General features: G+C 32.2%; 7 protein-coding genes and 1 pseudogene across 7 annotated transcripts; 5 read left to right on the forward strand and 3 right to left on the reverse strand.

The window, feature by feature from the left end:
- Window positions 1-21,037: 21,037 nt before the first annotated feature.
- On the forward strand, window positions 21,038-60,622 carry LOC132752703 (uncharacterized). The gene is made up of 11 exons (XM_060743067.1): window positions 21,038-21,176; window positions 41,588-41,648; window positions 41,986-42,067; window positions 43,322-43,407; window positions 43,963-44,160; window positions 47,257-47,349; window positions 50,011-50,138; window positions 53,369-53,579; window positions 57,468-57,622; window positions 57,932-58,109; window positions 60,426-60,622. The coding sequence occupies exons 1-11, from the start codon at window positions 21,123-21,125 to the stop codon at window positions 60,620-60,622; spliced, it is 1,443 nt and encodes a 480-aa protein (XP_060599050.1). The 5' UTR covers window positions 21,038-21,122.
- Window positions 60,547-196,717, forward strand: LOC132752704 (uncharacterized). The gene is made up of 55 exons (XM_060743068.1): window positions 60,547-60,629; window positions 63,186-63,342; window positions 67,450-67,680; window positions 67,894-68,073; window positions 69,287-69,490; window positions 69,968-70,159; window positions 71,314-71,442; window positions 72,546-72,737; window positions 73,675-73,866; window positions 75,978-76,175; window positions 77,372-77,593; window positions 78,032-78,226; window positions 78,760-78,993; window positions 79,577-79,819; window positions 80,849-81,064; window positions 84,794-84,993; window positions 85,326-85,548; window positions 87,008-87,157; window positions 90,017-90,169; window positions 90,709-90,888; window positions 91,121-91,192; window positions 96,112-96,243; window positions 97,453-97,707; window positions 102,061-102,199; window positions 107,256-107,386; window positions 109,422-109,886; window positions 111,727-111,963; window positions 113,326-113,453; window positions 115,430-115,626; window positions 119,681-119,745; window positions 124,579-124,695; window positions 125,338-125,484; window positions 126,723-126,894; window positions 129,559-129,825; window positions 138,922-139,118; window positions 141,613-141,786; window positions 142,811-142,903; window positions 144,105-144,317; window positions 148,033-148,285; window positions 149,604-149,694; window positions 152,479-152,584; window positions 153,131-153,286; window positions 153,771-153,932; window positions 156,405-156,584; window positions 160,704-160,880; window positions 164,626-164,793; window positions 165,356-165,532; window positions 165,819-165,995; window positions 168,074-168,229; window positions 170,374-170,520; window positions 179,658-179,822; window positions 181,430-181,591; window positions 186,115-186,279; window positions 187,956-188,123; window positions 196,668-196,717. The coding sequence occupies exons 1-55, from the start codon at window positions 60,627-60,629 to the stop codon at window positions 196,715-196,717; spliced, it is 9,555 nt and encodes a 3,184-aa protein (XP_060599051.1). The 5' UTR covers window positions 60,547-60,626.
- Window positions 196,718-196,809: 92 nt separating this feature from the next.
- LOC132752705 (uncharacterized) lies at window positions 196,810-198,570 on the forward strand. The gene is made up of 3 exons (XM_060743069.1): window positions 196,810-196,844; window positions 197,654-197,818; window positions 198,224-198,570. The coding sequence occupies exons 1-3, from the start codon at window positions 196,835-196,837 to the stop codon at window positions 198,568-198,570; spliced, it is 522 nt and encodes a 173-aa protein (XP_060599052.1). The 5' UTR covers window positions 196,810-196,834.
- A 2,117-nt stretch (window positions 198,571-200,687) lies between these two features.
- On the forward strand, window positions 200,688-215,176 carry LOC132752706 (uncharacterized). Its single transcript, XM_060743070.1, has 9 exons — window positions 200,688-200,836; window positions 202,951-203,042; window positions 206,047-206,374; window positions 208,890-208,986; window positions 209,337-209,424; window positions 209,973-210,131; window positions 212,679-212,801; window positions 213,382-213,487; window positions 213,743-215,176. Exons 1-9 carry the CDS (start codon window positions 200,688-200,690, stop codon window positions 214,020-214,022), a joined length of 1,422 nt encoding a protein of 473 aa, XP_060599053.1. The 3' UTR covers window positions 214,023-215,176.
- An 18,602-nt stretch (window positions 215,177-233,778) lies between these two features.
- LOC132752707 (RYamide receptor-like) lies at window positions 233,779-237,273 on the reverse strand (annotated as a pseudogene).
- Window positions 237,274-246,032: 8,759 nt separating this feature from the next.
- LOC132752710 (substance-K receptor-like) lies at window positions 246,033-248,099 on the reverse strand. The gene is made up of 2 exons (XM_060743074.1): window positions 247,960-248,099; window positions 246,033-246,517 (listed from the first exon to the last, which is right to left on the reverse strand). The coding sequence occupies exons 1-2, from the start codon at window positions 248,095-248,097 to the stop codon at window positions 246,089-246,091; spliced, it is 567 nt and encodes a 188-aa protein (XP_060599057.1). The 5' UTR covers window positions 248,098-248,099; the 3' UTR covers window positions 246,033-246,088.
- A 3,496-nt stretch (window positions 248,100-251,595) lies between these two features.
- On the forward strand, window positions 251,596-254,678 carry LOC132752712 (CDGSH iron-sulfur domain-containing protein 2 homolog B-like). The gene is made up of 3 exons (XM_060743075.1): window positions 251,596-251,736; window positions 253,307-253,512; window positions 254,198-254,678. Exons 1-3 carry the CDS (start codon window positions 251,724-251,726, stop codon window positions 254,282-254,284), a joined length of 306 nt encoding a protein of 101 aa, XP_060599058.1. The 5' UTR covers window positions 251,596-251,723; the 3' UTR covers window positions 254,285-254,678.
- Window positions 254,679-255,770: 1,092 nt separating this feature from the next.
- LOC132752713 (uncharacterized) lies at window positions 255,771-258,471 on the reverse strand. Its single transcript, XM_060743076.1, has 4 exons — window positions 258,261-258,471; window positions 257,034-257,254; window positions 256,572-256,601; window positions 255,771-256,270 (listed from the first exon to the last, which is right to left on the reverse strand). The coding sequence occupies exons 1-4, from the start codon at window positions 258,402-258,404 to the stop codon at window positions 256,210-256,212; spliced, it is 456 nt and encodes a 151-aa protein (XP_060599059.1). The 5' UTR covers window positions 258,405-258,471; the 3' UTR covers window positions 255,771-256,209.
- Window positions 258,472-259,206: the final 735 nt, after the last annotated feature.

A 259,206-nucleotide genomic window follows, 5' to 3' on the forward strand; every position in this document is an offset into this window, starting at 1 on the left:
ACATTCGAAGTCAGAGATCGGCTAATAAATAAATTCTTTAGTGAAGATTGGGCTGGTTAGCATATTGAAATCTTGGAAACATCATCTACTTAAATCAGCAATCAATTAGTGAACACATTGATGCATGTTTCAAACCATACTCTACTTATATTAAGTGTGGTGTCTGTTGCTGGGGTGGAAGCACTTAAAACTTAGCTTAAATAAAGCTGTAACAGACATATCAGAGGATTTTTTTAGGCAAATGAAAAAAAAATCGAAATTGATATTACCGGTATCAATAAAAGCTGGTAAAAACCTCACTGCAAGTATTTATCACATAAAACAAGGCATAGAAGTGTAATAAATAGGGGATATTGAATGAGTGTTGGTTCAATACTGATTTTATGGAACGAGTTGAATAAAACTTTGGTATGCAAGACTCTGGCGAGCAAAATATTATTTTATTAAACGAGTTTAATATATTCAGTAATGAACCTACTCGTATATAATATTCTATTTATCACATATCCGAAAATAAAAATTGTTTAAAATGCAAAACATCACTTTTCGTTGACGCGCCTATAATGTAACTCTAATACATATATAGTTTTATATACTCAACCAAAAAAGAAACCTGACAATATGTTATTTATAAAATATTTAAACATATGATCGGGATAGAGTCAAACCAAAGATGGGACATTATACTGCAATGTCTTACTGAAGAATTTATGCAATGTGATTTTTCTAGGGCATGCGTCAGAATGTTGAATGACGTCGAATGTAATGTAGGGGTCAAAATTGAATTCGGCATATTAAAGCTGTCGCCATTAGGTGGCTTTTCAGTGGTTATAACTTGAAATTCCTTGCGAGTTTATTTGATAATCGAAGTTCTAATACAACCTAGTACCTGTTAATAGACCTTTCTATCTTAAACGGATTTCGTAAACGGACTTCGTAATACGGAATAAATTTGGGGATTTTTTCAAAACATAAATAATAAAAATATCAATATGCTAAAACTGTAATACAGCGGGTTTTCTTACATACATATGCTAGTTATAGTATTTCTATAAACCATCAACACATTAAAGATGGAGACAATACATCTATAAACATAATTTATATAAAGACCAAATAAAAACAAACAAACAACAAACAAACAAAAAACACAATAATACAAGTTATTCCATTCATATTCTCTATTGTAGTGTTAATTTTTAACCAATGACAAAGAAGCTATTTTATCAAGATATACTAGTACGTGTTGGTACATGGTCTGAAAGCAGGACATCACTACTGTCACTGTTGACGCCAAGTTCATTTGTATAATATGTAGTAACGTTTCAGTGGGAATAGCATGATATCTCGAGCGTTCAAATACTACAAACGTCATCATCTGATGTGTTGATAGCGTGGAAAGGACAGTAAATTATCCAGAATAGAATTGTTATTGTGGCTTATCTATTGGCCGCACTAATTTGTGTGATGTTCCATCTTTTGCACCAACTGCAGGATACAGTTTTTCCCAGCTGTCATGTTTACTAAGCCATTGATCTATGGTTGGTCAAGTGATGTAATTCGCAAATGTTGTGTCAAATGTAGTATAAATGTGCGAATTTCAATATAGTTGAAAGTGTTACAATTCAGGAATGGGTAACATCGTATCCATATCACAAACAACAAAATTATATTTAATGACCACTGTAATTCTATGTTTATGTAATGCTGATATTAATGTTTCAGATGTTTTACCAGTTATTTTATAGAAATTGTACACATTTTCTGAGAAAATTTGGGGAAAAGATTCTTTCGGAATATATTATCGAATCATTTGAAAATAAAAAGTTGTAAATATCTAGTACAGAGTCTAGAGGTGGCATCATTACGGCAACTCAACATAACCATGAACAGTTAATATATTCTGAAGCAGCTGGCTGGGATTGAACTAAACCAGGAAGTGATGCTAAAAGAAGCCTTCGCGTAGAAACGTTCTTTCTAAAAAAATCTAAATACAATGCTAACAGTATAGTGTTGCAGCGAAAAGTAACACAGTTGTTGTTAGATTTAACAAAAAAAATGACGACGCACGTATAATACAAATAGACAAGTTTTCCCACTCAAGGGTACAAGTTTGCTTCTTTCAAAAGAAGCATACGAGAGATCTTTTGTAGCTGTGGAAAATTTGTTTAATTCGAAAATAGTTGGGGATATTTTTGCATAAAAGGGGCAATGAATGGTTATAAATTACAATTACTTAACAAAATATAATGTATCATATAATATTGGATATAATATCATAATGAAAGTTTATTTTACACTTCACTTTTTTAATGTTTTAAAAGATAATATGCAAGAGAAATTTACTTTTTTCTTGGCGCATTAGAGATACCTTTTCTACAAAGGGAACAATAGATGTTATGTCATCAAACTAAATTTAAAATAAATGCTATGTATAAAAGAAGTAGTATCAAAATAAAAGTTTCTTGAAAAAATCAATAAGCAAGTTTTCGTTTGATGTTTTGTTAAGTTTATGGAAACAAAACGGGCAAAAAGTATGTTACTCAAACAATTTTTAAGTGTATAAAGCTATATATATCTGACGTAACGTAAAAGATATTTTCCGATTTTACTATGTACCGATTTGTTCACTTCGATGTTAATTTTTCGTTTAAGTTAAGTCGTATTTTGAAGCGGAGCATGCGCATAACAATTTTTGTAGACTGCTCCTAATGATTTTACGCTTTAAATGAGATTCATTCACTACAATCAGATACGCAAAAATGGATGCCGCCAGCAATCAGTCTGAACACAGTGGAGAGGTCTGGTGACCTCTCAAATAACTGTAAGAAAATCGGCAACTTTTGAGGACCAGTCGGTATAACATATGTACTATTATTGTATAATTTTAACGATCAATAATTTCGTGCAATTTCACAATGAAGCGTTACTACATTTAATAAATACTTTAGTCATAGTGATATTCATACAAATATACATACGACGAGTGCCGGGTGTTTCAAATATTGCAGCAGGTCAACGTAATCGATGAGCAGGAGGAATAAGCACTCCCTAAAATAAGAGAAAATCAGGCTTTCTACAGGAGATCCCCCCCCCACCCCCCCAAAAAAAAAAAATTAAAAATCCAAAACTACTCTGTGAACTTGGTGTCAGCAGGGACAACAGTTGTGACATTCTTGCTTTCACAACACTCAAAACGTTATGGCATGTTTGTCATTGGTTGAAAAAATAGCACTACAACAAAGAATACATGAATTAGGAAACTTGTATTTTTTTTATCTTTATATCAATTATGATTAAATTCTCTTCTTTTTTAATATGTTGATAGAAATATTATAAAAAGCATATACATGTACAATAACCGCTGTAATAAAGTTTTAGGGTACTGATTATTTTATTTTCCTAGCATTTATGTTTTGAAAAAATCCCCAAATTATTCCGTATTACGAAGTCCAATTACGAAGTCCGTTTCGGATAGAAAGGTCAAATACTACCTCTGGCTCATCGAGTTTATGTATTGTTGTACCAGATGATTAGGGAGGTTGTTCCACTCCCCCAAAAGGGCATTTGCTAGCTCGTTTACAATTCGAGGTGCATGACGACGACGGTCTCCCCAGTTTACGTTAGCCGCTGCAAGGCGAGCTTGCATGATCCTTGCAACATGCGGGCGTGAATTGTCTTGGTGAAACACAACTGGAGCATTCATTTGCATGAAAGGAATGGCCTTTGCATTCAAAACTTAATTTATATACCTTTTGGCATTAACGTTGCCTCGAATGACTATGAGTCTAGTCCTTTGTCCCTCCATAATACCACCCCAAACCATAACCCCCCCCCCTGCCCCCAATACGATCATGTTCTCTTGACACAAACAAGAGTAAATCTTTCATCCGGTCTATGGTAGACACGTTGACGCGTTACTCCAGTTGAATTTGGTTTCATCTGAAAACAAGACTCTGTTCCAGTCTCGTCTACTCCAACGACGACATAAACGCGCCCATCGTAAACGTGCCTGCCGATTACGTAATGTCAAAATACTGCCTGTGTATGGACGCCGCGCTCTTATCGGGCAGTTTTGTTCACGTAGCCGATTTTTAATTGTTTGTGAGCACACATTGTACGCTGGTGCCGTCAGCGTTGCAGGTTGGAATCTGTGACGTAAGTGCGTCAAAATGATGTTCTGATCGTCCCGCTGGCTAATTGCTCTTGGTCTACCTGACCAAGGACAATCATGCACATGACCTGTCAGCCTCAAGTGTCTGACAAGCTCATACACTGTGTTGCGACTGCAGTTAAATATCCTGCTAACGTCAACGGTTGATGCGCCAGCTTGAAGCATACCGATAGCCCGATTTCTTTGGGCCTCTGATAAACCTGGCATAGCGTAACCATTATACGACTTTATATATACGACTTTACCCCCAGCAGAGCTATTCAAAAAGTGTCTTCTTACGTCTGTAAGAAGACACTTTTAAATAACCGTTACTTATACAGTTTAAATATACGGTGTCCTGCTTAGGCCAGTTGAAAGTCTTCTATTGACATGCTATTTTTTTCTAAAGTCTTACCCCTCTTTTTGTATTTTCATTGAAAAAGTGGGAATATTTTACATTCTCGCAAGAAACTTTTCGCGCTATACAACGTTGAATTTGTCTCATGCTTATACTTTCTCATACTTAAATCCCGGTGCGAATCAAAATGTAAAAATCTTCGCGATGATTAAAGCAGCACGCCTCCAGATTCATGCTAATTTTCATGAAAATTTTGAAAATGTATTTGAATGTTTAATATAAAGGAATCAATTTACACATTATCAATGGCACTTATAGCCCACGTAAATTACCAAAAAGTGGTCAAAATATGCATAAATATGCCTTACTGCGTTAGTAACGCAATAAAACTATAGCTGTGAATACTGAAAATCAGTCCTTAAAAGGACATAACTTGTAAAACATGTATTACTTGAATCTTGCATCATTTTACTTTTCCTTAAATCATAGTGCACATTTCTGATGTTTGATTTTATTGAAATATGTTGACTTGAGGTAAGCAGCTTTAACCTTAATTTTCGCATGTTTCTTTCGAAAACTTTAACTTATTAGTCAATAGTGAAAAGTCTTCGAACGAGAATGTTAAGTCTCCCTAACTTATCTATTAACAAGAACCAGTGCGTTTAACTAGTAAAACAAGAGCCTGAATAATGAAGAATCTTTTATCTTCAAAACGTGCCGTAGAACTGTCAAAATTCACAATAACAATAGCTGTTCCTATTTTTTGAGTAGTCGAGCTAAAACAAAAGATTTAGTCAATTTTAAATCGTAACAGGCGATAGTTTAACTGCCTCAAACAGGACACCATAGAAATTGACGGAAAATTGTAGCGAACCAGATAGCGCAACTCATGGGTAAATTCAGTTCATCGAGAATTGAATCAAATAAATTGGATGGCCATTTCCAGGAACATTGTAACTATTGATTTTAGCATTGACGAAAACATTTAATGTCCCAGCCACTCACCCCCACCCCAACCCAACACACACAAATCATCGGCCATATACTGCCGATTATTGCTAAGCACATGAATAAGTACTTACCAAATTTGGGGTCCGAAACGTTATCCATATATCATTGACGCAAAACATGTTCAGAGACGGTTTCAATGTGGAATGACATAAAAGATCTCTCTGATAAAGGCAGCCATTTTAACAGTTTTTACTGTTTATCATTAATGAAAGTGAATTCTGTCCGATTGAAAAAGTGCACGAAAATTCCGTGCGAATACAATTTGCTTACAAAAGCTAAAAGGCCATGCAAATATTTTCTATAGTTTAATATTTTCAACGTAAACATACATTAAATTTCAATTAGATCTATTTATAATTAATATGTTTATTAATTTATCTGTTCTTTACACTTAAACGTCGTATAAAGTCGAATACAGTTAATCGTTTTTCTTCAAAAGTGTCTTCTTACAGACGTGAAGAAGACAGTTCGCTAGGACAAACAACAATTTAACCTCGGCTTCGCCTCGGACAATTTATTGTTTATCCTAGCAAACTGTCTTCTTACGTCTGTAAGAAGACACTTTTGAAAAAAGAAAACTCGTACTGTATCCATTACTTAAATGTCAATGGTGATTTATACAGTGTAATTACTTGGTTAATGTATAACACTTTTGTTCACGTTCTATTTCGTTCCATTCATTGAGCACGGGCGTCACGTGCGAAAGCGGCTATTTGAAGATTACCCAATTTCGGTAAGTATCAAGCTGGCTAGAGTTTACACACATATCGTGTATCGAATATCTATGGATATGAGATATATATTTTTTTATTAGATGACCATGTTAAAAAGATATTGTAACATTAAAAGTGTCAGGTTTCTTTTTTGGTTGAATATTTAATGCTTATTAATTACCTGTACTGTTGCCGGAGATATTGTCAGACTACAGATTTGATCATTTATTATCGTTATAACGTAGAAAGTAGAACGTGTATTTGTGCCAGTACGCAATGTTGATATGGATGATATTGATGATAATATGTTCGTAAGCACGTGGAAATATCATCTTGTATTTCATTGTTAAAACAATCGAATTATGAGTTTTTTAACGGAAGCTTTAAGTTCGCACCGTGATGTCAACATAATATGGTTATTTTCATGCTGTTGCATGTCAACTTGTCCTGGTACATGTATACCACGATAGTTCACGTGGACAAAATATGATCATCTCGACTTACATTAACACGTCACAATGTAAAATATTCGTATGCAGACATAGTTTATAGTAAGACAAAAAGACATTGTATCATAGTTTGGAGACCTTTCTGTTGAAAATGTGTCAGGGTTAAATCGTATATATATACATGCACAGTGCGTTAACTGGAGTGCGGGTATTAGTTACCCGCACTCCAGAGCATGCCCATTGATTGGCTCATTTTTGCTGGGGTTTACATATTGTGACGGCAGAGAAAGGGAAAGCGACAGAAATGTCATATTCAGATGTTCGTTCATTGGTTCATTTTTGCCGGGGTTTCATATTGTGACAACAGGGAACGTGCTTTTATGTTTGACTATGATACAAAAGAGAAAGAACACCAAAATACTCGGCAATCTGATTAATACTCGGGGGCTACGCCCCCTCGTACAAATCAGATAGTCTCGTGTTTCGGTGCTCTTTCTATTACATACTTACAATCGGCTCGTTCGCTCGTTTTACCGTACACCACAATTTTGAATTGGAACGACAGTTTGCCGGGCGTGTATATATATGAATATAATCATGCTTATACAACAATGTTCAAACATTGAAGAATATGTTAAATATGTACTGCAAATATTTTTACATATTATATGCAATCATTAAAATATATGCATTCATTTCTTATTGAAAAAATTTGACTGAGACTTTAAAGAAAATTAACTTTTATTACTTCCCTTTATTTACATGAAATGTAAAATTAGGTAATTTTTTTTTGTAAATACTCGTTATGCTTTTTGAAACTTACAAAATACAACTTACAAAATTGATAAATCTGAAAGATCCTGTAACACATTTTTTATGGTTTTATATCATAAATATGATGCTCAAATTAAGATTTATCAATTTTGAAAGTTCCGAAAAGTATTTTTTATAAAGATATTACCGAATTTAATGAATGAATGCATACATTTTAATGATTACATATTATATGTACACATATTTGCAGTACATATTTTACATATTCTTCAATGTTTGAAAATTATTTTATCAGCATTATTATATACATATATATAATTTCACTTAAATGTTTAAACATACAGGAGTATAAGTTAGATTTTATTGAGTGAACATTATAGCAAGGTCACTCCCTATGGTCACTTCGTTTTGGGTTCTTGATTGTTAAAATTTCACTCAATAAATACTAACATATGCAAAGGAGAAAAAATCATGAATAATAATGAATGACAAGACTATTATCCCCATAACCAGTTCATCACCCTGACGATTCCTGCATAAACTGTTTCTTCCCCTGACAGTTCTTCCCGTAATTTGAAATATAATCAGCTATCCCTCCAAAAGAGATATTTATCATTTATTTATTTTCATTTTTATAACGGTATTTTATTGTGTGTTTTTTTTTTTCAACATGAAAAGAAGTATTGGAAGTGAAGGCAACTTTTTTCGGAAGTTTTTCCCCATAAATTTACTACATTTTCAAGTTGTACATAGATGCATGAACCAAGAATCCTTTCAGAATTCATGTACAATCATGTAGAATCTAATTGAGACTGTTCAAAGTGCTAATCTTGCAGAATATATGACCAAAAATTAACACATTTAAGTTTTCATACATTTAACATAATTTATGAAAACTTATTCATACGAAAAACAATTGATAACCATGACACATGTTTTTCATATGGTCCTGTTTAACATATCTTAATCTTACATATGAAAACATATGTTCTTAAACACATGTTTTTCAAAACACATGAAACACATGTTTTACATATGGAAAACATATGGTGTACCAAACAAAAAAACAAACATGTGGTGCATTTTACCTGTGTATAATAATAAAACGTCATTAAAATAATATGTGTGACAGTTGTCCTTTCATTTATAGTAATGACGGATGGAAAAACTCCCAGGTAAACTTCAAATGCTCGTCTCAACTTTACTTTCACAGCATGAAGTAAATACATGTATATAACATAATGTTTTTTATCCAGAATTGTTGACGAAATGTTATGTTACCACCTAACAATGAATATTAATAATAATTCATACAATATAAAAAATATTATAAGCCGTATCCACAGCTGTGCTCCAATCTTACTTGTCTCACTTGTTATTTTATACATTATCCTGTTTGGTTCGTTTTATAACATTGCACCTTTATATTTAAACCTTTTGTAATGTAACTTAAAGAATGTGATACATAAGGACCAAGGCATAGATATTTTTCTTTCTTTATAAAAGATTATAATATCATGTCATAAAATCCAAATGCATGGTTTCAAAATACATGTACGTGTAATAATGTAATATTTGATAATTTACGCAGTAAATCACAACTTCCTGATCACAACTTCATGATTTATATCAAATTATAATGGATCTGTTGGGCGGTTTTCTCTCTTTGTATATGCCCGAAAGGGCGTATTATGTTATACCCCCTGGCGTCCGTTTGTCCGTCCGTTCGTCCGTCCGTTCGCAATTTGGTTTCCGGAGCATAACTTAAGTTCCATTTTGCCCACAATGTTCAAACTTCATAGGATGATTGTCCATATTGGGTAGAAGACCTCTATTGATTTTGGGGTCAAAAGGTCAAAAGTCAAGGTCACTATTACCTTAAAACTAAAAACAGTTTCCGGAGCATAACTTAAGTTCCATTTAACCCACAATGTTCAAACTTCATAGGATTATTGTCCCTATTGGGTAAAAGACCCCTATTGACTTTTGAATCACAAGTTCAAAGGTCAAGGTCACTATTACCTTGTTACTGAAAACAGTGTCCGGAGCATAACTTGAGTTCCATTTGGCCCACAATATTCAAACTTCATAGGATTATTGTCCATATTGGGTAGAAGACCCCTATTGATTTTGGGGTAAAAGGTCAAAGGTCACTATTACCTTAAAATTGAAAACAGTTTCCGGAGCATAACTTAAGTTCAATTTGACCCAAAATATTTAAAATTCAAAGGAAGATTGTCCATATTAGGTAGAAGATCACTATTAATTTTGGGGTCACAAAGTCAATGGTCAAGGTCACTATTACCTTAATACTGAAAACAGTTTCTAGAGCATAACTCAAATTCTATTTGGCCCACAATATTCAAACTTCATAGTATAATTGTGCATATTGGATAGAAGACGTCTTTTGATTTTTTGGTCACAAGGTCAAAGGTCAATGTCACTATTACCTTAAAATTGAAAACAGTTTCCGGAGCATAAATATGGTTCCATTTGGCCCACAATATTAAAACTTCTTAGGATGATTGTCCACATGAGGTGGTAGAAGTTCACTTTGATTTTGGGGTCACAAGGTCAAAAGTTAAGGTCATTATAAATAACTTAAGTATTAATCAACCTACAGCTGTAAAAAAGTATAGGATGAACAGCTAATTCCCATGTCTTACAAATGATTCATCCTTACTAAATAAAGAAAACACTTTCGGGTATATAATGCCCCGCCTAGCGGTGCTCTTGTTTTATTTTATTTTGCAATTGATGTTCATTCAGTTATGTTCATAAGAATAAAACAAATAGGTTTCATAAACAAGATGAATTAAATACAATACAAAACGCCAAATAAAAATGTCGATAAAAATAAAGCCCGAACATTTATTGTAGGCGTTACTCTTATTTTCTATAGTTTTCAAAAAAAATGATTAAAGGCGATTTATCTCAAAATCATAAGATGAAGACATGAAAAACAAGCATTGTATAAAACAGACATGACAGGAAAAAAACTAATGAAAGCGTGATATTTTATTTCGTGCAATTCTTTGTGACAAACCGTATTTCTAATATAACGCCTTTTATTACGTCTTAGATAAACACAATTTAACGTGTCTCACCGGTCGTGTAACCGGATACCTTTTATATGATTGGTGAAACTAGTCAATTGGCCTCTTTATTGTGGTGTAAACACATTTTCTCGTTATGCATTCTATCAAAAGTATCAGCGTGATTAAATAAAAGAGTGATATACTTTTCCCATTATACGACGAAATACAGATTATTCTAGCTATGAAAGATAGCTTAAGTTATCGGGGGGGGGGGTCGAACGTATAGAAATACGATACTTTTTTAAGCGAGTTGAAAAGGTACGATACGGAGTAATATGTAAACATGAGTCAGAGTGAGAATATTCTATAAAATTGTTTGAGTCATTCTATTTATGCGGGCCTCTCAGTTACACATGTTATCTAGAAATCATAGGCGTTTAGGTTCAATAGTGAAACACTTATTGAAGGTAAATTGGCAGTAATTGATTTTGTGTCGGTGAAGAAGTCATACGATCAAAGCCCAGATAGTGAATGTTAGTTGCTATTTCTATTTGCAATTTATGTAAATACTCAATATTGAGTTGCATGGCAAATATTTTTGTGCAAAGATATTTATTGACGTCTTGATGTCCAAATACTTATGTGACCGATTGGTTTTGGTACGATAAGATAACTGTACGCTACAAAAGGTTCGCTAATTTTCACGGTGAAAATAGCTACTTAAAAATATATACCATTAATGATTTCTATAAATGACTTAGGATCTTGCTGAAAGGTTGTCGGTTGTCTTTTGACTGACGTCATTTACCTTCCTTATACTTGTAAATACTCACATAATTGTGTCACCTTTATTTCAAGAATTACTAGTATCTTCTCTTTGAACTTAGAATTTCAAACAGTTTTTCTCTCCTCTCTAGTAAATTGCTTTTATGTACGTTATCAAAGTACAAAACATAAATTTCATTTCATTCCTATTAAAGTTTTAAATAAACATCTCAAACAATAGTAAACTTAATACAAGGCAGCTACAATACGTATATCAATTTGGATAGTTTGCAGTTCGAATGTACAGTTTCGCAATGCTTCAAATTCAGTTGTTTTTCGAATATATATTGTAATTTCCATACTTAATACCGGTATGTTAATCTCACTAAATATTTACAATTGTTGTATAGTAAAATAAATGTTAAGCCTCTTGTTGCTGTTTTTTTTTTTTTTTTTTTTTTTTTTTTTTTCGTATAAAATCATTATGAAATCTTCAATGGTTGGCTAACTGGTGGAATGTCCTCATAGTGAATATCCATATCGGTACCCTCTTTGTGAAATCTACTGTAAGGTACCCACTTTGCACATGCACAGGTCATTCTCTACCGATGGATAACAATCCAGTAAAATTTCATTGAAATAAGGAAAGGACGTATGACACTGGAAAAGATGTATACCAACAGTAAAATGTTTTATTTATGTGCTGATTTCTCATGTACTGCAACTTCACAATAAGCTACATAAAAGCGACACGTCGTGCCACGCCAATCACCACGACATATAGTTCGGGCTGAAATGAACCAGTGACTTGATTATATATGCATTATACATATTTTATATGTTCATTTATATATCATCTTCGGAAAAATGGCAGTATATTGTCAAAAATAAATGCAAAAATTCATAAAAACACCCTCTTTTCGGTTTTGCAGCGGCACGGGCTACTTCTTTGCGTTTGAATTTTTATATCACAGGTACCCTCTCATTTTTTAACACACGGGTAACCTCAAAACACGACTTACGCTTTTACTTGCGTGAATCGTTAAGTATGCAATATTTCTTATTTTTATGTACGTATATATACTTAAGCATAATGATACGGAGTTCTCTTGTTCACAAACGTGAATAATTAAAATATAGAACACAATTGTAACTTTATGATGCTTAATCTTAGAACTGGTCAGTGGCAGGAATCGCCTGTCTTAAATAAGAGCTGTCCATTCAAGCATTCATGGAATTATACTCCATGTAAAGGTCAAGATAAACGAATCAGATTAGTCTGATATATCATTTATTTACAGAGTATACGGCGGAGAACGCAAATTTTCGTACACTGTTTTATAACATTTAATTAACTGGTCAGTGTTCATGTTTAATGGCAAAAAATACAAAAGTTCATATATAGAGACAAGTCTTGCAGTTTTTGGATGAGTGGCAGAAGATCTAATATGCCCTTCTTTCAATACTTTAGGAAAATCAACAGACAATTGCCAGCTACACAGCAGTGTAGCTTACTAACATAAAATAATTCGATCCACTCAGGATTCAAACCAATATGAGCTTCTATCAATCAAAAAGCAGCAATATAAATTTATAGCACTATGAACGATGTTGCATGACAGGTATTGCTGTTATCGTATCACCGAATCGAACTCGTTGACAAATTATTCAAGCGTTTTTCCCGGTTATCGCATTATAATACTGTGTTGTTACCCAGAGAGCACAATACCACGATGAAGCATGAAGCACCGTAGTTATTGGAAATATTTTATACTTTCAAGATATACGTGAGTGTGTGATGTATATGTTACAGAACGGTGATTTTGGTTTACATGTTGTTTCAAAAAGGTTACTCATTGGCCTATTACCCAGTCAATATTGTGCTTTAGTCTGTTGCTTTTGTCAATCAGTACAGTTATAGTAATTTAGTATTTTGTATGTTAAAAACATTGAAATTAGTTGGATTGTTATCCATGGCTTGTTTGTTTTAGCAGTGCATATGCAAAGAGGGTACCGAACCGAGGGTAAAAACATTACAATGTTACATGTTACATGTTGCTCCTATTATGACAAATAACTTCACATTTAGCATAACTTTTCATCACCTCAGACATAAGAAAAAATTAAGATTAGTATTGTGCTGCTTTTAAAATTTCATCAGTTTATACTTCCGTTCATAATATATCTTACTTAATATATTTGCACTTGTTTATTTATTCAATGGTTTATTATTCATTCATTTGTTTATTTATTCATATATTTATCTTATTTATTCATTTATTCATTGGCGAATAAAGTCTGCGGTCGAATTTTGACTACCTGTATTATAAAGTCTTATTCCATCTTTCACGTTACGTACTGTGCTAGTACGGATACCCGTGTATCAAAAACATTGAATAAGAGGGATATAAAATATCAATAGCAAAGAGGTGGCCCGTTCTTATCAAAACCGAAAGTAGGGTGTTTTTATTTATTTTCCATTTACTTTTGACTAATAACTGCTATTTTCCCGAAGATTATGTATAAATGAACATATGTAATATGTATGACGCATATATAATCAAGCCACAGGTTCATTTCAGCACGAAAGAAATGTCGAGGTGATATAGAAAAAAAAAAGTAGCTTATTGTGGGGTTTCAATAATTCGAGAATGGACACACTAAAATAAACACTCGGAGATAAAACATTATAGTGTTCCGTGGTTTACTTATTTTCCACATGTCTTACCTCCTTTCGTCAGTTGAAATTAGTTGTATTGTTATCCATCGCTGGTTTGATTTTAGTAGTGCATATGCAAAGAGGGTACCGACTGAGTAAATTTCGCAAAGAGGGTACCGATATGGTCATCCTATGGATATGCATCGTGGTCCTGGTGAAAATGCCCATTGCTGCTACATATCATACAACATTTTTCATATAAAGAACAGAACATATACTTTATTTCTGACTTGGGCTCAATACCCATCATGATAACATACATATACATGTATAATTGTAACAATGCATGCATCAAGAAATCATGTCATAATAAAGCCAATCAGTTATATTCAAATATTTAAACATGACATAGTTAACCAAGTTGCTTGAGAATGTCAAAAAATAAATTACTACATTCATAATATCATATTGATATGCTAATCTACCAAATTATCTCGTCTTTCAAATGCTCAAATACAAAATATTGTTAATTTTCTAATAACCAATTTTCGAACTGCGCTTAACAATTGTATGAATTCGTAAACGGACATTCAGACGATACACTAAGCGAGGCACGATATTGTAACACGAGATCTCGCAATGTAGGAGTATCCCGTACCACGATATTTCACGGTAGAATATCGTGCCTCACTTCATTATTTTTTTTTTGCCGGAAATTTGCTTTTTGTGTCTCTCGGTCAAATATCGCGCATCGCTTCGTGTTTGTGCTTCTCAAAGGCCTGGTAATGGTTAAGGAACCAGCGCGGGGGCCATCTGGCCTTGGACAGGTTAATCAACACTAAATTTTAATAATAGACGTCTAAATTTCAGCTGTTGTCTGTTTAAATTTCATCATGGATGTTGGTAGAAAAAATGCGGGCAAAGGTTGTATTTGATAAAGTTTTAATTTAAGTATTGGTGGTCCTTCCACGTCACAGCAGTGTGAATTTTAAGTGATTTTACAGTAACAAATGTGACGCTTTTCTTAGAAAATATACTTTTCTCATTTCATATCAGTTTTATAATAACTTTTGTATAATGAGGATTCGTTCCCTAAAATGGTTCTAGCTATGTTTTGTAGCTCTTTGAAAACTGTCAGTTTTATATAAATTATAAAGGGAATACTATTTAGCGGTATATGGTCTCGAAGGATTTTCTTGTCTCGCGTCGCCGTGCAAGATGCGAAATGACACGCGAGATTCCGACGAGATGCGAAACGAGTCACGATATTGTATCGTTTAAATATCGACTGATTACGGTGTTCCGTTTTGACATAAGTAACATTTTATGTCTCACTGAACCGCTATGCACGATGGTACACTGATAAAAGAGCAATGGTTCGATGGAACAATGATGAAACAAAGATGGCACAATGGTGAAATCACTAACATTACGTTTTTATCACCGTGCCTTTGTTGTTTCGCCATCGTACCATCTTTGTTTCACCGTCGTACAATCGTTGTTGCGCGTTCGTACAATCGTGTTTTTATCATCGTACAATCGTGTTTTCATCATCGTACCATCGCGCTTTCACCGTTGTACCATCGTGAACAGGATTCCATATGTTTCAGTGTACGCATTTGAAGGTTCAGCCAATCAAATTTCTTGAATTAGAGATATAAAATTAATAGTTCCATTGTAGGTTTTAGGTTTAAGATATCATAACCCAATTGATTACACTTGTAATGAGGTAAAACGGCGAACCTCGATTCTAAAGAAAACATTCTGCTGTGGGGAAAAAATGTGACAAATAATTCATAGAAAATGACATGAGACAAATGTGCTTTTTGTCCCTTTAAACATATGAGACAAACGTGCTTTCTTGTCCCTTAAAAATCTTTATCGGAGCACATTTGTCACACAAATGAGTTTTTGGGTAGACATTTGAGGTCCCATTTGTCTCATGTGGGACAAATGCGACCGCATCGGTCTTACGTAAGACAAATGTGCCACGAGACAATTGTGCTCCTACACTGCTCGCTATTGGGTTACAAATATATCCCTGAGACGTGATCTGAATACTGGCATGTTCGTGCATTTGGTTTTGCTAAAATATGCTAAAATAATCAAAGTATAAAGTAAGAAATCAATTACTTTTTCCTTACTATGAAATAATTATATTCTTTTATTTTGACCATCATATACAAATACCATACGTGCAACGTATTGCGTCTATCCGGGTCCCCACTGGTAACCTGTCGAGACGCCATCGGTGAACGCTCGGAAACTGGAGGATTATTTAGTGCCAAGAATGTCAAAATTTTCACCTTATGCCGCAAGAAAATACTCTGCACGAAAAATCTTCGGCTACCTCACGGGCGTCTTGACAAAAGAGAGTCATCGGCCGGGGACCTATAGATACAAAATTGACAATTTCACCCCGTTTTCAGATACCGGTACCCCATTGTGAACGTTATCGGGCTGAAATGTGACGCAGGCTTATATATCGCTATACTGAAAAGATATTTCCTAATATTGCAAATTTCTACTTGTGGCAATTTTTTTTGAAATTGAAGAAGAAATCTGCTATTTAATGCAGGTTTACATGTCATCTGTTTAGAAATGTGTGTAGAAATCATCCTCCACAGCAACACATTTAATAACTGTGAAATGAAGTATAACGATGTTAATCATATGGAAATTCTCAATAAACCGTTTTTTTGTAATTCTAGCTTAAAGTTAAATCAAAAGTACATGTATAAGCATTTCCAAAAATGCCAGGAATCGCCGTTCAGTCAGGTGTTCAAAAATATTTTTATGAAAGAACAACAGAGCTTATATGTTTCTTCTTTTCCGAATATTCTTTACCGCACAGGAACCTACGCACTGGTTTCGAAGTTTTTACATGAATATAGTATTTAAATTCTATTATAAGTAACCCAATACAAACATGGTTTGACCCGTAGGCGCCCCTTTTTGTTACTTCGTTATCATGTGGCATTAATGAAGTGTTTTCATAATATCCTTGTTACTGGGTGGCATTAGCCTGAGGCCAAAGGTCGAATGCTAAGATGACAGTCTAAAGCTCAATAACAAGGCCATTATGGAAACACTTAATTATTGACAATTTTATTAATTAACTACACATAATCTAAAATAGTTATGTTAACAAGAAATAACTAATGTATAATATTGTTGAAGTGATGTATTGCTAATGAGATTATTGTTTTAAAAATGTCTCGGAAACCCACCATGCAGCAATTCAAATTGCGGCTTTTTTCAAAGAAAAAAAAGCAGATTTGTAATGGCCAAGCAGGAGAGCCAAACAAAATCATCCGATCACATTTCTCATAAAGGCCATACTTTTTGAATATAGCCTTTTTTATGTTCATAATGTCGTGGTGAACTTCATATTAGCTATGGTGGCTGATTTGTGTCATTCGTGTTTTCGCCCTGTGACCTCGCCAATCGAAAAGTTGAGAATTAACAAGTTAAAACGGCGGAGTCGGGGGACGAAAACACGCTAGCCTTACATTTAACGTGAAAACGTGCCTTATATTGAAATGTCTATTCTAATTGTCTTAGAGAAGGCGGTGTACGGGTAGAAATGGTCAAATCTTGTAAACGATGACAATAAACACTTGCCGAAACCCTTATTTAAAACCGCACATTTTCCCACCTCTTTAATATATTTTTCCAAAATAAAAACAATCTTACTTTACTCTGAGAATGAACATTTATTTTTCAGAAGCACTTTTTAATCTCCACTGGACCGGAGTATAGATATTACAATTTAATGGAAAATGATTTTGTATTTAAGAAGTATTCGTGAATACAGGTTTACCAGAATTTGTTCACCCCGATTTTAACGAACTAACAGCATTCACTTCCGCCATATTACAAAGCAATTCTTTCGAAGTATTTGCAAATGTTTTACATTGAAATTGCTTTTAACACCAACTGAATAATGTAATTTAAAATGTCTCAAGTTACTTGATAGCACAAACATTAGCAAATTTTGTTTTTCCTTATCGAACAAGGAAAATCCGTATACTACAAAACTGATTAATAATACCTTCTTTTTTTGTTGCAGTATGAAATTCAAAACGGCACTTAATATTATTATTTAGCGTATGTTCATTTATTTATTATTACTTTTGATTCAAAACATCTAGCTGCGATGCAATTCCTGTGAATGAAAACAAACAGGGCAAAATAGCGGACGTCTCGATTTGTTTGCTTATTTAAAATCATAATGACATTGCTAGAAAAGTACATGTTATGTAACCAAAATCTATATTGTTTAAACGTTGACAAATTGTTGACAAACCCATTGTAATTGTAACTTTTTTGTTCTTTTTCTGTTTTTCTTTAATGTTTGGTCTTATATGACAAACACAGTATAGGTCATATGGCGACTTTCCAGCTTTACTGCCGGAGGAAGACCTTAGGTACCCTTCCATGCACGAACGGACACCTGAGAATAACCGCCGACGTTCCGTAAGCTCGGGGTAGCTTCCTCACATGAAAGAATCTAAAGTCCCATGTAAAGTAAATGTAACGTTACGTAAATGACATCGCCAATATCGAGTGCGACGTCAAACAGCCATTACAGTTCACAAATACAGAATGGAACGTTGCCTCTTAAGATAGTTAACGAGAGAATGCTCCAGTGCATCAGCACTATGAAATCTTCAGGTTTCATAACAAAAAACAATATTTACTTTATAAACAGTCCTTTTGAAAGTTATATGAAAACAAGACGAGGTTTTACATAATATAACATGATATTTTCTGTCATATGAGAATATTAGCGCTTATGAAAGTATTAATCAAGTGACATTATGATAAAAAAAACTTCATTGTCGAGTTGAAATGAATTGGCTATCTATTTAAAATGATTGACTATTATAATGGTCAACAAACATATCACTTAATTTGTGAATACAACAAAATATTATTCCATTAATGTAAATACAACACACATATCATTTAATATGTGAAAACAACACACATATTCGTTTATATGTGAAAGCAACACACATATTAGTTTATATGAAAACATTTGTGTAGGTATTGAAATCTTATATAATTATTAGATGCAAGCAAGGTTTTGTATGAGAAAAGCTCAGCAGAAATATATGAATACAAATCTATATAAGAAGAGATTTTCATGTGTTATATAAGTTGGTACTTTTAACATTACATTATACGAAATGATTGAAAAACAATTGGCGAGGAAATTAACGTTTTTTCACGTATGTGCATGTTAAAACATAGAACACTCATGTCTACATGCATTTAGGTATAATAAAAGCTTAAGCAACTTTTTGAGGTTTCCGGTGTAACTTAATAAACTGACCCCCATAAAATATGACTCCCTGTCCATACTTTATATTAAACAAGGACCCCCGGTCTTTATATTACACCCTGGAAGTCATAATATTATGTCTCCCCTACACGTAGAAAAATGACCATCGCATAGAAGAGTGACCCCCTGTAGAATAATGACCCCAGCCCCAACCCAAACTATAAAGCCCTTACTGGATTTGTTTTAAAGAAATACTTTTAATATAATTATCTCAGATGAGAAATATGGTAATGTCATTTTAGTCCGTGCGTGTGTCCGTGCGACCGTGCAACGATTCGATCTACTATAGGACGAAATTGTTTCAAACTACTATAGCTACTATAATCGAAGCCCTGCCTCAGTCTGCATTTTCTACAAATGACAACGGCTAGGGATATGTTATTCGACTGCAGTCATTGTTTGTTCTTATTAGCTCGGCTATAGAAGTATACGCAAGAGCTGTCCTACCGCCTCGACGTCTGCGTCTGCGTCCAGATTTAAGATAAACGTTTTGGTGCAATGAAATATCTTTCACTATAACTTTTTCATTTCTTATGGTATCAACTTAAAACTTCAAATATATGTTTCTTTTCATCAACCACAAGGTTCACCAATCTAGTTCCAATATTTTCAGATTTATCTCTCTTAAACTTAGAATTTTCCTTAAAAATATTTTTTTAATTGTTACTTCTTTATTTATTCAGGAATAAACTTCATACTTCAAATATATGTTCCTTATCATCAACCACATCTTATGTAACAAGGTTTATAACTCCAGCACCAATATTTCAAGAATTATCTCACCATTAATTTATACTTTTTTACAAATGAATTTTTTTTAACTATAACTTCTTTAGCTTTAAAAGTATCTACTTCAAACTTCAAATATATATTTCTTATCATCAACCACATCTTATGTGACAAGGGTCATAACTCTTGAAGCAATAGTTTTAGATTGATCTCCCCTTACTTTTAAATTTTCTTTAAGAAATATTATATTATTTTTAAGGTATCCACTTCAAACTTCAAATATATATTTCTTATTATTACCCACATGTTCTTAACTCTAGCATGACTATTTCCTTAGTAATTCCTCCTTGAACTTGGAATTTATATTAACAAATGGTATCTTTTACTATAACTTCTTGTCATATGGATAAGAGTTACAAAACGCAAGCTCCTGTATTCCCAGAATTATCTCCATTTCGTTTCTGAACTTAGAATTTAATTGTAAATTGATTATTTAGTATTATCTTTGTTATTATAAATTGTATCTAATGTCATTAAACATAGTCCTTTTCCATGCCTCAATCGCCTTTTAATAATAAAAAATGAAATATTTTGCCGCCAGTTACAACTTTTTTTTAAATGAGACCGTGAGCCACTTTTTTTTATTTCAGACCAGATCACCGTCTCCAGTTTCAGAATGCTTACATTACACTGCACACATGGTATACATATAATGCTAATATGCCCTTTTAATGAGAAAGCAGGTATCCATAACAACATCAACCGAAGTCCGTTTAGCTCCATTTTTCAAAAATGCGTTATGCAAACGCAATTCAACGAAAAGTGTATTAAGGTATTTTGCCAGACCGACATTATAATGATCGAAAAATAAAAAAAATATATTGCACAGATAATAAGCATCCTTAAACAGGGACGTTAAATGGTTTTAAAAGTTCGCTATTCTTTTAAGGTTAGACGATTTTGCCGATTGAAAACTATAAACGATTTAAGCAGGTGATGTTTTTTGGTGAACAAAACGAGAACGTGGGTTTATATGGCGTTAACAGATACTGTTACACTATATAAACCACACCTGTACCAAGTTTCACAGATTTAAGTTGGGCTCTTCTTTGAACATGGAAATATGAAAGTTTCGAGAGTGATTCTGTCCGTCTGTCTGCTTCTACAAGCAGTGCAGGTAAGACTTAGGTTTCTATTAATAGAAATAAAATACCTATCTATTTTGCAAACGAAAAAGTTAAATGAGGAAAAATTAATATATAATGTTTCTTCAACTATGCTATGTAACATATTATTTCTAGTTATGTAAGGTGTTATTTAGATTAATTTAAAGAAATGTGCATCGAAATACCTTCTTCATAATCGAAAATTTGTTAAACATATTCAGGATGTTGTTTTTTTTTTCTCTTTTAAATTTTGAACTTGTGAACGGTTTTCAAATTTCAGTGAAATTTAATATCGTATTTAAGATAATAATAAGTTGTTTTAATTTTTGGTACGGCACAATTTTGAGAGAGAAAAAAATCAAAGTAACACAAATGGTAGTGCGGTGATTTTGTAATGTAATTTTGACTGTTCTAGTCAAGTTAATTGCTACTAGCAATCTCTGTTATACATGTAGGAATATATCCGCTAACATGCTAGTTTTGTCCTTTTTTAGGAATTTTCATTTGAATGTAAAAATAAGATAAATACCCTAGCTTGTATTTTGTATTGATTATTCTATGTATCTCATTATCATACATGCATTATTAGCAAAATCAATAAAAGCTTACAATGAACTCGTCGTCTAATACAAGTATTATGTTAACATCAATTGTACTTTTTTCATAATAGTAAAAAAACAGAGCATTTATTATACTGTTTTATATTTTTATAAAGAATGCAGGTAAAAACCATTGATTTTGACATTGCATACCCTTATACTGAGCCCATTGCTTTAACATAGATTCAGCTACAGGTAATCGGTGAAAATCAATCCCTCGCTTTATGATAAGAATGATGAACTGGCCGTTAAAGCAATCATAGAATTACTTGTTATTATCAATGACAATTTAAGCTTATTTTCTCAAAGCGAGTTCCAGTAATCGTCATTAATTTATTTCCGTAGAGGAGATTCTATTTTATACAAAAAAAGAGTTGTTGTCTGATACGTTTTTACAGTTGCAAACACAATTTAATGGAAACAAGCAATAACTTAAAGTGTGCTTTTAAAAGATATTCTATCCTTAAAAGAACTATTCAAGTTCGTAACGTAAAAAGACATCCAATGTGAAAGTACAGCAAAAAAAATGTTTGCAAAAAAAAAAAAAATGAAACGAATTTTTGTTATTTCACTCCAATCATTTTTTTATTATTTTATTTTACTATTGCTTAAATTCAATTTATTTTGTCTCCACTGTGACCATCATTGACATATCTTTATCATGTCACGTGATGTATTATGTCATGTGATTTTCCCTTTTAAATTGTCATGTAATATACCCTTTTAAAATGAGATTGGCCAGAAAATTAGCGAAAGGATCTTCGTGTGCCGGAAAAATAAGACAAATTTATGGCACTACCCCTAATAAAACAGCCACCGGAAAATCTTTGCACCACCGGAAAAGTGGCAAACTTCACTACCATTTATACTTGCCCTAAACACTTGAAAATCATTTCATCTGATAGATTTAAGGTTAGTTATAAATAATTGACTTCATTCAATGCTATTTTAAATTTCTTATCAAAAATTGTATTTTAATAAAATTGATCGGGCGAAATTTCATGTCTTCCGCCCGGAATTATGCTGTCCGGGCGGAATTACTTAAATTCCAATTGGATAATTTCCAACATTTTTATTTATTCCAACGGGAATTTCAATTATTCCAGCAACCCTTGAACTATAAAATTTACCATAAATACATCCTTTAATGAGTTTCTGAATAATTTTGAAGAACTTATCCGCTAAAATAAAAAATCCCATTTTGAAAGTTGGAATAAAAATCCGACTGGATTTTTACATAAAATTTTAATCAGTATATCAACGATTATAATTAAAGGCAAATGATAGTTTTAGATAAAAATTAACATAATTATACACGCTGAATTACCAATAAGGTAAATTGGATTTATTATCCATTATTCTTGTTGAAAAAAAATTCCAACTGGAAAAAATTATTGGAAAAATATCCAATTGGATTTTCCTCAATTGATTCATTTTCAAATGATTCGACATTTATCCATTTGATTTACTTTTGATAAGAAATTACGAATCATTTAAAACCATTATGATTAAATAATGATAATAATAATAAGGAAGAAGAAGAAAATTCCATGATGCGATTATAATCTGTAGAATCATTACTTTTATTCATTATTATTATTATCATAATTATTATTATCATTATTACTATTATTATTTGTTTTATTATTGATGATGATGATGGTGGTGTGGTGAAAATGATTATGATGATAATGATGATGATTATAATTCTTATAAATATTATTATTATTATTATTATTATTATTATTATTATTAATATTATTATTATTATTATTATTGTTATTCTATTTTATAAACATTTGTTTGCGAAGTTTCCTGTATAATTTTTATATACTACCAATATGTCATATGTTGCTGCAAAGGAACAGTGAATACCCATTTTGGGATGGTTATTCGTGGCTAAGCGGTTGAGGTCGTCCTTGACTTCAAATCATTTGTCCCTAACCGCCTAGGGTTTGAATCCCACCAGGGACTTCTTTGGATTCTTTAATGTAAGGAAGTCAACCAACTAGCTCACGGAACGTCGGTGGTTCTACAAAAATGTTCGTTCATGCTTAAAATAATGCACGAAACGGCAACTGAGATCTTCCTCCTCCAGTGAAGATGGAACGCCGACATATAAACTATACTGTGTCGGTGTGACGGAAAAGCAACTCGAAATTAAAAAGAAAACATACGCTAAATAAGACGAAAATACCTACCGAGTCACTATTCAGCAATTCTAATTACAATTTAAACCTCCTTCAAGAAGTGCATTAACGGGTGCTTAACCTCATATAGAGCTCAAAATTGAGCTTCGGCAAAAGAGCATGTGTGAAATTCCGTTGTTTAAGATGTGCACTCTAGCACTATATTTGGTAGAGATTATGTGAAAGAGATATAGGTCAATCACAGGATAGGTTTTCAACCTTTTAAACATTATTGAAGAAAATCGAAATATAATTCTACCCTCCTAACTTCTCTCAATTTACATATTTTGTATCTGATTTTTATGCAGTCTCTGTCGAGATATTATTTCCGTTGGGGTTATAATGCGTTCAAAACATGCAATACGAATAACGAAAACGTAATTGAACGCCGTATCAATACATCTGCGGATGTTTATTAATTCAAAATTTCATCATTTTATACTTAAATGTTGAATTCTGCTTAAGCCTGTACTGAATAGGGCGATAGTTCTGCAGTTGACAGTATGAAAAGGCTGAATCAAACTGAGCTTGCAACATTAAGTTGATTTTCAACTCTACGTCAGTATCAACATGGACTTTCTACCCTAGCTATAATAGATACTCTTCAGTAAGCTGAATTTATGTTATTTTTTTCTCTATGAGTGATGTTATTCTAGCTCGACCTGTTTATAAACTAATCTTTGTGATCTTTATGGGATTTTTCCTAATTATCTGACTTTTCTGAGATATATGTGCTTGTAACTATTATATAAGACCTACTGACAGATGTAACTACTTAAAATTCCTTTACTTTTCTTGGAAGAATAATTCATCCCTACAATAAAGTGAATATTCCCCAGAAATCGCTTCATAAACAAAGTCCAGCATAATAACAATCAATGTGCTGGAGGGACTGCAGTTGGGACGTACTAAAAGGATCAAAATTACCATTTTTACTTTTTCGTGGGCGGATAATTCAATGAGTGAATGGTGTTGCCGGTTGATAAATATAAAATGCACAATTCAGTAAATTCACAAAAGTTGATACAATTATTCTATGACATACATGTTCAAATATAAAATTTAGGTAACATGTACAGAGAGGTCCATCACAAACTGTTATTGGCCCTTTTGACAAGGGAAAAAAGTGAAATAAGAGCTGCCAAAGGAAACTGCTAGCTGGACTATTTTTAACACATGACACAATAAAGGGAGAAAAAAAAATATAAAAAAATAATCAATTATGATATAAATATATTTCTGTATCAGTATCAAGAAAACACTCAGATGGTCAATATTTTTGCATCACATTATATATAATTCTGTGGCCATGTCATTTAAACTGATGATGGCTTTTGTACACTGCACTTCTCATGCTAATATCTTTCACTGTGTGAAGTTTCAATCAAATTCCTTTAATATTTTAATCCTCTCTTTTTCTTTAATATTTTAATCCTCTCTCTCTCTCTCTGAACAAGTATCATGAAATTATATAAACGGAGATAATTCAAAAGCTAAGTAATGTAGACTTTTGGTTATTTTACACAGCACTTCTGCTCACTAATCTCTACAACTGTGTTGAGTTTGAGTGAGATATTTATTTATTTAAAATTTTGATGCATTATAAGAGATGATAATTGTAAAATTAAGCTAGGAAAAAATATGGTTCTTTAAAACTACACTTCCTTTCACTTGAATGGTTTCGCTGTGTAAAATGTTAATCAAATTCCATCAAATCTTTTCAAGTATTTCTCTGGACAAGCATTATTAAGTACATGTATTATAAAGGGAGATGATTTAAAAACTACGGAATGCAGTTATGTTTTTTTGACACTTTGACAAATTCGAGTATGTACAACTGTGTGTAGTTTCAGTGATAGTTTGGAAGTAGAACTCCAAATAAGCATTTTTAACTTAAAGGGGATAATTAAAGCATAAAGCAAGGTAGAGTTATGTTTCTTAAAAACATTTCACTTCCTCTTAAAAAACTCTATCATTTTGTGAAATTTACATAAAATCCCTTCAATACGTATCTAGTTATATTCATATTCCGGACAAGAGTGTGAAGGACGGACGTCTTCCTAAGTTCATAATGTGGATTTCTTTTTAATCATTTAAAATCTCAAAAACACCATAAGAAACATATTTCCTCCCATAAGCAACCTTTTTCCCCCACAAGTACAAGTCTGTACGGAATGAACACTGATATTTATCCATAATATTACTTGAGTCCATACAGACAAATGGTAAAGGCAGCAACTGTATTCTCTCCCTTTTTTGAGCATAAATTATAAGAAAATGCTAAATCTCCATATAGTTCTATTTCAGATACCAGTATGATGAACCTTGCTTTTTTACCTTTTGAGTAATATCAGAATTCAAATTGCATTGACATAGAGAAAGGGGTCAGCCTTAAGTCCCCTCCTGATGAAAACAGAAGGGGACTATTAACAACAATTTATTCTCGTAGTTTCAATTCTCAGGTTTATAACTTTTCATCAATCCAGGCAAGCTAAGATACATGTAATAACTCATGAAGTAGGCTAGTTCTGAATGCATGTCATTGCTAAATATTACACAATATTTTAATAAATTGGAATGTGCAGTCATATGTTACACAAGTCCCAGGAGCTTCAATTCATGGAAACAGTTTGGGAAATCAGTCAAAATATCACCTTTGATTTAATTTATCACTGCTGGGTAAGTGCGATGGTTTTGTTTGAAGCCAAAACAGCTATATTTAACATTTTCCTTCAAAACTGTGATAATGTTCTTGACTGGCGGCCCTATACTATTGACAGTGGATTCAACTGAAGTGCTTACTCAGAAAACCCCTTTAAAATAGTCCAACAAATCCCAAGTGTTCATGGTTGAACAGTTATTTAGCCTACACAGTTATGATCACACTGTACTGTACTACATCTGGAAACTGGAGATTCCCACATACTTTGATGCTAATCTCCATTGCTTGACAGTGACCATGACCACCTTAAACATGAAATGTGTCTCCACGCCACGGATGCCCCTGCATAAAGCCAAAATTTCAGATGTTATAATATTTAGTTCCAAATTTGTTTGCACAAATTACTTTTTCCATTTTAAGTTCAAAGCCCTTAAAACTATTCAATGTTAACGCAAACCATTTTTATACAAAGTTCAAGGCACTGAAACTATTCAGTGTTAACCTTTTGTAAATTGAATATTGCATATTTGTAGCCAAAATAGTGGCTACATACATTTCTACAAAAGTATGAGTGGAGAAACTGAAAATTCAAAATTTTTCCAACATTCAAGAAAGTTAACTTTGTCCAAATCATTGAACCACGACCAAATTCAAACTTAAACTGCTTATTCCTAAGATGTATCTATGTTATTTTCAAAGTGAAAGAGACATAACTCTGCCAAAAAATCATCGAACCATGACCAAATTCCAACTTGACCTGCCCATTCCTTTGACATATCCATATGTCAAATTTGAGTTGAATATGTAACACTGTTGGGTAGATAATGAACAGAAACTGTAAATTTCATATTATTTTCAAAGTGAAAGGGGCATTACTCTGCCAAAAATCATTGAACCATGACCAAATTCGAACTGGGCCTGGGCATTCCAAAAACGTATCCATATGTCAAATTTGAGTTGAATGTGTTGTACTGTTGGGGAGATAATAAACAGAAACTGAAAATTTCATATTATTTTCAAAGTAAAAGGAGCATAACTCTGCCAAAAATCATCGAACCATGACCAAATTCAAACTTGACCTGTATTTTCTCATGACATATCCATATGTCAAATTTGAGTTGAATGTGTTGTACCGTTGGGGAGATAATGAACGGAAACTGAAAATTTCATATTATTTTCAAAGTAAAAGGGGCATAACTCTGCCAAAAATCATTGAACTATGACCAAATTCGAACTTGACCTGTATTTTCTCATGACATATCCATATGTCAAATTTGAGTTGAATGTGTTGTACCATTGGGGAGATAGTGAACGGAAACTGAAAATTTCATATTATTTTCAAAGTAAAGGGGCATAACTGCCAAAAATCATCGAACCATGACCAAATTCGAACTTGACCTGTATTTTCTCATGACATATCCATTTGTCAAATTTGAGTTGAATATGTGCAACCGTTACTAAGATAATGAACGGAAACTGATGATGACGGAATGACAGAATGACGGAAGGACGGAAGGACGGAACAGGGTAAAACAATATGCCCCGGCCATTACATGGCGGGGGCATAAAAAAATTAAATACTGTTCATAAGATGACTTTTGATGGCAACCTTAAAACTTTGTAACCTGTTGATCTCCGTTAACTCTACAGGTAAACCATTCCATAATTTAATACTAAAGAAAGCAAAGGATTTAGAACCCTGACCTTTGACCTTAGGTAGACAATACCCACCCTTTTGACATAGTCTTGTACTATAATTATGTATGGAATCTTGCGAAATAAAGTGTTCAGACATGTTATCCGGAGACAGGCCATTTTTTATCTTAAAAACATGACACAACTTTATCTGTTCAACTCTTTTGTGGACCTGTAACCAGTTAAGGGACTTAAAGTGGGATGGGTCAATATGGGCTCTGGAGTCCAAGTCAAGTGCAAATCTCATTATTTTGTTTTGACAGGTTTGTAACTTATTTTTTAAAGACTGTGTCAAGCTATTATACCAAACAGAGCATGCGTAATCATAGTGACACTGAATAAGAGACATAACCAGAAGTTTCTTGGTATGCAGAGTAAGAAACTCTTTCTTGCGGTAAGGAAATTTTAACCGAGAGTTGGCCTTCTTAAGAACAGACTCGGCCATGGCGCAAAATGACAGATTTTGGTCTATATTAATCCCAAGATACTTGATAGATGAAGTTGATTCAATGGATGTACCAGAACATGTTATATGCAGGTTAGATTGTGACCTAAGCTTTTGCCTGGACCCAAATAAAATTGATTCAGTTTTACCCAAGTGCAATGACAACTTATTGTCCACTAACCATTGGCTGACCAATTCCATATCATCTGTCAATGCCTTTTCAACAACAGATAAACTTTTACCAGATACAAGGATACCAGAATCATCAGCATACAAAAGCAATTTATTTTTGACCACAGCTGACATATCATTTACATAAATTAAAAAGAGAAGGGGTCCAAGGATTGAGCCCTGAGGAACACCACATGTTATTTTGGAATTGGAATAATAAGTACCAGAGACATCTACAAGCTGCTGTCTATCTGATAAATATGATTTGAACCAATTTAGGACGTCAATACTAAGACCTGATGCTTTCAGTTTCATTAAAAGAATGGAATGGTCGATGGTGTCAAACGCTTTCTGCAAATCCAGCAGCACCATACCAACAACATTACCTTTATCATTTTCATACCTGATAAAGTCTGTAAGGTGAATCAAACAAGTATCAGTAGAGAAGCCACTCCTGAAACCTGATTGAAATTTATACAGCAGATCTTTATCCTTAAAATAAGCTTCAACCTGGTCATAAACCACCTTGTCAAGGATTTTAGATACAACATTTAAAATGGACACAGGCCGGTAATTACCAACAGACATTTTGTCGTTCTTTTTATAGAGGGGAACAACTCTTGCAGATTTAAGATCATCAGGAACTTGACCTTGGATAAGGGATAAGTTTATAATATGAGCTAATGGACTAGCAATAACTGGGGATCCATCTCTGATAAAACGTGAGGGTATACCATCTAAGCCAGTAGCTTTTTTGACACCTAATGAAGTTAAGTATTTAAGAACTTTACTTTCAGAAACAATGGAAAAAGAAAAACTGTTTGCAAAAACACCCTTGTTTGCATAAAAAGTATTAACAAAATTCGTACCAAATTTATGCATACTTTCTGGCAACTTTTCAACAAGTTTACATGCAACTGTTGTATAATATTTGTTAAATGATTCAACAATAAGTTTCTTTACCAAACACACATTATCATCGATATTTAAACAAATATTTGAACTGGTTGAAGATGAACCCTTCTTGGAAGGCAAACCAAGATTTTTAACAGTTTTCCATAAAGAGGTTGAGTCATTTTTGTTCTCCTCCAGTGTATTAGTAAAATTTTCCTTTTTTGCTTTGGCAACAAGATACTGAACTTTGTTCTTGAGAGTCTTAAATGAGTCATAATTATCACAGTTTCTATCACATTTATATTTATTAAAAGCTTTATCCCTTTCATTAATTACACTAAGAATGTCTGAGTCAATCCATGGTTCTGTTCTCTATTTAATTCTGGTCTGTTTCACAGGTGTTATATTGTCTATCACAGTAAAGTAACTGTTTAAATATATTCCAGGCATCATTTACATTATATTTACATTATCACTTAGCAAAACAGGAGACCAGTCAGTATCTAGAAGACTAGCTTGAGAGTCATCTTTGTTATAATGTTTCAAAGATCTTAAAGTGACATTGTTATGAAAACAAATAGGAATTTTACTGACTTTTCTTGTACAAAATATTAACTTAAGTTATGATCAATAAATGAAGTATGAATTACACCTGACTGAGTAATTTTATCATTATCAGACACAAATATCAAGTCAATAATAGTTGCACTTGTAATACTAACTCTAGTAGGTTCTAAGATCAATTGTTTGTAATGAAACATATTAATAAATGACTTAAAACATTGCAAAAGAGGATAAGACTTAACTTTAGACACATCTGTATTAAAATCTCCTAAAATTATAGATTCACATTGTAAAAAGTCACTACTTGACGAGCATAAAGAGTCTAAAATTGTATAAAAGTTTAGTTGCACAGTAGGTCTATAAATAACACCACATAAGATAGGTTTTGATTTTGGTAAAAGTATTATATCAATCCATGATATTTAACAAACTTCCGGTACCGATGAATAGAGGTTCGATTAAAATAGAATGAGGATTCAATGAAATTTGATGATGAAGATGTTTATTTTGGGGGTAATCCTTAATCGCACAATAAACATCTGATGATATAGTTCTAATATATTTATAAGTATAAAGGAAATACTATTCTTTCTTGACATACCATGGAAATAAAAACTTACAGTTATGGTATATATCATATTATTTTCATATCATTACGATGGTATTGTTTGTTAAAAAAGGAAATAAAAATTGCACAATAGAGTGTCTCCACTAATATTTTCACGCTAGATACCCTTTGATAATAACATTTAAAAATGTACAGTAAAACATAAATACATGAATAATATTATATACGAGGGGAAGTCAGAAAATATCCGGACTTTTGACTCGTTCTCGAAAACAATTCAACATTTAAAAAAAATCTTTCTACTCTTTTTCAAAACATTCTCCACCTACGTCTACGCACTTTTGCCATCTTCGTGGGAGCTTTTGTATATCCGCTGCCTTACCGATGCTAAACTTGTTGGCTACCTCCTCCAAAGTTACTCGACGATTTGCTTTGACAAAAGCTTTAACATTTGCTACCATTGTTGGGATCACCGCCTCAGCTGGCCGCCCAGTCCTATGCCTGTCACGAACACTTGTTCTGCCTTCACGAAACTGAGAAACCCAGTTGTAGAAGGTTGAACGTGATACACATTTATCAGAAAGTCTTTTTTAAGCCTCTGAAAGATGTAGCAGGGCTTTTCACCTTCTGCAACCAGAAACTTTATTACAGAGCGTTGCTCCTCTAACAAAGAGTCCATGATAGACGAAACACCTATCATATATCAGAGGGAAAATACTGTGTATACACAACTATCACTGAAAATAAACTGACCACGTTATTGGCGAATGAATGTAGTTTTCACCAATATATAATGTGTGTATATAGCTGCACGTGAAAATAGAGGAGCATGAACAGTCCGGACATTTGCTGACCGTCCCTCGTACAAAAGACAACACTCTTAATATGATCAGCAAGCTATAAAGAGTTTTTTTAATTATAAATAAAAAGAAAGTAAGTGTGTTTTTAAGTAAGAATTATTTCAGAGATAATTTAAATTCATACTGGTCAATATAACCTTTATCAAAGAGCATAAATTATACATCTTGCACAGGGGATATAAAGGGGATATATCGATTATGGTTTTCATTTTTTGTATTAATCTGGAGACAGTGTGCAAGTATGGGATTTTCTTGCTATCTTTATAAAAGAATGGATTCTCACCTATTTAGCTATTTATTTGCAAGTTATAGCACGCGCACAATATTTAAGTGTGCATTTTTCTCGCTGAACATCTTATTTCAGCGTATTCACTTCTATATGTAGTTGTTCAGTGTTTGCGGCCAGGTAAGCGCCCGTGATCGCTTTGAGAGTTTTTGGGTATTTTACATCCGTAATTAATTTTACAAAGTATAAGTGTTTCATCAATAATGTATAGGCATTTTTTGTCAGCCACCCGCCCCATTCTTTTTCTTTTATTGATCGCATTATATTATGATCTTTCTCACATCGCGTTATCAAATCATTGATATGATTTTTCCATGTCCAATTTTTATCAAATGTCATTCCTAGAAATTTTGCCGGATACTTGTAACAACAAGTTCAATGAAGGTTAAGATGTTACCGCTACGATTTCTTTGTTTATCAATAAATATAACTTGCTTTTTGATAGATTTTATGATGAAATCGTATGCTTTAGTCCAGTCATCTATTTAATTTAGTAGAGTTTTTATGATTTTTTTTTATCTATGAATTTACTTATTTTAGATGGTATTTTACTTAATATAACAATTATTTTAAAAATGTCAACGACACCAAGCATTTAATTACTATTTGTTTACATGTTGAGTTTCTTATCACAGGTTAAACCGAAACACCGTATCCGTTCTGTGTATTCTTACTATTCGTCGAGGGCCTTATTCAAAGACTGACGGATATAGCCGAAAAGTTGTGTAATGCAATACCGCAATTTTGGTCATTTGTATTTCAAGAGATAACTTTGAACTGTTGAATCTGATTCTTTATCTTGTAGACGCTTGTTCTGATCGAGGTAATGCGGTCAAAGCGCCTTATGACCCCGATCAGATTAAGACAGCATGTTCGGATGCCTGATATTTATGATTGTCAAGAGTAAGGTGAACGACCACGATCAGATAAAGACAGCGTCTACGAGTGTATGGCAGGTGTAGTTCAAATATGTTGTCAATAAAATACACATAAAGCGGCTGACCATTTACAAATAAGCAAGATTATCGGAAGCTGTTGTTCTTCCTTAAAGGGTTGCTGCGGTTTGTGTTCTGTCTTATAGGAGTTTAGTTGTCATTATCTCCCCATTTTTTTTTCATTATATCAATGTTTCCATACACTATAAATTGGACATGATAATTATTACAGATGAAAACTTTCAGTGCGACTTGTACATAGTGCAGCCTCATCATCATCGTCATCATCATCATTATTATTTTTATTATTATTTTCTTTTTTAATATTATTAATATTATTTTTTTATTATTATTATAACGTGTTTTCTATTGAATTCATTATTCCCCTACAACCTTCTATCATAATTATATCATTTATTGTATATCCTTAGTTAGCTGCGGTAAAATGCTGGATATTTTGATATAAAAGGAAATGGTTTTTTCTCGTATGAACAGTAATTACACCTCACCAGGAAGTTTAGTCATAACTCTGACCATTTAGACAAGTCTAAGGAAAATTTTGTATATATTTTGAAAGAAAATAAAGATTTTTTGTTATAACATAGTAACTTTATAAGGTTATATAGCAATACTTTATGAACTATTTTCTATAAAATATATCATTTTTTCTTGCTTACGCCATTCACTTTTAATGCATATTACTACCATATTTCTTTCAAATGAGGATATTGAAATTGTTCTCTTTTCAAATCCAAATAATAATAGGTAAAAAGGCCTTAGTACTGTTTAAATCGTACTAGAACTGCTAACTGTGGGGAAATGTAGTATATTAATAACACATGGCTTTGTGGGTAACAGCAAAAATATCATCCCGAGGAAAAAACTGTTACCCGAGGCGTAGCCGAGGGTAACAGTATTTTTACGAGGGATGATATTTTTACTGTTACTCACAAACCCATGTGTTATTCATTTTATTACCCCGAACAAACATACTGTGATGATCTGAAATTGTCAACTTAATCTAACTGTAACAAAAATAAACCAAGAGTAACAATAACTAAACTGTCCTTACCTTTTAAGTTTTATGTGTACTTTAGGCCTACTTGAGAAGTTTTCTTTTTCTTTTATTCTTTAAGCAAGTGATGATATCTACAAATCATAAACATACAATAAGCTAGGTTTTATTTAGAAAACAAAACACTAACCCATGTACACGGTTATGATCTGTGAAATCTGATCCTTCTGTTTCCAGAATATTCTTAGCATGGTTTTTGACAAAATAACGATGATATCCTATGTCTGTCCACCATATCTGTAACGTTTCACTGATTAAAATTGTAAAATAATCCTTTGTTGCATGCTTAAATCGTCTGCATGTTCCAGTTTGACAATGCAATTACTTCCGTTGAAAACGGATGTTCACTTTTTGACTATTCAACAAAAAGATATTTTATACGCGAAAAACACACCAGGTTGCAAACAACTAAATTTTATGAGTCCAGAGAAGAAATTGATGTCCTATCGGGGTTTAACGTTGAAAATAAAAATGAATCGAGAAAAAAATGGCGGCCATTTTATTTCATTTTATTTAGAAAATAGACCACGTGACCAGATTTTATACTGTTAAAAATACTGTTACCTATGTAACAGTACAAACTTCTTAGTCACGTGGTGCACTTGCATTAACAGTAAAAATAACTCCCAGAGGCCTATGGGAAATTAGCATTACGAAAAAAGTGAGGGGGTAATAATAGAAACTGTTCACCGTCAAGTACAACATAAACTAAATTTTAAGCAAAAGACAATACAAATAATACATGTTAAAGCAACATATTTATATTTTGAAATGACAATTGTACAAACATTCAATAATCCATAATTATAGTACAAATTTCAAGTTTCCATACAATAGAAACGAATCTAGAGGTGCGACGCTTTACAAAGGATACACATGTCATGGAATTAAAGCACTTAATTTCATCCGATAATCACGAACCGCTCAATTATGTTTACTGTACAAGTAGCAAGTAACGCAAAGAAACATGCATTATTGTGTAAATTTGTTTGTCAACACATACCTTAAGTTATGTGAATGATATTTATATTAATATTTATATATGTATTTGACATGATTTTTATTCAACGTAATGCATGTATAGATGATAAAGTATGTTTGAATATAATAAACGATATGTTATGTTCCGTTATGTTTAGAAAACAGTGTGCTGTCCAAAATGAATGTATTCTTATTTCTTGATGGATCACTGTTGCATCGTTCCTCGGATTATAACGGATTGTTATTATTAATATAGGGTGTATTTTGTTACAATATTTCAAATATCGTTATCCCCATACTTAATTTTATACTTAGTTTCTAGGTACATGTATTACATGAACTATTTTTCGCTTGATTGTCTATCCTATACTTGTAAAACATGTAACCTTGTTTTTTCTATTTGTCACCCACATATGTATTTATTTGCATTTTTATTGCAATGTCTGTTAGTAAAGAATTTAAACAATGTACTACAAGTAATAGTTATAGTATATGAAACGAGTTAGTTACGAGGGTATAACACTGGCTGGGGCGACATCAAGGGGTGTTTCTGCTAAAAAATGGCGAGGCCGTTAGGCCGAGACATTTTTTTGCAGAAACATCCCGAGATGTCGCCCCAGCCAGTGTTATACCCCCGTAACTAACGAGTTTCATATACTATAACTGTTTTATCGCAATGGCATAATGTTTTCTTTTTTGTATAGAAACAAATAAATAAATTAATCATTTGCTACATTACAGTTATTTATCATAAGGCAGTTTTTCAAGTTGTTTTCGTTGCCGCAAAAAAATGTACAAAATACATCCAATATAAGAGGCGGATTGTATACTGTTACCAAGATTGTTTTAAGATTTAAGGGCTTTTTTCATTTCATTAATTATCTTTGTTCATATTTTTCATGGTATTTATATATTTATTTTAATTTATTTCATTTTTTTTTATTATCTTATGGTGTTTTTTTTTTGCTACTGGGAATGGTCGTTACCACTGCCCCATTGGAGCCTCTATGAAAAAACTGTATTGATATATACAAGGTGCGAAAAAAACTCGACCGATATATAACAGTCGAGTTTTTTTCCTATATGAATCAATGAAAAAACTGTAGTTATATATCAATACAGTTTTGAAATGCTCATTTAAGTGTACTGAGTATAATGGGTTGGAAAGAACAAAGGAAAAGCTCACAGCCATGCGATAATACCTGATATGATGCCTTTTGCAGTTCATTCATTCATGTCATTAGATCGCAGCTTATTATGTAAATACCTATACATACACATTGGTTATGTCTGCGACACAATAACAGTTATATGCGGTCCCAGGTTATGTACGCGTAAAAAGGGACAGGTTTTGCTTGGTGTAAATACGGCATGAAAAAGTGGAATTATTCTTGTCGTGATAAATATCAACAGCAATTTTTTGCAGTCACATTTTACAAACGGGCGGATGGGTGGGTGTGTGTTTAGGTGTGTTGGTCTGGGTGAGTGAGTGATTAGGTGATTCTGAGTCTTTGGGTTGGTTGGTTGGATGGGTGAATACAATTTTCACTTTATTTATATATATATATCTGCATTTATTTTGACTTTATACACAATATATTAACTTTGCAGACTTCTTTCAGACAAAATGAATAACAATTTCACGGCAAAATATCATTTTTCTCTATATATCTAACTGGTCAGCATTTTCTCGCCTGCATGTAAAGAGCATTAAATTTGCCGACCATATATAATAAGAAATTTTATGGCCTTAGATAAATTTGAATTAAAATTTAGCTGATCCTATTCAGCAGTTTTTTTTACAAATTTAATGGTCGGCATGATTTTATACAATATATTTTCTGAATGTAAAGAGTGTTAAATGTGCTGACCATATTGAATAAGAAGAGTTTTGTGGCTTAAATCAATTTGAATAGATATCTAAAATAATTGGTCAGCAGGTTTTACTAAATTCAATTGTCAGCATGATTTATACAATGCATTAACTTTGCAGACATTAAAAGATGAATAACGATTTCATGCCAAAATATCATTGTTCTCTCTATATATAACTTGTCAGCATTTTCACTTAATTATTTAATAATATATTTTGGACTGATCTGTTTATTGTATTTTGTCGGTTGCTACATGAATCCATCTGCGTTCATAATAGACAAATTAAGAATGACACGTGTGAAAATTCCTTAAATTGTTATGACCTTGGGCCAAGTCGATCTCGATATTGTGTATTTTGTAGCTGCGAACTGACAGATAACTAGGAAGTTTTACGCGCAATTTTCATTTATTTTCAAGTCAGAGTTCCTTAAGGATAGTGAACACACACAAACAAAATAGTTTAAAAGAATTTGCAATTATTCCATTAAATAATTAATTTTCGGCTCATCACAATTGATGAAAAAGATAAAATCCTCTTATTGTTCATTCAATTGTTATAATATACATTACCATATATGTATACATTTTAACTATGATGCATATTATTATGTATATATTTGAAACAAATTATGATATTCTTTTTTATGTAAGTTCACCATATTATGACTACATTATCTAAATTTTAACCAATATATATCACATTGAAGACAATTCATTAACATACTGAAATAAAATATTTTATCAATAGAAATTGAGAAAAATATCAATTAAGATCTATAATATCAATATTTATTATTTGTAATATTGTCATCTTGAAAATACGTCTTATCAAGCATCTCTCGACCTCGCCTAGAATAGCACCAACGGCTATTTGACACGTATTTGACATCTTCAATATTTTCCTTCTTTATCTAACTGGTCAGCAGTTTTTGATTACCCTTCTTTATTAAAACTCGTTAGCAGATTCTTATATATTCTATATCATCAGCTAATTCGTCAGCAGTTTAGTATTACACCAAATCGGCCCATGTGCAAAAATCGGCCCTAACACGTTTCGTTATTAAGTTCGGAAAGTGCATAAAACTACCTTAAATATTTATATATATTAACTTCCAATTAGATTAATTTTCATTCCTTTTAAATTGGAATTAATTCCAATAGGAATATTTCCAATAAAAAATATTGGAAAAAAAACTCCAATTGGAATAATAACCAGTTTGGGTTTATTCCAATTTGAGTTTTTTCCAGTTAAATTTAATGGAAAAAATCCGATCGGATTTTCCGAAAAAATGCTTAAATTGACGCTATTTCAACAAGAAAATGCATACAAATACATATTAAGCATGTGCTTATGTATTTCGACAATTTCAAAAAAAATGAAATTCCGTTGGAATAAATAAAATTTTTAGAAAATTCAAATTGGAATTTAAATATTTCCGCCCGGACAGCATAATTCTGGGCGGAATACATGAAATTTTTTACCCGGCCAATTTTTTTGAAATGAATTTTGGATAAGATGAAAAAAATAAAATAGCATTAAATGCAGTCAATTATTTATAATTAACCTAATATCTATCAGATAAAATGATTTTCAAGTGTTTAGGACAAATATAAATGGTAGTGAAGTTTTCTGGTGGCTGTTATCAATAAATTGTATCTCACCTGTATATATAAGGGTAGGTGGCATGTAATAATATGACCTGTTAGCTCAGAACCTCTCGTCAGAACCGATAATGTCAAAATTATATAACAGTTCTATTCAATTATCTCCTCGTTCCCAGTGTAGGGAATTATTTTTGTGTTATGCATTTACATACGTTATATACGTTTGGAGACGGAGAATTACGATATACATGTAATTATGTAATATAAACTTTTAAAGTTTTTAACTCTTATTCTAAAATATTCTTAATGTCATATCATTTACTTTTATTCGAGAACTTGTTTCTACGCTTTAGATTTACTCTTTGGAAAGCTTTTATGGGTTTTTTTTATAAATGGTCGTGAGAGTGACAAGCATATATTCCACAATGATTCTAAACTTTTTAAGTTATACGAGCAAGCAATGTAATGTTGGAAATCACATCGTAACAACGGTGTACCGGGGTGTTCTTTCCGACAAGAATTAATATCATGTATTCCATCACCTTCATAACATATGATTTATGCCCTGCTACCAGTGGATGTCACGTTCAAACAGAAGAATACAGAGTATGTTAATGTTTGATTTCAAGTTTATTTTTACAGTACAGAAAAAACAACTTTTATTGTGTTGTTTTACTTCCTTGCCGCAGTTAATTAAATGTACGTGTGAACTATTGAAAACCTAATTAAATTAACTTGATTTCTTTTTTTTTAAATGTCGAAACATGATCAATAACCGATGACGAAATCGTGACTTCCTTGTTTCTTGTGGGATTGGTAAATATTTAACAAAGACAGCAGAACTGCAGTTTATACATGAAAGTTGTATAAACCCATGCTTAACTTATATATAAACAAGATATGTTTGTAAAACATGTATGCCCCCTATTGGCAGCCAATTAGTCATGTGATCAGGTTATTATGCATGACTTCTGACCCAGTGATCAAACAATTAATAAGGGTTATCTAGTATCTACTGGTCATGACTAGTCACAAGGTAATAATTATTGTGACCCCATAGGTTGTGTGCAGCAATTTAAGTTATTACAAATCTTACCAAATAATATATGCATAAATTTTATGAATCATGTAGGCCTCATTAATGACAGCCAAGTTGTTATATTACATAAGACCTTCAAATGTGTATACCAAAAGCATTTTTAGTTTAATATAAAAATATCAACCAAGGCAACTTGAGTTGTTGAGTTATTGGTCAGAAACCGTCATTAAGTACAAGGTCAATATGACATTGACCCCTTGACCCCAAAATCAATAGGGGTCATCTACTGGTCATGACCAATCATCATACAAAGTTTGAAGTTCCTAGGCCTAAGCGTTCTTTAGTTATTGATCAGAAACCGTTTTTACTTACAAGGTCAATGTGACCTTGACCTTTGACCCCTTGACCCCAAAATCAATAGGGGTCATCTGCTGGTCATGACCAATCACCATACCAAGTTTGAAGTTCCTAGGCCTAAGCGTTCTTTAGTTATTGATCAGAAACTGTTTTTACTTACAAGGTCAATGTGACCTTGACCTTTGACCCCTTGATCCAAAAATCAATAGGGGTCATCTGCTGGTCATGACCAATCACCATAGCAAGTTTGAAGTTCCTAGGCCTAAGGGTTCTTTAGTTATTGATCGGAAACCGTTTTTACCTAAAAGGTCAATATGACCTTGACCTTTGACCCCTTGACCAAAAAATCAATAGGGGTCATCTACTGGTCATGACCAATCACCATAACAAGTTTGAAGTTCCTAAGCCTAAGGGTTCTTTAGTTATCACTCAGAAACCATTTGGTCTACGGACCGACGGACCGACGGACGGGATAGACCGACAAGTGCAAAACAATATACCCCCTCTTCTTCGAAGTAGGGGCATAATTATATAAAAGATAATATTGATATTATTTTATAATGTACGCGGTGTAGAAACCGGGATTTATTTTTGCACAAGGTAGGAATGAAGGTCTTTCCACGCTTCGACACATAATATTCTTTATTGCATACTTTTCATTCTTGGCTTGTATAGCTTGGAATACAAGAACACCTGTCTGTCTGTCACGTGGTTCTTGCGTAAGTTTCAAAATAATTTTAAGGTTCAGTAAAATTGTATTTTCAATGATAATAATAAAGTTTATATATACAGTGTGTGACATCCTGCATGAGGTGACGATCTAGTCATTGTTTTCTTTGTGAGCAGTTAACTTCCTGTGTCAGTTCATCTATTACATATATCGTATGTGAAATATTAACTCACTTTCTTTTTTTTAGCAAAACAATCACAATTTAATTTTCCCTTTAAAGGTCCATTATGTCTCATAAATGCTTTTATCTTTATTCCTTAAAAGCCCTCTAATTTTTGTGATCCAAAAAGTGACTCATTTACCAATGGCCTGAAATATCATTTTCCTCTGTTTAATATGAGATAGTATTTAGTTTGGAAGTCAAAATGCTTCTTTTTTAAATTTCCTAATTAAATGACAAATTATTTCACACTTCGTCCTAATTTTTTCAAGTAACAACTATGTAACATTCTCTTAAACCATTATCTAAACATTATAATACTTATGTTTGCCCTTTCTAATTTATTTGTTTTTGAGGCAAAATGTGCCTTTGTATTTTGTTTGAATGTACATTGTTTTTTGTTGTTGTTGTTTTCATATATATATATTATGCATGTTGTGTTTTCATGTACAATGTATGTTATTTGAAAAATTCACTGTATAACCATGGTGTAAGTTATGTATATTTTATGTATATTTATGTTTTGAGGCCGGTAATCAAATGTGTTGCCTCAGTAAATAAAGACTTTACTTACTTACTTACCCGTGCCTCTACGGTGCTTCAAGCACTGCGTTGGTCTGCTGACTCAATATAGACATGTCAATTAGTTGATCATATATAACCCTGCGTGACTCTATAAAACCACCCTGCCAATTTCTATTATAATGACTTTGTTTTATTATATTTTTTCAGATTGTTAAGGGTGTTCATGATAAAGGAACACTGAACGGTATAACCTTCGAATGTTCAAAAGGTATTGAAATGTCTATGATACATAATTTATAAAAAAAAATATACGAAAGTCAGATACTCGCTTCACTCTGAAATATGTAAATCTTTAAGAAGTTGAGCTTATCATAAAGTTAGGTCTTATCATAACAGCAGGTAAACATTTTGAAGGAGGAAAAATTAAAGTCATGAAAATCAGAGATATTTAAAAAAAATTGTATATGATTTTAGATGAATTCAAGAAGAAACAGTTCCAAACTAAAGGCTTTTCTCGGCTATAGCAAGGCTGAAATAAATAAATGTAATGTTAATAAAAGATTATAAAAATGCAGATACATCTATATTGGTTTTGTTTTATCTAGGTTTCTCATTTTACGACGGCAACTGTTACAAGGCAATAGATGTCCCAGCTACAGTGGCCGACGCCAATGTCGTCTGTTCGGGGTAAGTATTTAAAAAAATAACTATCTAAAATATAAACTTTGTCCAGATGCTATAATCCATCATCTGACTTCCACCCTTTCCGGTTTGACAGTTACATGTTAGGGTTGTTACAATGACCATAGTTAGGGATCCAACCAAAGTGAGTTCTGATTTATCCTGGTTAAATGCTAACATAATTCTCCATATTTGAATGAAACGTGATTGACCATATCCAAAACAAATTGTTTACCAGCCACTCACATGCCCTGCTAAGCAGCTAGGAGACCAAACCTAAAATGGAATAAAAAAACCCTATATAAATAAAATCTATAAATAAAGGGGTCCAAATCTAAACCCTGGGGACTTCTTTGTTCCCCTCGGTACGTGTACGTCGTTGAGTAGACACAGGGCATCGGCAGAAGATTTGAAGACTTGGACGGCGGTAAAGATCGACACTTGTACTGCGGACCAGCTGCCGATGTCCTGACTAAAGCCGAGTGGAGTGTCCCTACAAAGTAGGCTTCGGGTGGATGAGGATGGTGTGTTAGGGTACGTGACCCCCTGGCACGATTAGACGGCTTGAACGGCAGGCCTTTTGCTGGCACCAACAGCCATTTTCAGGGCTACCCTTTCATATTGTCTCAGGTAACTGTACATTTAGGTTCTCATTGACCGCCGAACAGTGACCTACTTTTCGCTCAAAATTCATATCTTCGGCTTATTCTCCGTGGAAATTGCACGAAGGTGAATTATCACCACTTTGTGCTTCAAAATTAACTCTTTAACACTGGTGACATGTCTCCGGGGTCCGTACTCGACAGCGAAAGCTGAATTGTGTGCCCTTATGGGCGGATGGACTCTCATTGAGCATAGACTACAAACATACATAAAGTGAGAGGGTAATCAAGGGTACGCTAGTTCAATGCTCTAGGTTGGCATAATTTCTTTGAGAAATTTTATTTCAAGCATTCAGTGTAATGCTCTTACTGTAGCAACGCTGATCCAGAAATTGTGTGGGATGAGTTAATGGTAAGTGGTGGAGAAACTGGTTATTACTGGTAAGATATCATGGTAATGTGGCTCAACAGCTGAGATATGGAGATTTGATCATAAAGGTGTTTTAAAATTGAGCTAAAAAATCAGAAAAAATAATGAACAGATCCAGTTTCTTATGGTTTCCACATGCTTAAAAACTTTCAGTTTCATGAAAGTAATAGAATCATTGCTTTAATTTTATTGATAAGTCATTAAAAATACAATGTACTTTATTTTCAGACAAGGAAGTAAGCCATACTACCCTAGAGATGAAATTGAATATCATGATTATGTTGCAAAGCTGCTGCCTAAAAAGATTTGGTTTGGTAGGTAGCAACATATGTTAATCTTTTATCTTTTTTTGTATATAGCACATGTAAAAACTTAACAATATCTCTGTGCTGTATGTAGAACTAGCCACTTTTTAATGGTTTTATAGGGTTGAAATTAGGCCCAATCCCCCAACTGGAAAAGTATGCAACCAATCTCACCTAAAAGGTTTTTTAAAATTAAAAAAAAACATAGAATGTTTTTGGGTGATTATAAACTAAAGAAAGCATAAAATGGAAATGTGCTAGGCCATTGATGTTTAAATCATTGTGAAATTGAAAAGAATACATGAAGCAGCAATTGTTTCAACCCTCGTCTATACTTTCATCCCCCAAAGTAGCCTTTAAGGACACATTTTCCCCACCTAATGGGCTCTGCCTCCTTTCACCAAAATGTGGAAAAGTGACTGAAAGATTTAATATAAATGGTAGCTCCTACAAACAAATCCTGAATCACATTAGAGAGGCAATGAATACTGATTCCTATTAGACAGTATATTTTAATAACTTTGTTGTTTTTTCTTATGTGCATTGCAATTTTTATCTTGTTAGGGCTACTGAAAGAATCTGATGATGAATGGAAGATTTTGGGAGGGGATGTTCCATTAGAAATGATACCAAGATGGGGTAATAGACAACCTGACTTGATGGGTGGTAATGCCACTGCTGTTGATCCAAAAAATGAAGTAATGATGTATGATGCTAGTGGATTGTTGCCATTTGTATGCAAATATCCTGCATGCTTAGAAGGTACGTGTTGACTGAAATTATTGCATTGTGCCTTTTTAGCTCATCTGAGATAGCTCAAGGTGAGCTTTAAGATCGTTGAATGTCCGTCGTATGTCGTCCGTCCACCACATTTGTTCGTTAACACTCTAGCAATCACATTTTTGCCTCAATCGTCATCAAACTTGAGGTTGCTTGTCTTCGTAATTGCTCAGATGAGTTCGAACATGAAAAACTAGGTCAAAGGAGCTGAAATAGAAAAATCTTGTTAAGGACGTTTTCCGGAGTTTTCATATAGACATATAGGCAAAATTAAAACTGTTCATTAGAATTTCTTTAAACTTTGCATGTTATTATAATATGATAACAGAAACATTTTTAACGGAAACAAATTGGGGTCACCGTTCTCATTTTCGATTTATCTGCCCTCGAAATGGACTTTTTCGTTAAATTCAAGGGCAGATAATTTGCAATGAAGCTAAACAATACATTTTTTTCTTCTTATTTTCATGAAGCTTACGTTCGTCTTAGTCAATATGAAAAATTTTAAGAACAAATTTAGAGTGGATAGTTTTTTCTCACTTTTTCTCTTAACCTGTGCATTTTTTTTCTTAAAAAATTGGCCTATTTTTTAATAATTTAAAGTACCTTTATTAACATTGAAAAAAAATTAACAGAAACGATATAAGGAATTACATGTAATTATGTATTTAAGAATAAAAAGAAAAAACATTATCCAGAAGTAAAAACAAAAATGCATTATGTCTATATAGGTTATCTGCCCTTATAATGACCTAAAATAAGTAGAAATTCTGAATTAGGAGCAGATAACTAAAAAACGAGTACGGTGACCACATTTTTTTTTCGCTTACAATGTTTCTGTTATCATATTCTAACAACATGCCAAGTTTATAGAAATTCTATAAAACTGTTTTAATTTTGCCTAAATGTCTATATTGTAAACTCCCGAAAACGTCCTGAACACTTTAATGGCTACTGTTTTGATCCAAATATCCTGGAAATTGGTCTAAAAGTTTGTTTTGATGATTTCTATGTCAAGTTCGATTATGGGACACATGGGGTCAAAAAAATAGGTCACACTTCCCAAATATAAAAAACATTGTAAACACTCTAGTCGTCACATTTTTTACTCAATTGCCATCAAACTTGGTTAGGTTGCTTGTCTAGATAATTGCTCGGATGAGTTCGAACATGGGTCATCTCGGATGAAAAACCAGGTCAAAGGAGCTAAAATAGAAAAATCTTGTTAACACTCTAGTGGCTACTGTTTTGATCCAAATATCCTGGAAATTGGTCTAAAAGTTTGTTTCATGATTTCAAGGTCAAATTCGAATATGAGTTACCTGGGGTCAAAAACAAGGTCACATCGCCAAAATATGGAAAATCCTTGTTAACACTCTAGTGGTCACATTTTTTCATAACAACACATCTTTTCATAACATCACATCTTTCTCAACAACATATTTTTCATAACAACACATCTTTCTTGACAGCACATTTTTCCTAACAGCACTATGAAAGATATGTTGTTATGAAAAATGTTGAGAAAAAAGTGTTGTTAAGAAATGATATGGTTTATGAAAAGATGTTGTTAAAAAAAGATGTGTTGTTATGAAAAGATTTGTTTTTTAAAAAATGATGTGTGGTTTAGAAATATGTGTGGTTAAGAAAGTTGTTTTGTTAAGAAAGATTTACTGTTAAAAAAACCTGTGGTTAAGAAAGATGTGTGGTTAAGCAAAAATGTGTGGTTACGAAAGATGTGTGGTTAAAAGTTGTGTTGTTTAGAAAGTTGTGTTGTTAAGAAATATGTGTGATTAACAAAGTTTAGTTGTTAATATGATGTGCTGTTAAGAAAGATGGGTGGTTAAGAAAAGTGTGTTGTTGTGATAGATGTGCTGTTTGAAAGATGTGTTATTATGAAAGATATGTCTAATGAAAGATCATGCTGTTTAGAAAGTGTGTTTTAGAAAGATGTGCTGTTAAGAAAAGATGTGTTTTGCAAGAAGTTATGATGTTTTGTAAACACAGATGTGATATTGATAATACTAAATTTAACATGCCAGCAATGTTGTTTTATCTTCAAGTTAATTGAAATATCAGGGTTGAGTTTAATGAATTTTTTATGTTACCATGAAAGTTGCTGAAACATGAAATACCTGATACTGTCACGTCATAAACTTATCATCAATACATTGATAACATGTTCTATTTTAAAAATTAAGTTACATCAGATATTGTCAGTAAAATTAAATTTGTAAGTTTGTACAAAATTCCGTCATACTGTTGAAGAATAACACTTAACTTCTTTTTTTTTTGCTTTTTTATGTCTTGATATCAATATTAAATTTTCAGTACATATCATATTCAACAGCTAAAAAGTACATATCTGTTTTATTATATAATTTATAAATAGCTTTTATATGGCTTATCAAATCTGCCATTTTTCAGCTTGTCTACTTTTTCCATAATTTGGCCCTTTCTTTTTTAAATGAGTGCATTGGCACGCTCATTTGTATTGTTGGCGGTAACTAAAATAGACTAATTTGACTCTTATATACGAGTCACTAAACATTTATTCTGAATAATAACAACAAACTTGACATGACGTCACGTCATAGTCTCGCGTCTTTCGTGGGATTTCCAGAAAATCTATTTCTAGAAGAAAAAACGGTGAATATACTCTGAAAATCTATTTTAAGGGAAAAAAAACAGTGAATATACTCTGATATTGATTTGTTATTTTTTACAAAAAGTTGCTTGTTAGCCAATCAGGGAAAGGCATTTCAAAGCTATTTATAGATTATATAATAAAATTCAATATGTTCTTTTCAACAAGTCATGTAAATCTGTATATATATATAGCTGCTGTTGATTTATAAAGAATCATTTTTCTGTAAAATGGAATTTCCTGTACTATAAATTTGTTATAAAGAATCTTGACAGGTTAAATGGCCATAAATCAATGGTTGTTTGCAATACGATTTGTACGAAAACAACCATTAATATTGGGTTATATAACATGTCAAAAAATCATATAACTAGCAATATACCAATTGATGAAGAGGAATGCATTTTATGTTATATACCTCTGAATTTCAGGTTACATGCGTTGTGATGCAAAATGTATACCTTCACAACAGGTATGTAATGGTTTACCTGAATGTGTCGATGAAAGAGATGAAAACAATTGTAGTAAGTCAATCATACAAATATTATTTTAATCATTATCCAGATGCTGGCAGCTAATTCTATCCCTGCAACTAGTGCAGACCAATAATGTGCTAACTAATTCTACTCCTGCAACCAGTGCAGATCAATGATGTGCCCGCTAATTTTACCCCTGCAATAATGTGCCAGCTAATTCTATCCCTGCAACTAGTGCAGACCAATAATGTGCCCACTTATTCTACCCCTGCAATTATGAGCCAGCTAATTCTATCCCTGCAACTAGTGCAGACCAATAATGTGCCCACTTATTCTACCCCTGCAATTATGTGCCAGCTAATTCTATCCCTGCAACTAGTGCAGACCAATGATGTGCCCACTTATTCTACCCCTGCAATTATGTGCCAGTTAATTCTATCCCGTCAACTAGTGCAGACCAATAATGTACCCACTTATTCTACCCCTGCAATAATGTGCCAGCTAATTCTATCCCTGCAACTAGTGCAGACCAATAATGTGCCCACTTATTCTACCCCTGCAATAATGTGCCAGCTAATTCTATCCCTGCAACTAGTGCAGACCAATAATGTGCTAACTAATTCTACTCCTAGAACCAGTGCAGACCAATAATATGCCAGCTATTTCTACCCCTGCAACCAGTACACACCAAAAATGTGCCAGCTAATTCTATCCCTGCAACTAGTGCAAACCAATAATGTGCCCACTAATTCTACCCCTCTAATTATGTGGCAGCTAATTCTTCCCCTGCAACAAGTGCAGGCCAATAATGTGCCCACTTTTTCTACCCCTTCAATAATGTGCCAGCTAATTCGTCCCCTGCAACCTGTGCAGATCAATAATGTACCATGCAACCAGTGCACACCAATAATGTGCCAGCTAATTCTACCTCTGCAACTTGTGCACACCAAGAATGTGCCAGCTTATTCTACCCCTGTGACCAGTGCAGACCAATAATGTGCCAGCTAATTCTACCCCTGCAACCAGTGCACATCAAGGATGTCCTGCAGATCATGGTCTTCACTGTTTGCTTTATTCAGTCACTTAATGTTTTAAATTTTCCCAATAATGGTAAATGGTTTTGTCCAGATTGAAATATTTAAGGTTTTAGGATGGTAAGGATTAAACATGTCCATGTCATCAATATATCACCTGAATTCTTAAATACTTATGTTATTTAATCTATTAACCAAGCTGTATTTTATGTGGTTTATTTATTTATTTCATTTTTAGCTCCACTTTTCCAAGAAAAAAAGAAGCTTAGAGTTGTCATGACCCTCTCATTGCCATTGGCATTTATTAAATTTTTCATTTAGGTCCATTTTCTCAAAAACTATGAAAACTATTAACTTCAAACTTGGCATTACTGTTTTATCATGAGAGATGCCATTTCAAAAGGGCAGATAATCCAGAAATTATTCTGGGTAGATAATTTTAGAATTATGAAAAGTAACGCATCTTCCTTTTTTAAATTGATGTTTTTTACTAAGTTCAAGTTCTCAAAACTCAAGTAAACCACTTTAAACTTGTAATACTTGTTAAACTTCATTTATAACCTTGCTCAGTTATGCAGCCTTTTTAACTTTGAATGTCTTGGTTAATCTTTTACTTAAAGCTGCACCCCACCAGATGCGCAAAAATATTTCAAATAAATCAAACATGAGAAAAATGTACTAAGATTTTAGGAAAGGTATAAAGATTCAAAATTCTAGTAAAAATTAACATGCTATATATGATTATGACTGAATATTTCAGTATGTATTACTATATTTCTACTGCGTTACTAATGGAGTAAGGGCTATTTTTGCATATTTTGACCTCTTTATAGTAATTCACATAATTGTAAGTGCCATTGATAATGTGTTAATTACATTCTTTTGGTAACTTTACAATATTATACTGTTAAATACATTTTCAAATTTTCATGAAAATCAGCATGAATCTGGAGACGTGCTGCTTTAAACTACATTTCTAAAAAAAGTGTCAAAAATATTTACTTATTCTTTAAGCTTGGAGTAATATTGTTTTCTACCAAATTTGAAATACATTTCTAATGTCAGATAATCCTAAAATACTGTTTCCCTTTTTCATTTAGACTATTGCCCTTTTCTTAAAACCATCAAAGGTATTCAAATCAAACTTGAAATATTTGTTGATTGTCTAGGGCAGGTAAGTCTGCTCAGAACTTAAGCAGAATTATGACGCCCTTTCTATGATAATTTCATTTAACCATGACTTGGAGTGTACAGCCATGATTTAACTATCCAGCAGGTTAAATGTGGGGAACAGGACTGGTTTTGTTTATTTCAATTAAGTATCTCATGCACAGTTGCACCAATAAACAAATTACATATGTTGTATCTGAATATAAGGAATATATGGAATATTCTGTAAAAGATAAGGACTCTTTTTGGTTTTAAATACTTTCTTACATGACTCATAGGCTTATTCTGTATTTAGTAATGACATGGTTAGTTTTTAAGTAATAAACATCAACATTTGTAGTTGCTTTAAATGTACTTCAGAAGTAATTAATATGACCTGATAAAGGTCAAGTGATGAGAACAAATATTTTAAAATCTGTCCTGATGTTGACATGCATTTCTCTGATACTTCATTTGATACTGATAATCCATATATTATTATAAACACATATTGCTGTTATTTCAGCATCTCGTGGAACTTGGTATCTTACCTTATCTGAAACTACTGGAACAGTCCAGACTCAGCCTATGTCTGATTTTGACGAACAAACCTGGGTCTTAGAAGCCGGAGTAGGACAAAGAATCAGACTTTATGTAAGTGTTGCATCTGTTAAATAAAAATGGTGAATTTTGAAATAGTTTAAGATAGTAATTATGAAGCTTGATGAGTGAGTTTATGTCAAACTCTATGTATGTATCCATGTGTCAAGGTTACTTTTAAAGGTTCAATGTTAACAGTTTCTTTAAACAATTTATGGCATATGAATTATCTGATTAGGGATTTTGAAAAAACTTGGCACAAATATTGACAATATTAATATAACACATTGTATCATACAGCTGTGTGGATAGTTGTAATGTCAATGTTTCACCAAGAGGTTATGGGTCATTGGTTTAAAAAAAATGTTTCCCTGCACAATGGCCTATTAAAATTTGAAAGTGACTTTGCTTAATTGTTAATTTACATTTAGTATATTTGTATTCCTTTGTGTGTGACAAGTCAAGTATATAAAATTATAACATAAAATATTGTATCACAATATTACAAACATATTTTCTAGAAGTTCATCACAGTTGACATATTATACATTATTAAATAATCCATAAATAGCTTTGAAATGCCTTTCCCTGATTGGCTAACAAGCAGTTTAAGAACAATAGGGATTAGCATGCCAATGCGCTCATTTAAAAGAAAGGGTCAAATTATGGAAAAATAGACAAGCTGAAAAATAATGATTTACGTCGTATGCAATGGCAGATTTGAAAAGCCATATTTATATAAAAGCTATTTATAAATTATATAATATCACATCATATTCAACAGCTAAAAAGTCCATATTTGTATATTATTAAATAATCCATAAATAGCTTTGAAATGCCTTTCCCTGATTGGCTAACAAGCAGTTTCTTTTGTAAAAAAATAACAGGTCAGTATCAGAGTAAATTCACTGTTTTTTTCCTAAAAATAGATTTTCAGAGTATATTCACTGTTTTTTATTCTAAAAATAGATTTTCTGGAAATCCCCAAAAGACGCGAGACTATGATGTGACGTCACGCAAATTTTGTTTGAAGCAAACAACTTTGAGTGATGTGTCAATAAGAGTCAAAGAAGTCTATTTTAGTTATACCCTGTAAGGGGGTATACTAGAATCAGCTTGTCCATCCGGCCGTCCGTCCATCTCCCTGTCCGGCCTTCCGTCCGGCCGTCCGTCGGTTTTACATTGTCCGCCCAATAACTTGAGTTTCCTTTGGCCCACAGTCTTCATATTTGGCATGGAGGTTAGTCATGAATAGTAGATGACCCCTATTGATTTTGAGGTCACTGGGTTAAAGGTCAAGGTCACAGGGGCCTTGACTAAAAAAGCTTTTCCACCCAATAACTTGAGATTCCTTTGACCAACAGTCATCATATTTGTCATGGAGGTAAGTCAAGATCAGTAGATGACCCCTATTGATTTTGAGGTCACCAGGTCAAGGTCACAGGGCCTTGACAAAAAAAGTTTGTCTGCCCAATAACTTAAGATTCCTTTGACCCACAGTCTTCATATTTGTCATGGAGGTTAGTCATGATTAGTAGATGACACTTATTGAGTTTGAGGTCACTGGGTCAAAGGTCAAGGCCTTAACTTAAAACAGATTGTCCAGCCAATAACTTAAGGATTCCTTTGCTCCACAGTCTTCATATTTGGCATGGAGGTAAATCAAGATCAGTAGATGACCCCTATTTATTTTGAGGTCACTGGGTCAAAGGTCAAGGTCACAGGGGCCTTGACAAAAAAAGTTTGTCTGCCCAATAACTTGAGATTCCTTTGACCCACTGTCTTCATATTTGGCATGGAAGTTAGTCATGATAAGTAAAGGACCCTTTTTGATTTTGAGGTCAATGGGTCAAAGGTCAAGGTCACAGAGGGGTTGACTAAAAAAACTTGTCCGCCCAATAACTTGACATTCCTTTGACCCACAGTCTTCATATTTCGCGTGGAGGCTAGTCATGATTAGTAGATGACCGCTACTGATTTTGAGGTCACTGGCTCAAAGGTCAAGGTCACAGGGGCCTTGACTTAAACAAAGCTTGTCAGCCCAATAACTTGAGATTCATATGACCCACAGTCTTCATTTTTGGCATGGAGGTTAGTCATAATTAGAAAATGACCCCTATTGATTTGAGGTCACCTGGTCAAAGATCAAGGTCACAGGAGCCTTGACTAAAAAGCTTTTCCGCTCAATTGATTAAGAATGCTTTGATCAACAATCTTCATATTTGGTATTGATGTTGTTTATGACTAGTAGATGATCCCTGTGTCAAAGGTCAAGGTCACAAGGATATTTACTATAATAAGCTTGTCTGCTCAAATGCTTAAGAATACCTATCTGCAGTGTATTGATTTTGACATTTTTACATTTGAAGCATGGAGAATACATAACTTAGAAATGCACTGGCTTAGTAACCTCAGATTTGGCAGGGAGGTTATCCTTGAGCTCTAAATGGCCACTGTTGATTCTGACAAAGTGGTATGCGGGGGTATTCACGCCATGGCAATGGCAGTTCTAGTTATATTCTACACTGAACAAAAGTTCTAACCGATCACCCTGAGTTTTCGCTTATATATGAACAAGAATAATACAAATAGATCCGACTTATATTTTATTCGAAGAGAATGAACACATTGAGAATAATAAAATTATAACATATTTCTATTTAAATAATACTTTATCGATATCTTTAAAAAATATATTTTTATGAACAGCCACACACCTGTCTGATAGAGACTCCAGCATTCAACATTCCAACTGCATCGACATTCGTGCCATGTTTTATGTTTTTTTCACTTATAAAGTTAACAAGGATTTATGCAATGTAAAATTTAATACTCACCACGCTCTGCACGAAAATTTCGTGCCACTTCGTGTAAACCGCGCCTTGCCTCCCGTGTGATTGCATGGAACCGTATTAGATTATTTCTCTGTCCACAAATCGGTAGAAAACGACACAGAAATCACCTCTGCAAATTTTATAAGGATCTATTGACCCGTATTGAAATAATCAAAATTTAAAAAGTGATCGGTTAGAACTTTTGTTAAGTGTATTTTAGTCTTTACATTTTAAGAACAATAGGGATTAGCATGCCAATGCGCTCATTTAAAAGAAAGGGTCAAATTATGGAAAAATAGACAAGCTGAAAAATAATGATTTACGTCGTATGCAATGGCAGATTTGAAAAGCCATATTTATATAAAAGCTATTTATAAATTATATAATATCACATCATATTCAACAGCTAAAAAGTCCATATTTGTATATTATTTATTTTTCCTCAAACAGATACCACAGATGAATCTTGAAGAAAATGTCGTATTTTTAGAGGTTTGGACTGGTAGCTTCTTATTTCAATCTTCCGAGATGTTAGGACGTTTTACCGGCAGTGTCAGCAGCAAACATCTATACTCAACAAACCATTACCTTTCCATTAGATTTTATGCTGCTAGTGATTTAAGTAGAAATATTGGAACATACAGTTTCGAATGGGTAACAGGTATACATGAGTTTGTGTTGGATATACACATAAATGTCAGCATTAAATCATATTTCATTGTGAAATCAATAAATTGTATCAGTACCTGTTTCAAAATTTAACCTTTTAAATATATTTTTCAAATAGGTATGATAGTGTATAAATACTTGACTAATTTACTTTTACATGTTTTACATGTTTTTTTACACGCCCGGCAAACTGTCGTTCCACTTCAAAATTGTGGTGTACGGTATTTAAAACGAGCGAACGGCATTTCCGAGATAGACCAGAAGGTCGATTTAAACAGCTCATTGTAAGTATTGTTTTTGTTTTTGTCTTGTTATTCATTTAAGTTGTATTTTTTCGAAAAACGGAAAATGTAGTTCTGTGTAGGATTGATTTAGGCTTCCAATGATCTAAGATGTTAAAAATAGAAAATTATTTTAAGCCCGGGATAACTTTTCTCCCTGACGAAGCGAACAATGTTTGTAGAATATTGAACTTCCCAACCATTAAAATGCCATACCCTTCGGATTTCTTGAAAAAGTGTTAAAGAAAAATATCAACCCGTAATAAGAACTTGTCTTTCGTGCAACATTAATTACTCCTGAAGGATTTCTTAAATTTTTTCGAAAGTAGTTGAGCCAAAGGTAATAGATGGAGCGAAAGGTTCGATGTTGAGCGCAAGGCGATATTAATTTGACGTATTGGGAGGAGCGAAGTCTATGAACTTTTATGTATAAAAGCTATAGAAGTTAAAATAGACATGTTCAAGTGTTGAGACCGAGATATATATTGTTCTTGCCAAAATGTTATGTTTTTCGAAAAGTTAGATATTCAAGGTGCAGAACAGAGACAAAATTATGCAATGCACGGGGCAAATTAAATGGATCACTACTACCAAGTTCATTTTACTATGACTTTCTGTAATAAATAGCTCTAACGTACATGTTCAGATCAAACACAAATAAGCCACGTTTTTTATGAATTTGTAAGGTGGGGAATCTCTATGAAAATGGTTGACAAGGTGTCAGTCGTTTTGAGGATATAACACGTGTTAAAGTTATGTTTCAAGAAACTTCCTCCCTTTTTTAGCATTGTTGTTTAGTTTATTATTGTCCTCTCAAAGTATTAATAGAAATGTTTACTTTTATGATAAAACACTGAAGTAAAAATTCTTGGTTTAAGAAAACAAATAAGTTAAAAGCAATATCTGTAAAATGTTGTTTCTTTATACACAGGGAATCTAAGAACAAAACGAATGTAATAAAACAGGCAGTGCTCAGTTGGTGTACGGACTAAAATTATCAATAATTGATAGACCTAGTTATAGTAGAAATAAATTAATATTATTATCATATTTCTCCGGCTTCACATTTTAGCTTTTAAAGATTTTATTTATAGAAATTCGTAGACTACGCTCTTAACGCCAACTTAATATCGCCTTGACCCTACAACTGACCCGTTTAGCTCTTGTTTGGCTCCACTACTTTCGAAAAAATTCTATATAAAAATTTAAGAAATTTACTAAGAGCAGTTTATTTTTCACGAAGGACTTACTCTTGTTACGGGTTGATATTTTTCTAAAACACCTTTTAAAGAAATCCGAAGTGTAGAGCTTTTCTATGGTTGGAAGTTTGATATTTAACGAATTGTCGTTCACTTCGTCAGGGAGAAAAGTTCTCCAGGGCTTAATATTATTTTCTTTTTGTAACAGATTAGATCATTGGAAGCCTAAATCAATCCTACACGGAACTACATTTTCCGTTTTCTAAAAAATACAACTTAAATGAATTACAAGACAAAATCATAAACAAAACTTACAATTAGCTGTTTAAATCGGCCTTCCGCTCTATCTCGAAAATGCCATTCGCTCGTTTTACCGTACACCACAATTTGAAAGAAAAGCGACAGTTTGCTGGGCGTGTTTTAGAAAAAAAAAACCAAAAAAAAACCCCACAATTTTAAAGAAAAGCGACAAGCTTGCTGGGCGTGTTTTAGAAAATATATATATATATATATATATATATATAATTATCATAATTTTTCGTTCATTATCTTTAGAAACAGTTGCGACACATTCAACTAAAATTTGACATATGGATATATCATAAGAATATACTGGTCAAGTTCGAATTAGGTCATGGCTTGATGGTTGTTTACAGAGTTATGCCCCTTGATGAAATTTTCAGTTTCTATTAATTATCTCATTATCCATAATTTGACATATGGATTCATTATCCATAATTTGACATATGGATATGTCAATGGTATGCCCAGGTCATGTTTGAGTTATGCCCCTTAAACTTTGAAAATAATATGAAATTTTCAGTTTCTGTTCATTATCGCCCCAATAGTAAAATTACACATTCAACTCAAACTTGACATATAGATACATCTTAGAATTAAGCAGTTCAAGTTTGAATTTGGTCGTAGAACATTATGATTTTGGACAGTGTTATCTCTCTTGAATGTTGGAAAAATTTTGAATTTTCAACTTTTTGTTGAAATGGATGTAGTCATTATTTTGGCTTTAAATATGCAATTCACAAAAGGTTCCCAGCCAACATTCTATATCGGCCCGACATCAAACCGACATGGTTTTCTATGACGGCCCGATGTCGGCTTTAACCTCGGCTGCAAATAGGAATGATGTTGGCCCGACATCGGCAAAACAATATCGGGCCGACATCTTAACGATATAGGCCCGATATTTCTTGCCGACATCGGGCCTACATCAAAACAATGGCGGTGCGATGTCAGCCAACAGTAGAAAGATATCGGTCCTATATAGACCAGGTATCATCCTTATGCTAGCATGTTGATGACATCTAGCAGCAAGCATTTGGCACAACCTGCAAAAACACAAATTAAAAGATAATTATTCTACAAAATTAGACAATAAAGACACATATTTTAACTTAAATGTGCAAATGACAATCACTACCATGATAATGCATGCCGCGAAATTATGTGACAAATATTTTCAAACATAATTTTACATCTAAAAAAGAGACAAACAGATAAATTGTGTTTTTCCAATAGTTTTAAGTGTAAAATCAAATTATTAACAGCGTTTACAGATTTGTTGTATCATCATTACATTAATAAAAACATGCTTTTCATCACCTTCCTTTGTTAGCTTTTCTTTTTGGCGCTTAATCTGTTAATTGTAGGACTGCAGTGAATATTTTCAAGCTTTTCATTTAAGATATAATAAAAGAGTGATTTTATGTAGTCAAAACGTAAATATTGAATTTAATAACAAACCACATATCATTTCCAAACTCAACTATGATTATTTTAGAAATTCATATCAAAATTTACAATTATTTGCTGCATGATTTTCAATTCAACAGAAAACGCAATATCGTACCGATGTCAATCCGATATACAAAATACTTGCATTGATAGGTCATGTAGGCCCGACGCAGACCCGATGTATCTTTTTTGATCTTACACGAAATGTGGTTAATATTGTTCTAGTAATTGAAATCATACAAAGGACAATTTATTCACATTATTAAGTAAACAATGGCATTGCAATTAGAATTTTTCAAAATACTCAATATGTCGGCACTGCAGCGGCCCGACGTCGGCCAATAGTCGGCATATTTTGCCGACATGCCGACATTAATCCTATATCGGCCCGATATAGTGATGCTGGCTGGGTTAACACTGAATAGTTTCAGTGCCTTGAACTTTATAAAAAATGGTTTGTGTTAACATTGAATAGTTTTAAGGGCTTTGAACTTAAAATGAAAAAATAGATTGTGCAAACAAATTTTGAACTAAATATGATTACATCTGAATTTTTATTGCATGCCGGGGCATCCGTGACGTGACGACACATTTCTTATTTATTAAAACAAACAAAATTAGAAATACATGAATAACTGTTTTTTGTAGAAATACCATCAATACCAGCGGGAACAAAACAAGAAATGGCAATCAATGATTGGAAAAATATCAGTATGCCATTTACAAATGATGAGTATACACCAATAAATCTGAAGCTGAGTTGGCAAATTAATGCAAACGAGGGAAATGTGATAACCTATTATGTATGTTACACTTAATAGCTGTCTCTATATGTACATGTAACATGTATAGTGAAAACACACTAAAATATTTTTGCATATTTTGAACAGATCATAAAATAAGTGTACTTTATAAGTTAATGCATTGATAATTGTTTAAGACATTACTGTATTTAATCATAAAAGGAAAATCAGTAATGACCCATGTTTAAGGAAGTAATTTTGTTTCCATTAAAAAATTGGACATGAAGCTGTGAAACCTAATATAAATCTCAAGATAAAGTTTTCTTCTGAAAGGTTAAATTGTTGTTATCATATTATTTGTGTTTACAGGTGCAAGTTACCCCTAAATCAGGGTATTCGGTGGATGAAGTAAAGTATGAATTAAATGTTGAAGGAATGGAAGACTCTCTATCTGACCGCCATTATTATACATCAACAACTAATGAAGTAAAATTGATGTCTAACTACGTCCCTGTCAATGGTCATGTAACTTTGAAATACAAACTAGGTTAGTCCAAATCTTTTAATTATATTCAAAAAATGAAACATTTGCCAGTTATGTCTTGATTGCTAAAATTGAATATGTGATTGATAAGAGTGTTGTTCATAATCAGTTGGTAATGATGTTCAGACTGACCTGGATCTTTGCATAGCACTAATGTTCAGACTGTCCTACATCTATCATGACACTCCGATGTACACATTGGCCTAGATCTATCATGTCACTGATGTTCAGACCGGCCAAAATCTATCATGGCACTGATGTTCTGACTGGCCTAGAGGTATCATGTCACTGATGTTCTGACTGGCCTAGATCTATCATGGCACTGATGTACAGACCGGCCAAAATCTATCATGGCACTGATGTTCTGACTGGCCTAGATCTATCATGTCACTGATGTTCTGACTGGCCTAGATCTATCATGTCACTGATGTTCAGACTGGCCAAAATCTATCATGTCACTGATATTCAGACTGGCCTAGATCTATCATGGCACTGATGTTCAGACTGGCCTTGATCTATCATGGTATTGATATTCAGGCTGACCTAGATCTATCATTACACTGATGTTCAGACTGGCCTGGATCTATCATGTCACTGATGTTCAGAGTGGCCTGGATCTATCATGTCACTGATATTCAGACTGGCCTAGATCTATCATGGCACTGATGTTCAGACTGGCATAGATCTATCATGGTATTGATATTCAGGCTGACCTAGATCTATCATTACACTGATGTTCAGACTGGCCTGAATCTATCAGTCACTGATGTTCAGGCTGGCATAGATCTATCATGTCACTGATGTTCAGGCTGGCCTAAATCTATCATTACACTGATGTTCAGACTGGCCTAGATCTATCATGTCATTGATTTTCAGGCTGGCATAGATCTATCATGTCACTGATGTTCAGGCTGGCATAGATCTATCATGTCACTGATGTTCAGGCTGGCCTAAGCTCTATCATGGTACTGATGTTCAGGCTGACCTAGATCTATTATGGTACTGATGTTCAGGCTGGCCTAGATCTATCATGTCACTGATGTTCAGGCTGGCATAGATCTACCATGGAACTGATGTTCATACTGGCCTAGATCTATCATTACAACTGATTTCAGACTGGCCTGGATCTATCATAGAACTGATGTTCAGACTGGTCTAGATCTATCATAACACTGATGTTCGAACTGGCCTTGATCTATCATGGTACTGATGATTTGACTGGCCTAGATCTTTCATGACACTGATTTTCTGACTTGCCTAGATCTATCATGGCACTGATGTTCAGACTCTGGTCTTGATCTATCATGGCATGGATGTTTAGACTGGCCTAGATCTATCATGGCACTGATGTTTAGACTCTGGCCTTAATCTATCATTGCACTGATGTTCAGACTGTCCTAGATCTATCATGGCACTGATTTTCTGACTTGCCTAGATCTATTATGTCACTGATGTTCAGACTGTCCTAGATCTATCATGGCACTTATGTTCAGGCTCTTGCCTAGATGTATCATGGTACTGATGTTCAAACTGGCCAAGGTCTATCATGTCACTGATGTTCAGACTGGCCTTAATCTGTCATGGCACTGATGTTCAGACTGGCCTAGATCTATCATGTCACTGATGTTCAGACTGTCCTAGATCTATCATGCAACTGATGTTAAGACTGTCCTAGATCTATCATGGTACTGATGTTCAGACTGTCCTAGATCTATCATGTCACTGATGTTCTGACTGGCCTAGATCTATCATGGTACTGATGTTCAGACTGTCCTAGATCTATCATGTCACTGATGTTCAGATTGTCCTAGATCTATCATGGTACTGATGTTCAGGCTCTTGCCTAGATGTATCATGGTACTGATGTTCAGACTGGCCTTGATCTATCATGGCACTGATGTTCAGACTGGCCTTGATCTATCATGGCACTGATGTTCAGACTGGCCTTGATCTATCATGGCACTGATATTCAGGCTCTGGTCTAGATCTATCATGGTACTTATGTTCAGGCTCCGGCCTGGATCATTTCTGTACATTGAACAAATGATCAGGCAGCGTGTATTAAAATGATCTGAATACAACAGGTGATTATATGTTAGGTACATTTCAGTTAAAAAACTGGTTTCTTTCAAAACCATTTCTCTCATTATAATTGAGCTATTTTAAGTATTCATGTAATTGAAGGAATTTGTTAATATGCTAATTTTTGTGTTCAAAATAAAATTTATAATAATAAATAATTCTTTAATTCTTATTTCACTGTTATTCATTTTCATTTCTTTGATAATGATTTTTATAAATGTATTCTAATTTCTGAAGGGTGTGGAGTGGCAATAGATGACACATATGGTGTTATAGTTTCTCCTCATCCTGTACCCAATGACCTCATGTGTATATGGACACTTGATGCTGGGGAAAGTGCATCCCAGTGGGAAATGGTTTCTCAAATTTCTTACATACCTGAATCTGGCACAGGATTCTCTATGAACCAATCCAACTACTCGATCAGAAGATAAATTTATGGTAAAGGTCTTTTACTTCATGTTAAACAATAGAAAGTTATTTTAAATTTTTATTCTACTTTGTGCATGAAATATTGGTGCTAAAAAGTTTCGATGCTGTTACATCTAGTGTAAGTTTAAGAGCAGTTTTCCAGCCTTTTTGACTTTGTCCTATATGGAGACATCTTCAAGTACACAATCATCTATATGTAAACTACTAGGTATAGTTAAATGTATTTATTGGATTATAATGCCAACCTTAAAGACCTGGTCCTACAAGGTAAAGAAATTCTGGTAATATGATAACTTTAACTCATTGAAATCTTTTTAATTTGAACAATTTAATCAAGCACATAGATTTTTACTTAATTTTAGTTAATGTGTATGACAATTTAGATTTCCTTACAATGGTTTTTTTTTTGATTTGTGATAGGGGTCTTTAACCTCTTGATTTTTTCTTAAATTGCCAATTGAGAAAGTAATATTCATTTTTTTTGGGGGGGGGAACTGCATGATTTTAATGAAAAATTCCAATGTTTTAGACCTCTTTAATATAAAGTGTAAACACACTGCCTAAGTTATAATGCATGGTCAAGTTTGCATATTTACAACAGAGATTATCCCAGAAGATTGTTTGTCAATTTAATTGTAAATATAAGATAGTCTGGTATTCCAGAAGAAGTAAGAACATGCAAAGTGTGAAATCTACATAGAAGTCACACTTTAATGACTGTTCAAAATGTTTTCTATGTACCATAATCAGAATACACTGTTTGTACCATAATCAGAATACACTGTTTGTACCATAATCAGAATACACTGTTTGTACCATAATCAGAATACACTGTTTGTACCATAATCAGAATACACTGTTCGCAACCACAATCAGAATACACTGTTTGTACCACAATCAAGAATACACTGTTTGTACCATAATCAGAATACACTGTTTTGTACCATAATTCAGAAATACACTGTTCGCACCAATCAAGAATAACTGTTTGTACCATGATCCAGAATACAACTTTTTGTACCATAATCAGAATACACTGTTTGTACCACAAATCAGAATACACTGTTTGTACACTAATCAGAATAAACTGTTTGTACCACAATCAGAATGACACTGTTTGTACCATAATCAGAATACACTGTTTGTACCATAATCAGAATACACTGTTTGTACCATAATCAGAATAAACTGTTTGTACCACAATCAGAATACACTGTTTGTACCACAATCAGAATAAACTGTTTGTACCTCAATCAGAATAAACTGTTTGTACCACAATCAGAATACACTGTTTGTACCATAATCAGGATACACTGTTTTGTACCATAATCAGAATAAACTGTTTGTACCATAATCAGAATAAACTGTTTTGTACCATAATCAGAATAAACTGTTTGTACCATAATCAGAATACACTGTTTTGTACCATAAATCAGAATAAACTGTTTGTACATAATCAGAATAAAATGTTTGTACCATAATCAGAATACACTGTTTGTACCACAATCAGAATACACTGTTTGTACCATAATCAGGATACACTGTTTTGTACCATAATCAGAATAAAACTGTTTGTACCATAATCAGAATAAACTGTTTGTACCAAAATCAGGATACACTGTTTGTACATAATCAGAAATACACTGTTTGTACCATAATCAGAATAAACTGTTGATACCATAATCAGAATACACTGTTTGTACCATAATCAGAATACACTGTTTGTACCATAATCAGAATAAACTGTTTGTACCATAAATCAGAATACACTGTTTGTAACCACAATCAGAATACACTGTTTGTACAATAATCAGAATAAACTGTTTGTACCTTTAATCAGAATAAACTGTTTGTACCACAATCCAGAATACACTGTTTGTACCATAATCAGGATACACTGTTTGTACCATAATCAGAATACACTGTTTGTACCATAATCAGAATACACTGTTTGTACCACAATCAAGAATTCACTTGTTTGTACCATAATCAGAATACACTGTTTCGCAACCACAATCAGAATGACACTGTTTGTACAATAATCAGGATACACCGTTTGTACCCTAATCAGAATACACTGTTTTGTACCAACAATCAAATACACTGTTCGTACCATAATCAGAATACACTTTTTGTACCAAAATCAGAATACACTGTTTGTACCACAATCAGAATACACTGTTTGTACCATAATCAGAAGACACTGTTTGTACCATAATCAGAATACACTGTTTGTACCATAATCAGAATACACTGTTTGTACCATAATCAGAATACACTGTTTGTACCATAATCAGAATACACTGTTTGTACCACAATCAGAATAAACTGTTTGTACCATAATCAGAATACACTGTTTGTACCACAATCAGAATACACTGTTTGTACCATAATCAGAATAAACTGTTTGTACCATAATCAGAATACACTGTTTGTACCACAATCAGAATACACTGTTTGTACCACAATCAGAATACACTGTTCGTACCATAATCAGAATACACTTTTTGTACCAAAATCAGAATACACTGTTTAATTCAACAAATTTTACTCTTTTTTTTCTAGATCTATGCTGACAAAAGCACTGAACAAGTATCAGAGATTGATGTGTATAATAATGACACAGGCAATATTATACATGCACCTGGAGGACATTTCAAGGTGGAATTCAAATCAGACTCTGCTTTCATGTCTAAAGGTTTCACAATTGCTTTTGGAACAGGTATGGCTTACAGTTATATGACTATACTCCAAGCAGAGCTATTTAAAAAGTGTCTTCTTACGTCTGTAAGAACACACTTTTAAATAACCGTTACTTTCCACGTGAATTAAATACAGAACGGTGTCCTGCTTGGGCCAGTTGAAGGTCTCTTATTGACATGCTATTTTTTTTCTAAAGTCTTAGCCCTCTTTCTGTATTTTCATAGAAAAAATGGCAATATTTTACATTCTCACAAGAAACTATTCGCGCTATACAACGTTGAATTTGTCTCATGCTTATTCTTTCTTAAATACTTAAATCCTGGTGCGAATCAAAATGTAAAAATCTTCGCGATGATTAAAGCAGCACGCCTCCAGACTCATGCTAATTTTCATGAAAATTTTGAAAATGTATTTGAATGTTTAATATAAAGGAAGCAATTTACACATTATCAATGGCACTTACAGCCCACGTATATTACCAAAAAGTGGTCAAATATGCATTAATATGCCTTACTGCGTTAGTAACGCTATAGAAATATAGTTGTGAATACTGAAAAATCATTCCTTAACTGCACATAACTTGTGAAACATGTATTACTTGAATCTTGCATCATTTTAATTTTCCTTAAATCATAGTAAACATTTCTGATGTTTAATTTTATTGAAATATTTTGACTCATTTTGAGGCAAGCAGCTTTAACCTTAATTTTCGCATGTTGCTTTCGAGAACTTTAACTTATTACCAGTGTCAATAGTGAAAAGTCTTCGAACGAGAATGTTAAATCTCCCTAACTTATCTATTAACAAGAGCCAGTGCGTTTGACTAGTCTCAGTGCTTGATAGTAAAACAAGAGCCTGAATAAGGCCATTTTTTTTTATATTTTGGTTTACTGATTTTTTCCAAAAAAAGGTTGGGTCGGCGGCGGGAAAAAAAAAAAAAGGTTTTCATAACTTTAAATGTGGTGCATACATATACATAGTACTTACCAGAGCAATGAAATTAAATACATCGATCGCCGATTGTGTATTCCAAAGATTGTCTAAATACACAAAAAAAAACTTTGCTCACATTGCCATTGTTTAAAAAACACACATGAAATCTACACACGATGACTAATGACAAGTGGCAAGCCAGCCCTTCAAAAGAATCTGTCATTCTTTGATGTTTACACACTGCTGTGTAATCTGAATCATCAAAGGTGCCGAAACTCAGCTGACTTGCACTCAGTTAAAAAAAACTGTCAAGAAAAGATTACACATGTTCAATTTTAATATTGCCCGATGTGAAAATATTTTTTTGTCGGATAATTAGCGGGTCAATTATTGACATAAAAATCTATTAATAGTAAGTGCATTTTTAAATTTTGTTTGTTTGAAAATCTGTATTCAATCTGCTTTTAAAGACTATTTTTTTTTTGTTAAATCTGAAAATACTGATCTTGTCAATTGCATCAGATTTCTCTTGCTCTGTCCTTGAATGTAACTGCTTACGTAATTTTGGCGTGTTTTTTTTTTTTTTTTTTTTTTTTTTTTGTTTTGTTTACTTTGACATTTTTACGCATTTGGACACCTTAATTGTATTGATGAAATATGATCAAAGCCTCATATAATTCTGTGAGAATGGCTTGACCCATTTAACAGACATTCTTTCATAATTATTACCGTGAAAATTTTTCTTGACGTTTGTTTGAAAAGTCGTAAGATGAGATATATATATCCTGATAGAATATTAACTAACATCTTAACTTTATTAGCGGCGTATTTCAAGACAACACAAAATTTTTTGGGGGCAGATTTTTTTTTTTCATTTTCCCAAAATACGGAGTCAGTAAACCGAAATATCAAAAAATAATGGCCTAAATGTAGAATTTTTTTATCTTCAAAAATTGCCGAAGTTCTGTCAAAATTCACAATTACAATAGCTCTCCCAATTTTTTGAGCAGTCGAGCTAAAACAAGAAATTTAGTCAATTTTAAATCGTAACATGCGATATCTTAACTGCCTCAAACAGGACACCATAGAAACTGACGGAAAATTGTAGCGAACCAGATAGCGCAACTCATGGGTAAATCCAGTTCATCGAGAAATGAATCAAATAAATTGGATGGCCATTTCAAGGAATATTATAACTGATGATTTTAGCATTGACGAATCATTTACTGTCCCAGCCCCCCCCCCCACACACACACACACACGCACGCACGCACGCACGCACGCACACACACACACACACACACACACACACAAATCATCGGCCATATACAGCTGATTATTGCGTTAAGCTAAGCATGTGAAAGAGGAAAACTTACCAAAGTTGGGGTCCAAAACGTTATCCATAATCATTGACGCTAAACATGATAATCATTGACGCTAAACATGTTCAGAGATGGTTTCAATGTTGAATGGCATGAAAGATCTCACTGATAATGCAGCCATTTTAACCATGTTTATCATGAATGAAGGTGAATTCTGTCCGATTGAAATAAAGGCACGAAAATTCCGTGCAAACACAGTTTGCTTACAAAAGCTAAAAGGCCATGCCAATATTTTCTATAGTTTTTTTTATTTTCAACGTGAGCATACATTTAATTTCAATTAGATCTATTTATAATTAAATTTGTTTATTAATTTATCTGTTCTTTACACTTAAACGTCGTATAAGTCGGATACCGAGAGTACGTTACTCGTTTTTTATTTGTTTGGGTCGTCAGACCAAACAAATAATGGTAACGAAAAAGAGTCTGATGCTGTTAATTGCAAAAGCCAAAAATAGGTCCTTTTTTGAAGCGGTTACTTCCCTTTATATGTACACCAACGCCGAAAAAATTCAGGGGAGATCACTGCGTAAAGATGGTCAAATGACAGGCGCATTAATTTTCAAGCAAAATAATTCCCGAATGGTCGAAGATTTCTAATATTGTTTTATCCTTTATAGATATACATGCTTATAATAAGCTCCATGATTATTAACATCTGTGTTAAACAACAGTTAGAGTCGAAAAAATAAGGGTTACATTAACCCTAATTTAGAATAGGAAGTGGCTAGCCGTACGGGCCCGTACGGCTAGCCAAAAGTTCTAGCCGTACGTGAGTCACGTACGACTAGCCAGGACACACTGTATTGGCTAGCCGTACGGCACTTTTCAAAAATATATATTGAAGGCGAAAGTGCATATGTTAATTGTGACTTTAAGCGAGGGTTTAAATATGGTTTTCTTCAGGCCTGTTACATATAACTTCACCGTGGCCGAGGGGTCTGGAGTTCAAATCCAGGAAGGAAACTCTTTTTTTTCAAATTGTTTAAGTCAAATAAACATTGAATTGAATATCAGTGTTGCAATTAGTCTTAAAGCCAATTAACTACAATTAAGACGCTGGAAAGCACTGGTTGCACTATACAAAAACAAATTGGTTTATAATCTCACAACCTTCACCTTTCTGACATTCTGAGACCCAAACAAATTCAGAGCCTTCTGTGCTTTGATTCTTCAAAAGTGTCTTCTACAGACGTGAAGAAGGCAGTTTGCTAGGACGAACAACAATTTATCCTCTGCTTTGCCTGGAACAATTTGTAATTTATCCTAGCGTACTGTCTTCTTACGTCTGTAAGAAGACACTTTCGAAGAAAAAACTCGTACTGTATCCATTACATATTTTACTTAATCAGTTTCAACAATATCATTCTAAGCTTGAAAGTCGTTTAACATGTCAAAATTTTGTCATTTATTTTTGAAGACACAAAAATGTCATTATAGTTTATAGATACAATTAACAATGAAGAAGTGTAATGACAGTTTACTAAATTTGACTCTCAAGCAGCAATTTGTAACATTGCTCCAGATTTCCCATCTTTGACTCACACATTTAAAGTTAAAGTACACTGACACAGCATGCCCCTTTCTTTTATTCTTAGGTACATGTATGTAACATTATCTAGTAGACCACTACCAACATTATATGTATTGTAAAATTACTAAAGCCATTAAAATTTTCCTGGCTAAAGGGAACTTAATATATCCTGATAAAATGTCCATTGTTTAAGGTAAACGTTACAGGCCCACTTGAGCCTCATGTATACTGAAGCTGACAAAATTTATTAATCATGATACTGAACGTTTGTTTCTAGATTGTGAAGATTTAGATTTATCCGAAGCAACTGAGAAAAGCACCAACAAGACCTTTTACAAGGAAAATGTTGAACTTAAATGTCCGACTGGTTATAAATTCCACATGGAGAAATACCGTAACTCTGAAAAAGTGACTCTACACTGTGACTCGACATATTATACAGGCCCGAAAGGTCCCGGCATGTGGACAATAGATGGTAAAAATCCAGGTGCTATACCTGAATGTCAAGGTAAATAAAATATCAGGTGATTTGTTAAATGTTATATTGCTTTAATACTGATATCTGTTATGTTGCGTGCTATTGTTGCTTATTTAAATTAATTTTGAAAACTTGAAAATATTTAATGGTAAAAATGAAAATTGAATACTAATTATAAGTTATCATGATAATACAGGCCTTGTAAGTGTAATATGATTTTAAGAGAGAAACTAATTTTTGCAGAGATTTACTGTGGACCCCCTGATAAGATTCAGAATGGTGGAATTGAGTCAGTAACTGGAGTTACATACAACAAAGTTACTAAATATTTCTGTAATGAAGGATTTATAAAGAGCCCACTGCAGATAAATGCTACATGTGGAGAGGATGGCAATTGGGAAAATGTACCAACATGTACTAAGTGTAAGTAAATGTATTAACTATTTAAAGTTTTGTTTTTAAAATGTCACAGTTTTCTTTCTTTTGAATGTATAATAATTGTTGCTATGTATTATTAAAAATCCTATTATTCAAATCACAGTTATTTAGGTTTAAGTGTTTATTTTAACATACATATAAGTAGTATGGAGGACTGTATATATATATAAGATCATCATTTTAAATATCAGAGTAATCATTTGATCCCTTGTAGCATGCTTGTTTATAACATTTCATATGATTTATATACATGATATATAATACATGTATAATTATTAAAATTATACAGGCAATTATAACTGTTTTACAATAATCACAAAATTTCAATAAGGGGTAAGGAATATTTCTGAGAGCAATTTTAGCTTGAGTATTTCAAAAATAGCGAGAGCTTTTGTACTCACCATGGAATTGGTTCCGGTGTCACACTTTGGTTAAGTGTTTGTGTGCAAGTTGGTATCTTCAAAACTTCTTAAGTGAATTGTTGAAGCTTCACACTCTTATGTGAGTGCAAAATATGATGTCACTATCCAAATTCCATTATATCCATTATAAGATTTTACATGTTAAAAGATGGAAATTCTATCATGTTATCACATCAAAGATTTCATGTGTTAGAAGATAGAGATTTTATCGTGTTATAACATCAAAGATTTCATGTGTTAGAAGATAGAGATTTTATCATGTTATAACATCAAAGATTTCATGTGTTAGAAGATAGAGATTTTATCATGTTATAACATCAAAGATTTCATGTGTTAGAAGATAGAGATTCTATCATGTTATAACATCAAAGATTTCATGTGTTAGAAGATAGAGATTTTATCATGTTATAACATCAAAGATTTCATGTGTGAGAAGATAGAGATTATATCATGTTATAACGTCAAAGATTTCATTTGTTACAGGATATAGATTTTATCATGTTATAACATCAAAGATTTCATGTGTCAGAAGATAGATATGCTATCGTGTTATAACATCAGATATTTCATGGGTGAGAAGATAGAGATTAGATCATGTTATAATGTCAACGATTTAATTTGTTAGAGGATAAAGATTTTAACTTGTTATAACATCAAAAGTTTCATGTCAGTAGTTTTCTTGTCTTTGTTATCTTTTTTTTTATTGTATAATAACAAAAATAAGTTTGTGAGACTTCAAAAAATCAAATTAAAACCAATACATTAACTATTTTCAGCCTCCAATTGTTCAGCATTGAGTGAAAATATGCTAGCTAATGGAAAATTTGAGATCGAAGTAGGTAATATTACCAACAACAATGCTGACTTTGATACAGTTGTAAAATTCTCATGTAATGAAGGATATGAACTGTTGGGACCAGAGTTATCACATTGCAATTCTAAAGGATGGACTCATGTTAATAATCTACCAACTTGTCAAAGTATGTAGAAAATTTTAGTTTTCTATTGTTGTTGTTTTTTTGACATGATAATATCATTTTAAACCAAAAAGTTTTTTCCCCATTTTAATATTTTACAGTATACAGAAATATTTTATGAGCTGATTTAACAGAGATGAACCCACTATAATTGTGCTAATAACCATTAAAAAAGAGGCACTATTTTTTCTGATTACAGTTATAATGTAAATTTTGAATTATCTGTCCTTGAAATTAGTAAACTTTTCAAGTTCAAAGGCAAATAACTCAAAAATGATCTTCTTGATATCCATTTTGTCTTTTAAAATGTTTTCTTTTTTCAAATTTCTCAGAATATATAAAATAATGAGTGTTGTTTTACAGTTGTCATTCTGCCAATATATCTTTATATAACAATAACATATATGCCCTAAATATTTAATTTATACAAAAAAGTCATATTCATATACAAGAATATCTTTTAAAATTCTAATATTTTAGAAAAAACCTGTCCAGTACCTCAAATAGCAAACTCTAATGTACCACTGGCTGGTCCTTCTTCACCAACCTATTTTGAAGAAACTTTTCCTGTAAGTTGTAACACAGGATTTAAGTTCAAATCTGGAGCAACTGGCACTGTTACACTTACTTGTCAGGCTAACAGGACATTTGATAAAACTCTGTCTTGTGAAGGTAAGTCTTTAAAGAATTTTTTTAATTTTGAATTTGAGTTGTGGAAATGTCAGAAAACAACAATTTCAGAATACAAAAATGTCAGAATAGAAAAATGTCAGAATAAAACAATGTCAGAATATAACAATGTCAGAATATCATAATGTCAGAATACAAAAATGTCAGAATACAACAATGTCAGAATAAAATAATGTCAGAATACAACAATGTCAGAATATAAAAATGTCAGAATAAAGCAATGTCAGAATACAACAATGTCAGAATATAACAATGTCAGAATAAAATAATGTCAGACTATATAACAATGTCAGAATACGAACAGCTACCAACATTGAAGAGACTGGCCTGGTTCTATATTGGTGGCAAATATTGATCATGTTTGGTTATAGCAGATTAAGGATTGATGAATTAAAAATAGAATACAATGTAGATGTAATTGATTCGGTGCATGTGCTCAGACAAGTAGAAACTAAATTTTCCATCTTCCTGTCTGTCCTAACAAATGTATATTGATATGGCTATGATAACAGTAAGTGTTATTTGACACTTGCCATTATAAATGATTAAAAGAAGAACATAATGGTATACCTGTAGGTGAGAGAGATTTCCTGCAGTCCACTTGCAGGGACCAGATCTGACTTTCAATGGAATGAAATGTCACCTACAAGATAAGCAGGCTAAGTTTAGAATTTTGTATTGCATGTTGACAAATTTAACAAAGTTATGCCCCCTTTTCAGTATTTGTATTTACAGTAACTTATTTTATTATGATATCTCTGAAAAATCAGAACATATACAATGTATTCTATATACTTGCAGGGTCATCAGATTTCTTTATCTCTTTGAATTTAGAAATCCTTAAACCAACATTTACTTTAATATCAGATATTATACAAGTATATTATACATAAAGGGGCACAATCAGCGAATATTGTTACTAGTTTCAAAGTTTATTATATACATAAAATATATTGATAGTTTTACCTGTACAAGTCACAAGGATACTGTAATTTACACTTTTTTCTCCCATAAGAGTTATTCCCCTTTCCACCTATCTATTTCAGATTCTATCAAAGACATTGATAGGTACATGTATAATGATCACTATTACTAGTACAGGGTGTTAAACTGATAATTATGATTATTTATTACAGACATAGATGAATGTGATGATGGCAGTAATCAGTGTAATAGTGCATCAACAACATGTCACAATAATATAGGGGGCTACACATGTCCCTGCAAAACAGGATTTGCCAGATTGAATGATTTCAGCTGTACAGGTAATTGTTATTATTCTCTACTGATGTATCATGTACAAATTGTTTGTTCGAAAGTTTGGTTAATTTTATATTTTATAGTACATATATTGATGATATATATAATGTATATAAAAATGCTCGTATACTAAGAATACCATGTGTAACAAAAAATATGACTTAGCATTAATGCTTAGTGATCAATGTGCTGGGAGCAGCTTCATAAAACATTTTTGTACTCAGGTATTTATAAGTAGCTTTCAATTTAGAATTTATTTTGTTGAAACACTCATTTAGGTAAATTTGATTTTAACAATGTAATAAGATAAATTATATCAACCTACTCAGATGATTACTTAAATGAAATGCTCATTTGTTAGTTATCTTAATTATGATGAGAAGTTTGTGTTAACAAAGGTATAGTGTAAAGGCTTGTAGAGTTTGTATGGTTTTGAAGAGTTAGTTATTCTTTGAAAATAAAATTTGTTTTGTATATTTTCATCATTAATGTGTACTCAGAACATCGTCATTATGTGGTGATAACAGTCTTTGCTTTCATAAATTAACTTGTATTTTCATGTAAGACCTATTAAATATATTACTTTATATATATTTTTGTTGTTGTTGTTGTTGTTGTTGAGGTTGTTGTCTCATAATTTTCATTTTCATTTAATATTTTATCAGAAAACTTTTTAAGTATCACTGAAATTAATAACCAAGAAGTAAGATTATTTTTAAGAAGAGCTAAAATGGAGCTGTTTCGTTTTATACATGCACATTACATAGTAATTATTATATTGTAATATATGTAGACTTGTGGGATTCTTTAACAGAGCTCTATGATTATATTGTACAGTTCTGTAGGGTTTTTTTTGTCAGCCCTAAGGAAGCAAAATGTTGATTTAATTGTTTTTCATATGTAAAAGATATGTAAAAGTACAAGATGGGTTTTTGGCAATCTGATTTAAACTTAAGCACCTACTTAATGCTATGCCACATGCAAGAAATAACTTAAGTAGACCTGAACTTAAGTCGGCAAGTGGATTTTGTCCTTCTAACATACAGATTAGTGTGACTTTCTCAGGAGATACTATATGTTCTAAACAGCATAATGCATTCAATTACAGATATAAAAGAGTGTGACAGTGATAATGGAGGATGTAGTGATACATGTGTAGAGACAGAAGGCTCATATGAATGTCAGTGTCCCACCGGTAAAGAGCTCTATCAGAGCAATGGTTTCCAGGGATTCAACCTTCCAGCAGGCGAGACGGGACTACGATTTGGAGATGTGTTTTATATTGACCACACTTGTGTTGGTGGGTATTATGAAAAAATAATCAAAGTATTCACATTATTTCAGACACAAATTCTTGTGTTCTTTATTGACATTGGCAATAGGCTAGATTATATTTAGCATAGATACTTTATATGCTTAAATTCATTTACCGGTATTACTTAAACATGCATTGATATTATGTTCATAAAATGATCAATTCCTACGGATCAAAACTCCAAACAAATAACCGATAAACACCGCTAAAACCGATATTATTGAAATTTTAATAAGACAAAATGTATAAGTAAAATCATTAAGGGGAGATTATTTCTGCTTTTGAATTTCGCATAATGCTGTTTTATTTTGCACTCGACTGTCCCAAAAGTATAAAGATTATTAAACAAAAGAAATAACATGAAAATCTGTTTCACTTTATTATTCAAGAATTATTTTATCAAGTTTAACAATTTAAATTTGTGTGTCAGACTGAATTGTATTGTGTTTACATCAGTGCTTGAATCATCGTTATTCAAACCCCGCACATGTCATTCTTACATACATAGGATGATGTCATGAATACCCTGTTTACGATTTGTCTTATATAAATTTCAATAACTGATATGGATCAAACCTATGGCATTTATAATAGTGTATGTGAGATGTTATTTTAGCATCATATGAAAACGAAAACATAGTAACAACGGAACATGTCAGTAAAAAAGCGTTATTATTGTCTTAAAAGGCTTTGTTTATGATCTATCTTATCAAGGGAGTAAAAATACCAGCCAAGTATACGTAGTCTATTGGTAATTTAATACCGTTTTTTTCTTCTTTGAATAAAGTGACAAAATCAGGAGGAGTGTTAGAATAATTTTTTATACATTACATGTTGGTATCATACTGCTCTATAAAGTGTTTGTGTTTTTCTGTCATGCAAGTAGGACCATTATTTTGTATGTGTGAAACAATTGTTTCAGCTAAACAATGCCCAGCACTAGTGGCGGTGGAAAATGGACAGTATCTTTCACCCAAGATGGATAACTATCATTTTGAAGATGATGTAACCTTACAGTGTAATGATGGATATCAGGTGACAGGTTTAACTTCCACTTCAGCTGTATCTAGATGTACTGCTGATGGAACTTGGGATGTACTACATACTTGTGAAGGTCAGATTTAAACTTGAATTTAGAAATAAAGTGAAATTACAACCTTTTGTAGTATAACTTGACATAATTAATAGAGAGTATACTGTTTGTAAGTTATTATTGATATCTTTAAGTTCTGCTGTAAAATTTATGTTGCCTTGTTTTCGCCTTGACTTGGTTTGACTTTAAATATCACATATAATGATTAAATAAACAGATAAGGTTACAGGTGTAATTGTCATTGCTATTGGCCCAGCTTGTTTTTAACAGAATAGCTAGTACAACAAAAGGAACAGAATAGCTGTAGCTGTTTGAATAGAGTACAAACTTAGGAACACAATAGTTGTTAATATAAAGTACATCATTACGAACAGAATAGCTGTTAATAGAAAGTACAACAATAGGAACATAATAGCTGTTATAATAAAGTACAACAATAGGAACAGAATAGCTGTTAATATAGAGTACAACCTTAGAAACAAAATAGCTGATAATATAGATAACAACAATAGGAAGAGAATAGCTGTTATAATAAAGTACAACAGTAGGAAGAGAATAGCTGTTATAATAAAGTACAAAAATTTGGAACCCGAAAAAGCTGAAAAATATAGAGTAAAAACCTTAAAAAAGAATAGCTAAATATAGATAACAACAAAAAGGAAAAATGCTGTTAATTTAGAATTCCCCCTTTGGAACGAATAGCTGTAAATAGGTAAAACCCAGGAAAAAAGAAAACTTTTTATGAGTACAAACCCTTTACAACAGAATAGCTGATAATATAGAGTACAACAATTGGAACAGAATAGCTGTTGATTTAGAGTACAACCAAAGGAACAAAACAGCTGCTAATATAGAGTACAACCTTAAGAACAGAAAAACTGATTATATAGAGTTCATTCTTAGAAACAGAATAGCTGTTAATTAGAGTACAACCTAAAAAAGAATGCTGATAATATAAGTACAAAATTTTGGAAAAATGCTTTTTAAAAAGAGTGTAAAACCCTTAGGAAAAGAAAAAGCTGTAAAATAAAAAACAAAAAAATACAAATAGTTTAAATTTTTGTTCAAATGTAGGAACAAAAGTGATAATATAGAGAACAACAATAGGAACAAAAAAGCTGTTGATATTGAGTCTAGCCATAGGAACAGATTATAGCTGTTAATATTGAATTCAACCATAGGAACAAAATATATATAGCTGTTAATATTGAGTTCAACTGGGTACATAGGAACAGAAAAGCTGATAATATTGAGTTAAACCAAGGGAACAGAATAGCTCTTAATATTGAGTAAAACCTTAGGAACAAAAAAAGCTGAAAACAGTTGATATTGAGTCCAGCCATAGGAACAGAGTCTAGCTGTTTATATTGAATTCAACCATAGGAACAGAATAGTTGATAATATTTAGTTAAACTGTTGAAACGGAATAGCTATTAATATTGAGTTAAACTTAAGGAACAGAATAGCTTTTAATATTGAGTGAAACCTTACAAACAGAATAGGTGTTTATATAGAATACAACAATAGGAACAGAACAGCTGTTAATATAGAGTAAACCTTGAACGAATATTAAAAATAGAGAAAAAACAATAGGAAAAAATAGTGATAATGTAGAGACAATTAGAAAACAAATGCTATTGATAATTAGAGAAAAACAATAGGAAAAAAAAACTGTTGATATTAGTTACCCATAAAACAGATTATATATAGCTGTTATTATTGAGTTCAACCATAGGAACAGATTATAGCTGATAATATTGAGTTAAGCCAAAAGAACAGAATAGCTCTTAATATTAAGTAAAACCTTCGGAACAAAACAAGCTGTTGATATTGAGTCCAGTCATACGAACAGAATATAGCTGTTAATATTGAATTCAACCATAGGAACAGAATAGCTGATAATATTGAGTTTAACCGTAGGAACAGAATAGCTGTTAATAAAGAGTTCAATTGAGTTGTGACTATATGCCCATTTTAGGAAAAGAATATCTGTCAATATTTAATGATGATAAAAAGTCTGTCAATATTTCTGCCCCAAGCTTCTGGATTGATTCAGTATACACTTAGCACAGTCATCATGATAGTTGCTTTATTTGATACATTCTAAAATAGTTATTTTATGATTTTTCCAGCAAGAAAGTGTGCATTACCTGCAGTACCTCATAATGGTGTATATAATAAGACAGAGGTAAAGTTTGGAGACCGTTTGAAATTAACATGTCAACTTACAAATGATGATGCAAACAAGAAGGAATTAAATGCTGTTTGTATATATAAAGATAAGGATACTGGTCTAGGTTTTGCTGGGGATGATACCACAAAGTGTCCAGGTAAAATGAGATAACTATAAATTATTTGAAGCTTTATATATAAAATATTAATTCACACATCAAACTGTCATTTCCAAACAGTATCTTTTGTTTTCTATTAAAGTTAAAACAATCATGTCAGAACATTATTAAGATCTACCAAAATTTTTATTCCCATTCCTGTGTGATTGTGCCCCAGTTTTCTCATATTATTGAAATGTAAACAATAGATATACATGTATGATAATGTCACAGGGTAGAATGATTACAGTACTTAACAATTCCTGGCATATGATCATTAATTTAAAAGAAAACGAAGCCTTAAGGTAGAACGCCACACTTTGCCAACTTTCGAGTAGCGTCTTGAAAAATGGCATGCACAAAATTGAACATATTTCTGATTGGATTTCGTTGATTTTAAAACATAAATACGTTACTTGCTGTATACAAAGAAAAAGAAACCTTAAACATGAATATATAAATAAGAAGTTAATTAAAATGCATATTAAATATAACACTTTCACAATTGAGCAATACAAAATAAGAATTTTGTAATTAAATGAATAAATTGATAAGAATCATACCACAGTTACTCAATCAAGTAAATAAAGTCGTTACTTACTTACTTTACTTACTAATAATGAAAATAACTTAATATTGAAATATATCATGCGCAAATACCCGACACGGTTTAGCTCTAGATATTGTTATGTTAGGATGGTAAAATTTATGACATTGTAAATTGTTTATTTATCAGGTAATTTTATAACATTTAAGACAAATTAATATCAATGTTTAACATATTCAAACAGATATGACTTGATAAGACTAAGTAGTATATATGTATTGTTTATAGTAATGCATTTTAGTTTTGGTTGTGTTGAAAGCTATAAGCTTATTGAAACACTTTCAAATCCGTTCCTGGAAGAAACCGGTACAAAGCAATGAATGTAAAGTTTCTTGCTTATGGAAACAACAGCTTACCCCTGACGGGTTTGAAACCACGTGACCAGCAATTCTTAGATAACTTAAAAGTCGGACATGTTAAGCACGTAGCCACTCATTCATTTGGTGAATACTACTTGTATATGTTTCTATAATGTAACATTTGGTCATGGGAACATTATAGAGATAATGGTGCTTGAAATCATATATTTTGATATAGTCATTCCTTCAGTTAACACTAGCAGTGATAATCTTATTGTTTTATGATATAGAAATAAACTGCAGTGATCCTAAGTTAGTAATGCCTACTGGTGGGAAATATTTAAACGATGTAGGACCCTCTACAACAACATATTTATCCAACAACTCAAAGTTTACATTTGACTGTGAACTTGGTTATGATGTGATAGGATCATCAGGTGATGAAGAAGGTGATAATGTAGTCAAGTGTAAGGACAATGGTAGATGGAGTTTTGGTACACTTGCTTGTGCAGGTATAAACATTATCTTTGGGTCATTTTTTTTTCTTACTTGTGTATGTGCTTATTCTTAACATACCCGTGTTAGATAGGACACAATTTATATATATTTGTACTATATAAGATAAATATAACATCTAGAGTTGAGTACAGTAGACTATGAGTTATGCCCAATAAAGATTTTTTTATACAAAAATGCTTTTATAGTTTAAAATGTTTGACCATGTACTTATTAAAAGTTAGCGAATAAGTTTACTGTTTAAAATTTATCATTTAATTGAAATATGAACAATAAATGTGATTTCCATTTCCTAGTTACTTATTGTTCATACAAACTATTTCAGATGCTTTTAAGTTACAAGTTAAAAATAATGAATTGTGTAAATGTTCAAAGAATTTTCATATTCATTTAGAACTTATCTTATTAAAATTAATTTAAATTTGTCCATCCAGTAAAAATGTGTAGTGACCCGGGCACACTAGGAGATTCAAAACAGGTGTTTGATGATTATGACATAGGCTCAGAACTTTATTACACATGTGACAGAGATGGATTTACTGTTCCTGACATCAAGTATAAATGTCAATATATTAATGATAATGCTGTGTGGTCTAACAATCTTGTAGAAAAATTACCAGAATGTACAGGTAAGTCCTCAAAAGTTTACATTTTATATTTCTAGGGATAATGCGATAATCATGTCATTTATTAATATAGAAAATAAATGATCATATGGTAATGTAAATTATGCCCCTAGAATGAAAATGAGTCTAACTTAATATATGTTTTCAATAGGAAAACAAAACAATATAAAGATTATTTTTGGGTTTTAGCATTGCCTCAGGTGGGCAACTACATAGTTAATATGCTCCTTGGGTCAAAATTGGCTTGCTCTAACAGTCATTTAATTAAAATAGACATGTGTATACAGGGAAAAAATGCATTTAAATCTTTTATTCTGAAACTAAAAACAGAGATGGTTTCTATATGCAGAGTCAGATAAAGTCTTACAAGATTTATTTAAAACTTGGTAAGTGGACATTCCTTGAAGGCAATGAAAACGATAAAATTGCATGAAAATTGAAGACTTTCTCAAGTATGAAAGTTTAACTCTCTCTGTCTAAATGGTATAACTTGTATAAACATGTCATAGTTAAACTTTCATTTTGTAATATTCCAGACACGACTAAACCAACATTTAATGGCAGCTGTGGGGATACAAAGTATGTAGATGCTGTTGACAATGTAAGCTTTAACACACCTACCGCCTCTGATAACTTCAACCTTGCTTCCATCACCATGACTGATAATATTAGGCCAGGTGACAGAATTATCACCGACACTACAGTCACATACACCGCTGTAGATTTTGAAGGAAATACAGAAACTTGTTCTGTTCAATTCAATATCATAAGTATGTATTATCATTTAAAGTTTATCTATAATTTAAGACAGAATTCATTTCTTGATTTATCTATATTTTATTGATTTAAACAATTTTAATTTTAACGAAAAATTCAGTAAATATTCTGCCTAGGAGATATTTAAACTACAGTTTTTATCAAGGAAGAACAAGCTTTTTTTAAATAACCATCCAGTAGGGAAAGAGTTATTGTAAATAGGCTGAAAAATATATAGCTTACATCATGTGGCATTGTATACACATCTTTCTTGTTTGAATCAAAGTTAAACTTGTACATCAAATATAGATAAGAAAAACTTTCTTCATTCTAGTTTGTAAATACATGAAAATAAAAATACAATCTATTTGTTAAAAGACAAGAGATAGAGCATTATAATTTCTAAAGTGACTAGTATATTACAGTTCTACATGTATAATGTATTTATTATAAATTTCACATCATTTCCTGACCTCCTGTACTGATTAAGAACTGTGATTTGACTTAAAAACATCTGATCGAAAATCTCCTTAACAAAGTTAATCATTGTAAATTAATAATTTATTGTTTTCAAACAATGCATTGATAATTTTACAGATCGTAATGACAAACCTACTTTAACTTGTCCTGATTCAAAGACTTTCGTGGTTACTTCAAGAAATTCTAAAACATACAACTATACTGAAGATGTTACAGTTACTGGCGGTAACATCACTAGTGTGAATCCAACGCTCATTCGTTCTTCTGTTGATAAGATAGGTACAATGGAGCTGATAACTATTACAGCAGCCAATGAATATAACACTGAATCATCTTGTACCTATATGGTACATTTTGTTGGTGAGTTCAATTACTATTATGTATAACAGATCTGTGTTAAATGATATGTTTGATGTAATATCAGATGTCATTTTACAGAAACATAAGAAATATGTTATAACATTAGGTATGATATATATACCGGTATTTTTACTTTATTTCATGTAGCTTAGTATGATGTATGATATCAATTTTGGCCTTAGTTATCACATGGTCACTTGATAGTTATCACATGATCACATGATAGTTATTATAAAGTCATATGATAGTTATGACTTGATCACACGATAGTTATCACATGATCACTTGATAGTTATCACATGATTACATGATAATCATCACATGATCACTTGATATTTATCACATGATTACATGATAATCATCACATGATCACTTGATAGTTATCACATGATAACATGATAATTATCACATGATCACTTGATAGTTATCACATGATTACATGATAATCATCACATGATCACATGATAGTTATCACATGATAACATGATAATCATCACATGATCACTTGATAGTTATCACATGATTACATGATAATCATCACATGATCACTTGATAGTTATCACATGATTACATGATAATCATCACATGATCACTTGATAGTTATCACATGATTACATGATAATCATCACATGATCACATGATAGTTATCACATGATAACATGATAATTATCACATGGTATCATGATAGTTGTCACATGATCACGTGATAGACTTTACAGTAACTGTTGTTAGTTCGAGTCTGTAAGGAAGTTTGTTTGGGTCGAGAGTATTTGTTTCTGTAATCATACCCAGTGTAGAAAAGTATTTCATCATATATCATAATAACTTTTCCTATATTACATTGTGATTATACATAATTTATGTTAACATTGTGCATTGCATTTCCGGAATGACTCTAATTTGATTATGGAAAATTGTGCTTATGATGTGAAAATTCTAATTTAAGAGAAAAAAATTCTATTCAAAATGTATCTTTATGTTAGAAAACAAGACTTTTTTCAAATCAAGAGTATATTTTTATGTTTACAGCGGGTGCTTGTTTCCAAGAGGAATTATTTGATGATGTTAATGCTAGAGAACAAGTTTGTGTTACCGAGGATAACAAGCTTGTATGTACATCAACATGCAAGCCTGACTATATGTTCTCAGATAAAACCACAAAAAAAACATTTAGATGTACAGGGTCAGGATTATGGGATTATGATCAGTCACCCATTATACAACCTCATAATCGATACTGTCTAAGTATGTGGCATTTATTTTTTCCAGGCTTATTCATTTTTGAGTATTATTTTAAAACAAAGTTTATTACTGTTTTAAACTTTTTGAATGGTTATGTTTGATTCAAATTTTATTCATGTAAAATGTGACTCTCCAGAACTCTAGTGCACTTTAAAAAATTAAGAATTACGTCTCTGACTTAAGTGTCTATGAATTCAGAACAGACACTTGAAATGTATAATTAAAATAGGTCAAAACTTGGATTCATCAGGCCAAGTTCCACAACTCTTCATTGACAATTGACAAAATAATGCCCCATTTTGACGTAGAAAACATTCTTAGATTTTAACATGTTTTTAAATATTTCTGACATCAGATCAAATATTCACTTGAAATTTATAATAAATAATAAAACTCTCCAAAGTTAAAATATTTGGTCCAGATGCCCACGTATCATAAACTCTCTGAAATTAAGACATTTAGTTCTGACGTGACTATGCCGAGAACTCTCTAAAGTTAAAATATTTGGTTCTAATGTGACTATGTCATGAACTCTCTAAAGTTAAAAATATTTGGTTCTGATGTGACTATGTCATGAACTCTCTGAAGTTAAGACATTTAGTTCTGATGTTCCTTTGTCATGAACTTTCTAATATTAAGACATTTGGTTCTAATGTGACAATGTCATGAATTCTCTTAAGATAAATATTTGGTTCTGATGTGACTATGTCATGAACTCTCTAAAGTTAAAAATATTTGGTTCTTATGTGACTATGTCATGAGCTCTCTGAAGTTAAGACATTTGGTTCTGATGTTCCTTTGTCATGAACTTTCTATTATTAAGATATTTGGTTCTAATGTGACTATGTCATGAATTCTCTAAAGATAAATATTTGGTTCTGATGTGACTATGTCATGAACTCTCTGAAGTTAAGATATTTGGTTCTGATGTGACTATGTCATGATCTCTCTAAAGTAAAAATAATTGTTCTGATGTGACAATGCCATGAACTCTCTTAAGTTAAAATATTTGGTTCTGATGTAGCTATGCCATGAACTCTCTAAAAAACCATTTGTTTCTGATGTGACTCTGTCATGAACTTTGTAAATTGAAATATTTGATTCTGATGTGCCTATGTCATGAATTCCCTAAAGTTAAAATAGTTGGATCTAATGTGACTGTGTCCTGAACTCTTTAAAGTTAAAATATTTGATTCTGATGTGACTATTTCATAAAGTTTCTAAAGTTAAGACATTTGGTTTTGATGTGACTATGTCATGATCTATCAAAAGTTAAAATATTTGATTGTGATATGACTATGTCATGAACTCTCTAAAATTAAGACATTTGGTTCTGATGGGACTATGTCATGATCTCTCTGAAGTTAAGACATTTGATTCTAATGTGACTATATCATGAACTCTCTAAAGTTAAAAATATTTGGTTCTGATGTGACTATGTCATGATCTCTCTGAAGTAAAGACATTTTGTTCTGATGTTCCGATGTCATAAACTCTCTTATATTAAGACATTTGGTTCTAATGTGACTATGTCATGAACTCTCTGAAGTTAAGATATTTGGTTCTGATGTGCCTATGTCATGATCTCTCTTAAGTAAAATTATTTGGTTCTAATGTGACTATGTCATGAACTCTCTAAAGTTAAAATATTTGGTTCTAATGTGTCTATGTCATGAACTCTCTAAAGTTATATTATTTGGTTCTGATGTGACTATGCCATGAACTCTCTTAAGTTAAGACATTTAGTTCTGATGTGACTTTATCATAAACTCAATGAAGTTAAGACATTTGGTTCTGATGTGACTATGTCATGATCTCTATAAAGTTCAGACATTTGGTTCTGATGTGACTATGTCATGAACTCTCTTAAATTAAGACATTTGGTTCTGATGTGACTATGCTATGAACTCTCTAAAGTTAAGACATTTGGTTCTGATATGACTATGCCATGAACTCTCTAAGGTAATGACATTTGGTTCTGATGTGACTATGTCATGATCTCTATAAAGTTCAGACATTTGGTTCTAATGTGACTATATCATAAATTCTATAAAGTTAAGACATTTAGTTCTGATGTGACTATGTCATGAACTCTATAAAATTAAAATGTTTGGTTCTGATGTGACTATGTCATAACCTTCTAAAGTTACGACATTTGGTTCTGATGTGACTGTGTGATTATCTCTTTATAGTTAAAATATTTTGTTCTGATGTGACTATGTCATAAACTCTCAAAAGTTAATATATTTGGTTCTAATCTTACTATGTTATGAACTGTCTGAAGTTAAGACATTTTGTTCTTATGTGACTATGCCATGATCTCTCTAAAGTTGAAATATATTGTTCTGATGTGACTATGTCATGAATTCTCTAAAGTTCAGACATCAATGGTTCTGATGTGACTATGTCATGATTTCTTTAGAGTAACAACATTTGGTAAAGTTAAAATAATTTCTTTATTTGTTACTATAAATGGTACATTTGAAAATTGTTATTTTTTTTACTTTTTTCTTTGTAACTATAAATGATATCTACTTTAAACTTAAGATAATTTTTCTTTGCACTTGCAACATGTATGACAGTTTTCATAAGTCTAGCAACTTTATTTCAAGAGTTATTTCCTTTTAAGTTTAAGAATTTTGCTTTTAAAAATGTTATATTATGGTTACAACCAGCGATGATTAAAGATTTACACTCAGAGTGTGTGTCAGTCCATCTGTCTGTCCGTTTCTAATAACTGTTTCCTGAGATCACTTTAAAAAAACTTTTCCATCAAATTTACTTAAATAAGAGAAAAGTTGAATCATATATTCATCCTGAGAAAATTAAATCTTTTGATAATCTGTTGCATAAACATAATTTCCTTCCTTGAGGCAGGGAAACTTAACACATTACTTTAATACAGGCAAACTAAGCACTCAAAAGATTTATTAATAAGGTTTATCATGTCATATTTCAATGGCATAATTGAATGGCCAATGGCCATTCAAAATATTGCTTTCAGGTTCTACTTATACATTGCTTGCAATACTATGATAGTTGCCTGTTTAACTGAATTATTTTTGTTTCTTTTTTCCCAAATTTCTGATGGGGCCATCCTTTTAGTGGTTTATCCTTTTTCAATATTGGCTAAATATCTCATAGACATGTGCAACATATATTGTTAATATATTGCCTTATAAATATTTTACAATTATTGACAAGTGAGCCATTGAATATGATGTGATACAAATTGCCAAAATGTCATATTATACAAATACATATTCAATGGATCATTAGTCAGTAATTGTTTTATTATCAGTCTAAGATTAAAGAAAAAAGAAGAAAAAAAAGACACACACAAAAACAAAAAGTGAAGCCAAATATTGAAAAAGTTATCAATGAATTTATCATTGCAGTGTAACTTTTAAACTACATATATTATTGTGGACTGTAAATAATTTGCATAAAGAACAAAATTCAACAATTTTTAATAGTCTTATAATGCTGTATGGTCTTTGAATCTAAGCCTGATTCTAATTTTAGATCAGGAAAATTCCAATCAGCCAGTGAATATGATCACAATAAGTGAATATAATTTTTACTTTTTGTATTGACTACTGTTTGAACCAATGGGATTTCAGCTATTTTTAGATTGTATAATAAAAGATGTTTAAGCATGGGATTTATGACTGTTGAATACATGTATATATTGAAGTGTTTATTTATTAGTTTTATCCATGCATATTTCAGGGCAAAACAACCCACAGTATGATGTTCCGTTCACAGTACAACATAGATTAAGTTTTCTTACTTTGGGATGTTTGGATGCCTTTCGTAGTGCTGTGACTGGGAGTGTAAATACTTTCAGATCCAGAATAAGCAATCTCTGTAGTCAATCATGGACAATTTCAGATGTGACAGCTAATACTGTTTCAAATGAAAATTTTATAGTAAGACATACATAATATATATTTAGACAATTTATGTATTTTTATCAAATTTGTGAAAGGCAAGATGTAATAATAAATATTAACAGTGAGTGTTTAAATATGTTATATGATAACATAATATTTTCTTATATTAGTTGTTATTAATGGTCTTGTTTGCTATTGAGGATTTGTTAGTTTTTTGGGGGAAGTAGGAGAATGAAATATTTTGATATCCTACATTGTTTTATATTTGAATAATCTATCCACTTTGCAAGTTTGCTATTTTGTATAACATTTTGAGTGTCAGTAGGACCTGAAATTTGGACTAACAAGAACTTATTTTGATATTTTAGTATAAAACAACTATGAAACTAACCCTGCAGTCATCTGTCACTGTGGCCGCTGCTGATGAATGTATCCAGAAAATAGTGAATAAAGTTAACTCGGTATTTGTTGTTAACAATACTAATTTGACATGCAATGAAAATCTACAGACCCTGACTGTAGAGACAATAACAAATGGACAAGGAACAAAGAATTGCAAGACTGGGTATTACCTTGATGGCAATATTTGCTGTGAGTTCTCTGTAATCTTATGTTGTCTTAGACTCAGTCAAATATAATACAGGCAAACATGTATTTAGCCACCGCTCAAGAGAAACAACAAAAATTGTCACTTAATACATCACTCTCTTAACACAAAGCATGAAAAAAAGTCAAAATTCATTCATGATATCTTTCCTTTGTGCTGGGGAAGTTTTTCAATTACATTTATATCAATATGTTTAATAGTTATAACACTCTGACAATCAAAATAGATATTAAAATAAAAAAAAATGACTTTCTCATATTTATCAATAAAACAGTTTTTTCCGCTACATACACTTTTGATATTTTCTATAATTTTAGGCTCCTCTTTTGCTTTTCCTTATCCCTGACACTTAAAATCTCAAGAGTATAAATGCTTTTTATTGTGCATTTTTAATTTGAAAATTTAAATTATGTCTAATTGTAATGATCAATTTAATTAACTGCTGATCAAGTTCAATGCAGTGTAAATATCAAGAGAGAAGCGTATAAATCATCACTGTAGGGGCAAAGCGTTGCATTGTTCTATTGAATTTATTAGAGAATAAGCATCATACATGTACTTAACTTCATTTGCATGTGCTAAAAATGGTATGGGGAATAAGGCTTTTTGCCAATTCATATATTGTGTTTTGTGACATCATGAGGCGGCGTTCTCTAAAACCTCAAACACCTGACAGGAAAAAGTTGTCACTTGATCTCAATTACATGACTAATTAGCGGTCGCTGGTCAGGTTGAGCAAAAGTTGCTTAACAAGACAAAATTCACTTAATACGCGTGGTCGCATGCTGTTCTTTATTTTATGCTTTTCAGTGGACAAAGAAATTATAAAATATCATTTTCACTGTAGTAAGGCTTATATTTGAGTATTGATGAAAAGAATACATTTTAAATTAGTAAAGATATTGTCGGAAAATTTCTTTGTTGTGAGCAGAATATGTATAATGGCTATTTCTCAAAGATCACTTAAATAATTTAATATTATAAAAAAGAGTTCAACAACTAGAGTAAGTGACTTAATGTTGACAGTTTAATGCCCTGTATATTGTCATATATAACATGGCTATATCAAAGCATCTATTGCCTTGAATTAATTAAAAATAATAATATGAATCAAAATGTGATGGAAATCTGTATCTTACATCTGTTGAATCTTTTTTAAATTATTTTTCCATAATTAAGCATGGACTTTATTGTATTCACATTATGTTTTAAAGAATTTGACCTTGTTATCAGTAAATGGAATTCCCCTGCTCATTTTATTTTTTTACTAAACACTTAGGCATTACTGTTTTGAACAATGATTGTTTCCAGTCATATTTTATTTTTATGATTCAAGCAAAATGTTAATATAAAGAATTAATACATTGTATATTGTCTTAATGAATTGGTGAAACTGTAATAAATTTGATGCAAGAAATGAAAATATATTATATTTTATCACAGTACAACATGGTCCTGCACAATATTTTGATGAGGATACAAATATTGTTAAAGCATGCCCAGCCGGACAATACCAAAATGGTTTAGCCCAGACAAGCTGTAAAGAATGCCCTAAAGGACAGTTCCCAAATGGTGATCAAACCAGTTGTCAACGTAAGTACAAATATCTTGAATAGTTATATAGTTCATTTATAACTCTCTTATTTTGCAAAACTTAATAAATGAATTGATTGAATAAACTGTCAGTCCTTGTAACATAGAAATGAAAGAATTTTAAACGTAAGGTATGATACCTTCATTGCATAACAAATGAAACTATAATTTATGATATTTTATTGACAGTTAAATCAGATATGTGAACATTTTTTTCAAATGAAATAGCTGTATTATGAGAGGTACTTTCTTCCTCAGCTTCTTCTGAGTAACTTGGCTGAACTAGAAACGTTATCATTACACTTGTTTCCACATTCTATAATTACACTTGTTTCCACATTCTATCATTATACTTGTTAACCTCTTCTATCATTACACTTGTTTACACATTGTATCATTACACTTTTTTCCACAAAAAATCATTTCACTTCTATCATTACACTTGTTAACACATTATATCATTTCACTTGTTTACACATTCTATCATTACACTAATTTACACTTTCTATCATTACAATAGTTAACACATTCTATCATTACACTTGTTAACATATTCTATTATTACACTTGTTTACACATACAATCATTACACTTGTTAACACATTCTATCATTACACTTGTTTACACATTCTATCATTACACTTGTTTACACATTCTATCATTACACTTGTTTACACATTCTATCATTACACTTGTTTACACTTTCTATCATTACACTTGTTAACACATTCTATCATTACACTTGTTAACACATTCTATCATTACACTTGTTTACACATTCTATCATTACACTTGTTTCAACAACATATCATAACACTTGTTAACACATTACATTTTATTACACTTGGTAACATATTCTATCATTACACTTGTTTACACATACTATCATTACACTTGTTAACACATTCTATCATAACACTTGTTAACACATTCTATCATTACACTTGTTTACACATTCTATCATTACACTTGTTTACACATTCTATCATTACACTTGTTAACATATTCTATCATTACACTTGTTTACACATTCTATCATTACACTTGTTTACACATTCTATCATTACACTTGTTAACACATTCTATCATTACACTTGTTAACACATTCTATCATTACACTTGTTTACACATTCTATCATTACAATAGTTAACACATTTTATCATTACACTTGTTTACTCACACAATCATAACACTTGTTTACACATCCTATCATTACACTTGTTTACAGATTCTATCATTGCACTAGTTTACACTTTCTATCATTACAATAGTTAACACATTTTATCATTACACTTGTTTACTCATACTATCATTACACTTGTTAACACATTCTATCATAACACTTGCTAACACATTATATCATTACACTTGTTTACATATTCTATCATTACACTTGTTTACACATACTATCATTACACTTGTTAACACATTCTATCATTACACTTGTTTACATATTTTATAATTACACTTGTTAACTCATTCTATCATTACACCTGTTTACACATTCTTTCCTATCACTCGTTAACACATTCTATCATTACACTTGTTTTACGTTCTATGATTACACTTCTTTACACATGCTATCATAACACTTTTTTACATATTCTATCATTACACTTGTTTACATATTCTATCATTACACTTGTTAATAGATTCTATCATTACACTTGTTTAAACATTCAATCATTACACTTGTTAACACATTCTATCATTACACTTGTTAACACATTCAATCATTACACTTTTTAACACATTCTATCATAACACTTGCTTACACATTCTATCATTACACTTGTTAACATATTCTATCATTACACTTGTTTACACATACTATCATTACACTTGTTAACACATTCTATCATTACACTTGTTTACATATTTTATAATTACACTTGTTAACTCATTCTATCATTACACCTGTTTACACATTCTTTCCTATCACTCGTTAACACATTCTATCATTACACTTGTTTTACGTTCTATGATTACACTTCTTTACACATGCTATCATAACACTTTTTTACATATTCTATCATTACACTTGTTTACATATTCTATCATTACACTTGTTAATAGATTCTATCATTACACTTGTTTAAACATTCAATCATTACACTTGTTAACACATTTTATCATTTCACTTGTTTACACATTCAATCATTACACTTGTTAATAGATTCTATCATTACACTTGTTTAAACATTCAATCATTACACTTGTTAACACATTTTATCATTTCACTTGTTTACACATTCAATCATTACACTTGTTAATAGATTCTATCATTACACTTGTTTAAACATTCAATCATTACACTTGTTAACACATTTTATCATTTCACTTGTTTACACATTCTATCATTATACTAGTTAATACTTTCTATCATATAACACTTGCTAACACATTACATCATTATACTTGTTTACATATTCTATCATTACACTTGTTTACACATTCTATCATTACACTTGTTTACACATTCTATCATTACACTTGTTAACACATTCTATCAATACACTTGTTAACACATTATATTATTACTTTTTAAACACATTCTATCTTTACACTTGTTTACACATTTTATCTTTACACTTATTTACACATTCTATCATTATACTTGTTTACACATTCTATCATTTCACTTGTTTACACATTCTGTTGTTGCACTTTTGTTTGTTTACACATGCTTCCATTTTGTAACACTTGTGTTTGTTTATACATTCAATCATTACACTTGTGTCATTGTTATTCATTTACTCTTGATATAGTTTGAATTAAATCTTTATGAAAATAGTTTGCAGTTTTAGAATTGTCAAATGTATCTGATGAAGGTGATTTCACTTGTTTTGTATTTTCAGGAACTTGTGCAGCAGGGTTGATATCTCGAAATGGGTTTTATCCTTGCACACCATGTCAGCCAAACACTTACTGGACTGCTAAAGACGAATGCTCACCTTGTCCAACTGGCTATTCAACTGATGGTTTAGCACCGGATGACACCAGATGTTATGGTAAGAAATCTATACTGTCCGATTATTTTTGTCTGAAGAAAAGAATAAGACATTGACAACTTATATGAATATCATCCTCATTAAATTTGGAAACTACCTTTTTGTCTACACCCAGGTCTTTGATAATTTGCCGTTTATTTTGGTCTTGTTACTTGGTAACTTAAAGTCTAGATATATTCCACTTTGATTTATGGTCTTGGCTGGTTACTTTGTTACATTTGTAGAATGTTACAGTTTCAAAATTAAACTCATGTACCTGAGTGCCTCATTGTACTAATTCACAGTATATAATCAAAATTACTCTACCGTGTCTTGCAAGCCTATACAATTTGATATATACTCTGTCTTGCAAATACTATCATGTGTTACTTTGATTCACTGTACCTTTATTGTAAGTAAATGATAATTTCAACATTGGACTGTCTTGCTATAGCAGGATGTAGACTTGTTTATTATACTGTGTAAATATCATTTTATTCACCTGCATGTATAAGTTTGCGAAATGAATCGTAATAATTCAATTGTTATGTTATATATAGCACCATGTCCTGCGGGTCAATACTCTAGAACAGGCTATAATAAGAATGGCTGTACATCATGTCCAGTTAACTTCTACCAGGATCAGACAGGACAGATGACTTGTAAAGAATGTAGTGATAACAGTAAAACATCAACTACTGGCAGCACAAAGAGTGATGACTGTATTGCAATAACAGATGGTAAGTTTGTTATATTCTATATCAACATTCAGTGTCAAAATTTATCTGTATTTTGTTGTTATTTTCTTAAAAGTAAATATATATACAAAATAGTATGAAAATGAACAAAGGCTAATAACTAAAAAAATTATATAGGGAAGAGTGTATCTCACCAACTTAAAACCATTCATTTCACTGGTTTTGAAAGTAACATATATAGATATTATAATTGTTGGTTTTATTTTCATTTCAGAATGTGATAGAGACTATTGTAATGGTCATGGTAATTGCTCTTTCAAACGTCATCGTACTTTCTGTACTTGTGGTAAGATTTATTTTAGATTGTTGAAACAGTGGGATCTTTATGCCTAATATCATATTTTCATTCCTCAAAAATGTTTGTAAGGTTTTTATTATGTATACACAATTTATTAAGTATTTGCTGCTAAGTTTATTCATGTTAATTGTATAATATCTATTAACGTTTCTTCAACAATTGTAATAATTCTTGTATTGATGATAAGATGCTAAAATAATACTGCTTCGGAAATGTATTTTAATTTTGAGTGCATTGTTGTAGAATTATGTAATGTTCAAGTTCAAATTAAACTTATAACGATTTAGCAAAATTGATTGTACATTGTATTTGATTTTAACAGTCATCAAACTATGGTATGAGATTTAGGTGTTAATCCTTACTGGCCTGTTTGCCTTTGGGATTATATTCCTGTACAAAATATTCTATTTAAAATTCTGAATTCAGTTTGTTATATTTTTTTAACAATTCCAGCTCATTTGTATATTTGTATATTCAAATTTCTTCCATTCCACATTTATCACTATAATTACAACTGTCTGTTGCCACTAACTTTTCTTGTTAAAAGCGATTATGTGTAATTTATAAAAATTAAATGTTCTAAAAAGTATTGTATGAAATAAATTCACGTGTTCTTTGAAAAATATCTAAAAACAAAAAAATAAAGAAAGGAAAAAATGCCTTTTCCAAGGATCGAACCACGGTCTCTACACTGACGAAGCCAACACTCAACGACTACGCTATTTCGCCGAACGGTTAAGAAGTGAGTAATTGTTTAGGTAGTTAAAGATTTAGGCGATAAATAGTATGCTTTTATATAAGAATTATTGACACCCCTTTTTGTCAATATTGATGTAAACAGATAATGAAAGGAATAGCGAATTAGAGCTGTACTTAAGACAATGTTTAATTGTGTTAAGGCGAGGTACATTTTTGTTTAATTGAAACATGAGACCCTGGTTAAACCTTTACCATAATGCTTCAACAGAAAGTAATTCACCATTATTGCCTTCGGTATATCGAGCTGGACCAGCCTGCACATTCCTACCATGTTGTCTGACAAGCCTGCACATTCCTACTATGTTGTCTGACCAGCCTGCACATTCCTACTATGTTGTCTGACCAGCCTGCATATTCCTACCATGTTGTCTGACAAGCCTGCATATTCCTACTTTGTTATCTGACAAGCCTGCATATTCCTACCATGTTGTCTGACCAGTCTGCATATTCCTACTATGTTGTCTGACCAGTCTGCATATTCCTACCATGTTATCTGACAAGCCTGCACATTCCTACCATGTTGTCTGACAAGCCTGCATATTCCTACTTTGTTGTCTGACCAGTCTGCATATTCCTACCATGTTATCTGACCAGCCTGCACATTCCTACTATGTTGTCTAACCAGTCTGCATATTCCTACCATGTTGTCTGACCAGCCTGCATATTCCTACCATGTTGTCTGACAAGCCTGCATATTCCTACTATGTTGTCTGACAAGCCTGCATATTCCTACTTTGTTGTCTGACCAGTCTGCATATTCCTACCATGTTATCTGACCAGCCTGCATATTCCTACTATGTTGTCTGACCAGCCTGCATATTCCCTACCATGTTGTCTGACCAGCCTGCATATTCCTACCATGTTGTCTGACAAGCCTGCATATTCCTACTTTGTTGTCTGACCAGTCTGCATATTCCTACCATGTTATCTGACCAGCCTGCACATTCCTACTATGTTGTCTGACCAGTCTGCATATTCCTACCATGATATCTGACAAGCCTGCATATTCCTACATGTTGTCTGACCAGTCTGCATATTCCTACTATGTTGTCTAACCAGCCTGCACATTCCTACCATGTTGTCTGACCAGCCTGCATATTCCTACCATGTTGTCTGACAAGCCTGCATATTCCTACTTTGTTGTCTGACCAGCCTGCACATTCCTACCATGTTGTCTGACCAGCCTGCACATTCCTACTATGTTGTCTGACCAGCATGCATATTCCTACCATGTTATCTGACCAGCCTGCACATTCCTACTATGTTGTCTGACCAGTCTGCATATTCCTACCATGTTATCTGACAAAGCCTGCACATTCCTACTATGTTGTCTGACCAGTCTGCATATTCCTACCATGTTGTCTGACCAGCCTGCACATTCCTACTATGTTGTCTGACCAGTCTGCATATTCCTACCATGTTATCTGACAAGCCTGCATATTCCTACCATGTTGTCTAACCAGCCTGCACATTCCTACCATGTTGTCTGACCAGCCTGCACATTCCTACTATGTTGTCTGACCAGCATGCATATTCCTACCATGTGATCTGACAAGCCTGCATATTCCTACCATGTTGTCTCATAAGCCTGCATATTCCTACCATGTTGTCTGACCAGTCTGCATATTCCTACTATGTTGTCTAACCAGTCTGCACATTCCTACCATGTTGTCTGACCAGCCTGCACATTCCTACCATGGTTTTTTGACCAGCCTGCATATTCCTACCATGTGATCTGACAAGCCTGCATATTCCTACCATGTTGTCTCATAAGCCTGCATATTCCTACCATGTTGTCTGACCAGTCTGCATATTCCTACCATGTTATCTGACAAGCCTGCACATTCCTACCATGTTGTCTAACAAACCTGCACATTCCTACTATGTTGTCTAACAAGCCTGCACATTCCTACCATGTTGTCTGACAAGCCTGCATATTCCTACAATGTTGTCTGACAAGTCTGCATATTCCTACCATGTTGTCTAACCAGCCTGCATATTCCTACCATGTTATCTGACAAGCCTGCACATTCCTACCATGTTGTCTAACCAGTCTGCACATTCCTACCATGTTGTCTGACAAGCCTGCACGTTCCTACCATGTTGTCTGACAAGCCTGCATATTCCTACAATGTTGTCTGACCAGTCTGCACATTCCTACCATGTTGTCTAACCAGCCTGCACATTCCTACCATGTTGTCTAACCAGCCTGCATATTCCTACCATGTTGTCTAACCAGCCTGCACATTCCTACCATGTTGTCTAACCAGCCTGCATATTCCTACCATGTTGTCTAACCAGCCTGCACATTCCTACCATGTTGTCTGACCAGCCTGAACATTCCTACCATGTTGTCTAACCAGCCTGCACATTCCTACCATGTTGTCTAACCAGCCTGCACATTCCTACCATGTTGTCTGACAAGTCTGCATATTCCTACCATGTTGTCTGACAAGCCTGCATATTCCTACCATGTTGTCTGACCAGCCTGCACATTTCTACCATGTTGTCTGACAAACCTGCACATTCCTACTATGTTGTCTGACCAGCCTGCACATTCCTACTATGTTGTCTGACAAGCCTGCATATTCCTACCATGTTGTCTGACCAGCCTGCACATTCCTACTATGTTGTCTGACCAGCCTGCATATTCCTACCATGTTGTCTGACAAGCCTGCATATTCCTACTTTGTTGTCTGACCAGCCTGCACATTCCTACTATGTTGTCTGACCAGCCTGCATATTCCTACCATGTTGTCTGACAAGCCTGCATATTCCTACCATGTTGTCTGACAAACCTGCACATTCCTACTATGTTGTCTGACCAGCCTGCACATTCCTACCATGTTGTCTGACAAGCCTGCATATTCCTACCATGTTGTCTGACCAGCCTGCACATTCCTACTATGTTGTCTGACCAGCCTGCATATTCCTACCATGTTGTCTGACAAGCCTGCATATTCCTACTTTGTTGTCTGACCAGCCTGCACATTCCTACAATGTTGTCTGACCAGCCTTCACATTATTACCATGGTGTCTGACCAGCCTGCATATTCCTATCATGTTGTCTGACCAGCCTGCACATTCCTACCATGTTGTCTGACAAGCCTGCATATTCCTACTTTGTTGTCTGACCAGCCTGCATATTCCTACCATGTTGTCTGACCAGCCTGCACATTCCTACTATGTTGTCTGACCAGCCTGCATATTATATTCCTACCATGTTGTCTGACCAGCCTGCACATTCCTACCTTGTTGTCTGACCAGCCTGCACATTCCTACTATGTTGTCTGACCAGCCTGCATATTCCTACCATGTTGTCTGACCAGCCTGCACATTCCTACCATGTTGTCTTACCAGCTTGCACATTCCTACCATGTTGTCTGACCAGCTTGAACGTTCCTACCATGTTGTCTGACCAGCCTGCATATTCCTACCATGTTGTCTGACAAGCCTGCACATTCTTCCATGTTGTCTAACCAGCCTGCACATTCCTACCATGTTGTCTGACCAGCCTGCACATTCCTACCATGTTGTCTGACCAGCCTGCACATTCCTACCATGTTGTCTAACAAGCCTGCATATTCCTACCATGTTGTCTAACAAACCTGCACAATTCCTACCATGTTGTCTAACCAGCCTGCACATTCCTACCATGTTGTCTGACCAGCCTGCACATTCCTACCATGTTGTCTGACCAGCCTGCATATTCCTACCATGTTGTCTAACAAGCCTGCACATTCCTACCATGTTGTCTAACCAGCCTGCATATTCCTACCATGTTGTCTAACAAGCCTGCACATTCCTACCAAATTTTCTCATCAGTCTGCACATTCCTACCATGTTGTCTGACCAGCCTGCATATTCTTACCATGTTGCATGACCAGCCTGCATATTTCTACCATTCTAACCTTTAATCAACTTCATACCCCTGAAATTTATAATTGTCAGTTCAAAAATGGAAGCTAGACTAGTCCATTTTAGAAAGGAGTTAAGGGTTATATTAAGGTGTCTGTCTACAATTATATATGGTGTACATTATTTACATACTAATTACTAGTATATTATTGTATATTTAGGTGTTAGTTTACAACTTTAGATGATATACATTATTTGCATACTAATTAGTAGTATTATGGTATTTTCAGATGCAGATTCTGGTTACTATGGTGATAGCTGTCAGAATATGTACCATATTTGTGATGGAAATCCTTGTAAAAATGGTGGCACATGTATCCGTGGAGCTACTTACAAGGACTACACATGTTCATGCAGGACAAGTAAATATTTCAAATTGTGTGATACTTGCTATTTTTCATTTCCAATGTTTAGTGCCATAATGTTAAAAATGTATTACAAGTAGACCTGTTTTGCTCAAATTTTGATAAAAGTATAAATAATTGTACCTCAAAGAATATGAAGATGTAAGTTATTCCTGAGATTCACTGTGAAATAAGCAAAAACCAAAATCATTTTATTTCACATATTTGAGATATCAATTCACCAAAAGTCAGGTAACTTAAAAATGGTATTGGTGACCCCATATATTTTTGGCTTATATTTATTATTATCATAATTATTCTAAGATCATGCAAGGTTTCAATAAATGTTGTTATGTAGTTGTTTATCTGCTATAATATTAAGTTGATGTAACATATACCTTTAATTATAAATCTTAAGTGGCTTATAGTTTGAATAGTTATATTGGAGGAATTGTTCTGATCTGATAAACACATTAGGGCCACTAAAGCAAAAATCAAAAATAAGCTTGAAATGAAAACAACTGGCAGATTTTGATGAAACTTAAGGAATTGTAACATTCTTGTCTTGTCTTTCAAGAGGGTTACTAATCAATATGTATGCTAGTTATACAATTAAAGGTTGAGGTTGAAATAAAATCTAAAAATGAAATAAGGCAATTGTTATGTAGCAAAAGTTAAGTAAGTTTTGTCCCTTATATTGTATGTTAAGCAAGTAACATTAACAAGTTGTCTTCTATAAAAGTTATTGTATTGTCTCCATTAAATGCCACCCCCAGCTTGCATCTTTTTTAAAAAATGGGCACTAATTATTACTATACAAATGTGCATTAAAATATGTTTATTAAAGATATAATTCAATATTATAAAAATCATTATTAATTATTATAATCTAATATATAATACAAGACTATTTCTTTTAATGATTTAACCTGTTAAAAAAATGTCTCAAAAACATATTTGTATCATGTCTGTAGTTTTTTTTTTCTTTATCATTAAACATTTTTATTTTAGGATTAAACTTGATATTGTTTTGTTGTTGTTTTGTGTTGATTTTAACATTTTAGTCACTAGTTTCAATAATGACACTAGCATGAACTGCTCAGATTTGATGTTGAAATTCTTAATGAACAAAAATTAGGACACAAAAAAACTGTCTAAGGCTTAATCAAAATAACAAAAGCATATTTATTTGTGATTATAATTTTATGTTTATTTGGTTAATTTTAGATTTGGACACATGTGAAATGAAGGTATCTAATGATGTTAAAATGGGTTCTCAAAGTTCATCTGCACTATATCAAACTTATTTGACAAGAACTTTAGAACAGTGTAATGCAAGCTGTTTATCAGATAGCCAGTGTAAAGAAGCCTCGTTTATAGCTAACCAGTTCTGTTTACTGTTTAATGACACTATTCAAGAAGCTGATTTAATAGATGAAGATTTCCCAGCAGATGTCCACTTAAAAAAAGAATGTAACACAGGTAAAAAAATGTCATTTTTGTGCCCCCACTTTAGTGGCGGGCATTTAGAATTACCCTTGTCCGTCCGTCCTTCCGGCTGTCCATGTCGCACGTAAATCAAAAAGTATTTGACCTAGAGTCATGACACTTTACAGGAATGTTGATCAGCATGTGTAGTTGTGCACATGGGTATTTTGGTCTGGATATTTTTAGTATTTTTAGAGTTAATGCCCTTGACTTAGTAAAATTTTGGAATTTTCAATTTGTGTCGCATGTAACTCAAAAAGGATTTGACATAGAGTCATTAGACCTTACTGGAAGGTTGCTCAGCATATTTAGTTTTACACCTGGTGTTTCACTTGTGGATTTATCCAGTATTTGTAGAGTTATTTCCCTTGACTTAGTAAAAACTGTTTCATTATGTTGTTATTTGTTCCTTGAGTGCTTGAGTTAGAATCAACCAACTTTACAGGAATAATGATCAACATCACTAAATTACAGGAATAATGATTCACATCACTGTGAAGCTATGCACCTGGGACTTTGCATGTGGATTTTTTTTTAGTTTTGTTAGAGTTATTGCCCTTGACTTACAGTAGTATAAATTTGCAATTTTCAACTTGTTCATGCATAGCTCAAAAAGTATTTCACTTGTAGGCCTGAAAGTTTACAAGAATGTTGGTCAGCATGTGAACTTATGCACCTTGGGGTTTGCTTGTGGATCTATTCAGTATTTGTAAAGTTCTTGCCCTTTACTTAGTAAAAGATGTTTAGTTTTCAAAAAGTATTTGACCTAGAGTCATAAGATTGACAGAACAGTGGCGCGGTGGGGGCACCTGTGTATTATGGACACATTTCTAGTTGTATTTTATATAATCGATGATAGCTCACCAGTAGTGTAATTGTACAAAAATCAACAATGTATTTAAAATGATTAAAATGAATGTTTATGTTGCGTTTGTATTGTAATAAGTCTATCAAAGTATATCATAATCTGAGTTATAAGTTGTTGGTTTCTCAGACAGTTCTGTTATACAGTTGAGGAAAATAATTAAGGAAACACATTTTGCTGATTTATGATCTAGAAATGTTGTATTCACTAAGGCATCAAACTATTTTATTCTTGATCATGCATATAAAACAATTTAGCACTGGTATTAAACATGTATTTGAAACATGTCTAAGAATTCACTAGTTAGATCAAACATATTTCAAAGACATGTTCTAAATTTACTACCAGTTCCATAACTTACTATCAGTACTAAAATATTTCATACAAGAATACTGGGATTGTGTCAGAGTTACTGCTGGTATTAGAATGTGTTTAAAGCAACAGATAACTTGTATATGTTAATAGCATAATAGCATAAGCACTGATATGTAATCCTTTATGTTAGATGATTAGTGCTGGTATGTAATCCTTAATGCTAGATGATTAGTACTGGTATATGACCTATATGTTAGATGATTAGTGCTGGTATGTAATCCTTAATGCTAGATGATTAGTACTGGTATATGACCTATATGTAAGATGATTAGTGCTGGTATGTAATCCTTAATGCTAGATGATTAGTACTGGTATATGACCTATTTGTTAGATGATTAGTGCTGGTACGTTATCCTTAATGTTAGATGATTAATACTGGTATGTAATCCTTTATATAAGATGATTAGTACTGGTATGTAATTCTTTATGTTAGATGATTTCTGCTGGTATATGACCTTAATGTTAGAAGATAAGTGCTGGTATATTAACTTAATTTTTGTTGTGTCGCCTCTACGGAGTAGTGGCGACATATAGGAACCACTTCTCCGTCGTCTGTCTGTCCGTCTGTCTGTCCGTCTGTCCGTCCATCACAAAACTTGTCCGGACTACTCGTCATAAACTACTGGTGCAATTTCATCCAAACTTTACAGGAATGATCAGTACCAAGTCTAGTTGTGCATATTGTCAGCATTTTTGGGTTCACGTTTTTTGTCAGAGTTATGGCCCTTTAATAATTTTTATTTTTAAAGTTTGTCCGGACTACTTCTCTTATACCACTAATGCAATTTCAATGAAACTTTACAGAATTGATCTGTAGCTCAAGTCCTTGCGCATATTGCACGGGTTTTGTAAGCTGTTATCTCCATTACTACTGAAGAGTTTGTGCCTTTTTTGGACATTTTTATGCATTCATAATAACAAAGCAGTGGTTTTCTTGATAAAACATCTTAATAACAAGCCTTTGTACCTTTTCGGTCAATTTTATGTATTCATAGGTAATTAGCATTATTATACTCAATAAAACACCCTTGTGACAATTTTTGAATAGTCGAGCCAATACTGTCCTCCGACAGTTCTTGTTATTTTTAAAGTTTGTCCGGACTGACTTCTCTTATACCACTAATGAAATTTCAATGAAACTTTACAGGATAAATCTATAGCTCAAGTCCTTGCACATATTGCAAGGGTTTTCCGGTTGAATGATTTTTAGCCGAGTTATGGCCCTTTGATAAAAAGGTGTTTTTTCTGTTAGCATGGTTAGTTGCCAGATAAACAAAAGCTTGTCCGGACTACTCCTCATAGACTACTGGTGCAATTTTATCCAAACTTTACAGGAATGATCAGTACCAAATCTAGTTGTGCACTGTCCGTCTGTCTGTCCGTCTGTCACAAAACTTGTCCCAACATGAAATTGGCCATCATGAGGCGACACATGTGATCACTGATCGCTCTTGTAGATGATTAGTGCTGGTATATGACATTTATGTTAGATGATTAGTACTGCTATGTAATCCTTTATGTAAGATGATAAGTCCTGGTATGTAATCCTTTATGTTAGATAATAAGTGCTGGTATATGACCTTTAAGTTAGATGATTAGTGCTGGTGTATTACATTTATGTAAGATGATTAGTGCTGGTATATGACCTTTATGTAAGATGATTAGTGCTGGTATATGCCCTTTATGTTAGATAATTAGTGCTTTTATATGACCTTGATTAGTGCTGGTATGTAATCGTTTATATTAGATAATTAGTTACTGCTATGTAATCCTTTATGTAAGATGATAAGTCCTGGTATGTAATCCTTTATGTTAGATAATAAGTGCTGGTATATGACCTTTATGTTAGATTATTAGTGCTGGTATATGACCTTTAAGTTAGATGATTAGTGCTGGTGCATTACATTTATGTTAGATGATTACTGCTGGTATGTAATCCTTTATATAATATAATAAGTGCTGGTATATGACCAGTATGATATATAATTAGTGCTGGTAATTGACCTTTATGTTAGATGATTAGTGCTGGTATATGCCCTTTATGTTAGATAATTAGTGCTTTTATATGACCTTGATTAGTGCTGGTATGTAATCCTTTATATTAGATAATTAGTGCTGGTAAATGACATTTATGATAGTTAATTACTGCTGGTTTATTACCTTTATTTTAGGTGATAAGTACTGCTATGTAATCCTATATGTAAGATGATAAGTGCTGGTATGTCATCCTTAATGTTAGATAAACAGTACTGGTATGTTATCCTTTATGGTAAATGATAAGTGCTGGTATATGACCTTTATGTTAGATGATTAGTGCTGGTATATGACCTTTATGTTAGATGATTAGTGCTGGTATGTAATCCTTAATGCTAGATGATTAGTACTGGTATATGACCTTTATGTTAGATTATTAGTGCTGGTATATGACCTTTATGTTAGATGATTAGTGCTGGTATATGACCTTTATGTTAGATAATAAGTGCTGGTATATGACCTTTATGTTAGATGATTAGTGCTGGTATATGACCTTTATGTTAGATGATTAGTGCTGGTATATGACCTTTATGTTAGATAATAAGTGCTGGTATATGACCTTTATGTTAGATTATTAGTACTGGTATATGACCTTTATGTTAGATGATTAGTGCTGGTATATGACCTTTATGTTAGATAATAAGTGCTGGTATATGACCTTTATGTTAGATTGTTAGTACTGGTATATGACCTTTATGTTAGATGATTAGTGCTGGTATATGACCTATATGTTAGATGATTAGTGCTGTTACATCAAGCATGCATAAGTTCTTGTGCAAGAAGCATTAGTGCTCTTCCAAGTTTACAATCTTTATTGTAAAAAAACACAGTAGTACTGGTATATAATTCTTTTGATAGAGGTATTAATTAGTGCTGATGCATAATCTGGTTGATAACATAGGCTTTGTTACACAGTACTGATAAACTGTACCATATCAACTGTATTTACTAACATAAATTGTGATGCGATATAGTTTCTAACATACATTGTGGAACTATATAGTTACTAACATTATATACATTGTGAAACTGTATTTTATAAATGAGACTTGATTTGTTTATATTTTCTGCAGCATATGGTGGTTTAAGATGTGAACAAGATACTAAGGATGACTGTGAGAACAATAATTGTAATAAAAGCTCACAATGTAAAAATAATATCAATGGCTCTCAATGTATTTGTTCTGCAAATGGAGGATTTTCTGGAATAAGGTAAATCAGGCATACCTACAGTTTTGGATCTATACGATTCTGTTGTCCATTTCCTGACCTTGATATACAGTCTGTCTGTCCATCAAAAATGATTTGGTCATCTTCAAGAACTGGTTTCATTTTATGTTTGATTTCAGACAAACTAGTAGAGATTGATACTTTTTTAAAACAGCTTGATACTGTCAAAATGAAAGTGAGGTTTTGACCCCTTAAAGAATAAAACAAAGAGTTATTTTTGCCTGTCTGCATTGTGGCTGTTTTATTTTTTAATTGAATCAAAGTTAACTTTCTTACAACTTCTATTATCTGTAAATCTGGATTTCTGTCTTTAAATGTCTTTATTCTATCCTGCATTACAGTGTTGTGACCCAGTGTTGGTTGTGACTCAATGTAGGGCCAAATAATATGAGCCGCGTTACGACAAGCGTCACGTTTGCGACCAGCATGGATCCAGACCAGCCGCGCAGTCTGATCAGGATCCATGCTGTTCGCTGTCAGTTTCTCCACTTTTAATAGAGTTGGTAAGCGAACAGCATGGATCCTGATCAGACTGCACAGATGCGCAGACTTGTCTGGACCCATGCTGGTCGCAAACCCATTATGTTGGTTTTGTCATGACGCGGCTCATATATATTGTAATGTATGAAAAAATACTTCTGAGATCTTATTATGCAATTTAAAGAATAATCAATTAATTGTATATAAATGAGGAATTCCAGTGTTTATCTAAAAATGTGTGATTACAAAATATGAGTGTGAAGTGAATGGCTGCGCCACTCTTGAAATATAGACCTTTTGCTGTCACTCAGTAAAATTTATTCTGATCTTACACTGATTGTAAACAAATATCCTCTATGTATCCCAGTGTAAATGAAACAAAATATGATTAGTAGTGATAAATTATGATTATTTACTGTTGTGACATTGAGTATATTGTAACGACGTTGGTAGAACGTCATTTAATGAGCATTACAATATGCGAAAACAAAAGATGATGAATTCACATAAAGGATAGTATCCAATATATAAGGGCATAAACCACTCTCAGTGGTGAGCTAGCTTTTCACCGGCAGGGTTTGTGTGCCTTAAAAACGTTACATTTCCCACGCCTCCGATTTCATGCGTCTCGCATGGACAACAACTTATCTCAAATTGAACTTTATTAAACTTTTGCATATACCTGTATACATATAACAAACAAAAAGTAAATAACATTATGAACATATTTAACAGAACTTCTGAATGTATTGTCTTATACAACTCTTTACAAACTGAACCTTCAATTTGTATGTCCCCTGAGGAAATGAGTGTAAAACCCGTATCTGTTGTCAAATAATTTTCCACAAATATTGCATTTAAAAGGGTTATCTAAGCTATGACTCCCCATATGTAAAGAATACATAATATCATCTTCGAAAAATATCATGCAATTACTGCAATGTGACATCTCTTTTTGCTTACACACAACACTTGACGGGCCAGCTTTGGCCTCAGTCTCATTAATATTTGATCTTTTATTAATATGATCGTTATCCTCTCTAACAACCTTACTTTCCATTTCTTGGTCAGTTGTCTCAAACCTTAATAGCTCATCATCACATTCCAACAAATCCTTTTCATTATCAATTTCTTTATTTATGCCACTGTGAATTTTTCCATTATTATTCTCATCATTTCTGTTTACAATGACTTTATTCTTTTTATATGCCCGAAAGGGCATATTATGTAATACCCCCTGGCGTCCGTCTGTCTGTCTGTCTGTCCGTCCGTCCGTACGTCCGTCCGTCCGTCCGTCCGTCCGTTAGCAATTTGGTTTCCGGAGCATAACTTAAGTTCCATTTGGCCCACAATGTTCAAACTTCATAGGATGATTGCCCATATTGGGTAGAAGACCCCTATTGATTTTGGGGTCAAAAGGTCAAAGGTCAAGGTCACTATGACCTTAAAACTGAAAACAGTTTCCGGAGCATAACTTAACTTCCAATTGACCCACAATGTTCAATTGTCCATATTAGGTAGAAGACCCCTATTGATTTTGGGGTCACAATGTCAAAGGTCAAGGTCACTATGACCTTAAAACTGAAAACAGTTTCCGGAGCATAACTTAAGTTCCATTTGACCCACAATGTTCAAACTTCATAGGATGATTGTCCATATTAGGTAGAAGACCCCTATTGATTTTGGGGTCACAAGGTCAAGGTCACTATGACCTTAAAACTGAAAACAGTTTCCGGAGCATAACTTAAGTTCCATTCGACCCACAATGTTCAAACTTCATAGGATGATTGTCCATATTAGGTAGAAGACCCCTATTGATTTTGGGGTCTAAAGGTCAAAGTCACTATGACCTTAAAACTGAAAACAGTTTCTGGAGCATAACTTAAGTTCCATTCGACCCACAATGTTCAAACTTCATAGGATGATTGTCCATATTGGGTAAAAGACCCCTATTGATTTTTGGGTCACAAGGTCAAAGTTCAAGGTCACTATTACCTTGATACTGAAAACAGTTTCCGGAGCATAACTTAAGTTCCAATTGATCCACAATGTTCAAACTGCATAGGATGATTGTCCATATTGGATAAAAGACCCCTATTGATTTTGGGGTCACAAGGTCAAAGGTCAAGGTCACTATTACCTTGATACTGGAAACAGTTTCCAGAGCATAACTTAAGTTCCATTTGGCCCACAATGTTCAAACTTCATAGGATGATTGTTCATATTGGGTAGAAGACCCCTATTGATTTTGGGGTCAAAAGGTCAAAGTCACTATGACCTTAAAACTGAAAACAGTTTCTGGAGCATAACTTAAGTTCCATTTGGCCCACAATATTCAAACTTCATAGGATGATTGTCCATATTGGGCAAAAGACCCCTATTGATTTTGGGGTCACTAGGTCAAAGGTCAAGGTCACAATTACCTTAAAACCAAAAACAGTTTCCGGAGCATAACGTAAGTTCCATTTGGCCCACAATATTCAAACTTCATAGGATGATTATCCATATTGGGTAGAAGACCCCTATTGATTTTGGGGTCACAAGGTCAAAGTCACTTTTACCTTAATACTGAAAACAGTTTCTAGAGCATAATTAAAGTTCCAATTGGCCCACAATATTCAAACTTCTTAGGATGATTGTCCATATAAGGTAGAAGACCCCTATTGATTTTGGGGTCACAAGGTCAAAGGTTAAGGTCATTATTAATAACTTAAGTATTAATCAACCTACAGCTGTAAAATTTTATAGGATGAACAGCGAATTCCATGTCTTACAAATGCTTCATCCTTACTAAAAAAAAACACTTTCGGGCATATAATGCTCCGCCTAGCGGTGCTCTTGTTCATCAATGAACTGCATGTATCTGTTATTTCCTCATTCATTGTTCTCTTTTTAGGGGCTACTACTGGTAATGGGTTAGTCTGTTTCCGATACATTCTTCCTAGACGAATATCATTCACTCTACGGTCATCTTTATCATCATTATTATCAGCATTATCTGGTTCAGACAATTCTATATCCGGATCAACATCCCACTCGTCATCGCTCTCAGAAGCTTTTGCTTCACTTTGCTCAACTTTACTTACTTCAGCATTTATTTCTGATTGCTGGTTTTCTTGATATTCATTTGGCATATTCACTTTATTGGTTTTGTGTTTTCTAACAATATGTTGTTTCAAATAAGCCCTTTTCTTAAAAGAAACACCACATGTTTCACATGAATGTCGTTGACCAGCACATTTTAACAAATGTTCATTGTAACCATCTGTAGGTGACACCGTTTCATTACACAAGGGGCAAATACATGGTATCTTTTTCCCACTCTTTGTCTTGTCCATATCTTCCCTGAAAATAGAAAGAACATAATCTTTCATCCAAAACGGACTTCTTCTACTTCGTTTGCCTAACACAATCTCATCATCTATATCATTATCTCTAACAGAACTTTTAACTTTAAAGTTTTCTAAATTGTCATCTTCAACTGAGCTCTTAACTAAGTTTTCTAAAGTTTTATCTACAATATTATCATTATTTGTATTAATGATGTTTTCAAAACTAATATCATTAGTTAAAGATTGATTCTCAGCTTTTCTCATTCTATCACAATGAATTACCTGAGGTACCTGTGATCTACCACAATCTACTTTATACAGAACATCTGAGAGTTTTTCTATTACCTGATATGGTCCTCTCCAGTATGACGTAAGCTTTGAAGAGCACCCAACTTTCTTTACTGGAAAATACACATAAACCTTATCACCTACCTCAAATACTTCATATGATAACCTTGAATCGTGAATCTTCTTTTGTCTTTTCATAGACTTACCTGTATATTGTCTAACTATTGAATGGGCTGCTTCTAGTTTATCTTTAAGCTCCCATACATACTGGTTAGTAGGTACAGGCTTAATACTAGGGGGCATTTCAAACATAATATCTAACGGACATGTAGTTTCTCTACCTAACATGCACATGTTTGGAGTTATTCCGGTAGTTTCATGCTCACATGATCTGTATGCCATCATAACATAGGGAAGCATTTCGTCCCAATTTGTATGATGATCATTTACATATGTACTTAACATAGTAACGAGTGTTCTATTGAATCTTTCCACCATTCCATCGGATTGGGGATGGTATGGGGTAGTTCTAGTCTTTTTAATTTGTAAAAGTTCACACATTTCAGCGAAAAGCTGACTTTCAAATTGTCTGCCTTGGTCTAAATGTATGTAGTTGGGAATACCAAATCTTGAGATAACTTCTTCAATCAATATTTTTGCTATTCCCAACTACATACATTCAGACCAAGGCAGACAATGACTATAACTGTGAAACAGCATACCACTTATGTAGGTATGATATTCCGGTGTCCTATATTTATGTTAACTTATGGAAACAATTTGTAAACTCAATGATGTGATTAGTAAAAGATGGTTTAAAAAAATGGTTTAGCTGAACATGAATCAAGAACATATTTTTATGAGACAAATTTTGTTTTTCTTTGCTTTGTATGATTTGTCAAATTTATGGTGAATTTATCTTTATTAACTATTTGAAGATGTGATGTTGCAAACAGCCCATGCAATTCAAACCCATGTGAACATGGCACATGTACTCCCTTTGGATCTGTGAGATATGAATGTTCCTGCTTTGATGGTTATGATGGTGTAAATTGTGAAAACAACATAGGTAAGTTATTGTAGTACATTAGAGAATGAATTTAGCATACGTATATTTATGTATTTTTGTGTTTATTTATGATTTACTGACAACGTTGTATATAAGTCACAATTTACAAGTCATATTTTACTTAAAATAATATGGCTCCCCACATTTCATGCTTAAAATTATACCTGCACTGGCTCCCTACATTTCATGCTTAAAATTATACCTTTGCCAGCTCCCCACATTTTATGCCTAAAATCATACCTATACTGACTCCCCACATTTTATGCTAAAATGTATATCTATACCAGCTCCCCACAAGCATGCAGAGGCACCTTACATTTTGTATTTTAAGTAAAGCAAAGAATTACTTTAATATGTCGGCTAGAATATAGTACAATGTGACAAACATGATTATAATCGTTGTCTTGCCTTAAGGGGGTTGTGCCTCCATTTAATTTTGTTGTCTATTGTGTAAAGGAACTTTTTGTGCCCCCACTTTAGTGGGGGGGCATTTAGATTTACCCTTGTCCGTCCGTATGTCCACCATTCAGTTCGTCCGTCCGTTCTCATTTTGTGTCAAACAGGTTTTGACCTAGAGCCATGAACATTTACAGATATGATGATCAGCATGTGTAGTTGTGCACCTTGGGATTTTCGTGGGGATATATTCAGTATTTTTAGAGTTATTGCCCTTGGCTAAGAAAAAATTTGCAATTTTCAACTTGTGTTGCACGTAGCTCAAAAGTATTTGACCTTGAGTCAGTAAGCTTTACAGAAATGTTGATCAGCATGTGAAGTTGTGCACTTGGTTATTTTCCTGTGGATATATTTAGTATTAATAGAGTTGTTACCCTTGACTTAGTAAAAATTTGCAATTTTCAACATGTGTCACACGTAGCTCAAAAAGTATTTGACCTAGAGTCATGAAACTTTACAGAAACGTTGATTAGCATGTGTAGTTGTATACCTGGGTATTTTTGTGTGGATATATTTAGTATTTTTAGAGTTACTGTCCTTGGCTTAGTAAAAATTTGCAATTTTCAACTTGTGGTGCACATAGCTACAAAGTATTTGGACTTGAGTCATGAAACTTTACAGAAACGTTGATCAGCATGTGTAGTTGTGTACCTGGGTATTTTTGTGGTGATATATTTAGTATTTTTAGAGTTACTGCCCTTGGTTTAGTAAAAATTTGCAATTTTCAACTTGTGTGGAACATAGCTCAAAAGTATTTGAGTCATAAAACTTTACAGGACTGTTGTACAACATGCGAAGCTGTGCACCTATGTATTTTCGTGTGGATATGTTCATTATTGTTAGAGTTATTGCCCTTGAGGTAGTAAAAAATTACAATTTTCAACTTGTGTTGCATGTAAAACGAACAATATTTGACCTAGAGTCATGAAACTTTACAGGAATGTTGATCAGCATGTGAAGTTTTGCTTGTGGATTTATTCTGTTTTGTCAGAGTTATTCTGGTATTTGCATGTGGATTTTTTCAGTTGAGTTATTGCCCTTGACTTAGTATAAATTTGCAATTTTTAACTTGTTCAAGCATAGCTCAAAAATTATTTGACCTGTAGGCCTGAAAGTTTACAAGAATGTTGGTCAGCATGTTTACTTATGTACCTTGGGGTTCACTTGTGGATTTATTCAGTATTTGTAATGTTCTTGCCATTTCTTAGTAAAAGATTTTTAGTTTTCAACTTGTGGCACATGTAGCATATTTGACCTAGAGTCATAAGATTGACAAAACAGTGGAGTGTGGGGGCAGCCGTGTCCTATGGACACATTTTTAGTTTTGTATGAAATAGTAAAACTAAAAGAAATATAAGATTTTAAAGGCCATTTCATGCTTGAATAATATAAACATGATGCTATGAAAATTTGTAATGTTTTAGTAATGGCATTTGAACACTAGGCTTATTGATTGATCTGTCAATATAAGACCATTTATCAAGTTTTTAGTTGCTTGTTCTGTTATATTATGTTCTGGATGTCAGCTTGTCCCAAAAATCATATCATTTGGTTTAATATTTCATATTTTATGTTTCAGATGACTGTGACAACAACCCTAATGCCTGTGCGTATGGTGGGGTATGTGTTGATCTGGTCGATAGCTATGAATGTCAATGTAAGTCTGGCTTTGGAGGTACAAACTGTGAGAATACTCCAGACTTCTGTTTAAGCAATGACTGTAAGGGAGATAATGTATGTTATAACAGTCTGGACAGAATGGAGGGAGTGTGTACATGTGACACAGCTCTGTTTGAAACTTGGTATAGATGTGAGATGGTTGTTACTGAAGGACAAGCTTCTACAGCAGGAAAAAATGTTTCCAGTAAAAGTGTTAGTGACATTGAACAATGTAAAACAGCATGTAAGGACAATCGGGAATGTTTTTATGCCATCTTTAACAATGATCTTACTCCAAATTGCCAAATGTATGACAACACCTATACAGGGGAACAGACAGAAGATTCTTCATTTGAAATTCGAAAAAATTGTAATAACAAACCAGGTGAGAAATTTAAATATTTTAATTTTCATGTATATATTTAAGCCTTAATTCTAATTGTATACATCAATATTTTTTATCTTTAACCTTAGTCTTCATGAATACAATCAAACCTTTTTTGATCATGGATACATTTAAACATTTACTCTTCTTGTATTAAGTCAAACATATTTTCTTTATGCACAAAGTTAAATGCTGTTTTAGCTCACCTGAGCACAACTTGCTCATGGTGAGCTATTGTGATCCCCAATTGTTGTGTGTCCGTGTGTCGTCAACAATTTCTTTTAACAGCATCTCCTCAAAAACCAATGACTGCACAGTAACCAAACTTTACAGGAATGATCCTTGGGTGGTCCCCTGCCAAAATTGTTCAAATGGTTTTGGTCTGTTGCATAAGTAGGTCACAGGGCTAGAAAAGGTGTTAAAAAATGCAAACTTAAAAAGTCTTCTTGTCTGAAAGTACAAGGCCTAGAGCTTTGATATTTGGCATAATTATTGATGTCACCTATAGGTCTTCTACCAAAGTTGTTCAAATTATAGCCCTGGGGGTCAAAATTGGCCCGTCCCGGGGGGTCATAGGTTTTCCTTATATGTATATAGTAAAAACATAAAAAATCTACATGTCTGAAGGTACAAGACTTAGATCATAGATATTTGGTATGTTATATCACCTATAGGTCCTCTAACCTGACCTGGTAACTTCACTTTTGTATATCAATTGCATTTAGTACTCAGGTGAGCGCATTGGTGCCAATAGCCCCCTTGCTATATATGCAATCAAATCTCTAATATTAATGTACACAGTCAAACCTTTGTAATTCATGAACACAGTTAAATCTGTGTTATTCATGTACACAGTTAAATCTGTGTTGTTCATGTACACATTTAAATATGTGTTATGTACACAATCAAACCTTTGTACTTCATAAACACAGTTAAATCTGTGTTGTTCATGTACACTGTTAATTCTGTGTTGTTCATGACATTGTACACAGTTAATTCTGCGTTATGCACACAGTCAATTCTTTGTACTTCATAAACACAGTTAAATCTGTGTTGTTCATGTACACTATTAATTCTGTGTTGTTCATGTACACAGTTAACTATGTATTGTTTATGTACACAGTCAAATCTTTGAACTTCATGAACAAAATAAAATCTGTGTTGTTCATGTACACTGTTAAATCTGTTATGTTCATGTACACAGTTAGATCTGTGTTGTTCATGTACACATTCAAACATTGACTTATCCTGTACACAGTCAACCATTTTCTTCATGTACATGGTTTCACCTCTATTATTCCTGTTTACAGTCAAACTTTTATTCTTGTATACAGTCAAACATCTGTTATTCATGTTAATTGTCATTCTTCAAAATGCATGAACATAGGAAGTTTAGATACACTGAAATTATGACCCTTATTTTATTTAACCACCCCCACAATTATATGGGGGGGGGGCAGAAAGTGTTATCCTTATCTCTGTAGATTTATGTGTTAGTGGATTTAAATTTAAAAATGTTTATGTGTTTTGTTTCCTGTCCATAACTGCTGCATGTCTGATTGGATTTTACAAGTAAACAATACAAATTTCATGTCTTTAACTCATAACTTCTGCATCCATGATGGGTTTTAAAAATAGACTGGCTAACTTGATCAACATAAGAAGATGATCTGTAGCAGAAAAGATTTAGTTCTTTAAAGCTCAAAGTTTGACATCACTACAAGGAATTGATTTTGTTATATACACATGTAGTCTTACAATGCAGCTTGAGTTTGTGTCCAGTCCTTTGCCAACATTTAAAATACTCATGTATATATTTGAATATTGATATAATCAACAGATGTGGGATATGCTTGTGACCAGGTTAGAGTACCATGTGATGTTGTGGATTGTAATGAAGGAACTTGTCAAAATACTAATGGTAATCTTGACAGTGTATGTAGTTGTAAACCTGGTTACACTGGCTCTCTCTGTCAACACAGTATTGATGACTGTGTAGGTAATCAGTGTTTAAATGAAGCTGAATGTGTAGATGGTGACCAGACATACACTTGCAAGTGTAAAGATGGCTTTAATGGTAAGATCTTTTCTTTATGAAATTTATGGTATGAAATAAAATTTGTTAACACTCTAGCGGTCACATTTTTTACTCAATCATCATCAAACTTGGTCAGGATGCATGTCTAGGTAATTGCTTAAATGAGTGTGAACATGGATTATCTCGGATGAAAAACTAGGTCACAGGAGCTAAAAATAGATAACACCTTGTTTACACTCTAGCAGTCACAATTTTGCCTCAAATATCATCAAACTTGGTCAGGATGCTTATCTGCATGTAGGTAATATCTTGGATGAGTTCTACATGGGTCATCTCAGATGAAAAACAAGGTCACAGGAGCTAAAAATAGAAAAACCTTGTTAACACTAGCGGTCACATTTTTGACTCGATCATCATCAAACCTGGTCAGGATGCTTGTATAGGTAATTGCTCGGATGAGTTTGAACATGGGTCATCTCAGATGAAAAACTAGGTCACAGAGGCTGAAAATAGAAAAACCTTTTTAACAATCTAGTGGTCACATTTTTTACTCGTTTATCATCAAACATGGTTAGGATGCTTGTCTAGGTAAATGCTCAGATGAGCTCAAACATGGGTCATCTCGAATGAAAAACTAGGTCACAGGAGCTAAAAATAGAAAAATCTTGTTAACACTCTAGTGGCTATTGTTTTGATCCAAATATCATGGAAATTGGTCTGAAAGTTTGATAAGATGATTTCTAGGTCAAGTTTGAATATGGGTCACCTGGGGTCAAAATATAGGTCATACTGCTCAAATATTGATAATCCTTGTTAACACTAGTGGGCACATTTTTGACTCACCTGTCAAGAAACTTGGTCTGAGAATGCTTGTGTAGGTAATTGTGCGAATGAGTTCGATGGGTCAGGTGAGCGATCTAGGGCTATCCTGGCCTTCTTGTTTTTAAATACAGTGGAGCCTATTTATTTTTTACATACAGTGGATCCTACTTTTTTCATACAGTGGAGCCTACGTATTTTTTACATTCAGTGGATAATTAAGGAGCTGGATTTTAATTTGATTGATTTGAATATAGTTTGAATATAGTTTGAAAATGACCATCATTGTTTAAATGTAATACAGGTAGAATCAATTGTATCATATTATTGAACTAGTCATTTATATGTAATAATGTAGACAAACATGTAGACAAACATGAAATGGTTGATCTTCTATAGAATTCAGTTGTTACTCATTTACTTCTAAAAAGTGAGACTTTACAACTTAATTGATTCTTAGTAAATAATATTTATGTTTACAAGCTAACAAGCCCTTGACAGAAGAACTTGGAGAAGGGAAAAATGATATGATGATTTTATTTATTAGCATTCACTGATTTCACAGATATTTTCTATTAACAGGTAGCAGATGTGAAAACAACATTAATGATTGCCCTGGCTCATGCAAGTTAGAAAATGGTAGATGTGAAGACAGAATAGACGGGTTTGAATGTATATGTAAAGCTGGATATGTTGGTGATGATTGTGAGGTAAGTCTCACATCTAAGCATACATACTTAAATGACTTTATCACTTCTTTTCAAATGAATTTCCAGGATATTTTTTATTAAGCCCCCGCTATAAAATGGCTGGGGCATATAGTGTTACCCTGTTCTGTCATTCTGACTTTCTGTCATTCAGTCATCTGTAGCGGAGGGTCGCCGGCAGGGCCTTCGCTTTGGGGTGTTGTTTGGGAATTGGACTCGCTGGCGTAGTGAGCGCCCTACATGGAAACCCTCGGTTGCTTGGTGTGTGTGAACCCTCGGTTGGTTGGTGTGTGTGGGATACTGGTGTATTATTATCCAGTATCCTCTTTGTTAAATGATGGCATAAATGGCACGAAAGTCCAGTGTTGATGTTATTTCATTTATTTCTTTAAAGTGATTTAAAGTTCTCAGATATAAAATTATAATATAGTCCACTCATATATATTTTCACAGCTAGCACCTGAATTTGCCTAAGTTAATTTTACTTATTTATTTTCTAAGATAAGACTATAAGATGTTGTAACTCCAAAATACAAAATAAGACTTTTAGATGTTCTGAGTTCTGAAATTAAAAATAAGACCTTAAGATGTTGAATGTTCCCAAATTAGAATAAGACTAATTTAAAATATAAAAAGAAACAATATAAATTATTTAGAAAGAGTTGTCATAGGAATTAAGCCTAAATAAGCAATATTAGCAATAAATGTCAAAAGATAATCAAGTATGGCTTGTTTGATAAAAGACTATGAAATAGAGAATTAAGCCATAAAGTATTGAAATCAAAAGGTGATAATATTTCCTTATTGACCACTATGACATGTTTATACTATAGTTGTACAATTTATCAGTTAAGAATCTGAAAGTCATTTTTATCAAAATATTTATACAACAATGAAATTCTTTTAATGATTATTAAAAATGTATGTTAATTTTTGAATATTGAAATAATTAATGTTTTCATAATTAATACCCTAAAAACATTTTGACATAGAAATGCTATGTTACACATCGTTATCTTAGTAACGGTTGCACACATTCAACTCAAATTTGACATAAGATATATTATCAAAAATACAGGTCAAATTTGAATTTGGTCTTGCTCCAATGATTTTTGACAGAGTTATGCCCCTTGAGGAAATTTTCATTTTCCGTTCATTATCTCCCTAAACTGTATTACACAGTCAACTCAAATTTGACATGCATATGTATGGATACTTCAAAGGAATGCGCAGGTCAAGTTTGAATTTGGTCATGGTTTGATGAATTTGGTAGAGTTATGCCCCTTTCACTTTGAAAATGATATGAAATTTCCAGTTTCCGTTCATTATTTCCCCAACGGTATTACACATTAAATTTGACATATGGATATGTCAATGGAATGCGCAGGTCAAGTTCAAATTTGATCATGGTTTGATGATTTTAAGCGGTAATGCCCTTTTACATGTAACTTTGAAAGAAAAATTTTCAGTTTCTGTTCATTATCTCCCCAAAGGTGGTACACATTCAACTGAAATTTTACATATAGATACATCTTAGGGATAAGCAGTTCAAGTTTGAATTTGGTCATGGTTCAATAATTTTGGACAAAGTTATCTCTTGAATTTTGGAAAATTTTTGAATTTTCAGTTTCAGCACTCATACTTTTTTTTAAATGTATGTAGTCATTATTTTTGCTACAAATATGCAATTTACAAAAGGTTAACACTGAATACTTTCAGTGCCTTGAACTTTGTATAAAAATGGTTTGTGCTAACATTGAATAGTTTTAAGGACTTTGAACTTAAAATGAAAAAAATAGTTGGTGCAAACAAATTTCGAACTAAATATTATAACATCTGAAATTTTGGCTGCATGCGGGGGCTTCCTTGGCATGACAACACATTTATATCATTATCTTTTATTGCTTTAAACTGTTAAAATATTTTCTGTTCTAAATTGTTTTGTTATTTATCTTGTTCTTTATTTTCTCTCCACAAAGACTGATTTCAATGAATGCTCAAGCAACCCATGTCAACATGGTGGGAAATGTACCAATGGTAAAAACAGCTTTGAATGTGAGTGCGAGACAGGGTATACAGGAGACTTGTGTGAAAAAATGAAAGATAATTGTGCTGGAATTCTAACATGCCAAAATGGAGGAAAATGTATAAGCTTACAAGAAACTTCATTTTGCAGGTGTGTAACTCAGTTTATCAAATTGACAAGCAGCCTTTTAAAATGTATAGATAAGTTTTCAATATAAACACTGTGTAATATATCCAGTAACACAGGAATGTGCAAATAATGCAGGAATTGTGCAAAAGTATAATGCATAATTGTGCAATTTAATGGCTAATTTATAAACGAGCACCACAATTAAAAGTAAATGGTCCAATATTTTTTATTATACACTAAATTGGAATAATTGAGTTAGGGCATATGGTTGCTGAGATATATATACTTTAAACCTCATCAAAAATTTCCATGAAAATGTTTATTTTTCAAGATCATTCATGAAAATGAAGACCTGACTAGCGTATTGATGGCGACTTTTAGTTTCATTGATATCTTTAAATAAATAATGTACGTATTACCTAATATGATTATTTATATTCGATGTACCTGTTTTTCCAATCTACTCGTGTCATATAACATTAAGTTCAGCAGATAAAACGTAATTAAGACCATTTCTACCAGGTAACGCCGAAATCGTGACTGAAACACTGAAGCAACGGCGTTATCTCATTATCAGTAGCTAAATCCTATTTTACCAGCTTCCTTCATATTGTTATATGACACTTGTAGTTTGACAAATGTCTTAGGTATACAGAAAATGAAAAAATATAGTCTTAAGTGTACATATCTATTTTACGAAACACAAAAGTCACCTTCAAAACAGTAATCATGTTGTCTTTCTTAGGAATGATCTAAAAAGGTAAACATATTCCAGACAAAAAATGCAATGCTGTTTAAAGTATAATGTTGTAGCAGCCGTATGGGCTAATTTATTTCTTAAGGATCCTGTATGTTGTAATTGAGGTTGTACTTAAGTGAAATTATATATATATAAATATATATATAAATATATATTACCGTTATTTACAATGGTACAAATGTTAACTTCGGTAATATCTTTATAAATAATGCTTTTTGGAACTTAAAAATTTGATTAACCTGAATTTGAACATCATATTTATGATTTAAAGCCATAAAGAAATTGTGTTACAGGTTCATTAAAATTTGATTGGGAATAACATATTTTGGTTCGTCATTCGTTTTATCTATAGCGTTGCAATGATTTTGCGTTACTTTTACTTTAATTGCACATTCCTGCCTTACTGAATATGCACAGTGATAAAGGTTACAAAAGAAAAATAAAATAATGAACTAAAGTTGTAATTTATAGTTCCTGTATGTATGGAAGTTGTAGTTTTTAGTTCCCTGTATGTATTGAAGTTGTAGTTTTTCCTTTACCTATGTATGGAAGTTGTAGTTTTTATTTTCTGGTATGGAAGTTGTAATTTTTAGTTTTCTGTGTGAATTAAAGTGGTATATATGTATATATCCATACAATACAATAACCATACAGAACATTCTTGTTCATGAAAACACAACAAATTATTCTTTCAACAGCCCAATTCCTGCGCGCCTTGCAGATCAAAAAAGTGTGCGATTTGTCCATACGTCATTGAATCAAATACATTTATTGATGTGAATGCGGCTTCGTACAAGGTACGCAATCGGATCATGTGTAAATCTACGAATGTAGTGTATGCAGTATTGTAAGCGTTGCAAACTTTATATTTATTTAGGTGAAACAGGGGATACGTTGTACCAAAGACATCTGCTTTTAAAATTATTTATCCAGAATATGAACCAAATACAACGATCAGTTAGTGGCGTGTTTTTACACGAACGACCACACAGTTAATGATTTTACAATAATGGGGCTATACAGGAATGACAAATACCGAAAAACAATAGAAAATTTGTGGAAAAATAAATTAAGAACATATAGACCATAATTATGGAGTAAATACCAAAGAATAACGCGACAGTGGCAAACAAGTCCACGGTGGGCGCCCTTCATTGACGTTACGTCACTTTCATTGTTTTCTTTTGATATATTTGTACCTAAAATAAATGCTACTGAAGAATGCAGCAAGGCTGAAAGCTACGGCAAATTTAAATTAGCGTTTTTGATTATGTACGGCAAGTTAGAGATTTTTCTTACTTTCCATATGTATTGAAGTTGTAGTTTTTAGTTTCCTGTATGTATTGAAGTTGTAGTTTTTAGGTTACCATATGTATTGAAGTTGTAGTTTTTTAGTTTCCTGTATGTATTGAAGTTGTAGTTTTTAGGTTACCATATGTATTATAGTTTTTTAGTTTCCTGTATGTATTAAAGTTGTAGTTTTTAGTTTTCTGTATGTATTGAAGTTGTAGTTTTTAATTTCCTGTATGTATTAAAGTTGTAGTTTTTTAGTTTTCTGTATGTATTAAAGTTGTAGTTTTTAGGTTACCATATGTATTGAAGTTGTAGTTTTTATGTTACCATATGTATTAAAGTTGTAGTTTTTTGTTTTCTGTATGTATTGCAGTTGTAGTTTTTAATTTCCTGCATATATGAATGTTGTAGTGTTTAGTTACTTATAAGTATAAAAGTTGTAGTTTTCAGTTTCCTGTATGTATAAAAGTCATTGGTTTTAGTTACCTGTATCTTCATAAAATTGACTTTAAGGGTTTAATCAAATAAGCTTCAAGTATTCATAACAATCAAGCTAATATATATATATTTTTTATGCTATTTTAGATTTACAAGTGAACTTTATCTAGTTTACACTTCAAAATTCTTCAAATATGCCCTAAATTTTAAAAAATATTTTCACTTTTAAATTTTTTGTTAGTTGTTTAAAAAATTTAAAACTTTTTTAAAAAATTTTTTTTTTTCCCGTGAGTAAAAGGCGGAGTACAGGGAGATAAAGTAAAAAGCCCCTTTTGTGTAAAAAATTTTAAAAAGATGTTGTAAAATAATGGGTAGTTTTATAATGACGGAAAACAAAAACAATGCATGTCTAAGGTTAGTTAAAAATTTGCTCTAAAAGATGAAAATTTTAAAAAAAGGGCCATTCACGAGGTGTGCCCGAAAATTTTCGGATGATTTTAATTTAAAAAAAAATTGTAGATTCGATGAAAAAGCCCTTATTTTTTTTTTTCTTATATGTTATTTTTCAATTTTTGTTTTGTACTAAATTTAAAAAATATAAAAAATTTTAAAAATGTACATCGAGGCCTGCAAAATTTTTAAAGAAATGACGTTGATTTCATTTTCCCAAAATATTTATTCTCCCTGAAAAAACTGGGTTTTTATCTCCCACCCCCGTTAACATTTTGGTACCAAATTTTAAACGCACACGGGTCATTACTTTTTTCAGGAATGTTTGCTCTTTTTTATTTTTTTATGATTTCAACTTTTCCTGATTTTCGAGCTAATACGAGGGATGCCCCGTTTTCCAAAATTGTCAAAAATTGCTCGGTACCGCCTTTGACATTTGCAGTAGATGTCGTCTTTGGGAATTTTTTATCCTTCCCGATTACCTTATTTTTTCGATTGTTTTATAAAGATTGGTCGTTTTTTTCAGTAAAATTTTACTTTGTTATAAATAATAATAAACTTTTTTTCGTGATCCTTCCTGGTCATAAAAAACCGTCCCATTTTAAACAATATTAAAAATTAAAATGATATAGACTTTGACATTTTTACATATGGGGGTTTGCTATAAAAATCATATTCAAACTTCTATACTTCACATAATTCAAGAAAAAACTTGCCTTACATGTAATTATATGATTTCCTATTTTAACTTAAAAAATTTAAAAAGTAAAAATGGGCCCCCCGGGAACATTAGGACAAACCTTTACATTTAATATTGGAACTTTGTAATGATGAATAAAAAAAGTAATTGCAAGATTTTTTTGAAAAAGAAATGTTTGGGTTTAGTATTTTTTTTAATTTTTTTTCCCTACATTTTTTGGGTTTCACCCAATTTATGAAAAACAGGTTTTTTTTATTGTTTGTAGTGATGACAAGGCATGTTTAGGGGAGGAAGGAGGGACAGGGGTGAAAAGGGGGTGAAACTAAATTTCAAAAGGGTTTTAAATTTGTGTAAAAGTAAGAATTTTGTTTAAAAACAGTGAAACACTGCCGGTTATCGGAACTATTCTTTTAAAAAATTTTCATTCTATACAGTTTTGGGGAGAAAAAAATTTTCAGTGTTTGGGTTTTAAAAAACTACAGAAGAAACTGTCCAGAAAGTAAGCAAAGGATTACAAGCACATATCAATATTGAAATTATAACAGATTTTGTATAGACCATAGTAAATGTTCTTTGTAAGGGTTCTTTAAAGCTAAGAAGTTATTGTCCCTGACTTTAAATCAGTTACACATCACAAATGTAGGTTGATCATGTTATTTAAGGGACATTTTAATTCTACAAGGGCTGTTCAATATATAATGAGACGGTCCTCATTTATTTTTTATTCTAACATGAAATATAACAAAATGTGGTATAACTTATTCTTGATCAGATTATAGGCATTGGTAGACAATATAACTTGACATAGAAATTATGATCATTTCAATAACAATAGTAACGTGTTATCGCCCCTGTCCGTTCTGTCTTATAAAGATGTAACTTATAATATAATGTTAAGTAAGAAATAATTTTTAGCTCGCCTTTTTTTGAAAAAAAAGTAGGGGTATTGTTATAGTCGCGGCGGCGTTTCTGTTGCCGTTCGCAAACTTGTACCTGGATCATAACTTTTTTAGTTCTTGGTGTATTGTCTTCAAACTTGGCCACAACAACCCTTGGGACAAGACCTTTCAGTAGACCACACTAACCTTGACCTTCAAGGTCAAAACTCTAAATTTTGCTGGTTCTTGCTATTATTGGCTGTAACTTTGTTATTTTTGAATGGATTGTCTTCAAACTTGAACATAATAATCTTTAAGGATAACCCTTTAAAATAACCAGACAGACCTATATATATATAGCGGGGAAAAAAGAATGAAGCGATGCCTTTTCCAGTTTACATTGCAATTGTTTATTAACAAAACTGTAATAAATAATTGAAGAGGTCTGTTTCTCGCATTTTATAGATTGGCATTATATTAAACTTTGGCGTGATGTCTCTTGCGCAAATTGCAATGTGTCGACTGACTGGTATTAATGCATTGTCTGGATTTCGTATATGTTGACTGTGTAATGTTACTCGATTTCTTAAATTTGAAGTTTCTCCAATATAATCTTTGGAACAACCATTACATTTCAATGCATAGATTACATTTTTTATGTCGCATGATCCTGAGAATTTTACTTTCACATTTTTTATGTCGCATGATCTGAGAATTTTACTTTTAATTCGCGGCCATTATATGGTATGTATTTCCTTCTATCAAGTGTTTGCACAGGCCGCATTTTAAACTGCTGCATCTTATTATTTTATTCTTTCTCAGTGTTGAAGAAAATCGTGCCCTGGTCAAAAGTTTTTTCAGATTAGCCGGTTGTCTTTTACTTTTAATTATGTGGCTTCTTTCAATAATTCCTTTCATTATTTCATCATTTTGTAAAATTGGTAGATTTTCTTGTATAACTGCGAAAAATTCGGTATTCCTTGGATTATGTGTTGACACGTATGGTATGACTTTTTCGTCCGTCTTTAGTTTTGTCTTCCGTAGTTCTGATTGTTCTATTGCTAAATATATATATATATATTAATATATATTAAAACGTGATAAATGTTCCTTGTGCAGTGTTGAAATAGATAAAATTATAATGTTTAAGAAATAACAAACTCTATGTAAATTCAGTAGCGCTTTCAATGCTTTCTTCGCATATCTTCAGCCGAAACTTTAATAAACAATAAACATATAAACAAATGACGTAATGTCATGAAAAAAAGCGGGAACGTTAAATGATAACGTATTTCCCGGCAAACACAATATGGTAATTTATACTGTAAAATTATAATATTACGGACATTAAGCATAATCCGTACAATCCGTAATATTATAATTTTACAGTATAAATTACCATATTGTGTTTGCCGGGGAAATATGTTATCATTTAACGTTCCCGCTTTTTTTCATGACATTACGTCATTTGTTTATATGTTTATTGTTTATTAAAGTTTCGGCTTAAGATATGCGAAGAAAGCATTGAAAGCGCTACTGAATTTACATAGAGTTTGTTATTTCTTAAACATTATAATTTTATCTATTTATATATATATATATATATATATATATATATATATATATGCATTTAAATATATATATATACGAAGAACGTCTTGAAGTGTGGGCGAACATTAAGTTTTGCTTGCATTTAGACAAATCCGCGATGGAAACATTTACAATGTTGCAAGAGGCTTAAAGGGGAAAGACAGTTTTTATTTGTTTGGGTCCTCAGACCAAACAAATAATGGTAGAGAAATTTCAGACTCTGATGCTGTTAATTGCAAATGCCGAAAGTAGTCCGCTTTTTGAAGTGGTTACTTCCCTTTATATGTACACTGACGCCGAAAAATTCAGGGGAGATCACTGCGTAAAGATGGTCAAATGACAGGCGCATTAATTTTCAAGCAAAATTATGTATGAGTTCCCGCTTGGTAAAAGATTTCTTATATTGTTTTATTCTTTATAGATATACATGAATATAGTAAGGTCCATGATTATTTACATCAGTCTGTGTTAAACAACAGTTAGCGTCGTTACAAACCCTTATTTAGAATAATATGGTTTTCTTCAGGCCGTTAACATATCACCGTGGCAGAGGGGTTTGCGCGCTCGCTTAGGAAGCGAGAGGTCTGTAGTTCAAATCCTAGTTAAGGCAACTCATTTTGTTTTCAAATTGTTTAAGTCAAATAAACATTGAATTGAATATCAGTGTTTCAATTAGTCTTATAGCCAATTTACTACAATTAAAATGCTGGAAAGCATTGGTGGCACTATACAAAAACAAATTGGTTTATAATCTCACAACATTCACTTTTCTGACATTCTGAGACCCAAACAAATTCAGCGCCTTCTCTGCTTTGATTGTCGTATGTTAGTGTTTAGGTGGTACAAAATGTTTTCTGAGGGACACCCATCCCTGCATGACGAACATAAGTCCAGTAGAAAACAGTCTGTGAAAGCGTCAAGAGTCGCGTCAATTCAGTCAGGGCTTGATACTGATATGCGTTAAATGGTGCGGGAGCTTGCCGAAATTGCTGATGCATGCGTAGGAAGTACGCATCGCATACTGTCGAAAGATTTAAGCATATATTCTGGAGCATATTTTGAAAAGCTACGTATGTGAGAAGACATTATAGCGACTTAACTTCACAAATGACGTAGCTGACATCGCAAAATATTGTTGTGCGGGGCCGATAGTGCAAACATGACTTTCTTATAAATTCTGTAACTTTAAAACTGTTTTATGCATTACTTAAATATTTTCAGATTATATTTAGAAATGAAATAACTTTGTTATTTTGTATTGTATTCATCTGTTGAACATAGTCTAATTATATATCGAACAACCCTCGTACATGTAAAATTTCTCAACTAAGACCATATTTCTACCTAACTGGTTTTTAGCTCACCTGTCACAAAGTGACAGGGTGAGCTTTTGTGATCGCTTTTCGTCCGTCCGTCGTCCGTAAACTTTTACTTTAAATGACATCTCCTCATTAACCACTCAGTCAATTTCATCCAAACTTCACAGGAATGTTCCTTTGGTGGTCACCTTTGAAAATTGTTCAAAGAATTTAATTCCATGTAGAACTCTGGTTGCCATGGCAACCAAAAGAAAAAAACTTAAAATATCTTCTTCTAAAAAACCCAAAGAGCTAGAGCTTAGATTTTTGGCATGAAACATCTTCTGGTAAGTGTCTACCAAGTTTGTTCAAATAAAAGCCCTTGGGTCAAAATTGGCCCCGCCCCAGGGGGTCATTGATTTTCCCTATATGCATATAGTAAAAACTTAAAAAATCTTCTTTTAAAGAAACAAAAGAGCTAGAGTTAAGATATTTAGCATGAAACATCTTCTAATGGGTGTCTACCAAGTTTGTTCAAATAAAAGCTCTGGGGTCAAAATTTGCCCCACCCCAGGGGGTCATTGATTTCCCCATATGCATATAGTAAAAACTTAAAAATCTTCTTTTAAATAACCCAAAGAGCTAGAGCTTAGATAAACATGTTCTAATGGATGTCTACCAAGTTTGTTCAAATAAGAGCCCTGGGGTCAAAATTGGCTCGGCCCAGGGGGTCATTGATTTTCCAAATTTCCTTATATGTGTATAGGAAAAACTTAAAAAATCTTCTTTGGAAAAAACCAAATAGATAGAGTTTAGATATTAAGCATGAAAGATTTTCTAGTGAGTGTCTACAAAGTTTGTTCAAATAAAAGCCCTGGGGTCGAAATTGGCCCCACCCCGGAGGTCATTCATTTTCCCTATAATTTATGTGTAAAACTATAGCAAAAATTAAAAAATCTTTTTTGAAAAAACTCAAATAGCTAGAGTTTAGATATTAAGCATGAAACATTTTCTAGTAAGTGTCTACAAATATTGTTGAAATAAAAGCCCTGGGGTCAAAACTGGCCCTGCCCCAGGTGTTTCATTGTTTTTAACTATATGTGTAAAGAAAAAACTTTAAAAAAATCTTCTTTTAAAAATCCAAACAAGCTAGACCTTAGATGTTTAGCATGAAACCTTTTCTAATGGTTGTCTACCAAGTTTGTTCAAATAAAAGCCCCGGGGTTTAAACTGGCCCCGCTCCGGGGGCCTATGTACAGGTGAGCGACTTCAGGGCCATCATGGCCCTCTTGTTTTATGTTAAAATGAGGTACACAGGCACTTCATGGCCCTTTCTCCTGCATGAAAACAACAGAGTGTTTTCCAATCAATCCTTTATGTCTTCATTAAAGTTTTCATATGACTAATTTATGTCACTGTCCATCTTAAATCGAAGGATTAATATTATGAAGAACTTTAACGTTTTTTTTCAATATTTGTTAGTAACTAACCTTTACTTTGAATTAAAACAAAAATGTGACATCTGCTTAAGTGTAGATTTTTTTATAAATGTTAGTTTCATTTCAGATTACAAAGGTAAATCATGTGAGATTGTGAAAGATTGGTGCACTGACAACCCATGTAAGAATGATGGACGATGTAAACAATTAAATCCAGTAGGGTATGAATGCGAGTGTATGCCAGGTATTTACCTAATTATCTATATTATTATCAAAGCACTGAAAGTACTTGTAGAGCAATTCTTACTGATGGAAGCAGATTAAATATGATAGAAGGGTAGCTAAATTGTATTGAATGTGTACAAAAACAATAATGATCTGTGATATGCTATTTTAAATTCAATAAGAGATATGCCAAATATATTGTTAATCTCTGTTACTAATGTATTCTATAACTGTTAACGACAACAGATTTTACCAATGCGACCAGTGCAGTCCAAGATCAGTCAGCCTGCCAATCCATGCCATCTGATCCTGGTCTGTAATGTTTGTGACTTATTCCATACATATTTGAAATTTTCGTAAAAAAAAGACGAATAGTTTAGTCCACATTGAAAGAGAGAGGAGTATATGTGAAGACATTTAGCTTGATAACGGATAAATAACTAATAATCATAATTTACTGATAGACTCGTGTTCTAAATGTAGAAGTTATCTGAGCAATCAGACATTTCTCGCATCTTATTAAGTGATGAAATTACTTTTAGGGATATAGTATTTCTTATGTATATTACAAAATGACATGTTCTAATTTTAAACAGATCTATGTCAACTAGATTATTAAAAGTATCAAAATGTACCATTATTTAAACCCACTGATTTGTAGGTTACAGTGGTGCTACATGTGAGATAGTAGCTGATCCATGTGCCAACACTCCATGTCTTAACAGAGCTGTTTGTCAGGCAACATCACTATCAACACATGATTGTCTATGTACAGAAGGGAGGACATGGACAGGAACATCTTGTAAAAGTCAGTACATTTTCATGTTTTTAGAAAAATTTAAGTTCAGCTTTACCTGTACCATTATCTTTACCTGTATCATTTTCTTTACCTGTACCATTTCCTTTACCTGTACAATTATCTATACCTGTACTATTATCTTTACCCTGTAAATTTATCTTAACCTGTACATTATTTTTACATTATCTGTACACATGTAATTACCTTTACAAAATCCTTTGCCTGTAAAATAAACAATTGCAGCTAGCATTTTAACATGATTATTCAAATTTCAAATCAAAGTTTGAAAGCATAGAATACAAACTTGACACCATTTCTTTATATGTTCTCCTCTTTAAAGTGATAAAACTAAATTGAAGTTATGATTATTTGAATGTTTTACAAGTATAGAGCCAGGTCTTCCTGTACTCATCAAGCTCTTTACTGTGATGGCTGATTTGTGCCATCCCTGTTTTTGCCCTGTGACTCTGACAGACGAAAAGTCAAAAATTTACAAGTTAAAATGACGGGGGTGCGGAGTGAAAACTGACATATTAGCGAGGGCGCATGGTGAAGTTTAATAATTTAAACTTCGCCCTGCAGGGGTACAGAGCGAAATTTAAAAGATAAAACTGTTGGGTTGCTGGACGAAAACACGCTTTTTCTTAAATTTTGCCCTGCGCCCCAGACTGCAGTCATTGAATTAAGCACTGGCTCGGTGGCCAGACTTTATATGTGGGTGCACCTTTATGAGTTCTACCTGTCACATACTATTTCTACATGCAAGGTTGATGTCAATTTGTGTTTTAATTCAAATTTACTTCTTTAATTAATGTTAGTACAGTGTGTTGCTCCTCAAACAGCTTTTGTTAATAGATGTTGCATTAAGCAGATGAGCCTTGATAGCACATGCATGTTGTAGTTTGATATTAAATTAAATTGTTCTAAACTCAGAAAAACCATTTTTTTGTGTGTATATCTTTAAATAATTTTTCTGCAAGGGACATTTTAACAGAAAGTTGTATTAAAGCACAATGAGACAGTGTCTGTCCTTCCTAATTAACAATTGTTTAAAGAATGCTTTAAAACTGCTACTAAATTACCAATGTTAGTACAGATAAATAAAATAAAAATACCGTATGTACACTTATTGTATATAATGACAATCTTAAACATTTCCTTGATATTAGATATAAACATTGTATTGATTGTAGAAGATAAAGTAAGTAAATTCCCTATTGTTTATGTACAAATTTTGTATATTCTAGATTCAAGAACAGATTATACAATGTTGGTAAATGCTGCAGATCAACTCAAGAAGCCAGCTTCATTGCAGACATTATTCCACTTGAAAACTGATGAGCTATCTGTAATGATGTGGCTAAGGGTTCATATGGTGAACTCAGAAGTTCCTCTAGGCACTGTGTTTGCTTTACTTGCGTAAGTAATCTACTGCTGGACTTTCCTATCATTTATATCATCATGATGATATATATTGATTCTTCAAGGCTGTAGCCGGCTCATATTCAAACTTAGAACATTTATAGGGGGGTCCAGTGGCATGTTTCCCAGATAAAAACATTCAAAAAAGTCATTTCTAGCAATTTACTGGATAAATTTTATTTTTTATTTGGGCACATTTTTAAAAATAAATGTATCATTACTCACCTGAGCTAATAAATTATGAACTGTTGACACGTAAGCAGAAATTACACAAAACAGAAAAAAAGATAATTTTCCCTTTACTTTGCCTTTTATTATTTGCATTTGTTTTGCATATCTCATATACCAATATAAAAGATAGATCATTTTGATAAATTAAAAAAGAGAACAATACACAAAGATCATTTTGGTAAATTTAGAAAGAGAACAATACATCAGATCATTTTGGTAAATTAAAAAAAGAGAAGACTACACCTATAGAAATACATGACTTGTACACATGAGATCGAAGTCTACCATGGTAATCTGTAGATTAAAAGTTAAGATCTGGTACTCCTGTTCATATAAAATATGGTATCATAAACACATTTCTTGAACTCAGTATTTGAATTTTTTTCCAACTAGATGCAATATCTTTGGGTGTCCATGGCTGATCGGTTAAAAATGTTGATTTTAAATCACCTGTCCCTCACCACTTGGGGCTTGTGCGAAATACTTTGGATTCTTTGATGTGGGGAAGCTATCCAGCTACCTTACAGAACATCAGTGTTTCTTCTCGGGTACTTGTTCGTGCCAATGGGCACCTGAATCTTCCTTCACCAGTAAAGCTGGACTGTCACCATTTGACTTCTACTATGTTGGTGCAACTCTAAACAAAACAAAAAAGAAAACAAACATCCAATTTCTTGGAATTATCAATATCCACACTTTTCACATTTCTGCAAAAAGTATATAATTTACAGAATGCACATTCTAATAGTGTTTGGACATACTTCTATTGAATAAAATATGTACAAAAATAACCTAAAAATCTATTCATATGTAAACTCTTTTGTGTGTATGGTTGCCATAAATTACAGATATTGAGTGTGAGTTAGCTATGGACTCATCAAACTTAATCAGAGCTCCGAGTAATGGCTTATCCTGTTGTATGAGTATGAGCTTAATAGAATTAATGTGTGTAATAAACATGTATATCATGTTGCATATCTTAAATTTATATCTTATAACTATGATAAAATAACTGTAAGACTAGAACTAAACTTTACTATATGAACAAATAAAATATTTATATGAGTAGCTAAATTCTTAATTCTACTTTATTGATTGAATCTTTTATATGAATATGACATGACTTACAAGGAGGTTATTGTGTCATACACTGTCATACTTCAAAGTCATACACTGTCATACTATGGTGTCAAACACAGTCATACTATGATGTCATACACTGTAATACTATGATGTCATATACTGTCATTCTATAATGCCAAACATTGTCATACTATAATGTCACACAGTGTCATACTATAATGTCGTACACTGTCATACTATGTCATACATTGTCATACTATGTTGTCATACAATGTCATTCTACAATGTCAAACACTGTCATACTATGATGTCATACACTGTCATTCTATGATGTCATACACTGTCATACTATGGTGTTGTACACTATCATTCAATGTTGTCATACACTGTCATTCTACAATGTCATACACTGTCATACTATGTTGTCATACACTGTCATACTATGATGTTTCGCACTGTCATACTTTGATGTCATACACTGTCATATTATGTGGTCATACACTGTCATTCTCTGATGTCATACACTGACATATTATGTTGTCATACACTGTCATTCTATGATGTCATACACCGTCATACTATGATATCATACACTGTCATACTATGGTGTTGTACACAATCATTCAATGATGTCATACATTGTCATTCTACAATGTCATACACTTTCATACTATGTTGTCATACACTGTCATACTATGATGTCAGGCACTGTCATACTTTGATGTCATACACTGTCATATTATGATGTCATACACTGTCATTCTATGATGTTGTACACTGTCATACTTTGATGTCAAACACTGTCATACGATGATGTCGTGCACTGTCATACTATGATGTCATACACTGTCATACTATGGTGTTGTACACAATCATTCAATGATGTCATACACTGTCATTCTACAATGTCATACACTTTCATACTATGTTGTCATACACTGTCATACTATGATGTCAGGCAATGTCATACTTTGATGTCATACACTGTTATATTATGTGGTCATACACTGTCATTCTATGATGTTGTACACTGTCATACTATGTTGTCATACACTGTCATACTATGATGTCACGCACTGTCATACTTTGATGTCATACACTGTCATTCTATGATGTCAAACTCTGTCATATTATGATGTCGTACACCGTCATACTATAATGTCATACACTGTCATACTATGATGTCATGCACTGACATACTTTCATTTCATACACTGTCATACTATGATGTCATACACTGTCACACTATGATGTCATACACTGTCATACTAAGTTGTAAGTGTTAGATATGCATTAGCAGCAAATATAAAGGTTGAGATAAATCATCAGTATCATTATTTATGACAGGACAGAGGAAACGACACTACCAGAAGATTTGATGTTTGACTTTAGCCTAACAGTAAGTAAGGCTGGAATTTATGTAAGATACGGGTTGGATCCGAAAGTTGGTATATCATTTGAAACGGAGGATCTTTTTAGGGGTATTCTATTTGATGGAGAATGGCATCATCTTGGAATTTCAATGACTAGTTACGGAATGTTATCTGCATCATTAGATTCCCTGCATGTCCAGGAACCAGTTTACACCAGCAGGAACCTTCAACTTGATTACAAGTAAGACATTCCATATTTCATTTATTATACCCCCAAATCAAAGTTTGGGGGTATATAGGAGTCACTCGGTGGTCGGTGGGTTGGTCGGTCGGTCCAGCCCTCTGTTGAATTTTCCTTGTCCGGAGCATAACTTGAAGACAAATGGTTGGAATTCAATATAACTTCATACAATGGTCAAGTATATTGTGAGGAAGTGCAGTGCACAAGAATCATAACTCCATCTTGACTAATTACAGAGTTATTGCCCTTTGTTACTTTTCCTTGTCCGGAGCATAACTTAAAAACTACTGGATGGAATTCAAAACAACTTCATACAATGGTCTGGGGCAATGGGAGGAAGTGCAGTACACAAGAACTATAACTCTATCTAAAGTTATTACAGAGTTATTGCCCTTTGTTACTTTTCCATTGCTGTTTTTTGTCCAGAGCATAACTTGAAGACTAATGGTTGGAATTCAATACAACTTCATACTATGATCAAAGACATTGAGAGGAAGTGCAGTGCATAAGAACCATAACTCCATCTTGGCTAATTACAGAGTTATTGCCCTTTGTTACTTTTCCTTGTCCATAGCATAACTTGTAAACTGTTAGTTGGAATTTAAGACAACTTCATACAATGGTCAAGCACATTAAGAGGAAGTGCAGTGTACAAGAACAATAGCACCATTTTGACAAATTACAGAGTTATTGCCCTTTGATACTTTTCCTTATCCAGATCATAACTTGTAAAGTGCAGGATGGAATTCAAAACAACTTCATACAATGGTCAAGCACAATAAGAGGAAGTACAGTGCACAAGAACCATAAATCTGTCCAGTGTAATTATAGAGTTATTGCCCTTTTTTACTTTTCCATTGCTTTTTTCTTGTCCAGAGCATAACTTGAAAACTACTTGTTTGAATTCAATACAATTTTATACAATGGTCAAGTATATTGAGAGAAAGCACAGTGCTTAGAAACCATAACTCTTTCTTGACTAATTACAGAGTTATTGCCCTTTGTTACTTTTAATTGTCATAACTTGAAAATTAATGGTTCGAATTCAAAGAAACTTCATACAATGGTCAAGGGCAGTGAGATGAAATGCAGTGCATAAGAACCATAACTCTATTTGGATTTATTAATTATTGCCCTTTGTTACTTTTTTGTCCAGTGCATAACTTGAAAACTAGTAGTTGGAATTCAATACAACTTCATACAATGGTCAAGCGCAATTAGAGGAAGTGCAGTGTACAATAACCATAACTCCATCTTCAGTATTTGTAGAGTTATTGCCCTTTGTTCCTTTTCCTTGTCAAGTGCATAACTTAAAAACTAATGTTTAGAATTTAATGAAACTTCATTCAATGGTCAAGCGCAATGAGAGAAAGTGCAGTAACTCTTAAAAGAAGCGTAACTCTTTTTGGACTTATTACAGAGTAATTTGATAAAACTTCTTCAATGGTCAACCACATTGAAAGGAAATGCAACATACAAGACCCACAACTATCTTTAATTGCCGACAACCATACCTCTATTTCAGTTCTTTCGCAAGGTATTCTGTTTCTAGTAACTTCCTCATTTCCGAAGCAGTCTTGCTGGGGTATTAATCACATTTAGTGATAGGTCTAGTTAAGATTATTTACATTTGTTATTAAGACTAGATTAAGTTTTAATTGGTTTTGGATAATGTTCAATTGTCATTGGGATTAAATTTGGGTTTAATGTGCATTAAATCGGGTAAAAATTGTGATCAAAATTAAATAGATTTTATCCGGAACTTAGCAAATGTGGGTTTTTCAATGTTAATCCCCCAATACAAACAAACTTTTACCGTTATAGCTTCATGGTGCACTATCTACAGGTTACAATAGATTTGTCAACATTTTGCCCTTATTTTCCAGCCTATAACTTAAAAAGTTTGTACCCCGATTAGCTTGAAAGACCAAAAATATTCTTAATTTGTGTGGAAAGTCTAATGTAATAGGGTTTTTATCAGGTTGAAGAGTTGTAATTGAGATTATCTAGGGTTGTAATTGAGATTATCTAGAGTTGTACTTCAGATTATCTAGGGTTGTACTTCAGATTATCTAGAGTTGTAATTGAGATTATCTAGGGTTGTAATTGAGATTATCTAGGGTTGTAATTGAGATTATCTAGGGTTGTAATTGAGATTATCTTGGGTTGTAATTGAGATTATTTAGGGTTGTACTTCAGATTATCTAGGGGGTGATTGAGATTATCTAGGGTTGTAATTGAGATTATCTAGGGTTGTAATTGAGATTATCTTGGGTTGTGATTGAGATTATCTAGGGTTGTATTGTGATTATCTAGGGAGGGGGAGTAATTGAGATTATCTAGGGTTGTACTTCAGATTATCTAGGGTTGTACTTCAGATTATCTAGAGTTGTAATTGAGATTATCAAGAGTTGTAATTGAGATTATCTAGAACTGTAATTGAGATTATCTAGTATTGTAATTGAGATTATTGTGCATTTAGATTTACCATTGTCCTTCCGTCCGTCCATCCTTCCGTGCGTCCGTCCGTTCACTTTTTGTGTCGCACATAGCTTAAATTGTAATTGACCTAGAGTCATGAAACCTTACAGGAATGTTGATCAGCATGTGAAGTTGTGCACCTGGGTATTTTCATGTGGATATATTTAGTATTTTAGAGTTATTGCCCTTGACTTAGTAAAAATTTGTGATTTTCAACTTGTGTCGCAAGTAACTCAAACAATATTTGACCTAGAGTCATGAAACCTTACTGGAATGTTGATCAGCATGTGTAAGTTGTGCACCTGGGTATTTTTGTGTGGATATATATAGTCTTTTTAGAGTTATTGTTCTTGAATTAGTAAATGTTTCTAATTTTCAACTTGTGTCGCATGTTACTCAAAAAAGTATTTGACCTAGAGTCATGAAATCTTACAAGAATGTTGCTCAGCATGTGTTATTGTGCATCTGTGTATTTTTTTGTTGATATTTTTAGTATTTTTAGAGTTATTGCCCTTGACTTAGTAAAAATTTCCAATTTTCGACTTGTGTCGCACATAACTAAAAAAGTATTTGACCTAGAGTCATGAATGGCTTAAAGTTTAGTATTCATTTAAAGCAGCATGCCTCCAGGTTCATGCTAATTTTCATCAAAGTTTTCAAAATGTATTTGAAAATATCAAAATATTGTGAAGTGAAGAAAGAAAGTAATTTACACATTGCAAATGGCACTTACATTCCATTTAAATAACCAAAAACAAGTCAAATATGCAAAAACTAGTCTTTATAAGTTACGCTGAGGGATTGGAATATGGTGATTAATAATGGAAAATCAAAAAGTATCTTTTTACTTTTCTAAACTTCTAAGTATAGTTTATTTTTATTTAAATAATTTGATTCATCTGAAGGCATGAAACTTTAAAACTTATTGAACATTTTCTTTGATAAGCTGGTATAGCTTATTTACAATCAAGCATGAAAATAGCCAATTACACTGTCCTATGGATAATGCTAAATAACGACCAAATAATATGACCTATTTTGAGTAATAGCCTCATAAACCAGATACTGTTCCGGCCTTCTTTCGGCAATTGTCAAAATATTTATATATATAATTAGCTCACCTGTCACAAAGTGACATGGTGAGCTTTTTTGATCGCTTTTCATCCGTCGTCTGTCCGTTAACTTTTACTTTAAACGACATCTTCTCATAAACCGCTAAGCCAATTTCATTCAAACTTCACAGGAATGTTCCTTTGGTAGTCAACTTCAAAAATTGTTCAAAGAATTTAATTCCATGCCTTGGCAACCGAAAGAAAAAACTTGAAAAATCTCCTTAAAAAAACGAAAGAGCTCGAGCTTAAATATTTGGCATGAAACATCGTCTAGTCAGTGTCTACCAAGTTTGTACAAATAAAAGCCCTGGGGTCAAAATTAGGGTCATTGATTTTTCTTATTTGTATATAGTAAAAACTTAAAAAACCTTCTACTAAAAAAAAAAACAAATAGCTAGAGCTTAGATATTAAGCATGTAACATCTTCTAGTAGATGTCTACCAAGTTTGTTCAAATTAAAGCCCTGGGGTCAAAATTGGCCCCGTCCAAGGGGGTCATTGTTTTTCCCTGTATGTATATAGTAAAAACTTAAAAAACCTTCTACTAAAAAAAAAACAAATAGCTAGAGCTTAGATATTAAGCATGAAACATCTTCTAGTAGATGTCTACCAAGTTTGTTCAAATAAAAGCCCTTGGGTCAAAATTGGCCCCGTCCAAGGGGGTCATTGTTTTTCCCTGTATGTATATAGTAAAAACTTGAAAAATATATTTGTTTAAATCCCTAAGAGCTAAAGCTAAGATATTTAGCATGAAACATCTTCGAATGGGTGTCTACCATTTTTATTCAATTAAGGGCCCTGGGGTTAAAATTGGCCCCGCCCCGTGGGTCATTGATTTTCCTTATATGTGTATAGTAAAAACTTAAAAAATCTTCTTTTAAAAAACCCAACAAGCTAGAGTTTGGATACTAAGCATGAAATATCTTGTATTGTGTGTCTACCAAGTTTGTTCAAATAAAAGCCCTGGAGACAAAATTGGCCCCGCCCAGAGGGGGGGGGGTCATTGCTTTTCCTTGTATGTGTAAAGTAAAAACTTAAAAAATCTTCTTAGAGCTAGAGCTTAGATATTTATCATGAAACATCTTCAAATAGGTGTCTACCAAGTCTGTTCAAATAAAAGCCCCTGGGTTACAATAGGCCCCATCCCAGGGTTCTATATACAGGTGAGCGTCTTCAAGTGGCCCTCTTGTTTTTTTTTCTTGTAAATGATTTTCTATGTCATTATTTGAGAAATTATTAATTAGTTAGCTTGCATACTTGCTGATAAAGCTTAGAAATCCTAAAACAGTTTAAAAGAAAAGCAGGTTTTTGTTTACTTGTGTACAAGTAGATGGAATTAATATACCTTTAGTGTCTAAGTTACTTCTGATTACATTTGTGTATATTCGAAGTAATGCTGGTTACATGACTATTGTGGTTTATTTGAAAGAAATTTGTTAAATTATTACCATTGACTTACCAAAAATAAGATAATAATCTGTAGGCTCTTGCTTTGATTTAATGCATATTTAGTAAACATTGTACAAAGTAACAATGTGAATAGGTATCATGATTTCACTAAACATAGTAACAATATGACTGGGTATCTGACTCAGAAAGTTAAGTATCAAACCAGTGCTGAAGGCACAAATCGATTGTACTTAAAAAAAACCTGAAATATCCAAACTAGCTTAAATATGCATTGCCTACTCAATAGCTAGCTAAAAGTATCCCAACCTATATATATTTAGTGTTGCATGGTCAAGTTTGATATTGTTACTATTTACTTAGGATGTTATAACTTCATAGGAAGAGAAATATTTTTCAATCTATCCATGTGATTGTGAGTGACCATTCAGCCAACTTATGTACTCTTATTTTTGTTATGTTTATGTGATCAAGCCTTTATACATTATATTTAGGACTGTGGTTATACATGTATGTTAAATCAATAAAATATTGCATTTGTAATTTCATATTACATATTGTTTTGAAAATTAAGACTTAGAGGTATGAAATAAATTCATTGATGATCTACAGTGCAGTTATTTTTTTAAGCTTAACTGTTTGAAGAAAAATGGGGCTATCCTTTACACCTGGAATTCTTCATCAGTGTAACATCTTATGTTTTTCATGCAACTAATGGCTCAATTTCACCTTGGTTTGAAATCCACAAGGCACATTGGATTCTTTCATGTGTTAAAGACTTTGCACATAGTTAGGATCATAAAAAATGGTCACTTTCCAAGGCCAGGAAATCTAGCATGGATTTTGACAGAAGTATGACTCTCTAAACTTCTGATTTAATACATGTTAAATTTTTGCCTGAAAAATCTTAAAACTAAATAATAGTGTACCTTGGAGGTCACTGTCAAAGGCTCATAACTTGTGAATTTTAAATGAAATATGGCCTCACGGAACATAAAAAAATTGCAAGACTTGATCATATGTATATAAATGAAATATTCCTTAGTTAATTCAAACATTTTCCATCAAGTTCTGAGAATAGTTGAATCTATTGACAGCTATTGTTGATATAAATGGACAAGCTTGTGGTTGCTGTGGTAGTCTCCTGATTGACTACACAATTATAAGTAGAATAGCTGAATTTCAAATGAGTAACCAATGCAGTTTCACTTGTGATGTTTAAAATAGTGTTGGTTGAGTTTGTAGATATCTGTATGTAGTATGTACATGTATGTCATTTTGCACATACATGCATATCATGACTGTACAAAACCTGCCCATCCATGGAAAAACACAGGGTATGAAAGTACGTCAAATATGATCTTGGATATTCTTAAATGACCGTCATTGAAGCTAAGATGATACTGAATTTGTATGTACTGTTCTATATAAGATCAGTCAAATTAATATTTAATTACATGTTGTGCATAGTGTACACCTGGTGTAATGTTGCAATAGCATGTGATAACTTCTTCCAATTTATTCATACATGTATTAAACAATCGTCAATGTATATAAGAATGCCTCGGTTTTTCGAGGGATGGGTTGAGTTATTGTCGAAATGCTACTGGTCATCTGAGAAAATATAAGAAAAATAATTTTAACGGCCTAAAGATACTCGGACTTTCTTGCAGCCAGAATATGCAGACCATTATTGGTATTGAGCTACCGTTTATGTAGACTCCATTACAATTGACGATTCGTATATATTATATCATCGCGAATTCACCATTTTGGTAGCTTTATTGGGTCATTTAAAAGAAACGTTTAAAACAAACAATTTTAGGTAAAGTACGAATGAACAGGCATTGTTTACATATTAACGGTGCGTCAAATTCAAGTATGTGACAATTCGTTACAAGTAAGCAAGCTAGTCACTGATTGGCTGAAGTGTAGACACGGATTTTCCCGTCTAAAAATAGAAATATCGGTATATGAACGTATCGGTATATGAACCTACAATTTTAGCAGAGGTGAGGAACATTCGACCAATGCGCAGGAGAGTAATGTAGTTGTGCACCTGAGTATTTTTCATTTTCCTGAAAGTTTTCAAGAATGTTGGTTAGCGTGTGTACTGATGCACCCTGGGTTTTTTCTTGTGGATTTTTTCAGTATTTGTAGCATTAACACTTTACTTAATAAAAAATTTTTAGTTTTCATCTTGGGCACATGTAGCCAAAAAAAAAAATTGATCTAGAGACATAAGATTGACAAATCGGTGGAGTGTTGGGGCACCCGTGTCCTATGGACACATTTCTAGTTTAGGGTTGTACTTCAGATTATCTAGGGTTGTTATTGAGATTATATAGGGTTGTATTGAGATTACCTGGAGGGGTAATTGAGATTATCCAAGGTTATGACAGAGATTATTTAGGGTTATAACTGAAAATATCTAGGGCAAAAACTGAGATTATTTAAAGTTGTAATTGAGATTATCAAGAGTTGTAATTGAGATTATCTAGGGATTAATTGATATTATCTAGGCTTATAACTGATATTATTATGCTCCTTCGAAAAATTTCGGGGGAGCATATAGTTGTCGGGTCGTCCGTCCGTCCATCCATCAGTCCGTCCGTCTGCCCGTACGTACGTCCCGAAATTCGTGTCCAACCCATGATTTCTATATTTGAAGTCGGATTTTTACAACTATTTCACAGAAATGATCACCATATTGCGACGAAGTGTCACGCGCAACATTTGGGTCCCCACCTTGAAGGTCAAGGTCACAGCATGACCTTGAAGCAAAATCGTGTTCGGCCAATAACTTCTATATTTGAAGTAGGATTTTAAAACTATTTCACAGAAATGATCACCATATTGAGATGACGTGTCGTGCACAACATTTGTGTTGCTACCTTGAAGGTCATGGTCACAGCATGACCTTGAAGCAAAATTGTGTCCGGCCTATAACTTCGTTATTTGAAGTCGGATTTTTAAACTATTTCATAGAAATGATCACCATATTGAGATGACGTGTCGTGCACAACATTTGTGTTGCTACCTTGAAGGTCATGGTGACAGCATGACCTTGAAGCAAAATTGTGTCCGGCCCATAACTTCGTTATTTTAAGTCGGATTTTTAAACTGTTTCACAGAAATGATCACTATATTGAGCAAAATTGTGTCCAGCCCATAACTTCGATTTGAAGTCGGAATTTTACAACTATTTCACAGATATGATCAACATATTGAGAAGACGTGTCATGTGCAACATTTGGTCGCTACCTTGAAAGTCAAGGTCAAAGCATGATCTTTCTGCAAAATCATGTCCGGCCCATAACTTCGTTATTTGAAGGCGGATTTCTAAACTATTTAATAAAAATAATCACCATATTGAGACAATGTGTTGGGCGCAATTTTTGGGTCGCTACCTTGAAGGTCAAGGTCACAGCATGACCTTACAGCAAAATCGTGTCCAGTCCGTATTACTTTGTTATTTGAAGTCGGATTTTTTAAGTATTTCACAGAAATGATCACCCTATTTGGGAACGTTTTTGCCCCAACAGGGTTGGGGCGCTACCTTTAAGGGCAAGGTCACAGCATTTACCTTGAGCAAAATTTTGTCCGGGGCCCCATAACTTTCAAATTTTTCATTTTTTGCAGTCGGATTATATAACTAAATTTTTCAGAATTATCACCAAAATTGAGATAAAGGTTTTCGGGGGCGCAACAAATTTTGGCCCCTACTTTGAAGGGGAAAGGGCCCCATCCAAAAACCTTGGGGGCAAAAAAGTGTCCCGGCCCCCAAATTTGTTTTTTTTAAGTTCCCGGGTTTTACAACTATTTGATTCTCCAAATTGGGAGAAGTTGCAAATGCAAAGAAAAGTAAACCCGTCTTGCCTTTAAATTTTTGGAAATTTTCCCCACTTTTTAAATTTATCCCTTGGACTACATAAATAACTTTTTCTGTGTCCAAAACCTAGTCGGGGAGCATCACCCAGTTCAACCGGTTCTTGTTTAGGGTTGTGAGATTATCTAGAAGTCTTATTTCTAGATTGCTAGATTTTTAGTTTCAAGACTTTCCAATTTTTGAAAATTCCTACTTCATTTTTTTTCAGTGCACAAATAAATTTAGGATATGGCCATGTTGTTGAGTACAGAGATGTTAAAGTTTACAATAAGTCTTTTGAAACTAGTGTGTTTTCTAAGGCATCTACTGGAGGGGAAAGGCCTGATGTTCCCCCTGTTCAGAGTTTTCAAAATTACAACCTCTATCCTTCAACATCAATGAGTGAAAATGGCAGCAATATTATAAGTAAGTCCTATTTCATCATCTTAGTGCAATAACTGATTTAACTGCTATTAAATTTTGAAAGACTTATTCAGTTATAGCAATAAGGCAACAAACTGGTTTGGTTTTTTAGCTCACCAGAGCCGAAGGCTCAGGGTGAGCTATTAGTATCAAAAAGGGATGCTCCGGCGTCCGTCGTCCGTTGTCCGTCGTCATGCGTCAACAATCGTCTTGTTCTCTGAAACTACTGGACAGATTTACTTCAAATTTGGTCTGTAGCATCCTTGTGACAGTCACACTTGAATTTGCTCATGTCATTCTAATTGGCCCCTTTAAGGGGTCAGCAGAGCTAGAAATAGAAAAACCTTTTAACATCTTCTTCTACAGAACTAATGGATGGATGATCACCAAACTTTGTCTGTAGCATTCTTGGGTAGTCTTTTATCAAGTTTGCTCATATTAATATGATTGGCCTCTTTTAGGGGTCTCTAGGGCTAAAAATAGAAAATATCTTTAAACATTTTCTTCTACAGAACTAATGGATGGATGATCACCAAACTTTGTCTGTAGCATTCTTGGGTAGTCTTTTATCAAGTTTGCTCATATAAATTTGATTGGCCCCTTTAGGGGCCGCTTAAGCTAAAAATAGAAATACCGTTTAATGTCTATTTCTAGAGAACTAATTGATGGATGATCACCAAACTTTGTCTGTAGCATTCTTGGGTAGTCTTTTATCAAGTTTGCTTATATTATTTTGATTGGCCCCTTTTAGGGGTCTCTAGGGCTAAAAATAGAAAAACCTTTTAACATCTTCTCCTACAGAACTAATTGATGGATGATCTCCAAACTTTGTCAGTAGCATTCTCGGGTAGTGTTTTATCAAGTTTGCTCATATTAGTTTGATTTGCCCCTATTAGGGGCCACAAAAGCTTAAAATAGAAATACCTTTAAATGTCTATTTCTAGAGAACTAATGATGGATGATCACCAAACTTTGTCTGTAGCATTCTAAGGTAGTCTTTTATCAAGTTTGCTCATATTCATTTGATTAGCCCCTTTTAGGGGCCGCAAAAGCTAAAAATAGAAATACCTTTAAATGTCTATTTCTACAGAACTAATTGATGGAAGATCACCAAACTTTGTCTGTAGCATTCTTGGATAGTCTTTGTTCAAGTTTGCTCATATTCATTTGATTAGCCCCTTTTAGGGGTCTCTATAGCTAAAAATAGAAATACTGTTAAATGTCTATTTCTAGAGAACTAATTGATGGATGCTCACCAATCTTTGTCTGTAGCATTCTTGGGTAGTCTTTTATCAAGTTTGCTCATATTCATTTGATTAGCCCCTTTTAGGGGCCGGTAAAGCTAAAAATAGAAATACCTTTAAATGTCTATTCCACAGAACTAATGGATGGATGATCACCAAACTTTATCTGAAGCATTGTTGGGTAGTCTTTTATCAAGTTTGCTCATATTATTTTGATTGGCCCCTTTTAGGGGCCGCTAAAATTAAAAATTGATATACATTTAAACATCTATTGCTACAGAACTAATTTATGGATGATCACCAAACTTTGTCTGCTAAGCATTCTTGGGTACTCTTTTATTAAGTTTGCTCATATTAATTTGATTAGCCCCTTTAAGGGGCCACTAAAGCTAAAAATAGAAAATTAGAAAAAACCTTTAAACATCATTTCCTACTGAAATAATTTATAGATGATCACCAAACTTTGTCTGTAGCATTCTTTGATAGTCTTTTATCAAGTTTGCTCATATTCATTTGATTAGCCCCTTTTAGGGGTCTCTATAGCTAAAAATAGAAATACTGTTAAATGTCTATTTCTAGAGAACTAATTGATGGATGATCACCAATCTTTGTCTGTAGCATTCTTGGGTAGTCTTTTATCAAGTTTGCTCATATTCATTTGATTAGCCCCTTTTAGGGGCCGGTAAAGCTAAAAATAGAAATACCTTTAAATGTCTATTCCACAGAACTAATGGATGGATGATCACCAAACTTTATCTGAAGCATTGTTGGGTAGTCTTTTATCAAGTTTGCTCATATTAATTTGATTAGCCCCGTTTAAGCTAAACCTTAAATACATTGTACCCCAGGCCATGGCATTTCTTCAAATTATTGTTTAAACATATTCTATGCTCAAATTTAATATTAGAATAATTTATATTGACATTCCAACACTGGAAAGCAGTTGTTTCTGGTGAGCGACTCAGGGCCATCATGGCCCTCTTGTTATTTAAAATATCATATCCAAAGAAGAACTTAGCTGTACAAAGCATTGTAGAATATATTGTTTGATTGTTAATTAACTGCAGAATTAGATCATGTCTATACTTACATAACATCTGTGTTCAGTTAGTGAAATAATACAAAAAGAAGTAAAAATGGTTAAACATTGTTCAGTCAGGCTTGAAATGATAAACTAATGCTCTTTTTTGTCAAAATAAGATACAACAAATTTCTTGTTGGAAGGACGTAAATCATGTTTTCTTTGTCATCAGGGAATCCAAACTTAACAGTTCCAAATTTGGAATGTGAGGATGTTGACGATATATATTACACTTCTACTGAGCGTCTAGTGTCAATGAGCACAATATCTGACCTAGTTAAAGCATATGACCAAGTGAAACAAAAGAGCGGATCAACACTGAAATACATGCACACAATTGAATCAAGTAAGAAAATTGTCCTAAGAAAAGGATTGTTGTGAAAATAAGCAAATATTGCTCATTCAGTTAACCGATGTATGTTCACAAAGAGTCTTAGAGTAAGCTATAAGGATCCCTCAGTGTATATATGTTTCATTTAAATAACTTCTCCAACAATAACAACACTTTCATCTTGTATTGATCTTTCGAGAGTTTATGTGATTGAATGAGAGGGTATTGTCATCTGCATATTTATTAACAGAACCTTAATAAAATAAAATAAATCATTTAAGAAAATGTTAAATAGGAGTAGACCAAGAAGAAAATACTAAATGGAAAAATTTATTCAAAAATGTTAAATTTCAATGAGGCAATGGATTCAAACTTTAAAAGGAACAACAGCCATTTTTACAAAAAAACAAACAATTTTTTATCGTTAGTGAAATTTTACAATAAATCTCCTTTTCACAGAACAAAAAAAAAATATTCAAAAAATCTGTCATAACTTTACCATACTGAATAGTTTATATGTGAACTATATAGAATTCTTGAATACTAATGTTTAGTACAATTTGATGGCCAGCATATAGAGGCGAGATAATTGTCCAGACACGAAAATAGAACAATATCTCGCCACAGAGTACAATTCGTTGGACAAGCACATAAATATCAAATGAATGTTGCAAGGGATGTTTTTTTTAGATAAAATTTTAAATTATGAGTGGCTTTGTGGAAATGACTTACGATTATTATTAGTCAAAAACTTAAGAAAAATCGCAAGATTTTTTTTGAAAATGTCTGCAGCAGGTGTGTTGCATTTGGTATACAAGAATATATTTTCTGATATATTTTAGGAGAACTTTTTTAAATTCTTAGAAAAATGTTTAGTTCAGAAATTTGTTCAAATCATGACCTTCAAGTTGACCTTAACCTTTTTACTGAAGAAAAGTAAATTGATTGGATGCTGCAGGATATTTTTTAAAAAAAATAGATAAAGCTATTTTGATAATTACTTTTTGAAAATATATCTGAATTTTATTTTCTATTGTAGCAATTACATGGGGAGCTTATCCTTTGATAATCATTGGCATGGATAAAGATACAAAAAATTATGGACAATGTTTGGGAAAACTTATCATTCGGTGTAAGTAAATATACTGAGTTGATATTGTAAATCTTTATCTGTTTCGGATAATAAAGCTACATCATCAGCAATTATTTACAACTGTGATTAAATTTCATTTGGCATTAATTGTTTACCTTTGATTCTATCATCATTGTTCATCATGACTGCTAATTCATTTATGAAGAATGAGAACAATTTTGGTGCAGCCAAATATCATTTGTTGTTTAAAGAATTAAAATAGTTAAAACAATGTACTTCATGAAATTTCATCAGTAAATTAGGGCTGGAACCCTGCTCATAATTATGTTATATATACTTCATATTAATTTTGTTATTAAGGAAATAAATATCAATCTTGAGTGCATTGTCGTAGTGCTCAAATGTGCATGAATATAATCACAAAGACCAATAGTTTTAAGTGATTAATATCAAATTGTTTGAATAATAAAGCGTGTACTATTATGCTAAAATGCAAGAAAAATTAAAATCTTAGTTCATTCTAACATGCTAATGAAAGAAAGAGAATAAATTAAGGTATGTTGAACTACATTGAGTTTAGAAGTAATTTTCCTGACATCATTTAGTTTCTTGATGTCATTTCTGATGTAATATGATGTGTATTGTATCATAGTTTGGAGACCTTTCTGTTGAAAATGTGTCAGGGTTAAATCGTATACATATACATGCACAGTGCGTTAACTGGAGTGCGGGTATTAGTTACCCGCACTCCAGAGCATGCCCATTGATTGGCTCATTTTTGCTAGGGTTTACATATTGTGACGGCAGAGAAAGGGAAAGGGACAGAAATGTCATATTCAGATGTTCGTTCATTGGTTCATTTTTGCCGGGGTTTCATATTGTGACAACAGGGAACGTGATTTTATGTTTGACTATGATACAAAAGAGAAAGAACACCAAAACACTCGGCAATCTGATTAATACTCGGGGGCTACGCCCCCTCGTACAAACCAGATAGCCTTGTGTTTCGGTGCTCTTTCTATTACATAATTCCTTTTTCATGCTATGCATATAGTGTGTAATAATCCACTTGATTGCACTTATCTTTTGATAGGGGAATAGTGAGAAGCGTGTTAGAATATGTTTTCAATGATTGCAGTAATTGATTGAAAGGTAACTCAGTGATAAAGTGGATATATATAATAAACTAAGAAAAGTTATGTTATGAAAAATCAACAATGTGTATTGATATTTATTTCAGACAACAGTGCATGTCCATCAATGAATGAGTCATTTAGTGATACTGTGAGCTATAGACAGTGCTCTGCTACTATTGGTGGTTATTGTGATGTTAAATGTAACAATGATTCCAAAGTTCTAGCAGCTCCTTTACCATACTATATTACATGTGGAACACTTGGTGTTTATGATTACAGGATGCCATTTGCTGAAACATATTATCCAGCATGTGTAGGTAAGTAACCACGGTGACAAATAATCTTGTTAATGTTGTAATTTCTCTTTCCCATGAACAACTGTCTGAATCTATGCAAGTAACCTGATGTAAAAGTATTGCTGTATTTATTATATTTAATGCACACAAAGCTTTTGTCAAGTTACAGCAGCAAATTAATTACATGGATAAATATATTAGTGTAGTAATATTGACAGAGTAAGTGTGAGGAGTGGACAAGAATGTTAAATAGAGAAGCTTTGCCAGACTGCATGCAGACCTGTTTTACTGTGGACCTGTTTTAACGTGGGTATGTTTTCCTAATGACAAGTGTTCCCCTAAAAAATGTTCTTTGAGAGAGAACTATAAGACATTATTCTGTGATATTACGAAATAATCTTGCAAAATACAAATTGCCTTCAATTTGTACTTTAAATTCTTTGATTTCGTATGACAAGTTATTCCATGTTGATATCATATGACAATTATTTCAAATTGATTTCAAATGACAAGTAATTCTAAGTTTGATTTCACATGGCAAGTTATTCCATGTTGATTTAATATGACAAGTTATTTCATGTTGATTTTATATGACAAGTTATTCCATGTTGATTTCACATGACAAGTTATTTCATGTTGATTTTACATGGCAAGTTATTCCTTGTTGATTTTACATGGCAAGTTATTCCATGTTGATTTAATATGACAAGTTATTCCTTGTTGATTTTATATGACAAGTTATTCCTTGTTGATTTCACATGGCAAGTTATTCCTTGTTGATTTCACATGGCAAGTTATTCCTTGTTGATTTCACATGGCAAGTTATTCCTTGTTGATTTTATATGACAAGTTATTCCTTGTTGATTTTATATGACAAGTTATTCCTTGTTGATTTTATATGACAAGTTATTGCTTGTTGATTTTATATGACAAGTTATTCCTTGTTTGATTTTATATGACAAGTTATTCCTTGTTGATTTCACATGACAAGTTATTCCTTGTTGATTTTACATGGCAAGTTATTCCTTGTTGATTTCACATGGCAAGTTATTCCTTGTTGATTTTATATGACAAGTTATTCCATGTTGATTTTATATGACAAGTTATTCCTTGTTGATTTCACATGGCAAGTTATTCCATGTTGATTTTATATGACAAGTTATTCCATGTTGATTTTATATGACAAGTTATTCTTTGTTGATTTTACATGGCAAGTTATTCCTTGTTGATTTCACATGGCAAGTTATTCCTTGTTGATTTTATATGACAAGTTATTCCTTGTTGATTTTATATGACAAGTTATTCCATGTTGATTTCACATGACAATTATTCCATGTTGATTTCACATGACAAGTTATTCCTTGTTGATTTTATATGACAAGTTATTCCTTGTTGATTTTATATGACAAGTTATTCCTTGTTGATTTTACATGACAAGTTATTCCTTGTTGATTTCATATGATGATTTATCCCATGTTGATTTCACATGACAAGTTATCCCATGTTGATTTCACATGACAGATTATTTCATGTTGATTTCACATGACAAGTTATTCCTTGTTGATTTCATATGATGATTTATCCCATGTTGATTTCACATGACAAGTTATTCATTGTTGATTTCATATGATGATTTTTCCCATGTTGATTTCACATGACAAGTTATTCATTGTTGATTTCATATGATGATTTATCCCATGTTGATTTCACATGACAAGTTATTCATTGTTGATTTTATATGACAAGTTATTTCATGTTGATTTTATATGACAAGTTATTCCTTGTTGATTTTATATGACAAGTTATTCCATGTTGATTTTATATGACAAGTTATTGCTTGTTGATTTTATATGACAAGTTATTCCATGTTGATTTTATATGACAAGTTATTCCTTGTTGATTTCACATGACAAGTTATTCCTTGTTGATTTTATATGACAAGTTATTCCTTGTTGATTTTATATGACAAGTTATTCCTTGTTGATTTCACATGACAAGTTATTTCATGTTGATTTCACATGACAAGTTATTCATTGTTGATTTCATATGACAAGTTATTCCATGTTGATTTCAACATGACAAGTTATTCCTTGTTGATTTTATATGACAAGTTATTCCATGTTGATTTTATATGACAAGTTATTGCTTGTTGATTTAATATGACAAGTTATTCCATGTTGATTTTATATGACAAGTTATTCCTTGTTGATTTAATATGACAAGTTATTCCTTGTTGATTTTATATGACAAGTTATTCCTTGTTGATTTTATATGACAAGTTATTCCTTGTTGATTTTATATGACAAGTTATTGCTTGTTGATTTAATATGACAAGTTATTCCATGTTGATTTTATATGACAAGTTATTCCTTGTTGATTTCACATGACAAGTTATTCCTTGTTGATTTTATATGACAAGTAATTCCTTGTTGATTTTATATGACAAGTTATTCCATGTTGATTTAATATGACAAGTTATTCCTTGTTGATTTTACATGGCAAGTTATTCCTTGTTGATTTCACATGGCAAGTTATTGCTTGTTGATTTAATATGACAAGTTATTCCATGTTGATTTTATATGACAAGTTATTCCTTGTTGATTTCACATGACAAGTTATTCCTTGTTGATTTTATATGACAAGTTTATTCCTTGTTGATTTCACATGACAAGTTATTCCTTGTTGATTTTATATGACAAGTTATTCCTTGTTGATTTAATATGACAAGTTATTGCTTGTTGATTTAATATGACAAGTTATTCCATGTTGATTTTATATGACAAGTTATTCCTTGTTGATTTCACATGACAAGTTATTCCTTGTTGATTTTATATGACAAGTTATTCCATGTTGATTTTATATGACAAGTTATTGCTTGTTGATTTAATATGACAAGTTATTCCATGTTGATTTTATATGACAAGTTATTGCTTGTTGATTTAATATGACAAGTTATTCCATGTTGATTTTATATGACAAGTTATTCCTTGTTGATTTTATATGACAAGTTATTCCTTGTTGATTTTATATGACAAGTTATTGCTTGTTGATTTAATATGACAAGTTATTCCATGTTGATTTTATATGACAAGTTATTCCTTGTTGATTTCACATGACAAGTTATTCCTTGTTGATTTTATATGACAAGTTATTCCATGTTGATTTTATATGACAAGTTATTGCTTGTTGATTTAATATGACAAGTTATTCCATGTTGATTTTATATGACAAGTTATTCATTGTTGATTTCATATGACAAGTTATTCCTTGTTGATTTTACATGACAAGTTATTCCTTGTTGATTTCACATGGCAAGTTATTCCTTGTTGATTTTATATGACAAGTTATTCCTTGTTGATTTCACATGGCAAGTTATTCCTTGTTGATTTCACATGGCAAGTTATTCCTTGTTGATTTCACATGGCAAGTTATTCCTTGTTGATTTTATATGACAAGTTATTCCTTGTTGATTTCACATGGCAAGTTATTCCTTGTTGATTTCACATGACAAGTTATTGCTTGTTGATTTAATATGACAAGTTATTCCATGTTGATTTCACATGGCAAGTTATTCCTTGTTGATTTTATATGACAAGTTATTCCTTGTTGATTTAATATGACAAGTTATTTATATATCAGCAATAGATTTAACATGTACTGTTATAAAACATGTATATAGACTGTCAATTTTTCTAAATACCCAACTTTATCTCATAATAATTAACTTTTGTTGTAGATATATCAGCTGTGGAATACAACCTTGCAGCCTCTATGAAGTATAAATTAGAGACAGTTTGTTCTCAAACTCAAGATACAGTTCTTGGCATCATTGAGGATAGAGTACAAGATAGCTTTAAGGACGATATTAGACCAAAATGGATGGGCATTTGTGTTGACGCCAATTGCACTAATTTGAAGAACATTACCAATAAGTGTGACACAGATGATGATTTTAATGTTGTTGTCCAGTTTTCTCTAGTGTTAACTAGGTATGTTCATTTTAAGTTTTATTATAGCGAAAAATTTCATTAACACTGACATGTCATATCTATATTATAGATTGATGTTTTTCGTTTGGAACTATTTTGCAAGAAAGGCTTTTTTGATTATTTATTTTGCCAGTTCAAGAAATATCAATATATAAAAACAAAATATCGATGATATAAGATTCATGTAATGTAAATCTTCTAGTTAGATAAGTTGTCTGACCACTCTGTTTTGCTGACATATTCTTAGAGGTTATTTCAGTATTTGTATTTTAGACCGAATTTCTAACTTTTTTAATAAAGTATATTTCTTTATTAGGGATTGTTATATATTGTAATATAATTGTTTTGTTTTATATCAGTGTGTTGTTCCCATGCAGTAGCAATGTGTTTCAAAACAAACATTTCTTTTTCAATATGTCTATTTTAGTATGAAAATTATTTCAATGTGAACTATGTTTGATCTCATTTTATTTCAGTATAATGTTATTTTTCCTTTAGTCTAAAGTAATGGATATTTCATAATGAATGTATGAGTATTTCAGTATGGTCTCATCTGTCTGTCAGTAAAATTAAGATTATTTTAGTATTAAGTATGAGTATTTTAGTATGAATTTATGTACATTTCAGTATGATCATCTTAATATGTGCATTTCATTATGAACATATCTGAATATTGAATGATTACTTTGTTCAAGTTTTCCAAGTAGTACTTCAGTATTTAAACATATCTGAATATTGAATGATTACTTTGTTCAAGTTTTCCAAGTAGTACTTCAGTATAAACATAGCTGAATATTGAATGATTACTTTGTTCAAGTTTTCCAAGTAGTACTTCAGTATGAACATATCTGAATATTGAATGATTACTTTGTTCAGGTTTTCCAAGTAGTACTTCAGTATAAACATATCTGAATATTGAATGATTACTTTGTTCAGGTTTTCCAAGAAGTACTTCAGTATGAACATATCTGAATATTGAATGATTACTTTGTTCAAGTTTTCCAAGAAGTACTTCAGTATGAACATATCTGAATATTGAATGATTACTTTGTTCAAGTTTTCCAAGAAGTACTTCAGTATAAACATATCTGAATATTGAATGATTACTTTGTTCAAGTTTTCCAAGAAGTACTTCAGTATGAACATATCTGAATATTGAAAGATTACTTTGTTCAGGTTTTCCAAGTAGTACTTTAGTATCAACTTACCTGAATGTTGTATGATTATTTTTATTCAAGTTTTAAAGGTACTATAACAGTATGAATTTATTTCAGTTCGAAGAATTTTATTTGGTAATAATATCTTATGATTATTACAGTATGACTTTAGAAGCAGTAGGAGGTGGTACAGTCGATATTGAAGATGCACTAAAAATTATTATCCGTAATGAGCAACTAATAGATCTAAAGGTATAACACTTTTTAGTTAGGGACAAAACAATTCAGTTTTCTCTAGTTTCAATTTCATTCTCAATTATTGCTTTGTGATCCGATTAATTTTGATTCTATTAGTCAGGCTTAATATAATGTTTACGTTAATTTTTCTATCGGGAAGACTTAAAAAAGCAAAATTGAGCTCTACACTGAAAGACACCCAACTTTGATGACCCTAGAGTGTCAACAATTTCTGGTTTGTCTTCCATTTTTAAATAACCCATTTTAATGTTTACATTACATACACTTTGATTTAGGTAATTTTAAACTGTAACAGGTTTGTTAAGTTATTTTAGACTGTAACAGGTGTGTTATGATTGTTATGTTATTCAGGTTTTCTCTTTTTGTGTTGCATGTAGCTCAAAAAGTATTTGACTAGAGTCATGAAACTTTACAGGAATGTTGATCAGCATGTGTAGTTTTGCACCCGGGTATTTGTGTGGAAATATTTAGTATTTTTAGAGTTATTGCCTTTGGCTTGGTAAAAAAATTCAATTTTCAACTTGTGTTGCACGTAAATAAAAAGTATTTGACCTACAGTCATGAAACCTTACAGGAATGTTGCTCAGCATGTGTAGATGTGAACCCGGGAATTTTTGTGTGGATATATTTAGTAGTTTTTAGAGTGATGGCCCATGATTATAAAAAATTTATAATTTTCAACTTGTGTTGCATGTAACTCAAAAGTATTTGACCTAGAGTCATGAAACCTTACAGGAATATTGCTCAGCATGTGATGTTGTGAATCTGGTAATTTTAGTAATTAAAGAGTTATTGCCCTTGACTTAATAAAAATTTGCAATTTTCAACTTCTGACGCTCAAAAAGTATTACCAATTTCATTTCATGTATTTATTTATTGTAAACTGTATACAATGACAAGAAACAATAATATAAGATACATGTATATAGGAAAGCTCAAAAAGTATTTGTCATAGGGTCATGAACCTTTACAGAAATTACTATCAGCATGTGAAGTTTTGCATCTGGGGTTTCGCTTGTGAATTAATTTATATGAGTTATTGCCCTTGACTAAGTGACAATTTTCAATATGTGGCATGCATACCTCAACATTTATTTAACCTAGGGTCATGAAACTTTACAGGAATGTTGGTCCGCATATGTAGTTGTGCACCTTGGATTTTGCTTGGATTTTATCCAGTCTTTGTAGAGTTATTGCCCTTGACTTAGTAAAAACCGTTTCATTATGTTGTGTTATTTGTTCCTTGAGTGCTTGAGTTAGAATCAATCAATTTTACAGGAAAAATTATCAACATCACTGTGAAGCTATATACCTGGGACTTTGCATGTGTTTTTTTTCAGTTTTGTTATTGCCCTTGACTTAGTATAAATTTGCAATTTTCAACTTGTTCATTCATAGCTCAAAAGGTATTTGACCTCTAGGCCTGCAAGTTTACAAGAATGTTGGTCAGCATGTGTACTTATGTACCTTGAGGTTCGCTTGTGGATATATTCAGTATTTGTAAAGTTCTTTCCTTTTACCTAGTAAAATATTTTTAGTTTTCAACTTGTGGCACATATAGTCCATAAAATATTTGACCTAGAGTCATAAGATTGACAAAACAGTGGAGTATGGGGGCAACCGTGTCCTATGGATACATTTCTAGTTTTTTAATATTTTTTTGATTTCTTTATGTATCTACTTAAAATATATGTTCTTATCATCATCCGTATCATATGTTGCAAGATTCTTAATTCTATCACCTATATTATCAGAATAATAATCCTTAAACCTTTCATGAAAAGATGTTGTTTGTTTTTCTATAACTTCTTAATTTCTTTAGGTACGAGTATATACTTCAAACTTGAAGCATATGTGCCATATGGTGTGAGAAGATTCAATACTCTAGCTTGACTATTTCCAGATTTTTTTTCATTTCTTACAGGATCAACTTCAAACTTCAAACCCCAACATCATAATGATATGACAAGGTTTATAAGTCTACCATTCATATTTCCAGAATTATCTTCCCTTTAAACTTTGAATTTCCCCATTTTTTATTCTATAACTTCTATAATATTTCATATTGTATAATTTTTTTCATGAATTGAGATTCATATATGATTAGATTTATATAAGTTGAGCACCCCTAGGTTTCCCTGATTATTTTCACATTCAGAACTCAAAATTTATTTGGAAATTGTTATATAATTTTTGTATTTTCTTCTTTGTTTCTATTAATGGTATCTACCTCAGACTTAAGATAATTGTTCTTTGTCACCACTCACATTATGTATGACAATGTTCATTGTTCATTCTGTCATCTTTATTTCAAAAGTTATCTCCTCTTTAGTTTAAAAACTTTGCTTTGTATGTTATATGATGGTACTGGGGATGTTAAAAGATTTGCCCTCTGTTTGTCTGTCATTCATTCTGTCTAAACGCCCCTAAAAACTGTTGTGAGATCACTTATAAAGAACATGGTACTTTTCTAAAAAAAATTACTTAAAATAGAGAAAAGTTTAAACATTAGTTAAACATATACACCCGAAGAAAATTTGATATTTTGATTATATGTTGTATAAACATTATAGTTTACTTATCAGGCATGGAAACGTAACACATTACTATGACAAAGATGAAGAAAGAACTCAATAGATTTAAGTTAATACATGTCTTCCACTGTGGCATAATGGAATGGCCATGGCTGTTCAGAATGTTACTCAGGTGTTTTAACCGGTTGAGTACTTTTGAATTGTTTGCAATACATGTACTTTGACAATTTCTTGTTTTATTTAGACTGTATCTGGTGCTGTTTTACAAGTAGAAACTGTTTTCATCAGCAAAGTACTAGAATGTCCAACAGGAAACAGACTTGATATGACAGGGGATCCACCATTCTGTGGTATGTAATATTGTCGACATGTGAGGTGTCAGGAATATGTCCGATAGACACATTTTAAGTATAATCTGCAATTTTATATATATTGACCCTAATTCTCACATCAAATGCATTGGATATACTACAGACAATGTAGCGGAAATATATTTGGAGATTTGTTTCATTTCTTGTGATGTTACATAATTATAAGCCTTCAATATATAAATAATTGTTGTCATTTAATCATAAAACTCATATGTACAATCTGTACATTACAATCACAATCAACATTTAGACAACATAAATTTGTACATGAAACATCATATCAATATATCAATAAATAAACATTGATTTGCAGCAGCAGTAAGTAATTTAATATTACAAATCTGTCGACAGGTGCATTGAAAACATGTATATTAATTAAAAACACTTTCAGCAAGACCTAAGACTGATAAGACTGACCCTGAATGAATACCAGTAATATCCCTCAAACGCAAGTATGCTGTATTTAGTGAAATAGTAGGAGCACTTGTAATATGATTAAAAAAAACAACATATTATACATTTTAGTTCCATGTTCTCCTGGCTACTATCTAAAAGATGGAGAGTGTATGCCATGTGATTATGGTCACTACCAAGTGAATGAAGCCCAGACAAAGTGTGATGAATGCCCAGATGAAAAAGTTACATACCGCAGAGGTGCCAAAGATGTAAATGAATGCAAAGGTTTGTGAATATCTAATAGATTTAAATGATCAACTGGAATAAAAAGTTATTTTGCATTTATTATTATGAAAGATGATGCCTGATTATAAATTTTACTATATATTGAAGAAAATCAGCAACAAGGGTATGGTTTAGCTATGAAGAATCCTAGAAAGAAATTGAAACATTATTTGAACCATATGAGATATCACCAACTGTATAAGGCCCTGGTTGGCTGGTCAACCCTTCCATTCCTCATATTTACTTACTCTTCAAAGAGCCTTGGTGTCAGGTTGGCCCAACCATTTCTCTTAATTCTGTATAGTTTCCAGTTTATTTTATTGTTTCATTATCAACCATCCTTATATAAAGAGTCTTTAAGTTTTAAACAGGAAAACTCCATTTAACAATCAAGTAAAGTGTAACAAAAATATTAAAGTGTAACAAAAAATACTTTGAAGAAATCCAGTAAAGTGTAAAAGAAAAGCATTTATTTCTTTTCTAGTGAAATGTCCAGCAGGTCAGTACTATGTCAAGGCTGAAGAAATGTGTGTTGATTGCCAAAGACATTTTTATCAGCATGAGAAAGGCAAGAATTTTTGTCTACCCTGTGGTAATGAGTACAAAACTGGAGGTGAAGGATCGGACAGTGAAAATGATTGTAAAGGTATAAGTTATCTGCATCAACTTTGAGTTATTCTTTATCACATTTCAATTGCATATGATATTTTTAGTCTCCTACCGGTTTACCAGAGGGGACTTTAGGTTTACCCTCCGTCCGTCTGTCAGTCTGTCAGTCCGTCCGTCAACAAAACTGGATCCCGCGATAAGGCAAAAAGTACTGAAAATATTTTTATAAAACTTGATATATGGATAGATGGCAGTATGGAGATTATGCACTTCATTTTCTTTTCTTCCTATGTTGAAAATTCTGGTTGCTATGGCAAAAAATAGACTGAAAATAGGGCAAATTGTACACATAAACTGGATCCAGTGATAACGCAAAAAGTACTGGAAATATTTTTATGAAACTTAAAATATAGGTAGACGACAGTCTGGAGATTATGCACATTTTTTTTTGTTCTTCCTATGTTGAAAAAACTGGTTGCTATGGCAGCAAATACACTGAATTTCAAGATTTCTGATTCCGATTTTTACGCTTTTTCACTATAACTTCAAAGGTATTTACTTCAAACTTTAAATATTAGTTTCTGTTCATCAACCACATCATATGTGACAAGGTTTACAACTTTAGCACAAAAATTATCAGAATTAACCTCCCTTGAACTTAGAATTTTTATAAAAAAAATGTTTTTACTTAAATAACTTCTTTATTTCTTAATGTATCTGCTTCAAACTTTATATGTTTGTTTCTTATTATCACTCAACAAATTTTAGAAGGTTCAATACTCTAGCAAGACTATTTTCAGAATTATATCCCCCTTGAACTTTTTCGGGAAATTGGTATTTTTCCCAACTTCTTCATTCCTTTGAGGTTTTACTTCAAGCTACCACATCATAATTATATGACAAGATTTTTCCAACAAATTTACTTAAAATAGAGAAAAGTTGAAACATTTGTCATAATTATTCATCCTGAGAAAGTTGATGTCATTCATTCATTCAATGGTATAACTGAATGGCCATTGGCCCATCAGAATGTTGCTGGGGTTCTAACCAGTAGGGGACTTATGGATTGCTTGCAATACTATGATAATTGCTTGTTTAAAGTTGATGTTAAATTATGATAAATTAAGTAATTCAGATTTTGGTAGGGAAAGCTATTGTACTCACCCTTATGTTGATATTGTCATTGCACTTAGCATAAGTTTTGTGCGTAAGTTGGTATTTCCCTAACTACTGAAGGTAATATGTATGGTACCCATCTAATTGAACTTATTTCACAGTAGTAATTTATTCATGCAATTAGAGGGTGCTGCCTACTTGTATCATTCTTCACAATGATAAATTTATGTACTTTAAGGGTACTACTCATATTTATAGTGTATTCATTATATAATTTAGATGGATACTACCTACATACTAAAGGGTAATGCTCATATAGATTATTCATAATTAGATAATATACTGTCCATATGGATTATTCATAATCTAATGGATTTTCATGATTTAATAATTGCTTATAATCATTTTTTTCATAACTGCAATGTTTTCTAGCTCACCTGTCACAAAGTCACATGGTGAGCTTTTGTGATCACTTTTCATCCGGCGTCCGTCCGTCGTCTGTAAACTTTTACTTTAAACGACATCTCCTCATAAACTGCTTAGCCAATTTCATCCAAGCTTCACAGGAATGGTCTTTTGGTGGTCACCTTTACAAATTGTTCAAAGAATTTAATTCCATGCAGAACTCTGGTTGCCATGGCAACCGAAAGAAAAAACTTAAAATACCTTCTTTTAAAAAAACCCAAAGAGATAGAGCTTAAATATTTGGCATGAAGCATCTTCTAGTCAGTGTCTACCAAGTTTGTTCAAATAAAAGCCCCGGGGTCAATATTGGCCCCGCCCGGGGGGGGGGGGGGTAATTGATTTTCTTTATATGTATATAGTAAAAACTTAGAAAATCTTCTTTTAAAAAACCGAAAGAGCTAGAGCTTAAATAAGTATCATGAAAAATCTTCTAGTGAGTGTTTATCAAGTTTGTACAAATAAGATCCCTGGGGTCAAAATTAGCCCCACCCCGGGGGTCATTGTTTTTCCATATATGTATATAGTAAAAACTTAAAAACATTCTCTTAAAAAACCCAAGGAGTTAGAGCTTAGATATTAAGCATGAAACATCTTCTGGTGAGTGTCTACCAAGTTTGTTCAAATAAAAGCCCTGGGATCAAAATTGACCCCACCTTGGGGGTACTGATTTTCCTTCTATGTCTATAGTAAAAACTTAAACAATCTTCTTTTAAAAACCCAAAGAGCTAGAGCTTACATATTTTTTGAAACATCTTCTAATGGGTGTCTACCAAGTTGGTTAAAAAAGCCCATTGGTTAAAATTAGCCACACCCCAAGGGCCTTTATACAGGTGAGCGATTTCAGGACCATTATGGCCTTCTTGTATGTATATAAAGGGCACTTCCCGCATGGATAATTCTTAATTATTTTTTATTCATGTTATTAAAGAGAATTGCCAAGCTGGATGGTTTTTAAATGGAGACAAATGTGAGCAGTGCACACGAGGTTACTACAAAGACAATGTTGGTAATACAAGGTTTGATGACTGTAGGAAATGTCCTGATAAAAATGGGAAAGAGACAACAACAGATAAGCTTGGTTCTGAAAGTGTTGATGCTTGTAGTGTTTGTAAGACATTTTCTCATCTTTATATCTCCATTTCCCTGTTTAAATGCCTTGAGCTTTTAAAATCATCTTTTATTGATTAGCCTGACTTTTTTGAAGACAAATTTTGACCCATTGCTTCTGTCAAGTTTTTGATGCATTTCTGTCCAGAAACATTAACTTTTTTTATTTCTTAATGTATTGTCTTCATACTTAGTCAAAGCAACCCTTTGGCCAAGACTGTCAAGTAAACAAGACTGAACTTGACCTTGACTCATTCATGGCCTTACCTTTAAGGTAAGTTAATGAATTTTTGCTTGATTTTTGCTGTCATCAGCTATAACTTTGTTATAGCTGATATATATATGGATGGATTCTCTTCAGTACTTCTACCTTAAGAACAAATAAAACTCAGTATGACCTTGACCTGTCAATAACCTCAACCTTGATTGTCAAATTATTGTAATTTCAAAGTTTTTTTGCTTTAATTGGTTAAAACTTTGTAGTTAATGTATTGTCATCATACCTGTGCACAATAATCCATGGGACAAGATATTAAAGAAGATTTATTTGACCTTGACCCTTATTTGATCTTGTCACATAAGTATCTTAAATAATTTCAATTCATCTGCCATTATGAAGAACACTGGATTTCAAACTGTGCAGACATGTGTTATTTGCTCTCACTATTCTTTCAAATAAAAATGGACTACCTTTAAAGAAATTGGATATTTTTATAAGACTAAATTCCTTGGACAATTCTGCATCTTAATATGAAAATTAAAAAGTGTTTTTGTGATTAGAAAATTCATAATTGGATGAAAACTGTTCAGTTTAACTGTGTTTTTTTCTCATTTATTTTAAATAAAAAAAAAAAAGGATTTATAAATTCTCATATAAAATACCTGAAATTCCTACTAATCTTGCAAACAAAAGCTACTAAAATGGCTTTAAATATTTAATGGACTAAAGTGTTAACAACAATCTGTGATAATGGCTTCTAATCATTCATCAATGGATATGGAGGATTTTGAAGGATAATCAAACGATGACTTGTCTGACAACTTAACAGTTGATATTCTATTTCTAATAGTCAGCCCAACAAGTTACAATATTTCTATAACATTTTTTCAACAATCAACAAATGCAAAAATGCTTCAAATTTTAAAGTCTATGTATCAATTATAATACCTTCATAGGACAATACTTGGTTAACAACAACAATATCTCTATCAAACAAGAAAGTTGTTCTTACAGTATATAACAAAACAATGAAAATGTTGATCCAAGGAACTGGATGCAGAGTATGGCTTAACACTATCCTCGAGCATATAAAATGTGACTTAAAACAGTCTGGGGGTAACAATGCAACGACTGATAAAAATGCAAACCACGTTGCCTCAAACTCCAACAATTTCAACACCAAATGTAAATGGCTCAAAGCAGCACCATTCACTTCCTCTGACACCATCTCTTATCAGTAGTCTTTTTCTGACACTTCAAAAGAACCTCACCAAATCAAAATCAACTGGTATTGTGCTGTATCTAGAGCAATATTTGGTCCATCTATAAACAGTGGGATGAAAAACTTGGTAAAGAGTTTAAAAAGGCTAAGAAAACTTAAATAAGAGGTTGGCAAAAGGATGATTACCAAGAATTTAACAGACAATTAACTATTATTCAAGAAATTGACAAGAAACCTGTACAAAAGCTACACAAAATTGGACAGTCAAAATGGAATACACCAATGAACTATAGAAATATGACAAAAAGTAGTGAAGAGACAGTGCCAAAATCCATCTCATCTTATTCTTATGAAACATTGCCAAAACAAATCCTGCTTGAAAATGAATTTCCTAATGAAACAAATTGGGCCAAATATAAAAATTCTGAACCAAAGCAGAAGAATGAAGATCTACAGCGGGCCAATGAATTTGATTGTAATAAAAAAAATTCGATGCATGAAAAATCTGCTGAATTAATCTTCCACATTACATGCATTATAAAATCCGACACAGCAACTCAGTGTGATTTTGAGGATAATACAAAAATTGAATATGCTGAAGAAAAATCAAAACAACTATCATCAGCATTTGAAGAACTTGAAGTCATAAAAGAAAAATTGAAAACTGCAGTTTTACAATTAAAGAAACAACATGAAAATCATCAGCAGGAAAAAATAAATTTAAATATGAAAAAGAAAAACTCCAGTCAGCAAACATTGATATGAGAAATAAGCTCTCGGCCAATCATATAACTGAAAACTATGAATTTAATGCCAAAATTCTTACTTTGGAAGAAGAAATGACGAAACTTAGAAATATCAACCAGTCATTAAAGAAAGAGAACAAGACACTACGTGATAAATTGTCTTCGAATCAAAATCTACAGGAAATTAATGACCTACTCCAGACAGAAGTAATTTCTATAAAAGAGACACTTGAAAACCTCATAACTTCAGTGAATACTGTACAGAATAGGACGTAAAAATATGGCGTCAAGTACAGACATATGTCTGCTTCAACATGAGATGTCTTTGCTTAGGTAAGATCTTAAAAACAGCCAAACAACTGAAAAGCAACAAGATACAAGACTAAGTGACACTGATCTTTCAATGCCAACACAAGACAAAAAACCTTAAACCAATCAGGAAGCAGAAAATGAAAAAAATAATAAAAACAAAAGAGTATAGGAAAAGTCCTTATCATAGGGGACTCTGTCATAAAAGGTCTCAATAGACAAAAAATGAGTACAAATAAAGTGTCTGTAAAGTTCAAATCAAATCGAAGTTCTACAGTTAATGACATAAATAATCTTGTTACAGAACAGAAAGCACGTCCAAATACATTAGAATCAGCGGATATCATCATTGTACATGCAGGAATAAACAATATTTTAAACGCAGATAAACCCTCCAGCATATGTGAAGATTTTACTAAACTGACTGACACATTGAAAAGTCTTAACAAAGGTGCCAAAATAGGGATTTCCTCGATCATTTCAAAAAAGAGAGAACTTCTATCAAAAGACAATATTATAGAAACAAACATATAGATCAATACATTGTGCAAAGAGATAGGATATATCTTCATTGATACCTTTAAGGGTTTCACTAGCAACAATAAAGTTAGCCAAAGTCTTTTCTATGATGAGGTGCACATAAATGCTGAAGGCTCTAGAACTCTAGGAATGATCCTGATCACTGAGATCCGAAATTTTCTTGGTTTGGTTGACTCTTCATTGAAAAAACAGTAAATTTTCGATTTGCCAGCAACAGACAAAGAACGACCACCAGCATCACTTTCATGGCCAACCTCCATGGGTTACCAGAAACTAAGGAGTCGATAGCCTCAGAATTACTGGGTACTTCCACCATGCTAGGAAATAACTCTCCACAGGCAGAAAGTAACAACAATGTTAACTCTGACACTGCTCATACAATTAATGAAGAAAACTTGACTGAAATTGAGATCAATGAAAATCCAAATATACAACCATTCTTCAATAAACAAGGATTAAATATTTTTCATCTTCTTTACCGCAAATTTGATCAGATAAAACTTTTATTACATTACCACAAAGAAATTGATCTACTTTGCTTATGTGAAAATTTTTTAGATAGTCATTTTGAAGACAGTGAATTCCAAGTAATTATGTAATTATTTCTTCTTATATTGGTTTAAATATGTTTGTTTTATATGTTAATTTTCACTTTTAATAACTTGAATGTATGTATATATGTTTTATATATATGTTAATTTTCACTTTTGATAACTTGAATGTATGTATATATTATCAACTCATGTCTTTTTTTGTTCAATGTTGATCTCACGTATTTCAATAAAAAATGTTTAATTTGACTGTGCATTGTTGAGGCTCTCAGGGAAGACTGGGCTTGCCCAATTGAGTTGCCCCATTAAATAAAGTCATTTCTTACTTACTTACTTACCTACTTACTTACTTACTTACTTACTTACTTACTTACTCATACTTACTATTATGTATTTCTGAAAAGTTGTGTCATTTTAAATCTATACTGAATTTATTATCAAGATTTTGCATTGAATTTAAAACAGAAAAGGGACATTGTTTACTTGGTAACAAATTCTTTTTTATATTAAGATTGAGTTCTCATTTTTGCAGATAAATGTGAGGCCGGCCTTGTCTCCTCAAACTCTGGATGTGAGCCTTGTGACCTGAACTTTTACCAACCAGTACAATTTCCACTATCAACTGATAAATGCAAGCCATGCCCACAAAAAGATGGTCGAATTACTAATACAAAGACTGTAGGAACAACAACTGTTGAAGATTGTCTGCGTGAGTGTTATAACATTTTATTTCTGTATACAGTGTAACGAACTTCTGAATTTCGGAACTTGTAAAATCCGGAAACTTCAGAAATCTGGAAACATCAGAAATCTGAACATTTTTCAGGGTTCAAAAATTTCTCCGTTTTCTATGTAATCAAAACCTCGGAATAACACATTTTCTAAATTCTGAATTCCGAACTATTTTCTGGTAAAAATTAGGTCATGTCAATTATTTACTTCCAAAATCTGGAAATTAAAAAAGGTATGACGGAAAATTATACTTGTAATTGAGAAACCTTCAAAATGTCAGTATCTTCAAAATAACAGTAACCATTTATCTTGACACCTACTAGAATTACAACCTGTCAAGAATATCAAACACTAGTTTAAAGTTTGAAAATTAAGAAATTGATAAATATAATGTGATGAAATGAAAAAGTACTGGTAAATAGCAGGTGAAATATACTAAAGGATAAATTGTGATAATTAACTTTATGCTATTGTATCAGAAAATTCAGTTAAGGTGATAATGAAATTTAAAATAGTAAAAAAGCCTATAATTTTGCTATTTTATTAATTTAATCAGCTTCATATATTTTTCACCATGTCTTACTATAAAAAGTTGTATAATAATTTTACTTGTTCAGATAATTCCGAACTTCTGGATTCCGGAAACTTCCAAATTCCGAACTATTTGGCTAGTCCCAAAGGTGTTCGGTTTTCAGAAGTTACACTATATGTATATTTTTATGTCACCTCATTTCTCACAGAATAATGACATTGTCTCTGAAAAATGTTCCATTTTTGTGCCCCCACTTTAGTGGCGGGCATTTAGATTTACCTTGTCCGTCCATCCGTACGAACCCAGAGGTACTTGTGTGACTTGGAGAACAATTGGTAACAGTAAATTCTCTTTGATCCTATTGATTCCGTTTTTACTTGTGTGTCTTTTTTAAAACCTTGTGTGACTAAAAATGGCCAAAAAGATCAAAGGAAAAGTCACATAAGTACCATTTTGTGAGTACGTCTGTTCTTCCGTCCGTCCGTTCTCTTTTGTGTCGCACGTAACTCAAAAAGTATTTGACCTAGAGTAATGAAACTTTACAGGAACGTTGATCAGCATGTGTAGTTGTGCACCTGGGTATTTTCGTCTGGATCTATTTAGTTTTTTTAGAGTTATTGCCCTTGACTTAGAAAATTTTTGCAATTTTCAACTTGTGTTGCATGTAACTCAAAAAGGATTTGACATAGAGTCATTAAACCTGACGGGAAGGTTGCTCAGCATATTTAGTTTTGCACCTGGGGTTTCGCTTGTGGATTTATCCAGTATTTGTAGAGTTATTGCCCTTGACTTAGTAAAAACCATTTCATTATGTTGTTATTTTTTCCTTGAGCGCTTGAGTTAGAATCAACCAACTTTACAGAAATAATGATCAACATCACTAAATTACAGGAAAAATGATTCACATCACTGTGAAGCTATGCACCTGGGACTTTGCTTGTGGATTTTTTTCAGTTTTGCTAGAGCTATTGCTCTTGACTTACAGTAGAATAAATTTGCAATTTTCAAGTTGTTCATGCATAGCTCAAAAAGTATTTCACTTGTAGGCCTGACAGTTTACAAGAATGTTGGTCAGCATGTGTACTTATACACTTTGGGGTTTGCTTGTGGATTTATTCAGTATTTGTAAAGTTCTTGTCCTTAACTTAGTAAAAGATTTTTTAGTTTTCAAAAAATATTTGACCTACAGTCATAAGATTGACAGGTCGGTGGCGCGGTGGGGGCACCCGTGTCATTTCTAGTTGTTAATTAGTTTGTTGGAATCCAGCACAGTAATATTAGCTTTTATGTCCATCGAGTGGTGAGTGGTTGATTTGTATAGGTTCAGGAGTTTGCGTAGCTTGTAAAACAATGAATAAGTCAATACAAAATTGTACAGAGCCCCTAAGGTGACATTTTTGACACTTTTTTCCCGGCAATTAATTCGTTTTTACGAAATATTAATTTGTGATTACGAAATATTTATTCGTTTATACGAAATAATTATTCGTTTTTACAAAATATTTATTTTGTTTTTACGAAATAGTAATTCGTTTTTACGAAATAATAATTCGTAATTACAAAATATTAATTTGTTTTTACGAAATAATGATTCGTTTTTACGAAATATTAATTCGTTTTTACAAAATCTTATTTAAGGTCATTGTAAGCTGGACAAAGAACCTACTAATCTCACAAAGGGATCATTTACAAGCCTGGATCAACCTTGCGATTATATGCCGAATGGTTCTCAAGTTATTATATTTAAGCGAACAAGGTTTTTGAGTGAGGAGTCATTCTCTATCCAAAATGGTCTCTTTTTCCCCATTGTCAAATGCATGTTCCTATCAGCAATGTCTTAATTTTTGAGACAATTAATCATTTCTTACATTTTTCTTTAAAAAAGAAACATGCTTTATTATTACTTTCTTTTACCATATACATTAGTAAAACTAAAGGGACGAGGGGGATCCAGACTTTCACTACTCTAATCAATTTAATAAAAAAAGAATATTTCCTTACAATTTATGTGATCATAAAAACATAACAGTTTATTTCAAAACTCAATAAATTCGACTAAATGAAACAGAAAATGATGTCCGTGTTTGGATTTGAAGCATAGGACATCCATTTTAACAAAATTTTCCTAGCGCGTGTACTATCACGGCTGTGGCGGCAATATATGCTATTGCCTGAGGCGATTAGTTTGATTTATATACAATAGACTTGGGGAGAAAAAAAATCACTATTGATATTACATTTACATGTCTTATATTCTGTCAGGAACTAAGTTTCGAGGCCTTATTAATATCTATTACCAAAACTCTTTGAAACCCTTGATAAAATTTAATTGGTTTTTACGAAATATTATTTGTATTTAAGAATTATTATTTCGTAATTACGAAATAACATTTCGTTTTTACAAATTAATATTTCGTAATTACGAAATAATATTTCGTTATTACGAAATAATATTTCGTTAAAACGAATCAATATTTCGTAATAACAAATTAATATTTCGTAATAACGAAATAATATTTCCTAATTACGAATTAATATTTCGTAAAAACGAGTTAATAATTCGTAAAAACGAATTTATATTTCGTAATAACGAATTAATATTTCGTAATAACGAAATAATATTTCGTAATTACGAATTAATATTTTGTAAAAACAAATTAATAATTCGTAAAAACGAATTTATATTTCGTAATTACGAATTAATATTTCGTAAAATCGAATTATTATTTCGTAATTACGAATTATTTTTTCGTAAAAACGAATTAAGTTCCGGGGAAAAAAGTGTGGATAATGTCACCTTAGGGGCTCCGTAAAATTGTGTTGTAAATGGACTTTTATTAAAGCCATAAACAAAATAAACTACAAACTTGTAATATTGTCTAAATTAAAGAAACATATTATGTAATGTAAACAATTTGTTTTATCTCAAAAACAGGGGAAAAATTAGAAATTCCGTCATGATACAAACATGAAATATTGACTAACACAAAATAAAGCAACAGAAATGTAAACAATTGGACTTCTTACTGAGAATTTAGAAATTCCGATAACAACATGTAATGTTGACTAACAAAAGAAATATGAACTACAAAGTGTGATATTGACTAGCATAAAATACATATCTTTTTCAAAGTACAACTATCTTTGTAGTGATAAAAGGATATGACATATTGTTGTTTGTTTTATTCAGCTATATGTGATGCTGGACGGTTCTTCTCTGAGTCATCTTGTAAGCCATGTGAAAGAGGAACATATAAAGAGAATGTTGGAGATGCTAGATTTGGTAACTGCACTGTCTGTCCGGATGGTAAAACTACCAACAATACAGGGGCAATCAGTGGATCTTTGTGTACTTTACGTATGTTTCATATATTTCATTGCAATTACTTGTACAGAAATGAGTTTATGAAAATGTAAAATAAAATGTTTGGCCCAAACTCAGTGTACCAGATTATGATTATCTTCCTGCAGAACTGGTAAGATTAGCATTTATGTTTTATAAATACTTTCTTAAAATAGATATAAATTATGTTCTAATAATTTCATATCCCTCAATGTTAGCTACAATTAATTAATAGCATTACAAAATCCCTCCAGATGTTACAGATATATCAGTGTGTGCTTGCTAAAAAATTACAATAAAATTCAGTTGTATATTCATATCTTTATCAGAAATAATATGAGGTCAGATTATTTTGCATATTAGCCAACTTTCACTGATAAAAATAGGCTGGTTGAATAAAAGCTGTTGAGGTTGTTTTTTTTTTCTCCAGTGGATATAAACAGTTTCACTATCATGAATTCATGTCCCTTCAACTTTGACTTAGGGAATATATTATATGAATATTGCAAAAGATTCTTCTGTTAGCAGGAATAAATACAAAATAAAATTGAATTATTTGTTATTTTACCATTTACAGCAAAGTGTGTAGCAGGCCAATACCTGAAGGAAAATGTATGCACAGATTGTGTCATGGATTATTACTCTGAAGTTGAATATCCAAACTCACAAGTTCAATGTATTCCATGTAGAACTACAAATGGCATTGTTTATGGCACTGAACAAACAGGGACAAATAATTCTTCACTTTGTAAACGTAAGGGATCTTTAATTCATTTGAACATGGGAGTACTGTTTTACGTTTCAGTAAAAGTTTAACACATCATGTCACTATATAATGTGACAACATTGTTAATAAATTTCTTATTAGTTATCAATTAGTGTGTTGTATCAATGTAGTGACTGCTAATAAAGGGGATTTAAGGGTCTACTTCTAACACCATTAAAGCCTTAAAATTATCACAATACCTATGAAAACAATAACAAAATTTAAAACTATAATCAGAAAACACATTCAGAATTTTTTTCTACATTTATTTTAGCAACTTGTCCTGGAGGGAAACAATATAATGCAGACACACTACAATGTGAGAGCTGTCCAATAGAGAGTTTTAAAGGTGATGATGACAGGTTTGGATTATGTGTAGAATGTGAAACAGAGAGACCTGGATATGTAGCCAGTAATTTTGGATCTAAATCAGCTGAACAGTGCACAATACGTATGTCATTTACTTACAAAGAAAAACAAAGAAAATGTATAAAATAATCTTTACCCGATGATCATTACATATTCTATGTTTGGCTCATATTACATAAAAACACAACACCTGTCTGTATATTGTTTCAGAGCTGATTTAAATGTAACCAAAATAACATGTTTACACATGTTCACAAGAGGTTCTAGATAGAGTGATATATAACAAATGTAGGTATATTTATAGTAAAATTATATGTCCATGCTTATTTAAAAGCATTATATATAAATGTGTTTGGAACTGAATTAATCAAGGTGTCAGTGTTTCATTAAATATGATGTTCTCATAAAATATCAAACTGTTTAAATTATGACAGTGATATCTGACAGGTATATGATAGCCAGTAAGGCCCCCACGGTTACACGTTTAAACAGATTTGTTTCGATTTTCAGTCAAAAACGTTTACGATAATTTTTACCGTTTAATCGAAATGACTACATTGTCTTACAAAATATCTTAATCATTGCCAGTAATCATGAATTCTATCAATTGTAATTGGTTTATTCCAAAGTAAAATACGGAAAACAGGTATTTACAACCCTTCACACAGCATTACCATGCACTAATCGTGACATAATACATTGGTAAAGTTGATTATCATTTGATCTTTCAAAAGAGCGAAATGAGGATACAATGCAGAAAATGTGTGTGGACTCAATTGTGATGGGCCCTGAACATTAAATTATTTGTAAATAAAAAGTAAGTCATCATTTGAGACTTGAATACATGGTGTAGAAGTACCACCGTTTAAACGGTATCGTTTCGGTCCTGAGCAATCGTGTAAACGTTTACAAAAAATTGTAAACGTGGGAGCCTTAATAGCCAGTAAGGCAAACCAGCAATTCTTTTACACTTTTCTCTGACTATTTTATTTGTTGGTTCAGTTTGCTAAAAATAGACAAAGACCACTATGTATATTTTACAGGGCAACAGTAAATTTAGCACAGCTAAGATTAATTGAGCAGAGCTAGGGTTGATTAAGCATAGCTGAGGTAAATAAGCAGAGTTTAGATTAATTAAGCAGGGCTGTGGTTAATTTAGCTGAACAAAGGTTAGTTTAGCAGAGCTAGGGTTAATTTAGTTTGGCTAGGTTACATTTAGCAGGGTTAGGGTTAATTTAGCAGAGCTAAGGTAAATTTAGCAGAACAAAGGTTAGTTAGGGACAGTCCCCAAATAAGGTGGCTGTCCCGGGGGTGTCCTGGAGATGATTTATGTCCCGGTAAAAAAAATAAAAAATAATCTACTTTGAAGCAAGAAATTTTATATTTTTATATAATTTTATTGTCAAGATTTTATAAACTAGTTTAGAACGCTAATAACGAACGATTATTCCCTAAACAGCATTGCAATGGTGACACTTATCCTTAAATTGGTATATCTACGTGCCCTTTCGTATAAATTTAATCCGCCTGGAGGCAGTTATTAGTGGTCAAGCACGTGAAAATTACCGCTAAATATGAGGTGATGAAATCTACAAGATTCAGCGAATGTTGCAAATAAACGACATGGCTAATTGTCAGTACTTAATATAGCTTTATTATATTCTGTGAATGTTTGAATTAACGATGCGCAAATACTTAAAAAAGATAGAAAAACTGTCAATAATTATTGACATTCTGTCTTTTGTTTATGGTGTCATTAACTTTGCAAGTTGTAAACACCTGTAATATAGGTTGTATGCCACTATGTAAATTAAAAAAAAATACGTTTGCTGATCAATGCCCCACCTCCAAATGAAAAGTGTCCCGGAAATGAGTCTAAATTTATGGCATGTATGTAAATATTAATTTTACGGAACAAATGTCAATTTAGCAGGGTAAAATGCTAATTTAGCAGGAGAAATGTTAATTTAGCAGGGTAAATGTTAATTTAGCAGGGTAAATGTTAATTTAGCAGGTTAAATGTTAATTTAGCAGGGTAAATGTTAATTTAGCAGGTTAAATGTTGATTGAGTAGGGAAAAGGATGCAATACATGACATATATAATAGTTTCCTTTTTTTCAATTTCACAATTTTATCTAACAGAATTATTTTGTTTATAGGTAACTGCCCAGCAGGATCTAAGATTAATGGGAGTGAATGTACACTATGTCCTAAAAAGACTTATCAAGATAAACCAAGAAAAACTGAATGTATAGAATGTGGAATCAATCTAAATACTGTTGGTGAGGGAAGTACCAGTCCTGAAGCCTGTCAGAGTAAGTTTGATCAACAAAATTTAGTGAGTTTTGGTATTTATAATAAGAATTCAAGCAATTCATGCAGGTGATGCCTGAATGATTGCTATGTAGTTTAACATGTAGTTTGACACTAATATAATAAAATTATCATTGCAGTCAGCTATTTTAACATGGCATCCCGAGTCACATATATGAAAACAGTGCAATGTTTCCATCTATTTACTGCACTTTTTTATGCAAGAATATTTGTTATTAGATGTAAAGCCTGACCCACTAACAATCTTTGTTAATCTTTACCTTTGGTTCTCAAATATTTTATAGAGGTACAGTTTTGTATTAAATTATGCCACCCCTTGAAGAAGAGTGGGTTTATTGTTTTGCTTATATCGGTCCATCGGTCTGTCTGTCGGTAGACCACATGGTTTCCGCTGATTACCTTGAAAACAATTTATTACAAAGTCTTTATATTTCACATAGTGATTGGTCATAATTAGAAGATGACCCATATTGACTTTGGGGTCACTAGGTCAAATGTCAAGGTCACAGGGGCCTTAAATGTCAGAATGGTTTCTGTTGATTATCTTGAAAGTATGCATCACAGTCTTCATATTTCACATAGTGATTGGTCATATCTAGTAGATGAACCCTTTTGATTTTGGGGTCCCTTTGTCAAAGGTATGTCAGTATGGTTTTCGCTGATTATCTTGAAAAGTATTCATCACAAAGTTTTATATTTCACATAGTGATTGGTCATATAACTAGTAGATGACCCCTATTAATTTTGGGGTCACTATATCAAAGGTCAAGGTAACATGGGCCTTGAATTTGTAGTTTTGTAATTCAACTTATTATCTTTGTAACTTTTTATCACAAAGTCTTCATATTTCACATACTGATTGCCATAACAAGTAAATGACCCCAATTGATTTTGGGGTTACCAGGTCAAAGGTCAAGGTCACAGGGGCCAAAAATGTTAGAATTCTTTCCGCTCACTATTTTGGTTACTATTTATCACAAAATCTTTATATTTCACATATTTATTGTTCTTTACAAGTAGATAACAATTATTGATTATGGGGTCACCAGGTCAAAGGTAAAGGTCACAGTGTCCTTGTATGGTAGTATGATTTCAACTCATCTTGAAAGCTAATTATCACAAAGGTTTCATATTTCACATAGTGATTGGTCATAACCAGTAGATGACCCATATTGCTTTTTGGGTCTCTACTAAGTTCAAAGGTCAAGGTCACATGAGCCTTAAATTTCCGAATGGTTTCCGCTTATTATCTTGAAAACTATTTATCACAAAGTCTTCATATTTTGCATACTGATTGGTCATAACTAGTAAGTTACCCCTATAGATTTGGGGTCACTAGTACAAAGGTCAAGGTCACAGGGTCCTTGAATGTTAGTTTGGTTTCCGCTCATTATCTTGAAAGCTATTTTTCACAAAGTCTTCATATTTCTAATATTGATTGGTCATTACTATTTGATGACCCCTATTGATTTTGGGTCAATTTTTCAAAGGTCAAGGTCACATGGGTCATACATGTCAGGATTGTGTCCGCTCATTATCTTGAAAACTATTTATCACAAAGTCTTCATTATTTTTCTTTTTTCCATAACTGAACACTTCCATGTACCCATTTATGGCTAGTTTCTATAACAAAAAAAAACATTAATGTGAGTCAAGGGCTAGAAAGGGGGGCATATGTGTCGTTCGACATTTCTTGTTTCATTCTTGGGTCATAACCCAGTGACTTGTTGAATTTTTTTCAGCTTTTTTCTTTAAGTTTAGACAACAGTTGCTGGTCAGTTTTTGTGTTTGAAATAAAATTTTGATCATGGAAAATTTTCATTGTGATTAAATAACCATCACATTTTAGTCATTATGCCCTTGTCAAACAACAGTTTTAAGGTGGACAATTTTCGGACCAAAACTTCTAAAGTGAACCATATTAGGGCAATCAAACTTCTCCTGTTAAATAGTTTAATTACATAAATCTAACTTGCTGCACTAGAAAAAATGTTCAGCATTTACTTATTTGACACCAAAAGGCAGAGAATTGATCATGGATTTGTTTATTAGAAATATTGAGAACATGTTAAAAAAGTTTCAAAATAACTATCTTGTTTTCTTTAGAAGTTTAATTTAATTACAGCTGAATGTGGTCCTGGCCAAGAAGGTAACACTTCATGTGAGAAATGTAATGAGGGAATGGTAAAACCAAATGCAGGATATGAATTATGTCAAAAATGTGAAAATGAAGATCGTACATCAAATGAAAATAGAACGGCCTGTGATGTTTGTAAGTGCTAGACTGATTAAATAAATGTTATATAAAGGTACAATGTATTAATTGTTGCTGTAATGATTTAATGCGACTGTATTAGATAAGGTATTTATGGGAGCTGTAATAATATTAAAAAAAAACTATGGGAATTACTTACAATTGTCATGGCGCCCCTTACCAAAAAAAGGGCTCTCTGGTGAAACATTGCGGCAAATTTGGGCCGCAAAACATTGCGGTGAGTTTTGCGGACAAAACTGCTTTCAGGGCATTAATTTACCATGCAAATAAGGTTTGCGGCAAATTTTTGCCGGAACTCATGGAGGTTAGCGGCAAACTTTGCCGCAAACTATAGGGGGAGGTAGCTTCTGTTTGCGGGCAAATTTTAAACCGCAAACCTCATTTGCATGGTAAAAGTTTGCAGATTTTTCGCCAAAAGTTTGCCGGAAAATTGCAGCAAACTTCATTTGCATAGTAAGTTTGGGAAATGTTTTCGCCAGAAGCTTTTGGTAACACTGCGGAACAACTTATTTGCATATTTGCCAGTTTCAGCAAATATGTTATGGCGATTAATTTTGGCAAACATTTTGGTAAAGTTCTGGCGAACAATTTTTTTTCAAACCCATTGGAATAAAAAAAACTAGCTGAATTACTTAAGAAAAAAATAACCATATTGGTTTAACACATTTTTTCAAATAGAAAATAAAGGAAATATTACAAACATATCAGTAGAATAAATGAAATTTGATTAAATTTGTAAAATAAAGAAATTAATTCACCAAAAGAGAATAAATTTGTACACACTTTTTTTATTAGCAAACTGATTCTAATACATATTTGACTTTCATAAATTTGCCCACTCTTTAGTTATGATGCTATCATCGAATTGTTCATATTACTTAATAATCAATTAAAACAAGAGCTGGGCGGTTGAACGCGGGGTGAATCCTAGATACAGAAAAGTATATCTTTTGAAGTTTCAGGGTTATGTGCCAGAACAAAGTTCAAAGTGTGATAATCTCCAAAATAGTTGTAAAATCCCACTTTAAATAACGACGTTATGGGCCGTACACATTTTTGCTTCAAGGTCATGCTGTGACCTAGACCTTCAAGGTAATGACCCAAATGTTGCATGTGACATATCGTCTCAATATGGTGATCATTCGGTGAAATAGTTGTAAAATCCGACTTCAAATAGACGAATTTATGGGCGCGGACACGATTTTTGCTTCAATGTCATGTTGCGACCTTGACCTTCAGGTATTGACCCAAATGGTGTGTGCGACACGTCGTCTTAATATGGTGATCATTTCTGTGAAAATAGTTGTAAAATCCGACATCAAATAACCAAGTTATGGGCCGGCACAATTTTTGTTTAAGGTCATGCTGTGACCTTGACCTTCAAGGTAACGACCCCAAATGCTGCGGCACGACACATCGTCCTCAATATGGTGATCATTACTTTTAAATAGCTTTAAAATCCGACTTCAAATAACGAAGTTATGGCAGCGACACCTGATTTTTGTTCAACGGTCATCGGTGTGACCTTGACGCTTCAAGGTAGCGACGCCAAATGTTGCGGGGCGACAGGTCGTCTCAATATGGTGAGCATTTCTGTGAAATAGTTTTAAAATCGCACTTGAAATAAACAAAGTTATGGGCTGGACACGAATTCAGGTTTCGTATGTTACGTAACAGACAGACGGACAGACAACCGCAATGACTATATGGTCGCCGAAATTTTTCGGGGAGCATATAAAATGTTTGACAATAGCTATTATTCAGCACATGTTGCAGTATTTCTTAAGCAATAAATGGGAAATATAATATTGTTGTAAAAGATAAAAATCAGAAAAGTTACAGTTTGAAATCTTCTATCTGGACAAAAAGTTTCATTCAAACATGAACTGGCATGGTATTAACATACATACTTTCGACATCCACTTAGACAAATCACTATTAATAACGAATAAATAACTAAACAATAGCCGTTATGTGTTATGCAAAAACAGACTAAAGACGAATATGGCTTTCCAAAATTGTAAAAATGAAATCTCAAAATTTATATTTTGGTGCTTAAACAAACAAGCATATTTCATGGACATAATACCTTCAGATTTAAACTCTCTGTATATAACATTATGATTGTGAGCAAACCAATAATCGTTGAACCGAACAATTATGGCTTTTCAAATTGTTTAAATTAATCACAACAATATTATTTGGGTCTTATACAAACAACGAATTTTCAATAGACATAATTTTTTTGTTTGCTTGTTTTTGGGTTTTTAAACGTCACATCAACACAGTAAAGGTCATATCCGTGACTGTTCAGAGTGCCCTTCCTTGCATTATTTCAGGCAACGAACGGCCGTATGCTGAGTATGAAACCACTGACGTTTTAGTTTAAGCTTAAGCTGGAATAGCTTCCTCAACAAGACAGATTCAAAGTCCTGTCGGGATTCCAACCCACAGCGGTGAAGGGGCAAGTGGTTTGAAGTCAATGACCTTGAACACACTTCGGCCACGGATGCCGCCTCATAGAATAATAACTAAAGATTTTAAACTAAATGTCTTTAGTCATGTCATATAACAATTTCAAGCAGCAACAAAAACAAACTAGAGCTTTTAATGGCTTTCAAATTGGTAAAAAATGAATTTTAACAATATTTTTGGGTCTTATACAAATATAGACATAACTATTAAGAGATTAAACTAAATTGTGCTTAGGCATGTAATTATAGATTGCAAGCAAAAACAAAAAAACTGACTTAGGAACATAGTGGCTTTCAAATTTGGTAAAAATGATCTTAAGCAATATATTTTGGTCTTATAATACATAAACCATAAGTAATTAGATAACTAATGTCTTAGTCATGTCTATATAGCGATTGCAAGCTAAAAACAAAAAACTGACTAGACACTATCGTAGGTTTGCCCAATGAAATTGGCTTGGCAATTTATGAGATGTTGTTTTAAAGATTTCAAGTTTACGACGAAGATAGACAAAAGCTTTGCAATGTCACTTTGTTAGCTAAAAACGCACTCTTTACTCTTCTCTTCCAAGTTTCAGTGCCCTGGCCATTGTTGTGTATTTTGGTGTTGACTGCTTTGGTGACTAAGCTTTCTCTCCATATTTACGTTTATTGGTGCAAGTACACTGAAAAAACAAGGTTTATTTTTCATTTCCATGTTACCTGTTTATACTGGATCAACTAGAACTATCACTGAAGGTGAATTGATACCCCAAAACCCCACTTTGAAAGTAAAGTGGCAGTAATCTATTAGTAAGCCCACTTACAAATGAAGAAAATAAAACAAAGAGCAATTATTATTTTATTGCTAGGCTTGAATCTTTGATGCTGTTGGGTATGAACATGTATTTGCATTGCAAAACCTAATTTATTTACAGAATGACAAGTGGCTCATGATATTATAAGTTTTATCTACTTAGTTAAGAATCAAGGTATCATGTTAAAACACCAAAATAACAAACAAGAGCGATTCAGTGATGCACATGTGTCGCCTCATGATGGCGCAATTTCATGTTGGGACAAGTTTTCGTGACAGTACAGACAGTGCACTAACTAGACTTGGTACTGATCATTCCTTTAAAGTTTGGTATGAAATTTGCACGCAGTAGTTTTTTGAGGAGTAGTCGGACAATGCTTTCATTATGTTCTGGCAACACACAGAAAACAACACTTTTCCATCAAACTTGCCAAAATATCATGTCAACCGAAACGCTGTGCAATATGTGCAAGGACTTTGAGCACAGATGCAAATCCTGTAAAGTTTCATTGAAAATTGCATTTGTGGTATAGAGATGTAGTCCGGACAATTAAAAAAAAAGGGCCATAAGCTCTGAACAAAATCATTGAACCGGAAAATGCTGACAATATGCACCTTGGACTTGGTAATGATCATTCTGTAAAGTTTTGATGAATTGCACCAGTAGTTTATGGCGAAGTAGTCAGGACAGCTTTTGTGTATCTGGGCAACACACCCGAAAAAAACAACGCTTTTTATCAAGGGCCATAACTCGGCCAAAAACATTCAACCGGAAAACTCATGAATATGCCAGCCAAGGACTTAAGGTTACAGATCAACCCTGTAAAGTTTTCATTGAAATTGCATTAGTGGTATTAAGGCAAGTAGTCAACGTTACAAACTTTAAATAAATAAAAAATTATTAAGGGCGCATAACTCTGACAAAATCATTGAACCGGAAATGCTGACAAAATGCACAACTAGACTTGGTATGATCATGTCCTTGTAAGTTTGGATGAAATTGCAACAGTAGTTTATGAGGGTTAGTCCGGACAAGTTTTGTGACGGACGGACAGATAGACAAGACGACGGAGAAAATGATGCCCTATATTTGGCCACTCCTCCATAGAGGCGATTCACAAAATGAAGCCATGCTGTGACATGACAGCTAGGTGCAGAACTCAAAGTTAAATACGCAGGGTCATTCAAATATACCATTAGGATTTTCCTTCTAAAAATGCCACTGTTTGAAAGAACTAATGTTGAACTATCCAGTCTTACTTTGTATGCAAACTCACTTTTTCATTTATACATCAAATAAGCACGTGTTATAAATATACACAGATACTTTTCTGACAAATTGCTAAATCATTACTGACATAAGACTGAGAAAAACTTGAAATGTGTCAATAAAAGCACGGATGCCCCACATGCCTACTGTTCTGTCAATCTTATACTCTAGTCCAAATAGTTTTTGGGACTACATGTGCACAAGTTGAAAAACTAAAAAAATCAAGCAAAGGCGCATTATTCTGTTTAAATTTAGTTGCAGCAAAAATTCCTTACTTTACTACGCATATACACATTAAGTTTGTTAATCCCTGGAAGTTTAAGCATAAATCTGCCATCCGGTTTAGAAGGAGTTGCGTTCACAAGATTTTGGGACCAGACTGACAAGTGCCCGCTATATGCTCCCACATTGTGGGGGATAAAATAATGCTTTATTTTACTTAGGTGTTAAACTGTCAATGCTCTTTTGTGCCAGGCAGTATCTACTGCACTGGACATAACAGCTGCGGGTTTTTACAGGGAAATTTCGGGGAAGTCTATAATCTGCTGTGAGTGTTTTTTTAAGATGCTGGAACCACTTCTGATTGTTTCAACCACCTTTGACTGGTCTGTGGAGAACTGTAATTGTAAAAATATATTTCAAAAATATTTTCTGTATTTTAAAATTTATCTTTAAACGTAAATATTGACAAATATTGAAGATTGAACAACAATGAATTGACAATAACATATGTATAATTAATGTAAGCACAATGTTTTCATAGCAGTTTACTAGAATAAGTTTTGTTAATTATTAAATGCCTAATTGCACGACTTTTTTTTCCTGACAAATTTTAGTATCACTTTTTATGAAATAATTCGGACTGCATATCGATTATTCATCAACATGAAGATACATCAAATTGTTTCTATTGAAGACGACCCAAAATAGCTATTAGCAAAATATCACAGTATTATATTTAAATGCTAACCATGATTATAAATATATTAAAAAGACTCAATAGCTTTCAAACTTACAGTTTAATAGGCATTTTTGTTTTTGATGTATTGTTGAGGATATGTTAATCACAATTGTATAACATCTGCACCATTCACTGTCATTTGTAACTGTAGCATTTGACTGATGAATAGACCTTTGAATAAAAAAAAAAAATACATTATGTACAAAAAGTATATGGAGAGATATTCATATATTGAAGCAACTGACATAACACAAACAGTTAAACACACCATGTCAGTTTTTGCAATAGTGCGCTTTACTTTCGTAAATAAACAAAATACAGCAAAACAACTTAACCAGTACTCACTTTAAGTGGCTGGCAAACATGCTGGCAAGGACATCCTCCGAGATTTTTTTGTCAATAAGATCTTTCCATGATCGTTGTGTTCTTGATACCATTTCGGTTCTTCATGATGCACATCCCTTAAAAAGAATGGCATGTATTTAATATGAATTTTAGTCTTAACAATGAAGGTAAAATATGATAAACAAGACTCAACAAGGAAAGGTGGCGTTCAATGAACGCAACCCCATATATGACCAAGCAACAAGTACCAATGGCAATGGAGGCCCAGGCGGACCCAGTTTGTCATGTAGAAATAAATACTTTTTTTAAAAAAAAACAATTACACATTCATGTTATTTTGAAAAAAAGAAATAATGTACGATGAATATCAGATAGTAACATGCAAAAACAACAAAGCCATTGTTTAAAAATTCTTTCTCATATTGGATTGTATAATATTCTTTGGTTTCCCTAAACCACGAGTGGTGGCCAGCAATATAGGATTGAATACCATGATAAGCTGCATAGACATATAATTACAAAATAATTTTTGTTAAATTCTTCCAATTTCAGTACCATGTTATTTCGAAAATATCATTGTAAATGTAAATCGTGTCTTACTCCATTTCCTTGATCTTATGCAGCAGATTCTGTCGGCATAAGAAGACCAGTGCTGTCTCAATGATATTTCCAACACGTCTCTCCATTTCTTTTCATGTTTTTATTTCAATTGTTGGTAATCTTTAGTGTTGACAACAAATTGTTTGACCCTCACGCGCGCCACGCTACACTATCAATCATATGCTGTAAGAAAAATGAAAGAAACAAATTATTTCATTAAAGTATACAAAATATTTTGTCAAAAAAAAAACTTCACATGGATTGTAATTTTAGCATAACCATGATAATAACACTTGCCATAAAATTAATATACGAGGCTAATTTTTAGCTGCCTCATGTACGTTGAATATTAAGTAGCTACTGTGACTGTGTGCATTGGCAGCCTAGTGTAAACCTGTGTCTTTTATATAATGTAACAGGTAAGGATTCTGTAATGTCTTACTAAAAATTTTGCATTGTTGCAAGATTTATATTTAGGCAACGTTTTATCATTTGCTTTTTCAAATTTCTTGCAGTGACTTTGGTGGAAATTAAAATCATGTTTTCAGTAGGGAAGTTTATAAAACATTTCACAATAGGAAGTGGCAGCCCGTACGGGCCCGTTTAGTGCTAGCCAAAAGTTTCTAGCCGTACGGTGAGTCAACGTACGATCTAGGCAAGGACACACTGGGTATTGGCTAACCGTACGGCGACTTTTCAAAAAATTATATGGATATGTGAGTCACGTACGGCTAGAACTTTGGGCTAGCCGTTACGGTAGCCACTTCTTTCACAATAAGGAGTAGTTGTTTTACAGCTAAACACAAACAAGATCATGTATTCTGTATAATAAATTAATTATTTATAAATCTGAAACTATAAATTTGGTCCGCATAATTTTATATGTTTGACATCATTGGAAGACGAGTAAATAAAACACTGAATAAAATGCATAATGTATCGATATATTTCATTTTGGTACGAGACATTACATCTATGAATTCATTATCAATATATAGTACTTAATGTAAACTATGATGCAATACAATTAATCAGCTTACCCTGTTCCTCAATTTTGTGTTTTGACAACGAACCATGGCATTCCAACTTTCACAGGTCTTCAATTTACTAGAGTCTGTGTGTTTTTCCATAGCGGACACAACTTCACATGACCGCATTCTGTGTTTCGACATTTCACATACAAATAACCAGACACTCCCTGTTTAAATTCACCTAACATGTTGTCAAAAGTTAATCAGTGCTTGTTAATGGTAGCCAACTGGTCCAAGTCTACATTTTTTAACAAAATCTTAGGGTTTGACGCATACACGCCAAACTCAACGATTCTTCTTCCCTTGCTTTCCAACCCTCATTATCAACCGATTTAGGAAGAGTTGATGTCTTGTAGAGCTGGTTTGGTTGACACGTAATAACTGGTTACCTTGCACTATAGTTATGTTCTATAATAAAGTCGGAATACTTGAGTTTTCTGCATCTTTTTACACTTTTTTTTTTTTTAATCGACCGAGCGTATCACGCTGTAAGACGACCATGTTAGATATCTGCGGAAATTACGTCATTTTCTTGGGGAATACTACCACGTGACCCGGGGATATTCGCTATATGTATTAGAATTCCGACTTTATACGTAAACAAACGAAGTTCGTTACGAATAATGGCGAGATATGGCGGTAATTGTCGAAGATTGCCGATTTCATTATGGGTCTTCTACCTTATAATTTTTTTTAACTGTTATTGTGAACTACAATACCCTCCATGATACATATGATGTTTCAATTTGATAATCTCTAAGGCAAAAAATAAAAATTTGTTTGTTTCCACTTCCCGACCCATAAAAATAAGGTTGGGTAGGTAGGTAGGTTATAGCACGGACTTTAATTGACATTTAAATCCGTGTTATAGGTAGGTACATGAAGGACTTTTTTTATATGTGCATAATAATATAATTCCTTGGCAAAATAGTTTTATTTACTGAAAAAAGTTGGATTAACTTTCAGAACTGATATGTTTGTGGCGATTATCTGGCAAACTTTGTTTTTATAGAAAAGTTTCTGGTGAACTTTCAGCGAATATTTTTTTGATAGAAAGATTCTGGCAATCTCTGGCAAATTAGTTTTCCACTGAAAGTTTCTGGCAAACTTTTGGCGAACTACTTAATATTCTGGTGAATTCGCCGCAAAGTCGCCAAATGTTTGCCACAGAGTTGCCACTAGTGGCGATATCTGGCAAACACTTGACACAGTGTTTTGGCGAACTAAAAGGTTTGCAGCGAATTTGCGGCAAAGTTGCGGCGAGTTTGCGGCAAACCTTTCCTTTTGGTACGGGGGAAACTTACAAGCACACGCCTACAGATTCATGCTAATTGTCATGAAAATTATGAAAATGTATTCGAATGTGTAATATTGTGAAGTAACCAAAAGGAATCAATTTATACATTTTCAATGGCACTTACAAACCACATAAATTACCAAAAAGTGGTCAAAATATGCATAAATAGCCTTTACTGCATTGGGAACACAGTAGAAATATAGATGAAATACTGAAAGACCAGTCATTTATCGCATATTACTTGAAACTTTAAATTTTTACTTTTCCTTAAATCTGTACATTTTCTCAAGATTGATTTTATTGAATTATTTTGACTCATCTGGAGGCATGTAGCTTGAACAGCAAGCATTTTACTTTCAGACCGTTGTAGCATTGGTAAAGAGTATAATATAGTTGATGGTAAGGAAAGCTGTGATAGATGTAACGAAGGTTTCAATAAAAGTGTTGTAGGAAATGATGCTAGTTGTCAAAAATGTCAGGATGGATTAACAACTGATGGTGTTGGACAAGGCTCCTGTGATTTATGTAAGTATTGATAAATTTTGGATTTTGATTTCATTCTTCAGATCAGATGTTATGTGTGTGTATGTATGTGTGCACGTGTTTGTGCATGCATGCAGGATTATTTCAATCTGTCTTCTTATTTCATGTTTCATTAGGTAGTTTAAATACATTTAAATGACATAAAAGGTCTTTCTTTCTTTCTTGTCAGCTTTGGCATTGGTTGACCTTTTCTGTTGATGCACCTTTTTCCAGCCACATCTATTTTTAGTTCAAAGGTAACGGTCACAGGGTCCTGTGATAGCAGAATACAACTGGCTATAACAGTAAAGTGCATTTAAACAATGCATGTTAATGCACCTTGGTGAGTTGTACATGCAACACATATTTACAGGTCAAAGGTCAAGGTCACAGGGACCTGTAATATCTTAACATTACTTGGATATTAAAGCAAACCGTATTGACCTAGGAACTTTAAATTTTGTATGTAGATTTAACCTTGATAAATTTTACCAGCCACACCCATTGACAGGTGTAAAGGCTAAATGTCAAGGTCGCTGAGACCTGTAATAACAAAACCTAAAACTAGTCATTTAATCAAAGTGAATTGACCAAGGAAACATAAAACTTTGTATGTAGATAAAGGTCAAGGTCACATAGACCTGTTCTATCAAAACATTTAAATGGTCATTCAGTGAAAGTGTAGTGATAAAGGAACTGGAAACATTGGTGACCTTGATGAGCTGGGTGTGCAACATGCATTTCAGGTCTAAATGTTAAACGTTAAGATCACTAGGACTAGTAATAACAAAATAACAAAACATTAAACAAGCAAATTTTGTATGTAGATGCACCTTGAAGAGTTGCCACAATCATTGAGGTCAAAAGTTTAAAGGTCAAGGTCATATGACTATGAACTTAATTAAAATTTTATTATTTCTTTGTTTTATGGTGATTAGTGAATAGCTTGACATGTGAATGCATCTTGATGAGTCTAATTTACCACACCCATTTTAAGGCCTATATGACCTTAACCCTATATTTTCTCTTTTGCTACGAAACTTGAAGTTTAAACTAACCAGAACATGCTGCTCTTCAGTCAGTGCTTGTTATTAATTAGAATAAAGATAATTACAAACATGTTAATTCACTTTTATGTAAACAAATCTTTTTTTTTCTATAGAAAAGTTTAATTCATTTTCAAAATAAGTTTTATTGTAGATCTACAATTGTAATTGATAATTAGATATTTACAAAACAAAAATGAAATAATATTCATGTTTATAATTTGATATCTTTCTGTGCCTTAGTTATTTGTTCTATAAATTTAACACTATGTAATGGCAAAATCTTAAATAATTCAAAGGTGACTATCAACCACATTACAACAAAGAACTCATAGTTAATGATTGTAATTAGACTAAGTGTGAATTTGATAAATACAAGTGCTTCAGAGAGGGGCATTGACCACAGTTACATGCCTGAATTGGGATTATATATACATGATTTGTCTCAACCTTGGTTCATCTTTAACCACCTTTGCTATTTCTCTTGCTTGATTTAAAACTTGACAACAATAGGTGTACTAGTTATCAAGTTATGTTACATGTATTATTTTATTTCAATATCAGTGCACTGTGTACCAGGAAAGTACAAGGCAGGAGATGAATGTGTGGTTTGTAAGGCAGGAACATACAAGTCTGAAATGGGCAATGATGAGTGTACTCCCTGTCCTGATGGTACAACTACAGACACAGTCACAGGTGCAACGGCAGCCACACAGTGTGATACTGGTATACATTTCCTTCATACTTTATGTGATACTGGACTTACATTTCTTTCATACTTTATGTGATACTGGGCATACATTTCCTTCATACTTTATGTGATACTGTCTAGTATACATTGGCTTCATACTTTATGTGATACTGGTATACATTTCCTTCATACTTTATGTGATACTGGACATACATTTCCTTCATACTTTATGTGATACTATTATACATTTCCTTCATACTTTATGTGATACTGGGACATACATTCCCTTCATACTTTATGTGATACTGGGAATACATTTCCTTCATACTTTATGTGATACATATGTACTAGTATACATTTCCTTCATACTTTATGTGATACTTGTAATACATTTCCTTCATACTTTATGTGATACTGGACATACATTTCCTTCATACTTGATGTGATACTAGTATACATTTCCTTCATACTTTATGTGATACTGGGACATACATTTCCTTCACATTTTACGTGATACTGGGTATACATTTCCTTTACATTTTATATGATGCCGGGCATATATATATCCCAAACCAAAATCGCAAGCTAACATTGCAAGCTTGTCACAAGCTTGCTGCAAGCTTATGTTGCAAGCTTGCTACTGGCTAGTAATTGGAACCTTGCGGCAAGCTTGCGATCAGTTATTTAAAAAAAATCTGACTGCAAACTAGTTAATATTTAAGCTTGCGCAAGCTTAATCGCAAGCTTGCGCAAGCTTAATCGTAAGCTTGCGCAAGCTTATTTGCAAGCTTGCGCAGGTTTATCCGCAAGCCTGCACAGGCTAAGTCGCAAGCTTGTGCATGTATAACTACAAGCTTAATGTATAAGCTTGCGCAAGCTTAATGTATAAGCTTGCGCAAGCTTAATCGCAGGCTTGCAAAAACTGTAAACCCTATTTGGAAAGGGAGTTGCTACGTATACGAACAGTCTCTGAATCCTATGTAACATGCAAAAAAAAAAAAAGGCATTAATTACCATGATAAACTTATTTAATCATAAATTGTAAAAAGAAGCTGATGTTAAATTTTTCATTTGCTACACTAATGTTTTCTTCCAATTACCATGGTAAATAGCCTTGATGGAATGACATTGAAAAAATCCAGCCTAATTCCAGCATCCTTGAATGTTCTTAAAATGTAAAATTCTGGGACGGAATTCAGCACAGGAATGTTTGGGATAGAATTTTTATGAGTTTAACATGATCACATATTTCTTTCACAAAATTTAATACATATCCTTTAGTCCAAATACAGAATAGAACACCCTACATTCACTATAACACAAACAGTTTTTTTCTAGCTGCAGGTTTTAGTAGGTTCTTGTTTTCTTAGAATCCAACACTTTGTTTTAAGCAATTAGTTTGCTCTTAGTCTGTCAGTGACAAACTATTCAATCTTAAATTTGTTTTAAATGTTTCTGATTATTTAAATTACTATTTCTTTTATCGGTGTCCATTTTTAGTCCTCTGCCTGTGTTTCCTAGAACTTCTTATGGTTGTGCTCACCTTTAAAGATAAAATTCATAATTAATTAAACACAGATGCGGTAATGAACTATGTTTTATTGCATAAATGCAGTTATATTTCATATCTTTTAATAACATCAAATCTAATGTTTCAACAGTATTAACTATTAAATATTAACTATGCTTATGTATTTTCAAAAAATACTAAAGCAATGCAGTTTATCTTATTTCAATGTGCACATTAATGTTTAAGAATTTCTCTGTATGAGAATTAAGTAAATTTGTGACAATATTTATTACCCAGTATGTATTTTTTCAAGAAAAGATGTGGAATAGAAAAGTATTGAGATTTAATAATATACCTTTTCAGGATTAATACTGCACATCATTATTAAACACTGCATGCCGCTATTTCTCACACTAATGTCCAAGCCTGCAAATTATTTATGTATAATGTAATTTTAGATTGTTCCGTTGAAAACACAACACATACATGTAAAATAACAAATGAATATGATTGACCCTGTTCAGCTGTACAAAACTACTGATTGTACCATTTAGTCCTATTTAATCAAATTGATTTAATTTGTTTAATTTGCAGGAAATGAAAAAGATCTACTAACATGCCATTTAAACAATATAAACAATCATTAAAAAGAAATCATTGAATAATTTATATTTTACAGATTATACATGTATAGATTAAAAAGAATTATCAGAAAAACAAATGCATGAAGTTGAAAATATAAAAACAACCTTGATCTCTTGTTACAAATGTTAATAGTTTGATATATAACCTGTTTCTGCATTAATGTAACTTAAGGTTTATAAATACCTGATTCTGTTGTATATCTCCTTGTCCCAGGTGATTCTGATTGTTATCATACCAATACTTAAACACTTTAAAATCTTAAACAAAACAATATCTTCAAAACTGCTAAAATATCAAGTACATCCTCTTTGCTGACCCAGATATCTTAGAATTCAAATTTTACAACAGTTACTGTAAAACTGGACAGGTCTATCAGTATGTAAAGCAGGGTTAATCTACTCATCATTTTAACTTTCATTCTTTGAGCGTAAAAGAAAATATCAAATAGCTAATAGATATATAGATTTTAAAAATCATTACAAATTTTTGTACAAAAAGATTGCAATGTCCTTCTAGACACATTCTGCATATGAAATTTATAATGTTATCTCTCCCCAAAATAATCACATGGAACAGCCTGATCTGTCGGAATGACCAGGGAGTAAATTAGTCATGCACAGATGGTCAATTAATTTTATCAAGGCTCTGATGTGTGTAGCGTAAAAAATCTCAGTGGATGTAGTATTTATTTTCCTAAATAAAAGCAATATATATTGATTAATTTAATATAGAATATATATGAGATTATTTCATGCACTGTTTTTGTTATGTTTATTTATTTATTTATTGTTATCCAAAAACATGAATTCTTAGAATTTAAAAATGGCAAGCAATGCAATCCCATCTTGATTATTAGTGTCTGAATGATTGAATCACAGACTTTAATTAATTTATAGTTAAACTTAAAGCCTGTTATTAAATGGATATTATTTCATTGTACATAACTTCATGTAGATTTATTGAAATAATAATATGTATTTAACAATCAATTCATTTACTTCTTTTGCACAGACATTTTTTCTGAGATATACCCTTTTCCAACTATATGAAATGTATAAAGTGTCAAATTTCAAATCATTTACAGTAACTTGCATTAAAATAAATGATGATTTTATATTTTCTTCGTAAATTTACAATACTGAGCTGAATATATAAAATAACTAATAACTAATAATAAACTTTAGCGTGGTAATCTAGTTTAAACTAGTTAATTTTCACTGATACTATCATTTTTGGAATTTTTTTTTAATGTGTACACTTTTGACAAAAATTTTCGTGTACTAAGTGTTTCCATTACTTTAACAAGAAATTTCTAAGTGTAGATTTGTACAAAAAATTTCTAAGTGTCTACTAATTGCAAGCTTGCGGCATTGCAAGCTTACATCAAATGTTTGCAAGCTTGCATGAATTTTAAACAAGCTTGCAATATATTTCAAAAGTCATCGCAAGCTTGCGCAAGCTTGTTGCAAGCATGCAGCAACCTTGTATTTAAGCTGTAAGCTTGCGGCAAGCTTGCGACAAGCTTGCGGCAAGCTTGTCGCAGGCATGCATTTTGGTTTGGTACATTTCATTCACACTTTATGTGAATCTGGGCATACATTTCATTCATACTTTATGTGATACTGGAAATAAATTTTTTTCACACATTATGTGACACTGGGTATACATTTCCTTCACACTTTATGTGATACCAGGTATCTAAAGTCAACTTAAAACCTGGTCTTATGTAAGACAAAGTAAGTCTTAAATCTAAACCTTTAAACATAAGATAAAGCAAGCTTAGAATGTATGCCCACTCATGGTGAAACCAGAATATTAACATTTTTAAGACATAGTAAGCCTAGATATCAGACTTATAAAGTGTAGGGTCAAGATCAATGTAAGGTTAATGATATTGGTCATATGTTATAGTTCAGATCGTAATATTGGTTCCGAGGGTTCCAAGCCCTTTGGGTAGTAATGAAACTTGCCGTGTAAAGGTCAATTGTTATGTTTTTGTTTTAAAAGGCATATTTTTCAATTCAAATATCAACATTTTATACAAAAACAACATATAAAAGTGCTTTTAAATGCCATACCGAGTTTATACAAGGTCAAGGTGATCAGTCATGTGATAAAATAATCTCACATTTGTTGTCCTGTTATATTAATCTATTACTAAACTTGTTTATGAAGTGTGCTAGATGTTCATATGAGATCCTTTATATATACACATATATATACATATGACATGTTAAATTATGATAAAGGTTCCTTGTGCAGTGTTGAAATTGTAAAAAAAAGAAGATATTTAAGAAATAACAACAAACTCCATAAAAATTTCAGTTATTTTGTAAGTGATTTCAATGCTTGTTATGACATAGATTATATATGTATGTCAAAAATATATGATGATGTTTTCAGTGGTATGTGCTAAGGGTAAATATAGAAAACCAGGTACGAAAACAGGCTGTTATGCTTGTGAGGCAGGATCATATCAACCCGAGTCGGGAAGTACAGGTTGTATTAACTGTCCTGATGGAGAAATTACCCTGGAAAATGGACAGTTTACCTCCGATGCATGTGTTCGTAAGTATAGAATTAATAATTATCATTGATCGTTTTTCAGAACTTATTGGTAACAAATATAATACATTAATTTCAATATATATATATATATATATATATATAATAATATATATTGATACTAATCATTTAGGAGGCTAATATTTACTCCAGTGATTCATCAGTTGTATTAGGAGATACTGCCCAAAAGAAACAATTTTTCTATTTATTTCATGCTTTCCAGTGTTTCACTGTAATATATCAGATGATTATATTCTGATAATCACCACCAGGGAAATTTATTAATTATAATTCTCACTGCAGCCTGACTGTATCTGAATGTGGATGAAAAGAATATCATAACTAAATGGAATATTAACAAGCAAAAAAATGCTGTCATACGTAAATTTTGCTTCTTTAGGAAAAGAAAGTCGATGTCATTCATACATCATGTTAATCAAAGGGCTGAAAGCTCTGTGGTATTCTCTGATCTTTGCAATCTAAATCGTACTGTACAGTACATCTGTATGTATTTTCCTGTATAAGTTTATTTTTATATAGTTACTATAAATCAATTCATCTTACAGGGCACCGAGATGCAGCGACTGCGTTTAGATTTTTTACTATAACAGTTTGAGTTTGATACATGTACATACGGAATTTTGCATGACTAAAGTTGCATCAAAAATATAATTCATGTTCAGTTTTTTATGACAGCCACACATTATCATTGCATACCGTGTCTACTTTAAAAAAGACACTTAAAGAAATAGTTGCTTTGACTGGGATTTGAACCCCTATTCTCTCACACCCTAAACGAGCGCGTTACCCCTGTACCACGGGGAAGTTACACGAAGATAGCCTGAATAAAATCAAACAATTCTGAATTTAGTAATTCCTAATCTTTAAAATTATTAGTTTTGATGTATTTTGTTCACAATAAACCTGTTGTTTAACACTAATGTAAATAATTTATCGAAAATCTTCTCGCCAAAACTGAGTCCGACATGTATATATTTCATTACTCGACAGTCAGATTTATTTGTGTACTACGCTATGAAGTATTCGGTAATCGACATCGCTAAAAATAGCATTTTCATTGATTAACCGCGTAATTTGTGATTGTGCATTTATTGTCAATTCTATAAGCCAATGCTATTTTTAAACTTTGAATGCCTTGTAATTTGTTGGATACTTGTAATAAAATAAAAATATTCCTTTCTTTTACATCGCTAGTTTTAAACTCTTTTGAGAACTACTTGTTGATAGGTTTGTCGTTAAATTCTGTGCCAGAGATTGAATGTCAGCGTCAGAAAATACAAAAATGTTATGAAATTAGAGAAACGTCATGATGTGATGACGTCATAAAGGAGAATATTTGGCATTTAGAATCAAAATCAGTAAAAACACTAAAAATCACTTAAAAAGCATGAAATAAAAAGAAAATTTATTTGTTTTACATATAAGATTGAAATATTTGTGAACACAAGCTATTCTATTTTCAATCGTTTTCAACGCCACTCGCGAAAATATTGCGTCTGGCTTTCACTCATTGAAATATATTTCAATCTAACATGCAAAACAAACAAATATCCTCTTTATCTTCTTGTTATATCAAGTTGTTATATCTAAATATAATCTGTCTACATGAAACATTTGAATACATATTATAGTAATATGTAATATTAATTTGACATTAGCTGAGTGTAAAGAAGGGGAGCAGTATGATGCAATCAAAGAACAATGCTTCCTTTGTGAGACTGGTACTTATAAGGAATCAATTGGTAACACAGATACATGTAAAGCATGCCCTACTGATAAGACAACTGCTGGCCCTGGTGCTAAACAAGCATCAGACTGCTCAGAAAGTGAGTTTTTTATGCCTATATGTAAATCATAGTTAAATCTATATGTAAACCATAGTTCTACATTTTATTTTGAAAGAAATAAAATTTGTTTATCTGTTGACTTGAAATCAAACAGTTTAAGATTAAATTTATGACAGAAAAATAATTTCTTTTTATCTATATAATGATATTCAACACTGATTATAAACATATTAATTTTTTCTTCTTTATGTTACATATATTCAATGAAGAAAGTTTTATGTTTTCTTTGCATGTCACTTGTTACAAATTATAAGTTATCATTTAAAAGAAAACACAAGAGAAATTTTGATCTTGATATCATATTATTAGGTAATTCGAGATCACATGTTTCACATTCATATTAAATGAATATATTATTCAATACAAATAGAAATTGTTTCATCATGAAACTCAATCAAAATGTCTTTGTCTATCCACATGACAATCCATTAATCATTACAGAAGTAATATTCATAATCCAGCAACTCTTCAAATATAACTTCTACAAAATACAATATTGTACAATAAAATATACAAATAACACACAATAAGGGCGGGCGTGGAGGGTAAAATAGAATTTTCAACATGTGATCTTCTTGTCAAACGAATACAGAGAATGAACCAAAAAGGCAGAAGCGCAAGCGACAAAAAGTTTACCGCCAAAAATATAGGCGACCAATAGAAAGTTGTTTTACTGCCTACGTAATGCATAAATTAAAAATCCACCAATGAAAAAGAGTTTTTAAAAAGGTCAAATTCATTCAACCTTATAATTAAGTTATTTTAGTTCAAAATAAACAAAATTATAAGTTATCATTTAAAAGAAAACACAAGAGAAATTTTGATCTTCATATCATATTATTAGTAATTCGAGATCACATGTTTCACATTCATATTAAATGAATATATTATTCAATACAAATAGAAATTGTTTCATCATGAAACTCAATCAAAATGTCTTTGTCTATCCACATGACAATCCATTAATCATTACAGAAGTAATATTCATAATCCAGCCACACCCATGGCCATGAAAAAAACAAACAAAAAACATTACAAAATACAAAACATCAGCAAATAAAGTTCAGATACATACAAATCTACTAAGAGGCTTTCATACCACCTCCTTAGTAGCATAATCTCCAAGACTGGTCATTACCAGCTTACGAGACTGAGCCTTTCTTGAGAAACAGTGTGTCTCAAGCAAAGCATAACGTACATATATCAACTAATGCATATATTTGAATATAAACATTAAATCAATATCCTGAAACACTCTACAACAAGTGTATACACAATAACAAAACCACTAAGAGGCATTCTTTTAACCTCCTTAGTAGAAAGTAATCTTCAATACTAGCCATTGCCAGTTTGTAAGATTTAATCTTTCTTGAGTAACCAAGTGCCTCAAGCAAAGACATAATGACATTAGAACATGACACTATCTTACGAATGTATATTCTAAAGATTATAATAATTATGAACATATTTTACTTAAACAAGCTGTCTAGAAATACAAATATTGAAACTTGCAGTAAACATGTAGCGCTCATCCAACACTAAGATGTAATTACTTTTAAGTGAGCCAATGGTATTAATGAAAAAATTCTTTCAAACGCTTGTACCTTCTAGATTAAGATGTAAACACCGTCTTTATAGCATAATACTCACGACGGGGCAAGCCACATTTAAGAAAGGGTTTGAAAAGTTCTAATGAAAATAACATTTCTTTGATTTGCATATAGTAGAACCAATTTATTGTTAATTTTTTAACCCTATTACCAGTAGTATCAAAATCTATAGGGCGGGGAATAATTGCAGATACAAAATGCTTCCAGAAGATTGTTGACGAACATTGGAAATCAAATCGTTAAAAGATGAGATAATCTCATCTTCTGAACGAGGGCCAGTTACAATCATTGGTACCACATGTAAAATGACATAAGCAGATCTAAGATCAACTTGACCTTGTGAAATACGAAAACTTAACCTTGAAATATTAATTCCAGGAAAGGCTGTTATTGAGTATCCAAATACCTGACACATTTCTGGCAATGGAGTCCTGAGACAATTGTACACTTTCGAAGTGTGGATGAGCTAACATGTTCTGAAAACATACAAAGAACAGTTTATTAATGACTATACTTTAAATCAAACATAAAAAACATGAGAATATCCTTCATAATTTTAGCACTTATCTTCAATGGATAGTGAAATATAAACGTTTATGAAAACGTCAGAATGCCATATCTCCAAGAATTTGAATTTCATCTGAACTAATATATTCTTAAAGGCAAGGGTAGCAAAACCACGCCTAAATGAATGAGAGGAATATACATGATGATCAAACCCAAGATCATTTAAAAACCTGACGCAATTTATTTTGAAATAAATAATAAGTTACCGGTTTACCATTAGGTAAAAGAAATAAAGCATCTGCAGATTTCCCAGAATGACCTTTAACATGTTATCATATGCAGAACCGGGACACAAACAAGAGCCTGGAACTTAATAGAGGATCTGTAAAAAGAGTCGTTCTCCAAACTGAATTGTTTGGTCCAATTCCATAGTAACTATTAAACCACGCATGAACACGAGTACACAGACCTAAATCAAACATTTATGAATTATTAAATCTTTAAGTGTAGTTGGAACTGAAATTTGACTTTCGTGCCAAACAGAAAAAATGCAAATAAAATAAACACCAAAAAACTAAGTTTTTCTGGATCTTTAAAATTCAACGTCAAGTAAATCTTAGAAAGAATAAAAGGAGTTATAGGTTGAGCTTGTTTTTACACAATGACTATTTCAATCGGGAAAAATCCCACGAAGAGGTGAAATTTATCAAAAAAGTATTCATTTCATTCAAATTATACCCAATAACTGATGAATCAGTTCTTACAACCACTTAAATAATTTCGAATACTAGCCACAGATTTAAAAGATCTACTAAGGAAATTGGGAATAATAACTGAAATGTTTTCAGTTGAAGCAGGTAAATAACAAGAAATTGCAAAAATACAAACAAAATAATATAAATGATTCCCATTTGAATTTTTAAATTTTTTCTACTATTTTCTGCATATGCTGAAATATAGACACAGTTTTAAATCTGTCTTGAGAGCCTTCATTGCAGATCTCGCAAAATAAACCAGAAGACAAAAAGAATTACCAGTCATTAACAAAAGCAAAATCTTGCTGTAACACCTCATAATGATCTAAATGAAAACCAGATGTTAACCGAAAAAATTCATCTTGAAATTTTTTGTGTTGATACCAACGAGATAAGCAAAATCAGATATACGATTGTCACGTACTAGATAAATTACATCTCTGATCTCACATTCAGCTTTGGCGTCAAAAAACATAAATTCTCTTAAAACCATCTGCAAAAATAGGGCATCTAGCTTTGCCAGAATTTAAAAACGAACAAAACAACTTCATTATCACAATTAACAATTATTTTCTTACCCTTGAATTCAGAGACCACAGTCTTAGGGCCAGAATAATACAAGTAACTCGAGAACAGCTATTGAGTAATTTTGACCTAGTATGTTATCAGGGAAATTTGAGTGAAAATACTTCCCTTTGAAAAAACCACCACAAGCCTGTAAGACAGGAATCGTCGAAAAATTGCATCAGGTCTTGAACCAATTTTCATATAACAAATAGACACTCCAATTATATTTTTGTAACAATTTATGCCACCATAAAATCTTTTTACTTCTGATGGAATTATAACATAAACATTGAAGGAAGATAATTATACAATTCTTTAAGACAATTTATGAGTCTACTTATAAAATTGGCTTGACCGCCACACAAGAAGCCACAAAATTTAATTTACCAATAAGAGACTGTAATTTTCTTTAGCGTTGCCCTCTGTTTTAATTAACAATACTTAATTAAATTTTTGATTTCAATTAAATCGCTCCGGTGTTACTTCCTTGTCATAGAATTGATTAATAGAACACCCAAAAGTCATACTTCTGAAGGTGAATGCTTTAATTCACAGATTCAATAAAACCAATTTACTAAGAAATTTGTCCTAAACAATCATATGAAAAAGGAGGCATTATTTTTTGTTTCAGCCCCTGCTAATCATCAAGATAATTGAGAATCACAAAAAACCTATCTTAATACATAATAAAGGCCTATTGGCAGTTCGAACCCTTTGACATATCTTGAAGCAAGCTGACCTAAGCCCCCATGCTTAAAACATGTGTCACAAAAAATATGTTTTTCCAACAAAAAAGCCACCAAGATTATAGTTGCTAGGACAAAATTACGATTTGCTCTGTAAAGCTTTTCTCAAATCCTTGTTAACAAAAGACAACCTTGACTTTTGATTTTATTCAAATGAACAAAAATCATCAATCGAGGAAAAACTAAATAACACGTTCACTTCCAATAACAATCTTTATTAATAAAGATCATTTCAGCCTGACCTGTGGGCCTACTAATCTAAAGATCCTTTTCTTCAGTATCCTTTTTTGGAACTGAATTCAATGGAGAAATTTTACGTCAGAAGTAAAGGGATTTCTTAAAAGGGCCTATAATACATGAATCAGCAACTTTCTTACCAATATTATCTATATCATTTGGATAATCATTACGCCAGAAGATTTTTGTACTTCCAAGAACCAAATGATCAAAATGGAAAACCTGTATCAATAAAACCAATCGCAAAACATATTTCAAAAGATCACAAACTAACAATCCTATAATCCGTACCTAACAATACTTCTCATAAATTCAGTATGAAATTTTAATCATTAACCTGAATTTAAACCTTCATATTTATAAAGACCGATTGGCGGTACCTTCTCAATGAATAAAAACTTTATCATAAATAAACATCAAATCATTTTTAGTGACATTACAAATAGTTACATTAAACTGAATGTTTTTACAATAGTATTTTCAAATACTGGCTGAATCAAGCAATATTATTACCTCGTTGTTTTAGAACAAAATTTTTGGAAAAATAGAATTCTACAACATTTTCATTAATTGTCAATTTTTTTTATAGATGATGCATATCTAATCCAACAAGTCAATTGGTGGAATCGGGCATGAAACTTGAAACATTCGGGAATTCCAACTTGACCTTACTTTTATCCAAAAGATGCACAGAATGGTTGAGATAAATCTTGCAAATGCCTTACAACATTTGTAATATGAGGCGCCTTTTTGCTGACATTTATTTCTTTGAAATTGACTACAGAACCAAACTCTTCTGTAGTAACACTAAGTATCTTGATCTACTTTTTCAGTCTTATGACGAACAATTCATGTGTTTTTTGTTACATTACTCACATGACTAGATAAAATTGCCGATCACATATTGATACGAACTTCCCATTTAAGATGGCTAGTTCAATCTCTCTTAAACATCTGCGTACATAATTCTTAACAACTTACAAAAGTCATAGGAAGAACAACAGATACAAAGTTCCTTTACTACTCAAGTCTAGCCTACGTTCAGAAAGCTTGCATAGACGGGGATGAAATATTTCTAATTCCCCTGCAACAAAACAAATTCCATTCTAATTTGTCAAATGTAATTGAGCCTAGTGACATATTCAAATCTTAGACTGGATTGAGGATATTTGTTGTTACTGACTATTTATCCCCAGCCTTAGCCAAAATACCACAGCTAATTTATTCTTCGAATAATGAAAAGTATCAACATCGATCTTCTGATGAACTTAAACAATTAGACACCTTTTTTTCTTCATATTCTTTTGATACTTAGTTCAAACTTTCATCACTGCAAGTGTCTGAACCTGAATGAGAAAAAATATCCAAACCAATTGTTACTAATTCGACTTTGCTTTCCTCGTAGATCTGTGTTTTTCTCAAGTCATAAGCGTAAATGCTCAATAATCTACATTTTTACTTTGAATCATCATAACGGTTTTTTTTACCTAGAAAATACAAATTGGGATACTCGTACGATCTCACCTCTTAATTTTTAACATCCTGTGTTTCTTTCTGTTCAATTTGGTTTTTCTCAATAACGTCTGCTTCGGATAACTTGTTCCTTAAGAACCCGTTCTTCTTGTTGTAAGGCGTCAGCTCCTTTCTTCATCGAATGATACCAGAATCAGTCTGACGACTTCTTACTTTCAATCTGTATCCCCAAGAAAATTCATCATCCTCGTGAAAAGCTGACATTTTAGCGGAAGGCGGAAGTTGGCAATTCAGGTCGCTTGCGTAGTTTCCGTCGGAAAAACAATTTAATATCTTCCATGTGTTCCTCGTGTCCGAAAGGATTTCCTGGTCTCATGCTCGAATGCCGTCATTTAACATTATTATGAGTCCATCTCTTTTACCCTCTTAAATGAGAGGTAATGAGTTTGTTTTTTTTTCCAGTTCCTTGCCGCCATGTTATTGTCCAAAATACAAACAGCTTACTGCGGACGAAAAGTAACCGAAATACAACAGCTTACGGCACCGAAGTACGAATAAAGTTTATTCGTATTCAACCGAATATAATTTACTGAATAACGAAAACTCCTCTTGTATGTGCACTACATACAATGCCTGATGAACAAAACACTCAGTCCATAAAACTCAAGATAAAATAGCCAATCATATGTGGAACAGATCGTAAAATAACTTTCAATAATTGTGTGTAAAAAATAGAGATTATCTCAAACATAGTGTATCTTGCTTGTCAACGAATACCGAATGAACCAAAAAGGCAGAAGCGGCAAGCGGAGAAAAAGGTTTACCGCCAAAGAATATAGGCGACCAATAGAAAGTTGTTTACTGCCTACGTAATGGCAATAAAATTACAAATCCACCAGATGAAAAGAGTTTTTTAAATAAGGTCAAATGTCATATTCAACCTATAATTAGAGTTATGTTAGTTCAAGAATAAACAAATTTATTATTTTAAAAATTCAAGGATGTAAAGAGATTAAAGCATATTTTGAACCTTTGTTACACCTGTGTAGTTTTGAAACTTTATTTGTGTTAACACTGTTTATTTTGTACATCATTTATTTGTACACTTTATTTTGTACTCCTTTATCTTGTTCACATTTTATTATGCTGCCCGAAATTAGTCCGCTCGCCTGTTGTCTTCTGTCTCGTCCTCGTTCCGTAACATCCGTGCCGTACCCGTCGCTTTTCTTGTCCGGGACATAACTTTGAAAGAACAAGAAGTATCAACATGAAACTTTGTAGGTAGATAGATCTCAGTGAGAAGGACTGGTGTGCAGTGCACAAGAACCGTAACTCAGCCTTGCTTAATTTTTTAATTTTCCCCCTTTTGTTTATTTTACACTTTGAACTTTGTCCGGGACATAACTCTAAAACTATAAGAGGTATCAACATGATACTTTGTTAGGGAGATAGATCTCATTGGTAGGTGTGGCAGTGTACAAGAACAGTACACTGCCTTGCCTAATTTTTAATTTATCCGCCCCTTTTGTATACTTTTTAACACTTTGAACTTTGTCCCGGACATAACTATAACACTATAATGTTGGTATCAACATGAAAACTTTGTAAGTAGAATAGATCTTCATTAAGTAGGTTTGCCAGTGCGACAAGAACTGTAACAGCTGTCATTGCCCTAACTTTGGAGTTTATTGCCTTGTTCAATTTGACACTTGAACAACTTTGGGTCCAGGACATTACTTAAAATTATAAGAGATATCAACCAGAAACTTTGTAGATAGATAGGTCCTCATTGGGTAGAAGTGCAGTGCTTAAGAATCATTACTCTGCCTTGACTTATGACTTCAATGCTTAAAGAACCTAAACAAAGCCTGGTCTAATTTTGGGTTATTCCCTTTGTTCTTTTTATACACTTTGAATTTTACGCGGACATTACTCTGAACTATACAGAGATAATCATCAGGAAACTTTATAGATAGATAGATCTCATTGAATAGAAGTGCAGTGCAAAAAAAACATAACTCCGCCTTGCCTTATTTTGGAGTTTTTGCCCTTTGTTCATTTTTTTATACTTTCCTGTGTCCAGAACCTTCTCGGGGAGCATCACCCGGTTCAACCGGTTCTTGTTTAAAACATTTTTATTTTGTAATCCTTTATTTTGTACACCTTTATTCTGTACACTTTTACCTCGTACAGTCACTTTTATAGTCTTGTCTGCTTTCATTTTGTCCACTTTTATTTTGTCCTTTTTTTTACCCTTTTATTTTTGTTCACTTTTATTTTGTACCCTATTATTAATATGTCTATACAATCTCTTGAATTGCTGTGGTATTTCTAAACCTTTTCTGATTATTAGACCAGTAATGTTATTTAACTTTTATTTGGTGTCCTCAGCTATCCTTCAAGTGACATGTGGTTTCTATCTTTAAAGGTATTTTGTATGTACATTTAAATTGTTGCAGTGCTTGAAACGTTAACACACAGATCACATATTTCGATCAAATAAAAAAGAAAAAAAATATTTTGGTACAATGGTAGTATTTATTGTTGTTGTATAACAATAAACCAGTCTATTGTTACACCACTAGGAATAAATCATCATTTATATCAGTATAATAATGAATATTTCAGACAAGTGCCAACCAGGAAAATATTTTGTGGTAGAGAAAATAATAAGATAGTTTGGTAGACGCATGCCAGATAGGTAGATATTAGTGATGTGGAAATGTGACACACTTTACTTGTAAATGTCCTGATGAATTAAACAAACCCAAGTCTTTGCACCTAAGTCAGCTGGAATGTGTATTTGTAAGTTGATTATAAAAACCACAATAACAGTTAATTTTAAATCAGCATTTATGTTATATCTTGAATCTGTGTTGTATATTAAAATCATTGAAGGAATTTCTTTTTGTTTGGTAGTTCAGCACATGTGCTGAAATAATACAAAGTGTGGCATGAATAACCCTAAACCACCACCATTAAAGCCAGAAAGTTGTTATAGTTCACAAAGTCAGCATAACTTAAAACACCATTGACAAATTTCATATTCTAATACATAAATCAGGGGTAATGTGAGAAAGGTCATTAAAGCCGTCCGGCAATAGGTAGAGCGTTAGACTGTGAATCGGGCGACCCAGGTTCGATTCCTGAAAGGGGCAAGTCACTTATGTTGTGATTGATCATGAAATCATTTCTACGGTCATTCGCACTGTACCTCTGCTCTGGCATGTGCAGAAGTTTCAGTTCCTTGCGAAAGTGATGGCAACTAGTACAGGTAAACTGCTTGACAGCCTGTCCAGGAACGATGCGTTGATTGACCTATGCTCTGGTGAATTTAATATGGCTTTCTGTTATGATCCGGTGTGAAAACTACCAACACCACCACCACCATAAAGGTCATTATGCTTTGAAGTTTACTATGAAGAACAAAAGGTGTGATACAATGATAGCAGCAGTGTGCAGTTATATGTGCCATCTATAACACTTTAAAAAAAACTAGATAGTAATTGTAAAAACATTAGGAAAGTGCAATATTTAATTGTTTTAGTGATGAATGATTTGATGTAATGTTAATAATAAGAATATTTTAACCTGATAATTGTTGATATTTTCAGTTGACTGCCAGGCTGGTGCTGGTTACAGAACCAATCTTGCCACTTGTTCTAGCTGTCCTAAAGGTCAATACAACAGAAAAGAGGGGCGGAATTCAAACACTTGTAAATTATGTCCAGCTGGTACTACCAATTACCAGAGTGGATCAACATCTTGTGCTTTTAACAGTATGAAGTTTTTGTTATTGTTTTTTTCGTTTCATTAGAATATTATATATAAATTAAATGTTTTGTAGAAATACCCAAGTTTCATTATGATTCAATATCTTTAATAAAGAAATTTCAATTAAATTTCAAATAATTGATAATTAGATGAAAACAAAATCTTAACACTCTATTTACACCAATAACAATATGATATTAAGAGGCTTATTTCTACAATCTCTATATTTCTGTTTACAAGTACAAAACTTTCAATATAAAGAGAAATTGATGAAAAATATGTTTAAAATGCAGTTTATCTTTTTTTAAAAGAGAACAACATTATTTTTGTGGAAATTTACTTGCAAGTATTGGTTATTCATTTATTTTATTGGACTTATTGTTTAAAATGATATTTTTGATAATTTACAGTATCCCCGATCCCTGACAACCATATTAATTTGAGATTTGTTGGTAAGGTTGAGGTAGCTATAAATGAGTGTACTGATACTGACAGCATCAATGGAATAACAAACCAAGTTGAACAAACTGCACGAAAAGTGTTCCAAGATCGGACAAATGCACTTTACAATAGCGAACAAAGATTCTGTCATGGCGATAGCTGTGATAATCTTGATGCTTCTCAAAATCCAACATGTGAAGTAATAACTAGACTAAAGAGAGCTATAACCCACAGACTTACAATATCTTTTGTATTTTACAATATCAGGTTTGTAATTCTGTTTCAGAAATATTTGAGAACATATCATTGTTTTTAGTTCAAAGTTTAGGAGGAGCAGTCCTGCTCATTTGACATCAAACATTTTGTACCATTCAACCTTGTCACTGACCACATTTAAGTATTCACTATTGCTTTCAGGCTTTGAATGTATAAATTTGGAATACTTTAAAATGTTTTGCTGTCAATCTTTGAACACATAGCTCTGTCAGTGGTTTTGTTATTATTATGTGTTGAAACATCTAGGAAAACCAATTTTACTTTTTGAAATGGCTTTTCAATGGTTTTCTAAATAAACAAACAAATCCTTTAAATTTTTGATAACTTTTGTAATTTTCCCCGACAATTGGATATTCTGAGTATAGGATTATCCAGTGCTGATTGTTTATGTTCTGAAATGCAAAGTTTAGACTCGCATGATTGTAAAAAAATAACTGTGAAAAATCTTAGCAAATTGAATAATTACATTTATGGAAGCTTATTCAATGCTGTGGTTCTTTTACAATAGAAATAAATGTATAAGTTTTAATGTTTAACAATATGAGCTGCGTCATGACAAAACCAACATAATGGGTTGCGACCAGCCTGGACCAGACCAGCCGCGCAGTCTGATCAGGACCATGCTGTTCGCTTACAAAACTATTACAAGTAGAGAAACTGATAGCGAACAGCATGGACCTGATCAGACTGCGCGAAATACCATAAATTTCAGTGGGGGCACTCGTGTCCTTTGGACCAGTTCAGTTTAAATAAAGATACTAGAACTTGCAGTTAAATATTTATATGATTTTCATTATTATTCAGTGAATTATAACAGATACCCGGATAACAAGCTAATATTTGCTGTTGAAGTTATCATCAGATTTTAAGGTTGTGTTGCACAGAATTACTGACCAAGTAAGGTTTGTATAAATAATTTTTGATTTTATGATTAAAAATTAGTCAAGATCTTATTAAGCCTACTAGGGTCTTGCTGGATGTTTTAATTGTGTCCCCAGCAAAAAAAAAAATACAAAAAAAACAAAAACTTTAATAAAAAAAAATACATACAAATACATTTTTCATGTCATTGGTAAAAATATGAGAGCATTTAAAATGAAAATAAAGAAAAAATACCGTTCTGTATAATAAAATTGGGATAGCTGGATACGTTATATTGGACATAATTCAAGGAAAAATATATAAAATGAACTTACAAGCAAAACAGGAACTAAATGAAACAGAACATACACTGGAAAAGATCAGATGCACATAGAGGTAGCTCACTTTTCTTTACTTATCGTTTCAACTAGTCTTTTAATTTGAATTAATTAGAAGTCAAAATGTACATCTGAGATCATTTGGAAAACTTTTCCAGATTTTAGCTGCGTCAAAGCAAAAGCAAAAACTCATTTTACCTTACTTGGTTGTACATACTTTAGGTAGATCAAAAGGATTTTTGTATCTAAAATTAATATTAAGCACATGCAAAAAATTGATAAAACCAATTTCATTATATGAAAAACTAAACAGGGTAAATCAGACATAAAATTATACTTTTATGCATGAATGGTGCTATTATGCACCTTTTAATGCATTAACATCTGCAAAAGCCCACGGGTTAATTAAATACCTCGCCCTGTGAGATTCACGGAAAAGGGTCATTAACACTCTATTGTATGGAGTGATAAGATATTGTTATGTGTTAAATTACAAAGAAATAGCAATTTTTACTAATTTTTGCAAATTTTAAATTAAATTTAAAAAGAGTATGGCCCGTATTTAGAAAATCACACTCACACCAATGATAAATTCCCATTAATTGTAACGTCAAAAACACCCACCTTTTTAAAAATTAACAGGTTATAAAATAAATTCTAGTAACCCAGGAAAAAAAAATCTATATATAGGAAGGGGACCTTTAGGTTCCTCAATAAAATAATACTGAATACCAATTAGTTTTGAGTATTGATTTTGAATTAATTTCATCCCATATGCATTTAAGTGCATCATATACACGAACTGACAGTTTTTTTAGGAAATAAATGTTGAAAAGCAGATACTTATTGACGGAGATGATCCCATTAAATTTATGTCAGAAGTTGAATTTGATCAGAATTTTTTATTTTCAAAGGATACAAGTTGTATGAACTATTAAGAGTGTATTCAGCTTGCGGGATGCCAGTACTTATGCCAATAAGAAATGAATTTATACGATTTCAAGTTGGAAATTTCTTGAATTTTCTGTTATCAATGAAAATAGCAGTTCCTGTGTTTGTCAATGTGACTGTCGATGATTCTGGACTCAAGTCCTCGAATGAGTTGTCGTATGCGTCTAAAGATAGGCCTATATAAATGATTATGTTTATTTGTTTTATTATGAAATATAAAAAATAATAGTTAGATAAACGTCATATCACACTGTTTGAATTTTGGGATTGACATAGAATTCCCAATCTATATATTGAAAGATATTTCAAAAGAAACATGACAGAAAAATATCTTTGTGGCGTCATGAATAACCATGGCATAAAGTTGACGTTGATGACGTCTGAGTATTCTAATTAAAAAACTATCAAAATACACGTAGCAAAACAATATCTTTATCATTTGTTTAGCGTGATTTATGTAGAATACACTTTACTAAACATGTATGGTGTTTCATTACTTAGCTTTAATAAAACAGCTCGCTTCAGTCGCAAGGTAGTCCAGCATCACAATCAAACAGGGTTGTTTTGTTTGTTTGTTTCTTTGTTGTTTTGTTTTGGGGGGGGGAGTACAAAATCATTGAATTTGATTTAAGAAATTAAAATGATTAAGATTTTATATTTGCAAATACCAACAACAAAGATTTAAATACAACAGTCTTGTTAAATTAAGGCACGTTATGCCTCTTTCTATTTTGATTCTTTAGAAAAATAATTAAAAACTATTAAAAGTTGCACTTAACCTGCAGTAATGTATTATGATGGTAGAAAAATATAAACAATGTAGTATTCTGACTTCCATACAAAATGATAAGGCAATATGATTATACCTTTATCAAAAATTGAAAATTTGAGAAATAAAATTGACAGAATTTGTGAGGCCATTTAAAATGTCATAAGATGATTAAAATAAGAAAACAAAGTTGTGTATATGTATTGCAAAAATAATTTCATTGACAGTAAAAATTGGATGCTATTTTCAAAATAAAGTTAATGCTATTAAAATGTAAACATTTTTTTCAGTTCTAAATGCCTGTCAGAAGCCCTTTACACTTTCTTTAACTTCTTTTTTTCATCCAGTTTTTTCAGGTTTTCCAACATATTTTGCTATTTTGGCATTCACTACTTGAAAACTATTAAATTCTCTTTAAATTTCTCCTCATGCTTTTGTTTTATCAAACATTTATTTAAAATCTTTTTTTTTTTTGTTTCGTTTTCTTTTACGTTAAGATTTTTAATAATTAATTCTTTAACAAAATGTTTCCACTTCGGTGAAATACACTCTTTTAAACGACATGGTTACACTTTTTCAATGTTTATCGAGTGATGTTATGCAATAAAACCGATCGATCAACTTTTGAAGTCTCTCTCACGAGAGGTTAGGTTAAGTAAATAGAATGACTACCACTTTGCACATTGGGAGTTACTTACCGTAAGTCTACTCCAGTGTCACTAAATGAGGCAACCTTCCGTGAGTTTGAGACGAGATTGAGATTAAGTATTGTTTTTGAATAGGGCCTATGTTCTGTTCTGTTTCTACCATTAAATTATTGCCTCAAAGCAATCTATCATTAAATTGTACAGTTCTTTCAGAGTGCAACTTAAGTTATGACTTTCTGCTGTTTACATTACCAGCTTTTGTTGATATATCATTGTTGATCTCTACTGGAAGATTAAGAGAGGAAAATTTGAGAATGAATTGTTTGTGATGTTATATTTTTGTTAAGGGATTATTTATGTTTTATCTTAAGGATTATACTTCCATCAACTTGTCAATTTCTGACTTGTTAAAGTGGCATTATGCCCATCCAAGGGTATATAGTGAGTGAGCAGATGAATATCAAAATAAGTTTTCATTTAGCCATAATTCCATTTAATTTTACAATTTACAGTAAATAATATGTACAGATCCAAATAAATTTACTGTAAATATTTATTAGAATTTAGCTATAACGCTCAGTTTATTAAAAGAGTGGGGCAGTCTTTTTAAATTTTAGGCAAATTTATAATTTTATCCTGAACATTTTCCAAATCAACTGTTGGTCATTTTTACAGTCCATCTTTTGAAATATAAAGTCAATTCAGCTCAACTTGAGTATGAAAATATGAGCATAATATCACTTTATAATGGTCATTAGGGAGTGAATTAGGGAGTATGCATGAATTATTTGCTGGAGTGATATAGTAAAACTTACCTGTTACACCTGTAAATAATTATACATTTATAAATATAAACAGGTAAAAGAAATAATATTTGTGGGTTACCAAAATGTCACTATAGAAGATATCTGTGAAAGTGGGGAGTATCCGGTAGATTCAGGATGTGGTAAGTCTTCTTCTTGTTTCTAACATCATTATAAAGTTTTATCCATCTTAAAGCTGCATGCGTCCAGATGATTCAAAATATTTCAATAAAATCAAACTTGAGAAATATGTACTTCAATATTAGGAAAAGCAAAATGATTCAAAATTCAAGTAATATGTTAAATTGTGCGGTAAATGACAGATTTTTCAGTATTTACAACTATATTTCTACTGCAATGGACTATTAATGCATATGTTGATCATTTTTTTGGTAATTTACATAAGTTGTAATGCAATTGTTAATGTGTGAATTGTGTCCTTTTTGTTATGTCACAATATTATACATTTAAATACAGTTTCAAAATGTTCATGAAAATTAGCGTGAATGTGGAGGCGTGCTGCTTTTATCTGCTCGCATGATGTTTTTTTAACATCAATTGGTCAATTCCTATGCATCAAAACTCCAAACCGGTGTTAAATAATTGATATTCACCTCTCAGGCGGATGTTATTTCTTAAGTATAAATGTAAATGGATATTTTCAGAGAATCGCTTATCAACGTTTATCAAGGAAATTAAAGTTAAAGGCGCATACTTGTTTTGATTTTATTATTTAAGTATAACCCAATTTCCTGAACACTGGGCGTGTGAAAAAAGATAGTAATCAGTCTGGTCTAAAAACATTAGGGGGATTTTGTTTTTGATGGACTGGGTTTTTTTGTCCAGATACTGCAAAAGGTATGAAACCTATTGTAAATTGAAAATGTAAATCCTGAGGCAAGATTTTATCCCTCCATTGATTGTTTACTAATTATACGATAATCTATGATCATGAATTTCGACTAAGGTTAAAATCACAAAATAGTATATTTGAAATGATGTTGTAAATATATGTATTTCAATGATAGTAAGTTGATTTAAAGTGATAAATATTTTTTTATTTGATTTTTCTGATGAAGGTTTTAACCCATTACTTCATGAGCATTTTGTGAAAAATGGCTGTTTTCATTGAAAAGTCTCCCGTTACAAGTTCAAATTGCTATAATACTATAAAAACTGCTTCAACACTAATCAAACTTGGCACAAATGTTGACTGGACCATTGCACTTGCAACAACATGCTCAGGCTTAAATTTTCTGTTACCATGGCAACGAGGGGACATCTCAAAATTGCCAAAATCACTATTTTTGCGTTGATTTTTTCCATCAAAATTGATTTCAAAGTGCTGCACTTTCTCAATGGATTGAGATAGAGTCAAAAGCTTTCAGCGTTGGTTACACGTTACCTTATGATCATATCTGGGGTCATTTACAGCCTCTCACAAGTCCAAAATTTTTCTTGGCGATGAGGGGGGACTCCGCCCCCCTTTCAAACCCCCCAAACAAGAAGGGGGCACATCCCCCCTTCTGGCAACCCCCTGATGTATCTTTTGGTTGGGGGCCGCGCCGAAAAAGAGGTCACTTTTTTTAACAACATTTCTCAAACAAAAACAAGTGTTTGGGGCCTAAATAAGGCATTTTTTCATCATTTGAGACAACAAAAAGGGGGGGGGGTGAAAAAGGCGTTAAAAGGCGTGTATATGAAGTAATGGGTTAAATATAAATGTTTTCATCTTTTTTCGTCATTCTCTATATAACATGTACATGTAATAAACATTACCTTACTACCCTCATGATAAAGCTTTACCAATGATGCTTCATATTTATTCTTTTACATCCTAAATTTCTAATAAATTCTGGAAACATCAAAAGTCTGAACTTTTTGATAGGTCCAATGGGGGTTTTGGTTCCACTCTGAAGTTACACTGCCCTATATATTTTCTTTATTTTTATACCATTTATTGAACACCAACATAAGACAGCTTATCTGGTAGATTGTTGCTTGTACTGCTATATTATACCTGGAAAACAAATAAACTGATAATTTTTGAAAAGTTTAAGTCATTGGTGTATAAAAAAATCAAATTGCTTTAAGAATATTTTATAACTTACTTTGATATTTTTTCACTATATATTTCTTTAGTTCAATTTATATTGTAGACTAACACAATATCATTATACCCCCAAAAACGAAGTTTGGGGGGGTATATAGGAGTCACCCGGTGGTCGGTCAGTCGGTTGGTCGGGCGGTCGGTCGGTCCAGACGTCCGTTGCATTTTCCTTGTCCGGAGCATAACTTGAAGACTAATGGTTTGAATTCAATATAACTACATACAATGGTCAAGCACATTGAGAGGAAGTGCAGTGCACAAGAACCATAACTCTATCTTGACTAATTACAGAGTTATTGCCCTTTGTTGCTTTTCCATTGCTTTTTTTTTTGTCGGACCATAACTTGAAGACTAATAGTTTGAATTCAATATAACTACATACAATGGTCAAGCACATTGAGAGGAAGTGCAGTGCACAAGAACCATAACTCTATCTTGACTAATTACAGAGTTATTGCCCTTTGTTACTTTTTCTTGTCCGGGGCATAACTTGAAAACTACTGGTTGGAATTCAAAACAACTTCATACAATTGTCAAACACAATAAGGGGAAGTGCAGTGCACAACAGCCATAACTCCATTTTGACAAAATACAGAGTAACTGCCCTTTGATACTTTTCCTTGTCAGGAGCATAACTCAAAACGTACTGGTTAGAATTCAAAACAACTTCATACAATGGTCAAGCACAATAAGAGGAAGTGCAGTGCACAAGAACTATAACTCTATCTTCAGTATTTATAGAATTATTGCCCTTTGTTCCTGTTCTTTGTCTTTCTGGACTTATTACAGAGTAATTCAATTAAACTTCATCAATGGCCAACCACATTGAAAGGAAATGCAACATATAAGAACCACAACTATCTTTAATTGCCCACAACCATTACTCTATATTTCAATTCTTTTACAAGGTATTCTGTTACTAGTAACATCCTTATTTCGGAAGCAGTCTTGTGGGGGTATTAATCACATTTAGTGATAGTTCTAGTTTTGTTTGATATATATTTTATGTATATTATTATATATATTTTGTTTTGCAGCAACTGTTCAACCTGTGATCAAGTTGGTGATCCTACGTGTCCCATTGGTATTTATTGTAAAGATCAACACGACGTGTAGTAACACATTGGTCTTAAACAGTATCCTCACTAGTCTCTCATTGTCATCTCGTAAGATATTCATAAATGCTAGAAAAAATAAATATAAGAACAAAGATCGTAGCTTCTGTAATAACGAGGACTGTGATAACTATAGTTTGAAGTTTGCTGACAAGAATCCTTGTTCTTTGAGGGGTGCTGGGCGTAAAAGACGACAAACTGGAACAACAGAGTATGCTCTTAATTTAGTTGCTGAGTTCAAGAATGTAAGGTGAGGATAAAGATTTAATGATAAATTTATGTTGATAATCTAGTTAATCTTACAGGAACAGAGGATCAATGTCTAGTACCCACAATACATGTAAATAACTCTTTCTGGTGTCTCTAACTTCACAGAGGATCAGTGGCAAATACCTAAATACATGTAAAAAACTCTTGCTGGTGTCTCTAATTTCACAGAGGATCAATGTCTAGTACCCACAATACATGTAAATAACTCTTTCTGGTGTCTCTAATTTCACAGAGGATCAGTGTCTAGTACCCAAATACATGTAAACAACTCGTTATTTCTGGTGTCTGTAATTTCACAGAGGATCAATGTCTAGTACCCACAATACATTTAAATAACTCTTTCTGGTGTCTCTAATTTCACAGAGGATCAGTGTCTAGTACCCACAATACATGTAAATAACTCTTTCTGATGTCTCTAATTTCACAGAGGATCAGTGTCTAGTACCCAAATACATGTAAATAACTCTTTATTTCTGGTGTCTGTAATTTCACAGAGGATCAGTGTCTAGTACCCACAATACATGTAAATAACTCTTTATTTCTGGTGTCTGTAATTTCACAGAGGATCACTGTCTAGTACTCACAATACATGTAAATAACTCTTTCTGATGTCTCTAATTTCACAGAGGATCAATGTCTAGTACCCAAATACATGTAAATAACTCTTTATTTCTGGTGTCTGTAATTTCACAGAGGATCACTGTCTAGTACTCACAATACATGTAAATAACTCTTTCTGATGTCTCTAATTTCACAGAGGATCAATGTCTAGTACCCCAATACATGTAAATAACTCTTTTTCTGATGTTCTCTAATTTCACAGAGGATCAGTGTCTAGTACCCCAAATACATGTAAATAACTCTTTATTTCTGGTGTCTGTAATTTCACAGAGGATCAGTGTCTAGTACCCACAATACATGTAAAAATAACTCTTTATTTCTGGTGTCTGTAATTTTCACAGAGGATCACTGTCTAGTACTCACAATACATGTAAATAACTCTTTCTGATGTCTCTAATTTCACAGAGGATCAATGTCTAGTACCCAAATACAATGTAAATAAAACTCTTTATTTCTGGTGTCTGTAATTTCACAGAGGATCACTGTCTAGTACTCACAATACATGTAAATAACTCTTTCTGATGTCTCTAATTTCACAGAGGATCAATGTCTAGTACCCACAATACATGTAAATAACTCTTTCTGGTGTCTCTAATTTCACAGAGGATCAGTGTCTAGTACCCACGATACATGTAAATAACTTTTTCTGGTGTCTCTAATTTCACAGAGGATCAGTGTCTAGTACCCAAATACATGTAAATAACTCTTTATTTCTGGTGTCTGTAATTTCACAGAGGATCACTGTCTAGTACTCACAATACATGTAAATAACTCTTTCTGGCGTCTCTTATTTCACAGAGGATCAATGTCTAGTACCCAAATACATGTAAATAACTCTTTCTGATGTCTCTAATTTCACAGAGGATCAGTGTCTAGTACCCAAATACATGTAAATAACTCTTTATTTCTGGTGTCTGTAATTTCACAGAGGATCAGTGTCTAGTACCCACAATACATGTAAATAACTCTTTATTTCTGGTGTCTGTAATTTCACAGAGGATCACTGTCTAGTACTCACAATACATGTAAATAACTCTTTCTGATGTCTCTAATTTCACAGAGGATCAATGTCTAGTACCCAAATACATGTAAATAACTCTTTATTTCTGGTGTCTGTAATTTCACAGAGGATCACTGTCTAGTACTCACAATACATGTAAATAACTCTTTCTGATGTCTCTAATTTCACAGAGGATCAGTGTCTAGTACCCACGATACATGTAAATAACTTTTTCTGGTGTCTCTAATTTCACAGAGGATCAGTGTCTAGTACCCAAATACATGTAAATAACTCTTTATTTCTGGTGTCTGTAATTTCACAGAGGATCAATGTCTAGTACCTAAATACATGTAAATAACTCTTTCTGGTGTCTCTAATTTCACAGAGGATCAGTGTCTAGTACCCACAATACATGTAAATAACTCTTTCTGATGTCTCTAATTTCCGTTATCATTGAACTATGTCAAACAGATATTATCAGATATCTTTTAAAAGTTTCCTTACATGACAACCAGTGCCTTCATATCTATCTTGGTAAAAGAAAACTCTTGTTGTTTAGAAAAATGCTTAAAACTAGAATAGCTAGATTATAACCTTACATTTATACATTATTTGTGTTCTCTTTTTCTAACAAATAGCCAAGCTTAATTGTCATTACCCACTTAGCAATATCAACTGTGGCATCAGTTAACCTTCTTGGTGAACCTTAAGTTTATGATCAGTAGCTTCAACATTAACAAAGCTATTACATTGGTGCAGCATATAAATTATATAATATACAGTGCATACACTCTTTAAGAATTTAATTTGTGCTCATACACAATTAGTTTATTTTGTAAATAATCTGTTAACTAATGAATGTTGTGTTATTCAGTGATCGCACTGTTGACAGTGATACTAATGTTGCATTACCAACAAAAGATGTGATAAGTGAGATTATAGAAGACAACAAAGACACACTTTCACCAGATGTAAGTAGTTTTTGTGAATTAAGTTAGTTTGCCAAAAAATTCTGATTTTTGTCCAACATTATTAAAATAGCTTCCAGTTGTTATTGCTGTTATGGACAAATTGCAAAATGTTTGATATTTTTGTACTCAGTGATGACTTTAGAAGTTTACTGCAACGAAGTTGAAATACCAGTCTGTATTAGACAGAATACAGAGATGATTTACATACCAGTAATAAACAATATTTAGAACAATGATATTAGAACTAAAATTAAAATATGTCATTATTATAAGACTTTTAGTTCATTGTGGCCCTATAAGATGTATTGTTTTGTTACCATCCAATAGCTGTTGTTGTTTTTTATTTATAGTCTGATGAGATACAATTTAGCAGTGCTGAAGAACCAACTGAAACTGTAATTTGTGCTGCTGGCCAAAATGCTTTTAACAATCTGTGTGGTAAGTGAGTACTTATCAAATCAAAGAAAATTGAATACTAGTGTGTTTCCTGATAGAAAATAGTTTTCTCAAGACTTTCTAACTGTGTTCATTAACAGTTGCTAAAATTTGGGAACATTTGCTTATTGTGTAATTTTTGAAGCAATTTTTGCATTTCTATATTTATTTAACCTTTACCCTGCTGAAGGCGAAAGTTATTTTTGCCACCAGAATAGAGCCAGGCCAGCCTGCACATCCATGCCAACTTCAAATTCTCACCTTGATATCCCCCCACAATTGTTTATTGACTGTTCTAAAATGGAAATTGGAAAAGTCCATTTCAGATATTCAACAGGTTAAGGGTTAAATATGTTTGTAAACATTTATACTGGTACAGTGATGTAAAAAAGACCAGGTAATTTTAATTTGAAAGTCAAGATACCTAATATTTTATAGTAAGTAATGCATTAAATTTTTTTGGCCATCCAAAGAATGCACTAAATGCACTTTGTTAAATTATTATACTAAACGATTTTGTTTAACTTAATGTTTTGTATAAATGATTTCAGTTGATTGTAATTTTGGACGCTACAGTGAAGATGGAGTGACATGTGTGCTGTGTCCTAAAGACACATATCAAGACAAGACTGGCGAGTCATCATGTAAGAGTTGTCCATCACGAACGTACAACGATGATACAGGAGCTAGGAATGAGTCTGCATGTAAATGTAAGGGCACTTTTATAATGATCGTGTATACGATACAACATTGAGTGACATATTTTATTACTAAATATGTAGATTGTTCACCATAGTTGATTTTAAATTAGAATACATTTGCATTTTTATGCATGGGGAGCATATAGTCGCCGCCTTGTCCGTCCGTCCATCCGCTTTTCTTGTCCGGGACATAACTTTGAAACAACAAGAGGTATCAACATGAAACTTTGTAGGTAGAAAGATCTCATTGAGTAGGTGGGCAGTACACAAGAACCGTAACTCTGCCTTGCCTAATTTTTGAATTATTTCCCTTTGTTTATTTTTACATGTTGAACTTTGTCCGGGACATAACTCTAAATGTATAAGAGGTATCAACATGAACCTTTGTAGGTAGGTAGATCTCATTTAGTAGGTGTGCAGTGAATAAGAACCGTAACTCTGCCTTGACAATTTTTTGAATTATTCTCCTTTGTTTATTTTACACTTTGAACTTTGTCCAGGACATAACTCCAAAACTATGAGAGGTATCAACATGAAACTTAATTTGTAGGTAGATAGATCTCATTGAGAAGGCTTTCAATGCACAAAAACCAATACTCTGTCTTGACTAATTTTGGAGTTATTGCTCTTTGTTCATTTTGACACTTTGAACTTTGTCCGGGACATAACTCTAAATATATAAGAGGTATCAACATGGACCTTTGTAGGTAGATAGATCTAATTGAGTAGGTGTGCAGTGCACAAGAACCGTAACTCTGCCTTGCCTAATTTTTTAATTATTCCCCTTTGTTTATTTTTACACTTTGAACTTTGTCCTGGACATAACTCTAAATGTATAAGATGTATCAACATGAAACTGTGTAGGTAGATAGATCTCATTGAGAAGGTTTGCAATGCACAAAAACCAATACTCTGTCTTGCCTAATTTTGGAGTTATTGCTCTTTGTTCATTTTGACACTTTGAACTTTGTCCGGGACATTTCTCTAAAATTAGAGATATCAACATGAAACTTTGTAGATAGATATGTCTCATTGGGTAGAAGTGCAGTGCTAAAGAATCATAACTCTGTCTTGCCTTATTTTGAAGTTATTGCCCTTTGTTTATTTTTACTTTTTGACTTTTGTCCGGGACATTACTCTAAAACTATTAGAGGTATCAACATGAAACTTTGTAGGTAGATAGATATCATTGGGTAGAACTACAATGCTTAAAAAACCTGAACAAAGCCTTGTCTAATTTTGGAGTTATTGCCCTTTGTTCATTTTTACACTTTGAATTTTACCCAGGTCATAACTCTGAAACTATAAGAGATATCATCAGGAAACTTCATAGATAGATAGATGTCATTGAATATAAGTGCAGTGAAAAAAAACCATAACTCCGCCTTGCCTAATTTTGGAGTTTTTGCCCTTTGTTTAATTTTTCCTATTTGACTTTTGCCCGGGACATAACTCTATTAGAGATATCAACATGAAACTGTGTAGGTAGATAGATATCATTGAATAGAACTGCAATGTTTAAAGAACCTTAACAAAGCCCTGTGTTATTTTGGAGTTATTGCCCTTGTTTTATTTTTACACTTTTAATTTTACCCGGGACAAAACTCTGAAACTATAAGAGATATCATCAGGAAACTTTTTATATAGATAGTTTTCATTGAATAGAAGTACAGTGCAAAAAAACATTACTCTGCCTTGCCTAATTTTGGAGTTTTTGCCCTTTGTTCATTTTTTTTTACTTTCCTGTGTCCAAAATCTTCTCGGGGAGCATCACCTGGTTCAACCGGTTCTTGTTTATACAGTTATGATATAAGCTGGTGAAAACACAATTTTAAACTTTTAGCCTACTGCCTGCAAAAGTTTATATCTATGCAACCAGTGCAGACCAAGATCAGTGAACTAATCTTTGCCATCAGGTCATAATGTGCACTGTTCTCTATTCATTCAGGATGTATTTTAAGAAAATAAATAAATAAATAAATGGTTTTGTAAAGCATTTAAAGATTGACATGTCCAGTCAAGATTTTCTTTTATTTTTTAGGATAAACAAGTTCAATCTTTAGTCTTTAAAAGAATCTCATTAAAATAGACATAGTAACATTTACAAAATTCAATGTATGTATACATGCCACATACATTACATGCAATAAATCAGCACAAGTTCAATTTTTTGAATTTTCATTTTCATAATGATTTAAAACAGTATCTATTAAAGTTGCATGTTTACGCCCCCCACCAAGTGGGATAGGCAAATAGCATTCGGAGGTTGGTCATATAAGCATTTGCCTTTGACAGTCAATTTCTCTGTCACACTCTCTGACTGTAGACTAACAAAACATGTGGGCCAGTTTTATATGCCTTTAAGATACAATATGAAAGGCATATTATAGAAAGTGAAATTCATTGTCAGATGTGTTACAAAGTTCACACTTATTGTGACATCAGCCTGCTGCTTGAAATTTTGTTTTCTTAATAATCTCTAAATATGTGAGAAATTTGAAGTTAACATTCACTTACAATGTACAGTATAAATGTATAAAATAATCAATATTTCAGCATACTGTGTCAGCAACCCAAATTATTGTAACAACAGAGGTGTATGCTCAGACTCGGGGCGACGCAGTGCATCATGTAGTTGCTATGAAAATTATGAGGGTGCAACTTGTTCCACTAAGAAAGGTATGAAAGGATTTTATAAAACTAATCCTGAAGATATAGTATTGATAAAAGTCAACATGTTTGGCATGTGGCATAGCCTACTGCATGTCACCTTAAAGATTGTTCAGATTATGAAATCACAACGTGACCCCACCTTAATGATCACTAGTTTAAACATTAATATACATAGGTTTAACTAAAAATTATGTTTTCTGTAACTAGAATACCAGAAGCCTAGTAAACATCTAAAAGTTCTATCAAATTTATCCTCTGGGATCAAAATAACCATACCAATTATTTACTTGTTCTAAATTTTTACTTAAAGAAAGAGAGGCAGTTGATCATGAAAAAGAAAATTTAATGTGGTTGGAAATGGGAGCCCAAAATAGAGGCTCCAAACACCAATATCAGATTGAGCACTAGAGACAAGGTTATTAAGGCTAAAGATGAATGTTTCTACCTTCTGTTAATAAATTATGCATGAAATGAAAGTATATTTTAAGAAGTTAAAGTCTCTGACCAGGTGTGCGCATTAAAACGGCTAAGATCCTCTTGCATATCATTATAACTTGTATGTAAAATTAATATTTATATATTATAGAACCATCTTCTCACATGCCAGCAATCTTGGGCGGAGCTATAGGTGGAGGCGCGGCTCTACTGATAATCATCCTGATAATAGTGGGAGTGTTCATGAAATGTTCAAGGTATGACATTGTCATACATTATGTGCTTGAAATTCTGTTTAAACTTTACATCTTAATTGTTACAGATCTGTAATAAAAGTCCAGTAATAATAATTGAACAAATTTAATCATTTTTTATATGGCAGAGTAATATTTAGATATATATATTTATGTAAACTGTGATAATTATTGTATAAAGTACTGGATTGCATAAACCTAGTTATCTGTATTCTGATATACATTATCTAATTATGATGAGTTATTTTATATTTTCAGAGACCCAGTTTCAAGTAGAAAGAGACATAAGCAGTATCATGACCCAGAGTATATTCAGAATGAAGCATATGACGGAACTTATAATCACTTTGGTTACCATGGCAGCCAGGTCCGTCCATTAGCTCCGTACCCTTCTATTGGTTTTCCAGCGCTTGGATACAAGCCAGACCAAAGCTTTGAGGAAGCTGCATATGGCGGTCCGTATAGATACCGTCAGAGCATTTATGAAGAAGATCTAGGTCAGAGGGACGAGGAGACGCGCTTCGTCTGGACGGCATAATATCATTGACTTCAAATATTTGTTTTGGATTACTCATCAATGTTTATAGTGGTTAAAGAGAGATTTTATACTATGATTTAATAATGTAATTTTACTAACACAAATTCTATATTTCTAACAAGTATTGTTGAAATACAAAAATGTACATGTAGTTAACAACTTTTTGTTCAATCTCAAGTACATGCTTAAAAGTAAATTTGTATTAAAAATCTAAACTATAACACGGAAATTTATAAGCCACAATAACTGGTTTTATTTATTTTTTTAAATGTTGAGTGTTTTATATTTAACAAAGAAAAACTATCTAGTACAGGTACATATATACTCTTTATACATGTACATAAGGATATAAATATGTTAACAGCTTCATAAATTGTATATAATTTTCATTTACCTAAATATATATAGCCAATTTTCAAGGCACTTGCATGTTATCAGTTTTGTTCCAAAGTTTGTGTATGTAATAGGGGGTGGGGATTTCATGTTTAGTTTAAATTTTGTTTAAATTCAAGGCATCTGTCTTGAACACATTCTCTTGAATAAACAATAAGTGAATAAACATTTTGCCATAATCAAATGGATTCTGATTTAATACTTTTTCAGTAAAAGAAGATATGTTTGTGCCTGAAAATTATTTGTTGCTTAAACATATATTAACTTTGCAGAATTATCATACATTTTTAAGGAAATATTTTTCCCCATGACTTGTATTCACCATGATTGATCGAGCACTGAAGATTATTTTTTACTTGTTATGTAATTTGAAGTTTAAAATTTTGAGTTTTTTTTCTTTTTGGTTAAAATTGTGTTTACATACTACATTCTTGTTTGAGAAGACAAAAGATGATGTTGAAAATAGTAAATAGTAATCATGTCAATAGTTAAATTTCACATAACAGATTAAGTTGATATTTTGAAATAACATTTTACATGTTCATACAAGAATATACTGCTGATTTGTCTGGAAAAGTTGTTTGACTTAAAGAAAGGTAGCAAGGTTGTACAACAGCAAGTTTCTGTCATCACATGCATACAGAATATACAGATCAAAAAATTATATTTTATTCCATATTTTTTAGAAATCTTCTGTTTTTGAATTTGTTAATTTAGTTTATATGAAGATTCAACGATTATAAAAGGATAAAATATTTGAACATATTGTTGTTGTCTATTCAAATGGTAAATCTGCTGTGATTTGTTTTGTTTGGAAGGTGGAAGATTGATGTATTAGTAAAGAGTTTGAGACTTAAAATGTTTAAAAACTGTTAAAAAAATGTGTTTTTGTGTTCAAAATTTATAATCTAGATACTTAATAACATTGTAAACGTTTTGATATATTATACCTTTTGAAATAAAAAAACTTATTTTTTAGTATTTTTGACTTCTTGTTTATCTGTTAAAGTCTTGTAAACATCAAACCATATACAGTGAACAAACAAATATTAAATACTGTTATGCACAAGATATACTATGCTCATCCTTGAGTAAAATTTTTTGTACAGACATTTATTGAAATCTATGAAATTCTTACTGAATATGTCTAATTTGAATAACAGAATGAATAAACTATGTATCGGAAGATGCTTTCCCTGTTACAAGTCAAGTAAAGTTGGCTATTTCTTTAAAAATGCCAGTCTTTTTAAATGACACTATATTTTTATGCCACCGCAGCATCTGCGATGCGGTGGCATATAGCGATCCACCTCTCTGTGCATGTGTGTGTGTGTGTGCGCGCGCATTGGTGTGTGCATTGGTGCGTGTGTGTGTGTGTGTGTGTGTGTGTGTGTGTGTGTGTTCTAAAGATTATATAGTGAACTTAAATAGTCTTCTTGTGAAAAACCACTAGTCCAATTTCAACCAAACTTGGCAGGATTGATCCTTTGGTTGAAGGGCTTCAAAACTTGTTCAAAAAATTTCATTCCATGCAGAAATCTGGTTGCCATGGCAACCAAAAGGAATTATAAAAATAATTTTAAAAAATCTTTATGTAAAGACCCAAAAGGCCTAGAGCTTAGATATTTTGCATAAGGCATTGTCTGTTAGACCTGTACCAAGATTGTTCAAATTTTAGCCCTGGAGTCAAAATCGGCCACGCCCCGGGGGTCATTGATTTTCACTATATGTACATATAGTAAAAACTTAAAATACCTTCTTGTAAAGGCCCAAAAGGCATAGAGCTTAGAAATTTTGCATAAGACATTGTCTGGTAGACCTTTACCAAGATTGTTCAAATTATAGCCCTTAGATCAAAATCGGCCCCGCCCCGGGGGTCATTGATTTTCACTATATGTACATATAGTTAAAACTTAAAATAGTTTCTTGTAAATACCCAAAAGGCCTAGAGTTTAGATATTTTGCATAAGGCGCTGTCTGGTAGACCTCTACCCAGATTTTTCAAATTATAGCCCTGGGGACAAAATCGGCCCCGCCCCGGGGGTCATTGGTTTTCCTTATATGTATATGGTAAAAACTTATAGTAAAAACTTTAACTATAATTCTTCTAGCAATTGACAAATGCTAATGGTTAGATATTTTGCATGAAACATTGTGTAGTGAACTATAGCAAGATTGTTCAAATTAGAGCGCTGGGGTCATAATTGCCCCGCCCCAGGGGTCATTGATTTTCAATATATACATATAGTAAAAAATCAAAAAATCTTATTGTCTGAAGGTTCAAGGCTTAGAGCTTTAATATTTGTGAAATGATATCATCTATATAGGCAATCTACCAAAGTTGTTTAAATTTTGCCTCTAGTGTCAAAATTAGCCCCGCCCCGGGGGCCATAGGTTTTCCTTATATGTATATAGTAAAAACTTAAAAAATCATCTTCTCTAAATTTAAAAAGGCTAGAGTTAAGATATTTTGCATGAAACATTGTGTAGTGAACCTCCAGCAAGATTGTACAAATTATAGCCCTGGGGTCAAAATTGGCCCCACCCCCAGGGGTCATTGATTTTCACTATGTACATATAGTAAAAAATTAAAAAATCTTCTTGGCTGAAGGTACAAGGCATGGAGCTTTGATATTTGGTACATAATATCATCTATTGGTCTTCTACTAAAATTGTTTTAATTATGTCCCTAGTGTTAAAATTGCCCTGCCCCAGAGGCGACAGTTTTCCGTATATGTATAAAGTAAAAACTTGAAAAATCTTCTTCCCTGAATTGACAAAGGCTAAAGGTTAAATATAATGAAACTTTGCGAAGTGAACATCTACCAAGATTGTTCAAATTATAGCCCTGGGGTTCCGCCCCAGGGGTCATTCATTTTCATTATGTACATATAGTAAAAAAATAAAAAAATATTTTTGTCTGAAGGTACAAGGCATAGAGCTTTTATGTTTGCTATATAATATCATATATAGGTCCTCTACCATTTTTCCCCTGGTGTCAAAATTGGCCCTGCCCGGGGGCAGTGATTTTCATTATGTACACATAGTATAAACAGAAAATAAAACAAATGTATTCTGAAATGGAGAAAGCTACAACTTAGATATTTGACTTGAAATGTTGTTTGGTGGACCTATAACAAGATTGTTTTGAATTAAACCCTTGGGTCAAAATTATGCCTTGCCCAAGGGGACAGTGACCTACTTTCTTGTCCTTTGATGTACAGCAATAAAATTAGAACCATGTGCACAGATTAAGATGTAAAGTGAACTTTGATATCAGCTGACCTAGATTTTGACAAAGTGTCTTACTGTGTTGTCCTTTGATGTAGTCATGAAATTTAGGCTGTGTGAAATATGACCCTCACCACCAAATTCACTAGACTCAAGTGCATTGATATATTCCTACTCTGATCTTTTATTGGATTAACAATAGATTTAACCACTAATCTGATAATAAGAATTAGATAGGTCAGGGGTCTATGCATTATGACAATCTTCAATTGTATAGAAACAAAAAAAATCTGTTCCATCACTACTATTTAGTGTTGTATTAATGCGGTGGCATAGCATTTTTCTCAAATGCAATCTTGTTCATATTGTGACCACATATAGTGTGTTAAATTTTAAACATAACATATGTTCTTTGTGTGAAGTCAAAACATGTTTATTTTATATTTACAAAGAGACAGTGTAGCAATTATCAATATTTTCAAAAATCAAATTTGAGCATAGTATTAAAGGTACTTGAATTTACCTTGCTGTGTTCTACCTGCCACAACCATTATCAGTTAAAAAAAAACAGCGGGAACTGTTTCAACAAAACATAACAAGAGAAAAACCGCCGGGCGGGTGCAACGCTCGACTTTTTACTTTTTCTCAAAGCAAACAAAAGAAATGTTTGAACAAATCTTAACGTTTTCTTTTTATAAATTTAATAGGTCTGTCTTGTCACATCAGTTTTGTCAAAGTTTGAATCCTTTCCATATATTATATCCGCATGTGTATTACAGAAGACAAAAAGAAAAAGATAAGTCAATTAGGAAATAATAGCATCATAATAAATTTCGGAAAGCTAATGTCTAGACTCATTTAGTGGTGAATCACCTATACAATACATGATTTTAAAATAATAAATAGATCTAGTAAATATATGTAGTTGCAATTAAGTTATGATAGTGGTCACTGCAACATGAGCGAGCGGACGCTTTTTGCATCGATGTTTTACCATGTATGTAGGCTCAAGTTAATATTTATTTATTAAGCATTTTTTTGTAATTTTCCTTTTAAATTACTTCAAATATGTTGATTAATATGTTTTGTATTCATAAAATGATTGACACTTGACCTTTATTTGTATATTCACCATCAGAAACACAAAAGCTACATGTACACACAGTCTGTCGAACTTCAGATCCAAGTTGCACTCCATATTACTATTATCCTGTTTTGTAGAATTGTACATTTACCGAATGTCTTTCATCCTTATGCAAAAAAAGCTTTTCTGTCCATTGCCCGAAGTACAATTTAGACAGTCAGTCAAGAATTAGTGCGTTACCTGTACAATAATGAATAGGACTTATTGCAATGCATTCAAGTCAAAGAAAAAATTTTTACAGAAAATTGTAGAATCTATATAATAGACTGACAAAACCAAAAACACGGCAGAAAGAATTCCAAATCCTTAAAATGTTACGAAAATCTTCATTAAAATAAATAATTATTCTATTCTTATAACCTTGAATAAATACAGCAATATAACGTATCGGTGAATGAGCAAGGTCAATCGACAATCCCTTTAAATGTCATTAACCGTTGTAACTTGTTTGTTATAATGAAAAGCCTTTCAAAGTTGTCTACATTAAGCTAGGAAGCCATTTCCTTGACCAATCGACTTATTTGTAGATACAATGAACATATTTTAATGTAGTGAAATGTCGGTGACATATATTTAAGGCTTTATTACCCTTCCTTTTGTATTTCTTGGAATGTCAGTTTTTATCTATTCATTTATTTTTTTATTTAATTTTTATTTATTTATTTATTTATTTTATTTTTTTGCAATTCAAATTTTTACTTAGGTACATATTGATTCGACATAAACTACATCCTCCAAGTAATGTAGTTGAAAGTTTAAAATTATGTCTTTTATTACTTGAACTTTGATACAACCATTAAGGACAATTCTTGTTACATGACCATAAGCCAATTGGTTTAAACTGACCATGCTTTCAATTGAAAAGGTTCAATTTTCTTTGCGAAATTTTACCACTTTACGTATCTTAAGAAAGAAAGAAAATAAATTATTATCCATATGAAAGTTCTTTTCATTTAATTTAGGTTGATCATCTAATGGAAAATATTAAAAAGATTTCCTTAAAACTTCTTCTAAGAATACATTATCAATTAACGCTTATTCATAAAGTGAACCACTTTTCTCGAAACACAGTTTAATATAAACGTTTTTGTTATTTAATAGTGGGTGTATTTTTCTTATAAAACGTTTTAAATGGCAGTCAAGCTGTGGTTAATAATTGACAATAATATCTTTAAACATGTTTTATAACATTGTTTAGAAGTTATAAACATCATACTTTAGCTTTTGATATTATATGATATGATATAGTATAATATAATACAATATAATATAATATATTAATACAATATAATATAGAAAATATTATAATGCATCATACTTCGGAAAAGAGTTGTAAATTGTTAATAACTATCGTCTACGCCTTTATTTTCTAAGATTTTGTATCAAGTATTAGATATTAGATATAAGTATAATTGCAAAAGGATAAATACCGTCTGAGGCAGGGAATATTTTAGCTGTTCATTTCAAAATGTGTTCAATCTGATAACCGTTTTGTAATTATATTAGTGTACTGTAAATTAAATCTCGGATTTCATCGTCTTATGTAACACTTATGACTAACGGTTAAGCAGATAAACGATTCCTATCAAGACATATTACTATGAAAGGCAAAATTTATTAATTCTATTGATCATGATATACACGTATATTTCCCGCATTTAATATTGAGTATAGTTTTACTATCATCAGTGACGTCATCAATCATCTATTTCCTGAAATTGAATCCCAAATGATATTTTCATTACTTAGAACCATCCTTAGAAAAACCTGGATCATTATGCACTTAGCTTTTAAAAAGAAAACAAACAAAAAACGAAAAACAAAACAAACAAACAAAAACACGATGATAATGTTCTTACAAATACAAAATTTAAACCACATTTGGTGTTTACAACATTTTTATATTAGTGGGGAATGAGTCGAAATATTTTCTTACAATACATAAAACGAACAAACAGATTTTACTAAAGGCAGTACTGCGATATTGATTCTTTGTTAGTTTTCTTTGATATGCAATATGCATACATGTAAGGTATATTTTAATGAGATACCACATGTCATTATTTTCAGAATATGCAACTTTGCGATCACTAAATATTATATCAAACATTCCAAAGAAAGAAAAAAGAACTTCAAATTACAAGTCCTCCAGCATTAACTATGAAATGCATTCAAATTTGCCATCATTCCCTAATTTAATTACAGGTTGTTTCATTTAAACAGAATATTTTTTTTTTCAGACGCAAAATATTATTTATATATTTTTGTCTTCAATTAGTTAAGTATCAAAATCTTCTCAAGCTATTACCTTTTTGTATAAACAAGGGATTTTCGAATAAATAACAAATTCAAAAGTAACGAAGTTTATATAAAAAACACTTCTAATGCAATTAGCATTGCTGATAAAATATTGTTAAGTATTAGCTAAAAGACTGAATGAGAAATTTTGTATTGTGTAATTGTGTGTATTAGATGTATCAAGTTTTTAAAGATTATGCTATTGTTTGCAAGTGACATCAGTGATATTTTTAAGTCTAGTTTCAATTTCCATCTTGAAATTACATACATGTCTGTCAACACTTTCCATTTAAAGGTGGTCTAAATATAGTAAAAACAACTCGCAGTATGAAGCTGCTTTCTGTGTCTATATAAAAATAACTCATTTAATACCTCATTATAATTTGAAATTTTATTCTAATTAGAATTCCCATGATGTCAGAAGCGGGTGACATTTGCTAAAATATTTTGACATTTAAAAGGGACTGGTGGTATTTCTTGAATAAAAGTAATGCTAATTAAAAATTAGAGCAATCAAACATTGAAGATTTAAAAAAAAATGAATCGTATTATCTAATATTATCTAAAAAGTAAATAACGTAAAATATTATAATACGGTGACTGTGGAACGAATAAAGTTCAAATATTAAAATATTAAATAAACATTATATAGCTCAAATTAAAACAAGATAATAGACAAGTAATAACAATATCTTAACAAGTTTATCTGTACTGATTTAGCTTTAAAATTTAAATAATATTATAAAACTATCAATTTCTACAGTAACTACTAAATCCATATAAGATATTAAATGATAAAGTGTGCTCCAAATAGAATGAAAAACTAGATAAAATCTCAATACCGCACATGCAGATTTTCCCCCCACTTTTCAATGCGCTTCCTTTGGCCATTAATATGACAGATATAAAAGAAGAAAACATACAAGCATGCATTTAAACTGATTGGTGAACATCTATAGCAATATTTAAGTCGGAAAAAGAATATACAGTTACAAAGGTGAGAACTAAAGCAATCAATTTCTGAAACCTTATGTCAAGACTGCACGTCTAGGTCATGATAACCGATATATGACAATTATTGACCATGTTTGACAATTTGACATCAGTTTACTTCCTTCCAGATTGCAAATTATTCCTCATTTGGCAAAATAATAAGTATAAGTGATTACACATCACGTAATCTTAGGTTCGATAGAATAAACAGTTGTCAAATTTCCATTGATTTCTAAAGTGCTAAAAAGGTATATCGAATAATAATAGCTATTATATAAAATAGTCATTGCACAAAGACACTTGTGCCATCATTTTATTCCAATGACTCCTCTTGTGGCTAAGGGATTGCCGTTAAAGTTTGAGGTATCATAACTGCAGCCATCGTTTATTCTGCGTGATCGTAAGAGGCGACTGAATTAGTTCAAATTACTGGAGTCTATGCATCTCTTAGCTCCAGCAGGTTAGATGGTTATGACCACTGGTGTTAGTTTACGTTTGTACCCGTGGTTAGCCAAAATTATATTTCTTATTTCGGCGCCATAATCAAAATGGTGTTTGTGCCCCGGGAAAAAATATAAAACAAACAAACAAACAAACAAAAGTATTCCAATATCTGGCTACTTATTATATCCCAGGTCATTGGTCAAGGGCATAAATGGATGTATATTCATCATACAATAAGATCGAACAAATAAAAAAATGGAAAAAATAGATTAAGTTTACGTTATCAAGATCCAAAAAAGGATTTTGTCATCCGCAGCATTGTAACATAATCACAAGATTTTTTTTATTAATACCAGGATAAACACATGTATAAGTATAATGTAAGAAGGCTGGGTGTTTTCGTTAATCGTGTGCAACAATACATGCAATATGATCTAAACTTTTATCACTTATCCTTCTGGACTGAAGGTACGTGTAAATAAAAGCATAACCAAGCCATACTCGTTACGTGTACACTTCATGTAAACGTAAATTAGTGCCTTTAGGTTACGCCGATGAAAAGATTAATATAACTCCTTTCTATTTCTAAAATAAAAGTCTGAAAAGACAGGAACGAGTTATGAACCACTTAATTCTAAAATCGGATTTTTAAATAAATGTTTCTCGACATTGTGCAGTGTTTTTTTGCCGAAAACAACCTCATCACTCTTCTACGCTAAATCGGTAAGGTTTTCTTAATTATTACTGATTACAACAAGGGTTAATAAAAAAAACTCTCCGATCCTTTGATTTCTCGTGGGTAAATTTTTAAAAAAATACCTTAAGTAGGTTTTATACATCTAACAATTTGAAACTACAATTTTAAATGCAACACCCTTGTTTAATTGGGGTTAAAAAAGATAGACAATAAGTTTTGTGTCAAATGAAATAAAACGAAAGAATGATAACAACCAAGGGCTGCATAAGATTTGAAATTTCGGAAAAAAAAATTTTGTTCAATTTTTAAATTCATGTTATGTCCCCAGTTTTGATCAGATCGTCTATAGGTTTGTTTGTTTGTTTCTTTTTTTTCCTTCTTGTTAACTAACTTACAGCGAATTAATTGTGAGTATAAGGGCAACAAACACTATTTTGCAGATTTATTGCTAAATATACTTCTGTAAGATTCATGATCTGAGCGAGTGAATCCCAGCCATTCTTTTTTTACATTTTGATTTAGTGAGGCAAATGGTTCTGTAAAGTTTTTACCCTGATTATGAGTTTACACATAAATATTAAGGAAATCTTTTAATTTGATAATCGGCCGAAACTCACAAAGAAAACACTGATAAAAGTTACCTGATAGTATAACTGCCGTTTGTTCCATCAAAAGAAACATCAATGTAAAACTATATTTTACCTAAAACATGAGGCAGTTCACCATTAAGAGGGTGTTCAAATACGATTGTAAAAGGCCAATTCGTTGACACGAACTATGTACATGTATCGAATAGATGGTTGTGTAAGCTCTCAATTGATACAATACATGTGAAAATCAGTTCTGTCTAGCTTTGACGATAGTTCGATTAACGCTATCTATGTATACTAAAGCTAAAATGGTAGGGAAAAGGTCTTTTTTCACTGACCAAATACCGTTCTTTATCAAGATACGCTGTATTCTTGGTATACAGGCGAAAAATATATTTAATGAAATATGTCGTGTTAGAGGAACAAGAAACTTTTTTTGCATCTGTCATACAATGGTGTAAGAAATTGGATTCAGTAAAAGATGCACCTCATGCACGCCGTCCGAAAACTTCAACTTCGCCAAAAATGGTTGAAAAATTAAAGGATTTGATTGCCACTGATGCAAGATTTACAACTAGGTATATAGCGAAATGCGTTGGTATCTCTGTAGGAGCCGCTCGTACAATTCTAAGAAGTTATTTAAAAATGGGAAGGATAAGTGCCAGATGGATCTCCGTTCAAAGAAAAAAGAAAAAAACTTGCTCCGGTAAGAATCTCAAAGCAATTGTTGAAACAGTTCCCCAAATACAACAACCAATCTTTTGCAAATATCATGACTGGCGATGGCAATGTTCACTTTTATGAGCCAAAGCGAAAGATAAATAACAAGATCCTGCTATTCAAATTGCCGGACGCGTACCAAAGGGAAAATCTGTAAATGCCAAGTTTTACAAAGACAATGTCCTTCATAAATTAAAGAAATATTTAAAAACCGTCGCAGCAACTGGTCTCCGTGGGGTTCGGGTTGGGTTGCAATTGCTTCGTCTCACGAAGCGGGCCAATGTACGAGAATATCTGAAACCGTGCTTTCCCACCTCTTTATTTCGCCAGATATTGCCCAGATATACATCTTTTATATGTAATAGACACATTTCCCTTTGTTTATTGTAACAGGTAAAAGTCATTTTCATTACTATAAATGAATGCTTTTACATTGGCGGCAATTATTTTCAACCATAAAAGGGGGGGAAAAACAATTCGTTTAAAATGAAGTCATGATTTGAGTTGAAATTAAGGCTTCCTTATTTATTCATCACTTTTAAATTTTTCATATTACATTCTTCTGATATAAAGACCGAGTTTCAAGTGAGGTCAGAAAATTCAATTTGATTTTCCCTTTGTGAAACACCTGATAACGTTATTTAGTTTTAAATTGACTAATATTGCCAAAACTGCACGGTAATAATTCTTTGTCTATTTGATTAATGCAAATACGTATTCTCAAATAGATTTTTAAAACAATTTTTTTTGCAATTGTCTTTCCCCATTTGTCATTCTGGCATTGTAACAGCTTTATTCGAAGGTTAGACTTTTCCTGTTTCTTATATTACCGAGACCGAAATGACACCTTGATCTCTTGTTTCTTGAAAAAGCAAATTTCTAAGTCAATTTACAGGCTCAAAATTAGTGAAAAGGATACCTTATGAGAAATCGGTTGAATATTAGTCATAAAAACTTCTCAGTTTGATGGATTAACTTGCACGAAATTGTGCAAGATAGAATAAGGCAGTAATTGCATCTGGAATATCAGACATTGTTTATAGTAATTTATAGTAATTTTATATTGCTTAGACACACATATAATTATGTGTCAATTCACAACGTGTTTTGGGGAATTATGAAATGATTATGTATAATATTGTTTTACTTCCCCATCATGAAATATGATTGACAACCTGTGTCAGTATTTACGACATAATATTAACAAGAACAATTAATTAATCATAGATTAAAGATTGCAAAAGACATTTGTATACATATTACTTCTTTATAGGATTAATAAACTATTTCGAACGAAGTGTCCATAATCATACTTTTATTAAAAATGTAAATGATATGGTATGTACATTTTACACAAATTATGAGAATATGTTTCAATAAGCATTTTTAAGCGAAAATATTTGAAAGTCGTTTGATGTTGGGAACATTTATTAAATCATTATGAGACTTTTTTTCTATCTGTTATTTATTTATTCTTGATAATGTTTCTGATAATACATTTTTTACACTTAGCTTCAAACTGGTATGGCATGAATTACATACTAAAGATTTCTTAATTAAAGCCAATGTTTGCAAAGCTTTGTTGAAAAATAAGATTATTTATCTGTGTCATACCATCAACGATTTTTCATTTTTTATGTTTGAGTGATTCCATTTTTATTTTTTAAAAGTAAAGTAATGAACTACTTTTTAAAATAAATAAACAAACAATAAAAAGAACAATAATTAAAAAAACAAAAAACAATAAACATAAAATACTGCGAAATGATTGTGTGTATTTTGCCAATTGTAACTTTGGTAAAATCCACATTGACCAAGTCTATTTACGTGTACATGTACTTCAAATATTAATTATAGAAGCATTTTACAACAAATGGTCTGTTTTATAGTATGGTAAAGCCTGATAATATTATTATGCTCAAGTTATTCTTTTTGCAAAAAAACAGACAACATGATTTCTTACCTAAACGCATGTCACACTATTGTACCGGGTTGAAAACAGGAATCATAAATGCCACAATGAATGGTCTTCAAGTTTGCTCGCAAGCCATGTCAATTACCAAGCAAAAACACTTAAACAAGCTGTTATTTTCCAGTGGTTGTTGTCTAAAAAAACATTGATCCATGTTTAATCTTAGAAATAAAACGGTATAAATTTACGATACAATTAGTAATATCATGCCACTTAACATCCGATAATAAGGAAAAAATGAAGATGTGGCATTTGTCCTGACTCATTTATGTCAATTAATTGCTTTTAATGTTTGTTGTATTTTAATGAATGTTTTTTGTCATTAAAATCCCATTTCAATTTATGATAGAATGTTATTTTATTATACCAGAAAAAAATTCTAATTAAACCACTTCATCATTTAAACAACGGAACAGATCTTGATTTTTTCCATGCAATCAAAACTCAGAGAAAGAATTAATTGGAATGCTTTCACAAATTAAACATACTGTTTCCTGTTTATTTGCGACTTGTGAAATAATCATTAGTTACTATCTTTTTTGTTGTTCATTTGGTATTATAGAGCATCATTAAAATTTTGTCAAATGATATCATTTGTATAAATGTATATTGAGAAGAAAACATACATCAAATAGTTTTTCTTAATAAATGGTATTTTCCCCAACGGTATTATAGACATACATAAATCATTGTAAATCATCCTAATTAATCATAAAGCGCAATATTCAGTATATTTGTTAAAGTGACTTTATGCTTATTTTGTAACTGTCGATCTTAGATTAGTTAGTTTATTATATAGAGGATATTTGTTTAGTTCAGTGTAAGATCGAAATATATTTCACCGAGTGAGCACCAAAAGGTATATTTCACGAGTGGCGCAGCCACGAGTGAAATATGAACTTTTGGTGTTCACAAGGTGAAATATATTTCGATCTTACACTAAACTAAACAAATTTTCTTTTTATTATATGCAAAGAAACGTTTTAAAAAGACAATAAACATAATACTAATTGAAAAGCGCGCCAAATAATAATACAACGTGACGTCATTTACGACGTCACGTCATTAAGTTGGTACCCAGTACTGTGCACGCTGGTATTTCACTGAAACAACGTAAGGGGCTTAAATTCAAAACAGTGAAATTATCAAAGTGGTAATTTCACTGTTTCAAACAGTGAAATTACCAGTTTTATTTCACTGATATATTTCTATAAACCACCGAAAAGCATGTAATAATATTAAATAATACTATTTTAATGGGAATTGAACAAAAATGATTGATAATTACAAATATTAAGGACAATGTATACAAAAAACTGCCTAAAATATGAAAAGACTGTCCCAACTCTTTTTACAATATTAGTTACCGATCATTTTCAACAGCTACCTGTGCTTAAAATAGTTATGTGGATCAAGGGATTTTTAATTACACAGTTGTCTTTAATTATAAAATTGAAAAGAAGTAAAATATGATAAAATGTAAAGATTTTTTAATTTCACTGGCATAATATCACTTAAAATATCAATTTACAGATTAAAACTATAGGTTTGGTTTACATTTCAACTTATTAGTATGAATCCATTGGGGGGGGGGGGGGGTTAAAAACAAAGTAAAGTTTAATGTGAAGCATATTATATAAGTTGTAAATATTTAATTGACACATTTCAAGTGCACTACAGGTCAGTGCAAACTTTTACGAAAGAAAAAAAGTGTATGCTTACTTAAGATAACAATTCAAATACTCACGTTTGTCAATGCAACGGAATACAATATCTCTTTTTGTCTTCTTTTATTAACACGAGATCTAAATAGACAACTGATTTTTATTCAAAACATAAGTGATATATAGTGTATTTGTTGTTCTTTTCTTATTTACAATGATTGTCTCAAAATGTATGTATGGGTGTTTGTTTAGATATGTACTAAACATATTTTTGGGATCTCAATATGTTATAGTTGAGAAAAGTCAAAACATGAGAGTGACCTTACAATAAATGTCAGAAAAGAACCAGACAAACTGATAATCTACTTGCATTGTTTCAAACGACATAAGAAATGTAGTCATCAAAAATAAATAAAAAGTACTAATCCTCCATCACTCTTCTTCTCTGGAAACACTGGCGTGCGTTGAATCATTAAAATGTAGTAATTGTAAAGGGTTTTATTTTCCACATTGAAACACTGAGTCACATGCGTAGAACCAAATTTACAGCTAATTTCAAAGCATTAATTTTCCCGTCAAATACTCATATGTTAGGACCATGAACTGTTGTAATTGCGCCCTTTATGGAAGCACTGGCATGCAGAGGTCTATCAAAATATAGCCATCGTGTTAACGTATTTTTGGTTCGTTCTTGTAGCCTTCAAATTGGCAATATTATTGAAATCATGCAATTTAGATACTGCAATGATGAAAAATCAGACATCTGATTAACTTACAGGTGATTTATGAACAGTTTTAAATATAACAAATAAGTGTCCGAGCCTTTCTACCATTCGATTTGTAAATACTTTATTCTGTATAATTATTCCAAAATGAAAGAGTAGAAAGGTGTGCTTAGTACATGTAGTAACGTAACTGACCCGAAACCACTGCACATATGGTCGTGTTCGACCATTCGTCAGAAGATTTTGACAATATTCGAATACTATATTTCTATCAACTGTTCTTTGTTAAAATGTCGCACTCTACCACTAATCCTCTCTTTGTAATGTTGATTCTATCACTTGCCTTTCAACTAATTGCCGTGTATCCATTTAAAATACGATGTAGCTTCTGTGTACTTATATTTCCATAATTGTTTGTCCGTTTCGTGAAGCATGACACCAATAAGCTCCTCAATTTACTTTTTATTTGATGGTTTTATATTTAGATAGAGTTGAATGTGAAGCGTGAAATTTTGCTTTATTGGTTTGACGAAATGCTAAGAGGAAAATAAATGGACATATATGGTTTTCACTAACAGTTCAGGGGAATACTTGAACTTTTTCAGATAGGTATCTTGTGAACTGATTCAGCACGAAGCCATTTCAACGCTCAATCTAGACCTGAAAATAAGGATTTTAGCATATTTCTCAAAGGTAATTCTCTAAAGAAGACTTTCATATATATATAGTCTATAACCAAATGACTGACACAAATGTGAACATATTCCAAAACGAAATGAGATGCAATTATAAGTTTAATATAAACCTGATAGGGTTATACTTGTTTGCTATTATAATACAAAAGTTCTATTAATAGACTTTTAACTTTAATATTGATAAAACTTCTTAAGGATTACATTAAAATTGTACATTTTAATTGGATACAATTATACAATTCTCCTACTTACATGGAGAGGAAAACATCCATTTACAGATAGATTCTTGTAACTTCGTGCCATAGTTGCACGTTTTTTAAAGCTTGGGCGGCTTTAAATACGTCCTCATGCCTAAGCAGATGCTAATGAACCAAAACGGTGCATTAACCTTATATTGATATATGTCTTATTCAAGTATGGATAGGTTTAATTTAAGCAATCTGCACTTTTGCATTAAAATGAATAAGCCTATCACGAGATGATTGTACATGTATGTCACCATAAAATATACTGAAAAAAGGGGACAGAAATCAATTATAACAGGTATACATGTATACGTGACTGTGTAAATTGTTTCTTTTTTCAAAATGTCGTATGAATTAAAAGCAGCGAATTCCTTTCACTTATTTGATCCATTGAGGATGGTCTATACTTTTCCTTTGTTTATAACCATAATCATGCAAATTCCAGACAGATGATTGACAGTAACAAACGGCTTTATTACTCTGCTTATTCTGTTCTGGTGATTAATTGTAAATCATGTCAATAAATGTATCATTTGAGAGCTTTATGCTTACTTATGCATACATTATCGATCAGATAGCTTATTTGAACCACTTGATATTCACTAGAAGCAAACAAAAAAGGGAAACGAAATCAGTTACAACAAGAATACATGCATACTTGTGAACACTAAATTGCATTTACACAATTGGTGTATAAACTGAGAACATTTTCCAGAATTCTCCATGGAGTAAAACCATAGAAATAACCATTAATTAGGAGTAGTATTAATACAAATATTGTACTAATATATTTACTTTATTATGTATACGAATATATTAAAGAGGCATATGGTATTGAAAGCCTTTTAAAATCTTCCCATACTTTTTGTTATTAAGCGTTATATTTTTATTGGCAGCGAGGCTGCTGGTAACGATTGCCAAGAAAACTTCTTTAATATTAATACTAATGCACCAGACTTGCAAAAATATTAAAAGTAGAAAGTTGAGAACTGGTAAAAACCACAGACTAGACTATGCCACTGTTTTATTAAAACTATATGAGCTGCTAGTGCAATTTGATATTACAATGAAACATCTCTTCAGCAGGAAATTGTTGAGAGGCAATATGTTCGATAACATAAGCGTTGTTATTTTTTTGTAAAGAATTTTTAAGTCTGTGACAAAATATATATTTAGGAAGATATTGTCTGATGTATCACAAATGTTTAATTATTCGACAGACTGGGTTTTCCTATTGGATCATTGCGAAAGACAAATTAATTAATTCAACTTCATACTGAAAGTGAAATTGTGGCAAAAACTTATATTTTTTATTAATATTTGAGTATTATAATAACTTGACCAGACTATAACATGTTTGTTAGACAAATATTACCTTATTAAACGTGTCGATTGCTGATGTGCATATCGTTAAATATATATTAAGTCACAGCCTTGCTAAAAACTGTGATTTTAATTTGTTAATAAATATACATAGGATGATACTGGTAGATCAGTTAAGATGAATAAAAAAGACAATAACTTCTTATTCTGGCTGAAACAGCAAGATATGACAACATTCTACATATTGATTGCAAATAATAATTGTTTAAACGTATTCTTTTTTAGCTGTCACAGTCAATTTCGAAAAACTATTCTTTTGTAAACATTGTTCAACCTTAGGCATAAATATCTTGAGAGGCTGTCATTATGGCATTTTAGGGTTGTTGTCAATAAGCTGTTTGCCTCAATATTGTTATAATTAAAGTCTCGCAAAATGACTCTCTGTCCACACAGTGACTAAGACTGAGAAATCCATTAGATATTTTAATGTGGAGCCATGTTAAACAAAGAATCTATTATATATTACACTATGTAATGAAACTATCAATTAACTTTGAAATTTAAATTCTTCATACATGTATATATTTATATATGAATAAAGTTTAATATCTGATTGTGTATCATAATTTATAGACATTTTTTAAATTATTAAGATTACAGACAATTGGTGGTGAATGGTGAACGTTTTTTTTCCCTTTGATACATCGTCTTAGCAACCAAACAAACAAATTGAGTAATGTTCTTTCCGTGTTCATTTGATAATTCTTATTGTTAACCTATTGTATTGACAGTTTTAAGTGGTTCATATAATGATTTCTTTTCAATTCATCACGGACATGACGGACCGTGTGCAGATTTTTTTCCTCCAAATTTCGTATGAATTAGAAAGCACCGAATTCTTTTCAATTAAATAACTAATTGAAAATTGTTGATTTTTTTTCCTATATTATATTATATTACATTATATTATATTATATCATGAAAACACGTCCACACTTAACAATCCAAAATAATTCACTCTGTGCCACATTTATTTGACTGTTATCTTTAGAAAATGCTTTATTACGTCTTTGGTTATAACCATAATCATTTATGATGAAGATTCCAGACTGTTAATTGACGGTAACACACTTCTTTATTCTGTTCCGATGTTTAATTCCATATCATATCAATAAATATTACATTTGTGAGCTTTTTGCTTACATATGCATACAATATCGATCAGATGGCGTATGTATACCACTTGATTTCCACGAGAAGCAAATAGGGACCGATCAAACAGTACTGACAACTTTTTATTGATTAAAAAGCTTGAGCGCCTATATCGGTGCGTACACATACGAGTAAATGGTAACATTTCGATGGTATCAAATCTTGTTTATTTGACTGTAATTATGTAATTTGGCTTTACGCACTCGATTATCTTAGAGAGGATACATTGGACACTGCACTGTTCAAAACAGGGCAAGTGTTGCGCATATTAAACGAAAACTTGTTAAAAATCAGTAGCTGTGTATGACTGATAAAAAAGTTAATACGAATATCGCCATTTGTGTCTGCTAAAATGTGCTTATTCACGGTGATCTGTCATCTTAAAACCACTAGCAAGGATATAAGTGCAATTTGTAAAATCTAATAGAGGTTTCCTCTGCGCAACCACACTCCTGCCATTTTGAAGTATTTCAAAAAGAATGTTACACCAGAAATGTATAAAACACAGCGCGTTAAGCACGTACTCATTAAGCAAACCTCTTGAAAACTAATTTCAAATTCGGTTTAATGATTATTAAATTGATCAATATGTATCAAGGAAAGTGAGCATATGACGTCACTGTGTAAAATAAACACGTCATAACATTTATTTTAAACTGTTTGAAAGAGAAACAACAAGTTAGTGTCAGAAAGGCTCTTGAAAAAGAAATCAATGTCTATGTAAACAGTTAAGGAAAGGGAAAGACGAATAGAAATAAACGGTGTGCAAAATATTTCCATTGCCGTTTCTATAAATAAACTACACGTAATCCTATTCTGAAACATTTTTAATGAATCTTGCAAGCACTTGAGAAGGTTGATACTAATATGCCTTTATTGTACATTATTAATATCTTCAGTTATCTTCCCATAAGTACCTGATTGATAAACCTACAATATTCTTTTGATTAATTATCTGAATGAAAAAACTACTTTTTTGTGTCTAGAGGATGATCATTGTAATGAGAATTTTGTGCAATAGTTGGTAAATACAAAATCAAAACAGTATTTTAGTAAAATAAATCATGTTATTATCAAAATACGTTTAAAAATTTAGGCCTACAGTTAGTACCTGTTCAAACTTTCTTTGAATTATTATATGTACCTCATAAACGATACATTATTCATCAATCAAAATTGAAGTATGTTCAGGATTGTTTTGTACATAGGGCATCTGTTTTAAATTATCTACCATTCGCCTGAACTTGTTTTTATGAGCCTTTACTTTTCAAATGTCAGTCATTAATTGTTAGACACATGTACAAGCACCATAAAACTTCAAATTTCATTTTATAAGGCTTTTCAATATTTTCATATAAAAGTATGAACAACATATGTTTCCTTTTGTTGTACCTCTATTATAAAATTCGATCACGTGTCACTGTGTATGCTACTTTCCGGAAAAATGTATCCCCCTGACTTCAAATCCTTTATTTTCTGTCGTGTACTTCTCTTATTACTCATATTTTCCCCCATTTGAAATTCATATCGTAAGCGCGGGAAGATAATTTGTATCTTTTGGTAAATTTCCTCGTCAGACGACAATGTCGTCTGCTTCTTTTGACAACAGTTGTTTAGAGACATTCGTAAACCGGCCCGAAATTTAGGACTCATCCAAAGATAAATTATTGGGTTGTAGCAACTGTTGCTCATTGAAAGCCAATGAAAAGGGTTATGATCACCAACTAAGGTTATGGTATGAAGTGGTAACCAACATAAAGCGTAGAATATCACAACTGTCACCATCATCTTTATCTTCTGAAAAAAAAACAACAATATTGTTTTACAGATAAGTGTATCTACAAATAGCTGTACAAGAAATATGCAAAATTACAAGATTGCCACAAAAATGTAGTACATCTTTGAAGATATTACAATGTGCTATTATTACACAATATACGTTCGTTGTCCATGGAATCAGTTAAGACTGTTGACAAGACAAAACGAATCTTGTTAAAGGCATCGTAAGCCATTGACAAAATGAAACAAGAAAAAACATATTTGAGTATGTTGAAATTGAATCAGCGAAGGTCACCTGAATTTAGCAAAATTCTATTATGTCTAAGTGTTTGTTGAAGCTCACCTGAATAAAGTAAGATATATTGATTTAAAATGGAATTACAATCATGAATAACATTATGTACTTAATTTACAGTAAAAATATGAATAAATCAGATAGACCTCTCAGAAATAATGACTTGATTTCATGAAATAAGAGATTTAATTGCTCTTTAGGACGTTGTTCTTAAGAGCAAAAGTCATGAAAACAGTCCTTATATTAACCGTTCATGATTTGTGGTAGCAATATCGTCAATGAACATTTATCATTTCGAGCATATTAGAATAATCAATTTGATGCATTTAGAATGTATCTGTTAATTTATCTGTTACAGATTAATAAATTTATCAAATCTAAGTAAATCAGCAGTAATAAAATATGTAATATCAAATTCAGCGTCAAAGGTCGGCTAATTACGTAATCAAATAAATTCTTAAGTGAATATTGGGCTAGCAAGCAGATGAAATCTTGGCAACAACATATGCTATAATAAGCAATCAATTAATGTGGAAACATTGATGTATGTTTCAAATCATAATCTACTTATATTAAGTGTGGTTTCTGTTGTTGAGGGGGAAACACTTCGAACTAAGGCTGAAATAAAGCTGTAATGTAATAAGAAGATAGAGGAATTCATTTGAGGCAAATGAAAAAAAAATCGAAATTGTTATTAGCGGTATCAATCAAAGCTGGTAAAGCTTTCAAGTATTTATCACATAAAACAAGGCATAGAAGTGTAATAAATAGAGGATATTGAATGAGTGTTGGTTCAATACTGAATTTATTAAACGAGTTAATAAAATTATATTATGCGAGACTCTGGCGAGCAAAATATTATTTTATTCAACGTGTTTAATAAACTCAGTAATGGACCTACACGAATATAATATTTTATTACAATTTTTTATGCTTTTCTGTGGTTTATAGGAATATATCAGTGATATAAAATTGAAAAATTTCACTGTTTTAAACAGTGAAATTATCAATTTGATAATTTCACTGTTTTGAATTTAAGCCCCTTACGTTGTTTTAGTGAAAGACAAGCGTGCACAGTACTGGGAACCAACTTAATGATGTGACGTCGTAAATGACGTCACGTTGTATTATTATTTGGCGCGCTTTTCATTCAGTATTAGGTTTAATGTCTTTTTAAAACGTTTCTTTGCATAAAACAAAGAAAATTTGTTTAGTTTAGTGTAAGATCGAAATATACTACACCTTGTGAACACCAAAAGCTGCGCCACTCGTGAAATATACCATTTGGTGCTCACTCGGTGCAATATATTGATCTTACACTGAACTAAACAAATATCCTCTATCTATTCATCACATTTCCTAAAAGAAACACTGTTTAAAGTGCAAAACAAAAACATTTCATTGACGCGCCTATAGTGTAACGCTAACATTTAGCGCGTCTTTACACTATGATTGTACAACATAAATGACGTCACGTAAAAAATATGCACGGCCGTGCAATGCCATATTTACGGAGTCGCAAAATCGGCAAGGATATGTGATAAAGCCATTTATTCAAAATATTACACAAGTCTATAAACAATGCAACGTAACGTCATTTTAAACTAAATCTCAAAAGTTTTTGAGTGAAATGGTTTTAAATGGGCTCATTTTCCATAAATATTTCAAATATTAATTGAAAAAATAGGTATGTATCTTTTGAAAAATACTTATAAAATATTTCTTGAACAAAAGAAACTATAAAATATAGAACATTTTCTTGATACTAATAACTATCAAAAAAAGTTTTATGTATAAACCCTTTATATTTAACGTAAGCAATTTACAATTCGATATATCTACAACCATACGTCATTTGTGTCATACGTGGTACAAAAGTTTGCGCTATACTGTAAGTGCGTCAAAGCAAAATGAACATTTTCTTTAAACCGTATGCAGTTCATTTTTATGATGGTTTGAATACGTGATTCAAGCTCACTTAATAGAATGGTGTAATTAAAATGATTTGAATAACAATGACTTTTGTATATAATAAAGTATATTGCGCTCTAGTACTTAAGGTTTTAACGTTTGTAAACACAAAGCACCGCTTCAGATTTTATACTTACTTTTTCCTTAGCAGTTGCCAATTGAAGTTAACGTTTATTTCTGTCTGTTCCTTGAATATTCTTTATCCATATATTGTATCCAATTTTAGAATATGAGAATAATAGAATGGTCAATGGTCCAAAGTAATGCAAAAACCATTAACGACAATCCGTACGAATATTGTTTAGTATTATTTTCCCAGGTTTCAAGACATTGTCCACTTGTGTTAGAATGGTAAATCACTCTTGATTTCAAAAACGTTGGTAACGGTATAGTAAACGACATCACCCATATTTTCCAAGAATCGTTAACGCAGTTTGTTTTTGTGGTATTCTTGGTTTGAATGGATGAACAATCACAATGTATCTGTCTATACTCATGGCAACAAGGATGTAGGAACTTAGAAACACAGCAACAACTTGTATGTATAGCACAATAGGACACATTGTCTCACCAAATAGCCAATAATAAAGAATCATATTGGCAATAAAGGTAAATGGAATACAAAACGCGGCCATGATTATATCACTAACGGCGAGGTTTACAATAAAATAGTTCGGCACCGTGTGCATTCGTTTATAAGCATACACTAAATAACAAACAATCCCGTTTCAACCAACAGCTATGATTGTTACAATAGAATACATGACGATAATTAAGACCTGTACATATTCGGATATCTGAAATGCCTCATTCTGAAATGCCTTCGTTGAATTCTGTTCATTTTCTAGACCCTCTTGCATTTTATTATCACACATGTGACCAGATCATTACCTTGTGCATTATTGAATGATGTTGATGATTTACGTAAGATGTTTTATTGAAAGAAATATGTTTTTATTATAGATCAAATCCTAATGATGAAAGGAATTGTTGAGTTTGTGATTAAATATAAATAATGATATTGATGATGAATATCATTTTTTCTCTCTAAAATTGTACTGAAGAAAGCAAACGTTTTATGCTTGAGTGATTGTTCAAATTGAATTTTATCGTGACAAAGTAATTACACATTTAGGTATTTAAATATTTCTGCGAACATTATATTAATTTCTATATTGTTATTTTTATATTCCACCCTATAGCATGTATAGTAATCAGTATTTTTCATGACTGTTATAATATGTCGTAGAGTGTCCATGACAAAAAATCATAATAAAAAAATAAAACAATGTCTATCCAAAAGTATCTCACGTCATAAAGTTTTAATTACAATTTAGAAAAAAGTGATATTTCATGCGACAGTTGTCATTGTGAAATATTTCATATACTTTTTTGTTTGTGCGTGTGTGTCACACAATCTTTTTTGCAATAAATTGTTCATTTTGTCATAAATACACTTTTAATTGTTTTATGTGTTGTACTGGCGTCATATTTCCGAGACAATTTCCTTTTCTTCCTTTTCTAAATGAATCTTTATTAGTTTCAAACTATTATATTTGATAGTTTTTCACAATAGTTCAGTAAGACACCTTTGCGGGTAAATGTTCCAATGATAAATATTATTGTCCTTATTTTGATTTAAATAAAAATCCATGCAAAGTGAAAGGCTCATTCCAATATCTAACTTACCGCAGCAACATTTGCTTGCTTTTATAGAAGCAGTGATTGGAGCAGAAGATAAATAATATTACGCTCGTCTGCAATAGTGTATAAAGAAAACTTTAAGGTTTAATAAGAACAGTTTATTTGTTTACAAAGAAATCTACAACAACCGGTTTTATCTGTTCGTAAAAGGTAAACTGTCGCATAGCTGCTTCTGATATACTTGGCTTATTATATCTAATTAGGTTCAAAATATATCGGAATTAGTCTAAACTATGCGAGCGTCCTTAAACAAGCAGATTTTATTTAATTATTATCTTTCTTTCTCCACATATCAAATTATCTTACTTTTTCTTGTCAATAATGAAGTTAATCGAATCGTATCGTGTCCGTTTAAACACTCGACTCGCCAGCATCATTAGCTCTGTGGATAATGATCAAAACATGATTTATAATCAGCAAAATTAAACAAAATATATTGTGCCAATTAACGAAAAAATAGCCTTATATCGGTGCTAAATATCATTAAAGGGGCAATATAGATATTCATGAATGCGCTCAATTTGTAAAATGAGTAAAGCCAGTTCCTGTCTTTAAAAAAAACTCCAAGCATAATCAGCTCGTACACATATGGATATTTATTAATTTTACATATTTTGTTCTTTTTACAGTAAACTTCACTTATAGCGAACACGGTTATAGCGATCTTCCGGTTATAAGGAACAATTTATTTTGGCCCGAATTTTGCCCTTCATTATTTAATATAAAAATATTCGGTTATAGCGAACACGGTTATAAGAAAATATCGTTTATAAGGAACTCATTTCTTAGTCCCAATTCAGTTAAAAGTACAGAAAATTACACTTTTATAGCGAACTCCAAAAAAAACGGCTATCCGTAAATATATCCCGCATTTTCAACTTTCTTTTTCATAGGCAAGGATTTTTATATTTATTTAATTTTTATAGCAGTGTGTACATGTTGTAATAGTTTTCTATTCAGGATATTTTAAAGTTACATTAAATAAATATGTAAAAATATTTTGCCGTCGGCCTAATAACCAAGCATTCTATTGTTTTATTAACCTTTTTAACAGTATTGTTGAAAATCTCATCAAATATTGTTCATAAATTGCGATTTTAAACGGAAAACCCCACGGTAACACTAAAGTTCGTATACGAATTTTAACATGCAAATGAAGACTTTAATCAGTTCATGTATGTGCTACGTCACAGTGTTATAGTTGCTATACAGAACACAGCAAATACGAGATTTTCATGTGCATACACACTTTAACCGTTTTAGCTTCACGGTGCACTTGGCATGGCGTTCAGGAAAGAGTAATCATCTCATAAAAATATTAAATTTGTATGAAAACAACCGTTACAATGCGTAAATATACCGTTATATTAGGACTGCTACTTATAACCATGTTTGTTGATTTAATATTGATGTACGGATGACCCGAAGGCGGAGTTTCTCATGCAAATTCCGATTTCGCCACAATGAGGTCGCAGATGTTTATGCTTATAAAATTTCATTTTGGTTGCCTTGACACCATAATAAGATCTGGAGTCGATATAAAACCAAATTTACAAATGAAATGTCGCTATTTCTGTTTTTAAGAAATTCATTTAATGTAGCTTTAAGCATGAGGTCTTGTCAGCAAGATAAAACGGTTATTCCTTTTATTGTATTAATTCTTTTTTTTTAATAGGTTTGCTGAGTAAAATAATTATGATCATTTATAATCGGTTTTCAACATAATCACGCATGCATGCTAATCCATTGAAAACTACAAAGTACGTTTGATTGGAATAAAAAGATATATATATCTCCAGTAAGTAAAAGTCACCCGTAAAATATAATAGAAGATATTCAATATAAAAGGAAGGAAAATGTAAAATCTTGTTTATTCTTAATCATGGAAAGAAAATGAAAAGCACCGAGTTTAGAAACAAAATATGATATTTAATGAGAAATTGAAAAAATAAAGTAAAACTGAAACTGAAATAGCAAAGGATTTTCAAATTCAAAAAAGTACGCTCTCATGTATTGTGTCTAAAAAGGAATAAATGACTAATTTTCTTAATCAAATGCTCTTCAAAATGGCTGACGATGGTTTACAATCAGTTTGTTATATGTAAATCTGTTCGCTATAAAAACTCCTGATACAAGGAACTAATTCGCTATATGCTTATAAGGAACTCCGGATATTAGGAACATAATTTGAATTTCCCAACGAGTTCGTTATAGGCGGAGTTTACTGTATTTATTTTTTAATAATAATAATCTAGTTTGTTGACTAATAATTGAAATTGTAAAATATAAATATAGTCTAAATATATACATATAATATTTATCTGGTTAGCTTGAAATAGTTAATTTCTAGACTCTTGCTAAATTTGCTTTAAGTGCCAGTTTAAGTATAAAAATACTGTCTTATTTTTTTGTCTGTTTTTCTCTGGCATACTTTTGATCTGAAAATTATCTTATTTATTGATAATTGCATCTCTAAAAAATTTTGCCTTCGATCAGTGTTTATGTTAAAACAAAATCTTGCAATATTCTTACTTAAAAGTTTATAATTTAAATGAAATAGCTACCCTGCCATATATGTTGTGCATCTAGGGAGAGGAACTATATAAGTTTTTTTCGTTCTAATCCCTTTCACGAAGTAAAATATAAACGCACATAAACGGTTTCTTAATCATGCATTTTTGTTTGTGATTGATTATTTCTACGAAAGCATTTTCAAATGACTCTTTCGCTTTCCATGGAAATTAATATAACAATGTAACATCATCTCTTCAGCAGGAAATGGTTGAGCTGCAGTAAGAATAAGTGAGCAGCGATTTCCTTTCAAATGAAAGATGTTTTGACATTTTGTTGATAGTTTTCGAATATAAAATGTAATTATGAATACACGTCCATGATTATCAATCCAAAATAATTCATCTTGTGCCATCAATACAGGATTGTAACATTTTGACAATTCCTTTTTAACAAATTCAACATAACCGATATTTCCAAAAGATAATGTGTTCATAGATATCAATTTGGGTCACGGGACTTATTAATATTTATTCAGATGACGTTTATCATAAAATTTAAAACAACTATGACAAAATGTTGAGTTATTCTAATACATATAATTTACCTGAACACTCACAATTTTCATTTGGATTGGCATAATTTATTTTAAATTTACTGATAAATTATTATTTTTATGTTTTGTTGATACATTTCATGTGCTTAACTATTACAGGTTAGCACAAACATTACTGAAAGTAGGAAGTTGTTGTAGGTTTAAATTAAGTAACGGTCTAAATACTCACTTATGTCTATTCAACCGCATAACACATCTCTATAATTTTCTTCATCAAGAGATTTTTTTATTCTGGACATTGCAATACATATTGCATTGATTGTTTCTTTATTAAATTATCTTATTTCTAAAATGTATGTATACTCATTTGTAACAAATATTCACCAAACATATTCATGGGATCTCATGTAATAGAAGAGAAAAATCAAAATCCTATTTCAGAAAAGTACAAGAGAAACTGATTTTCAACTGATCTTCTGGTGTCTCCTTGGTGACATATGACATATTTCTAATATGTAGCCTTCTCATAAAAAAGGAAGAAAAAAGTATTAAATTCAATAATTATGGGATATATGATCTCAATTCTTTCATTGTTTCAAAAGTCATTAGAAATGTTGTTATCGTAATAAGATAAAAAGTACTTATCCTCCATTGTTAATTTTTCCATGTTGAAACACTGATATGCATAAAACACATTTTGTAGTTAATTTTAAAGTATAATTATATTCCCCCATTCAAACACTCACATTTAAGCATTATTAACTGTCAAACTGATTATATCATTTATATCACGCAATATAAATATGAAATCTGTTACTATAATGATTAAAGACCAGACACGTGATTTACTGAACAGTGTTTTTATAGTTATGTCAGCATGACTGAATACAACTAATAAGTGTACTTTTACATAAGCTTTCGGCTTGTTACATGTGTTTCCTTTTTCTGTATAATTATTCAACATTTAATAAATGAAAAGAACAATATTCGAATATAATACTTCTATCAACTATTCTTTGTAAAAAATGTCAAGAACATTACATGTCTTTTCTGTGTAATGTTGATTCTACCAAGTACTTTTAAAGTAATTGTGTACCCATTTCATATATGACGTGGCTTCTATGTACTTATATCTTTATTTTTATGATTTATGGTTTTCTTTCATCTCGTAAAAATATGACACCGATAAGCTGAACATTGTCCTAATTAACTCTCTTTTGAAATCACGAGTAATGCGTATATATATGGAGCTGGATGTGGAACGTGACATTTTGCTTTATTTGTTGAACAAATATGGTTTTCCCTTACAGTACAGGGGATTACTTGACCTTTTCCAGATATGGCATTGTGTGAACTGATTTAGCACGAAAGCATTCGACTACTCAGTCTAGACAGAAAAACAGGGATCCTCGCATACTTTTATGAAAATAGTTTGCTAACCAAATGCTTGAACATGGTTCATAACAAAATTTGATGCAATGTTTAAGTTTTATATAGACTTTATAGGGTAAATTTTGTTTTGCTACATTTATATTTAAAAGTACATGCAATAGCTGCCTTTAAATTTATTTGATATTGATTAGCTCCTTTATGTTTGAATTAAAAATCAATTTAATTTTTAATTGCATGAACACCTTGCACGCAGACTTTTAATATGTCCTCGTGTTTCTGCAGATGTTAATGCACAAAAAGGCGCATTAACTCTATATTGTCAGACTTTTTGTTGAAGTATGGATAGGTTTACTTTAAGTAATCTGCCCTTTTGCATTAAAACAAATAAGCCTATCACGAGATGATTGTACGTCATCATAAAATATACTTTTAAAAAAAGGGAAAAGAAATCAGTTACAGCAAGAATGTATGGTTACTTGTGAACGCCTTATTGCCTTTAAATATTGGTTTAAAAACCTGATAACATCTTCAAGTATTTTGAAACAATACTCTAAGGCGTAAAACATAAAATTACCATTATTTACCAGGTGTAGTATTTAATGCAAATATTGAATTAACTTAGATGTATTTTAGATGTATACCGTATGGCTTAAAAACCTTTCGAGTTATAAATATTGTTTTTAAAGCGTTATATTATAATGGCAGCCAGGCTGTTGGTAATGATTGTCTTAAATATTGATAATTATGCATCAGACTTGCAAAATATATTAAAAGAAGAAGATCTAGAACTAGTGATAACCACAGACTAGACTATGCCATTGTTTTATTATTACAATATGAGCTGAGAGTGTTAAATATGTAAATTAAGACAACGATGTAACATCATCTCTTCAGCAGGAAATTGTTGAGCTGCGGTATGCTCGATAATATAAGCGTTATTAATTTTTTTGTGAAGAGTTTTCAAGTCTGTAACAAAATATATATTTAGGATGATGTTGTCTGATGTATTACAAATGTTATTTTTTTTCGTCAGAAAGAGAATTTCTATTGGATAAGTGCGAAAGACAAATTAATTAGGATTCGTGGTAGATGTGTTATAGTGGTCATTCGTATTCATTTTTATTTGAGCATTGTCATAATTTCACCAGACGTCACATGACAGACTATAAAACCTTTGTTAGACAAATATTACTTTTAGACGCTGCGCATATCGTTAAATTTAATTGTATCAAATAGCACCACTGCTGCAGACTGTAATTTTAGTTTTATAATGAAAAAAAAAACATCGAGTGATTCTGGTATATCAGTAGAGATAAAAAAAGACAATCTTTAAGATATTTTTTTCTGACTGAAACAATAAGCTATTACAACATTCAACATATCGATTGCAAATAATATTTGTTAAAACTTTATCTTAGCTACATGTATCACGTCAATATCTTTGCATTTTTCAAGTTTTTATGTACATGTTCAGGAATGAAAAAACTATGTTCTGTTGTCTGTATTACGTCTTTGAATATCATTACTGATCATTTCCTACAATATGCGTAACAATTAGAAATCAGCGAATCCCTTTCAGTTAAGCTATGCATTTACATTTTGTTGACTTTATTTCTTCTTATAATATGAAAACACGTCAACACTTCTCAATCCACAATAATTCATGTTGTGCCATTATTCCTTTACTGAAACATTGAGAAAATTCTATAGTCTGTCTTTGTTTATAACACCAATGATAAAAAATTCCAGACAGTTGATTGACAGTAACGAACTTCTTTATTATTCTCTTCAGTTGATTATTTCTAAATCATATCAATAAATATTACAACTGAGAGCTTTCTGCTTACATATGCATACATTACCGATCAGATTGCGTATTTGTAACACTGGATATTCACTAAAAGCAAATAGAGATCGTTCCAAAAGTACCGACAACTTTTTCTTGATTAAAATGCTTAAGTGCCTATATCGGGACCTACACATACGAGTAAATGTTAATATTTCGAGAGGATCAAGTCTTGTTTATTTTACTTATTTTACTGTAATTATGTAATTGCTGTATGGACTCGATTTCCGTATGTGGAATAAATTGGACACTGCACTGTCCAAAACAGGGCAAGTATTGCGCATATTGGACGAACTGTTTGTTACAACTCAGAGGCTGTATATGACTACTACAAAATAACATCATTTGTGTCTGCTTATATTTGCTTATTTACAGTGACCGTGTGGAGAAATGTCAGCTTAAAAACTATCTAGCAAGGAAATAAGTGCATATTGTAAAATCTAATAGAAGTTCTCTCTGCGCAACCACACATTTGATTTTTTTGAGTATTTCAAAAAAAATATTATACCAGAATTGTTTAAAACACATGGTGTTAAGCGCGTACTCAGTAAGCAAACCACTTGAAAACTAATTTCAACTTCGGTTTAATGATTATTACATTGATCAATATATCAAGGAAAATGAACATATGACGTCACTGTGTAAAATAAGTACGTAAAAACATTTATTTTAAAATGTTTAAAAGAGAAGCAACCAGTTTGTATCAGAAATGCTCTTGAAAAAGAAACTAAGGTCTATGTAAGCAATTACGGATAGACGAATAGAAATAAACGGCGTGCAAAATATTTCCATTGCCATACCCATAAATAAACTACACGTAATCTTATTTTAAAATATTTTTAAAGAATCTCGAAAGCACATATTGATATTTATATGCATTTTATTGTACATTATTCATATCCTCAGTTATCTTCTCATAGTTATCTGATTGATAGACCTGTACTATTTTTTCTGATTAATTAACTTAATGAAAGAATTATTTGTTTTTGTTTCTAGAGGATGATCATTGTAATGAGAATTTATTGCAATAGTTGATAACAATTGCTAAAAATATCAAGAAGGTGGAAAGTATAAACAAAGACATAAAACAAAACTGTTTCAGGCATGCTTTCCACAAAACATAGAAAGTTGCACTCTGACAAACGCTGCATGTGTTAAAATCATACAGACCTATAATGATTAAACAAACTAGCCTTTTCATTAAAATCACTTCTATATGTATTTAATGTGAATACCAATAATACGTTTCACTCACATTCACAAGAATTAAAAATACGATACAAAATCAAAACAGTATTTTAGTAAAATGAATCATGTAAATATAAAGATACGTATAAGAATTGAGACCTAGTTACTGTTCCGTAGACCTTTCATTAAACTTTTAATTATTATATATACCGCATAAACAATACATAATTCATCAATCAAAATTGAAGTATGTTCAGGCATGTTTTGTATATACGGCATCTGTTTTAAATTATATTCCATTCGCCTGAACTTGTTTTTATGAACCATTTACTTTTCAAATGCCAGTCATTAATTATTAAACAATTGTACAAGCACCATAAAGCTTCAAATTTCATTTTGTAAGGCTTTTCGACATTTTTATAAAAAAAGTATGAACAACATACTTTTCCTTTTGATGTACCTCTATTATAAAATTCGATCACGTGTCACTGTGTATGCTACTTTCCGGAAAAATGTATTCCCCTGACTTCAAATCCTTTATTTTCTGTCGTGTACTTCTCTTATTATTCACATTTTCCTCCATTTGAAATTCATATCGTAAGCGCGGGAAGATAATTTGTATCTTTTTGTAAATTTCCTCGTCAGACGACAATGTCGTCTGCTTCTTTTGACAACAACTGTTCAGAGCCATCCGTAAGCCAGCTCGAAATTTAGGACTCATCCAAAGATAAATTATTGGGTTGTAGCAACTGTTACTCATTGAAAGCCAATGAAAACCCAACCATAGTATAGGAATATATTTGTTGTTGTAGATGGTTGGGTTATGGTCACCAACAAGGGTTATGGTATGAAGTGGTAACCAACATAAAGCGTAGAATATCACAACTGTCACCATCATCTCTATCATCTGAAACAAAAACAATATTGTTTTACAGACAAGTTTATCTACAAATAGCTGTACAAGAAATATGCAAAAATTACAAAATTGCTACAAAAATGTAATACATCTATGAAGATATTTCGATATACTATTATTACACAATATACGTTCGTTGTACATGGAATCAGTTATGACTGTTGACACGACAAAACAAACGAATCTTTTAAATGCATCGTTAGCAATTCGCAAAATAAAACAAACAAAAATCTGGGTATGTCATAAATAGAAACAGCAAAGATCTCCTGAATCCATTATGTCTAAGTGTTTGTAGAAGCTCACCTGAATTAAATAAGATATATTGATTTAAAATGGAATTTCAATCATTAATAACATTATGTACTTAATTTACAGTGATAATATGACAAAATCGGATAGACCACTCAGAAATAATGACTTGATTTCAAGAAATAAGATATGTAATTGCTCTTTAGGGCGTTGTTCTTAAGAGCAAAAGTCATGAAAACAGTCCTTATATTAACCGTTCGTGATTTGTGGTGGCAATATTGTCAATGAACATTTATCATTTCGAATATATTAGAATAATCAATTTGATGCATTTAGAATTTATCTGTTAGTTTATCTGTTACAGATTAATAAATTTATTAAATCTAAGTAAATCAACAGTAATTAAATATAATATTTCAAAGTCAGCGTCAAAGGTCGGCTAATTATGTAATCAAATAAATTCTTAAGTGAATATTAGGCTAGCAAGCAGATGAAATCTTGGCAACAACATGTGCTATAATAAGTAATCAATTAATGTGGACACATTGGTGTATGTTTAAAATCATGATCTACTTATATTAAGTATGGTTTCTGTTGTTGAGAGGGAAACACTTCGAACTAAGTCTGAAATGAAGCTGTAATGTAATAAGAAGATAGAGGAATTCATTTTAGGCAAATGAAAAAAAAATCGAAATTGTTATAAGGGGTATCAATCAAAGCTGGTAAAAACCTCACTTCAAGTATTAATCACATAAAACAAGGCATAGAAGTGTAATAAATAGAGGATATTGAATGAGTATTGGTTCAATACTGAATTTATTAAACGAGTTAATAAAATTATATTATGCGAGACTCTGGCGAGCAAAATATTATTTTATTCAACGTGTTTAATAAACTCAGTAATGGACCTACACGAATGTAATAGACGTCATTTGTGTCATACGTCGTACAAAAGTTTGCCTTATACTGCAAGCGCGTCAAAGCAAAATGAACGTTTTCTTTAACCGTAGGCAGGTTATTTTTATGAGGTTTTGAATAGGTGATTCAAGCTCACTAAATAGAATGGTGTAATTAAAATGATTTGAATAATAATGACTTTTGTATATAATCAAGTATATTGCGCACTAGTTCTAACGGTTTTAACGTTTGTAAGCACAAAGCACCGCTTCAGATTTCATACTTACTTTTTTCTTAGCAGTTGCCAATTGAAGTTTACGTTTATTTCTATCTGTTCCTTGAATATTCTTTATCCAAATATTGTATCCAATTTTAGAATATGAGAATAATAGAATGGTCAATGGTCCAAAGTAATGCAAAACCATTAACGACATCCGTACGAAATATGTGTAGTATTATTTTCCAGTTTCTAGACATCAGTCCACTTTTTAAGAATGGTAACACTCGGATTTCAAAAACGTAGCGGTAACGGTATAAGTAAAACGACATCACCCAATTCCAATAATCGTATTAACGCAGTTTTGTTTTTGTGTGATTCTCGGTTTTGAATGCGATGAACAATCACAATGTATCTATCTATACTTCATGGCAACAAGGGTGTAGGAACTTAGAAACACAGCAACAAACTTGTATGGTATAGCACAATAGACACATTGTCTCAACCAAATGGCCAATAAATTTAAGGAATCAAATTGGCAATAAATGTAAATGGAATACCAAAAACACGGCCATGGAGTTTATTCACTAACGCCAAGGTTTACAATAAAATAGTCGTCACCGTTGCATTCGTTTATAAGCATACACTAAATAACAACTCCCATTTTCCCACAACAGCTTGATTTTACTATAGAATACGACAATTATTAAGACCTGTACATATTCGGATATCTGAAATGCCTCATTCGATGCCTTCGTTGAGTTCTGTTCATTTTCTAGACCCTCTTGCATTTTATTATCACACATGTGAGCCGATCATTACATTGTGCATTATCAAGTGATGTTGATAATTTATGTAAGATGTTTTATTCAAAGAAGCATGTTTTTATTATAATTCCAAATCCTAACGATAAAAGGTATTGTTGAGTTTGTGATAAAATATATAAGTAATGATATTGATGATGAATATCATTTTTTTCTCTAATATCGTATTAAAGAAAGCAAACGTTTTATGCTTGAGTGATTGTTCAAATTGAATTTTATCTTTAAACAGTTAGAAGATATAAGGTATCTAAAACATTTGTGCGAACATTATATCATTGTTCAGCTATTTTTTATATTGTTGTTTTTATATTCCACTCAACTGTAATCAGTATATATTTCATGTTATAATTTGTCTTACAGTGTCCATGAAAAATATCATAATGTAAATAAAATTTCGATTGACTGTGAACTATTTTATATCCTTTTTTGTTTGCATGTGTCACAAAATCATTTTTGCCATAAATTGTAATTGTTCTATGTGTTGTACTGCCGTCATCTTTCCGAGAAGTTTTCTTTTTCATCCTATCCTTAATGTATCTTTATTAGTTTCAAACTAAAGTGTTTGATAGTTTTTCTCAATAGTTCAGTAAGACACCTTTGCGGGTAAATTTCCAAAAATAAATATTATCGTCCTTATTTTGATTTAAATAAAAATCCATGCAAAGTGAAAGGATCATTCCTTTGGTAAAAAACAGCACTCACAAACAATATACACATGATTAAGAAGCCGTTGATATGCGATGATACGTTTTTACTCCATGAATACCAAAACAAAACTGTTACGTGAGTTAATATATGAAATCCGATAAAGAAAATCAAATCTTACCGCAGCAACATTTGCCTGCTTCTATAGAAGGAGTGATTGGAGCAGAAGATAAATAATGTTACGCTCGTCTGCAATACTGTATCACGAAAAGGCTTTAATAAGAACAGTTTATTTGTTTACAAAGCAATCTACAACAGTCGGTTTCATCTGTTCGAAAAATTTGAAGTATTTTAGAATACATGATTTTTTTTTTTTTTTTTTTTTTTGTCGCAGAGCTGCATCTGTTTTACTTAACTTATTACATCTAATAAGGTTCGAAATATATCGAAATTAGCCGAAAAGATGTGAGTGTCCTTAAACAAGCAGGTACTATTTAATTATTATCTTTTTTCTATTCTTCACATATCTAATTACCTTAATGTTCTTGTCAATAATGTAATGAAGTTAATCGGATCGTATTGTGTCTGTTCAAACACTCGACTCGCCAGCATTATTAGCTCCCTGGATAATGATTAAAACAGGCTTTATAATCAGCAAAATTAAACAAAATTATATTGTGCCAATCAGCGGGAAAATTAGCCATATATCGGTGCTAAATATCATTAAAGGGGTAATATAGATATTAATGAATGCGTTCTGATGCGTAAAATAAGTATAACGCCTCACAAATCAAGCTAGTTCCTGTCTTTAAAAAGACTCCAAAAATAATCAGCCCGTACACATTATCTTTCTTAAGTTACATTTTTTTTTCTTTTTATTTATTTCCTTTTATAATAATAATCAAGTTTGTTGACTAATAAGTGTAACTCTTTAAGCCGCACGTGCGCCTAGCTCTATCTCATATTTATGTGTCTGTTTGTTTGAAGAGAGGTTTTTTAATAGTGTACACAAATAAAATGATTTAGTTCTTTAATCAGGCATGGGGCACTTAATCCACACAATTTACGTTAAACACGTCAAAATATTGTGAAGTGAGTTAAGTGTACAAAGAATTAGTTTACACATTGCAACAAAACTAGAAATCTACGAAAATTACCCCAACAAATATAAATAAAATAATAAATAAATAAAATGAATCGAAATAATAAAATAGGCCAAAAATGCAAAAACTGTCAATATTTGCTTTTTTACATATGATAATTTCTTGAATTTTGAATATTCTTGTTTTCCTGAAAATCTAAGTACATTTTTCTCAGCGTCGATTTACTTGCAATAATTTTACCCGTCTGGGGACATACAGCTTAAAACTGTATGCTTTTTCATATTATCGTAGTGTGAAAGTTTTTTTTACATACCTAGGAACACTGATAAGAAAAAACTGGATAAAGTGTGATCCCTCGGAAGCATTAATAAGAACAAAATTACAAAAAAAATGCAGACTCGGTTTGACTTAGTCATAATTAAAAATTAATTATTAATTAATTAATTAATTATTAATTTCGAACTTTTTCATTATCCCTTATCCCATATCACCTCTTGAGTGAGATCTATGCACCTATGAAGTTTCATGTTGATATCTACAAAAATTATTTTGAAAAATAACAAAGGGCAATAACTCAAAACTTTTGCAGGGTAGAGGTATCATTCTTTTGCACTGCACTCCTCCTCAATAAGGTATATCCACCTATGAAGTTTCAAGTTGGTACCTCAACTACTTTTTGAGATATGCTCCGGACAAAAATGTCGGACGAAAGGACGGACGGACGGAGACCGGCGGAGGATAATTATGAGTGCCAGCACGCTAACAATGGTAATCTAATTAATCAAATGGTTGTTTTTCGAGATCACGCATCATAACATTTAACAGATCTATTTGTAAAAAGTAGCTAAAAGATTTGTATCTTTATTCTTTACGCTTGTAATAAAAAGCGTTTTTGAGACTCTTTGTGCAACAAAATTGCATACGTAATAGAATACCTTCCGTGGTGAAGCGCGCATAGGCCCCCTACTGCAGTATACATCTATATTTCAAAAATGTGCGGGAACTTAGGCATATTTTCTTCCTTTGCACCTTATGTTTATTCTACGTTCATATGTAAACCGATTTTATACAAAAGTAAAATTTACTTGATAGAATTTCATATTCTCTTAGTTTTCAAATTATATAAAATTGGGGGATGTATACTTTTGTGTACCCCTCATTAATCCGCCAGTGTATATGCTGCGTCACGGATCATAGTATCGATTATATAGAAGATAAAACTGCGACATTATATAAACATAGGAAGACATACCGCTGGAAAAATGCTGAACTCAAGTAAGTTTAAATTTGTTGATCTGTATTTAACCTTTTATTGCTTGAATGCCAACATTAACTTGCACAACAGAAATTATAATATTACTGTGTATCGTAATTATTAATGTGAATTGTAGGTCTACTTGCGAGTTGTGTATATTGTACACATATCTTTCTCATTACACGTCTTATATGTACAACATGTGTTGATGTGTACTGCATATCCACATAGTTTTTAATTTGTTTGAAAATAGGAGTTTGTTAATATTTATGTTGCGGAACGTAAAATTAACGAAAATACCTACAAACCACATGGCCAGGAAATCATCTTTGTTTCAAGGTCAAACTATGTTTAGCATGCTTATGAAATCTCGACTACAGTACGCGCTCATGTCGATTGAAAAGTTTAAAATTTTAAAGAGCTGAAACAAACACACTTAGTGGTCTTCAAATTATGAATTTGATGAAAAGAACGGATACATAAAGTGGAAAATAATATATAGCAATCGGAAGTACTAAATCGAAAGTGAAAGTAGAACATCTAGATCTTCATGTTTAAACAAAATATTAAATCTTGTAACATTAAAATGTGGTAGATCTATTTTCAACATGTCGGTGCATTGATAGTTCAACCATTTTCTGAGATAGGTATTAACTATATTATGATTATATTTTACAAATTAACAACCCATGGCATGGGCGTAGCTAAAGGGGGGCTAAATCAAATTTTATATAAAAAATGAATAATAAGAAAAGTCTATTTAGGCATATCACCCTATCAAAATGAGCCAATATAAGGCCCTAGCCTACTTCTTATCTTAATAACTTACTTTCTTCCCAATTTCAATAATAATAATAAGTTAACAATCCAACAAGATACATGTATATAATAAAGTAATGATATTTAAAAGTAAATTATACTTGGTCTAGGCTAATTTCATAGAGCAATTAGGAAAATACAGCGTCAGAATCAATCTTCCTGAATTTATTTACTTCAAATCATTTTTAATTGTTCCTGTTTATTGGACAGTTTCTAAAATTGGAAATTTTATTTTCGTTCATAATAAATTTTTTAAACACTTCAGAGGAAGTAGATCTACTAGCATAGTACTTTTAGAGTCAACCGCTCAAATCATGGATGATAGGACCGAGTCCAACTGTGGCAATTCCCATGTTTTTACATAATTATGATACAGTCACTGGTTGGGCCCTTAGCCGGATACTCACGGCCGAACCGTTGACATATTACATAAAATGTTACATGTTAATCAATCGTTGGTATCCAACGATGTGGTTAGTCCATGAAGACATGCGAATGATTTAAATTGGATTAAAACTATAAAACATCTCGGAAAAAAAAGCTTGATATGAGTGTATCTTTATATGTTCTTAAACCCATAACTAGCGTGTTGAAAAATTGCACGGTTTCTTAATGCAGTACACAAAGACTTTAACGTACATTTAGGAGCGTGATGCCGCCGGTGAAAGCGTAATATCAACGAGGTGTGAATGAAGTGCTTCGTAACATCTAAGAGTTGTATAACAACAGACGATGAGTTTAGATTAACATGATATCTTTACTATTTTGCAGAACAAGACTGGCTGCAGGTTCTACCCTACGTTGGCCTGTTAGGATGTGTGTCCTATATCGCTTACTCAGCGTATAAAAGGCAAGGAGGTAATCGTATCAACAAAAAAGTAGTATCGGATAAAGATAAAGACAAAATTGTAACTATGGTTGATATAGAAGATGTGGGTGACAAAACAGCTTACTGCAGATGCTGGAAATCAAATAAGGTATGACACATTAATTATATCCACATTTTCATAGTTGATAAGTGCAGTTACTGTATTATGACGTGCTTTACCATGTCTTGAACATGAACTATGACATAGATATTTTATTTCTATTTAATGAGTCATCTTCTGACCATGTTGTTATATAATCAGCGTTTATACGATATATATTATTTCGCATCCTAGTTTGGCATTAAGAAATCATTTGTGTTAAAGTTTAAAAGTATGTGTCCGATGCGAAAATAGAAATGAAAGTAAAGATTTCAGGCAAACTTCCTGCAGGTGATTTGCTCATCGCATAATTGTCGTTATTTTTACTCATTTGGGCAACCGTTCTAGATATACATGTACTTTAAGTCTTTTATTCCATTTATAGTAGACGGCATTATGACGTCATGGCATTCCACCGGACTCACATATATTTAATTACATTTAGGTGAAGTAAGGGATATAGAGTGAGTCTCGTGCTCAACGAAATAAGCCTTGTCCTTGTCAAGGCTCGAACCGGGCACCTATCAGTCCAGAGGCGTGTGCTTTACCACTGAACATTATAATCTTAGCGCTGTGTCTATTATTAAAATATGTATCACGGTAGAACAAAACTCTTAAGACTTATAATATTTTCTGTTACAAGACTATGTAAATGTAGTTTCACTTTATTTCTTGTTGGCTTTTTTAAAAACAGTTTCCATTATGCGATGGCACGCACAACAAGCACAATGCCGAGAACTGTGACAATGTTGGACCCCTTGTGATGACGAGGAAAGAATAGGATTCTTACTCTAGCGGAATATGTGTTGTTGAAATTAATGATGTGTGAACAATCCAATACTCTATATTGTACTTACACTTTGTGTTGAAGTTTATAGAATAGAAAACAAGAAACACGTGTACCTGTAAAAGTCAGTTATATTGAAAATAAATTGTGATGTTTTGTGGATCTTTAGCCAGATATACTGACCAATTGAAGATAAATTGTTTTGCTTCGTGGAACCTAGTTATTTTGTAGAAATGTAGTATTTTATATTAATTAAGTAAAAGTCCTATGATTAGCCTCTCAAACTCTCAAAGATTTTGAGAGGTTTTTTAAATGTTTAAGTGGACCATTTTTGTAAGCTATGCATACGTCGATGTTGCGAAATAAAATTTGTAAACTTTTTAAGAAATTTGTGTGTTTTTGGATTTAGTACTGGACACGAACCTAACGTGTTTGATGTCTGGGGTAATGAAAGGGTCGGTGGGTAAGGTTGTTGAAAAATGTCTATTTACATGTATTACATTTAAGTCCCTTCCCCCACCTCCCTGCCATACTTATATTTCAAATACAGCTAATATTTGACCCATCACCTAATTATTTATTGTACTGCATACCCTTATATACCGATATCTACAATGTATTTAGCGTACCCTTCAAATTACGATTTCTATTAACCTACTCTTCAAATAAGGACTGATTTACTTACCATTTTTAAAGCTACATGCCTCCAGATGAGTCAAAATATTTCAATAAAATCAAACTTGAGAAAAAAGTACTAAGATGTAAGGAAAAGTAAAAAGTTTCAAGATTCAAGTTATTTTTACATATATTATGTGCGATTAATGACTGATTTTTCAGTAATTACATCTACATTTCTAATGCGTTACTAACGCAGTAACGGCTTTTTATGCATATTTTGACCAGTTTTGGGTAATGTACGTAGTTTGTAAGTGCCATTGATAATTTGTTAATTGCTTCCTTTTGGTTACTTCACAATATAACACATTCAAATACATTTTCAAAATTTTCATGAATCTGGAGGCGTACTGCTTTAAAAAATAAATCCGGATGCCAACTACAATTTAAATTTAGGTTTTCCTTCAAATTAATTAAGCATTCAATTGAAATTAATGTTTTTATTAAATTCAGCTTTCAAATCGGGGTATTTAAACTCTATGTATTTATTTAACTTGCTGTTTAATTAAAACTGTGTCCAAATTGTTAGAAATCATAATTATGAAAAACTGCAAAAGGGAAATAACTCTAGAAGACTTGGTCATTCCATCTTTCAGAGTAGTCTTTCCTTTCACGTATTTTTAGATAAAAGTCTACTCAATCTGAACACACGTGTTCAATGACACAAGGAACAATCAACTCATCCCAACTCTACAGTCCGCTTCCTTGAACTTAAAGTCACTTAAAGTCATCCTGTCATTTGAGAAAACCAAATAGGACTCGAACCCGCGATTTCTGGGTTAGTTTCATCATTCTGTCTTTAGCTCGACTGCCAAACTTATCGAGTCTATACAAGTACTGGTTTCAAAATAATGAGGAAACATGATGGTCGTGACCCAAGTAGTACTCGAACCAACGGTCTCTGGGTTTAGAGGCAGATAACTTAATTACTAGGTCACTGCTCCTCTTAGGTAGCCTCTTACATAATACAATGTCTAGTGACGTGTACATTTTCAACAAAAAGGTATTGTTAATTTCATTTCTTTTTTACTGAAGAAACTGAATTTAAGCATACAAAATGAGGTTTTAGAAACAAGACCTATCACCAAGGTTAGCACAAATGTGTTTTCGCCGATATTTGAATTGAATTTCTTATAGAGAATACTATATTATTCAAATACAATATTATATATTACAATACAAATAAAACAACAGAACATTTTCATATTTGTGTAAAGTCTCGGTTGTCAGGGTCTTGGAACAGATCACAGTTCCATTTGGTTCTGGTTCCAAAAATCGAATGTTGTTTTGTCTTGATCTGGTTTTCTGGAAAGAAATAACGAGAATGATGAGCAAACCTGTGTGAAAGAATGTGCTTACATATATAACACTTAAATATAGCGTACCGTAATCAATATTGTAATATCTGTGTCAATATACTCCATTATGCCCTGCGTTTCCACTAATAATTCTGACTTTTTCAACCTGTTCTTTTGTCAAATATTTAATACCATAATGTGTCATTTTGAGGTTGAAATAGACCATATTTATTGCTGTTCCTGTTTTATATACATATGTATACAATCTGAACTGTTTATATATGCATATCATTTATAAAACAACTTACGGTTGTACTTTCCGCTTGGTAACCTTTGCCCTGCAAAATAAGTCATATATTTATATAACTGTTTTAAATATATATTGTAACGCCTTTCCCAGACAAAACGCGGCAAAAGTTATGAGCAACATTATTAAAAGGCAAATAGAATTGAATCGCTTGAGAAAAAAATGTTGATGAATATATTTTACAATATTTAAATTAGAGGAAAACTCAAATTAACGAATGGAAGTTACTTTCAGGATGAACATTTAGCATAATATTTTGTTGTTCTTGGATGGCTTCGCAAAAAATCTTGGGAACGACAACATTATTTGCAGTGCAGTATACATCTACGTATATTTTATTCAAAATTCACGCTTTCTTTGGTAGTAAATTCAGTCTTTTTATCATGATAGTGAACTTGTGGTATGATATTATATAACTTTCCTTTTTATAATAAAATTTAAGTTTATCTGTGAAACAGCTTACCGTCCGTTTTTCCATTTCTTAAATGTTTTGAATTTTTTCGTACACAAGTATAACGCTAGGGCAGCTAGAAGAATTCCAATTACAGCAGATAGAACCACTACCATTATGTTAACCGGTTCATCCCAGAACGAGGTTGTTGTGGGCGTGGTTTCCGTTGTTGTTGTTGTTGTGGTGGTGGTGGTGACAGCTATTGTCGTAACGCTGGCTGTATTGTTGGTCTCCTTTATAATATGTAAAGACTGATTTGATAAAGGCACATTATGCCCAAGAAAGGAATAAATATTTTCTTTTTTTGAAAGGGCAAATATTAGTTTTATAACGATTAAAAATGGTTTTGGAACATTTTAGATGCTTATTTCTATACAAACAATTAAGCGCTGACTGCTGTGCGCTGACTGCTGTAAAAGACGCAAAATGTAAACAAAGTATTATGTTGGACTTCAATACAATATAGTAAATCACTATAACTCTACCAATTGCTAAGTATTACAACAGAAAAAAATGATACGGTCCAAGAAATAGTATAATGAGTTACGTTTGGAAACTATAACAGAACACCAGACTTAAAAAAAAGCTTTTGATAAATGAAAAAAATCGTCATATGATAAATTGGCTTTTATTTTACTTAATAATATAGTAAAACAGAAATCGGGCGCTACATTTCACATAGGTTATTTTGTATTGCCGGTTTATGTTGAACTGATGAAGACAAGCAATTGACTAGGTCAAAATATGGCGAATAAAGTAAATAGAAGAAGTATTGTTTCTTAAGATGATAAAATAACGAATTTATTGACTTATTGAATACTACTTTTTTAGCCTTTTATCTGCTGAATTTATTCAAATAAAATGGATTACGCATGCGTGGAATATATTAAGAACATTCCATAAAAAGTTCAATACAAAACGGGGCTGGTGACGAGAATTGACCTAAAGACACGATGATATACTAGAAGATATCAAATTTGAGCCGCGTAACGACAAAACCAACATAATGGGTTTGCGAACAGCATGGATCCAGACCAGCCTGTGCATCCGTGCAGTCTGATCAGGATCCATTCGCTCGCTATCAGTTTCTCTACTTGTTATATATAGAGTTTGTAAGCGAACGACATGGATCCTGATCAGACTGCGCGGATGCGCAGGCTAGCGCAGGCTAGTCTGGATCCATGCTGGTCGCAAACCCATTATGTTGATTTTGTCGTGACGCGGCTCATTTCTATGAACCTTATAAATTATATCCAGTGTTGTTGTACTTGACAGCGGTGGCGTTCCGTGGTCCGTCGCTGTTATGGTAAACGTAAATATATCGCCGTACGTCATAGATATTGCTGGATACGTCATAAGAAGTACCCTACCATTCGAATTCATATGAAAGAAAGATCCGGAGCCAGCGGTTATCTGCGTCCATGTATATGAAATCTCTGCATTTAAGTCGGAATCTGAAAGAAATCGAAGGAATGTTTCTGACATTATCATTCATAATATTGGAAATAAGTTTATAGGATACCCTTTTAAGTTTAACGTATACATCTTTTGCGACTGTGTAAAAAGTGGTATTGCACGACCGTACATATGTATTTTGACGTGAGTCATTTGCGCAGAGGCTCGCATAATATATTTTTAATCAACTCGTTCAATAAAATTCAGTTTAAAACTTACACTCATTCAATATCCCATATTTAATGATATTTAAAAAACCAACTGAAGATCGACAGACAGGGCAGAAATCAAAACGGATCTTGATTGAATTTGATGAGCGGAAGTAGCATTAGTCTGGTTCCTTGTCTGCTATTCTGCGATAATGTAGTAACTTGGGCAGTTAATCCAGAGTTAGCTATCATCCATCCATGACGTCTACATACAAATAGTTTGTTAGATAGAAATTTATATTAGTTGTCAGTCATACTAATTTGTTCGGCTGACGCGGATCAAGCATAATTTGTCTCGTATGTGCAACATCCTTACATTTATCAACTTACATTTCTAGTGAAAATCACTAAGCAAAATTTGTTGAAATCAGCAAAATTTTGAGAAGTGACCCTTTCTGGAAAACTAGTAAACTAGTAAAATGTCAAACCTTTCTCTCCCCAGTAAAATATGCAAAATATTGAGACCACCTATGACGAAAAAGGTTTCTTGTTCGCGCCTAAAACGAACAAATGTTTTTATT

The sequence above is a fragment of the Ruditapes philippinarum genome, unplaced genomic scaffold (assembly GCF_026571515.1).
Source record: "Ruditapes philippinarum isolate M1 unplaced genomic scaffold, ASM2657151v2 ctg170_1_1_1_1, whole genome shotgun sequence".
In the NCBI taxonomy this organism is placed as follows: Eukaryota; Metazoa; Mollusca; class Bivalvia; order Venerida; family Veneridae; genus Ruditapes; species Ruditapes philippinarum.

What these genes read in the sequence shown, in the direction of transcription:
- LOC132752710 (XM_060743074.1), bottom strand. Translation starts at nt 248,097, where the DNA reads ATGGTTTTGCATTACTTTGGACCATTGACCATTCTATTATTCTCATAT. An exon ending in TGGCAACTGCTAAGAAAAAA is followed by an intron (nt 246,518 to 247,959) that starts GTAAGTATGAAA and finishes TTTTTGTTTCAG; the next exon opens with ATGATAGAGATGATGGTGAC.
- LOC132752712 (XM_060743075.1), top strand. An exon ending in GATGCTGGAAATCAAATAAG is followed by an intron (nt 253,513 to 254,197) that starts GTATGACACATT and finishes TTTTAAAAACAG; the next exon opens with TTTCCATTATGCGATGGCAC.
- LOC132752703 (XM_060743067.1), top strand. Translation starts at nt 21,123, where the DNA reads ATGAAAGTTTCGAGAGTGATTCTGTCCGTCTGTCTGCTTCTACAAGCA. An exon ending in GCCTAAAAAGATTTGGTTTG is followed by an intron (nt 43,408 to 43,962) that starts GTAGGTAGCAAC and finishes TTATCTTGTTAG; the next exon opens with GGCTACTGAAAGAATCTGAT. An exon ending in CAGTTTCGAATGGGTAACAG is followed by an intron (nt 53,580 to 57,467) that starts GTATACATGAGT and finishes TGTTTTTTGTAG; the next exon opens with AAATACCATCAATACCAGCG.
- LOC132752706 (XM_060743070.1), top strand. Translation starts at nt 200,688, where the DNA reads ATGCCAGTACTTATGCCAATAAGAAATGAATTTATACGATTTCAAGTT. An exon ending in GAATGAGTCTGCATGTAAAT is followed by an intron (nt 210,132 to 212,678) that starts GTAAGGGCACTT and finishes TCAATATTTCAG; the next exon opens with CATACTGTGTCAGCAACCCA. An exon ending in GTGTTCATGAAATGTTCAAG is followed by an intron (nt 213,488 to 213,742) that starts GTATGACATTGT and finishes TTATATTTTCAG; the next exon opens with AGACCCAGTTTCAAGTAGAA.
- LOC132752704 (XM_060743068.1), top strand. An exon ending in CCTTGATGGCAATATTTGCT is followed by an intron (nt 85,549 to 87,007) that starts GTGAGTTCTCTG and finishes ATTTTATCACAG; the next exon opens with TACAACATGGTCCTGCACAA. An exon ending in AACCTTCAACTTGATTACAA is followed by an intron (nt 129,826 to 138,921) that starts GTAAGACATTCC and finishes ATTTTTTTTCAG; the next exon opens with TGCACAAATAAATTTAGGAT.
- LOC132752713 (XM_060743076.1), bottom strand. Translation starts at nt 258,404, where the DNA reads ATGAATTCGAATGGTAGGGTACTTCTTATGACGTATCCAGCAATATCT. An exon ending in CACTGGATATAATTTATAAG is followed by an intron (nt 257,255 to 258,260) that starts GTTCATAGAAAT and finishes CATATTATAAAG; the next exon opens with GAGACCAACAATACAGCCAG. An exon ending in AAGAAATGGAAAAACGGACG is followed by an intron (nt 256,602 to 257,033) that starts GTAAGCTGTTTC and finishes CTTATTTTGCAG; the next exon opens with GGCAAAGGTTACCAAGCGGA.
- LOC132752705 (XM_060743069.1), top strand. An exon ending in AACATCTTGTGCTTTTAACA is followed by an intron (nt 197,819 to 198,223) that starts GTATGAAGTTTT and finishes GATAATTTACAG; the next exon opens with TATCCCCGATCCCTGACAAC.